Source organism: Podarcis pityusensis (assembly GCF_964106645.2).
Source record: "Podarcis pityusensis genome assembly, chromosome: 1".
NCBI classification, from domain to species: Eukaryota; Metazoa; Chordata; class Lepidosauria; order Squamata; family Lacertidae; genus Podarcis; species Podarcis pityusensis.
The window spans coordinates 38,460,086-38,748,443 of record NC_138028.1 but is presented as its reverse complement, the minus strand read 5'-3'; the positions used below and the strand labels follow the sequence as shown (position 1 = coordinate 38,748,443).

Sequence of the window (288,358 nt, the reverse complement as noted above, 5' to 3'; positions counted from 1 at the left end):
AAATAAACTCTTTTAAAAAAAAAAGATATTGTGAGAGCAGGGATGTGCATGCTCTGAAGGGGCGCTTTGAGCACACACATCTTTGCATATACACACTATTCCTGTAACCTCCGCATCAGATGCAAGCTACCTGTATATGCTAATAGCAAACTCAATCTCTAAGTGGCAACCCCAAGGTTTGCAGAAGTAAAACAAGCAAACCCAAAACCCTTTGGAGGGACAACCCAAAACAACTCAGTGAGGATTGAGCATGCCCATTGGGCATGGAATGCTGATTAACTGTTGGAGGTTACAAAGCAGAGATCCAGGGTGGGGGTGGGGATAGACTGGCTGACTGACTGTCACCCTAAACGGCAGCGCTCCACACTGCAACATTTTGTTGCAGATGTCACTTGTAGAACTATCTTCCTTCCTTGGTTGTCCAAACACAGCATGGGGCTTTGGGGATGATTTCTTTTTTTAGGGTATATTTAATAAGTGCACCATACTTGAGATCGCTTAGTATTATGAAGTACATCAAAATTGCTGCAGGTCCTTCTTCTCCCTCAGTTCAATGCAGCATTCAGGAGCACAGGGTGATAGTCCCATTCTCGTTGTGTGCTCATGTAACGCCCCCCTCTCCCTTTCTCAAAAAAGGATGTTCTGAAGCTCGTGATCCCCCATGTAGCTGTCATGCTCTGAAATTTAGGACATTCATTTTCCTGCATGCCACCTCTAGGCATCACTCCAACACAACCTATGACAGCCCATCAGTGTAAAATATCTTTCTCATCCCAAGGTCATCTCTGCTACAGCATCTCTGCTCAAGTTTTCGACTCAAATCTTTGACACATTACAATTCCTTACAGTGGCTAACAAAGCACAGTATACCAGAGGTATCACGTTAGATTCAGTATACAAGAGGTATCATGTTACAATCCACCTGAAACACGTTCAGGAGGTGAGCAGGCGTTGAACTTCTATTGCAAGAGGCAGGTATACCACATTTCATTGTGGCTGCAATCACACCATACATTGAAGGCACCATAGTCATGGCTTCCCCTAAAGAATTATAGGACTTGTAGCTTGTCAAGGGTGCTGGGAGCTACAGTTATCCAAGCGGTGTGGGTGAGAAATGTGGGTGTCCTTTATTGGTGTATGTTTTTCATTTTGTAAATCTACCAAAGAATAAAATAAAATAAAATTAGAATTCAGGGGGTTTCTGAGGATGTTAGAGCATGTTTGTGCTGTGCCACATTGGTGTAGTGTTGGGGGCACTCACCCTTCCTTGGATAGGAAGTGTTTTGAGGAGGGGGGGGGGACAAAAATGGGGAGTCAAGGAGGGTCAGTTGGGGGAGGGGAGTGAGAAATGTCCCTATCTGCAACTGAGGAATGTTGGAGGCTGTGGGTAAAACAGTCATCTTTACTATTAATACCAAGCACTCAAAGAAATAGTCATAGTGAATAAATTGCAAGAGATCTCTAGGCTAAAATATGTTCACACAACTCCTTCAGCAACTCATTTCAAATAATGATCAGATACATAGAAATGAACAACTCTTCAAAGATAATTAATGAGAAGGGTTTTATAAAAAAATTACAGTGAATTGATCATACAGCACAAGCAATGTGTGATGGTTATTGGTAATGAAAATGCACTTTAGAAACTCTCAGGGAAGTCAGAATGTATAGTGAAACAGAGTTGTTTAATTGTCTTAAAAATTGAGATGCATGGAATATCAGGAGAAGAAAAAGGGGTTGTCATATCCACGGTGTTGCTATTCATCAGATCATCTAGTTTCATGCTGCAAAATCTTACTGGGCACAGAAAATAACAACCTTGGCTTTCAGGTCCAACCGACATCTTTTTAGGAGCACAGAACCTATGGCAGGATGGTTTTTCCCAGAAAAACCTTGGTAGCATTAGCCATCTTAGGCCATATGGAAGACATTTCAAACCATGGGGTCTTTCAAGGCAACATTGCTACAGTTTCTAGAAGGGGCAACACTGGTTTGGGCTGGATCTATAATGGGCTGGGGGACATTTTTCAGCCTGAAAAAAATGAAGAATTTGTTTCTAGTATTGTCATCGTCATCAGTAGCAGCCACCCAGTAAGACCACCCTGGCCTGTGTGGGACTGACATCCAGCCTCTGCAAAACAGCCAAGAGATTCAGCTGAAAAAGACCATTCAGCTGTAGCGACTATTGAATCACCATTTATTTTAATTGTTATTTGACTATATACAGAAAGCCACATTGAGAACTTTGGTTAGTAGGTGGTGTATAAATTGTTCCTAGACAAACAAACAAACAAACAGGCAGGCAGGCAGGCAAACAAACAAACAAACAAACAAACAAACATTCTATATACCTTGATGTTTCGTTGTCCCTGCCTGGCAGTGCTTTATTCCACTCTAACCAAAGACTTTAACCAGGAAAAATAACTATTGTTAAAAAGAAAGAAAGAAAAGAAAACTGACCCCAAAACGATCCCATTCATTCTTTCTCTTTTCCACCACTTGTTAAGAGCGAACAAGAGTCAACTGAATGAATTAACCCATTCTTCTAGATGCAAGTGTTTAATTTTAACGCAGGATCATCTATAAATAGCAGAGTTACTTAAAACCAGTTGACCTTATCTTATTTCACATAATCCCAGATACAAGCCCTGTCATTTTTTGTTAACTTCAAACCTCTGGCTACCCACTCATAGTGTCTCGTGACAATTTGAGAGCTGCGAGCCAGTGTGCTGAAATGGGAAAACATACCTAGAGTTGAACATGGGGAGATTTCATAGAGGGAAGAGAGTGCATGACCTGATATTTTGAACTTTGCACCATCATTTGATTGAAACAATGCAATTCCCTTTCAGTAACATTTCAGCCTGTAGATCAACAACTTGATCAAAAATAGGACTTTGTGAGCCATGTTCATTTATCACATCAGACTACAGTGGTACCTCGGGTTATGAACTTAATTCGTTCCGGATGTCCGTTCTTAACCTGAAACTGTTCTTAACCTGAGGCACGCTTTTGCTAATGGGGCCTCCTGCTGTGCCGGCGGTGTGCGATTTATGTTCTCATCCTGGGGCAAAGTTCGCAACCCAAGGTAACTACTTTTGGGTTAGCAGAGTTTGTAACCCGAAGCATTTGTAACCTGAAGCGTTTGTAACCAGAGGTACCACTGTACTTATATCCCACCACTTGATCCATAGATCTCTGGGTGTGTATTCCAAAAAACACAACAATACATTAAAAATATTATGTGGCACCAGTGTCAAGGAATGCCCTCCCTTCTGAAATATAGGCGTGCCCATCAGCATTGGCATTCTGCTGGCTCTTGAAGACATACCTGTTTACACAAGCATTCCCATGACCTCTTGACTTGAACTTCCTGTGTTAATTGCTTTAATTGCTGTTTAAACTCTTCTAATTGTTGTGCTGAAGCTGAGGCTCCAATACTTTGGCCACCTCATGAGAAGAGAAGACTCCCTGGAAAAGACCCTGATGCTGGGAAAGATTGAGGGCACAAGGAGAAGGGGACGACAGAGGATGAGATGGTTGGACAGTGTTCTCGAAGCTACCAGCATGAGTTTGACCAAACTGCGGGAGGCAGTGGAAGACAGGAGTGCCTGGCGTGCTCTGGTCCATGGGGTCACGAAGAGTTGAACACAACTAAACGACTAAACAACAACAACAATTGTTGTGCTGCTCTAATGGGCTTGTTTCAGTCTACATTTTAATTGTGTCTATTTTAATGTTATGATGAAATTGCATTATTGTGTATTTCAATTAGGTATGTTTATATTTTTGTTATTGGTTTTAAATTTGTAAACTGTTTAGAACCATCATGACAATTAAGTGATATAAATTATCTAAGACGAATACAACAGACGCTTGTAGGTTGTGCTGTTGTGTTGGCACCAGGACTCTCCTGTGAGCGGCTGTGCTCAGGTTCTGCACTGTGCAACCCAGCTGTCAAGTAAATGTCTACCACTATATTAGCACTCCAGCCATAGCTCACTAAATCCGAAAATGGACCCACCCATTGCTGTGGCTCAGCGAGAAGTCTCTCAAGCCACCTGAGAACACCAGCATATAGCAGATGTGGTTGCCAAGCAACCATCATTATTTCTCAGTTGCTAAAAATGATCTGACTGGACTTGACCTTAGCTTTATATTAAGGGCACCCCTGAAGCTTTTCCCAAAATAGCTAAATTCTGTCAAACTGCCAGAAACAAAATTCTGCCATTACTCTAAAATTTTGCAGCCCATTAGCCCAGAATATGATCCATTCCCTTTAGGTTTCCCTGGGGGACGAAAGCATACATTACAAACTGATTTATTTCATTTAGAAATAACTAACTCCTCGCCGCTTATGTTTGTTTTCCACTGCACAATCCAAATTCTGCTGCATTTAGCCAGGTTAGATAAATTTTTACTCCTAAACATAGTATTGCCTTGTTTAAAGAACACACTACTGAACACAACAGCAACATTAATCTAAAAAGACATGCTATTACAAAGGATGTAGCAAACATGCTTCAAGATCAACATTGCTGTACAAATACAATGAGCTTATCCATGTGCTTTCAGAACTTACTGGGTTGCCACCATGACCAAGAAATAGCCTGGGAGAGGTATTTGGTCATGGATTCATTGAATGTGTGCAGATTTTGCAACACTCCTTATCTACCATTAAGGCTGAGCTGTCTGTGAACAATCTATGGACAGATAAACAAAACTGATTTGTTTATTATATTGACAAAAAAAGTGGCCCTTCCATTAGCACCTGACAAGTCAGAATGAAGAAACAGCCCTTGATCTCTTGACCCGAGCCTCCTGTTTTAATTGCTGTGTTGTTTTAATGTGATTGTTTTAATGGGTGTTTTAATTATGGGTGTTTATACCCTAAAGTTTGTGTAACTAGTTTTAATACTTCACAAACTGTTTAGAAGATGAGTTTGTCACTAAGCAGTATATACAGCAATAATAATCACATTGAAAATGAATTTCACTAAATATGAGAACACATGAAGTGCATAAAATAAAAGAGAAAAAAAGAAGAAACATTTCCGTCTGTTAGTTACATAAAAGAAACTATTCAAATTATTCACTCTAGAATGACACCCAGCTGATCTATTCTCTGTTAGGCAATATTTTCCCACACAATCTCTCCACTGTGATCATAAATTAAAATAATACTCCATAGTTCTTTACTTATTATGTATTCATTAGTTCGCACCCACTTCTATATCTTCCAACAGAAGACTTTCAGTCCGCCATGTTCCTCCCCCAGAAGCCTTTTCGACTACAACATGATTATCCGCCATTTTACATGTGTTTAAAAATTAAGTATCTGTTTGCTTGTTTATCTTTAATCCACCCTTCCACTCCAAAGGGTGTCAATGGTGCCTAAGAACTTAATATCTGATGAAATCCAATACACAATACTTAAACTCACAGTTAGAAAATACTACAGTGCTGGACAGAGCAATCTGACAGCTACTAGCCATGATGGCTCTGCTCTGTTTCCATGTTTGGAGGCAGAAATGCCTCTGAAAATCAGTTGCTGGAAACCACAGGAGGGGAGAGTGTTTGTGCTGAGATACTGCTTGTGAGTTTCCCATTGGCATCTGGTTGGCCACTGTGAGAACAGGATACTGGACTAGATGGGCCTTTGGCCTGATTCAGCATGGGCTCCTTATGTTCTACTTATAGGAAGCAGGCATAATTTACACCAACATAAAAGTTAAGCAGGGGTATGTTACCAAGGGGCATCCCGTCCTGTTTTGCCATCTGATGTGCAATAGGACAGCGCCGCCGACCCCACTGCCCTACTGCCAAAGCCTTGCCTACCACGGTCGCATGATTACAGCTTCTGGTGAGATCTCATGTGATGGCCTGGGACTCGGGCTCGGACTTGGAACCAGAGGGGTCTCAGTCCGCACCGGATCCTTTGCCTCAGGCGGTGTCTGAACCACGTCTGGGGCCTGATTCTGAAAAGCCCCAGTCTGCACAGGTTCCCCTGCAACAAGCACCAGCTGGGTTGAGTCAGGGGCCTGAGCCTGCCCTGGCTCCAGATGCGGGGATTACCTCGTTGCCTTCAGCTAGGCAATCACTTACAGCTGCTCCACTACCAGTTGGGTTAGGAGAGGCTGCAGCGGTCTCTGGGTCTAGTAACCCACTGACATCTCCCGAGCTGCAGAGACTAAGGTCTGAGAGAAGGAGAGACCTGAGTACTCGCTGGAGGAGTGCTCGCCTTCAGGCGAGAAAGGGAGGTGAGTCACCGGGGGATTAGGACCAGCCATTACCCCGCCAAAGATAAAAGGCTGTCGGACCCCGCCCCAGGTTGTGGGAGCAACATTGCTGTTTGCTAGAACCTGCCTGAGATCCTGTGCCTGACCTTGCCTGGTTTCCTGCCTCGTCCCTGTCGGACTGACTCCTCATGGAACCCTTGGACTTGGGACCAGACCTGGACTGTGTGGCTTGGGCTAGCCCTGGGCCCAGCACATCTCAGAAGAGGTCTGTGTGATCTTGCCAGAACCTGGAAGCTGCTTCTCTTTGTTTCTCTGGTGGTGGCAGTAGGAGGTGAGGTGGGCAGGGTGCCCTCTGCCACAGGAGAAGTGGGGATAAGTGGTGTGGCGGCAGCAAGATCTTGCACAAGCTCTGCGCCATCTCGCGAGAGTTCCATGAATTCTCACCAGAAGCTACCATCGCTTCTCCGGGGGCAGCAGCACGCATAGGGAGCCATGGGATTTCATCATCTGAGGCAGCTGCCTCAGTCCACCTCATGGACGAGGCGGTCCTCATGTTACCCCCTCTTTCAAGCTCAATTCAGGAGCAGGGCAACTGTCAGCTGAGCTGACCCAAGCCTGGCAGAGGCTAAACAAACCATTAAAATAGTTTGATTTACACCACCATTTATTTTTTTTGCCAATGTTCAGTTCTGCTGGGAACAGGTGTAAGTCTCTCCTTGCTCCGTTCTGGTTCCACTACATTCCCAGAATGCTGCTTTTGGGAGACCTAAATCAGTCGGTTTTTATTCCTCCTATTGCTTCCAAATGCGCAATTTTAATAACCACAATAGAAACTGCTTTTCATATGGTTGTACTGGGTCGTTTATGCTCTTCATGCCCTCCATTTTATGCATGCATTCACACATGAGACTTAAAGCCTCAATCTGGTTTGTAACTCAAAGCCTACAAGGACTAGAATGTTCCTTTGCATTACAAGCCACCACTCCCCAGCTTTCTCTTCTGCAGTAAATAGTTTAAGAGAGGGTCAAGGGCAATTTAAGCTTCACATTAAAATCTCTTAAGTTTTAAGATTCTTAAAAATGCTATGGAGGTGAAGTGTGTTTGCAAGAAATTAAGAGAATGTCATTAGTATAATGCTATTTCCCTGTAAGCACGAAAGAATAATAAAAAATAAGTGAGCAGGAATAAAAACCATATGAAATACATATTCAGCTTTGCTAATGAAGTCATTCCCCACCCCCCTGAATATATGAGAATTCACTGTGAATTTGTCAATGGTACAGGGACAGTATATAACTAGAAGGAAAAAATATTCTCAGCCACTGATGATATCTGGAAATAGGACAAGAACAGAACGTTAAGCAGAGACGCTAGAGGGCATGGTGTTGCTGGTAAGCAGCTATTTAAATATCAGATGCAGTAAGTTTTATGAATGGCAAGTAGAAGACAACTGTACAAAATAAAAATTATATAAGATTCAAAGCAGCCTTTGTAAATAGGCTTGTTTTTGTTTTTTAAAAGGGCACAATCGCATTAAGGATCCAGCATCCGCATCATGTGTTTAAATAGCAGGGGGAAAGGGGGCCTAAAAAACTCTGTACTGCCCAAGACAAAGGTGGCTTATGTCCTACATGAAAATATATATGTGGATCAGTTCACACTTGAGAATATAATAAGGTGGGTCAGAGAAAATACCTTCTTAGCAGAGCATCCAGTTCCTCCTAGTGAATAACAAGATGCTTCTGGGAAACCCAGAAGAAGAATATGAGTGTAGAAACTCTCTCATGCTGCACACTGCCTCTGGTGGTATTTGTATTTGTATTAGTAGTAGTAGTAAAAAAAGGTAAAGGGACCCCTGACCATTAGGTCCAGTCTTGGCCGACTCTGGGGTTGCGTGCTCATCTCGCCTGTGTGAGTGTCTGAGGGCCCTGCTCCTTCCTGCCACTTACCACCTGGCCTGGGGCGGGGCCTGAAGCCTCACAGGGACTGCTGCGCTCTTCTGCCCAGGAGGACTCCCCGGTGTGAGTGCTTGAGGGCCCTGCTCTTGTCACTTACCATCTGGCCTGGGGTGGGGCCTGAAGCCTCAAAAGGACTGCTCTGCTGCCCAGGAGGACTCCCCTGTGTGAGTGCCTGAGGGCCCTTCCTGCCACTTACCATCTGGCTCAGGGCGGGGCCTGAAGCCTCAAAAGGACTGCTCTGCTGCCCAGGAGGACTCCCCTGTGTGAGTGCTTGAGGGCCCTGCTCTTGCCACTTACCATTGGCCCAGGGCGGGGCCTGAAGCCTCAAAAGGACTGTTCTTGCCACTTACTATCTGGCCCAGGGTGGGGCCTCACAAGGACGGTTGTTGCCACTGATGCTGCTACTGCCCAGGAGGACCCGGAGGGGTGCAGAGTTCTTTTTAACATATGTTAAAATTTTCCTTTCCCTTTAGATTTTTTATATATGGGGGTGGGATGGATATTTGGGTGGGCTTGGGAATTTGTTAGATTTTGATGAATTTGTAATTTTTGCAGTTTTTATTGTATTGTTTTATTGTTTTCTGGGTTGTTTTTGTTTTTTGTTTTTATTGTTTTAAGGTTTTATTGTTTTAGGCTGCGAAAGAATAACATTAATTGCCATCAATGGAGGCTACTATGAGGCTTGGGATTGCTACCATGGAGGGGCAAGGGAGGTATGGAGGTGGGGGCAGATGTTATAGGCGAAGGGGATCGAGATATGGATATGCTCGTACCCCTTCCAATCTGTGCCTCATCCCGAGGGACGAGGGTAGGGTGAGCAAGGATTACTCACCTCTGTCACTGGTGCTGTGCAATGCCAGGTCTATAGGCAACAAAACCGCCACCCTGCGAGATTTCTTTATCTCGCAGGGGGTCGACCTGGCTTGTGTGACGGAGACCTGGGTGCGCGAAGGGGCAACAGTTACCTTACGAGAGATGGCGCCCCCGGGTTTCTCTGTCCTCCACCAGTCGCGGACTGTGGGCCGGGGGGGAGGGGTGGCATTATTAATCCGGGAAGATTGTCCTTTTAGGGCTCTACCATCGCCATCGATCCCTGGCATTGAATGTGTTGGCCAAGCGTGGGGCTCCGAGGAAAGCTTGGCTGTCTGGCTGGTGTACCGGCCACCTAGCACACCAGCAGCCACCCTGTCAGGCCTATTAGAGGTGGTGGCCGGCTGGGCCTTGGAGTTCCCTAACCTATTGGTATTGGGGGACTTCAACATCCATGATGATGCCACTCCCTCCTCACAGGCTCTGGACCTGGTGTCTTCCATGGCGACACTAGGGCTCTCCCAGTTTGTTTTGGGCCCCACACATCAAGCAGGCCACACGCTGGATTTGATCTTTGGCGTAGGTATAGATGTGATCATGTCTCCTTCAATGAAGGTGCCATGGTCTGATCACTACGCTCTGAAAGCCAGGACTGACTTTCCACCCCCACCCTGCTTAGGTGGTGAGCCGATTTGGGCTCGCCCGCAGAGGCTGATGGATCCTGATAGATTCCGCCAAGCCTTGCGGGACCTTGCTCCCCCTGGCAACTCATTGACTGAGCTTTTTGAGGGCTGGAATATCCAGCTCCTGGCAGCCATCGATGAGATTGCACCTAAGCGCCCTCTGCGACCCCGCAGAAACCGGGCTCCCTGGTTTACCGAGGAGCTCCGGAAAATGAAGCGGGACCTCAGACGGCTAGAGCGAGTATGGCGGGGTGCCCGTGACGGAGCCTCAAGAACATCTTATAGGGCTTTTATGAAAACCTACGAGATGGCGGTGAAGGCTGCTAAGAAGTCTTACTTCTCGGCCTCCATTGCATCCGCTAGCTCTTGCCCGGTGCAATTATTTAGTATAATCAGGTCTTTAACGTCCCTTGAGGGACAGCCAAATTTAAATAACAATTTGACACACAGCTGTGAGGCATTTGCGAGCTTTTTTGCGGAGAAGGTCTTGTTGCTCTGCCATGACCTCCCTGCCAATTTGGATACAATAAAGGAACTGGAGGCCCCTCAACTGTCCTCAGATCCAGTATTGGACCACTTCAACCGGATATCCCCAGCCGATGTGGACAGACTCCTCCGAGCTGGAAAGCCCACCACCTATCCTCTCGATCCGTGCCCGTCTTGGCGGATTAGAGTGTGTCCAGACGAGGTGCGGGCCCTCCTGGGGGATATCATCAATTTGTCCCTTGGCACGGGGACATTCCCAGGGGAACTGAAGGAGGCAGTGGTGTGCCCGCTCTTAAAGAAAACATCATTAGATCCTTTAGATCTATCCAATTACCGCCTGGTTTGGAATCTTCCATTCCTGGGTAAGGTGATTGAGAGAGCGGTTGCTGAACAGCTTGGTAGGTTTCTGGATGAAACATTGGCTCTGGATCCATTCCAGTCTGGCTTCCGCGCTGGTCATGGGACCGAGACGGCTCTGGTTGCCCTAACAGATGATCTTCGTAGACAGCTGGATCGAGGCGGGTCAGGGCTGCTGATTCTTCTAGATCTGTCAGCAGCTTTTGACATGGTCGATCACGAACTTCTGGACCACCGCCTTGCCGACGTGGGGATCCAGGGCACAGTCCTTCAATGGCTGTGCTCGTTTCTCTCTGGTCGGGGACAGTGGGTGGCGCTTGGGGGGGAATTGTCATCGCACCACTCCTTGGTGTGTGGAGTACCTCAGGGTGCGATACTCTCCCCAATGCTTTTCAACATCTTTATGCGCCCCCTCGCCCAGCTTGTCCAGAGTTTTGGGCTGGGTTGCCATCAGTGTGCCGATGACACCCAACTCTATCTGTTGATGGATGGCCATCCTGACTCGGCCCCAGACACATTGACCAGATGTTTGGAAGCTGTGGCTGGATGGTTACGTGGAAGCCGGTTGAAGTTAAATCCTTCGAAGACAGAGGTCCTGTGGCTGGGACAGGACAATATGGGATTGGAGGGGCAACTCCCATCTCTTGCGGGGGCGCAATTAGTGCCAGCACCGTCCGTTAAGAGTTTGGGTGTAATCTTCAGAATGCTGCAGCGAGACTCCTTACGGGGTCTTCGCTGCGAGATCACATTCACCCGGTGCTATACCAGCTGCACTGGCTCCCGGTGGAGTACAGGATCAGGTTTAAGGTGCTGGTTTTAACCTTTAAAGCCCTATACGGCCTAGGACTCTCGTACCTACGGGACCGCCTCTCCTGGTATGCCCCACAGAGAAATTTACGGTCTTCAAATAAAAACATCTTGAAGGTCCCAGGCCACAGAGAAGTTAGGCTGGCCTCAACTAGAGCCAGGGCTTTTTCGGCTGTGGCTCCAATCTGGTGGAACACTCTGTCACAAGAGACTAGGGCCCTGCGGGACTTGACATCTTTCCGCAGGGCTTGCAAGACAGAGCTGTTCCACCAGGCCTTTGGCCAGGGCACAGCCTGACTCCCTCCCTCGGCAATCTTCGCGGAGCTCTGGCCCAATGGTTGCCAGTGGCTTGAATTAATTAATTTTATAATGAATGATTTTAGAGTGTTGTTTGTGCTGTACTTTTGTACTGTTTTATTGTTGTTAGCCGCCCTGAGCCCGGCTTCGGCTGGGGAGGGCGGGATATAAATAAAATTTATTATTATTATTATTGGCCAACAGAGCCGGTGTACAGCTTCCGGGTCATGTGGCCAGCATGACTAAGCCGCTTCTGGCGAACCAGAGCAGCGCACAGAAACGCTGTTTACATTCCCGCCGGAGCGGTACCTATTTATCTACTTGCACTTTAACATGCTTTCGAACCGCTAGGTTGGCAGGAGCAGCGACCAAGCAACAGGAGCTCACCCCGTTACAGGGACTCAAACTGCCGACCTTCTGATCAGCAAGTCCTAGGCTCTGTGGTTTAACCCACAGCGCCACCTGCGTCCCGCAGTAGTAGTAGTATTTTAATGTATTGCTTACACTTTGCCATCAGGTCCCAGGACAGGTAACAACAAACAAAAATTCAAGATTAAAATCCATTAAAACAACTGACAATCTGAAAAGGATGAGTCTTAAAAATACATATCTCAGGTGTTTAAGGTTAGAGTAAAGAATTGCATCTTCATCATATAACAAAAGCTATTCAATGACGGTACCAGACACACCTCTGTAGGGAAGGAATTCTATGACTTAGGGGCTGCCACAGAGATTGCCATCTTCTGGGCCTCCACAACCCCTTGTACCTCTGAAGGTGGTGGAGCTACCTCAGCTGAGATCAGCCTGTAGTGAGGGTCAGTGGGGAAGGAGGCAGCCTTTCAGATATTTGGGACCCAAGTCATTTAGGGCTTTAAATGCTAACATAAGCATTTTGTACTGGGCCCAGAAATGAGATGGTAACCAGTTTGGCTGTTTTAAAATGAGGGCTATGTGAGGGATATGAGGGATAAATGCATTTTGGTTAGTTGACATTTCAGAGTAGTCTTCTAGGGCAGATCTAAGTACAGCAGGTTCCAATGATCCAATCCAGAAGTTATCAGAGCAAGAAGCAGCGATCAATTTATCTGTATCCAAAAGTGGTGTGCATGACCTCCAAGATGTTTCTTTTAAATGGCTAGTGTAGGCATACCTTTAACAGTGCAGTCTTATTCTTGCCTACAGAGAAGACAACGCTGTTGAACTCAATGGGATTTATTTCCAAGTATAGTGAGTATTATAGTCTATATACTGTAAACATGAATGTGAAGAATACAGTTTTTGCACTTTTAAGCAACTGATTACATCATCTGGTATGTAAATGTTGATGACCCAGCCAGCCATCATATATCTGATGTAAGAATGCAGCAATAGGTAATCACTGTTACAATTTCAAAACATCAATCTATTTCCCCCCCTTTCATTACTAACTGATTTGTTTTAGAATGAAGTCATCACTTTACCGGATGCATCATAACATAATCCAGAAAGCTGTTTCATCAGGTCCTGTTGTCATACCATGCAACAGGACCAAACAGCTCTGATCCTAATGAATAAATAAACTTAGACTTGCGGACAAACACTGTCCTATTTATTCACATATATATCTTTTTAGCGACAGGGGTGGTAGTGGTGACCAGTTAGTTTCACAGCTTTCATATGTATCATTACTGCCCTCTGCAGTATTTTACAAGAAAACACAAATCCAGAAGCCATCATAAAGCTTTACTTCTCATTGCAACCCGATTCATGTTATCTTAAATCCTTGCACATAAGCAGGTCTTTTGAAAGTTGTTGCTCTGTTGGCTTTCCTATGAAACACAGGTATGTTCTCTTTCATGCAGGCTATCTACTGCATGTGTGATCAGCTATGCCAATGGTGCAGGATTTCTAATTGCATGGAGATATTACATGCATACAGCTATATGGATATTGATTCCCCTTTTGAACATTGTGCCAAATGCAAGGATATCAGGTGGGGTGCGGGAAGACCTGGAGATGTGCAGACATTTTGGAGAGGTGATGTGTCTCACTTCCCCTTCCACATCCTGGATATCTGTGTAAAGGGGTTTGTTTGAACACCCTTTCAGATTTAGCTCAATCCCAACCATGTTCGGGACTACAGTCTCAGTCCCTGGTTGGTTGCTGTTTACCATAGCAATGATGTACCTGAACAGGATGTGTGGCCAGTAGCCTGGGCCTTCTTTCCTGTCTTGCCAAATGCAAGGTGGTTCTTTTAAAATGAGATTCAGGGGCAATACAAAACACAAGTGAGTGAGAAGATCAAAGAATTGATTCTAAACAGCAAGCAATATATACACACCAAGCCAGCACACTTCAATCTGCCACTTGGAAAGCCTCAAGAAGCGGCAAAGCAACTCCCCAGGTAGCCTCAGTTTGCAGAAGCTTCAAAAACTCTCCCAACACCATCTGATTTCTAGATAGCTAGCCTCTTAGCCTGCATGGCTTGCTTGACTGGCTACGTGCAGATTATTCATCAGCCACCCTCTCCCAATGCCGCACTTCCTCCATCATTGATGTCCAACATCAAAAGAAGGTCAGAAGGTACCCAGCACTATCACTTCCTTCCAACAGTTTAGGACATTAAAGGCTGTTCTCAGCCATCAAAGAGCTTAACAAGAGATAGGGAGATGGATGGAAGAGGAGCAGGAAGGTTAACCATGTTAGATCACTAACTGCTTGAAATACAGTTATCTTCTGGATAGATTGCCCATACATTGCCTGAGTTGTGATGCCTTATAGACTCCTTTGCTAGGCTGGTAACATGGCTGCTGCAGCATGGCTTCTTTCAGGTTGGCATTAGCAGACTTTGACCACGTGGAGAAATCCCTACTGTAGGTCATTCCCACGCTTGCATGATCAGTTTCTGGGAGGGTGCAACACAGGCACAGGGAGAAGCTACCACATTAATTCTTGCCATGTGGTCTGGGGTGTCTCACATTATGCCAAAAAGCACAGGAAGAAGCCATGCTGCTTCCACCCTGGCAGAGTATGGGATCCCATGCATAGTCTCAGGACTGCTGCTCATGGACCACAATTTAATATAAACATGGACAGGGTTTAAAATATGGTTATGAGAGATTCAACCCCTTTATTCACTTCCAGGCCAGTTCTGTTACAAGTCAGACTATATTTTCCTCAAACAATGGGGAAGGCAGCCATCACTTCTTTATCCCAGAAGCCTAGGATTGTATTTCTTTACACCTCTAAATATGTGTAAATAAAATCATGCATCACAAAAATGTCCCTCCAGAACAAACCCCTCCCAAAGCTTACACCAGAATCATAGTGAACAATATATGCAAAAGCTCTCCCAAGGTGGCTTACATCAAAGGTGATATTTTGAGTCTTTACACGGAGTAGTAATTAATGAACATGATTAATATGGTTCCATTAATTTCAATAGTTTGTAAACCTTAGTTGAATACCACCCCAAATCTGTAGAGTACTCCAATATATAAATTAAACCCAAATATGAAAGTAGGGCATTATGACATTAATAGCATCATGCTAAAATCACAGGGTGGCTGAAGTGCTGCTAAAATGCTGCAAAATGTTTAAAAGAGCACATTTTCATAGCCAGATACCACCACAATCACCCAGTATGCACAGGTCTTGTGGAAGAGAAACTGTGCTTTGGTCAACATGGAGAGGAGCCTGGTTCTACGACTGCCCTGATGTGCAGCCTATGCATTACAGAAGTCAACCTGCATTGCCAAATTACAATGCACTGGTGCCATGGGGTAAGTTTTACTCACTTATTTATTAGATTTCTATACAACCCTCCATCAGAGAATCATGGGGATGTTTACGGAAACACAAAAATACAAGGCCATAGTAACAAAGGAAAACAATACCCCTTCAGTTTAAAAGGTGATAGATTGTTTAATTAGCCAAAGGCCTAGGAGAAGAGAAAGTTTTGGCCACATGCCTGAAGCGCTGTTTCAAAATTTCGTGCTCTGTCACATATTGAAAGTAGTGAGCAGTTATAATATGAATTGTTGTCCTTGGGCAGGGGAAGCCCATATTCATATCCCGCGTAGCCATGAATGCCTGGCTTTTGGCAAACCTGACATACATCCAGGGCTGTCTTACCCAGAGGCACTAGGGGTGCGGGGCACCCAGGCGTGGGGCTCTCAGGGGAGCCACCCCAAGAGTCCGGGGCCCGAGAGTTGAGTCCGAGGAAGAGCCCGCCCGTCGGTCAGAGCGCCATGGCAGGCTCTTCTGCTGTGGGGGTGAGTTCGGGGGCAACCAAGCCAGTGAGACGCTGAGGCGGCCGGCTGGCTCCGCCCTCCTGCGCGCCTGGGGCTGGGCAACCTGGGGGGGAGGTGCATGCGGATCTTTGCACCCCGGTGCTGCATATGCTTAAGACAGCCCTGCATATATCTCATTGTTCCTATAAGGAGAAAATGAGATAAGACCTAAACTCTAACTCCATGGTGGAAGGCTTGGTATGGAAGCAGAATGTATAAGCTGGGCTGGAGCTTTCACTTCCTGCTATTTGTTGTTTGGTTGCTAGGTGAGCTGATTGATGGTTGCTTAGTCTTACCCAAAACAATGAAGTCTCAGCCTACATCTTCTGGAAGGTCTATTCTTTTGGAGGATTCATGTCAGATCTAGGATCTTAATTTTCTGAATAAGACTTCCATAATTTTAACCCAGTGCAGAATTGTTGTTCTAAATTATGTATCGTCATGAAATAGTGCATTAATATGGAGCTCAGAGTCTTATTTATGGCACCTCAGCAAGAATGCCATAATTCAGCATTAATTAGGCAACAAGGCATGGCAGGATGTGAACTGTGGTGTAATTATTCACGTTTACTGAAGCTCAGCCTCACGCCATCTTCTGCAACTAAGCATGAGTAATTAAACTATAAATCAAGTCTTATTTCAATAACATATTTTTAATGGAAACATGGAGAGGGAAATATGTGCTGGGTTGCTATGACCTCTGCAACGCTACCCAAATGCAAATTTTTGATGTTTGAGTGTCTGTGGTATCTGACCCTCAGATCTAGAACAGAAGCAGAGACTTTGAATGAAAAATGTGCACATCCTAGATTTCATTCAGACTTGAATATGGAACAGCATTACTTGAAACAAGGGTTGCCAATATTTGATGATGATGATGATGATGGTGGTGATGATAATTTTCTAATTTATAAACCCGCCCCCCCATCTAGCTGGGTTTCCCCAGCCGCTCTGGGCGGCTTACATCATATATCAAACATAATAAAGCATCAAACATTAAAAACTTTTGGAGCCTAGGAACTTCAAGAGATTAATTTTTGTCCTAAAGTTTTTGCGCTCTCACTTAAGCATTCATATGAATCAACCTGGAACCTGCAGTAATCATGTGCTTCCTCTGTGAGAGGTCAGGAAGGTGGCAACATGAGAACGGGCCTTTTCTGTGGTGGCTCCCCCTTTGTGGAATGCTCTCCCTAGGAAGGCTCACCTGGCACCGTTGTCACATATTTTTAGGTGCTGGGAAAAAATATTCCTTTTCTCCCAGGCCTTTGGCTAATTAAATAACCTATGGCCTTTTAAACGTGTGTGTGTGTGTGTGTGTGTGTGTGTGTGTGTGTGTGTGTGTGTTATTTATGGCATCTTGCTTGTTTCTGAGCTTTGTCATACTCTTGCTGCCTAGTCATATAATAATAATAATAGTAGTAGTAGTAGTAGTAGTAGTAGTAGTAGATTATTTGTACCACACCCATCTGGCTGGGTTTCCCCAGCTACTCTGAGTGGCTTCATCAAAGATTAAAAATACATAAAAATGTCACACATTAAAAACTTCCCTGAACAGGGCTGCCTTCAGATGTCTTCTAAATGTCAGATAGTTGTTTATCTCTTTGACATCTGATGGGAGGGTGTTCCACAGGGTGGGTGCCACTACTGAGAAGGCCCTCTGCCTGGTTCCCTGTAGCTTTGCTTCTCGCAGTGAGGGAACTGCCAGAAGGCCCTCTGTTCTGGACTTCAGCATCCGGGCAGAATGATGGGGGTGGAGACGCTTCTTCAGGTATACTGGGCTGCCTGTCTTCGTAGTATAATATCCTGAAGTCCAAAAAGGTGGGATAAATTTACTCCCATTTTATGATCTATTTGATTTCACGATTTCCATCTTTGCCCTTTTCATCCCCCCCCCCCCCCGCTAAGTCAATACAAGAACTTTTGTACATTTGCACCTGTAGTACATTCCTGAACTGGGGTGGGGTGGGGAGATGACATGTCTCCCATAAGCAATTCCAAAGCAGCCTAGGTGATTAGCTAGTGCAGCATTGTTAGTATTGAGCACTAGTGAAGATATTGCTTTTTTGGGATTTCTTACCTGCCCCTAACCATAAGGTCCCAAGGAAAGTTGCAACAATATTAAAACATAACACTGGCATCAGTTAAAACTCAGCATGAGGGAGGGTGTATGCAGCGACAGACCTTGGGGTCTCAAATTTCAGTGGTGTCCTTTGTGACGCCAAAATTCTGCACCCCAGCCTCTGGTGCTCCAGTCTAAATAATTGTTGTGGCGCCCCTGAGGCTTTGCACTCTGGGCAACTGAACCAGTCCTACTCCTCTAAATCAGCCTGTGGTGCATGGGTAAGTGCTGAAACATGTGTACAGCAGAGCAGTAAACTCTATACAGTCATACCTCATGTTATGTCCGCTTCATGTTCTTTCAGGTTACGTTCCACGGCGACCCGGAAGTACCAGAAAGGGTTACTTCTGGGTTTCGCTGCTCGCACATGCGCAGACACGCAAAATGATTTCACGCGCATGCGCAGAAGCAGCAAATCTCAACCCACACGTGCACAGACGCGCCACTGCGGGTTGTGCTCTTTTCATGTTGCGAACGGGCCTCCGGAACGGATCCCGTTCGCAACCAGAGGTACCACTGTATTTCCTGTTCTGTGCAGTTTTGCTCCCAGCCTCACCTGACACTCTAACATGGCCCTTGGGAGGTTGCAAAACAGCGAATGTGGCCTCTGGACTAAAAGAAGTTCCCCACTGCTCATGTAACTTGTGAAGCTGAATACTGAAATATTCAAGACCGATAAAAGAAAGTACTTCTTCTTGCAGCACATAGTTAAACTATGGAACTTCTCCTCACAGATGGCCGTGATGGCTGCCAACCTAAATGGCTTTAAAAGAGAATTAAGACAAATTGATGGAGTGGGCTATCAAGGGCTTCCAGCCATGATGGCTTTGCTTTGTCTTCACAGATGGAGACAGTAATGTTTCTGAATGCCAGTTACGGGAAGTCTCAGGATGAGAGAGTGCGCTTGTGCTCAGGTCCTGCTTGCAGGTTTTCCACAGGCATTTGGCCTGCCAGGATGCTGAACTAGATGGGCCATTGGTTTCATCCAGCTGGCTCTTCTCATATTCTTAATACGGAACATTGTGGACCAGTGGTCTCACATAGTGACATTATCCTAGGCCTAATACCCTAACTTTTAGGCTGGTGGAGTGGTTTTTGAGTGTTATGGTTGAAGACAAAGTTTGTCGTTGAGGATGAAGTCTTTCAGAAATATTTGTTTTATCAATTGCCCTGTTTATCAAATAATTTACCTGAAGGTAGACAACCCATAGGGATGCGGGTGGCGCTGTGGGTTAAACCAAAGAGCCTAGGACTTGCCGATCAGAAGGTCGGTGGTTTGAACCCCTACGACGGGGTGAGCTTCCGTTGCTTGGTCCCTGCTCCTGCCAACCTAGCAGTTTGAAAGCACGTCAAAGTAGATAAATAGGTACCACTCTGGCGGGAAGGTAAACGGCATTTCTGTGCACTGCTCTGGTTCGCCAGAAGCGGCTTAGTCATGCTGGCCACATGACCCGGAAGCTGTATGCCGGCTCCCTCGGCCAATAAAGCGAGATGAGCGCCGCAACCCCAGAGTCAGCCATGACTGGACCTAATGGTCAGGGGTCCCTTTACCTTTACCTTTAGACAACCCATACATTTATTTACCAACATAATCATATTAGGATTGAGCTATAAATAGTGTATATTTTCTCCTCTACATTTTTATTTTCCTCTAGATATCTTTCATAAAGAAATAGTGCCACTATTTCCTCCTCCCTTGCATGTCTTGGTACAAAACAATGGAATTATTTCGTGGGATGTTCATGTTTTGAGGGATATTAATTTCACTCCATTTCAGCCCATAGGCCCACAACTTCCAAGTGTGATGCAGCATACATACACAAGAGGACAGTATTTCACAGGGAAAACAGGCCTGCTTGATTTATATAAAGCATCAATGGAGGATGCTGGCACAAGCTTTCCCAGAGAATGTTGTACTGATTACATCAGCCCAAATATTCTAAATCCAGCCATTCGGTCAATTTAATGAGTCTAGGGAACTGAGCAAATTAAAAACAAGTTTTGCTGGGTTTCCAGCCTTCTTTGTTTTCTGCAACTTTTGTAGTCAGCACTGCAGGCTAAAAGCAAAGAGTGAATTCTGCCAGCGATGACAATAGTCTTAACACTGCTCCAAGCTGCAGCCAATATTTGATAATGGCAACAATTGACTCAGCAGCATGCAGTGGCTTTTCTACTTGAAGGTCACCTTCAGGCATCGGTAGCAGAATTTCCAGCTACACTCAAAGGCATGGAACAGGGCTTCTTTCCCTGTACGATGCAAACAAGATATGCTAGTCAAAGAAATGGTACCCAAGCCATGAAATATGATTCTGAAACTTTACTGATGGTGAAATATTTTCATAGTGTTTGACAACACAGCTTCTACTGTGTGATTAGCCCAACTTGCAGACAAAACTCTATAATTGCAATCACATTGCCAATGTGGCACAGTATTTGAAAATATTGTCTTACTTTGTCTATAGGAAATGAAATGTTTATTTAAAAGACAGACAGGTAATGTTGGATGAGGACTTTGTTTGTGTGGAGGAGAGATGGTAACGAGGTTCATTGTTTTACCCTCAAAAGCCAAGTTCTAATATTTTATTAGATCATAATTTAAAAGGAGTGTAGATTACAGAGGAATGTAAAAGCTTGGCAAACCCTCACAGTGATCAACTCCCACCCGGAAACCTATGTCCCCACAGTGGAATGATGTGTGGATCCAAAATTGGCCTCCACAGTCGCTTACAGACCCACTGTTAAGATCGTGTTCATGGAAGGCAATCTTTCTCGGCTCCAAGTGATTGCTAAAGAAGAAGACTGTCACCCATCACCAGAGCCCAGGCCCACATGACCAAACACTCTGGAACTGGCCAAATAATGTGATCAGGGCCTACTGTTGCACATGCATCTTAGTTGTCATTGAAAGTTATACATATAGCTGTGAGTGGTGCGCAGAATCTATATGCCCATACTACGGCTGCCATACGCCTGGAATTTCCTGGACATAAAATAGCATCCAGGTTGAATTTTCAGAAATTGGTTGAACTATCCAGGAAAATCCCGGCGTATGGAAGCTCACATTGGAAGTGTTGATATTTTGGTCAATTTCCCCCAAAATAGCTCATCAACTTTGGCCAAATATAGCTTATAGCTCAACAACTTTTGTGTCCAGATTTTCACTTTTTGAAATATGGCAACCCTTGCCCATAACCTCCGTCTCCCTATTTTTAAGGACAGTCCCAGAATTGAATATTTTAATATATAACTTGTATTTCAATTGCTATTAATTTTAATTTTTTTGTAAACCGCTTTGTGGTTTGTTTGTTTGTTTGTTTTTTACAATCTAGCGGTGCATAAAATTTATGAAATAAAAAAAAAAAAAGATTTCTCTTTTGTATTTTATTTTCTTCTGTGCAGTGCATTGCCTTGTTTGTCTTTTTCCTTCTGTGGCCGAAAGAAAGATAACTTTAAACATATGCAACTACTTTTATTTATCTTTCCCCCCTGCTTTACCTTACTTAATAATGGCCCACAGGGTCCTTGCCAAAATGTATTAAGTCAGATTTCAAAATGTACCCTGAAAGAATATGAAAGCTATGCAGAAAGGCTCTCTGGATAATTCAAGAGATTCTGCAGGTAGGGACTATGCAATATATCTGCAAAGTGAAATAATGAACTAGAGTCAAGACTCAATCTCCTAGAATTTGGAACTGCTGTTTAGTTCTCAGTGCGATGAATATCAAAATTGCCTGTGAATACTACAAAATGATCAATACGTGGCAGGTCAAGTTTGCCCCATGATGATCTTGGCAGCTTTTAAGAAAAACTGGCTTCTTCGAAACCACATAAATGATGTGCGCCAGAAACTTGTGACTGCTTATTATCAATGAAGTGCCCTCTAGTTAGCACGGGTTTATTTGGAAGGAACAATATCACACAGTGAAAGCAGCCATCTATTTGGAGCAGAGAGGATATATGCCACGTGTCCTGCAAGAAGATCATTATTCCACTCCACAGCTGTGTCCACAGCTGGCTTTTTCTCCCAGCTTCCACTTCAGCAACTTTCTCCTTCAAATCACCAGGCCGCTCTTTAACTTCAACACACATTCAGAGTGTAAAAGGTAGTTTGGCAGGAGGAACTCCAGTGAGCAGAGCCATCTTTCCTATTGGGCTTAGTGGTGCATTGCGCCAGGGCGCTGCCCTCTCAGGGGTGCCCCAGTGAGTGGGGGAGCTGCGCAGCTTTGCCGGCTGCCTCCCCTTTTCCTGCACACCCGCCAGCTGTGCCCTGTCAACCATATGGCTGGCGGGCGTGCAGCTTGCCTCCCAAGCTCTGTGGGAGGAGGGCAATCCCTGCAGAGGCTTAGGATGGAAGCTGCACCCCGCCAACTATATGGTTTGGGAAAAGTTCGACAACTCTGGGAAAGGGGGGGCACCGGAGGGATCTTTGCACCACGGTGCCAGATATGCTTAAGACGGCCCTGCCAGTGAGAAAGACATTGATGGCCATGGAGGCATTAAACTCTGAGGCTGAGCTGTGGCTAATGGGGTTGGGGACCCATAATAGCTCATAATATGCTACAGGAGGAGCCACAGCTTGACATGCTCTGCATGTAGAAGGCCTTTCCTCTTTCAGTAAGTTCTCAACAAGTGGAGATTTTCACCCCAGTTCGTATCTGTATTGGATTTGAAATGTTTTTTTTTAATAATAATAATAATAATAATAATAATAGAAGAGGAGTTTGGATTTGATATCCCGCCTTTCACTCCCTTTAAGGAGTCTCAAAGCGGCTAACATTCTCCTTTCCCTTCCTCCCCCACAACAAACACTCTGTGAGGTGAGTGAGGCTGAGAGACTTCAGAGAAGTGTGACTAGCCCAAGGTCACCCAGCAGCTGCATGTGGAGGAGCGGGGAATCGAACCCGGTTCCCCAGATTATGAGACTACCGCTCTTAACCACTACACCACACTGGCTCTCTAATACAGATTCATAGAACTGTAGAGTTGGAAGGGAGCCAAAGGGTCGTCTAGTTCTGCCGCCTTCATTGCAGGAATCACAGCTAAGGATATATATGTGTAATTTGTCTTTAACTGCTTTAATATAAGTAATGTTTTTACATTGTTTTTATGTGAGTCCTGGAAGACCTGCTCCCTGCCTTGAAGGCCATTTCGGCCTTTTCCCACCTGGCCTGGGAAGGCAGGACTGACTCCAGCTACAAAAGCTGAGGTGGCTGAACAGAATCTTGGGCTTGTGTATTGTTTGGGGGTTTTTGTCAGGTGAGGAGTTGTTGCTGTAATTTTTTTGCATCTTTATTTTGTATCTTATTATTTATGTGGAAATTGTACATTGGTTATGTACTTTTTGATGTTTTGTTTATTGTTTATGACTCCTTTTGTCACGCTCATAGTTATGTAATTTTTTATATGTTGTAAGCCACCTTGAGCATGGCTTTAACTTTGGAAAAGCGGCACACAAAAAAACAATGTTTTTTACATTGTTTTTATATGCACAATTGTGTTAACTGTATCATCGTCATAATAAATAGCTTCTTACATAGGTCTCAAGGAATTTTACAAAAACCAGTTCAAATAGCTTTTTTTTTACAGCACAGCCCCCATCCCATATATGTGTTTTAAAAACAGTACAAAATGGACACCAAAGACGGATAACTTTTCCTCTAGCTGAGAAAGCTGGTCGAAACAAAAATGTCTTCAGTTGCTTCTGCAAACTACAGATTGTGGGCACCGGTCATATCTAAACAGAGATGCTGTTCCACAAAACTGGGGCACCCCACTGAAATCCACGCTCTGCTGTTGTGGAACGGACTTCTGAGATATCCAATTATTTTAGGGATATTTTTATTGTATTGTGAAATCGCTTTGAGATTCTTCATAGGGAGTGATTCATAAATGAAAATAACAAGAACAATAGTATTCAGTTCAATGGATTGGGTTGAAGGACGCAGCCTCATATGGAGTCAGACCATTGGGTCCATATAGCTCAGTATTCACTGACTGGCAGCTGCCCTCCAGACAGGGAATCTTTCGCGGCCCCACCTGAAGATGCTAGGAATCAAACCGGAGACCTTCTGCATTCAAAACAGATGCTCTGCCACTAAGCTATGTCCCTTCCCCACAAAGGTGATGGGGAAGCCCAGCTGCTGTCAGTCAGAGATGGCAATATGGAGCTAGGTGGATCTGAAATTCATGTTCCATGCCTTAGCTTTTTTTCTAGTTGGAACTCCACACTTCTGTCTGCAAACTGCACACCATTATAGGTCAAGCTTTGGGATGCCATTCATTTTAATTTTAACTCTGCCCTCCGTGAACACTGAAGATGCTGCCAATTTGAAAGGGATTTAAGAATTCTCTCCTCAGGCCGTCTCATTTCTTCCGTGTTAAATTCAGCTCACAGTGCAGGGGCAGCGGGAGCAAGACTTTGGAGGCAATCCCACATGATTAAATGGCCTAGCCGTTGACCTCTAAGGCAAAAGATTGGCTCTTTCTGGGTGGATGCACACAAAGTTTGCCAAGAGAAAGACTACTTTTTTTTTCCAATGCTGTGAACAGCATCTTGAATTTGCTTGTGGGCTTTTCCTCCAAGTTTCCAGCGTTCCAGACTTTTTTCTGGATTCCGTAATATTTTTCGATTGGTGACCGAGAAATACAATGTTGTCCTTGTATTCATCTACCAAAGTTACTTTAACATAGGCATGGGGTATCTCAGGCCTGCCACTGTATAGGGCATGGCCAGCACACATGGCCCCCTCTCAATGTGTTTGGGAGGATGGAACTGTACACCTCCCCCTCAAAAAAAATCTCATAAAAATATGCCCCCCTCCCCGTTCCAATTCAGGTTACGCAAGGGCTGTGACTCAGTGCTAGATCAACTGCCTTGCTCTTTGCAGAAGGCAGTGGGTTCAAGTGCTGGCATCTCCAGTAAGCCATGGGACATAAACCCTTGTCTGGAACCCTAGAGAGCCAGTTGTTATGTATTCAGTGGTCTGTGTTTGCCTGTGCTTGAGTCTGGACTAAGGATTCTGAGCCCCTGTGCTCTGATTCGATACATAATGTCCAATCACAGAACATTTCAGGATTTGGGCATCTGCCATTGGCCCTTGAACTCTGAGTCATGATTCGCAGCTTGGGAGTTTAGACAACCAATCATGTTGGAAGTGGGAGTGGCCCAGGCTTTCAGGAATCTATATATGCAGTTGCTTTGCCCCTGTTTCCCAGTCATGTAGTTCAGTAAAGGATCTTGCTGTTATCACTGTGTCTTGCCTCATGGAGTCACCTGCACTTCACCAGTGCCATTCAGTTTAGACAATACTGCATTAGATGGACCAGTGGGTCTGACTCGTTATAAGGCAGCTTCCTGATATTGCCTGTGATTGACAACAGGAAATGGAACCAGTTTGCAAAGGGCAAACAGACAGCCTCTGCTAACAGAGGGGAGAGCTGGCAGATGTTGTATGCATGGACTTGGCTTCAGCAAGAGGCACAGACGATGTGTAGGAGGAGAAAACAAAGGAAGTAGGAAGCACATTGAATGCACCCATTCTTGTTTGTTCCTAACCTTGGGTTAGGAAGAGAGGAAACTACAATGGAATCTTCTGAATCCACTTTTGCAGGAAACAAAATAAAAAGTCAGGGCGGAGGGTGGCTCATGAATTTCAAAGAGGAGCTCATGAATGTGCAAATGTGCCTGTCAAGTTCAGATAGCAGATATGCCTCCTCAGCCACCAGTCTGTATAATGCACTTCGACATGGTTGCTCGAGAGGTAGTAAATAAACTGCAGTCCTTGTCTGGAATGTTTGATCGTAAAAAAACAGGCATGCCCATGCCAAGTTTAATTCATAAAAAAACGGTCTTGAGGAAATTAAGGAAAGTGCATCTGCTCTCTGATAGGATTTTCTGAACCACAGCAAAAGCACAATCCTTTGCAGGGTAAATAGGCCAAAGAGAAACCCAGTTTGGGGGCAGCGGGGGAATAACCAGGAGAAAATGTATTGTTTCAAAAACTTGACCGTAATTTACAATGTTTTGTACAGAGCGCTACACCCCCCCCCCGACACACAAATAGTTTGTACTTAAGACCTCTTTTAATAGAAACACAGTTATTGAAAGCATTATTCCTCTTGCAGATTGCTGTTTTCAGGACACATACTGTATGTCTTAAAGAAGCATGAAAAAATAGTTTTGCATGGTATTCCTCTGCATTATGTTAACTTTAATGTGGAGACATCAGCTGCTATGCTCCTGAATGGGAAATGCGAAGGGATGAATAAAAGCTATATTTTTTAAAGATTGATTTAACACTGAGCTTCCGTTAAGTGAAATGTTACCTGTAATCTATATCGCAGTGTGCTGGATGATTTTTGAGTGAGTGGTGGTGGTTAAATTTCTGACACTGATTGGTGTAGCTGCCTGCCCATCACCGAGGGCCAGGTAGTCAGAAGAACCTTTGATTGCTATTGGTGGATATACTCTGATTCTTAGGGTCTCTGAAAGCCATTATTAGAGCTATTCAGCCCAAGAGCATCTGAAGAGAGGAGGGAAGAAGGGAGGGAAGTAAACTGGAAATGAGAAGGGGCAGAGAGAAGATGCACACACAATCCAATCTAGAGCCGCAGAGGAGACAGAGGCTGAAGTGTCAATATTGATTTGAAATAACTATTAACCAACCACACCTTTGGCTGTATAGCTGTAGTAAAATAAAATAAAAAAGCCCAATTAAGCCCCAGATTCTCCTTTTGTAGCTACAGTTATGTGCTTCAAACTGTGCCCTTCAAATGGGAACACACTGCCCAAAATCAAATCGAAGTATTTGGATTTAAATTGCTTTGTGCTACTTACTTCAATGAGATTAGATCACCTTAAATCCAGATACTTTGCTTGTCAGAGTTGTAACCTGGTTGATGATGGTTGATGCTGCAAGTTAAAGCCAGACTCAAGCTTCCACCTTACACAGAATTAAACTTATTTAAGGCCATTGATTTCTGTGGCATTTAATCTTATTTAATTCAATTTTGAACTGGCTAATGAAATGACTGGCTTTGGGTTGCAAGTGTATACCCAAGTTAAATTATTCCAATCTCCAGAACGAAATGCCTCAGAAATAGGTTCCTGTGGATTTGCTTGAAATGCAAGTGTTCAAGATGGGGGTGTTCTTCCCTATGAAAGGAAAAGCTGTGATAAATGCCCACAGAATGTGATAGTTACATGCTTGTTGGATTCAGGATGCTTGTAAGCCTTTGGTCTGACCCAGCAGGACTCTTCCTACGCTCTTACAGAAATAAGTTCAAGTAAATCCATAGTTCTGAACAGCTTTACCGACTCGGTGAAAACAACACCATTAATTAGGCAGCATCTAGTTTCAAAATGGAAGCCCTATCCTTTGTGATTACCGTATTTTTCGCTCTATAACACGCGCCTGACCATAACACGCACATCGTTTTTAGAGGAGGAAAACAAGGGGGGGAATTCTGAATGAAACAGTGGATGTATCATTTTTGTGCTTCATGCTGTGGCCACAGACATGTGATCTGATGGTGAATTTGGGGTGACCCAATGCAAAAATCCTGAGAATCCCTGTGGATTCATGCTTTGTAACCACGTTTTTGCACCATTGCAGCCCCAAGCAACAGTGGGTGCGTGATTTTGGGGGGGCAGGCTGTAGCCATGGACATGCTATGTGATCTGATGGTGAATTTAGGGTGACCCAATGCAGAGATCCTGAGGATCCATGTGGATCCATGCTTTGTAACTACATTTTAAGTGGGGAGGGAAGGAAAAACACAGAAGGGACAAGGAGCATAAGAATGCAGGAGAGGGATTTAACGGGAGGGAGGAAAGAAAGGCAAAAGTCCCCCCACCCCACCCAAGCCAGCCCCCCCCTCTCTCTCCCTCTCTCCCACCTGCATGTTTTCTGGCTGCCTGCGAGGAGCAGGGAGAGGAATTAGAAGGAAGGACACTCTGCTTTCCCCTCTGCTTGCCTGGAGGGGAGGGGATTTGCCTGCTCTTTGTTCCGTTTGAGCAAACACAGCAACGAAACACAAGCGGGTGGGCAGTAAGACCCTGAGGCAGAATGCAGGAAAGCAGCAACTTCCTCTTTTCAGGTTTCCCTTCTCCGACACACGATTTGATTTTTGGCTGATTTTGTTCCTGCGCTCGCCCTAGTCGGCTCCAGGGACCACACATTCGCTCAATAACACGCACAGACATTTCCCCTTCCTTTTTAGGAGAAAAAATCTGCATGTTATAGAGAGAAAAATACGGTACCTGTGGGCTGCAGAGTGGAGAGGGATTCAGAGCACAGCAGAGGTTTTTGAGCAATATTGTCATTTGCAATAATAAACCAAAGTTAATTTAGCAGAAGACACTGCCTTGTTAGACGCAAGGAGGGAGATGGAGTAAGCTTGGGGTGGAGGTGGGGGTGGGGGTACAGGCACAGCAGCAAAGGGATAATTAGTGCTAAATTTCGACAGAATTGGCCCAGGCCATGCTCCTAGAACCACAATGACCCACATTTTCAAATTAATTTCAAGGCGATTTGACGTGCATTTGCGCTTAGTAGAAGCAGAGCAGAGGTCAACTCCATCACTAAAATTCTTCCCTGCCAGTCACAAATATATACCATGATTTCTTTCACTAAGTAGGTCACTGTTGGGCTGCCATGAACATTAAATACTGTATGTGTGTGTGTGTGTGTGTGTGTGTATATATATATATATCTCACATACGTAATATAGATAATACAAAATGGAACACGTGATTATCAGTGACATTACCTAGCAGTTCGAAAGCACGTCAAAGTGCAAGTAGATAAACAGGTACCGCTCCGGCGCGAAGGTAAACGGCGTGTCCATTAAACTTTAATTAGTTTAATGTTAAGTAAACGTCCAGTGCGCTTCCAACGCCATAAGTCTTATCGCAGCAGAGAATTTCGTGCAGCGGTTGAAGAAGGCAGGAGAGTCAGTACCTTTCAATGAAGAATCCTGGAGCAAGCACTTTGGAACTCAGAAAAAAACTTTATTTACAAAAGAAAAACCCTGGCGATAAAGCACACATGCTTTTATCTCCGGCATAAAGAAAACTTTACTCTAAACTTAACTCATACTAGCAAACACGCCCATGGCCACAAACTGCGAGTCAGGTCAAGGGGGGGGGGAGAGAGAGAGAACACACGGGTGAACTGACTATTTATACAAACTAACTCACATTCCTGGGTGCTTAATGACTTCCAGCTGCTCAGTGATTAGAGCGACTTGTTACCTCTTAACCCTTTAGTACCAACACCCCCTCTCGCTCGTAACACTGAGCTGTACCAACCTTAATTCAAATTTAAACCTGAACAGAAATATTTATGAGATTGCGGACTCAAAGCTTTTGTAAAACCGTCTGCGAGATTTTCTTTGCTTGGACAATACTTTAGTTCAATTAAACCTTGTTTTACACTTTGGCATACATTTTGATAACGGATATCCAAGTGTTTTGTGAGTGCCTTGAATTGACCTGATTTACCTAGTTTAATACAAGGTTGATTGTCTTCCCACACTCTGATAGGTAGGGAACATTCTCCAAACAATTCTTGTACCAGTTGCTTATAAAATTCCAGTTCTCTACATACATCTGATAATGCATTGAACTCAGATTCAGTTGAACTTAAAGCTATAAGTGATTGCTTTCTTGATCTCCAACCAATTAGTGCATTTCCAAATTTTGTCACCATTCCTGACACTGATTTTCTATCTGGTCCAGCATCTGCCCAACTGCTGTCGGCCCAACATTCAAGTTGTGTGCTGCCCTCTGCTGATAGTTTTAAGCGAAACCTTTTGGTAGTTTGGAGATACCTTAAAACTCTTTTTACTCCTTGCCAAACATGCATTGATGGTTTTTCAGCTTGTCTACACAGCATGTTGACAGCATATGTTATATCGGGCAGAGTCCACTGTGCAATGTGGAGTAGACTGCCTATCGCTGACTGGTAAACCCCGGGATTACTGAACTCTGCCTGTTGCTCGGCTTGAGCATCCTTTGTGTAACTTAACTCCATTGGGGTTTTAACACCAGCACAGTCGTCCATTTTAAACCTTTCCAGCAACTGCTGGATCTTAGCTTCTTGGCTGAGCCAATAGTTCCCATTTTCATCTTGCTGAATTTTAACTCCTAGATAAACAGATACAGTGCCTAGTGATTTTATCTGAAACTTTTCTCCAAGCTTTGTGGCAAATTGTTGTGCAAGTTTATCGTCCTTTCCACTGTATAATAAATCGTCAACAAATATCAAAACTGCTTCTTGTTCACATCCCAAGCCTTTTAGCTAAAGACACGCATCTGCTGCGCTCTTTCTGAACCCCATGCTCTCTAGAGCATCGTTTAAGCAGGAATTCCAATTACGGGCGGACTGTTTCAACCCATAAATGGATTTGTGTAGGCGCCAGACCTGGTTTGGCTTGTCTCCTTCAAAACCTGGTGGTGGTGTCATATAGACTTCCTCCTGTAAGTCTGCATTTAAATAAGCCACATTGACATAAAAATGAAACAGCTTATTTCCCTTCTTAGCTGAAGAGGCTAAAAGCATTCTTAATGACTCCGGTCTTAAAGTAGGGGCATAGATTTGAGAATAGTGAACACCTTTGCGCTGCGAAAATCCTTTTGCAACTAGTCAGGCTTTATAATGCAACTCCTCAGTAGTTGTGGGCTTTAAACGATATACCCATCGACAACCTACAGCTTGTTGCCCTTTCGGAAGCTCTGTACTTGTAAACACACCGAGAGACTTCATTGAAGCCATCTCTTTTTCCATTGCTTCCTGCCACTTTACGGCTTCTGAGCTTGGAAGCTGTTGTACCTCTATATAGCTATCTGGCTCACACTGTGCCATATTTACGTATACACTTGTCACCTTAAACTGCTCTGGTGGTTTGCCCTTTGTGGCACGTTTTGATCTGCGCAATTGTTCCTCTTGTGCCCCCTCTGACCGTTGGCTGTCAGAATCTGTCTCAGACTTTATATCTGGATGCGCCCCTAGGGATAAAGACCTCCGTTTAGATACCTCCCTTGGGCTTGGTGTTGCAGGCGACCTGCTTCGCTTTTGCTGTCTGCTAGGCCTACTGACTGGCGATGTTGGAACACTCCTAGATTCTGGCTTTTCTACCTTAGGAGAAGAACCTTGTGCCTGGTCAGAATCTGCATCTGAACCATGTGCACCATCCCCTTCTGGCTCACCACCCTCTGGACTTTCATTCTCAGCATATATGCCTAGATCATCTCTCAAAATGTCAGGGTTAGCATGTAAGTGAGTCCATCCAGATTGCTCACAAAATTCAGCGCTCCTACTGATGACCACTCTTGCAGTATCCCCATCTGGGTTCACGAACCTCCAAGATTTGGCGTGTGGTTCGTACCCACAAAAGATGAGTTTCCTAGCCCTTGGACTTCCCTTTTTCCTTAACGCTTTTGGGATAAGTACATAGGCTTGAGATCCAAACATCTGAAAGTAATTAACTTTGGGCTTCTTCCCATATAAAGCAAAATATGGCGTAGTATCAATTACCGAATTATATACTCTGTTCAGAATATGAGTAGCCGTCTGCCAGGCTTCTGCCCAGTAACTTTGAGGGAGTTTAGAATCAAACAACATAGAGTTTGCCAACTCTTGCAGAACCCTGTTTTTGCGTTCGGCCACGCCTCCTTCTTGGGGGGAATAAGGTGTAGACAGACGATGCTTAATTCCCTTTTTCTTAAAGAAATTCTGCAACACAGACCCGGTAAATTCTAACCCTCTGTCTGTCTGAAAAGCAAGTACTCTAGTACTGAATTCAAGTTCTACAGCATGAACCCAATTTTTAACTGTTTCTGCAGTATCTGCTTTTGTTTTGAGAGGAAAAAACCATGTGACTTTTGTTTTGTCATCCGAGAGACACAGTGCATACCTCGAACCTCCCATGCTAGCCTGTGCTGGTCCCGGGGGGAAGGTTACTGTTACCGTAGTCAAAGTTCAGTCCTAAGTCACTAGCCTGGAGATAGTCCACAAAGTGCGAGGTGAGGTCCGAAACAGGGAGCCGGGCGGGGACAGGAACACTCGAAGATCAGAAGCAGGTAGCCGGGCGGGGAACAGGAACACTGGAGGAACAGGACTGGATGCTGGCCAAAACAGCTCTTCAATGACGACGTTGCTCCCGCAACCTGGGACCGGGCTGACTGCCCTTTATCTTCTCTAAGGCCAGGGGCGGTCCCGGCCCCCAGGAGCCCCGCCTCTCCTGGCCTTAAGGCGAGCACTCCTCCTGGGAGAAACCAGTTCCCTTCGCCTCTCTGCCCTAAGCCTCTGCAGTTCAGGAGAGGCCGAAGGGTTACTGGGCCCCGGGGAAGGCTCACCTGTAGACACTGAGTCCTCAAGCACCTCTGGGGCCAGAATGGTTTCACCTGGTGCCTGCTCCTGAGGATCTGGCACAGGTGCAGGCTCCTCAGAATCTAGGCCTTGCCCCAGTTCAGCCGGCCCTGGAGGCGGGGACTCCTGTGCCGGCTGGGATTCCTCCGGTTCACTCTCAGAATCGGAATCCCAGGCCATCACACCATCCCCCCTCCCAGGCCCCCCCCTTAATCGAGGGTCTGGACCCGGCTTGCTGGGGTACGCCGCATGGAACTCTCGGAGGCAGGCAGGCGCGTGGACGTTGGCCGCTGGTTCCCAGGAACGGTCCTCCGGCCCATACCCCTTCCAGTCAATGAGATACTGCAGCTTTCCCCTGCGGTATCGGGAGTCCAGAATGCGTTCCACCTCGTACTCAGGCTCTCCCTGAACCAAAACTGGCTGCGGTCGGGGACGGTCCGGGTGGAACTCGTCGGGTGGGGCCACCGGACTCAGAAGGGACCTGTGGAATACCGGGTGAACCTTCAGGGTTGCGGGCAACTGGAGACGGAATGCCACAGGCGAGACCTGGTTCACGATAGGGAACGGGCCGGTGAAACGGGCGTCCAGCTTCCGCGAAGGTCGAGAAGGGTGGAGGTGGCGAGTGGAGAGCCATACCAGGTCACCGACGTGGAGTTCCGGCCCCACCTGGCGGTGGCGGTCGGCCTGGACCTTGTACGCCTCCTTGGCCTGGCGCAGCTGCTCCATCAACAGCTGTTGCTGGGACTGGAGCTCCTGAAGCCACTCTGTCACCGCAGGGACCGCAGATGCCGGCAGCACATCCGGAAACAACCGTGGATGAAAACCATAACTGGCCTGGAACGGGGTCTGCTGGGTGGATGCATTCACCGCATTGTTGTAAGCAAACTCCGCCAATGCTAGGTGGTCGACCCAGTCATCCTGCTGGTAGCTGCAGTAGCACCGGAGGTACTGTTCCAGCACCGCGTTCGCCCGTTCCGTCTGGCCATCAGTCTGTGGGTGGTAGGCAGATGAGAGACAGACCTCTGTTCCGAGGGCCTGGTGCAAAGCACGCCAAAACCGGGACGTGAACTGAACGCCACGGTCGGACACCACACGCTCAGGTAGGCCATGCAGGCGGAAGACATGCTGAAGGTACAGCTGAGCGGTTTCCTTAGCTGAGGGTATGGATGGGCAGGGGGCACAGTGCACCATCTTCGTGAAATGGTCAGAGAAAACTAGAAGGCAGGTGCAGCCACGAGACGGGGGTAGCTCCACTACAAAGTCCAGAGAAACCGTGTGCCAAGGACGTGGTGGAACCGGCAACGGCTGAAGAAGGCCGGGGGGTCGCCCAGTAGGCCCCTTGGCCCGCCGGCAGACATCACAACCAGCGACGTAGCGAGCCACGTCAGCCTTCAGACGGGGCCACCAAAACTCACGGCTTACCAGATGGGTGGTCCGATACCGCCCAAAGTGCCCTGCTGCTGGAGCATCATGGGTCATCCGGAGAACCTCAGCCCGCAGCGGCCCTGGCGGGATGTACAGGCGCCCGTGGTGCAGCAGAAGGCCCTGATGCAGGACCAGCCCCGGGTACTGAGGGCATGACCCTTCGGCCAGTTCCTGGAGTCGTTCCTGGGCCCAAGCGTCGACCCGCTGCTGTTCCCGCACCCGAGCCTGCAGTGGCTCAGCCTCCTGGGTGGCCAGGAATGCAGCCGGTGGTAGGATCGTGGTGGGTACTGCCTGCTGTACCGTGTCTGTGTTGTCTTCAGGTTTCCGGGACAGGGCATCCGCCTTCTGGTTTTGGGAGCTAGGGATGTAGCGGATCCGGAACTGGAACCGGGAAAAGAACAACGCCCACCGGATCTGCCTTTGGTTCAGCTTGCGGGTGGTCTGGAGGTACTCCAGGTTCCGGTGGTCGGTTCTCACCTCCACCGGGTGTCGTGCCCCCTCAAGATGGTGGCGCCAGACCTCAAAAGCCACCTTGATGGCCAGTAGTTCCCGCTCCCATACAGTATAGTTACGCTCCGCCGGCAGGAGCTGGCGGGAATAAAAGGCGCAGGGTAAGAGTGGCGCATCAGGTCCGTACTGCTGAGACAAGACGGCACCGAGAGCCGTACTGGAGGCGTCAGTCTCTACCACAAAGGGTCGAGAAGGATCCGGATGTTGCAAGATCGGCGCTCTCTGGAAACAGGCCTTCAACCCCTGAAACGCCTCCTCTGCCTCGCTGTCCCAGGAAAACGGCGTCTTGGGGCGCAGTAGCCGGGTCAATGGGGTAGTGCGACGAGCGTAACCCGCAATGAAGGTCCGGTAATAGTTGGCGAACCCCAGGAAACGCTGTAGGTCCTTGCGGTTCCGAGGTGCCGCCCATTCCCGAACCGCTGCCACCTTCCCAGGATCCATCTGCACCCCATCTGGAGAGAGTCGGTGACCCAGAAAATCCACTGTCTGCTGATGGAACTCGCACTTGCTGAGCTTCGCATACAGGCGGTGCTCCCGCAAGCGCTGCAGCACGGTCCGGACATGACCCTCGTGGCGAGCCAGGTCACGGGAGAAAATCAAAATGTCATCCAGGTACACCACCACGTACTTGTCCAGCAAGTCCTGGAACACGTGGTTGATGTACCGTTGGAACACAGCGGGCGCGTTGCACAATCCGAAGGGCATAACCAGGTATTCGAACTGCCCATACCGGGTCCCGAATGCTGTCTTCCACTCATCCCCGGCTCGGATCCTAATTAAATTGTAGGCCCCCCGGAGGTCAAGCTTGGTGAACATCTGCGCCCCTTGCACCCGCTCCAGCAACTCCGAAATAAGGGGCAAGGGGTACCGGTCCGGGATGGTAATTTTGTTCAGGGCCCGGTAATCATGGCAAAGGCGAAGCTCCCCACATTTCTTCTTAACGAAGAGTACTGGCGCAGCGGTGGGTGAGGTAGAAGGCCTAATGAACCCACGCTCCAGGTTCTTGCGCAGGAAGTCCTGCAAAGCTTCGCGCTCTGGCTCTGTTAGAGAGTATAAGCGACTCACCGGCAGGGGCGCTCCGGGCTGGAGGTCTATGCCGCAGTCAAAAGACCGATGCGGCGGCAGCTGGTCTGCCCCCCGTTCCTCGAACACGTCTTGGTAGTCCCGGTACACGGCTGGGAGCGTGGGTGCTGCCTCCTCAGTGGGTGCGGCCGCTAGCATCTCGGACTGAGCATGGGGGCATGGGTCTGGGAAGTGCACAGTCCGATTAACCCAGTCAATCTGAACATTGTGAGCCTCCAACCAGTCCATTCCAAGCACCAGGGGGAACCGGGGCATGGAGGCAATGTCCAAAGTTCGCACCTCCCGGTGCTGCTGGAGACACAGGACCAAGGGCTGGGTCTCCCGAGTGACGGCACCCGAACGCAGGAGCCGTCCGTTGATTGCCTCCACCTGTACCGGTTCTGGCTTGTTCTGAAGTGGCACCTGATGATGAGCGGCAAAGGCAGCGTCCATATAGGAGCGGGTTGCCCCCGAATCTACCAGAGCGTGGGTAAGAATCCAGGGTCCACCTGGAGGGTAGAGACGCACTGGAACCATGAGATGTCGCAACTCCACTGGTGAGGGCCCCTCTTGCATGGTTTGGGACCCCACGTTGCTAGGGCCTTCGGCTACAGAGGTTGGTGGTTTTCCTGCGACTGGCATTTTCCTGGGACAGGAACGGGCGTAATGTCCACTCCCACCGCAGTAAAGACACAGGTTTCCCTCCCGACGCCGCGTCTTCTCCGAGGGGGAGAGGCGAGATCGCACAGCCCCGAGCTGCGTTGGCTCGACTGGCAACTCGGCTGTGGGCGTGGACCTGTTGGGAAGGATGGGCGCTAGGAGCCGGGGGTGCTGGCGGTCCCGGGCCTGGCGACGGTCCTCCAACCGATCGTCTATCTGCAGGCTCCGCTGAATGAGGGCGTCCAGCGTGGTGGGACGCTCCATCATGGCCAACTGGTCCAGTATCTCGTCCGACAGTCCCTCCAGATACTGGTCCCGTAGTGCAGAGTCATTCCAAGACAAGTCTTGTGCCAACAGCCGAAATTCTGTGGCGTAGGCGGCGGCTGTGGACTTGTCCTGTCTCAACTGACGAATCGCCCGATTGGCTTGGCTCTCCTTCAGAGGGTTGCCAAACACAGTCTCTAAGTGGTTACAAAATCCCACATAGTCCGTTAACAAAGGAGAGTCTTGCCGGAGCAGTGGCAAAGCCCACTTGGCCGCCTGGTCCTTTAACAAACTAATCAGAAAGTGCACCTTGGTGCGGTCGTCAGGGAAGTTCCGGGCTCGCCCCTGAATATACAACTTGGCCTGGGCGAAGAACATGGGAAAACTGGCCAGGGTCCCATCAAATTTCTCTGGCAAAGCCACTGGGTACTTGCCTGGAGCTGGGGCGTCGGCCCCATGATCTGTAAAGGTTTCCAACCGTTGCTGAAGTGCCGCAACCACATCGCTTAACTGCTGAACGGTGTGGGTCAAGGCCTGGTTCTCCTGGGCCAATGCCACCAGCGCAGCTGCCTGGTCAACCATGGCCTCTGGCTGTTCCCGAACGCACCCCAACGAAGGGGGAGTGCGGGTGTGGCGGGAGCAAACTGTGCTGGTCCCGGGGGGAAGGTTACTGTTACCGTAGTCAAAGTTCAGTCCTAAGTCACTAGCCTGGAGATAGTCCACAAAGTGCGAGGTGAGGTCCGAAACAGGGAGCCGGGCGGGGACAGGAACACTCGAAGATCAGAAGCAGGTAGCCGGGCGGGGAACAGGAACACTGGAGGAACAGGACTGGATGCTGGCCAAAACAGCTCTTCAATGACGACGTTGCTCCCGCAACCTGGGACCGGGCTGACTGCCCTTTATCTTCTCTAAGGCCAGGGGCGGTCCCGGCCCCCAGGAGCCCCGCCTCTCCTGGCCTTAAGGCGAGCACTCCTCCTGGGAGAAACCAGTTCCCTTCGCCTCTCTGCCCTAAGCCTCTGCAGTTCAGGAGAGGCCGAAGGGTTACTGGGCCCCGGGGAAGGCTCACCTGTAGACACTGAGTCCTCAAGCACCTCTGGGGCCAGAATGGTTTCACCTGGTGCCTGCTCCTGAGGATCTGGCACAGGTGCAGGCTCCTCAGAATCTAGGCCTTGCCCCAGTTCAGCCGGCCCTGGAGGCGGGGACTCCTGTGCCGGCTGGGATTCCTCCGGTTCACTCTCAGAATCGGAATCCCAGGCCATCACATAGCCACAGGCATTGGGCCACATAGGTCCATATGCACAAGTTGGAATACTTTGTCAGATTTCCTATCTGAACTGGGATAGCTGCATCTATGAACCTTCGCCCTTTTGCATGCAGTACAATCCAAATACTTAGTACATTTGTTCATTTTGCACCCTTCTGATAATTCAGGTTGCCTTTTAACATACTGAAAATTAATATGTCCGAAACGGCGGTGCCATAAATGAACACAAGAATTATGGGTAGGCAAGTTCACACAACCAGCATGAACCTGTTCAACTTCATCTGGACTTGTCTCAAAATAATATAACCCATTTCTGCATTCCACCTGCAAAAGAGATACGTTATTCTTTGAAATAGTGCAAACCCCATTTTCAAACATAGTTTTAAACCCATCTCTATCAAGTTCTGACACAGACAAAATACACCCCTTCATTCCCTTTAGCACATAGGCATCAATTTCTGTATGCAAACAATTCAAGAACACTGTGCCTACGGTCTCTAAGGAACGTTTAGTTGAATCTGCCATTGTCACAACTTTAAGGGTTTGCAAATGCCTGCAATTCTGCAAACGGACACTAGATGGCGCCACCAGGTGGTGAGATGCACCACTGTCGATCAACCAGTGTAGATTGCTGCCTTGGCCACGCCCTTGCATCAACGCCATTGCTGAAGCCATGTGCTGTGTGCTGTGGGAGTAGCCATGACCTCCTCCTCTTCTTCGACGTCCCCTGGAACTCCTTGTCTGGTAACTAGGGGTAACGGCCTTGGTGCTGTCTTGACCAGGTTCACGTGTGCAGTTCCTGATTAAATGGGAAGAGGAACCACAGCGAAAACAGTGTCTAGCTGCAAAAGCATTTACTGTGTTCTCAAACTCAGCATCCCCACTCTTAGGCACAGCACAACTCCCCTTTGAAGACAAACCTCTTTCTTTTTGCCTTTTATCCTGTTCATCTGCAAGCCGAGAAGAAATGTATTCAAGGGTTAATTCAGCTGAAGGCATAGCTTCCAAAGTTAAAGCTAGAGTCTCATAGCTTTTATCAAGAGAAGACAACAATATGTATGACTGCTGCTCCATAGAGAAAGGAATGCCCAGCTGTCTTAGTTGATTAAAGGCAGACACCATTTTGGCAATATGTTCTTTCACACACGCTCCCGGTTGGAGACGTAAATCAAACAAACATCTTGTAGCATGGATCTTGGCCCCCGCAGTGTTTCTGGAATTTAGCCGCTGCAGAACCGTCCAGACCTCATGCGTGTTCTTTAACTCAGAAACATAAGGCATTTGCTCTGGTCCCACTGCCAAAACTAATAGACCTTGGGCTTTCCTGTCGCGTTTCTGTGAAGCTGCTGCTGCTGCTTTGGCTTCTGCAGACGCGTCTGCAGCTGCCTGTAAAGGCGGTGCTTCAGTACAACTCCACAACTCTTTTGCTTGCAACCAAACCCTTACTCTAGCCTTCCAATCTTGCCAATTTTTCCCATTGAGTCGCGTAAACAGGACAGCAAAACTTTCCTGGGACTCTGCCATCCTCCCTGGGGCTTAGGAACGATACTCACACACCTGTAGACCGTCTCCCAGCTGTTGAGGTGGCTCCTTGAGGAATAAGACGTCTTCCAGCGAGTACAAACTGCGCAGTGCCTGTTTAAAACTCTTTCTAGGCACGTTGCAGGACTCAAGCTGCTTTGAAGGCTTTCGTTGTCGGCAACCGCTTTTGTCTTCGCTCCAGTCCTTTCATAAATCACTCTGAACTGCACTCCTTATCTCCTTCTTGACGTACAAACACCCATAACCTGTCCATTAAACTTTAATTAGTTTAATGTTAAGTAAACGTCCAGTGCGCTTCCAACGCCATAAGTCTTATCTCAGCAGAGAATTTCATGCAGCGGTTGAAGAAGGCAGGAGAGTCAGTACCTTTAAATGAAGAATCCTGGAGCAAGCACTTTGGAACTCAGAAAAAAACTTTATTTACAAAAGAAAAAACCCTGGCGATAAAGCACACATGCTTTTATCTCCGGCATAAAGAAAACTTTACTCTAAACTTAACTCATACTAGCAAACACGCCCATGGCCACAAACTGCGAGTCAGGTCAAGGGGGGGGGGGGGAGAGAGAGAGAACACACGGGTGAACTGACTATTTATACAAACTAACTCACATTCCTGGATGCTTAATGACTTCCAGCTGCTCAGTGATTAGAGCGACTTGTTACCTCTTAACCCTTTAGTACCAACACGGTGTTTCCGTGCACTGCTCTGGTTTGCCAGAAGCGGCTTAGTCATGCTGGCCACATGACCCGGAAGCTGTACGCCGGCTCCCTCAGCCAATAAAGCGAGATGAGCGCTGCAACCCCAGAGTTGGCCACGACTGGACCTAATGGTCAGGGGTCCTTTTACCTTTACCTAATAACAAAATGAACTCAAAAACAGAACCCAAAAGTTCCCATTCTTCAACAAAAGGAGGAGACTCTGGCATGAAATTAACCCAGCATGCTGAATTAGAATTTATTAAGAAGTTGTTTTTGTTGTTTAGGCTTGAATCAAGAAAACGGTTTCCATTCCTGCTGCAAGTCTGTGGTGAAAGCATATATCTGTTGTTGGCATCTGCCTTGTCTCAGGAGGCAATGGAGGAGTGTGCCTTCAAGGGCGAAGTCAAACTCTTGAAGTGTCACAGCATCTGCTGTGGCTGTAGAGACCAATGGGGGAGAGACATGTTTTTGTTGCAGTTGGTGCAGACGAAGGTGTCCAGTTGTGCTGATGCAGAGGCACAAGACAACAGAAGGCTCAATTTGTGCCTATAGTTATCTATTTCCCTTGCCAGACAAAGACTACACACACAAACCCACAAGCTTTTAAATCACTGGTGTTTTTAAAAATCTTCACTAGGCTGTCTTCATTGATGCTTTCAAATTGTTCCTTTATTGTTTACATTGTAAGCCACTCAGAAAATGTTCTTTTTCACTGAATGGAGGTACATAAATCTTTTAAATAAATTTAAAAATACAATACACTAGGCAAAGAATGACCCAAATTTTTGATCCAATGCACAACATTTTAATCTGTAGTGCAGCTTATTTGATTTATTTTTTATACTTCTATCCCCATATCCTTCCTTCAAAAACCTCAGGACAGCATTTAGGAAGCAAGGAAGGCTGTATGTTGAAGCACATTCAGTCACCAGGGACATATTATTTGAGCCAAGGAAATTAACAGGTCATGTGCAGCATAAAGATGTATGCAAAAGGTGAGTCTTCCATTGAAATGAATGACAAGAAAGTTCATGCCCATTCATTTATTCATTTCCTTGAGTAAAAGAATGTACTTTGATAGGCTTCAAAGATGTAGAGTGTACAACTTTATATTGGTTTTAAATCAGTCCTTTCTCTAAACTCAGATATGATTTTTGAAAATTAAATAAAATTAAATATGATTTTTGAAAATTAAAACCCAGATTTATCTATGGAAACAGATGAGCATAAGATGGCTGTTTTGTGGGACATTATTGCAGCCAAATGAAAAATTTAGGCTTTGCCAGATGGGCGCATGAAGTGGCTGAGGCTCAGAGAGCTTCCCTGTAAAATTTCCTAGCTTCCTTTGTCTGCCTTGGCAGGAAGCTGCAACACTGCATACTTCCTTCCTGTCTGGGCATCTTTCTTTCTTTCTTTCTTTCTTTCTTTCTTTCTTTCTTTCTTTCTTTCTTTGTCATGATTTCAACACATGCATGTCTGAGCTCTGCTTTTGTATTTTAGATAGTAGTTATAAATCTGCCTTCATTTTGCTACTGTAATTGCTGCTTCGAGACCTGAGCTGAATCTACACTGACCTGTTTAACGTTATTAGAACAATATTAGATATATTGTTCTAAAATGTTTCTTACCTGTTTTCTTTGTAAAAGCACTGTTTTTGTACCTCTGGCTCCTGGTTTCTCTACAGCACTCTCTGGTGTCACATTTTAATAACACATTATGAACATTAAAAGTAGAACGTCATGTGTCCGTGGCTAGGCAAACTAAGGCCCGAGGGCCAGATCCGGCCTTCTAAATCTGGCCCGTGGACGGTCCAGGAATCAGTGTGTTTTTACATGAGTAGAATGTGCCCTTTTATTTAAAATTCATCTCCGTGTTATTTGTGGGGCTTGCCTGGTGTTTTTACATGAGTAGAATGTGTGCTTTTATTTAAAATGCATCTCTGGGTTATTTGTGGGGCATAGGAATTTGTTCATTTCCCCCCAAAATATAGTCTGGCCCCCCACAAGGTCTGAGGGACAGTGGACCAACCCCTTGCTGAAAAAGTTTGCTGACCCCTTAGATTATGAAAACCATTCCTTAACCCAACCCTTCCTTAACATAAGAAGAAGAAGAAGAAGAAGAAGAAGAAGAAGAAGAAGAAGAGGAGGAGGAGGAGTTTGGACTTGATATCCCGCTTTATCACTACCCAAAGGAGTCTCAAAGCGGCTAACAATCTCTTTTCCCTTCCTCCCCCACTGTAGCCTTTTTTAATCCATGGGTAGGAATAATTGTTGCACCCGAGCAAAGACAAAAGGAGCCAAAGGACACCAAGGGGTTAATCCAGAGAAAGAGCGTTTTATTCTGCCATGGGGGGGGGGGGCAGAGGCACCTGTGTGAGTCAATTCACAAAAGACAGGCCGCGCCGAAAACATTTTACAAGCAGGTTTTATCCTTTTTTCAAACCCCTTTTTTCCTCTCCCCCTTCACAGATTCTTACATAGAAATGTTGCTTTTCGTTCTCTGACTCTGTTCCCGGAAGTATGTTGCAAATCAATGTACCAGGACAAGGTTATCTTGGATCTGGGAAGCGAAAAGCTTTACTGCTCTCAGCTCTGGGTTTGTTACAGCATTTTTGTTACAGAGAGGACTGCTTAGCTCATGCTTTTTGTCTTAGAGGAAAATGTAGTTTTTAAAATGCGTACTCCGAGGCCTGGCTGGGGGGGGGGGGGAATTCACAAACAGTTTTTAGGGCTTTCTGGGGTAACCCTAACTGTACCCCTTCATTCCATACCTCTCAAATTTGGGCAGCCTTTTTCTTAAAAAGGCTTGTCCCAGGAAGGCACAGGCTGATATTCTCGGGTCAGAGCTATAATCTGGGGGCGAAGCATGCGAGAAATCATATTGCGTGTCATTGTATGCAAGCATTGCAGCAAGCAAGGTACAGAAAAGCAAAACATTAGCAAAATGAAAAGTGGGCCAAGCAGCAGCAAAAACAGGCCTTTTACCCATCCTAGGTTTGGCAACCAGTCAAGCCATGACATGTCCCATCCCTCCCAGGTTTGGGTAGGAATATGGGCCACTGTTTCAAGTCCTGCTGCCAAATTGCGAATGGCCTCACCATGATCAGAGATGTTAAAGCAACAGGCCCCACCCGTGAGATTTAATGCTGCACAAAAACCGCCACGTTGCGCCAGGAGAAAGTCCAACGCTAATTGGACTGAGAGAAACGCATTGCGTGTCTCATCCAATTGCGTGGCAATTAGCCTAAGGGCCGTGGCTGTCGTGTTAGCAACAATCTCTACCACTGCCTGGAGTCTGATTATGCGGTTCAAGTTATAGATTGGCCCCCTTGCCCCAATCTCCCCGATTCCAGGAGGCTGGAGCATAATGGGCCAGTATCTTTTCCGGAGGCCACTGATTTTTGCCCCAATTCTGGGAGCTGCCACCTGCAAGTGTTGCCAGGTCAGCCGAACGCCTCATTCTAGGGGGTGCAGAGGGTATCTGGTCAGGAATCCACATGGGGGTATTAAGTAGGCTGGAAAACAGACCCCATACCATCCTCTTGGGAGGGCATGATAGGCCTTCCTGCCACACACCCAGTAAACGTCCTGACCATGGGCAGATATGGTGCCTGTCAGCAAGCGGGCCAGGCATGCAGTCAATTTGGAACCAGAAAAAGTTCCTGTCTCGGACTCAGGCATGTTAGGTGGGGCTGGGAAGGTACGATCGCAGTGGGAAGTGCCCACATAGGTCTGAGCGTCACTGGCATCATTTGATTTGTTGACACAAAGGCAGCCAGTGATCCTGTGAACCTGGAAAGGGACGGAATGATTCCATAAAGAAGAATGGTTGCCCAGAGGCTGGAAGACAACAAGTGGAGTTGTAACCAAGGATTCATTCCAAGGCACAGGGAGTAGTGGCATTCCTCCCAGAGCATCTACAGGGGCCAGAGTGCAGACGGCACAATTGGTCCGATTTGCAGAGAACGCAACCATCTCAGCAACTTGAATCCACTTATTATATGTGTGGTGGGCCCCCCACGATTGCAGCAGTTGTCTGGTCACTGTGAGTGGTATCGGCATTTCAAAGGTCAAATGCAGCAGAAATACCAGCACGGGGACCCACAGTCGTATTTGAGCCATTGTATGCACGGGGACGGGCTTAGGTAAGTGCTAGAGAGTGGGCTGGGGTGTAATTACGCTGAAAGAAAAGACCCACTAGACACCCTCCTCTGCAGGGGTGGCGTAAAGCAAACCAGGCCCAGGTACCCTCAATAAAGTTCAGTTATGCAAAAGGAAAGTAAAGAAAATGAGAAAATGTCCTCTTTCAATCCATGCTGGATTCCTGAGCCATGCAAAACGCCAGCGTCCAGGAGTGATGTTTAGCAGGGCTGTAGTCTGGTGGGCGTCGGGTCGTCTGGTGGGCGTTGGGCATCTTGGGTCCCTTCCAACAAGGCTGGAGCGATGTCTGGGCGTCTGGTTCCTCTTCACCTGGTTCATAGGGATGCAGAGGTATCCTGGCAAAAGTCCACCTGTTAAGAGAAGAGATAACAAAGACGGCAGCGATTGCACAGAACAAATTGATAGATAACATTTGCACATAAGGTATATTAACTCAAAGGGGATGCTTGGCAGGAAACTTCGCAGGGGTTAACAGTTCTGTTCCTTGGGTTAAGTTTGCCAGCTGAGATTTTTTTAAAAGTCTCATTCGTGTGCTCTAAGTTTCAGAGCTTTAAGCCATGTTGCAAATTTCAATTCATTTGCCAGTGTCTGTATAAAGAACAATGCGCTCCTTGCTTCTGGCAAAGTTTCAAATTCCTCAAAGTATCAATTCCTATGTTGCAGCAGCTTTTTGATCTGAGCATGCTGCGCTTCTTCAATAGCTCCTAAAAGGAAAAACATTTGACAAAGTTCACAGAAAGCATTCACTTGCTTTTAAGAAATCACTCTTCAGGTTAGTGCTTGGGGCAAGGGGGGTGGGTAACCCTTGGCCTTCGGGTTTATGTGGCTGAACTGTAAATCCAGAAAGTGTGAGGTTCAGGGAAGCTGGCTGAATGCAGCAGTGTCCTTCCTGGAATAGCAGCCAAGAGATAAGCTACTCCAAGCACCTGGCACAAGAAAAAAAGAAAAAAAGCTGATGTCCTGTTACTTGCATGAATGAATGTTAGAAACAGTTAATTCACTCGCTTCTAGCTGCAACAGTCTTTCAGCAAGAACAGAGATGAGAAGAAATCATTTTTGAGAAATCTTATTGTTCCCAGCCTGTGGGGGTGGGGTGTGTCGGGCATGGGGCCTGTGGGCATTCCATTTCCCAGTGACCCTCTTGTCTGCAGATGGCGCAGTGGTTTCTTCCCTAGGCGTCTTCTTCCCCTCCCATGAGCTTCTTGTTTCTGGCTGTCTGGCTGCTGGCCAGCTCTTAGTGCCATTAATTTTTTGGCCTGGTATTTTTCTCTCTGCTTTTCTGTTTCTTCACCCCTCTGATTATAAGTGGTCTGTGCAAGGGTTAACATCCATTCAAGTCGATTTCCCATAAAATTCTCATTTTTTTGAATTTTACGTCTTATGTCAGGAGCTGCTTGCACCACAAAGGTGGTTTTTACAATCATCTCTTGGGCATCATCATCAGGGTCTATGGGGGTGTATTTGCGGAATGCCTCTTTTAATCTTTCCAAAAATACTCCTGGAGGCTCATTGGGCAGCTGAAAAATCTCAGATAATTTCGCCATATTTGTAGGCCTTTTTGCTGCCCGTCTCATGCCTTCTAAAACATTTTTGTGATAAGTCTCTAAGGCCACCCTTCCCTCTGTAGTATTGTAATCCCAAGGGGGGGTCCGCCTGGGGTAAGAGACCTCAATTGCAGCGTCAGTATTATTTGCTGCCTTGAGCTGTTCCCTGGCACAGGCATTTACCTTGCGGACCTCCTCAGTGGTCAGAATTGTGTCCAAAAACACTTCTGTAAAACAAGAAAATCCTTAATAAAATATTTTTTAAAAAAACAAAAAAACAAAGAATTGTGTCCAAAAGCTGACTTACATCATCATATGTAGGCATATAGGTTTTGAACACACCTTCAAAAAGTCTAATTATTTTTGGAGGATTTTCCTCAAAAGAAGGATTTTGATTTTTCCAATTGCAAATATCGGAGCTTGTGAAAGGGACATGTTGAATGGTAAAGGTCCTTGGGGGTCTAACACCCTGATCATTTGGCTGTTCCAAAGGATCATACACTTGCCTGAGAGGGGCCACCACAGTGGGTTTGGACAAAGCCTTAGATTTAAGTGTCTCTGCATGTTTTGTTGCCCTGTCCCACGCTGTTCTCAAAACCTTTTGCTTTTTTCTCCAATTCTCATCCTGGCACTGGGCTGCTTCTAGAACCCAGGGGGCCACATCCAGTTCTGTTTTAAACGGTTCTACATACTGGAACACTCTGTCAGACTGCTTACTAGTCCATCTTATCTCTTTATCTAGAGTTTTTCTGAAGTCATCATCATCATCATCATCATCATCATCACCTTTCTCTTCACCTTCCTTGCTTGCATCACATGGGGGTTGGGGAGGGGCAGAGGAGGGAATCTTCTCATTTGGGTCCTCAGTCTGGACATTGGGCGGAGAAGCAGCCCTATTTGCTCCCAGATTTGGTTGCCTTGGCGCAGTTGCTGCATATGGTGTGTGTGTGGGGGGGGGTAATTATCTCCTCTTCCAGGACTGGCAAAACTGGTGGCTTCTTAACTTGTAATTGTACTGAACACAGTTTGACTTGGGCAGTCACAATTCTATTTTTCCGAAGCCATGAGGGATTTTGATCCACATTGGCTTTCCAGATAGAAATATAGGGAATCTGATCTGTGTGAACCTTGAAAATGTTACTCCATAAAATGTTGACCAAGTTTGGATCAAAGGATCCTCCAGGAGGCCATTCTGGTAAATACGAAGGCCAGTCAACTTCACATAAATGTTGGAGTCTGCTTTTTTTGAGTTTACATCCCCACTCTTCTGCTTTCGTGGCACTTTCCCAGTTTTCCAGAAAGCTCTGTAGTGGTGTCTCAAGAATTGTTTTACTGCTTTTATTTCCCATGACTCTGGGATCCTGGGGACACTGGGACACTCAGCCCTCCTAACGTTATTTTTTCACTCAGTCACAGGCCAGACGTTGCTTCCAACATCTCACACACTCAAAACATTCACTGGAGTGTCCCCACACGCACATTCAGAAACCCATGCACCTCCCTCAATCCCCTTTTTACCAAAACCAACCGGCAGCACTTCACAACTTCTACCGGGGCCCAAGAGCACCTTTGTTTTCTGCTTCTTCTGGGCACAAAACCAACAACCAACCACAACCGGCAGCGCTTAGACTTCGACCGGGGCCCAGCAGCACCCTTTTTGCTGCTTTTTCTGGGCGACACCAAAACCGGTGGCACTTCTTCTATCCTGCTGGCGGAGCTGATCAAACTCTCTTTGTGCTCCCACCTAACCCTGTGGAGCTTGCTCCCACCTATACCCTGTGGAGCCTACCTTGTTCCTTGAGGTACCTTCTTTCTGCACGGCCGTTGCTCTTTCTCTCCGTCACTTGTCACGTGTCCACTCAGGAACAGGTGGACAGTCCCTCCCACGAAGTTGGCAGGATGCGCGCTGGAGCTGTTGACCCGGGATCCCGAGCTGCTCGCCTTGCAGTGACGCCCTGGACCTTTTTGTCCCTCGATCTCGGGGAACGTGCTTTTTCCCGGCCGATGCACCAGAAATATGTAGCCTTTTTAATCCATGGGTAGGAATAATTGTTGCACCCGAGCAGAGACAAAAGGAGCCAAACGACACCAAGGGGTTAATCCAGAGAAAGAGCGTTTTATTCTGCCATGGGGGGGGGGGGGCAGAGGCACCTGTGTGATTCAATTCACAAAAGACAGGCCGCGCCGAAAACATTTTACAAGCAGGTTTTATCCTTTTTTTCAAACCCCTTTTTTCCTCTCCGCCTTCACAGATTCTTACATAGAAATGTTGCTTTTCGTTCTCTGACTCTGTTCCCGGAAGTATGTTGCAAATCAATGTACCAGGACAAGGTTATCTTGGATCTGGGAAGCGAAAAGCTTTACTGTTCTCAGCTCTGGGTTTGTTACAGCATTTTTGTTACAGAGAGGACTGCTTAGCTCATGCTTTTTGTCTTAGAGGAAAATGTAGTTTTTAAAATGCATAATCCAAGGCCTGGCTGGGGGGGGGGGATTCACAAACCTTTCTGGGGTAACCCTAACTGTACCCCTTCACCACAACAAACACTCTGTGAGGTGAGTGGGGCTGAGAGAATTCAGAGAAATGTGACTAGCCCAAGGTCACCCAGCGGCTGCATGTGGAGGAGTGGGGACACGAACCCGGTTCACCAGATTACAAGACTACTGCTCTTAACCACTACACCACACTGGTCCACTCTTTTTTTTTTTTAATATATTTATTAAGGTTTTTTGAAATATTACAGTGAAAATGAAAAAGAAAAAAGAAAAATACAAAATAAAAACAGTTAAAAACACACATATTTTCTATTACTTATTTTCCTTTAGCTTGTTTCCCGGACCTCCTCGTACCTCCCTTTTTCCACTTCAATTTATTGGTTCGGCAAATCCTTACCATTAGATTTTAACCCATTTATAACCCTTTTTTTTTTCATATTCTCTTAGAGCATTACAGCTGGAAACCGCTTAATTACTATCCAACATCATTCTATCATTCATTAATTTTACAATATTTCTGTAAATAGTCTTTAAATTTCTTCCAATCTTCTTCCACCGACTCTTCTCCCTGGCCTCGCATTCTGCCAGTCATTTCTGCCAATTCCATATAGTCCATCACCTTCATCTGCCATTCTCACACTGGTCCACTCTTAGACTGTTTAAGCAAATACTACTTTTACATCTTCACAAAACAGTGCATGTGATAGTTGTTTTTAAGGGGTAGAAATGGGTTGTCTTAGCTTCCAAGTTTAAGCTGCAAAGGATGGCACTCTGCTGATCTCACTAATATGAGCAAGGAAGGATAATAACTAAACAATATATCCATTCCTACATGTTTTGGTAAGGATTTGGTAAGAACCAATTACAATTACCTCCATGTCTTCCAGAATACCAGCTCGCGGTTCATAAACCTCAGCTGAACACTACAGCCCGAATGCGGCTGATTTTTCCATGCCAGAAACTTCTCTTGCTTTTCATTGCTAGCAGCAAAACAGAAAACAGACCACCTCACCAGCTACTAGGTTATCTTTCCTTGCCAGGGAATCTGCAGTCATGCAAGCATTTTTCTTGGCTCAAGAAGATATCATTGCAACCATTTCTCTGCTTTTGAGCATTAACCTCGGAGTGTTCACCAAATTGCTACACTTTTTTTGTTTGTTTGCTGACACAGAAAAATAACACTTCCCAGCAGCACAACACCAGATGGTAATTGCATTCTAATAATAGAACAAAACCATGAGTTTGCCGGCTATTTTGTTGTGCTTTTAACTGACATGACACCAGAAAGTCAGCCACCTGGTAAATACAGTAAGAGAGCTGGGATTTGGGGGAGGGGGGCCACCTAGGCCTGCCAGTTTCGAAACAAGCAAGCAAGAGGCAGGGTGGAATTGCACACAGGAGCTGAAAGTGCTATTATCAGGGACAACCAACACCCTGTGTTGTGGGTGGGTACGACTGGTCAGCCACAACACCCGATTGGTAGGTCCTTCGTAGCTGGGTGCAATCTGGCCAATGGGACGCAGTCCAAACGGTTCGAGGGACCTATTTATGCCAATGCACATGACCCAGAGCTTCCTCTTTCAGCGTGTGCATTTGGAACACCCGCCCGCCTCTCCCTACTTTTAGGGCTTTGCGCTTGACCTTGCTATGCCGTCGTGTGTCATCTGTTGTTGGGACAGGGGCACGGCAGGAATTTTCCCCACCTGGCTGATTGGCTATTGCCATTTGTGTTTCGCCTGCTGTGTAGCAAATCGTCACAACTTGTAAGGTTGCGGATAGGCTCTGGTTCAGGTGACAGGGATGGGAGAACGCTCTCGCCACCCCTATGTGAAGGGTATTCCATTAAAGGAATCCAGGGACTCGACGGTTTGGTCAACCCCTCAGAGGGGTTGTGCCTGTGCCTGAGTCCAGGGGGACATTTGGGTGGCGGAGTTAGCCTGTTCCCAGCTTTCCGCTTATCCAGGTGTTCACCCTTGGCTGACCTATGCTGGTGCCCTGGGTCAGCGCTACCTGCATGGCAGGGAGCTAGTCAAGCCAAAGCCTATGCAACCAGTCACTTTCTGTAATCAATAAAGTTGTGGCCTAAATTCTGCCAAAAACCGAAACCAAAATTTGAGTCAATTGTGAATTTATTTAGGGGGGAGGTTTCTGGGTCTGAACACACAAATTGAGGAGCTCTGGAAGATGCATGCATGCCCATTCCTTGTTCACGATGCATGTGTCAGGTGGCCATGAGTTCTGCTTTAGAGGGTACAATCCTCTATGCGAAAGGCTTTTGGACTGAATCTTGTTTTCATAGACTCATAGAGCTGGAAGGGACCCTGAGGATCATCTTGTCCAACCCCCTGCAATGCAGGAATGTGCAACTGTCCCATACGGGGATCAAACCCACAACCATGGCATTATCAGCACCATGCTCTAACCAACTGAGCTACCCAGGTAAGGGAGCTCTGAGCTTGCCCACTAGCTCCTTAACACCCAGACAGCAGACTGAGCAAGCACACAGACCATCTGGTCATAGGAACACAAGGAGTTGCCTTGTATGGTGTCAGTCCTTTGGTCCATCTAGCCAAAATATTGTTCACACAGATTCACTGCTGCTCTCCAGGATTTCAGGCTAGGGTGGCTCTTTGCTCTACCTGGAGATGCTGGGGATTGAACCCAGACCCTTCTGTGTATGCAAACCTCCACTACTGAGCTTTGGTGATGAGGCTTCCTCACTATGTATGGTATTTCAATTCACATTATGGTAATTATTTCTAAATTTGCACCTATATATATAACTTAGCACTTTCAAATTCCATGCAAAGTTGTCTCCTCTGCATCCTCCCATTTGATGATTCACCCCTTCACATATTTTGGGTGATGCAGAGTGGCAGTTGTGCATTGCATGTGGGGTGGGGGGGTGTCAAAACGGGTCCTGTGGGGGGAGGCTGAAGCACTGCATGATTCTAAGCCAGCCGTCCTCCACACACCCAGAATGGTTCTTAAACTACAACAGCCCTGGAGCTGGCATAGTTAAGTCCCTCCCCACTGTGATCAGTGGTTGGGTGGGGGGAAGTGATAGGATAACTCATTCCCACCTCCTGCCTTAGCCACAGCTTAGGAAGTGGTAGCAGAATCCTGTACGAATGCTCAACTTGGCTACAATCCTGCGCATACTTACTCAAGAGTATATCTCTATTTAATTCAACTGGACTTCCTTCTAAGTGAACATGCTTAGACTAGCACTGCTATACTTGTTACAGGTATACCTGCAGACAGTGCTATTTTTCTAGAAAAATAGGTGCCAGAACTCACCACAAATGTCTCCCTTGTTTTCTTAGAATGGCAATGGCGTCCACCTGAGCGATATCGGAACTGAGGTCCACCGAGTTCTGGCTAGAAAAAAAGCCTTGCCTGTATTTTTTAAAAAAATGCCATGAAGATGGTATATGCCATGGGATGTTTATTCAATCTTGTTCATCTGTTTTAGTTTTCCTCTCCCTGTGTTTTCATAGCAGTGGCTCATCTGGGCTTTTTGGACATTACAGGGAAGTGTCGGCCAATGATTCTGAGTTCCAGCGTAGCAAAATAATGATGTGTGGTGGGAATCTTCAGAGCATAAGGAAAAGGGAAATGTGTATGAGGGGGAGATTGATCTACTCTGCCTAGTGCACATCAAAAACAGCTGCTGCAATTAAAAAGTAATTAAGAGTGTGCTAAAATAAATGGAAAGGCTTCCACATTTTTTTTTTTTTGGAGAAAACATATTGGGTCCACTGAATGACACAGAGCAGCAGGGATGTTGAGTTACCCCATTTTTGAAAGTGCATCTGTACATTTGTAAGACAAACAAGCTCCATTCATAATGTGCAGTCCTGCGTTAACTGCTGCTAATTTAAACATGCATCCTTGTCTGTGTGCATTACCACGACACCAAAGATAAACCCAACGTTGTACCATATTTTATTCCCGAGGCCTGTCTGTAACTGAGAAGCCTAGTTTGCACAATAAGATTGGTCCATGAAGAAAGTGGATTTTAACCAGATATGAGGCGTCATTTCTCTGGCACTGACAGATTGGAGCTTACATGTTCTTCTCAGTGAATTGGGGGACAGGGGGAGATGATCTTAAGAGTTTTGATGGCCTCAGTCAAGAAGGTGAGGTGTAGTTAAATTAGGAAGCTATAATGTTAAAAGGGCCTAGAGTTTGCTCAGGAAAATGAAGAAGCCTGATTGGGAAGCCTTACTAGAAACCCAGGAATATTGCATGCCTCACTCTAGTCTGCTTGCTGCACTTTGGCCAGCTCTGGCTCCAGGAGTTTGAGAATCCTCAGGCATAGCACGCTGGGTGGGCCCACCAAAACTGGAAGGTGCAGGAACTGCAAGCTGAGAATTATCGCTGGCTGCATCTGATCTTCATGCCAAGTGGGGATGGTAGCACCATTAGGGCAGTGGTTTAGGGCTTTGGCAAATGCCCAGTCATGTCAGGCTCTGGATCTGTCCCTGGATCTGGTTGAGCTCCCTGCAGTTTGTTCCTTTGAACAGACCTGAACGGTGGTGCTCAGGCTGAATCACCTGGCCAGTTAATCATTTCAGTTGTCTAGACGTTGTCTTGAAGAGGAATCAGGAGGAAATGGGGTCTGGAGAGAATGTAGGAAGAGGAAAGTAGGCAGAAACAGAGAAATAAGGGATGGTCGGAGTTACTTCTTAACAAAGTCTATAGAACTACACCAGCTCTCTTGTAATTGTAAGGACAACAAGACTGTGTACACACTATACGTTTCATGCACATTCCCTCCCCATCCCCAAATAATAATACAGTGGTACCTTGGTTGTCGAACGTAATCCGTTCTGGAAGACCTTTCGACTTCCGAAACGTTTGACAACCAAGACACAAAAGTGTTTGAAAATGAAATCAATTACTGTACTTCTGGGTTTTTGGTGTTCAAAAACCGAAACGTTCTGCTTCCGAGACGCTTGAAAACCAAGGTACCACTGTAATTGGAACTCTAATTTGTTAAGCATGCTGGGAATTCTAGTTCTGTGAGTGGTAAGCTGCAGTTCCCAGGATTCTTTGGGGTCTGCTCTTTAAATTGTGGTGTACATGCTTGCTCAGGACTCCAGTTCACAAGGACATTTCAGCATACATACCCTCCAAGTGTCTCTATTTTCCAGCGATGTTCATGATTTAGATAAGTCGTCCCAGTTTCTGATTTGATCCCTGAATGTCCCACTTTTCCTTAGGATATCCCTATTTTCATTGGAGAAATGTTGGAGGGTATGGAGTTATCCGACCCCCAAGCCATCTGAAGGCAATTCTGCATAGGGAAGTTTTTAAAAGATGTTTAATGTTTTATTATGTTATAATATATGTTGGAAGCTGCCCAGAGTGGCTGGGGCAACCCAGTAAGATGTTTGGGGTATAAATAGTAAAATTATCATTATGGAATGGGTCATCCTTATTTTCATTGGAGAAATGTTGGAGAGTATGAGCCTTACATGCATTAAGCAGCCTGGAAATAAATTAAACAAAGGAACATTCCTGATCACAGTTTCCTTTCATATTTACATATTTGTTTCAGTTAAAATAGCCCATGTCCCACAGAGCTTTTTGTAAACACTCTGTCTCATAAGGTTGTGTATAACAGATGTATTAGAGTTAAATCTTTCTTTGTATTTTGACATTTTGTATTTCATTTTTTTAAAAACACATATGTATATTCTGGGACGCGGGTGGTGCTGTGGGTTAAACCACGGAGCCTAGGACTTGCCGATCAGAAGGTCAGCGGTTCACATCCCCACGACGGGGTGAGCTCCCATTGCTCAGTCCCTGCTCCTGCCAACCTAGCAGTTCATTTTTTTAAAAAAATAATATTTATTAAAGGTTTAAAGATTACAGAAGGAAAAAAAGAAAGAAAAAATAGACAATGCAAATCAATACTATACATAAAAAAAGAAAAAACAAAAGACACAATACATCAAAACAAAAGCAAAAACAATTAAAAACACATCCAATATTTCCATATCTTTGTATTTCATTAACTTGTTTCATCGACCTCCTCACACCTCCCTTTTTTGTGTTCTAGTTATAAATTGTTTCAGCAAATCCTTTCCATCTTTCACTATTTTCTATCATATAATTATCATAATTTATTTTAACCTTATCTTACCATTAATACCCTGAAACTTATTTGTACTTAACTCCTTATAACATTTCTACTAAAGCCGTTGTCAGGGCTGCCTCAAGTCTCAGCTCACAAAAGACCAACGCCTTTCTTTTCTTATATACAAAAGTGTTTATTACAGTTCATTGTTTGCTTCAGATCCGAGGCGCGCAGCCCTACGTCTGCTAGGCTTAGACCACTGAAGTCCCTTCTGAATCTGTCCCTCCCCTGCACCAGTTTAAGAGGCTTGCGCTGCTCCACCTCTTTCTCTCTTTCCTTTTCCGCAGGGTCTTTCTGCCCGCTGGGGTTTCGCCCCTCCTGGATTCCTCCGACGCGGAATCAGACTGCTCTTGCCCCCTCCTGCGGGCTTTGGGACCTGGCCCCTCCTCTGGGCTCCCTGTACTTCCGCGCGCCTCTACATTTGAACTTGGCGCGCGCCCCCAACCTCTAACTTTCCTTTTGACAGCTACGCTACTCCCTTCACTACTCCCCTCCCCTTCCGGGAGGGTGGCTTGCTCCGACCTCCCTCCTTTCTCTACTGCCGGAGCCGCCTCCCCTGATACACTGGAACCTCCACCCCTTTCGCTGCACTCTGGCGGGGAGGCTGGTCCTGACGCCCAGCTGCCACTTTGGGATCCCCCGCTGGCCCCCTGCTCCTGACAAGTCCCCCCTGGGGCTCCCCTGGCCTTGACCACCGGCGCCCCCTTCTGGGAATCCTCTGATTCGCTGGAAAGACTCATGGAATCTCTAGAGTCATTGTCATCCTCTTCCTCGCTGTCCTGGGATTCATCCCCATCGCTCTCCATCTCCCGCCTACCCTGTGCCTCTGTCCCTGAACCCCTGACAGCCGTGTATTTTCATTCCAACATTTTTCTAACACTCATTAATTTTACAATGTTTCTATAAATAAATTTTTAAAACTTTTTTCCAATCTTCTTCCACCGTCTCTTCTCCCTGGTCTCGGATTCTGCCAGTCCTTTCTATCAATCCATATGGTCCATTAACCTGGTGATCTTCTGTCCGAGGCTCTTAACTCTTTTCCATGTCCCTTCTGCAGATCTTCTTCATATTTATACATACACTTTACTTTATCTTCTGCTGATCTTATTCTTAATTTCCTTCCTTTGACATTGAGGAGTAGATCTCGGGGAAGCTCCAACCTAACAATGTCTTTATTCCTTCTCGACTGGTCAGCCCATTCTCCATAATCAAAACTAGAGTCCAAAAGATATTTCAGGACGTGTTTCAATTGGCTTTCTCTAAATTCAAACATAGAAGGCAACAGCTTATATTCATCAAATTGTCTCTGTAAGACTGAGGCTCTCTCCACTTGTATTACTTGAGATTCTAGAATAACTTTCTCCCTCGTCTTTTCCACAACTTGCCATGTCGAAGTAGATTCCTGGATCGATTCCTGAGTAGTTTCTGTATAGATATTCACTTCTTGTCCCAAATCAGTCATTTTTTGTCCCAAATTATCAATTTTAATAGCCATCACATCCATCTTCTCATGAAGCTGTTCCAATAAAGCACTTGTCTTGCAAAATGCAATCATTAAGGCTTCTTCTGTCGACATTCTTGTCCAAGGTCAATCTCTGATTCTCACGGTCTTGTATCTCTGCAGCTGGAAAATTCCCCAGCTCCACTCCTGCAACAGTTTCAAAATCTCCCTCTAGAGGAAACAATTTCTATCCGTCCTTTTAAACGCAGATCCAGCAGCAAAGTTAGTTTCAATCTTTCAGTTACTTTTGCTCCTTTTTAAGTGCAAAAGGAAGCAATGGAAACAATATATTTCTCTTATTTAACTATCTGTCAACATACGTTTTATTCACAGTCAATGGACTTTCCCAAAACGTCAAACTTACTGACAGCCCATTCCCAGGTTCAAAACGGTGGTGATTTGTCTTTCTTCACTCTCTCTCCTGCAGGCTTTGGCAATCTAAAATTTCCACCCTCTTCTCCTGCTTCCAAGGGGGGTTTAATAATTTTAACTGATGGAAATTTAGTCCTTTACAAAAGGCTCTCCAAGACTTTAGCTTGCAGCGTTTTTGCTCTATCTATTTACAAAAGAGGAAGGCGGACTTCCTGTTTGAAACCTTCCCGTTTCAGTGCCGAATTAAGATGTTTAAAGGTCCAATTTTCCGTTCTACTCACGGGTAGTTGTTTAAAGTCCAATTGTCCACAGGAAAAAAGTCAGCGCTCTCCGGCAACGGCAATGCGGCTTCACTCCGTGAAAAAAGCAGTCGATTCAAAGCACCGCGCCACTCACCCCACGTCGCCTCGGACCCCCGAAACCGGGTTTCCCCGCGAGTGGGGGGGGGGCGCAAAAGGTGCCAGCCGAATCCCACGTCCACAGGCTTCTCCCGCCTGTGGTTTTTGGTGGGTCTCCGCCTTTGCCGTGGCGGCCAGACCCTGATTTCCACGGAGCGGGTTCCTCCCGATCAGAGGAATTCCGCCATTGCCGGAGGCGCTAACCCGGAAGTCCCAACCTAGCAGTTCAAAAGCACGTCAAAGTGCAAGTAGATAAATAGGTACCACTCCCGTGGGAAGGTAAACGGTGTTTCCATGCACTGCTCTGGTTTGCCAGAAGTGGCTTAGTCATGCTTGCCACATGACCCGGAAACTGTACGCTGGCTCCCTCAGCCAATAAAGCGAGATGAGCGCCGCAACCCCAGAGTCGGCCACGACTGGACCTAATGGTCAGAGGTCCCTTTACCTTTACCTATGTATATTCTACTCCTGTTCACAGAACTCCAGTTCCCAGGGTTTTCTGCGGAAAGGAAATAATAGTAATAATTTATTTATACATACATACATACATACATACCCTGCCCATCTGGTTGGGTTTCCCCAGCCACTCTGGGCGGCTCCCAACAGAATTAAATGCACAATAAAACATCAAACATTAACTTCCCTAGGGCAGATGCCACTACCGAGAAGGCCCTCTGCCTGGTTCCCTGTAACTTCACTTCACACAGTGAGAGAACTGCCAGAAGGCCCTCAGAGCCAGACCTCAGTGTCCGGGCTGAATGATGGGGATGGAGACATTCCTTCAGGTATACTGGGTCGAGGCTGTTTAGGGCTTTAAAGGTCAGCACCAACACTTTGAATTGTGCTTGGAAATGTACTGGGAGCCAAACAGCGGTCAAACCAATTTAAGCCAGCAGTGCAGAAACAACAAAAGTATGTCTACTATTTTTGTTTTGTTTTGTTATGTTACCCAACAAAATGTCGGTAGGAGGAAAAATCCCTTTCAGATTTATTGGCTTATGAACTTATTGTGTCCCTAATAGAGTGTTTTGCTGGGGAACAGATGGTTTGTTAGAGCCATTTTAGAGCAAGTGACTCTCAGGAGGCCAGGCAATTAGTCAGCAGATCATTAATTTTTTTGGCTCCTAAACTGCAGGAGGGAGCTGAAATCAAAGTAGCCATAACCAGAAACAAGAGCCAGTTAGTCTCTTGGTGTCAATAAAATAGCTTAAAGGGCAGGCATCTGCTCAGGAGAGCATCTTAAAAAGTGAGGAGAGGAATTGTTTAGATATATTCTGGAAGCAATGGGGAGAGAGAGAGAGAACCATTGGAAAGGAAATTGCTTTGCCTTAAGTTCTCTCTCAAGGTTTTTTTTAGAAGGGAAATAGTCTTGCACAGTGGACTGCCTTCTCAATCTTCTCCATGTCAGGATCTTTAACTAAGTCAGATGAAGAACCTGACTTAGTTAACGTTTTATTCCAGTCTGAGGCCTCTGCTGGAGTTCAAGAGGACTCATTTCCTCAACAGTCCAATACAAATGTAGAAGATTTTTCTGACTTTCCAATTAGCTATATTTATTCTTCTTCCACAATTGTAAATGTAACCTTTTGTTCTTTTAAACATTGTGGATAAACTTATAAAGCCTTAGTGGGTGGCCGTTTATCAACTGTAGGTATATTAGATTTTAAAAATGGAAGTCATCTGGTTGATGTTGAAATTTGCATTTATCCAAGCGGGAACATTTTGTTTCTAGAGATAAACATTAACATCTTTTCTGCCACTTGATTTCTTTGTTAGGTTTTCCTTCTGTAAAGGATTTGAGATAATACAGTTTCAGTGAGGTGCACTGATTCTCATCTTGTGACCATGCTTGCTGACAGACATCTCCAGAGGATACAAACGTTTGGCGTACTCTGACTATCAGAGTAAGACCAAATTGTGTTTCTATGGCACAGGACGAGAAAAGCTGATGAGAGCAGGCACTCATGACACGTTTAAAAGCTTAAAGCTAATTAAGAAGGCTTAGGATCTGTTTTGATGGCATTAAAAATTATATCCAGGAAAATCCTCACTCTGTGTCTCTTGGAAAACATGAACTTTACATTACTTAAGCAGGTTAGTGCCTGATGAAAGGCTTAACAGCACACAAGGAGCTTATTTCAGGGTGGGAGGGGGGCATTGGAAAGACATGGGAAGGCTCTGTGGAAAACAGATCAATATGGAAGTACCGTATATTCTTAGATAAGTGGAGCTCACTGGAGTAAAAAAAAATCTTGTAAGACTACTACATTCCTACTGTCTCAAGAGTTTGGATGAGTTTGCTGAACTGAGCATTACGGCTGGCTTGCCCCCTTGACGGAGAGGCACCCTAGCAATGTAACATCATTATTGCATTGCACTGCTCTGAAGACCTTCTAGGAAGTGTAAGGAGCGTGTTGAGGGACTGGACATATGGGGCACAACTGCTTTCTTTAAAAGGTTAATAACAACACTCAGAAAGACTGTACACCTTGAAGATAAGAGGCATTCCCACCTCTTCCCTCTCAGAGAGGGGCCAACTCCCACCTCCACCCATTCACTTGCTTAAGGCCCATTTGGAGTGATACCTGCAGCCAGTTCTCCATCTCTAATGTTGCCACAGGTCCAATCATGTTCCTCCATACAACACCTGTAGGAGAGTAGCTGGCGTGGCTGCATGGGAGAACGCATACCAGGTCAGTTTGAAAGCCTCCTGTCTCCGCTGGATTATAAAACCAGAAGTGAACCTGGATAGGTGGGAGGGAATTGCCTCAGGTATGTTTGGGTGGGGTGGAGGGAGGCCGAAGTGGCAGGAGCAGGAGGGATGAAAGCACCCTTTAGTTCTGCCAGACCTCATGTTATCATGGCAATATGTGGTGGGTGTTAGGGGGTGTATTTGCTTAGATGACATGCATCATCCCTGAACAACTCCCATCATCCCTGAACAATGGTCCTGCTAGCTAGAGATGATGGGAATTGCAGTCCCAATTGGGACCCAAGTTTGAGAAACTCTATCATAGATGTTTGAGGGGGGCCTTTAGCCTTTTCTCCACTTTGGAAAATGTGAATATATTTCACTTCTTTTGTTCTTATGCAAACTTTTGCCCCTATACACAATGGGTGGTATTGAGCTACATTTTTCTCACAGTTGACGCATTAAAATGATTGGCTGTAACTTAAGTCATATTCATTAATTTCAACGGGCTCTTGCGTAAAACGGAATACCAGCCAATATGTCTGAGGAAAGAAACTATTGGCTTAACTATGGGTCATTGAAAAGAACATCACTACAAAAGCTGAGTGGGCTAAAAAAAGATGCCCTTTGATCATCCTCTAGAGAATGACATTTTATTCCTAGAAGCATCCGTCAACGGCAAAAGTTGCATGCCTGGTAATCAGGATCCCACCCACACTGTGAAACATGAAGGGCTCAGAGGGTTGAGCATCTTGGAAGGACAAGAGTCTGGACACTGGGAGAAGCTTTAAACCATCTCAGCCTTGTCAAGAGGGGGCAACAAAAAACTCAAAGAGAGGAATTAATTTGACATGCAAAAGTAAAACCAAACATGTTCCCAGCTGTAGCTGTCTGTCCATCCCTCCTCCTCATCCAGCATTTATGGACTCTGCAGATGCCTAACCTAGGAAGATGGAACGTTGATGAGTCCTTGCTAATGCTACATGGTAATTAGTGAGGTTGAATATTTCTGTAACGCTTTCCTCCTGTAGGGAAGGGCTTGGAGTGATGAAGGTGCCGTTGGCAGATAAATTGTACCTGCCTGAGCCATCTGTCTTACAAATGATCCTGTATGTACAGCTATTATTTCAGTCAGACACCGACAGCTCCACAATTGTTCACAGCCTCAGTGAAGAATGGTAGCTGTCAAGAGGGTTGAGAGTGCTGCGGCTTTTAACAGACCTGTTTGCAGCTCGTCTCAGAGGCTGAGGGATGGCATGTGGGAAACAAATCAGACCTGCACGCAAGGCTGCAGACGGCGTATTTATTATGTTCTGCTTTGCTATGCAACAGTGTCACAGGAAAGGTTGCTGCGTCCTTTGGAATGAAAATGTTATGGAATGCAGCAGGGGAAAGTAATTTGCCCCCTCAAGGGTTAAGATGCTCACCGTTCCCAGACCCAGATTGTGCTAGGAAAAAGAACCCGGGGATCCCAAACCATTAATCTTGTATTGGTTGATGTTCAGTGGAAATATTTGGTACTAAAATCCTGTCAAACGGGGATGTGGAACCTGTGACCCTCATGATGTTGTTGGACTCCAATTCCCATCAGCCTCATGGCCAATGTTCAGGAATGATGGGAGTTGGATGCCAACAGTGATGGCCAGAGGCAGCTCATCCAGGCAGTAGTTGGGAGTGTTCATTTCACCAGACAGACAGACCAAATGGACCAATCATGTTCTTAGGAGGAATTCAATGGTGACTCTGTCTTAATGAAGTGTGTTTCCACTTGCACAAATGGGAGCACCTTTTTTTTCGCTGATCCCCTCGGCCCACAAAGACCTCCCTTACCCAAAAAGCTGCTCCCAAGAGTTGTTGTTTAATTAATTAAATTTGTATACCGCCCTATACCCAGAGATCTCAGAGTTGGGGGACCCTCTGGGACATGATGCTTTTGCCGATGGAACAATAATAGGAGTGTGACATTGAATTCCTCCCTGTGTCTTTAATTCTCAAATTTAGCAGTACAATAGAAATGTGAGAATAATCGCAAGCTATTTGGGGAAGATGAAATGTAAATACTTGGGAGAAACACGATGTTTAGAAAAGGGGTACGAAAAATCAAAACATGGAGGGGGGAATATGCCACATGCTTTTTGATAAATCGCTCACCCCAGACAAAATTATTTCATATATATACCATTTTGGGAGTTCTTAAAGGCACCCCGCTAGCCAATTGGGGGTGCAGGGGGAGGTGGTAGTTGCCCTGGTGGGACGCATTGTACTGGCTCCCACTAGCTCAACCGGAGTTGCTATTCACACTTCCTTAATACACACAGGAACAAGGAAATGCTGGATAAAGTGAACAGTTACTGGACCTAATGTTAAGAGGAAGCATTTTTCATGCACAATTAGCTTGTACAATTCATTGTCACGAATGCAAGAGCTAAAGATAGAAGAGCCCTAAAAGCTCAGTTATGTTCGTAAGAACAGACCCATGAAAACTGCAGGAATAGTGCAAAATATCTTCTGGTTGACAGAAACTGGAAATACATTTGCTTTGCATAGGGCCCAGCTTTGTAGATTTCACATGTGATGGGCAGGTGTGTAGTACCTTTGGCTCTCCTTGTGTTGCTCAACTACAATTCCTGTCATCTTTGTAGATTCAGGTAGGTAGGCCTGACACAGTCGAAATAAATAAAAAAATTGCCCCCGAAAGCTTAGACCCAGAACAAACTTAGTTGGTCTCTAAGGTGCTACTGGACAATTTTTTAATCCTGTCATCTTTGGTTATTGGCCACACTTGCTGGCGCTAATGGGAGCTGTAGTTAAGCAATATCTGGAAGGCCAAAGCTCCTCCACACCTGGACTAAAGGTTCAAAGAGAACCACAAGCCAATGCCTGTACAGTGGTGCCTCGCAAGACGAAAAGAATCCGTTCCGCGAGTCTCTTCGTCTTGCGGGTTTTTTCGTCTTGCGAAGCAAGCCCATTAGCGGTTTAACGGATTAGTGCTACAGTATTAGCGGCTTAGCGGGCTTAGTGGATCAGCTGATAAGCGGCTTAACTATAAGCTGATAAGCGGCTTAAGGATCAGCTGATAAGCGGCTTAACGATAAGCTGATAAGCGGCTTAACGATCAGCTGATAAGCAGCTTAGCATCAGCTGTTAAGCGGCTTAGCCATCAGCTGATAAGCGGTTTAGCGGCTTGGGAAAAAGGGGGGGAAAGGAAAAAAACCCCGCAAAACATTTTCGTCTTGCGAAGCAAGCACATAGGAAATTCGTTTTGCGAAGCACCTCCAAAACGGAAAACCCTTTTGTCTAGCGGGTTTTCCGTCTTGCGAGGCATTCGTCTTGCGGGGCACCACTGTATAAGCCATACTGAGTACAGTGGTACCTCGGGTTAAGAACTTAATTCATTCTGGAGGTCCGTTCTTAACCTGAAACTATTCATAATCTGAGGTACCACTTTAGCTAATGGGGCCTCCTGCTGCCACCGCGTGATTTCTGTTCTCATCCTGAAGCAAAGTGTGTCAAATTTATGACTGCTGATGCACTATTTCTGGGTTAGCGGAGTCTGTAACCTCGACTGTAACTCGAGGAACCACTGTATGTGCCACATGTCTAAAGGGTATTCTTAGCCCACTATGAAACAAGGGATTAACTAAATCCACCCACTAAAAAGTTGGCAACTTTGTTTCTGTGATATACTGCAAGTGAGGTAAAATCATTTCTGGGGGCAAGAACTGGAATGGCCTCCATTTTGTGTTCCTCAGAAAGCCCTCTTCCGAGGCACTTCTTGGATTTGTGGGTGGGGACTGGCTGCCACCATAAAAATTGACTGCCTTCTTTTTCACCATTACAGCTGACAGCAGTTGGATGTCTACAAAGAAACACATACTTCTAGACAATGGCTGGATCGATCCTTCAGTAACTGCCATTATTTGACAGGTGCAGTGTTCAATGTACACAATACTCCTCACCAACAGAAGGTGGTGACTGAAACAGCCTTGCTTAAAATTGCTTAAAATAAGGTTAGTGGGTTGCATGCAATGCTATTTTTAATCCCGTACTACTAGGAAACACATTTTTTAACATAATGGATTTTTTGAAGTACAATAATGTCTTCTAAAAAATCCCAAAGGTGCCCCATGTTGTTGTTTTTTTGGGGGGGGGGAGGCAAGGGTAGGAATCATGAGATTAACACTGATGTTCTATGTGTGTCAAATTTATGACTGCTGATGTAAATTTGAATTGGGTCAAATATTTGCACCAGCTCTAGGCTGGAACAGCAATCTTCCTCCCTCCAGTTCACTTCAACCAACATGCTAAGCAGGACTGAAGATGCACAGGGGGGCACACTGCTTTGTAAAACCATGCTGGGAAGCAGCTGTTAGGATTGCACCCTTAGCAAGCTAACTTTAGCACCTATTTTATACATGGACACAACCGTCCTGGGTCTAGTGTTACTGTTCTTATGCTTCTCTTTTCTAGTTAGAACTGTTTTTCTGACTAGAACCCAAATCATCTCTCCGGACAAGGCAACAATAGCAAGAAAAATGCTCAACATAGCGCACCATAGATCACCACCTTAGGGAAAAAGAAGACCAAGCACAGGAGAGTTAGTTTCCTGGCACACTCAGCTCTGTACGTTCCTCAGAGCAGCTTGAGGGGCTCTTTCTGCAATCCAATTAAAAGCAGCTCACATTCTAGACGGTGAAGAAACACGTACAGCACACACACCTGATAGATATTTATAAGACACAACAGTATTCAATTAGTTCAGGATCAGTTTCATTGGTCCCCTTCCATCTTGCCATATGGCCCACGATCAATAGGTGTCTGAATTAGCAAGCAAGATCACAAAGCAGCCAATGATATGGTTGGGAGTCAGCAAAAAGCAAGCTTGCTCTGGGTATCTCTAGAGACCACAAAAGCACAGCAATATTGAATAGTCTCTGCCTCTCTCCCCATTGAGTTTCTATCATGGAAGTTTGCAGCAATGCTAAAAATAGAGTGTTTCTGTGCGTGGAGCTGTTCCCCTCGATACATATATTTCAGTCTAATAAAAAGTGCCGGCCGTTTCATTGCTCCTTTCCCTCAGAATGAGATACTCCAATAACAGCCATTAAAATCAACCCTTGCAAATGAGCAGGTACAGGGGGTTCTTTTAAATGCAGCCTCCATTCTAGCAGGTGGCCAGAACCACTCTGAACCAAGTGATTACCTGTGAATAGAAGAGGTAATGCTGACAACTGTTCGCTGCAGGCAGTTATTCAAAAAGGAGAAACAGAAGGGAATGGAATGGAAATGCAGCACATTTAAAGTGCTTCGTAATAAATACCTTAGGAGACCCGCTGCTGGCCTATTCTCCAAAAAGCCTTCCTTTGAGCTTTTGGGATGGGCTCGGTCACAATGAATGCTAATGGGCAATCAGTGAAGCCCATCCTCCTTCACACTCCATGGTGAAAGGTGGCCTTGAAGCTGCTTTTCCAGGTCTGCAAGGCACAAGGGCAAGAAAGCCTGGGAAGTTTGTACGAAGCCAGTGGGAGAGTTATGAGCTGCAATGTAGATGCTGCTGCTGTAGAACTTACGTTCCTATGAATCTAGCACTACCTGCCTGCTCAAGTCTGCTTACCTGTGCACCTACATAAGAACCTGCTTGATTGGGCCAATGGCCCATCCAGTCCAGCATGCTGTTCTCACAGCAGCCAACTGGGTGCCTGCGGGAAGCCTGGAAGCAGCGCCCAAATCTTCTCCACCTCCAGAAGTTTCCCACCACTGTGGCTATTTCCAGCAATTCCTCCCCTGGCCCTAGCTCCCCATGCACCTAAAATCTGTTCAAGAGGGTCCCCCAATTCTCTAGAGATTTTGAGAAGCGGTAGGGTGGAGGATGTGGGAGAGGAATAGCCAAAAACTGCTCCCACTTCTCCATTCAGCTGATGGCTGCTTTCCGGCAGACAAACATCAGCTGGATTCTACCATCTATTCCTAGGCATACAGCAAAAGCCAGCATTTTCACAATACTTTTGTAATAGCTGGGACGTCCCAAAATATAAAAGCAAAAAGTCATCGTTCATATACTTATTAAAACTTTTATTATGAAAACAAAATTGTCATTTTACAGTTATGTGAATCACACACAGAACAATACATACAATGAATTCTATTTTGCCAGATTATAGTTTTGTACAAGGCCAACATCTCATTCCAAGGGCCTAGACATTCCTATGCCCTGACGAAGAGAAAAGTAGCTATTTATTGAAGGGACAAACTGCAACTTGCATTCACAACATTCAGCAATGTAGTTGAGCACCGTAACCGTTTAGAGCCATGGTGCTTTTTATTCTTCAAGAGGATGGATCGGTCCAGTAGCACTTTGTAATGTGCATGTAGCACATTGGTAAATATACCTTTTAGTAATGTGAATATTTACAGTACAGGTGTGACAAGAAGCCAAAACAATTCTGAATGATGTGATGCAAAAGATGACGGTCTTCAGCGATCAGCTTCTGCACACATTTCAGGCCACAAAACAAGTGTCACATTCTTTGCAGGCAATCTTATCTGTCTGGAATACATATGAAAATCAGTGGCCAACTTTGTGTAAATCATTTAGTTAAGGCATATATACAACAAGTATGAGCCATGAAATCTTTATTTTGAATGGCTGATTCCTTATGGATCTCTAGTATGCAATATTTTATTAGGCACTTCTGCCAGCAACAAAAGGAGGAAATAAGGGGTGGGGGGAACATGGCTAAGTGTTCCAGTAACCACCATAAAGTAGTTGTGTAAAGAAGCCCTTGCTGGTGTGGCCAAGGGGTGGAGGGAGGCGCCGCTGAGCTCCCAGTTCAAAATGTGCTTCCCACAGAACTCTTTAGACTTGGGGCACCTTGAGACAGTCACTATTTTGGGGTGATAGTCGTCCACATACCAGCAAATTCCAGTTGCGCAATTAAAGTTGATTTAGAGATATTGCACATCAAACGCGCTTCCCAAAAGATAATTTTCTTCTTTTTTTTAGCAAAAAGGAAAGTGAAAGGAAAAAGTAGCAGAAAGTGTGGGATGCTACATCATCTAGCCTCCTTATAAACAAAAGCGAATGCTCAGTAAAACAGCTAACCACATCTAATCTGCCTGCAAACAAATCAGGATGAATGCTCAAAATGCAGGTCTACTGGAAGCGCCCTTAAGTGTCACCTAAAAGGATTAAGAGCAAAAGGGGAGGTATGGAATAATAACAAAAATCCTTCTACAAGGTTAAATTTACAGTCATGCCTTCTCTCACCAAATAATCTGGAAGAACAGCATATTTTATTGAATGACGAAAACCAGGATTAGAAAAGAACCCATTTATTGTAGAATGGTGTGGTGTTTCCCCCCCCTATATCCCTAGAAAGAATATCATATCAACAAGAATTTACAATTTTGGCATGTTAAAGCACAACAAACTTAAGATCACTTATTTAGTGAGCAAGTTCTGTTAACATTTTCACATTAATGCACATTTTGCTAGCCACAAAAATAGGCTGTTAAGACTGATCTCACTGATATAACAGTTTGAAGTCCAGTAACATATGATTTTTATTCTTCGCAGAACTTTTAAAAAGTTGATAAAGAAACTATGGTTCTTGTTACTTTTTACAAATACATTCTTGAATATGAAACATTAACCTGAATTATGGTATACTTTGTGTACTCAAATATCTAATACTAGAATCGTATACTACCACTATTCTCAGGAGGACGTTTTTAACACTATAATGTTTATTACCTTCAGTACTAGATGTAAGCACATTTGCTTCTAATTATCCTTAAAAAAAAAAAGCCACCATGAAATTTAAATTTACTCAATAGCAGAAATACAAATTAAGATCTAATTTTTGATACATCAAAGTGATAAAATCACCAGGGGTTGCTTGGCAGTTTGAAAACAAGCCCTAATTTGACAAGAAGCGAAAATTATCATTGATCTGAAATGCAAAAAATGTGCAAAATAAATATAACATACAGAATAATGGTTCACAGTACAAGCAATGGAAAATCTGGAATTTAGCAGTAGTCCTCCGTTCAGATATGGCCAACTGCAAATAGTATCCTCATTCACACTGTGTTACCTAACACTTCATTCATGTTCATTGTAAATTCATCTAATCTCCAACTGAAGTCCTTTTCAGCTATGGTCACATTGGTGCTGGCTTTGCATGATGCAGTTTAGAGAGCTGGAACTGCCTATGAATGATGTGACTACTTGTCCAGGGTACTTGGTGTTGTGTGGGAAAGATCGCATGGGAAAGATCCCTATGATGAGCCCTGCCTACATAGCTGCACTATTCACGCATAGCCCATTGCATGGGGCAGCATTACAGAAAGTGGTACCCACCTTGCTGTGTGTGAAGGGGTACCACAAAATTGATTTGGAAAATGTTGTATACTTAAGTCTAATTCCAAAGGGCAAAGTTCTGCTGGATATTTCGCTGGCCCATTTAATTCCTGAGCAGTAGGTGCGTCAGATGGAGCCAATGGTTCAAAATGCACTGTTCAGTGAAGGCATTACATTTAACCACCTTATTTTGATTTGGAACATGTCTAACTGGCAGGCCTGTGCTGTTGTAACTCGTAAGGGGTGCGGGGTCCACAAAGCCACTTTTCTCTTACAATTTCAAACAAATCTAATGGGCAGTTAAGTCTATTTAAATGGATGTTCTCTCTGTGTTGATTTAAAGGTTCATCTGCATTAAAAGCTGCTTGTTTTGTTTTGCTGGTGTCTGTGCAAACAAAAATAAAATAAAAATGCAGAAATTTCACTCTCCAATATCTACAAACCGTTTTTCTCATCTCTTGGGTTGCCTTACTTGAAAACCATTAGGTGTGTTCCAATCGGCATCAACAATGCGATAGCAGTGAAATAACATGAAATTCTGCTCACATATCACTTTGGATCGAAAAATTCAAAGCAGGGAGGAAAATCAGAGAAGAAAATGCAAAATATATCAGAAATCCTGAAACATTTGCTGTAACTTATGGGGGGGGGTTTGACCCTCACATTTTCTGCGCACTTTTCTTCCTATGCCTAGCAAATATTCAGTGCTATCAGAGGAAAGGGTGTGGTTGGATCCACACAACTCAATCATCTCTTGAAGGGAAGTTAGGTAAGAATGGTCTGGTGCTGATGCTGACAAAGCAGACAGAACTGACTTCATGTGCAATGGATATGCTTATAGATCAAGTGTTGCAAGCTAACTGAATAACTGCGACCCCTAAGTACTGGATGCTGAGATCCAGTGCCAAGAACTCCATGCATAGCTCCAGTTCCCAAACTCAAACAAGAGGCTTTTGTGCATGTTGTTAGATGAAACGGCAAAAGCTTCAAAACCAACGGAATTTGTGTGTGTGCAAGTGAGTATTCCACAAAATGCAAGGTTAATTTTAGTTACTCTAAAATTGTAAGTCTCCTTGGGAACCACTCAGTGCAAGGGCAGTTCAACCTTAGCTTCTCCTAGCCAAGGATGGCAAGGCTGCAGTGTTGGGAATAAATGTACCAAAGTTACTCAAAGCACTAAAATTGAAGCATGCTCAACATTAAGCAGAACTGCAGCTTCAGCAAGTGTAGTAAGTGTTCGTGGACACATTAAAATGCTGGAATGATTCCTATATAATGTGGATCTGGAATGTTCTCTCTTTTAAAAATCTCATTTACAAAGGGAAAATTCTATTTTATAATTTGACTGCTAAATTCCAGACTAAATGCAGAGACATTTAGAAATTTAATCATCAGAGTTTCCTTAGCCTTAACATCTCAAGTGTGAATTCTCGGTGGTATTATGCAGTCCAAAGAATAAATCAGAAGAGTAAAAAAGAAGTTATTTTGAAAATGTAGTGTTGACCACAAGTTGACCTCTCGAATCCAGATTTGCACTGTGGTGCTGGTGATGGCACATGCAAAATATGAGTATTAATACTGGCATAAATGAGAAGGCTGTTTTTTCATAGCAAATAATTCATTTCGTTTTGCTCAGTGATCGAAGGCATAAACTATGTAGCTCTAAAAATTGTTCAAAGAGATAATTGTAAACCAAATTCCTTGGATTTTATTTTCATTTGGTAATCTTCCCCGTAGGCAGTTTTATTTCTTCCTTCTTAATACTGGGAAAAGTGTGATGTTGAAGATCAATGCAGTTCAGTATGTCCTTTGGTCCAATTTCCATGTTAACACCATCTCTTATTTTAAATAATAAAAAATATATATGGTAAAAGTGCAGAATGGCTTAGCAATACAAAAAGATAGGAATACAACTTATTTCCTACATAGTAACTGGAATAACTGGGCTTCAATGAACTGTAGAAAAAAGCAGACATGTGGTTGTATCTCCAGTAAAAAAATGATGAATCTAGCTTTTCAGTTCCTCTTGGAAAGATCTTTACAGTAGGCATTCTCAGCACTTGTGCTTCATGGCAAGCTGGAGGGAAAATGTGTGAGAGAGTGAGAGATGCATTAAGACTTATTTACAATTATGGCTGGGCATTTATGAACAAGGCTTAGTTCCTGAGCTGCAGACAAAATGGAAGCATGTATATATTGGGTGCAAATCCCAATAAAACTTTCTCCTGTTGAGTTTATATTGCTTGCTACATTCACTGACCATATAATCAATACAGAAGGAAGATACTTAGTTGTTTTCACTCATTTCAAGGATGAAGATGCTGAAATCCAACCAAGATAAAAATAAATACCTTAAAATTACTTAATTTAGACTAAATTACAAATATCACATGCAATGTTAATGAGATTATCTAACTTCTAAAGAAAGCTCTGAAAGGAAATATAAGCATATTAAACCCCTCCCCTCCTCATTGCAAATACAGAACTAACGGTAGCTTGAGTGATCCCTCCAAAGCAGAATCAAACCACGGTTTACAATCTTAGTTTGGAGGGATAGCTCAAACCACTGTTCAGGGGACCTGATGTCACAACAAAGTGCGGCTTGATTTATACAAAAATTTAAGGAACTAAGACCCATCTACAAGGGAGGTGGAAACACACAGAGACTCTTGATTATGATCCTCTATACAGAGCATATAGTTTGCATAAGCTGGGGGGGGGGGTGTTCTTAAATATGAACACCTTAAGTTGACAAAAAAATAAAAATCAGCCAAAACCCTCCCCCAATGAAAAGCCCTAACCAGTACCCCAGCCCAAGAATCTGTTCAGCAGCCTCACCTTTTGTAGCTGGAGTCGGTTGGGACTAAATCAGATTAAAATCACCTTAACTTTCAAAGCATCTGGGTAGGCTTGTCTAAATAAAATGTTTTTAGCAGGTGCCAAATAGAGGTCAGTGAATTCACCTGCTTGATCTCAGTAGACAGGGAGTTCCAAAGTGTAGGCTCTGCCACACAAAAGTTCTTACAAGTTCAAGTTCTTACAAATTAGGTACAGGTCTTATATGGCACCTGTAATAGTGCCAATTCCACCGATTGAAGCGGTCGAATGGATGCATGTCAGGTAAGGCTGGTCCCAAGTTGTTAAGGGCTTTATATGCTGATAGCAATACCTTGAACTTGGCCCAGTAGCAAACCTCTTGAGTGCAGTACAGACCTCTTGAGTTATCCTTATGAATACTGAACAAACCTGTGTCATAGGAAGCTAACACAGCACCAGTCCATCTAGTTTATTGTTGGCAACACTGACTGGCAACAAATCTCTTGGGTTTCAATAAATGATTCCCCCCCCCCGCCCCAATACTCAAGACATTTTAAAGTAGGTAACAAGAACACAGCTGCATCTTTCAATATCAGCTCTCATACTCGCACTTATATCTGGTTATTTTGGGATACACACAGAAAAGCCTTTTCAAGTGATGTGCTAGCAAGCATCTCTCCCCACATCTTATCCACTTAATACAGAAATTAACTTGACATGTAGCCACTTCCTGGACACCACCTCAGCCATCTAATGACAACATTTTAATAGTGATATCAGGAGCTGACAAAATGTCACAGCATTTGTGCTACATCTTTTAAGTGAGATCCTTGACTTGATTCTGAAATGTTCCTTAAAAATGAAGATGCTGAAAGGCACACAGATATTTACTTAAATCTTTTCTTTCTTTCTTTCTTTCTTTCTTTCTTTCTTTCTTTCTTTCTCTTTCTTTCTTTTTACATTAATAGACGTCATCATTAGGATTTTTGCCAGTGCAGGATTATTTTACATTTCAGGCACGGCACAGATTAGTACTGGGAACAAAGCACATAAACCAGCAACTTGTATAAATAATTGACTTTGCAACAATGACTCTGTGAAGTCACTTCAAAGAGTTTAAAAGTAAACACAAACCAGATTAATGAGTTTGTTTCACTACTTTCAAAAGTGGGAGAAAGCAACACAGGAATTCAGTATTGCTCATTAGTATTCAGTTCCGAATGTTGGAGAAAAACATAAATGCAGGATAAATAAATGAGGATTAAAGGAATAAGTTTCAAGTTTTTCCTGTAGTTTCTAGGGGTGTGATATGATGCTTGAAATATTCATATATATATATTTTTAAAGAAAAGGAAGAAGAGTCATGTTCCAGGTCGGCTAGAGTTCTTGAAAGTTGCATCACATACAATTCCATATTTATTATGAAACAAAAAGGTGATGGTCAGTCCTTGTAGCATATAATAATAGAGGAGTGTGAGAGAAAGGCTGTGAATACAGGAGATACCAAGTCTTGAGAACACTATGAAGTGTGTTTAAGGGAAAGCAGAAGGCTTCGCAAAGAAGCCAATTATGTGAGGAAAGACAGAGGTTGCTAGTCTAGATCACAGGCAAGGTTAACAGATCAGGCTTGTTTGAAAAGAGATTTGCGCCAAGGACAGGAGGTGCTTGGGCTGAATGAATGCGGTGCAACAGAAGTCTGGGAAGACAAGATGTTGGGGTAGTCAGGGATGGTCTATATTTGCTTCCAACTCCATTTACAGAAGCATATGTGTATGTATAGTCCAGATAGTCCTCTGCTAGTAATTGTTAGTGGAAGTTGCAGAGTTATAGCCAGACTGATAAAGATTCAAAAACCAAGACAGCCACTTTTGTTTTAATCATATTCTAAGAGAAGGCTTTCAGCCTTCACCAACATGGTGTCTGGGGGTGATGGGAGCAGTTCGAAATTAACTTAAACATAAAAACATGCATTCGCTAAAGTGAAGCGAGCACCCATCTTCTACGGGTAAAAAGTAAGAGTATTTGTAGGCACAGTTAGAAATATAAGCTCCTTTTTATGATGGAAGATGTAAGGAATAGCCACAGTAATACCAAGGGCAGTACAAGACTTAAGTGTAAATGTGTAATAGGGAAAATGCTACAATGCAATCCAAAGGATGTATTTTGCACTGCTGGTGGCAACATTCCTCTCCTGGTCCTGACTGTATCACAAAGCAAAATGGGAGATGGAAAATGCAAGTCCTCATATCCTTTTTGTCAGGTCTTGCTGCATAGTTTGATGCAACACTTTGCTTGCAATCTGTGGAACGTTTTTTTCCCTTGTTAGATATGTGTTACTCTGCTCAGCTTTCAAACCATGCCAACAGAATATTTAACCAGTACATTCTTTAAAAGGCCAACAAAAGACCATTTTTGTGTAAGGTCAGATGGAGATACTGTGTACTATGTTCTTTATTGCCCTTCATAGGAGCAGATCCTTCTATTCATTCCAGAATTTTTTAGAAGGTCAAACAGGTGATTTCAAAATTAGATGGTTGCTGGCTGATAAAGATAAGTTTGTTATTTATGAGGTTGCTTTGTATATGCTAGCAGTGAGAAGCTTGTCAGATGAAAACTGTTGGCTGTCATGGCGATTTTTAAATCTAAAATATCTGGGGAACTTTATAATTGTATGTTTTGTTAATTTGCAGCTCTGAAAACTAGTGTTTTTTAACTTACACTTGGATTGTTTGTGTTTGTTATTTATAATAAAAAATCTCACTGGCATTGACTTCTCTGGGTTTATTCAGAGTATGACATGGTAACCCCACTTACCTGGGAGTAAGCCATATTGAATTAAATAGTCATGGTTAGGATTGCAGCCTTAGTTGGATATCACCCATAGGGCGGGTGCCACTACTGAGAAGGCCCTACCTCAGATTTAGTTAATGCACATAGTAGAACATTAGCCTTCACACCATATTCTAGGTTTCCTCAGAATCTTCCAAGAGAGTGTAAAAACTTTTTTGTATTCCAGCAAACATGTGTTTTATTGGGGTATATAATTTTTTTAACTGATATTTTTGTATTGTATCTGTTGAACCCATCTCTGTTGTATTACATCATTTTATGGAATGTTGTGCTTTATTTGATTTACTTAATTGTTGTAAAATATCCCTGCCCCACCTCAATATGCAGGCACTAGAAGTGTGGGCTGCATATTTTTCAAACAAACAAATGCCAGCGCTAACTTACCAGGTCAGAATGTTCCCCTTTGCCAGCATTTATTGAAAAGGGTTTGGTACCTTTTGATGAGATGAAACAATTGACAACAATATGTGAAAACAATGTTGCATATTAATATTAGGGGTTTCCTAGCAACCTGCTTCTCATAGAAGTTATTACCATATTAAGGATTTCTTGTCCTTTTCCTTAAGCTGTATTTTATTAATTTCATACCTTGTGTGCAGTTTCTGCAAACTGCTGAGCACTGTTCTTCATATCCTCTGTCTTTTCCTCTGCTCGACCTAACCTTTCACCACGCTCATTCAAAGCTTGACTTGCCTTCTGTACTGCACTGGTTACACTGTCTGCAGCTGAATGTAATATGCTATTTCCTAAAATAAAATAATAATAACAAATTGTTAGAAACAAAAATGGGAAACTTACGTGAGAACTGTGAATGACATGATCAAATGTATCTCAACATTTTCTAATATCACAACTCTCTGATACAAAACAAACAAGGTTGGATCCTAGGAAGGCAGGAATTTATCTTCTATTAGGCCATTGCTCCAATTGGCTCAATACTGCCTGCATCAGGAGACCCACACTTGTTGGGCCCATGGATACATTTGGAAATCTAACTTTGCTGTCATGGGCACCACAGAATACCCAGCTGATGATGCTCAAAATCCTCTCCAAAATGGGCAAAACACCTACACCTACACCAACACAAAATAAAAGACACACAGGTACACAAATGAAAGCAAACCACCACCCCAAAACAGGTAAATCGTCCCAAACCAAAACACACACTTTCTCCTTTTCTCCCTGCCCACATGACATGCTAGGAGGGTTGTCCGATGTCAGGGACTACAGGTCTACAATGACTAGCAAAGACTCTCCTGTGCTTCATCCAGCACCATTTTTTAGCTCTACCTGGAAATGCTATGGACTGAACAAGAGACTTTCTGCAATAACTACCACTGAGTTAATGCTCTTCAACCTATGAGACTCGTGAGTGGAGTTCTACTCACAGAACAGAGCTTTGCCATCTTTTCCTGGAATAAATAGAGAAATTCTATACATGTCTGGATGAGAAGTAAGTCCAACTGAGTTGGATAGGACTTACTCCCAGATACTTGGTATAGGATTCTAGCCTAAGTCTCAAAAGAAAAAAAAGAAAACAAGTGTTCATGTTCCCAAATACCTTTTTGATTTTTTTTAAAGCTGAAACAAAACTGATGAAAAATACCACTTTATGAAGCTGAGAACGGTTAATGTTCTTTTTCTTCTCAGTTTACGTCTTCTCCAACCTGATGCCCTCCATGTTTGTTTGGACTTCAACTTCCACCAGCCTCTGCCCATTACCGTATTTTTCGCTCTATAGGACACACCGGAACAAAGGAGGGGGAGAACAGGAAAAAATTTTTTTTTCCTTGTTCTCCCCCTCTAAAACAAGGTGCGTTCTGTGCGTTCAAGGTGCATTCACCCAAAGCCTCCAGAGCCCATCGGGAGTTCCCGCTGGGCTCCGGAGACTTTGGGTTCCTTTCAACCTGCTCTTTGGGGCTGGTGGGAGGAAGCGCTGCTTTCCCCCACCGCCAGCCCCAAAGACCAGGTCGGGGAGCAGCGGGAAGGCGCCGCACCGCCTTCCCGCTGCCCCCCTAGCTTGTGGGGCTGGCGGTGGGGGGAAGCGTTGCAGCCTCCCCCCCCCACCTTCGTACAGCCTTCGTAGCCTCCGCAGGGCAGTGGGGTGAAGGCACCCCGCTGCCCTGCGGAGGCTTTGCGCAGCTAATCCCAAGCTAGAACAGCGAGACGGAGCGCTGCGCAGCACTCCGTCTCCCTGTTCTGGCTTTGGGCTTAGCTGCGCAGTCTGCATTCACTCTATAGGACGCACACACATTTCCCCTTAATTTTTGGCAGGGAAAAGTGCATCCTATAGAGCGAAAAATACGGTATATCCCATGGTGGAGAATGATTGGGGGTTGTGGCCTAAAATGTCTGGAGGTCTGATTGTTGCATGTGTGGTTTGAATTTCTGATGCAATTTTGAATGCACCAGTGGCATAAAATATAGAATTCATACATAGGGATCAATGGCTTGATGTTCATACATTCCATACCTGTAGTGTTATAAAGTATTTGGTATTGAAAATATATTATTAAGTGTTTGCATTGCTTGTGGTCTAACAATGCAATGAATTTAGAAATTGTCCACACTTTTCTGAGAAAGGCCATGGTCTTGCAATGGAATTGATCAGCAAATCTCTATCTCTCTCTTTGTAGTTTTAAAAGAAGAATCAACTGATTTTGTCAGCAGGAAACAATCATTATTATTATTTGCCCCCAACCCACTGCTTGTGTATGATTGTTTCAGCAAGTTTGTTCTGGATGACTGTTTCATTTGTAAATCAAACGCGTTTGGTTTGATCAGGAGTTTGGAACTACTATAAAAACAAGTTTGAGAACTGGTGTCTCATTTCAAAATGAGTACAATCTGCTATTAAACCAAAAGTCCACTCATTAGCAAATCTGTTTATTGCCTTGCAACTGACTCTTGAACATTTCAGCTCACACCCTATCAATTCACTTCTAAAGAGTAGGGAGGAAGTGTCCATTTCTTTGCTCCTACAATGTCCCAGATTGGAATTCTTATGGTTGTATTGTAAATAAAGTGGGCTATCAATCATTAAATTTCTGTAGCAGAAATGGTATTTCAAAATGAAATGTAGAAAGGGATGTTTCTTAAGGACTTTGAATTTTATAAGCATTTTTGGAGTTGCAAAAAATATGGTCTTGGCAATGATTTCAGCAACCAAGAACTCCAAGTTTTTCAGTGCACAAAGCAGGAACAGAGTTCACCTGTGTAAAGACAGAATTGACCTGTCTCTTTGATTTCTGTGTTTTTAACAGCTGCATAGCAAGCAAAAATTCAAGAGACAGAGCTTTCTACCAAACAGCAAAGTAATGATGGCTGATGGTCTCTCTCCTGATTAAGCGGTTTAATCAATATTTGAAATCTTAGCTTACAGCTCTAGTAAATACCTAATTAACTGTAAGAGGGCTCACATATTCAGCTGGTCTCTAAATTCTACCCATCTTTTATCAAATGATTGCATAACATGAATGATAGAATAAGCTTCACTTAAGGAAGTATAAGCCAGAGTATAAGCCTGATAGTTTCTGGTTTTATACTTCCTAAACACAATACACTGGCAACTAAACATAACACACCACCACCACCTAATTAAAAGGGAAGGAAAGTATTACAGTTATGAGGAGATACACATGGCTCTCCTGTGACTTGTGTTGCTGGGGGGATAAGAGTTAGAGAAATTTTTAATATTTCTGGACTGAAAATGCAACTATTCAGGAAAGCAATCATAACTTGAGCTACAAAAAATAGGATTAAATGCTGCAGCTCTTGTTGTACTATTATTATGAATGGAAGTAGAGATGCCATATGTTCCCCCATATAAATAGTACAAGTAGGTCAAATAAGCGTTTGTTCTAGCTATAGGGGCTTAAATTATTTTCAATAGTCTTGCATAGCTCAAATCACAATATTAAGACATTGCTGTTACTCTGCTAATGGCTTAAGGCAGATGAGCAATCACATTTTAGGAAAAATGGTGTCAAATTCATAGGCAGTGTAGCATGTACTGATATGACATAGCTTACTTTGATGTAATGAAGTTTCGATCCAGCACAGATGATCAGGACAGATAGAGATATTTACATATAATCTAATTCAAATTTAGTCCTGAAAAACATGGTGTTAGATTAAGAATGTACATTATATTGCTATGCATTTGGTAGAGCAGAAGGGATGGAAAGAGACCTACAGAGTTGTACAAATCAGTCTTCTGTGCTGTGGTTATACTTAAGGATGGGCCAAACTGTAACTTCAAACCATAGTTCTTAACTAAGAAACAGATAAGTAGTTTTTTAAACAAAGATAAGCACTATAGATAAGAAAAAGCTGATCTGCATGAATCTACACAAGCATAATTAAAACTTCCTGTATTTGGCAAAGTCATTTTAATGTTTATGCATCATCAGATGTAACAGTCTATCACAGTAGGTTATTTGCTTTATAATGCAAATTGGATTAATCATTTCCTTGTGTACATATTTTTAAGTTCTTATACATGAATTTAAAACTCTCACATTCTACTAGTACTAGGATATTATGAAACCTTCTGTTTTGTTTAATAAACAGCAACGATGACCATCTTCACACATTACAATAAGCTACAGCTTATAAGCCGTGGTTTATTTAACTAAAGTTAAAGTTGATCATCTAACATTAAGCCACGGTTTATAAACTTTTCTTAACGTTAACCATAGCTTAGTATTATGTGTGAACTTGGACCTCTCTCCTTAACTATGGTGAAGGATCTGTCACTGCTCCAAAGCTACTAGTGTAGAACAGGTTAAAATTCAACAGTGGAGGAGAAAGAAACCGTTCTGTGATAAACAAACCATGGTTTGAGTGACTGTATGTGAGATACCTTGGTTTTAATGATGGTTTATTAACTATAACTTAGCATTAACTATTGCTTAATGTTACATGTAAACAAGAACAATAAGGCACACAATCCATCAAGAGAATAGTTAAGCTCAGAAAGAGATATAAGACTTGGTGAAACAAGTGTACACTCTTCTGAAATGTGTTTTTTAATGAAAATAAAGTGCTTGCTATATGCTATGGGCTCTTTTGCACATAGGGTAAGCCTTAGCAGCTTAATATTATAAAGGTGAAAGCGGCAACCCAGTGTACAGTTAGGCTGATTGATTCCCATTGACTTAAGAGGGATAAGCTCTTTTGCACATATAGCTGTGTACAGGAGAGCAGCCAATGAGACATACATGAACTGAGAGATAAATGGTAACTGAACTAAGTGGAACGGGGGAATTGTATGGCGTATTACATGAAATGTGAAATTAGCTTGATAGAAACAAACCATACACTGCTTTTTAGATATTTGTTGTTGTTTAGTCGTTTAGTCGTGTCCAACTCTTTGTGACCCCATGGACCAGAGCACGCCAGGCACTTGTCTTCCAGTGCCTCCCGCAGTTTGGTCAAACTCATGCTGGTTACAATTAACTGAACTTAAATGATTGATATAGATTCTATTTTCATCCTAGTTATTCATTTATATATCTGGTAACATGCATCGAACAGTTGCTAACAGTTGGATAATGTCCTTAACAGACAGAAATGTGGGTACAGACTGACAGGAGAAACATGAAAGTGTGTCATTAAATCTTAACTTATTTAATCAATGCGCCAAGTGTGTTTATGGTTTTTAAAGAAAAGTTTTTCGTTATTTACCCGATGCTGATTTTACCACATGCCTGTGCCTTGTGTGTAGATCATATAAGACTAACCTATCCTGAGGTAGTTTGGTTATCCCTAGGCTCCTATACACCATTCCACAAAATCACATCTGTTAATATGGCAGGTGTAGAAATTAGAACTGTTGACCAACTCATGGTGATAAAACTAAACAGACTTAATCTATGTATACTGAAATGAATTATCTGGCAAGATAGTAAGGGCTAAGGTCCAACTAACAGCCAGGGTATATCCAGAAAAATGCCAAGCCGTGTACCCACACTATGCAACCCCCATGCAAAATGGTCACTGCATGTATTAATTTTGTTAAATAAAGGTTACATAAATTTTATTAAATAAGTAAGCAAATAAATTATGCATTTATAGGGACATATAATATGGCCTAATATGCAGCCCTATTATTTGATTAGTGATGCTCAAGTAGAGCCATTTAAGCACACACTGGCTGTATTCCTAATTCATTCTCCCTCCATAATGTGGAATCAACTGACAGGTCTTCCACAGTGCCGCCATTCTCTCATTAATTCTGCACTAGGTATCAAATAGCCCAAGCCAAGTAGTACAAACAAGAAAGGCTACAGGGAGGTTTCTCTTTTTCTCCACTGCACACATTTCAGAGACAATTTAAGAGCAGAGGTGCTTCAGTATTGCCTGCACTGAACAGTCATGTAGCACAGCAGCAATTCCCACAAAATTACGCACAACTGAAACCACACTGTAGCTGTCTCACCTTTCTGTCTTCCTTGCAGTGGAACTCAGGAGGGACTATGTCACAGGCAGTAACTCTTGGAAAGAGCTGCTACAATGCTGCGTCATGACATTTAGAGCATTAAACCATTAATTTAATTAACATTACCCCTCAATAATGCAAAGAGAACATAGGACTTTCATTTATAAGCTTGTTTACCTTTGCAACAAATTTGTAAGGAAGGCAGGTTAATTCCCATTTTTTAGATTGGAGGTAGAAGCTGAATGACAAGTGATAGTGGCCACCTAACACATCTGTACTTGAGAAGGCATTTAAACTCAGGTCTGAGTCCCACATGAGTCAACCAGACAACAAAGGCTCACTCAGCTGATCAGGCAGTTTAGAGAGGACCTGCAAAAAGTGCACACCTGCCTCTCACAATGAGCCTAAGCCTTGGAGACTGGGCTGGAGAGGATGAGAGCAACACACCCAACATATATGCCCAAGACGGCATTTCACGAGCTATGCCATGTTTCTCTCATCAACAGGGACTGAAATAATGAAACAGGTTTACAAACCATGTTTTCATAGTAATAATAATAACTAAAGGTTTCTTACGTTTATAAGTGGACATCTTAGTGGTCTCCATTTCCAGAAAGTAATTACTAATATTCTAAGCACCAAAGGTATTGCCTGGGCATTTTCGTTATGTGGTTAACAATTCAAATATTAGAATTCTGATTCCTAGATTATTTATTGTGAAAATAAAGACCTGGTCAACAAATACAGTGGTACCCCGCAAGACGAATGCCTCGCAAGACGGAAAACCCGCAAGACGAAAGGGTTTTCTGTTTCGGAGGCGCTTCGCAAGACGAATTTCCCTATGGGCTTGCTTCGCAAGACGAAAGCCCATAGGGAAATCTCCGGGGACCTGTTTTAAATTGCTGGCGGTCGGGAGCAAAGACTTTCGCCCACAGCCGGCCTTCAGAAGAGGTCCTGGACCTCTTCTGAAGGCCGGCGGGGGGCAAAAGTCTTTGCTCCCCCCCCCGCCTGCCTTCCCGGGACAGCGGAGACTTCTCCGCTGCCCCGGGCGGTCTTAAAATGCTGGCGGGCGGGAGCGAAGCGTTCGCTGCCGACCCCCAGCATTTTAAAATCTCCCCGGGACAGCAGAGAAGTCCCGCCCCGCTCGGGATGGCGGCGCAGAGCTGTCTGCCGTCCCGGGACTGCAGGCAGATGTGTGCCGCCATCCCAAGCGGGGCGCTAAGTCCCGCCCCGCTCTGGATGCCGGCGCAGAGCTGTCTGCCGTGCCGGGACTGCAGGCACATCTGCGCCGCCATCCCGAGCGGGGCGCTAAGTCCCGCCCCGCTCTGGATGCCAGCGCAGAGCTGTCTGCCGTGCCGGGACTGCAGGCACATCTGCGCCGCCATCCCGAGCGGGGCGCTAAGTCCCGCCCCGCTCTGGATGCCGGCGCAGAGCTGTCTGCCGTGCCGGGACTGCAGGCAGATGTGTGCCGCCATCCCGAGCGGGGCGCTAAGTCCCGCCCCGCTCTGGATGCCGGCGCAGAGCTGTCTGCCGTGCCGGGATCAGCGAAGCGTTCGCTGCCGACCCCCAGCATTTTAAAATCTCCCGGGGAGATTTTAAAATGCTGGGGGTCGGCAGCGAAGCCCTTGTTCCCCCCCCAGCCCCCCCCAGCCTTCAGAAGCCCTTGTTCCCCCCCCCCAGCCTTCAGAAGAGGTCGGGGGACAGACTGTCCCCGGACCTGGCCTGAAGGCGGTTTCCCTAGGAACGCATTAATTGATTTTCAATGCATTCCTATGGGAAACCGTGCATCGCAAGACGAAAAACTCGCAAGACGAAGAGACTTGCGGAACGAATTAATTTCGTCTTGCGAGGCACCACTGTAATAGGAATAAACTAATAGAAACCAATTATTCAGGACAACTTTATCAGTAATAGCTCTGAAAAATTTGCAGTGTATGTGTCTCCCCCCCCCCCCCTTTTCTTTAGTATGTTATGCATTTTTATATTGTAAACTGTCCTATGATCTTCAAAAGGACACAGTAGGAATGGTTCTGAATTCAGGCTATTGCCAATAGCTATCTAAACTACAGTGAAAAAGATACTAGAGAGGACTGAATCAATGAAGGACAGAGACAAGAATAATAAGAGCTTTAAAACCTTTACTGAAGAAATCTGAATAAGGTTAAAGAAAGATGCAGCAATAGCACTGAAGGAACAAATATGATAAAACACAAGGTTGAATGTATTCCTCACAGGTGAAAGTTTTACAAGACTAAGTTGAATAAAAAATGAACAAAGTCCATATGAATAAATCCTAACAGATAGCTCCTTAATCAGAGAAATGGGTGTTTGTACCCACTTATGAAGGCAAACAAAGGACTGCACTCTGCATAGACCTGTGGCCTTATTACTTCAACATTTCAATATTTTCTAAGTTTGTCTCCTCACCTTCTCTGGAGAAAGAACATGTAACTTTTCTTATGAACACACAAATCCCCCATATCCAAAACCAATTAGGCAAAATAAACAAAGGAGGCCAACAAGTTGAAATGACAGTCTGAACAGATGGGTGGGGCATAAAACAACAACAACAACAACCATATCATGAACCCAAATAATACCATCATCCAACCAAGGCCTGCACTCTCATTTCATGCCAGTGCTTTATTTGCCCCAGTGATAAACTTCACAGAGCATTCCTGGTCAAAAATTCATGAGAGATTGAAACACTATTTATTTTCTAACCTCTCCCTTCTTGCCCATAGCATTTACACAGTAGAAACATTCATTCCAATATCCCTATTCAGACATCTATGTCTGATGTCTTGGTTAAACAAATACATTTTGGAGGGAGGGAGAAAGAATACACTACCCTCTATCCCATCTCCACCCATGAGTTCAAGGGGGACGAATAGGGGAAGCCTCCTGTGAACATGGAGACTTCTGAGTGGCTCAGAACCAGTGCTATTTTTCTAGAAAAAGAGGTGCTGGAGGCTGGCGGAGGGGGAGAAGCAAGCTTGCTTCTCCCCATCGCCAGCCCCACAAGCTCGGGGGACAGCGGGGCAAGCCGCTGCCCCACGGAGGCTAGAGAGGCTGTCCCTGAAGGCAGAAGAGGGAGACGGAGCGCTCCGTCTCCCTCTTCTAGCTTGGGGATGGCTGCACAAACCTGGGGGGGAAATAAAAAATTTTCCCTTGATTTCCCCCCAAAAAAACTAGGTGCGTCCTATGGGCCGGTGCGTCCTATAGGGCGAAAAATACGGTACTTCCCATGGCTGCATATCACATTAAACTAGAACAAATTGGGAGGAGCTACAGTAAGTCTCACTCTGCTTCTATCACATGAATGGGATGAGAACTCCAAGGTCTGCTTTCAGTTTCTTTGCATGTTGGTCTGCCTGGATCAGAATACACCAAGACTCATGTAAGATTAGCAGAATAAATTTTCTGCTCTTCTTTAAAAATTAAAAAGCAAACGTGTGTGTATGCACTTTTGAAAGTTCTGATGAATCTAAAATCCAAATGGATTTTTTAAAAAATGTGTTTTGTCAAACTATCAGCATCACCATGTGGGCTATTTATAGGATGCTTTGCTAATCTAAGCCAATACTTGGCTGGTGAAAAGCAAATGACTCATTAACTATCACAGTGGCAAAATATCCTCCAAGGAAATAGAATTGGATAATCCATTAGTAACTCCAGCCAGCTGTCCAGGATAAAAAGGTTACAGGAAGCAAAGGTAGGTGTGCTTTTTCAATTCTCAGAGTCTGAGCCAGTGAGTTCTTGCAATTTAGTAGGAAAACTGATGTTCTCCTGGGAACAGGAAGCAGAGTGAGCAGCCCACTGCTGAATCCCAATTACCACCTCCCAGTTCTTTGCTCTCTCACTTTTCTACCCGCCTTCCATTAAAAAACTTTGCAGTCCTAGTCTTTGCCTGCAGATGTCAGCAACTGAGTTCTTCAGGAGCTCACATGCTAGCTACCTTTACTGAAACAATCCAAGTGTAAATAGGAAATTGGGTCAAACTCCATGCAACTTCTGATTGGGATTTCTCTCTCTATATTTTTAATGAACAGATTTCTCTCTCTCTCTCTTTTTAATGAACAGCAGTCACAGGGTCCCTGATCTGAATCAAGGTCGTGAAGCTGGAAGGTGGGTGTTAATCCACATTCTGTTTTCCACCCCCAAAACCACCTGTATTCAACAAGCAATTTGTTGCAACGCACGCTGAAGGAGAGAAAAAAAGAACCAGTTCAGGGAAATAAATTTGCACTCCAGAACTGCCCAATGTGGTTCACGTTGATCTGGCAACAGCTGTAAGTTGTTCTGGAAAGGGACCTTCACTTATATCAAACGTTAGCTAATCTCAGAGTAGACCTACTGAAATTAATAGACATGGATAAGGTGCCTTAATTTCAATGGGTCTACTTTGAGTAGAGCTTTGTGGGATACAACACCTTGGGAATAAGCTTAATTGAACTAAATGGGATTTACGTCTGCCTATAAACACTTTGGGTGTTTTGTTGCTTTGGGTGCTTTCTAGGGAATGTACATTTTGGAAACATCGGGGATTTGCTATGTTCAGAAAGGGCCCAAAATAATAATTAAAAGTAGATATTTTACTGCAGAACAAGGACATAAGTTCAGAAAGAATTAAAGGCTCTTGACTTTCATTACTGACTGTAATAGTGGCATTTCCAAATTTGAGGGATTCATCCCAGAATATGCTGATATGAGTATTTTGGATATAAAACCCTCTTCTAGGAGAGAGGAAAATTACTAGTGATGCTGTGCCAGTTTTAATATCAGCTACAGTTCTTAGACCTTAGGGAAAGCTATGCAAAATAATGCTGAAATAGCAGCGCATAAAACTAAGTTACTGGCGAAAATATTGTTGAATGAGAACCTTTCTTACCATCTACGATTTAATGGCAGTCTCCTCAAATGAGCTATAACATCCTTCCACAATAAATCAGCTTCTAAGAATATAGCACAGATATCAGCTTTCTTAGAAGTAATGTAAAATGATTGATTACACCAATTTGACCTAAAGTTAGCCAGAAGGGTACAAAAATAAGAATCAAGTAATCAACACTAGTATCATGCATTTAGCTTAAATAACCATGACTATAATAGTCCATAACTGCATTTTTTCCTTCTTCAGAGATGTGCAAAAGCTTAATGATTTGCTCATTTCTGAGTTAAAAATGATTGCAGGAATGTACTCAGATAGGAGTAAGTAACCTGAAACTACTATGGGATGAAATACTGCAAATAATGAAAAAGCAGTACTTCAGTTAAGAGTCTGGTGTGATATATGTGGGCCTTGCTGCTAACTTTCCTGTCTTGCTGTATTCTCACCAACTACCTATATGGTAGATGTGCCTAGAGAAAAATATCTTGAACAGCAACCAGCAAAGGTATTGCTTTAACAGCAATCCATATCCACCTTGGGAATAATCACCAATGTTATCCAAATAAAAAAATTCCTTCCTGTAGCACCTTAAAGCACCTTAAAGACCTTAAAGACCAACTAAGTTAGTTCTTGGTATAAGCTTTCGTGTGCATGCACACTTCTTCAGATACACACTGTGTATCTGAAGAAGTGTGCATGCACACGAAAGCTTATACCAAGAACTAACTTAGTTGGTCTTTAAGGTGCTACAGGAAGGAATTTTTTTATTTCGACTATGGCAGACCAACACGGCTACCCATCTGTAACTGGAACAATGTTATCCAGTTTCACAGTGCCCTAAAATGTAAGCAGCAAGAGGGAAGCCACAATGTTGATGTCAGAAATGCATGATGAGAGATATCCAACTACATCATACTCAGTCTTTGTTGTTGTTGTTTAGTCGTGTCCGACTCTTCGTGACCCCATGGACCAGAGCACGCCAGGCACTTCTGTCTTCCACTGTCTCCCGCAGTTTGGTCAGACTCATGTTTGTAGCTTCGAGAACACTGTCCAACCATCTCATCCTCTGTCGTCCCCTTCTTCTTGTGCCCTCCATCTTTCCCAACATCAGGGTCTTTTCCAGGGAGTCTTCTCTTCTCATGAGGTGGCCAAAGTATTGGAGCCTCAGCTTCACGATCTGTCCTTCCAGTACTCAGTCTAGACCCACTGAAATCAATACTTAAGTGGATCTACAGGATAGCACCATTATTTGGCATACTTCAAATAAGTTTTAATTTCTATTTTGCAGCAACTCCCTTAGAACAATTTCCAACATTTTAGGAAAAGTTCAAAACTAGGATGAATTTTTTTGACAGCTAAGCAACCATATGGGCAGATAACAATTTTGCTGTTTTATTTAATAATCAATGCTCCGTTGCAGAGGAAAAGTCACCTTTTAAAAGGCTACTGCATTTCAAGCAGAGATGCACCTTCTTCAACACCAAGCCTCAAGTCAAAAGAAGGAAGAAAATAGCTGCTTTACTACAGAAATGTCCTAAACCAGAAAATGTTGCTTTTGAGCACCAAAAAATTGTAAACAAAGTCTGTGAAATCTTATCTTGTTGGTGCCATGAGAGATGTCTTGGTAGGGCCTCCTGAGCCTGCAATGCTCACAACTTAATGGTCTATCTATTTAGGGATTTATATAGCACTTCAATTTGTCAAGTGCTTTATATCATAAGTCATAACATCCCTATTGCAGATAGTGAGTAGAGGCTGACAAACTGTGGCTTTGCCAGGGCCACTCAATAAATCAGTATGTGCACCGGGATGGTTTCCAAAGGTCTACACACCAGGTAATGGCTCATTAAATAAGAAGACTGCCTTCTCATTTCCTAATTTAAAAACAATCTATCTGCACATGCACACCATTTCTAGGCAAAATATGTGCAAGCATACAATAAGGGACACTAAAAACGAATTTGAGGAGCACATTGCTAAAACCAAGAAGGATAACTGTGGCAAGCTCCCTTAGTAAAGGATGGAGCGAGGTTATGTTACTGGGCCTGAATCGCTTAAATTTAAGACAATCCCTATCAGAAACAAATCTGAATTAAGAGATTATGTGCCTGTGGAACTGATTACTACAATTCAGCAACAAGGACTCTTATTGTTGTGGGTGTCCTATGACCATTTATTTCCTGAACTGGGGAAAAAATAAAGATGAGGGCATAATGGGAACAAAACTGTAAAGCACTCTATGAGGGATAAAGCTTAGTGATTTTGCTAGTAAAGGTACAGTACTTAGTTATACAGATGCAATTAAGAACTTTACTTATTTCCAATAAATCAAATTCCTTCTAAAAAAAATCTCTAGCCCCATTCAAGGATCTCTTCCTTTCCTGAGTTAAACCAATGTGTCCTGCATAACAAACCTCTAATCTCCCAGCTTCTTCTCTAGCCAGGCACCATTGGCCCTTTAAACTGTCGAATTCTACCTTTTTACTCTCTACCCATTCCTGATTTGTTGTTTCACCACTCTGCCATGATTGGCTACAGGGTCTCCAGGAGGATGACCCCCAGGTCTGTCCATCACATCACCTACTGGCTAGGGAAGCAGCTGGAACTCTGGATGATAAGGGACTCAGCTATGTGCTAGAGGAGGATACTATAGAGAGCAGAAAAGCTGAATAAATTCTGTCTTCTCAGTGCAAGTTAAAGGGCAAATCCCTGTGCCTCAGCTTTCAACATAATTTCTGACATCAAAATACAAAAATCAAGCCAAAACTTCCCTATACATTCTACCACCCCATTTATCACCCATTTATTACTATTTCCTCCCATTTCTTTATCAACTTTCCACTTAATTTAATGTAAGATTATGGAAAAGAACAAAAGACAATGTTTAAGAAGTATGCATTGCAGTTACTGTGTTGCTCATATTATGTTACATGCCAAAAGCATTGTAAGAGGAAATGAGGAGGCACAAAAGATCCTGCTCCAGAATGATGTCACTAAAGGCTAATTTCTCAACGTAGATGCCAATGCTACTTCCTCGTGTTTGAAGCTCCAGTGTGTATTTGTGCCCATGGCCTTTCACTTGAGCAAGGAAGAAGGCATGCAGGGCACTGGACCTTTGGTGGATCTAGTACTTGCCCTGGATAGTTGGCATCAAGTGAAACCCAGGAAGCCAATTATTTAGTATAATTCAATCCAACCATCCTTTCCCTTTGCTTCCCACAATTCTAGAGATAAGCATTAAGAAGTTCTTTAACAGAGACCTTGTGTACAAAAATGTAGTAGTACCATCACCACCAAATATTCCTAATTTTTCTGGTCACATGGATTTAAAGAAGCATTTCCTATTGATAATACAGTGGTACCTCAGTTCTCGAATGTAATCCGTTCCCGAAGTCTTTTCGAGTTCTGAAACGTTCAAAAACTGAACACTGAAAGCGGAAGCTTCAAAATGGAAGCCGCGTTTCCTGTTCGACTTTGGAGGCACGTTCAAAAGTCGAGGCATTTACTTCTGGGTTTTTGGTGTTCGAGTTCCAAAATGTTCGACTATGGAGGCTCTGAAGTTCAGTTGATCTTAAATTACAAGCAGCTCTGGAGCAGTTTCCAATTGTGCTGTCAGATTCTCTTTGGCGACCAGGAGATGTTAATAAGAAGTAAACTTGGTGCAGAAGTTTATGGGTGGCATGTTTTTCTCCAGCTGCTTTAAAGACTTCAATGGCCAATTCAATTAGTTAACAGCTAGCAAATCTGACTACAAGGGATTTCATTGGAAACAACCAGAAGATATTGGAACACATCTATCACAAACCCTGGGAGAGTAACACACAGATTTCTGTTATCTGAAGCAACAACATGCACGGCTGCACTTGCATGCTCTGCTGACATCAATAAGGCTGGTACATAAACGAAGATGTTTTGGCATAATAAAGCAGTGCATAAATGAAAGTGGCTATTGTTCGACAACACCTATTCTAATTTAGCTCCTTAAGAAACACTGGCAAAATCAATGTTTGCTAAATGGGAAAGAACAAAATCAGCAGAGAAAGGAATTAAATTTTCAGCCTTTTAAATCAATATCTGGAAGAAGTAAGACACGAACTGGAGGCAGTATCCTCATGCACTAAAGCACCACAGATTAAAGCCAGGAAAGAAATAATTATATAGGAAATATTTCTTCCAAGGTAAATTGCAGTTTTGAAACAAGAGGTACTACATACAAGTAGCTAGAAATCTGGGAAATCTAGGCTTAAGACCCATCAGATCAATTTATAAAAGCTTTTATTTGGTTCAGATTTTGATAATTTCAGATTTTGTAAACGGCTATATTTACAACTATCACTAAAACCCAGACGGATTGCCTCAGCCACTGCAGATTTTTAGACATAACACATTAGAAGAATTCATTAGTATAATGATCTGAAATGAGCTGAGCCACCCATTCATATCAAAACACAAAGACTTACCTCCAATAATTTTAGACTGGCAATTAATAAATTCTGGCTTTTTGTCTGTAAGGTACCGCTGACAGGTATGATGAAGAATTTGAAAGAATGTACATTTTTCAGAGGCTGAGCTTGCTACCCATTGGTCAAAAGCATTTTCGAATAGTAAATCAAATTCTGGGGAATCCTAGGAGGAATAATATTAGAATTACAGGAGAAATGATTTTTTTTAAAAAAACAACAAAGAAAATGTTAAAGAAAATGATGTACAATGATTATATATAGCCCAACTTCTTGCAACTTTTGAAAATGTATGTCATGTATGCAATTCCATATTATAATGTAGAATATCATGACTAGAACTACTACAAAAGTCAGCAAAATTGCTAAAGGAAATTCAGCAACAGATGTCATGAGGTTGTTTAACCTGGCTAACTCCACTCCCATTTAATACGAAGTGTCAAACACCAGTTCACACCTACAGTTAAGCCATATTTTGAAAAAACAAACAAACCCCTGATTAAACCACAGTTTAACAATCAAATGGTATATAAATCGTATGGAATAAAAATAATGCTCACAAGTGCTTTCCTCTTTCCCTGCTCTTGATTGTGATGTACAGTGGAACCTTGGATTGCGAACGTGATCCGTGCGGGAGGCACGTTCTCAACTCGCAGTGCCACATCTGCGCACACGCGGGTCATGATTCGGCGTTCCTGCACATGTGCCAAAACCCGGAAGTAACCCGTTCTGGTACTTCCGGGTTTGGCGCGGTGCGCAACCCGCAAACATGTAACCTGAAGTGTCTCTAACCCAAGGTACCACTGTACAGGGGATGAAATGAGCCAGTCTGACTTAAGAGTGTAAACCTGACTTGTCGTTTGTTTTCTCCAAACAAGTCATGAATGCTAAAGCCAAGAACAAACCTTAGCCAGAAGCAAACCAAGATTCCAGGATCACACATCAAGGCAAATAAAATTGTTGTTTCTTTCCTCCTTCCCTCACATGGCACGGTCAGCCGTGGAAGAAAGAAAAACAATTCTAAACCAGAGGTACCCAATGTGGTGCCTTCTAGATGTTATTGGAGTACAATTCCTATCAGCCCTAGGAGCATGGCCAATGGCAAGGGATGATGGGGAGTGAAATCCGACAACACCTGGAGGGTACAACATTGACTATCCCTGTTTTGAACTGTGGTTGAATGCTGCATGCAATCTAGGCCACTGAATCAATCTGGTTCTGAGATGGCCATTTGTCAAGCTACAGTAGCGCGATCCATCATCAGGTGCCACATTGGGCCAGTGCTGCTTTGAAGCAGCAGGTAGATGGTCCTATCTGTGCCTCTAGCATGCTATCAGCAGGATCATCACTCTCTAGTACGCATGGGGTCAGACATCATTTTGTCTCCCATGTACAGTGGTACCTTGGTTTGCATACGTTTTGGAGTACAAACACGTCAAACCTGGAAGTGCGTGTCCTGGTTTGCAACCTCTTTTTGGATTACAAACAATTTTTTTTTGGAGGCCCCATTGGTGAAAGTGCGCCTTGGGTTACAACCTTTTTTGGTTTACAAACGGACCTCCGGAACTGATTATGGTTGTAAAACCAAGGTACCACTGTACAAAGAAAAGAGACAGCAGGATGAATGAGGGTTAAAAATGGTACACCTTGCTGAAATCTATAGTTTTTAATTATTTTGGACTGCTTCTAGCATTATTTACCATAAAGATACATGTTTAGTTAAGAGGACAAGTTTTCTTGCCTGGATATATTAATTAAATTCCCAATGCAACACTGGGGCAAAATAATGGTTCAGATTATTACAAGAGGAAGTTAGCAGCAGCAGAGAAAGCCTACAAGGTAAGGATAAGTTCATTCACACACACTGGGATTCCAAACACTTCTTTTTTCTAAAATAGCAAAGGTGAACAGATAGAAAAGTGGTGAAATCTAGAGAGGTTTACGAAGGAAATCGAAGCATTTGGAATCTATACCTAAGGTCCTAAAGGGCTGCACTTAAAAAGAATCCAAGACAAGACATGGTTTTCTTTTTTTTAAAAAAAATCAAATGGGTGAGTTTTTCTTTTGAAAAACAGGAAGCAGAATATCACTAAGTGGGAACGAGTCACTACTCACCTTATGAGGGTCTATTCCGTTAACCTGGCGAAGTTGTTCAAGCGTCCACTGCGACCTTCGGACAAAAGATGTGGAACCTCCAAACTGTTTGACTTTTGTAATAGATGCCTGTGCAGGTTTCTTGTTTGTCACTGTACACATAACACAAAGAAATCCATGTTTAAGCATACAGAAGGGTTTCTATAACTGCAAACAGGCTTGTTTACAGACCTGACAGTTTCCAATAAATCATGACAAGCGTGCCTCAACATATTTAAACCTAGATTCCTGTTCCTCACACCCCTGTTGCAAGAATGACCTCAACCTATTTTAGGCAACTGCAAAATAAAGTAACCAGAGTCCTGGCCGCTGAACAGCAAACAGTGTGGTTATTCTCCTACAAAAAGCCTAATCCTACTTCCAGCACAGACTTCTTCAACCTGGTGCCCTCCTGATGTTTTGGACTATAACCCCATCACCCACAGCCAAGGTACCACACTACCTGCACTAAACTTGAGTTTGTGGGTGCATTGCAAGTACAAAATCCAGTTTGCTCATACTGCTCTGATGCATCAGAGAAGGCCCCAAGAACCTGATGCATTTACCATGACTGGATCCAAAGAGGTATTTCACGAGTATTTTTGCACATGCAACAGGATATTTAGAATGCTTCCTTTTGTTTCTTCAGCAACAAACAGCTTTTCAAATAAGTAAATCTTGCTTTCAACACTTATACTGAAATGTACATTCATGGAAAAGGTGTGTATGTGGTGCATGCATTTTTATTTTTATTTTTTGTTGTTTCATTTCTCACAGGGAAGATTTAAAATGGCATTGTCAAAAAGGAGTATAAACCTTTTAATGTCTTAAGACAAGTAGTATATACAGCACTTACAGATAAGATTAAAGGATCACATTTTTAATGACAATATAATGAATATACTGCTGCAGTTTCTTCAAAATAATTTTGAATGGTCTTGTCCCATGTGATGTTTTATTTTGCAATTGCTGGCTAATTCAGTTCATCTTTGACCTTGAGATATACACGGGCCTGAGGTTCCCACATCCCTCCTTTAGAGGCTGGATTTGTTGCATGTCTCCCTGGCTATGTAGTCTGATTTTTAATTCTGATTTATGGTGCAGTTTTTTTAAAAGAAAAAAATAAAACATTTGTGGCTGGCTTTTATTGATTGGTTTCCAATGAGTAATTCTGTTATTGCAAGGATTTCCATTTGTGTAAAGGAGTTTGCATTCTCTCTCCTCTCCCCATGGGTCTCCCAGGCCTTCTCTAAATCTGCTCCAGAGGGTTGGCGGGAACCCCAGAATGCATTTAGGGGGCATGCAGGGAGAGGAAAGAGGGGATTGTTCTGTTGCACAGCTAGAAATCTTTTTGCTAATGGAACTACTTTGATGGATACTGCCCATTGCTTGACCTTTTCTGCATGAAGCTGTTGTTTTTTTAAGCTGCCTTGTATAAATAAATGAGGAAAGGCAGTGCAGAAAACTGAGTCTACTTCATTATGACTCAATAATCATGATCTGTTTTCTCCAGGAAAATCATGTATATTTTGAAGAACCCTTTACAAGCCATTTGCTTAATAAACATAAAACAAAACAATATGATAGTGACCTGGTCTATTGACATATTATGCTCCAGAAGAGCACTTGGGTGTAATTTGATTTACATACACTTTCCTCACTGAATCTAAAATATTATGCACCAATTTAATTTGTCTGTAGGCTGGATTAGTACTTGATTAAATCCTTTATTATCTATCCTACTAAATGCCGTTAAATTGCTGGACTGTTTGAATCGCTATGCTTTTAGTACTGATATGAAACAGCTTGATTATTTAATGTTGCCGGACTGTCACTGTAATCCTGTTACGGACTCGTTTTCTCGATATACAAATATTTTCCCCGTGCATATAATAGCAACTGAAATACGGCAATTGACTTACTGTGCTTTTTGTTTTCATATGTTATGTTTCAAAGCAGCACATGAACATCTTGACATGCAAATCAATTTTAATTATTATTTTTAGAACAACTCTATAAGAGTACCAGTAGCATACTAAAATAATAGTCATACTTTAAAGTATGCTAGTTTTTAAATACACTCAAAATCCCAAGTCTCTATTCTTTGATCAAAGTATGCTTATCAAAGCAATTTAAATGCAGGTCAGTAATAAGGCACTGAGTAATCACCATTTTACTGCTCCAACATCAATCAGATAAGAGGGATTAGGTCTATATTAATTATTTGGTAGAACAAAAAAGTTTATGCATATTAGAAGCGGGCTTCAGATTGGTATCAGGTTATTAAAAAAAATGTCTTTGCTGGTGCAGCTGAGTAGGAACTGAAGATTGCAATCTCACTAGACATTTTGTCCTTCTGATATGGTTATCAGATTACTTTGTTCCATTTAACAGATAGCTATCTTCATCAGTTGTATTGCTTTCTATTTATCAAGAATAATTTATGAAAAACTATATTGCTGGATATCTATTTCTGGTAGTAGATAGCCAGCAGTGAAGAGCCAAGCGTAACTCCGTATTTGGGATTATCTTCTAAATGAATTAATAAAGAAAAATGAAAACATGCTCAAGATTGAAATCAATCAGTAGGGGTGATTATATTCATTATACAGTGGGTAGGACATGCCTACAAGAAATCAGGGTCCTACATGTTTGCATGTATTAAGAGAGAATATAAACTGCTTGAAGTGTACAATTCTGAAAGTTTCTTCCCAGAACACTTGTAACAGCTAGACATCATCAGCGGTTTAAACACAAGGTTAGGTTTTACTAACACACAAGTAATTGGATCTTCATATTGAGCAGAAGAAATATATTTTAGGCTGATTTAACACTGCCTGATTTGGGCAAGAAATGAGAAAAGACGCTTTCCCAAAGGCACTGGAGGAGCTTTTCACCGTTCTTAAGAAGTTCAATATATTGTCATGTTCAGAAACCATATCCCTAAAATCAGGATGAAAGAAAGTGTTCTTTGGGAATGACTTGGATTATCTTCTCTGATGCTTAGTTGCTGCCCCAATGTATCTCAGGTGCGTAGCAAGCCTTTCTCAACTTATGAATCTGTCGTGAGATGGGCAGAAACTACACAGATGGGATTCAACTAATAATACCCATCAGCAAAAGCCCTGTGCAAGGACTTCTGTTTGTGCAACAGAGATTTCCCTCCCTCTTCTCTGCCCTGCACCTCCCACAAATTGGCTCAGGGAGAGGTTCAGGAGAAGCCTTCCAGAATAGCAAGACTGGGGGGTGGGGAGGAGTAAAAGGAGAGATCATTTGACCTGGCAAATCAAAAAGCTTGCGCTGACAGAACAATCAGAAAAGCACAACACAGACTTTATTTCCACTGTGAAGCCAATTAAAATAAACAAACACACCTGGAAGTGCTTCATATTCTTATTTTTATCTATAAGTTTCTTAATATATTTCTAAAGCTTTAGCAATGTATCATATACCAAATTTGACATTCTCACTTTTAAAATGAAGCAGAAATTGTGGCTGATATCTAAATATAGTTTCAATAAATTTATATAATTTTAATAAAATTAATACTAAATTTTACCTTGACAAAAGGTAAAGAGCCACTTTTGATGCCATCCAACAACTTGGATTTTTGACTTTTATTAGCAGCCTCCCTGTTACATATCACAAACTATTTTTCAGTTTGCAGAGTAGCTTGGGGCCTGCTCTCTGAGGCACACAAGTCAAAAGGCTTCCTTGTGAGTGGCAAACTAGCCCATGTGTTCTTTGGATTCAAGCCAATGCCGAGAAGTTCAAATACAAAGATGGTTGAAAATTAAACAGCCAGCAAAGTCGAACTGTAAAATTCTTTTGGTAATCAGAAATCTTTTGACAAACAGCTTGATTGCTTCTCTGGAAAAGCCATCTATATATTTATAAACTGCTGAAGGCATCAAAATGTGAACTGATGCATAGAATTAAGTGTTTGATGTCTCAGAGCTGTTGTAAGAAGGAAATAATTATTACACAATTGTTTACATTTTAGCTGCCAAAAGACTTTTCGGTTGAACTGTGAAATGAGGGAAACTTCCCCACTGGGGGTGAAACATCAAGACTGCAGTTATGTCTGTATTCCATTTTCCATGTGTACAAAGAAATCAGCCCACTACTTGGTTGCTTAAAGATAAAATAAATCTTTTACATCAGTTCATGCAAGGCATACACAGAAAGATTTAAACTAGACTGTGCAACTTCTAAGTTGCATTGTAATTCATTACTGTGACTACGCTACCTTGTGTCTTGGAATGTCAGTAAGAAATAGTTACAGCAACTCCCTGTTGTCAGTTTCAGATTCAGTTTCTAGACAATGCAATCATAAGGATGGAGTCATGTGGTGAAGTAAGGCCACCTGATTAATGATTTCGTGGATCAGCAAGTTCAAACAGAATATCCCCAAATACCTGTTAGATAAAAAAAAATCACGAAACCTTCTTTTCCATAGTTTATGTAAAAGGCACTGCTTGCTAATGTGATATTCATTGATCACTAGAGGGGGCACTTTCTGCAGTTCTGCATCGGTTTCAGAAAAATACCATGAGTGGTACCTCGGTTTATGAACATAATCCGTTCCAGAAGTCTGCTCTTAAACTGAAACCGTTCTTACACTGAGGCACGCTTTCCCTAATGAGGCCTCCCACCACTGGTGTCTTTCCACCGCTCAGCTTCCGTTCTTAGACTGAGGTAAAGTTCACAAACCAGGACACTACTTCCGGTTTTGGGAGTTCGTAAACAGGGCTGTTCTTAAACCGAGGTACCACTGTAATAAGGAATCCTTTCTCTGAGCCTTTGATCTTGATGTGCAAACAGCACCAGACAAGGCAGGTACCAGCAGCATTTGCAGAAGCAACAAACAAAAATTATGATGAGGCCATCTTATGTTGGGAAAAAGCACCAAGGCAAAAGCCAGCTCCAGATGGCTGGAATGCAAAACAGTGCAGATGTACTGTTGGAGAAAAGGTGGAGCCTATTCTCTGTACTGAGCACCGGATGTTAGCTCAGTGTGTCATATGACCTGTGCTGGAAGTACAGGGGAGGAGTGTTGTGACTCTTCTAATGGAGACTGAAGGGTGCAGACGCATTTCTATGTACTGTTGAGTGACAGGAATAAAACATGTAGAAAGGACTCCTGTCTGTCTCATTTCTCCTCCCTGGGAGAATGCAGGGAGGGAGAGAGAAGGAGAGAAGCAGAGGGTGTGTTCTTCTCACGTTTGAGGAGGATCTCCGGGTTTGTTTACCTAGCCTGCCGGGGTCGCAGACGGACGGTAAACACACAGTATCTCGCTCAATTGCCTCGGGGGAGGCCAGGTACCTCTGCCTGTGAGCTGTAGATGCTGACATCTTATTGGGGGTGGGGATGGGAAGAAACTGAACTTTATCCATATGGCAAGTCCCCAAAGCAATTTGGTCAGATGACAGCCTAGGAAACTGAATTGCACAGGGTGGAAGGATTAATTCCCTTCTCATCAGTTCAAATTAGCATCCTTCATTGGTGTTTTTTTGGACATTACTAGCTTGGCCCTTTAAATGTATTACAATAAGTTCATAGAATAGGTATCATATCTGTACATTAATGTTGCTTTGCCTCTGAAGACACCTCCCTGTGGTACTTATGAATAACCCAACCTGCTTTTGTCATCTGATCACATTACTTGCATACTATGATGTGCAGCATAAATATGGCTCTTTGCTTTCCCCTTGCACACTTTGTTTTTGCCACAGAAACTCAGAGAAGGATCAGTGGCAACTGAAACCACCTGTTAGTTTAACAAACTAGTCCAAATTTGTTAATCGATGTCTGTGCCTGTTAGCAAATTTCAGAAACCATATGACAAATCTGTCATGCAGGGATGGCAGAGGAGGATATTCAGCTAAGTTTTACTCAAGAGTAGATCAACTGAAATTAATGAACATGACAAAGTTAGAAACATTAATTTAAATAAGTCTGTTCTGAGCCCAACTCAGGTGAATACAGTGGTACCTCGGGTTAAGAACTTAATTTGTTCTGTTCTCATCCTGAAGCAAAGTTCTTAACCCGAGGTACTATTTCTGGGTTAGCAGAGTCTGGAACCTGAAGCGTCTGTAACCCAAGGTACCACTGTACCACCCAGAGACTTCTCTCTTTCTCTAAGTGTTGGTAATTTTAAAACTTCAATTTTCTAAATGATAGTTACAATACTTGAAATAATCTCACAATTGTGAACCCCACCCCATTTTGCACCAGTGCTTAAAAGCAACATAATTCCTCTTTGTTTGTTGTGCTGAGAAAAGAGGTTTACTTGTTTTAACCAACTGCAGTCAGTTTCAAAACAAGCCAACTTCAAATCACGTCATAACATGATCCCTGGCCAAGAGAAGACGACGTTTCTGAGAAAGCAAAGTGAGAAGTTGTTGAAGTTCTCCACCCAGAGAGGGGAAGAGCACACAAGTCCAGGGCTCACTGCCAGTCCTTGCTGTTTGTGCATGTTTTGCTAACCCGTGGTTTAAACATGATGCAAAATATTGAGCCAATATGCAACAGAAATCTTTAAAACAAAAATATGAGAACTAGCATGCCTATATAGGTGAAACTCCCTGCAACAAAATGGGGCGACATTTTGAAATCTCAAAATTATATTTGCTGTTTGATGCCAGTATTGACTATATCTGCTGAATTCAGATAATCTACCAACCTCAAAGAAGCCCTTCTGTTATATTGTTGCTGACAGCAATATCAAGGGATGATAAATCATGTGAATGGATGAGGAAGAGACAAATGCAATTGACCATTCAGATTTACCCGCAGAGATTAGGAATATATTTTTGCTAGACAGTTGTTGAAAAGCAGATGAGTGGGGTTCTTCTGCTCCAGTGGAGGAGAGACATAACTTTCCAAATATTCTGAATTGTTCCCTCCCTGGCAGATATATGATTGGAAAATCGGGGTAGCCCCATTTGCAGTGTAAAACTGGGAGGCTGGACTCAGGCTGCACAATCAAAAGACTACAGAGTGAGCAATGCCACAGACTGCGTTCACCTCCAGCAAGAATCCTATATTTCATTTATGCGTGCTTTGAAAGGGCCTACATCTAAGAAAACAAGTTGTGCTAATAATATCAGCCACATAATTAATTGCTTAACTGCCCCAATTCCATTCCCCACCCCCCGGGCCAACTGAAGTTTAAGGTTTGAATATCAGTTCCTAAATCTATATTAATTTTCTGTGTGGTGATATTTATTAGAAACTGTCAAACTTATAAACTCAGTATCTTTCTTTTACAGATTTTGAACAGCCAGTAAAATTGTGAAGGGTTGGGGGGGGGCTGTCTCTTCGCCCACCCTGTTTTTCTGAGGTTTTAATAATGGGGGGGAAACCATAATTGTGCACGGACATGAGGTAGAAGAGAAATGTTTGTGAGCACTGCTGAAGATTTTCTTGCTGTAGCTGATTGGAGTAGGCAAAAAAAAAAAAAAACTTTTTAAAAATGGGGAGGGAGCGCTTCACTAGTGTAATATTTTCAAATAAGAGTTGAAAAGTCAGGGCAAGGAATTGAAATATCATAGGGAGGAGGGCTCTATCTCTTTCAGACTCCCTACTTTATTATTACCTAGCATCTTGTTAGGTGTGGTTTAAGATCAGGATGCCATTCTGTTGCAGAGGTAGGACTAGACATCATGAAAAATGTCAAACGGAAGATGTGGCAAATATTTTTACTCATCATGCTTCATGAGGAGAAAATGCTGTTTTACGCTGTGCTAATGAGGGTGAAAACGACAGCCAAGTGCTTGCATAAGGAAGAAATAAATAATGAAGCCACCTTTTAACCAGTAACTTCCGAGTCCCACCCCAAAATTCCACACATTCCTAAAGTTCAACTTAGGCAAAATATTTCAGCCACGCAAAAGAAGCAATGGATTTAAAATCCAACACATTCTCAGTCCCACAGCGAATGATAAAACCTACCCAAACTCTAGCACATAGTGCAAAATGACTGAATTTAGCATCCACAAACGCCAGCTAACCCACACAGAGAGAAGCGGCTGATATTTATTTAGGAGTGGAGAGGTAAAGAAGAAAGAATGCAATGCAGTTCCATGGAGTAGGTTGGCGAATAGAGAAAATTCCAGTCACAGATGTGAAAACATATATAGAGAGCACCTGCCAAAACACCTTAGCATTCTTCTTTCCACATCCCTTCTGTACGGTACAGCTGAAAACAAACATCCCTGTTAATCTTTCTCTGCCCTGACACTCCGCATGTAGCTTTTCTGGTATCTATGTGTCACATTTTAATTCCCACATTCACAGCCTTCCAGATAAACGACATTAGAACAAATCTATAATCTCCAAGACATGTTTCCATGCAGCATTCTCTGCAGCTGTTGCTCTATTTTGGTGTCTGTGCCAGAGCTCTTTGCTTGTTTCGGTGTTAGAAACTGAGAAACTGAAGCTAGGAGCTAAATGGCACCATACACCTAGGTTGTGGGCGCAACAATGGAATGTCTAGGCGCACCTTTTTTATAACAAGAATACAAAGCTGAAAATGAATGAACTGCAGCTAAAATATTATGTCCATTTTTCACATGGTCTAGTCCTTCCCCTGCCCACACCCATAATATTCTTAAGAGGGTCTCTTTTCCAGTCTTCAGAGAGTAGCTGGAAGTGGGGAGGCAGAAAAAGGTCATCCTTTCCTTCCACTCTGCAGCTTTAATCAGAAATCTTAGGTGCACTACTGCACCCAGAAACTGCTCGAGCTAATGAAATTCCCTGTCGCAAAATGCGCCGAAAACAATGAAAGTTTTGAACACTGGCTTGTTTCCATCAACTAAACACATGGCATTTGGGTGTTTTCAAATGTAAAGGGCAAAACCAACATTCTCTCTAGTACCATAGTGGGGAGCCAATGGTCCTTAAGAAGTCTCTGACCACTGGCCGTACTGGGCTGGGATGGCTAGTACTTGGAAACCAATAACATTTGGACGACCACAAGTTCCTCACCCCTGTTGTGCTGTGTTTGTGAATTTAAACATAACCATGTTTCCTAAAAGGAATATAGATATAGATTCGATTCATAATACTCTCAGAAAATTACAGTGCTTTTATGATCATCTGCCTATGGAAACACATGCCAGGCACAAGAGAGAATGTTCAAGTAATGCAATGCAGCCACCAAGGCAAGACATGTCAGCATTGGCCAAACACTTTAGTCACGTTCTTCAAATTATAATCAGGACTTCTCATTACAAGAGCAGGGGTAATGAATTGGAAGATGTCACTGCACACAGATTAAAACAACTTAAGAGCCCTGCTGGATCAAACTACCTAACCCAGAAACCTACTTCCCACAGAAGCCAATCAGATGCTTCAGGGAAGCCAAGGAGGAGGGCTTGAAACATGTTTTGTGGTAAACTGGTATTTTGTGGTATGTGCCTTCTTTATATGGAGATTTCACATAACCATCATGATCAATAGCCAATTAGATACCCATCCCTCCATGATTCCCCTCCCCCTTTAAAGCCTTTTAAAGCTATCATCATCCAGATTAGTGACTTCCATAAATTAATTATCTACTGAGTAAAGTAGTACTTTCTCTTTCTTTCTTATCCAAAGTCTACAGAATTTGCCATTCTGAGAAATGTCAGCTTTTATTTTTTAATTTTTTTTAAAAAAGAAGACAAAACATGTTCTCTCACAGCTGTGGAAAAGGTTGAGCAATGGTGGTCTGTACTATAGCACAGGTGTGGGAAGACCTAAGAGCTGGAAATTAATTTATTATATCTGGATCTACCAGTAGATCTCTGGGCAATCTGCAACAAGATGACAAACACACGTGCCCAGGAACGGGCTTTTGTGTGGAAGGACTGTGAGCTCAGTTAGTACTCAAAACAAACCCATGAATTCATAATTCTTCCTTCTAACTGAATGGTGTTTCCATGAGGCTCTGGTTCCCTCAGGATCATGGGGCAGGAGTCTCTTTCACAAGCCTGGGATATGCCCGCCCCTGGTGTAGCAGACAGTGTCTCTTGAGCTGGACGAGGGAAACAATTGTTCACATGTCCTCCCACATACCCTTCAATAATAAAGCTCACTCCTGTGACTTGGCCTAATCACTCTCTTTCAGGGTGGATGGAGAAAGTAAAATAACCCACAGAACACAGGTAGTTGTCTTGTACCAATACGGATCATCCAGCTCAATTTTGTCAATAATGATTGGCAGCAGTTCTCTGGGGGTTTTGGGGAGGTCTTTCCCAGCCCTACTTGGAGACATCAATGATTTAATCTGAGACTTCTTGCTTGCAAAGCTCAACCCTCTCCTTTCCCCCCTGTACTTTGCCACCATCCGTTTGGAAAAAGAACGAAACTGCATGTATAACATGTTCGGATTACACCGGACAAGAGTGTACACAGAGACTGAACATGGAGCCTGGCACACTTCCGTTGCGAAACTCTGCAAGCTATCCGTGCCTCCTGCAAAAGTCCTCCTCAGGCCTCTTTCTCTTGCCGGTAGCAGAGCGAAACACAGCGGTGAGAAGCAAAGTGCAGCACGTGTGGAATAAATCAGAGCAGACACAAGGCAGTCCTTATCTACCTCTTGGCTTTAATCATGAAGAATAACACCATAAATTCAGACCTGGCGAGAACTGACACATTCTCCCTCTCGCATCGCGTCCGAGAGTCAGACTGAAACACTCGGAGTCAAACCCCTCCCTTAAGTGTTTCTAACCACGCCTCAGGAAAGAGACGTCACCAGAACTCTTTAACTCTGTGAGTTCTGAAACCATTAACATAACAAAGTGAAGATCATAAATCAGAAAGTAACCTTCATATAGTCAGGAAGTGAGCATTCTGTCTCCTTCCCTTCATCCATGCCACAGCTCTCTTCTTCATCTTCCTATTTTATTTCAATCCAAGCTACTGAAATAGGTTTCCGCATCTCTTGTGTTTTCAGATTCTGGGATTGTTTTTATTTTACACAAAGAATCCTCAGCTGTGCTTACACTCATTAGACAACATGAGGCGATGCCATATCATAATTATATTTAAATGCAACAACTCCTGGGCAATATATTCAGCTCAATTTTAGAGTTTTTGTTGTTGTTGTTCAATCCTGAGATAAGCATGTTCAGGTTTGAGATATAAGGCTAGCCTGAGGTTAGAAACACTAGGGGAGCTGGGAGGTATAAGGGAGTTTTGCTTCCAAACCAGCAATTAAACCAGATTCAAAAGTGTCATTAAATTTAAAAGAGCAAAAAACAGATGAAACAGCTGGAGCCTGGAGGGATTCTTCTTTCTTGGCAAACCAATGTTCTCTTCCTGAAGCACACAAAATGTCAGAGTAGGTATTTATCGCAGAAAATTATAAAATGGTAGTTAGTTACTTGTGGCACAGAGATACAATTCTCCAACAAGGTTAGCTCTTAGCTACTATACAACAGTAAGGAAAAGGTAAAGGTACCCCTGCCCATACGGGCCAGTCGTGTCCGAATCTAGGGTTGTGCGCCCATCTCACTTAAGAGGTCAGGGGCCAGCGCTGTCCGGAGACACTTACGGGTCACGTGGCCAGTGTGACGAAGCTGCTCTGGCGAGCCAGCACCAGCGCAGCACACGGAAACGCCGTTTACCTTCCCGCTATAAAGCGGTACCTATTTATCTACTTGCACTTAAGGGTGCTTTCGAACTGCTAGGTGGGCAGGAGCTGGGACCGAAAGACGGGAGCTCACCCCGCCGCGGGGATTCGAACGGCCGACCATGCGATCGGCAAGCCCTAGGCACTGAGGTTTTACCCACAGCAACAGTGGCAGCTCCTAATTTAAATTTCAGCTTTTACAATCTCTAGTCACGATTGTAACTGTATGTCTCCAAGTTTCACCAAACCCAGTAAGTATAGCCAAAGATCAGGGTAAATGGAAGCTATAGTCCAAAAACATCTGGACAACCACAGATTAGCCACACTTGCTATAATTAATAATTGCACATGTTTTGCACTACAAATTATTGTGATGTACTACAAATCAAGTGTACTACAAATCAAGTCCAAATATGAGACAGCATTATTCTAAAGTTGTACACATGCAGACCTTCATGCCTTAATATGGTGCCCTAGTGAGTTAGAGGACAGAACTATTTGGATCCAGGTGTGCCACAAAGTCCTGTGCCAAAGGTTGAACACCAGTAATGTTGGCAATTGTAGTGTCATACAATATGCACCATAAAGTCTTTTGGTCATTTCCTCAAGAATAGTTCTTCCCTACTTGAAAGGTTACAGACATGCTGCTTTAATTCTTAGTGCCTGATGTCTCCATCAACAGCACAAATTTGCTTCCTTACTATTCTTCCCCTGCTGCTCCAGTTGTACAAAGTAATATTATTTAATTGCTTGTCAAAATGTTTGGCATTATGTGCTGTTCAATCTTTTCCGCTACTAATTTACCACAGTTCCAAGACAATGACCTTGTTTTACCTTTTAGGAAAAGAAGCTCATAATTAGAGAGAGCAACTAGAAAGTCGTCTTCTACTCAATAACATATGAAAATATACTAGGAGTGTAGCCCCCTCTATTACATGTTATTTGTGTGAAGAAGAACACTGCTAGCAGAGGGACTCAGAAGCGGTGGCAGTTTCACCAATGATATACTGCTGAGTGAAATAGACATTGCGGTCTGCTCCTCATACTGGTCCTGGGCGATATACTGATATATCGCCCAGGTATACTCTACATTTGCCCTGCATCACAGAATCCAATTCCGCAATAGTCTCAAACTTAGGTATCAGCTAGTCCATGGGTAGGCAAACTAAGGCCCGGAGGCCAGATCCGGCCCAATCGCCTTCTAAATCTGGCCTGCGGACAGTCCGGGAATCAGCGTGTTTTTACATGAGTAGAATGTGTGCTTTATTTAAAATGCATCCCTGGGGCCTGCCTGGTGTTTTTACATGAGTAGAATGTGTGCTTTTATTTAAAATGCATCTCTGGGTTATTTGTGGTGCATAGGAATTCGTTCACCCCCCCCCCCCAAAAAAAAGTCCAGCCCTCGACAAGGTATGAGGGACAGTGGACCAACCACCTGCTGAAAAAGTGTCCTGACCCCTGGTCCCTCTTTCTAATGCTTGAGTTAATGAAGAAAAATGTGGAGCTTTGTGCTTTTTCTTTTACTGGACATGGTGTGTATGCTCAAGAAGTATTACTTCGGGTCAGCGCTTTTTTTCTAGAAAAATAGGTGCCAGTACTCACCATGAAGTTGTTACAGTAAGTGCCACACTTTTTAACAACAGTAAAAAGAGGCGCCAGTACTTTGTACCCATAAGTACCCCCTGAAAAAAACTTGTTTTTTTAATGTCACAAATAGGATAGGTGAAGCTTAGTTATATTAACGCAGAAGCAAGAGATGGGCAATATGAAGCTGAAACTCAACATTTAAAATTCTGGTTTTGTTTTTTTAAATCAAATGCTTTAGAGCTGCATGGTATACATTTTGCACAACAATTAAAACAAAATATATCAATAAAAACCCCAAATATACTACTAAAGAGTGCTATCAGAACCTTGACCATAAGGAGACACCTCAACCAGATTGAGCACAAAAAACATAGCCTACAACTGCAGAATAAAGTCAAATAACACTTGAGACCTAATGTATCAGTAATAATTTAAGAGCTTCCTTTCAAAAAGGGAGAAAAGATTCATCTTTAACCAAAACTGAACCATACCCTACTATTCACTGTAGTTTTAGCATGCAGTTGCTTGAAATGTTAGATTTTCAAGCTATTAAGTTTTTTGTCCCCTGTTCTGCAACACACAGTTATTATACCTTTGCTTTAGGCTGTTTACATGAAGATGGATAATCATAAAAAACTGCTGATGCGGAAACCTTTCCTTAAGGAAATGGTTTTAAATTTGCTTCTTTTTTAATGACCGGGGGAGTGGGGGGGGGGAGTATTAACGATACGGCTAAAATCTAAATTAAGAGAAAAAGGTTTCTGGAAATCAAAACCCTGTGGGTCATGGTTAACACTAAAATCATGTGCATTTGTGCTAAGCCACTGTTTGGTTTAGCATTACATTAATGGTTCAAGAAGTAGGAAATATTTTAAAGGTGAGACTGAATGCTATGCTGTAGAAACGCTAGTTAGCATTTGTAGCTGAGGGTTTTTGCTAACTTGCATACTATAGATTTGTTAGAAAGCTGCCAAGAGCCCAAGATACTGTAGTTTTGTTGTCAGCAAAATCTTATTGACACATATCTATCTTTTGTCAAAGGGAAGTTGCCAGGAAAACGTCACCAGCTGAGGGGTGGGGAGTCATTCAAGATGTTCCCACACTGACACGCACTTCAGAGACAGTGAGGCTGATATGTTAACTAATCTGCCCAAGGCACCACAGAACTTGATAATAATCACTTTTTATGGCAATGCATGCATCACAGGCATAGTTTGCAAAGAGAAGGCAAGAAAACAGCTACATGTATGCACCAAGTTAGGTATTGTGGGTTAGTACAAAAGAAAGCCTTCAGCCCTACTTGCTGCCTGCTTAATATTAATCTGCTCAATACACTGCCTAAAATCCTGGTGAGATACTGCCAGCCACTGTGTAGACAATACTGAATTAGATGGACTGTCAGTTGAATTCTGTATAAGGCAGCTTCCTAAATGCCTATGGCAGTGAGGGAGGTAGCAGAAAGAGAGAAGGAAAAACAAGGCATCTGGGTATCAGGCCTGTATGTTAAATGACAAATAAAATCAAGTCTCCCATACGCAGCTATCACTAGAAGTTATTAACAGGCACTAAAAATTTACAAAAGGAAAAATGAGACAGTGAAGATAGATGTACACCAATAATTCATTTCACAGGCTATATTATTATTATTATTTTCCACGATACATGCCGGAATAATAACAAGGTGCTTGTTTAAAATGAAATGTTTTGACATTACGCAACACTGATTGCAGAAGACACCAATTCAGTGAAAAGGTATGAAGAGTTCAGTGGTATAACAGGATTGAAAAGAATGTAGGCAAGGCAAAGAGTGTTGAATATATTCATGCCAGTATGCAAGCTATGGGATAACTTTATGGCAGAGTGCATTGCATTACTGAGAATGTCTAGGAGCACTATATCGCATGTAGCCTGTTACAAGCAGGGTAAGGGAAATTGCAGGGAAAGGTCTCAAAAGAAACTGATGTAACTTCCTTTTGTGTGCGTACACACACACACACAAACACACAGAGCGGGGCAGGGAAACAGCAGCAGCAGCATCTCTATAGAAAGTTGGGCCACTTGCCTGTCTAGCACAGTGTAATGGCGTTATATTATAAATTCAGATTGCAACACATATTTTGACACACATCTTTTTTAAAAAGAGAATTTATTTAGATATGAAATCTCCAAGGATGTAAATGAGACAGGTAAACAACTCTGCATTCCTTGAGCAACATAAGAAATCTCATGGGAGGCCCTTCTCCTTGATATCTTGCTTCTCATTTTGTTAACTTCCAAATGTGTTGGAATTTCAGCACACATACATCTGGAAAGATTTATCATGAAGAGGTTCCAAAACTTAAAATTTCACCATAACGAAGTGCACATGCCAAATCAATTTTAGTTCATTTGACAGCTCATCCTCCTTTTAGTAACTGAACTGGATATTAGGAAAGAAACTTCCTAATTCTATTTATGCATCTTTGCATTCTGCTTTGAACAAATACAACTAACAGTACAGAACAACTACTGAGTAACGGCTTATCAGTTCATTCTTGTCCTTTGTGAAAACATTCTCATTTTCTGATAAAATGCCTTATTTGTGCCACATTCACTTTTTAAACCTTCGGTTAGATTCAATGAAATGTAAGGCACAATAATAGAACACTGTACAGTGGTTCCTCGGGTTAAGAACTTAATTCGTTCTGGAGGTCTGTTCTTAACCTGAAACTGTTCTTAACCTGAAGCACCACTTTAGCTAATGGGGCCTCCTGCTGCTGCTGCACAATTTCTGTTCTCATCCTGAAGCAAAGTTCTTAACCCAAGGTATTATTTCTGGGTTAGCGGAGTCTGAAACCTGAAGCGTATGTAACCTGAGGTACCACTGTACTAAGACACCACAGTAGTTAAAAACTCTGTGCAAGAGTAACCACAGCCAGTGGCTCCTAACACCACCTTCACATTTATTCAGTAGAGGATTCTGTGTATTGTGGCAGTAAGAAGAATTAAATAGAAAGAAAAATATTAGTAAGCATGTGCTCCAGGTGGAAGCAGTTACTGCAGCCAGAAAAAAGCAAAATGGGGGGGGGGGGGGGAGAGAATGATTTGGACCAACTAATAATTAACAACCATGAATAGTCAAGAATTGAGTAATTCCAGTTAGGCACTATCTCCAATGAACATTGTCTTATGCAACTGAAGTTGTGTTGCTTGGGTAGAGACAAGTTTTAAAGAGGGGTTAAAAAGGTCTGTATAATACGGACATAATTTTTGTACACTGCTATTTCATTTCAGTGTTAGGCATTATTCTCTTTTAGTTTTAAGCTGTTGAAATAGGTTAGTCTACTCTACATGCAATGTTAGTCTATATCTATTGCTGCATGGATACATTTTCTCTATTTACTGACATCATGATTATTTTTAAGTGTTCTTAATGTGGCTTTGATTAGTCATGTTTATTGTTCATTTGATAATTCTATGGAAAAGTGGCATGCAAGTAAGAAGATACTGATGACTGTTGGCAGCACATGCTTTCATTTTATAATCTCTGACCAAATAGGTTTTACAGGTTTTTGATGCACTATGGAAGTATTATGACCAGATGCAACCATGTGATGAATGGTGCCTGTTAGGCAATAATGGTTCTCTCTGTCACCTTTAATTCTCTGAAAGGGCTATCTTTTCCTCTATCGCCTCTGCACTTTAGCTCTTTCTGTAAAATGGAAGACACCATAACGTTACCATAAAAAACCCATACACATACAAAGCTAATTTGGGAGCAGTGGGGAGGCAGTATTAATGAAAAAGAAAGTGAAATAAATGATGATTAAATGTCTTAGATAGTTACTGTTTTAGCTATGGCTTTATTGTCATTGATTTGCAACAAAAGCTCTAAAAATGTTTGTTTGCATCAAACATCCAGTTACCTAAATCCTTTAAACTTATTATTTTTTGCTAAATATTTGTTTCCCATAACCAAACTTTTGGTCCATTTGGAGATAAACAAACTATGTAACTCTGTTAACACTATGCTGGACCATGGCTTGTTTTCTGGCAGTGCAACAGCAGCAGCAGCACAGGAAGAGAAAAGTGCCCATGATTAGTGATACCGATTTCAAAAACATGTCGTGTGTCAACTTAAGGCTAACACGTTTTATTATGGCATAAGCTTTCATGGACTGGAGCCCAATTCCTGGCATGGCAAGCCCTCTGAAAACTGACTTCAGTGTGAAGAACAGCACAATCCATATCCATTATGCACTTGGTGTTTGTTGGTTTGATTCCAATAGCCCCAATGACACAATTTTAATTACAGGAGACTAATCCACATAAGCTTAGCTGAACTGGTGTGTGCGTTGGCTCAAAGCACCCATAGTCAATGCTTGAGAACTTCATTTGGAAATGGGGAAGCATGGGTGGTTTTCAACAAAGTTTTACTCATAAAACTGCCACTGAAATTAATAAGCTTAGATCCATTGATTTAAATGGGTCTACACTGAGTAAAACTTGCTGGATTCTCCCCCTTTGTGGGTAATCTACACCAGGCACTAGCTGTGTGACTGAATATGAACGTCTGCTTTGTGTAACTAAATTTTCTCGAAACGTAACAGGTTGGCCCTCAGACTTACCCTTCTGTGAACAGAAGGGCTCCTTGTGCTTAGAGAGAACTTGGATCCAGCAGAGGGCAGAGGGCCAATTTTCACTTCCTCCTGCAGCTTCCCACGCTGTTCTGGAGGGTCCCCCAATCTTCCTGAGCAACTTTTCAGGGGGCACAGTTGACTGGCAAGAGGAAGCAGCAGAAAACTGCAGCCCAACCTGCTGCATTGATTTATTACCCTTCTGGCTTGATGATACGCCAGGCATGATCATATTCAATCAAGAGAGCAAACCCCAAGACATATGTTCTTTTTAGAATCTGTAATAAAAAAGACACCACAAGACAAATGTAGTCATGTTTATTTTCCCTTCCAACTACCAGGGGTTTCCATTTTGCTCACGCAAAAAAACACACCAATTTGCTTAATTACTTTGATTAACAAGGGATTCTTTTGTAGTGTGGATCCTTGATTAAGGTAAGCAGTTGTGCACATTTTAATTGAATAAATTCCCAAACACATGCGGCCTAGCAAACCATGCACGGTGATTTAATTATCAGGTAAGGAAAATCATTTCCCAACCTTATGGAAATTTGAAAGAGAGTATGTCCATTTGAGAAAATGCTTCAGTTTTTATAGGCAAGGACTCCTGGCCATAGCAAAAGTATAGACATATTATGTAATACAGAAATATTAGGCTGTCAGGCAGGAGTGGGGAGCCTTTGGCTCTCCAGATGTTGCTGAACTACAACGCCCATCATCCTTGGCCATTGTCCATGCTTCCTGGGGTAGAATGACTTGTAGTTCAGCGGCATCTAGAGCAGTCTTTCTCAACCTTGGGTCACCAGATGTTGTGGGACGACAATTCCCATTATCCTTAGCTAGCAGGACCAGTGGTTGGGGATGATGGGAGTTGTAGTCCAATACTTGCGGAGTCAAGGTTGAGAAACGCTGATTTAGATGGATAAAATTTCCCCACCACTGCTGTAAGTAATGAATGAGTATCTCAGAACATCACATCAATGGGAATGAATTCTCTCGTTAGCAGGAACCAAGTAATACTAAACCATAACAAAAAGTTGCTTAAGAATTTCTTGCATATTTCAAGTGTTCAAAGAACTTTACTTTTGTGCCGAAGAGGCACAAATGATACAGAGGGGCTGCAGGGCTGTGCGTTTAGCTCTCCCCCCCAATGTACACTTCATCTCCTTTCACATCAAGGATATTCAGGGATAAAGTGGGGAACCTTTTCTATCCTGTGTCCCCCCCCCCAATGTAATATATTGCGAGAGCAGGATATATAGAAAACCCATACCAGTGGCTCTTCATAAGTTATCCCTCAACTTTGGATACAGATAGGTAGCCGTGTTGGTCTGCCATAGTCAAAATAAAAAAATCCTTCCAGTAGTACCTTTAAGACCAACTAAGTTAGTTCTTGGTATGAGCTTTCGTGTGCAAGCACACTTCTTCAGATACACATAACACTTATTCAGATACCTCAACTTTGGAGGCAGAGAGAAGCTGTGTGGTACTCAAGGGCACAGCTAAACATTAGTGGCCCCACAGCCATTTAGTACAAATGTTGCTCCTTTAGATTGAGGAACACATGGATAGCATTGCAACTACTCTACAATACGTTATCACTACTGCTGCTACTAAAACTTATATACCACTCTGCAGAAAAAGTGCTGAAAGCAGTTGTTAAAGTAGACCCAATGTATGGTTCGAAGGTACCTGAAGCCACCATTTTGCTGAAGCAAATCAAGTCTGGGAAACACATGTATGTTGCCTTCCTCACAGAAGAAAGGCAGGAGACTGATGTAAGAAAACAATGAAAACTAATCCCCTACTCCCTCACACAGTAAACAATTTTGTGACAGAGTGAGCAGGGCTTTGCAGTTCCTTCACTGCCATTAATCACGTGAGGGGAGGAACGCCTGAGGAGTACTACAGTACTATGAAGCGTTAATTGAGCTCAAAAGAAACAAACGGTCCCAAACACCACAGGCCAGGTAAATCCAACAGCAATCCAGTAAAATGCAGTGGACTAAAAACACAGCAATAAGGCTTAAAATTCAGTCAAGGTATATGCCCTCTGGAAAAGAGCAGCTTTTGCCTGCCTCTGAAAAAGCAGAAAGTGAGAGAAAAGTGTGGAAAAGTTAACCTTTCATACAGCAGGTGGAGGGAGGGCTGAGGAATCAGCAGGACTATCTATAAAGATTTGAACCAAGAACTTCCTCGGTCACAGCTCAATATTCTTTGCCGCTTAAGCTATGTAACTTCTTGACTTGTGGAACATAATTCTTTAATTCAAGCTTGTTTGTTTGTTTGTTCTGCTGATTTTAGCAAAGTGACAGTCATCGTTTAAAAGGGGTGGGATTTATCACTTTCGTACCTTGTGTGCTGCATATTTTCTAACATGCATTTCAGTGCATTTTCTAATATGGTGTCAAACAGCATTTTTATTTCCTTTGAAGCAGGAGGGTGGGAGTAGCTCCAATTCTTCTAGAGGACATTGCCCACTGAGTGAAGCATCCGTCTCCTCTGCCTCAGCTTTCTATATTAGTAGCCTTCCTTATTTATCACCTAACTGGGGCCAGGAGAGGCCAATCTGAGCAGGTGGGGAAGGGAAGCGCAGGATTAGAGCAATTTATCACTGTTTGTCAGAGTTTGGCTGAACTGCACATTTGTATTACATGCCACGACTGTCTGCAGGGGTCAGACTCGGAACTCTTTCCTTTCCTATCTGAGCCCTGCAGCAATGGCATGACAATCTTCCAAGTCAAGATAAGAAGAATACAAGACAAGGAGTTTTGGCACAATTCCTTCCCCCCTCTAAATAGCCCCCCCCCCTGCACTATTTCAACAGCCGGGCAACATCAATAACTAGTTGATACCCGAATGTTACAGTTTTCAGAACGCACTGTTTAAAAGGATAAGTACGATTTCAAGAGGTGCTATTAAACTCCTGTCCTAAAAACATTTGCCCCCAGGAGTTAAGACACTGCAGTACTGATGTAATGCCAGGTTTAAGGGAATAATAGGGAGCACTTAAATGCTGGAGCAGCAAATAAGTTTCCAGGGGCTTCGAAATCTTTTAAGAACTCAACCCACTGTCAATATACAAAAGACGCTAAGCAGAAGGGTCTCTGTGTTGGGACAATGCATGGCATGCTTAGGCTCCCAGCAAAAGTGGCCACGAAGGCAGGGACCCATCTTGTCTGAATAACTGAACGACTGGGGGAAGGGGAAGGAATCACTGGCAGCACTTCAACACACCGAAAAGTATGTGGGTTGAAGGTGGGTGATCACACGGGGGGGGGGGGGGATCACTGCCAGCTGGCGGGCCAGACGCCCTGCAAGCCATTTTGACAGGCCACACTCCTGTCAATCACAGCTTTGCTACTACAGTACTGTACCTACAATCAGGCACTGGTGATCAGCTGCATCTTTAACTGCCCTGCACAGATGAGAAATAAAAGTCCACAAAATCAGTTCCAAAATTAGGATGGCTGACATGAAAGCCAGGACTCCACATATTTGCAGCCACCCAAGCCAAAGAAAAATACAGTGCCATGTCATTCCCTTTCTGCTCAGAAACGGAAATTGCTTTTGCTCCTGATCTGAGAAGACAGTCACAGCTGCCCTGAACCGGGAAGAGTAAAAAAGCCAGGGCATTTCTTCACCATTTTATTTTATTTTATTTATATTCTGCTTTCCCTCCAAGGAGCTCAAGGTGGCATGTATGGGGCTTCCTCTTTTATCTTCACAACAACTGTGAGGTAGGTTAGGCTAAGACACAGTGGTTTGAATCATTTGGCATCACTGAGTTTTCCCTGTAGCTGAGCTTTCCCTGTATTATTGCTGAAGTGACTAACCTGTGGCCCTCCAGATATTGCTGAACTACAATCCTATCAGCCCCAGCTAGCATGACCAGGGATTGTGGGAATTGTAGTTCTGCAAGATCTGGAGGGCTACTGGTTGGCTATCTCAGGCAGGGCTCAATCACACACTCCCTGAGCAATGGCAAGATAAATAGTCAACACAAGCACATTTTTCATTAAATAGAATCAGATCAGTCAAGCTCTCCTTATTTCTCTCGTCCCACTACTATGGGTTATTAAGAGAACTATGGTTTTAAAACTACATTGTCAGAAGTAGCCTTTTGGGGCCTTATAATTTGTCAAGTTTTGTCTAGATTTAAGACATTTTAACTTTTTTTTGTTTTTAAGAAACAGTCTTCCACCAACCCCCAGTGGTGGTTTTAGCATCCTCTGAGAGATAATGATCACCTTCAAGCTTTGGTGCTATTATTAACATTCACATAGCAGGACACACATTAGGAAGAAAGGGAAGTCATTTGAGTTGACACTTTCACCCAGAGATGCAATAAATCTTTCTTAAATACTGTTGGGGATTTTACAAGAATGCCATAAAAAACCCCAGCAGCAGCAATTTCCAAACAATTCTGTTCTCTCCTGCTGTCCAATTCTAAAACATAATTTAAAGGCTTTTTTTCCAGCAAGAGGTGTGGATATGCTTTCTTTCCTTTCCTTTTTTCCAAGCAAATTATCAGGCAGAGCTATTTTTTAAAGTTTAAATAATGAATAATTATACGGCACTGGTTTTCACAGGATTTCAAACAGAAATAATGGCAATAATTGTTATGGTTTAACTAATGGGCACTTAAATTTCCACTGCATGAATTATAAACAGAAGTTTTTATATTTATAATTCATTCCATTTAGAAATGGGCAGATAAGCTGCAGGTCCTCAGGTGTTTCAAAATCCTTTCCCCAGCCATAACATCAGGCATTAAAACAAGCATATCAGTGCTATGATTCAAACATGTTTGCCTGGATTTTCCTGGTGCCTAGTTATCCCACATTTGAGTAAATTATGCAACTTCTCATTTTCCCATTGTAGTCAATGCTTTCCATTTCACATGCATGGTACAACTCACTTGTACCACCACTTAGCACTTTATCTTGCACTCTGTTCTATCATGCAATTAAGCTAATGGTGAGAAGATACAAACAGACAGAAGGAAGTACTACTTTTAACAGCATATAATTTATTGTACACACAGGTCTTGCTATCAAAACGCAATGCTTTCTCAGGAAATTGTTTGGCAAGTGTTCACATAATGAGTTTATGATTTCCACTGATTCCTATGGTGAAATTTCTAATGTGTTCCTGACCATAGAATTTTGACCCCAAAATTACAGAAAACCCTGGGAAACCCTCTGAAACCTTGCAAAAGGCATGATTTCTGGTGAAATACGTGCCATGAATCTGTGAAGCACAAAAAATTAAGGGTTGTTTAAGGCTGCTTAATTGTTTACAGTCCTACATGCTGGTACAGCTGTTTGGATATCTGAATCTGTGGTGTGTGTAGTGAGGTTTGAGTACTAGTTCCTCATGTTACAATAAGCAAATTTTTGTATGAGATTTGGATAGCAGGACCTGCATGCATTTGCTACCCCAAGACGTAATGACAACCCTAAGCTACAAGGATAAGTTTAAAAAGGAATTGGACAAGCTCATGGTGGATATGGCTATCAAGTGCTACCAATCACAAGGGCTATACACTACCACCAAGATCAAAGACTAGATGCCTTTGAATATCAGCTGCAGGGAAACATGCACCCCTGGCTATCAGAGGTGCTGCTGGTAATCAATAGGATGGGTTGGTTAATTTATGGTTCTCCAAATGCTGATGAACTACAACTCCCTTTAACCCAGACCATTGGCCCTGCCGGCTGAAACTGATAGGAGTAAGGGTCCATCAATATTTGGATGGCCAAAGGTTAGCCAACCCTGCTGTAGGATATCAAAATTGCATTACTCTGAATTAAGAAGTATTAAGAACATATTAGCATTCATTAATGTCTTCAGTTGGTTTGTTTAAATATAACGTGCCATGCAACATCCAACCTGGATAGGAACCTCACCACTGGGAGAGAAGTCCCAAACCCAAACAAAATAAATATGTAGGAGAAAAATAATAAAGAAAGCTAGGCAGCAATGGAAGCAAGTAACTTGACATTTTTACAAATGTTCACAGTCATAAGAATTATAGACATTTATTTGGCAAGAGTATCGTTATTTTTACTTACATATTGGAATTATCACAATAATTACTTCTGCTGTTCATAAACATGTATTGTCTATGAACAGAGAAAGGTGTTACAAATAGTTCTTTCTTAAAAATCAAGAAAACCTAAAACAAAATCACAGCTAATAAATGTGATTTATTACCACTGGATGCAGAAATATTAAGGAGAGGGGTGCAATATAATCAGTGGTCTGGTTATGTCACAATAGTGTGTTCAAGCTAGAAAAGAGGATCACCTTCTGAAGTAATGAAAATCCAATGATCATTATGCTATAATCAGGTTTACTTTAGGCATTTGTTCCTTCAGTCAGGGTATTCACCCATGTGTTGTCCTGTTTACTATGATGATATTCATTTCTGTTAAGTCCTGTCATCTTTTTGATGGCTTAATGTGGTGTAATTATCAGAAAGGGTAGATATGAGGCATCAATAATACAGTCCTGAAAGCATTTGCAATGAATACATGGGAAATTCTCTCCTTGCCTCCTTCCATTTAGGGGGATGAAAAACAGCAATGCATACAGGCTCTATCTACATCTTCCCGCACTCTCCATTTATTTTCAATGGTCTGCTCATTAGAGTCATTAGGAAAGCAGAGTGAAAGAAGTCACACTGACTATGCACAGCACTAGTCAGAGATGAGATAAGCATTCAGTGTTCTTGTAGGATATAGTTTAGAGTCTTAGCAGGTTTGGGGCTTAAGCAGAAGGCTTCACAAGATCTAGGGTACGTCAGATGCAGGGAGACAGGTCTGAGAAAGGGGTCTGTAGCGGAGTCTGTAGTGTGTTTTACTTCCAAGTCTATAATTCTCAGTTAATATATAGACAGAAGCCAAATAAGAATTCTACTGACTTCACCATTAACTCTTCTGGAATAAATCATTTGAGGGATTGAAGCGTGTTTCTCATACAGTCTAGAAAGGATACATAAAGACGCACAGTTTCTTAAAATGAGATGCAATGGTGTCCTGGAACTGGATACCCTCAGAATAATAAAGTACCAGAAAGCAGCAGCACAATTTCCATATTTAAACTATGCTATCTTTTACTCTCCATTTCTCTGTAGTGTTCCTTTAATGGCTCTGTGTGGAGCTGGAGGGCAACCATTTCAGAGATGGCCCTGACACTTGCAAACTGTCCTTTGCCTTGTTACCACTCATTCCTAGTTAGTCTAAACTGGGTAGACAGTGAACTTCCAAATGATTATGACTTACCTATCCAGGAATAGGACACCTTCCAGTTCAGCTCCCCAGTCAAACCATCTCCCCTCACCTTACCAGCCATTACTTAAACCAGGGGTAGATAGCATGTGATCCTTTGGTTTTTACTCAACTCCTAGCTCCCAATAGCCCAGTCAACATGGCCAATAGTCAAGGATGATGGGAGCTTTGGTCCTGTAGCATCTGCAGGATAAGGTTAGCTACCCTAAACACAATATGGATGTGGGGTCAAAATTGATGTGGAGGCAGGCAATCCTACTGTCAAAGTGGCTGGCAAACAAGTCACAGTGGGCTTCCTAAAATTCTAAATCTACATTCCCTGAATCAGTCCATTACCCCTGTAAGGGGGTGGGGATTGGAGCCATAAGTTCAAAGTTCACCAGGAACTTGACTGACCATGACAATGGGGTGATATCCCATCCCCCAGCTCATCATGGAGTCCTGAGCCAGAATACTAGAGGCAGACTCATCATGCAAGTTGAATTACTCCAACACTGCCCTCCAAAACTTTTTCCATCAGTTTGGTAAGAGAAGCTGCTGACAGCAGCATTGACAGTACATCACAGGAACCCTAGTTTCCTGTCTCCTGGGCCTGATACCAGGTGCAGGTCCTCAAAGTTAGCTCCAAGACAGAGAGGTTTCCTCTTAATGGAGATGGAAGTCCTGTGGACCACAGTCATGCCCCACCCCACAGCCTATGAGTATCTGGATGGGCACAGCGGGGTCAAATATGTCTCAGTAATACACCCCAGATCTTTCCTTCCAACTATGATTCTATGAATCTATGATATGCCAATTTGGCATTAAACACCAAGACACATAGGCTGGTGGTCACAAGCAACTAGGAACCCAACCACAGAGGGGGTGGGAGCAAGGAACAATGTGTAAATAAGCCTTGCTCTCGCCTTCCATGGTGACTTATCACATCCGTGTGTATCCCCTGCACATGTTCACTGAAACTGAGGTGGCATCACCAATGTCCCACCCTTGCCAAACAGCTGCTCCCATGCACATAATATAAACAACAGACCCTCCCCCTGACAAAAAAAATCTACTACAATCAGCCAATTATCCCAGTCCCGACCACACAAAAGCACATGTGCTCCAACCTTGGCTCACACCCAGGAAGGCCAACCTTCTGCCAATTACAGACTCCCACTCTGAGGACATCTGGCAACTTTCTTCTGTCAGACAATTCACTGCAAAGGTTCCCACCCTGTGTAGGAGAAACACATGCTTTAAACCTACCCAGCCATCATGGTTGAAACTGGAAGGGGATTCACAAGCCTGCTTTCCCCTTCCCACAGACTCCCTTTGGTGTCACCAGTGCCAAGGCAAGCCTGCTTCCCAAGAGTACCAGCTTTTTATGCCCCCTGATGCAAGAGACTCTGCCAAGGGCAGCATATAAGAAGAGCCTGCTGGATCATGCCAATGGCCCATCAAATCAAGACTTCTGTTCTCACAGTAGCCAACCAGATGCTTGTGTCCGCAAGCAAGACCCATGAGCAGGAGCTGTCTTCCCTTCTGTGGCTTCCAGCAACTGATAAAGTTGTTATCTCAGGCAGAGAAGAAAGAAGTGTCTCAGTTCTTCCAGCATTTACAGGGAACCTTAGATATCTCAGGTAGCTGTGATTCCTGCACAGCAGGGGGTTGGACTACATGACACTTTTGGTTACTTCCAGCTTTAGAATTCCATTATTCTAGCATCAGCAGCCCAGGGAATGAACAAAAGCACACATATGGTCAAGTCCTCACTCCTTGGGCAGATCTTCTCTAGTCCCACCATGTTATAGCTATTCTTAAAATGACAGGCCTTCTATGTGGAAGTTCATGTCACAGTCTGTTAACAAGAATTCTGAGTAACACTAAAGTTGTAACACCGGCTGTAAGAACAGTGTTGTGAAACTGCAAATTCCTCCAGAATGAACTGGGTCTATTATTACCTGACACGAGGGCTGGCAAGCTGAGGGAAATAAAACAGCAGGATAATTTTAGCTCAGAATCCACATTTCAAACAAAAAGAACATGTTCTCGGCTAGAATGGGATAACATACTTTTATGCAACAGAATATTTAACCTTTTACACCATACCAGATTGGTAATCTATGACACTCACCATCCTAAGTGTTTTGGATGACAGAATTTGGATGCAATGGTAAACCATGGTTTTAGCATTACAACAATGAGCCTTAGGCTTGTGTGCTCCCATTTACCTCTCTTCTGGTGAAGTCAGAACAAGGGGTATCAGAATTTCTGTTTCTATTTTATATTATAGCTAAAGGTGGTCCAGAACAGGATTGGTGAGCTTGTGGCCCTCCAGATGTTGATGGACTACAACTCCCATCATCCCTGACCATCGGCCATGGTGGCTGGGGTTAATTAAGGACGTGAAGTCCAACAACATCTGGATAGCTACAGGTTCTCCATTCCTAGTTTAGCAAGTCAGCCTAACGCAGAAGTGTGATTAATCTTAACTTTGGTTAGGTAAAACAAGCCCCATATCTATTCAGACTGGCAGCAGCTCTTCAAAGTCTCAGACAGAAGTATTTCTCATCACCTGAGTCCCTGATGATGATAGGGATTGAAAAAGGTAAAGTAACAGGAAAACGAGTGAGCAAATACACTGGGTGGAATCCAACTGGTGCCCTTGTGTTCAGAAAGGGACTTTTGATCCAATGGACACCAGTGCTAATAAAAGGAGGATATGAGGTTTTTGTTAATTCACCTTCTTCCTGTGGCCCCCACACAACACCACCTTTCTTCTAGAGGGCTCCCAATTTTGTGGGGTCCATTTGGGGGTTGCAAAGGAGAGTGAGAATAATCTGGAAGGTACCAGTTTGGGGAAGGTAAAAGGGTACTTGTCATCTTTTCTACTATCCCTATTGAATAGGGAGCAATGAGGCCATACAGCAGTTCTATGATACAACATAAAAATTTTCAGTGACTAGATATGAGAGGTTGTTGAGAGCTGGGTTGAGGAGTTAAAAAAAAATATAAAATAGCCACAAGAATTCAGTGCCCTTTTTCAGTACAAATCAGCCAACTGTTGGTCCCAATACATGGAATCACAGCAAAACAGACCCATTTGATTTTCAGTTGCTTGGATGATACTCCTCTGCCTCTTAACAGCATAGATGTTGAAATATATATTAAATTATATCCTGGTTCACTCTTATACTGCTTGTTACAAATTCAGTTTCTCTCTCTCTTCCTTTAGCAGGGTTCCAATGCCCCCTCTCCTACATGACACTAAAAGATCTTTCTTTGTTCCTAGGTAAAGGTAAAGGGACCCCTGACCATTAGGTCCAGTCGTGACAGACTCTGGGGTTGCGGCGCTCATCTTGCTTTATTGGCCGAGGGAGCCGGCCTACAGCTTCTGGGTCATGTGGCCAACATGACTAAGCCGCTTCTGGCGAACCAGAGCAGCGCACGGAAACGCCATTTACCGTCCCACCAGAGTGGTACCTATTTATCTACTTGCACTTTGACGTGCTTTCGAACTGCTAGGTTGGCAGGAGCAGGGACTGAGCAACGGGAGCTCACCCCGTCGCGGGGATTCGAACCGCCGACATTCTGATCGGCAAATCCTAGGCTCTGTGGTTTAACCCACAGCGCCACCCTAGTAGATAAATATTTATCAGACACCTGGAGAGCAGAGTATGTTGAGTTTGAAATTAGCCAGATAATAGGTCACATTTTGGCATTTTTATCTTCATTTGCAAATAACTATTTTCTTTGATTTTGCCACAGACGCACACAACCATTGCATAGTTCTATATGCAAACATCTAACCTATTCCTTCCTTTTTAACTTTATGCAGTTTCCATATGGGATGGAAAACACACACACACCATATAGTAAGTCTAAGTTAATGTGTAAAAAACAGTTCACGGATCATGAGAAAATAAATATATATTTTAAACACTAAAAGCACTCAGTATTATTATTTTTACAGGAGAAGGTCAAACACATAAACAAAAGCTATTACGGATGTTAATACAAGAGGCATATAGAACCTAGATTCTGTTTACGTAACAAGAATTTCATCCTTCTAGAGCCCTTTCAGAAGAAAGCAAGTTGGTTCAATGTAACACAACATGAAAATCCCAAAAGCCATAAAGGTGGGATTCAACTAAGTTTTACTCAGAATAGGCCCATTTAAATTAATGAACATGACTAAGTTAGGGCCATTCAATTCAATAGGTCTACTCAAAATAAAACTTAAGTTGAATACCACCTTTTGCAGCTACTCTTAAGTTACCTAGTCCCAATCCATCAGCAGGCTATCCTGCTCTCTGCACAGCAGAACTGTGCTGAAGTGTGGGTTAACAATCTTTCAACAGCCTAGCCTGCTCAGCATTGTTTAAAAAAGATTATGTACACCCTGGTGCTGGAATGCGGGAAATGCTCTGTGTAGAATTAAGCTGAACAAAACAAAGGAACGGAAAGGCAATTGCAAAACAAGAGAGCAATGCAGAAGCAGAGGGAGTGTATTTATGCTGGAATACTATGCAAGTGCTTTTACACTGAATTGATACAGCAGGAACATTCAGCTACTAAACCTTTTCTTCTTACAAGGAAATGATGGGGAAGAGGATGAGACATAACACTGACAGCCCTCTGACACTGTTTGGGTCCTTGGAGGGGAAAAAATGCAAGGTTCCCATATCTTCTGCTACATTTGTGAGAAAGATGCCCGAGTCCCTTGAGAAGTAAAACTGCTTATTTACCGGACAATAAAGAGTTCAGCTAGGAAAAGGCTTGGAATTTACACTCTGCTCTTTTGGAATATTCAGCCTTTGAAAATTCACTCATCAATAGGTTTAACGTTTCCACAATGTTAGCCTTTAGGATGATTTATAGGCAATGTTCCACCTTTTTTGAAGGAGCATCTCCACCCGCATCGTTCTACCCAGACACTGAGGCCAGCGCCGAGGGCCTCCTGGCAGTTCCCTCACTGCAACAAGCCAAGTTACAGGGAACCAGGCAGAGGGCCTTCTCAGTAGTGGCACCCACCCTGTGGAATGCCCTCCCACCAGATGTCATGGAAATAAGCAACTATCTGACTTTTAGAAGACATCTGAAGGCAACCCTGTTTAGGGAAGCTTTTAATGTTTGATGGACTATTGTATTTTAATATTTTGATGGAAGCTGCCCAGAGTGGCTGGGGAAGCCCAGCCAGATGGGCAGGGTATAAATAAAAATAAAAATAAAAATTTATTATTATTAATTTCCTGTTAAGCCTGGAGTCCAACTCCTGCTAATGTGGAAGGAGATGTGCACATCACTTGCACCTCTTTTAGCTTCCATTGTAACATGGGGAAGGAGGGCTGAAAAGTTTCTCTTGCAGGCTGGCCTGTAAATCTACAAACTGGGGACAAACAGTTGAACCGAAGGCAAACTGCATACTGTATTTTTCGCTCTATAAGACGCACCTAGTTTTTAGAGGAGGAAAACAAGAAACAAGAAAGCAACGCAAAGCCTCCTGAGCAAAGAGGGAGGAGCACTCCGGCTGCACTCAAGAGGCTTTGTGAGGCTATCTCTGAAGCCAGGAGAACAAGAGGGATCGGTGCGCACCGATCCCTCTTGCTCTTCTGGCTTCAGTGAAAGCAACGCAAAGCCTCCTGAGCGAAGAGGGAGGAGCGCTCCCTCTGCGCTCAAGAGGCTTTGCGTGGCTATCCCTGAAGCCAGAAGAGCAAGAGGGATCCACCGATCCCTCTTGCTCTTTTGGCTTCAGCGATAGCTGCGCAGCCTGCATTCGCTCCATAAGACGCACACACATTTCCCCTTACTTTTTAGGAGGGGAAAAGTGCATCTTATGGAACAAAAAATATGGTAATTGGCTGAATAGTACCATTTTAGGTGAAACCTATGAGTGCTGGCTGCATTTTTAGTGGAGGACCCCGACAACTTTAACTCCATGGGTATTCAAATAAGCAAAAACTAAAATATATCTACATTTTCAGCTATTTTTAATTAAAGTCCTTTATGTGGTTTTATAATTGTGTTCTTTTTTAAAAAGAAAAATCAAAATAGAAATATTAGCATAACAACTCAAGTCCATACACATAGGCTATATGGAAGTAAACCTTAAATTAGACATATTTTATAGTCAAAGTTACCAGAAGTCATCTTTTCAACCCAATTTCCCACTTTCTCATATTGAGGAATAAATATTTTTGTAAAATCCAAACTCTTCATTTAAGTTTATTTGGCAATATTTCCTAGATCCATAAATCAAGGAAATGGTGTTCTATTTTAAAGTATGGTTTACTTATCTCAGCAGTGTTTACATTTGCTTATCACCAGCATATTAAGTCACTCTGAATGGACCATACCAATACCTAATCTTAAGATTCTTTGCATTCCTGTAATGCAGCTCGTCTGTGATTCTGGAATGGGCTTGCTCTCTGAAGTCTTAAGTGGTGCCTCTCTCCTGAACTGACTCGACTAACAATTTTTTAAAAATTATGACTAGCAGAATGCAATACCTGGGGATGGTGCGAGATCAGTTTGAATACACCCCCACCCCTTCCAAACACGCGACCTTCTACTAAAGAGGTCAGGGTGAGTACCAGCACAATTCTAAACATGGCTACATCAGAAGCAAGTCCCACTGAATTCAGCTTGACATACTCTCAGGTAAGAAGATACAGGACTGCAACCTATAAGTACTTTACTGGTCAGATACCCATTCTTTTAAAGAAAGGGAAAAACAACAAGCTCCCTTCACATTCTCTAGCTGCAAAATTGGAGCTGGCAAGGGAAACTGGGGATTGTTCCTGTCTTCACAATAGGGTGCAAAGTGTGGCAAGAGTATTAATGGATCAGATTGTTCTCCCATCCACACCTACATGCGAACCTGTCACAAATGCTCAAAGAAGTACAACTTTTGGCAGAGGTTACTGCACTATTGTCATGTTCCTGCCAATTTAGAAAGGTTTGGGGGAATGAGCAAGAACAGCAAATGTCACTATATTTATAATACTTATATTTACACAAAATGGCAGACAGTGAAGAAAGTGGTTTTGTGGCTTGAAGTCCTAATGCACAAATATAAAACGGCAAGATGGCTAGTTGTTACAAGTTACACAGGTTACTCAAATCCACATTGCTTAAATGGGCCAGATGGGCGGGGTATTATTACTACTACTGCTACTACTATAATACTTAAGCATGACAGTCCCTCCACAAAGATAGACGGAGACTGAGAAACTGCGTAGGGAACCAACAGTTGCAACCGAAGTCCATATGCAATGTGTGGAGGAGGAAAGAGTGCTCAGATGCAAATGACTGAAGTTTGGGTATTGCAAGGTTGAAAGCCTTTGAGGCCCAGGAAATAAGGAATAAGGGAAATAAGGAAAGGTAGAGATAGGAGTATTCCAGCTGAACTATTTAAAATTTTAAAAGATGATGCTGTTAAGGTGCTACACTCAATATGCCAGCAAGTTTGGAAAACTCAGCAGCGGCCAGAGGATTGGAGAAGATCAGTCTACATCCCAATCCCAAAGAAGGGCAGTGCCAAAGAATGCTCCAACTACCGCACAATTGCACTCATTTCACATGCTAGCAAGGTTATGCTTAAAATTCTACAAGGAAGGCTCAAGCAGTATGTGGACCAAGAACTCCCAGAAGTGCAAGCTGGATTTAGAAGAGGCAGAGGAACCAGAGACCAAATTGCAAACATGCGCTGGATTATGGAGAAAGCTAGAGAGTTCCAGAAAGACATCTACTTCTGCTTCATTGACTATGCAAAAGCCTTTGACTGTGTCGACCACAGCAAACTATGGCAAGTTCTTAAAGAAATGGGAGTGCCTGATCACCTCATCTGTCTCCTGAGAAATCTCTATGTGGGACAAGAAGCTACAGTTAGAACTGGATATGGAACAACTGATTGGTTCAAAATTGGGAAAGGAGTACGACAAGGCTGTATATTGTCCCCCTGCTTATTTAACTTATATGCAGAATTCATCATGCGAAAGGCTGGGCTGGATGAATCCGAAGCCAGAATTAAGATTGCCGATGACACAACCTTGATGGCAGAAAGTGAGGAGGAATTAAAGAACCTTTTATTGAGGGTGAAAGAGGAGAGCGCAAAATATGGTCTGAAGCTCAACATCAAAAAAACGAAGATCATGGCCACTGGTCCCATCACCTCCTGGCAAATAGAAGGGGAAGAAATGGAGGCAGTGAGAGATTTTACTTTCTTGGGCTCCATGATCACTGCAGATGGTGACAGCAGTCACGAAATTAAAAGACGCCTGCTTCTTGGGAGAAAAGCAATGACAAACCTAGACAGCATCTTAAAAAGTAGAGACATCACCTTGCCAACAAAGGTCCGTATAGTAAAAGCTATGGTTTTCCCAGTAGTGATGTATGGAAGTGAGAGCTGGACCATAAAGAAGGCTGATCACTGAAGAATTGATGCTTTTGAATTATGGTGCTGGAGGAGACTCTTGAGAGTCCCATGGACTGCAAGAAGAACAAACCTTTCCATTCTGAAGGAAATCAGCCCTGAGTGCTCACTGGAAGGACAGATCGTGAAGCTGAGGCTCCAATACTTTGGCCACCTCATGAGAAGAGAAGAATCCCTGGAAAAGACCCTGATGTTGGGAAAGATAGAGGGCACAAGGAGAAGGGGACGACAGAGGATGAGATGGTTGGATGGTGTTCTTGAAGCTACCAGCATGAGTTTGATCAAACTGCGGGAGGCAGTGGAGGACAGAAGTGCCTGGCGTGCTCTGGTCCATGGGGTCACGAAGAGTCGGACACGACTAAACGACTAAACAACAACAACAACAACAACAAGAGATAGGAGGGAGAAACAAAATTTGTCCAGAGAAAGGAAGGACAGAGTGGTTTCCTGACTTTCACTGTAGGTTGCCATGGCCGAGTCTGAGGTTCCTAGCATTGGTTCAATTGATTTTGGTACTCTGTCCTCAGCAAACTACACTGACAGCTTATAAATCACCTCCACTTTCTGAAAGGGCACCCAATGGTGTCAAGTGGGTAACACTATCATGCATTTCCTACAAGGATCCTGACTAATCTGAAGAAATTACAAAACACTGCTTAAGAGGCAGAGAGAGGAGATAAGGAATCTAACTAAGGAAGTCACGTTGTTTCTACAGCCATTCACAGGATCAGGGCCGTTTTGAAAAACAGAGGAGCATGGAGCATGCTTCTGGAGGAATAAAAGTATTTCACATGTGGAGTAATCCATGGGGCAGAAGCTGCTGGAGGAGATATCCAGTTATAGGAATGAAGCATCCTGGCAAGGCTTTAGCTCTAAGACACAAAGCGTGATTAATGTTAGTTCTGGACTGAAGGTATATTGAATTGCAATTAACATAAGCACTGAATTACTATCAGACATATCAATACAAACTTCCCACAAGGGGATCACAAGAGCTCTCTGGCAATTCAGAATTCACAGCCAGGTGACTGAGTTGTCTCTTGTGGGAAAATATGTCGAAGCTTCCCAGGACGTGAACATTTTTAGATTACCAGTGGGAAAGGCTTGTTGAAGGAGTAAAGATGTATGTCTGCATTAGATTCTTTGAGGGAAGCTATGACTGTTTAAAGTGGTATGATACTACTTTAAATGTATGGTGCAGTTGGGGCCTTAGGCTGCCATCTGCCCAATGTGTCAAGAGACTTTCTTAAGGGTAGTATCAATTTAAGCATTTTGCAAATAACTAATTTCATACAAATTGTGGTACTCCTAAACTGTACAGGTCTTGAAACACTCATTACAGCTTATCTTGAGATTTCTGCCAACTTCAACACCTTTCTAAAAGCAGAACAGCATACACTCAGGCCACACAGAACTGAGAGAAGAGGAACATGAATTCCACATTTTTGCATGTTCTAACTTAGTTCAGAGAGAAGGTTCTGAACCTTACACATCCTACTGGTGACTGGGGCTGGGTGTGTTTTTAACAGTGTATGTGTGTGCGTGTGTATGCACGCACACACACGTTTATGTGCAAATTCTTTGGTTGCATCAGAACAAAATCACACACAACTACCACGTCAATAGGATCTTCATACTGATGTGATTCATTTGCAAGGCTTCTAATTCTCTAACATTCTTTCTGCAGAACCTACAATTCTTGCTTTCGCCTACTGGAAATACATGCAACTGGGAAATCACTTATTTGTGTTATGGGGTCAGGAAATCACATAGTCGTCTCTCTCCCCACCCCCCACCCCTTACTTCTTCTGGATGCCTGGAGATTCTGGATTTCTGGAGAGAAACACTCTCTCCAGAGGCATGTATAAGGAAGGGCATCAGACTCTCTTCCATATTCCTTCCATGACTGGTCTAAGGGGAGTTGTGTTCTTGAAAAAGCAGCGCCAAAGCGCAAATGTTTAAATCTTCCCTCCAAGCATGACTCCTGATCTTTAGCTGCTCAACCGAAGAAACTGTATTTTTGGAGTGAAGATTTAGATCAGAAAAAGAGCATTGTGGGGTGGGGGTGAGGAGAATGATTTAACAATTGCACTACTGTACTACCTCAGTGATTCAATAGCACCCCACCCTCCAAAGAAAAAATTCCATTTAGTAGAGAAAAGTTAGAAACCTAGGATTACCGCCTGCTTCAAATTTCACATAAGCCACAAACTCTCTTGCCTTAGGCAAACCACTTTCACCTTCCCTATAATATAGGAATGAGATTTGCCTACCCCTACAAAGCTATTGTTAAGGATTGGTGAGATAATATACATAAAGCACTCTGAACAATTCAAAAGCTCTACATAAATTGTAAACCTTTGTTATTATGATAATTCAAAGCCCTTAATGTGTAGTCCTGTCTTCCACAGATGGTCCTAACAAAATTGGCTATCTATGATAAACCTACCATGGAGTCCAAATAAGAGATTTTTCTTCCCTGTGTTTCTCAAGTTCAACTATTTTTCATGAAGGAACAAAACTATGAGCATGCTTAAAAGGAGAATGGTGACAGCAGGACAAGGAAAGTTAATAATAATAATATTCCAAATTGTCATGTCTATCGCTGTGTCATTACATAAGACTATGTCCTATATACCTAGACCTTTCTTTCTAAAAATAAAATAATATATTTCAACCAACTCATTAGGAACAGGTAATAATAGAGAATTTCTGTTCATTATCTGCTAGACATTTCTCATTCTGCGCAATAATTACATGGTTTGGTTAAAAGAAAAATGCAACTGTTTTAGACAGAGCACAAAGGAAATTAGGCATTTAAAAAGTATATTACAGGCAGGGGTGAGGTGGTGTCAAATCAAGATGTCAAATTATGGAAACTGGAGCTTAGCCTTCCCTCAGAAAATGGCTCAAAAACCTGTTCCGTGTTCAGTGCTCATGGAAAGAGACAGAGGCAACCATAAAGGGAGTCTGCAAACATAGGTGTATGATGCAGATGGATGGTCTTTATTAGCAAATGGACTTCAAGAAATTTGAGAGATTCAAAAATAGTTCAAAATGTTTGTACTTAAGCCTTAGCAGATGGTCATGATGTGATGAGTAGGGATGGGTGATATGGGGTTTTCAACATTGCAATATATCACCGGCTAAACATTGTGATATATTGATATGAGGATGGAACTATGTAGAGGTGAAGATGCGCATGACTACTTTGCTTTGCGTAGCAAATGTCAGAAAGCATGGCTTCATAGGCTGTCAGGGACTGGACTGAACAGGAGGAATGGGAAATGAGCCCTTCTTGGTCTGATCGGCTCCTCTCAGAAGAGGAGGAGGAATGGTAAGTTTCACCCCCCCCGTCTCCAGCAGTTTCAGCAGAGAGGGAGACAGGAATGATGTACAGATGAATGAGGAAATCCCAAGTTACAAGATAGTGGTGGTGGTGGAGGAGGGGGAAGTTAGAGAGCAGACAGCAGAGACTTCCCTGGAGAGTATGGGAGACCCTCCTAGTCCAAAGGCGCATCCCTTTCAAGAACAGAGAATACAGAGGGATGTGACTCCTGTGACTTCCTGTAGGTTTCCAGGATGCTGCGGGAGACGGAAGAGGAGGGACTCAGAGTAGCCAATGTCTCCTATGCGTGGAGACAAGGATCTTTTGTTTTGCAACCAGATGACTGAATAAAAAGCCATAAAATACAAACTCTTTTTCTTCTTGCCTCTGAGGCTACCCGGGGGGGGGGGGGAGAGGATAATCCACACCTGACATAGGCAGCTAGTTCTCTTTAGCAAGATGCAGGCCTTTTCCCTTCTTCTCAAGTGGCCCGTGCTTTGGTACACAAGAGTTGTATGAACAACTCAAGATCAGCCTGCAATTTGTATATTCCATAATGGTATAATGTTAACTGAAAATATGCATTTCTGCAAGATTTAGAACTTTTTTTGGTTAATGTAGTAGCTAATGTTTCTCAGTGACTGAGGTTCAGAGCCTTTTTAGTTCTACCATCACAGTAGTCAATGTGGCAGTACTGTGGTACCTCGGGTTACATACGCTTCAGGTTAAATACGCTTCAGGTTACAGACTCTGCTAACCCAGAAATAGTGCTTCAGGTTAAGAACTTTGCTTCAGGATGAGAACAGAAATCATGCTCCAGCGGCGCGGCGGCAGTGGGAGGCCCCATTAGCTAAAGTGGTGCTTCAGGTTAAGAACAGTTTCAGGTTAAGAATGGACCTCCGGAACAAATTAAGTACTTAACCCGAGGTACCACTGTAACTCCATTCCATACTCATAAATAAAAATAAATTGAAATCTGCTCTGTTGAGCTTGAATATCCAGCCCCTAACCTCTATCGTCTATATCTCTATGGTTTTGCCAATGCATGCCATGCTGCTATGTTTTGGTTTGGTCTCAAATAAAAATTTTATTAAATCTTTTTGTTTAAAGGATACAAGAAGGTAAATCTGAAGGGCACATTCAGTAAGAATGTGCAATACCTTTGTTGAATCATTGTACACTTGGCAAGCTGTTTTACAAGTAGGGGGTCACAGTTGGGAAAGGAAACTTACCGCTCCCCTCCCAAGATGCAACCCCTCCCACTTTCTGGATTAGAATAATAGAATCTTAGAGTTGGAAGGGACCCAAGGGTCATCTAGTCCAACCCCCTGCAATGCAGGAATCTCAACTAAAGCCTCCATGACAGATGGCCATCTAGCCTCTATGGGAACACCCCTCTTCTGTTCGAAGGCTTGTTAAGCCTAATCGTATTTTACTTAAGGCTGATTTCAAAAGCCCAATTGTGGTACGGGGCAGTGATGCAGTGAGTTTTCAGTTTATCACAGCTGGGGAAGAAAGGATGAACCCTTTCCTCCAAACCCACCCATCTAAATACTGCTACTCACTCACTGAACTAGTCAGTACCATTCCCTAGGAAAAAGACAACACCATCCATCTACCAGCAACATACAATGCCAGCCTCTCATCACTAATTGTTCAATGACAATGCCACACAAGTGGTTTATGAAAGTCAGCAAAGAAGGTTTGCCATATCGTTAGCAACAAATCTTGGAACAGTTGATCTAAGGAACTGAAAAGGTGAGACCAGAAGCTTGGAGAGACTGAAATAATAAGCAGATCTTAAAGGGCAGCCCAAATGCAACTGGTGTGTGTGTTCCTGCCAAAAGGGGATGGAGAGCAGAACCATGTTTTGTGGGTGTGATCCAATACTCCTGATACCACTCTCACCACCACATAACTTATTCTGCAATCAATGCCAACTCAAATTCATAAAACTATTCACTAGGTTGCCTTCACAATTTCAATGGCATCCATTTGTTCAATGTTTCTAAACATCACAGGTTGTAATTTTATTGAAAGGGCACATTTTAAAAAGATCACTTGATCATGCAACAAACTGAGGTAGAAACTTCTTGCAGAACAATTCTCCGTATATAATGGGCTGTATGAATACAACTTCAATCTTTTAAAGAAAAAAAAGAGGGGGGGGGAGTGTCAGAATGCAAAATAAGGATCCCACTAATTTAAGTGATTAGTCTTTCCAGTGTTTTCATTGTCAGCTCTGTGTGTTAACACCTCAGGGGTTTTCCAGGAGACTGAGAATAGGTATTTCAGTACCTGCCATGTACTTCTAAAAACCACAGATAATCTTATTCACAAAAAGTATGTGAAAGACTGGCAATAAATAGTGACAAGGGATTGGTAGCACCCTGCAGAGAACTAAGGCCTATAATATTGTTACATGCATAGTATGCTGTGCAGTTCATGTCTACTCAGAAGTAAGTCCCATTCCCAAGTAAGTGTGCACAGGACTGCAGTGTAAATCTTATTTGTGGAATAGGGGTAGTATCTTAACAGAAGATGAATTTTGTATGAATCAGAATATACCATCTGCTTTATTCAAAGCATTCTTACAACTTACAAAGTTCTTGTGTAATATGGAGAATTATCATGTTCTTCCACAATATTGCATCTTTACAATAAATGGGTTCAATTCTACAGCCTTCTGAAGGATTAGCTACAAAAATGAATGGAAGATAGGCAGGCAATTCTGTATGAAACTTGTACTGTACAACTATTTGTCATATTCTGAAATTATTACAAAGTGGGGAAGAAAGAAGAGGGCATGCTGAGAAGAGGACACAGGAGCCTGAGGCTTGTTTACATCTGAACAAGGCCATTACACAGTTTGTCAGTTCACTATATATATAATTGACCACGTTAATACACAACTATTACCCTGTAGAATAGTTAATACACAACTATTCCCTTACTGGAAATGAATTCGTAAGACTTGGGTTTTGTAGCTTTTCTTCATTTTCAAGGACAGTGAAGCCATCTGGTCGACAGCTGCTTGGCTTTGAAAAGTTGTCATGTACATTACACTATCCTCAAAAATCATCAGGAGACAGTTATTTTCACACTTTGGGTCCTCTCAGATATTACAACACCACCCGTAAAGTATTAGTCAGGCAAACAACAGAGAAAGCAGTCAGCCTCATCCTACATATAAGGAATTTTAGCCAGAAGATAAAGGGCACCATGTGGGGTTCTGTTCTCATATAACAGGACCTTGGAGAGTGTGTGTCTCCCCCCTGCCCACTGTGGTCTACCAAAAAAGCTATTTCAGAGACCATTACCTGTATTAGAACAATTACACACACACACACACACACACACACACGGTATTCACTAGTACAGAGTATTATCATGGCAGCCATTTTGTGCTGGCACCCACAGAACTTTTTTTTCAAATATTATGATGATGATGATGATGAAGCAGAAGAGGAGGAGGAGGAGTTTGTATTTGATATCCCCCTTTATCACTACCCTAAGGAGTCTCAAAGTGGCTAACAATCTCCTTTCCCTTCCTCCCTCACAACAAACACTCTGTCAGGTGAGTGAGGCTGAGAGACTTCAGAGAGAAGTGTGACTAGCCCAAGGTCACCCAGCAGCTGCATGTGGAGGAGCGGGGAAGCGAACCCGGTTCACCAGATTACGAATCCACTGCTCTTAACCACTACACCACACTGGCTCTCCAGTGAGTGCTGGCACCCCCCTTTTTACCAAAAAGAGCAGTCTCTGTGTGTGTGTGTGTATGTGTGTGTGTGTGTGTGTGTGTGTGTGTACACACACACACTCTTAAATCACCAACTGTACATATGCTAACCACAAAAGAGCTGAAATACAGTGGAGCTGCATCATACTTGCATTTAACTCATACAAATTCAACCATGCATGCTTGGCAAAAAGAAGAAAAAAAAGTGCTCCACAGCAGGTCATGTGCAGCTGCCACCTCTGGAAAAAGCAGCAAGGAACCCTGTTGTTGTTTTTTGTTCCTCCTTCCCTCCCTTAGGATCCCATCCACCAGTTTAAGGAACTGTTCCAGCCTTTTTCTCCTGCCTCCCTTTTCTTTTTCTTTTTCTCTTTCTCTCCCTCTCTGCCTCCTCCTCTGCTTTTCATCCCTACCCTCCAGGCTCACACATGGAGGAGTGGGCAGGAAAGCCCCTCTGACTGGACTACCAATACATACAGCTTCAGCTCAGAAACAAGCTGTGCCTCACAGCCTGACAGGGGAGGGAAAGTGTGTTAAAAGATTTTGATTGTAATTTTGATTATAAGCAATTTTTTAGCCTGACATGCTGACTCCAGAACCTAACCCTTGCATAAGACGTGATTCCACTATAATGAAATTAATTTCTTGATGGAAATTATAATTACTTTTAATGATGATAGGTTAGTGTGAACAATTTACTGAACGGTTTCTGCTTGGCTCTTATACTGGAGTACCAGCTGGCCTGCAGTTTTTTGTATGCATTTTAAATGATTTTTCTAAAAAGAAAGCAAGAAAGAAGGCAATTAATAGTACAAATCAAAATTTTAAAAGTAGTTGCGAAAGTAAGTTGCCAGCTACAAGTAATAATCTCGGGATCATGGAATATTTGAAAGTGTTCAAGCAGATGGTCAATCGACAATAGTTGACTGGTCAACTGACTGGCATGCTGACCCAGAAGAAACCCTCCACAGTGGAAGACAGTGAGAGTTGCTGTAATGGAAAGGAAAATGGATACATATACTCGTATGTACAAAAAAAGCACTTAAGCTCACATATGGGCTTATCTGGATCAGAGCACTCCATTTCAACCATTTTACTTGTGCAAATCACATTCGTGTAAAATAAATGACTTTCCCCCATGCAATCCACCATAATGACGTCATGCTTTTAGAAGCAATAATTTTAAAATAGCTAAAGTTAACTTTAGCTGATATACACATTAGAGGAGGGTTCATTAGCTACAAAACCACCACCACCTCTCCTCATTTCAAATGGACACAAGAGCTTATATACAATGCAATTTTATCTTTACCGATGCTGCCTTTTATGATTTCACTTAAGGGCTAATTGGCAATACACAATGTATAATCTAGTTGCACATCTAAAATGGCTTTCATCATGATCAAACATTTACCACAAATTGTGAACTCATGGGTGAGGTCCTCCTGAAACAAAAGCAGTAATAGGCTAAGAGTATGCAACACCTTTTCTTTAATTAGAACAAAATGTCGTATTTTAATGCTTTGAAAGAAAATCACACCATCAAGTGCCACACAGGTCATCAGCCAAACCACAAGGAAATTAGTATTATGGTTATCCATTCCACATAAAGCTTTATAGTATGGCAATAAATGAAGTCTTAAAAGTCATCAGGAATTCTGAAAGTTTGCTAGTGTCAACACAGCTGCCTTCTCTGAGTGCATCCACTGAGAAAAACTGGAAATAAAGAGTGTGTGTGCGTGAACCACTTTCTATTATTTAGAAACCCATGGCAATTGGGGAATAGGAGACTACATTTCACAGTAAGAAGGAAAAAATTAAGGATTCTTTTAATTTCCAAAACTGTTTTCTGAGAAAATTAAAAATAGGCATACCAGAGCAGTGAGCAAACACCCTGCTGCTAATCAGCTGCTAGAATGGAGACAGTGATGACAGAAGCTATTTTGGCACCCGATATCAAGTTTGACTGACATGCCTCCAAGCAGCAGTCAGTCTCTTCCAGCTGTTCCTGAATCTGCAAGTGCTGGACGAAAGACTACTCACAGCTATTGCTACGCTACCCATGACAAGACTGGAATCAATTAACAGGCTAGAACACAGCCCACTGGGTTTCTTACTTGTAAGTTATCCCACAGTGGCTTAACTTTTTAAAAAGTTCTCTGATGATATTTATGAGTAATGCCCCCCACTCAGGGTAGGAAGGCAGATTTAAAGAAATTAAAAGACTGCCCACACTGTGCTCGACTCCTCCCTGTAAGTCCCCAAGCTGAAAAGTTGAGGAGAACTCTGGAAATAGATCTATAAGAATCTCAGAACAACTAAGAAATAAATGGCTAAGTAAAGAAAAAACTGTCAGTTCTCTCTGACATTCCAGGCTATTCAGGGTCAAATGATAAGAGATTGATGGAGATCCATGATCAGATTTCCTGTGTCTTTAATTTTTATCACATAGAGATCATGGTGAACCCTGATATGAATCTCTGGGCAAGATTCAAATCCCAGCACAAAGGGCTTCTGATAGTGAAGCAGGGCTTTTCAAGCCCCACTCCCCTCACCAGTACCTCCCAAAATTGGTTGGTAAAGTCATGAGACTTCCATCTAAAAAAACCAAAGAGAAGTACAAAAATACTATATTAACAACAACAACAAAAACCCAATAAAATCAGGTGCAAGGGTAGAGTTGCATTTTGACATATCAACAAGTGTTGGTGCAATCTGCATCACATCCCACAAGACAACACCTCTTTACTGATGAACCTCTTTGCATTCTCCAAAAGGAGGTTCTGGCATTTGAAACAGAAGCATAGAATTTCCAAGCTACATGAATTCACAGGTAGGAGCCCCAGCCTGCCGTTCTTTCAAATACGATACAATACGATAATCTTTATTGTCATTGTCCCATACAGAGCAACAAAATTGAAAAATCTACATCAGACATTCAAAAACCAACAAGCCTGCTATCCCAACTATCCCAGCCTGGTTAGCCCCTAAAAACTCTAATACCCCATAATTAAATACCGTATACTCACATAGAGACTACCTTACGCTGTGTTTAAAACCAAAATCGCATTTGGATAGAAACTGTTTCCCTGGCGGCTAGTCCTAGTCTTTATAACCCTGTACCTTCTTCCAGAAGACAGAAGCTGAAAGAGATCATTTCCGGGGTGCGCACTATCCAAATAGCTGGCTGGGACCCCTCTCTTCTAGAAGCAAGGACAAGGGAAGCATTCTACTCTGCATTTTCATAGGGGAACTCATCCACTCCCAGTATCTTTTACATGTAGTCAATTCCACTGGGAGTGAAGGTAAGAGGGCAATCTTTTTGCTTTTAATTGTTCGAACCAGAAGACAACAGATTGTAAGGAAGGTTTTCCAGAAGCCCTGAGCTTTTGAAAGGTGAAATATAAAATTTATTAAATAAGAGCAATGGATTTAAACCAGTGGATCAACTAGCAAGTTAAGACCCAGTCTGACACAGCAGGTTGAGGTGTGCACTCGCCAATAATTCCTGTCCTTTGCACTTGTGGACTGCAAATACACAACATGACATTTGGACCTAAATGTCAGCTCTGCTTTACACGCTAAATTCTCAATACTGCTAGCCTACAATTACAGGACTATATTCTTGAGTTCTTTGCAGTCTAACAAGCGTTGCCTGTTCTCTGCAGTATGCTTTTCAACAGCAGAATAAGGATGAGAGAAAAGTGGATCCCACAAGCTAAAGGAGTGCAATAATCAACTGAACAAACTTCCAAAGCTCCTTCATAGCTCAATATATAGTTATCTCTAAGGACTGTTAAAATTGGCTTTGACTTGGAAAAACAGCCTTCTTTTTCTATCTTCTTTTTAAAAAGTTATTATTGCATCTGTGTTATCCAATTATATCACAGCTAAATTTGAATTATTAGTATTGGCCAACTACGAGGCAGCATATGTGCTGTGACCCTACCTTTGCAAAGAAAATGTCTGAAACGGTAGGTAAGCCAAGTTTTGAGCAAAGCTTAAAATTTAAAGTTGCAAATTAAAGCTAATTTGTGAATAGTTAACAAATCTACCTCATTTTTTAAACATACAGCCATTTTAATTACCCTTAGATTTCTATTTGGCTACTAAAGGAAGAAGGACATAGCTATTCAAAGATGTGAATTTAGAAGACCTCTGTGAGAGCTCCTCTCCAGAGAACTTCAAGTCTGGAGTAAAAGGTCCTCAAAAGACAGAGCAAGGTGACCCAATAGCAGAAGAGAGGACAAGATGATCTCATGCCAATGATCTACCTCCAGGGATGAGTAGGGTGGATTAGCGGGGACCATCTTTGCTGTGAGTCCAGGAATACCAGTTCCCTGCTCTGAAACCCCTTTTCTACTTGGACCTGACTGACTCCAACTACAAAAGTTGAAGCTCTTGAACAGACTATTGGGCTGAGGTATTGTTAGGGATGTGTTGTTGTTGGGGGGTGGGTGTTGTTGCTGTATTTATTTATTTATTTATTTATTTATGAACTTATAATTTATGTAGAAATTGTTCAATATGTACTTCTTGGTGTTTTATTATTTTACTACTTTTGTTATGTCTGTCATTATGTAATTTTTTACATGTTGTAAGCTGCCTTGAACATGGTTTTAACTTTGGAAAGGCGGTATGCAAATAAAACGATTGAATGATTCTCATAATAGGAAACCTGATTTGACAGAAGGATGAACGGCAGAATGCACTGCTAACTTAGTAAAAACGCTAATGACATTGTGAGATGTCTAGATTATATCAGCAAACAGGCTGCCTTGCTACCCTATTGGACAATGTGGAATGAATGAGGCCAATCACTCTTGGTACATGTAGAAACCTTTTGGTACATGTTGTAAAATAGAGTTACAACTGTAACAAAGTACTGCTTCACATAAATCAAAATATACCAGTGGAGTTTATTTCCTCTAAAATTTGGAAAATCATATATGGCTTTGAAAAGAATTAGACAAATTTATTGGGAGAACAGCATAGCAGGACAAAGTTAAGGATAGCCTCCATCACACCCTGCTTATGAGCTTTCCAGAGACAACCAATGGACCACTAATGGTGGCAGAATGGAACTTTGATCTCATACAGCAAGTGAATCCCTAGGCCCAGGGAAGCTCAGTGGATATTTGGAAGCAAATTAAATCTGCATAAAACATGTGCCAAATAAATAAATCCCTGAATGCCAACACCAGAAACCCACATACATCCCCTCCAAACACAAGAATGGCAAAGTGAATTCATCTTCCTATAATTTCCTGTCAAACACTAGAAAGATCACTGAAATTACAAGGACAGTTCAACATTGCCAGTTACAGCATATAATTGCCGTAGACATCCATACCTTTGCCTTATGTAGTCAAACCTATGAATATCAAATGACAAAGCATACTGTTGATCTACTTGTTTGATTAAAATTCATGATACTAGATTATTTTTAGCAATCACAACATCTAATCAGTTAATCAAACTACAAAGAGAAACTGAAAGGACAGCTAGATGTCAAAATCATTTTTCTTACCTGACAAACAGATATAAGTTAAATATTCGCCCTGACCCCCCGTTGCCAAAAAAGGAATCTTTTTCTTCGTTCTCCTTTTTACTTGGACTGCTCCCAACATTCTTTCATCATGCGGAGCGAAAATCTCTTTGCTGATAGCGGATTTGGCACTCATTGTAGATCAGAGATGGAGGAGACGGGTTGCGTTCCTAGAATAAAATTCATATGGTACATTTCAATTTCACTTATACAGCATACTGATTCCCATTACCCTTCACTTATATAGTATACTGATTTCCATTACTCTTCAAATAGGAAGTACATGCAAAAACATATGCAAGATAAAAAATACAAAAGTAGTTATATGGTCAAGGATTAAACCCGAACAGTATAACAAGATCCTTGCTACTATCATCATGGCAACTGCAATCAACTTTATGCCCTCTCAGAATCCATTATCTGTCATGCTGAGAGGATGAGACAACAGAAACTCTTTCCATAGACTAAGTATTATTTTTTCCACCAAACTACCATACCCTCCCAGAGCAGAAAAAACTGCAGCTTGCAGGAAGCAGGTGTTTGCAGGGAGGGGGGAGCATAACATATAAGCTCCAAATAAGCTCCAGGCTTATTTATGCATATAAGGCTACCGGTTCCTTCATCTATATCTCAGGTCTTCCTAAAACCTTTGAGTGATTCTGCTATTCAGGCTCACCAGCAATGTGGCAAATGCATGTACTATGGATCTCACTCCAAGCATAAGGATCAGTTATTGACACTTCACTTTTATGTAAACCAACTTAACTCAGATCTTTCCATTTAAAGACTCCTATAAAGACTCCTGTTTGCAGTCAGAGTAAAGAGTCAGGTTGCACCTTAAAAATATTAACTAATTTGTTCGTGAGTGGTTTTTTTAATTGCCTCAAGACTCTTTGTTTTTGCAGCAACCAACAAACTATTCTTTCCTAAATAACAGACAAATGAGTTACTTCAACATACAACAGGGTTGATTGGAAGCAAAAAAAATAAATATAAATCATTGCTTCCTGGTTACTTCCCACTGCAAATCCCCCCCCCACCCCAACTTCACTGCTTGCCTACAAGGGCTTTGCTGTAACTCCTCCTGCCCTGCAGTATTATGTGATTACATCATACACTGGTAACATCAACAGACATAGCCCTTCCCATTTACAGTAGCAAGCACATCTGCATGAACACTGGTTATTGTTCACTGACAAACGTTCTTCTGTGCAAGATGGAAAGCTGCACTTCCAGCAGCCTTCTAAAAGATCGGTATTGTACTACTTTCAGCTATACTGATCTTTGAATGATTTGTCATCTTTTGGTGTATTTCCAGGCAGACGTGCCTTTCTTCATGTGATGCCAAATGCTCTGAATACAAGACAACTTTAGCACGTGAACATCCAACTATCCTAAGCTCTTTGAAGTATTGTATAGCCATTTAAGTTTAAGACATGATCTCAAGCATCTGATTTAGCATGTCTGATATATTTAGTAAGCAAAACTAAAAACAAACGAACACCATGTTAATTTTACATGCTGTAAAAGACAGCAAACTGATATACAACTACCTGGGAGTGAGTCCCATTGAACTCAATGAATCTTACTTCTGGATATACATGCACAGGATTATACCCTGTAAAGGCTCAAAGGTTTCAACTACTGTACTCAAAAGGTTCATGTAGCGAAATACTTGACTTGGGATGCATGTGTGCAAGTTACAGCATACACTTAACGTCATTTAAAGTTTACATTTGAAACCAGAGTCAAAAGCTTTACTTGGAAATTATTGTTTTTAAAATTAGTTTGATAGGAATACAAAACTCTAAATCAAAATGAAACTACTGCAAAATTAATACAGGAAATTTGTTCTCAAAAATCTTACACATGTTATCAATTGTCTGGCTATGAGGTTTCATGCATCTGAAATATCCAAACCATGAAAACATTTCTCTTGCCTCACTCAAATTCTCAGATCTCTAACTGAAACAAGAGTTCTAATCTATGACCACCCTGAGCAGAAATCTGCCCTCAGTAGGAATATCCAAACTAGGCCACAGACGAATGCAGCCGTAAAAATATAGGTAAGGAAAACAGCACTCCTTCAGTCTAAGCCTCCAGAATTGCATGTTACTGCTTCAAACACTTGTGCTTCTGCACCTACTTTCCATCTCTAATTTCTTTGAATTATAGTTAACGACATTTACATATTCCACTTGATTGCAGTAAAACCTCCAAGTGGTTTATGAAACAAAATCTGCTTCAATTTCCTGGTTAGAGAGTTGATGGCTTTCTCAGGCGTTACATGGAAATCCATGGATCCACCAACATTTACATCACATGGGTTATGCACATGTAGCTTCAAACGCCTACAATGTTCATGCTACCGCCTAGGATTCTGAGAATCTTTTCTGACACAACAGTATATCACATAGTCTTCCTATATGACATATACAAGATCACACTCTAGACCAGTCTTCCCCAACATGGTCCCTCCAGATGCTGCTGGACTACAGTTCCCATCATCCATGACCACTGGCCATGCAGGCTGGGGCTGATGGGCATTTTACTTTTCTGCAGTTAACCTCATCATTTGTACTTTTTTATTATCTGAAGCAGTGCTTTGAAAGTGATTTGAGTTGTGTTCCATTGATTAATATGCACCATTAAAATAATTGTTGACCAAGTATCAAATTATATACATGCAAAAAAGAAAACTAATTTTCCTTTTTAATAATGTTATTGTTTTTTGGGTCTTCAGTAACTCCTTTGCTTCTGTTCAGTCACTGCTTGGTCGACTTCAGACCTGCCTCAGGCTGTGAAGGTTTATTTGGCATCAGGTGTTGTTCCTTTGTTCCTGTATCAACACCCCTTTCCAAACAATTTAATGGATTACCTTCAAAGTCTTGGCAGTTAGACAAATTCACTCCCAACTATATAGTATGTATGTTTGTTTGTTTTCTCTGAAAGGGTTTCATTGTGTCCAGATAAAGATTGCAGAGGAGGAGGAGGAGGGAGAAGTAAACATACCAGTCTTGATCTTATTCATGAAATGCTAGTACCTTTCATTTTGAAAAAAATCAGGATGAAAATGAAAATCTCATCTTACAGATGAGCATTAACTATCCTAGGCTGCATCAACAGAAGTATAGTGTCCAGATCATGGGAAGTAAGAGCGGGGCTTTTTTTTCATCTGGAACTCGCCAGAATTCAGTTCTGGCACCTCTCAGGGGGATGCCATTGCCATTTTAAGAGAACAAGGGAGGCATTCATGGTGAGTTGTGGCACCTTTTTTTCTAGAAAAATAGCACTGAGTAAGAATGCCACTCTATTCTGATTTGATCAGACCACACCAGTTTGGGTGCCACAATTTAAGAAGGATATTGACAAGCTGGAACGTGCGGAAAGGAGAGCAACCACGATGATCACGGGTCTGGAAACCAAGCCTTATGAGGAATGGTTGAGGGAGCTGGGTATGTTTAGCCTGGATATGAGAAGACTGAGAGGAGATATGATAGCCATCTTCAAATATCTCAAGGGTTATCACATGGAAGAGGATACAAGCTTGTTTTCTCTTGCTCTGGAGGGCAGGACTCAAACCAATGTCTTCAAGTTACAAGAAAGGAGATTCCACCTAAACATCAAGAACTTTTTCACAGTAAGAGTCGTTCAGCAGTGGAACAGACTCCCACGAGAGGTGGTGGACTCTCCAACTATTTTGAAAAGTCAAGAGGCAGTATATTTAAGATTAGCCCCAAATTAAATGTCCCATACTGTTTGCTTAATATTTACATTCAAAAGTCTAAAACATTAAAAAGTATGTTTTTTAAAAAAGTCATATATGCAAGATTTCACTGTTGCAAACAATGAAAACATTTAGCTGCTTTGCAACACATTTCCTTTGGCCTTCAGGCTCAAGGAACAGTTTTGTTTTCAAGTGGGTTATGTAGTGAATGTTTCTAGGCAACATCTTGGGAAGCAAACTATCAGATACACTTTCCCCACCCTGCTTGAATAATCAAGGCACGTTTTAAGCTCATAGGTTAAAAAAAAAAAATGCCTTCCATGTAGGAGATCTGAAAATACTAGATCAGAAAGGATTGTAATAATTTATTGATCTGGTCTATCCATAATAGATAAACTTTGATGTCACCTGAATGTGAAGGTTTTGAACATTATTCTCCAGCATTTCAATGTGTTATAGCTATAAAGGAATGGTATACTTTGATGAATTCCAATCTGGGATACCCAATCTAATTACTCAATTTTCTTTTTCTGAAATAGAGGAGTAATAGAGTGCCAGTATTATGGCATTCGGAGATTTAAACATTCACTGAGTTAGAACAAAAATGATCTTACAAGAATACTGTTCTTTCTATACATACAGCCACTAAAGAAAATGTGAGAGTAAATTTAGAAATTAACTCCCTAGATCACACAATTAGGAAAAGAAAGTGATCTATTATTTCTTTGCCATGCCATAGAGAACTACACACAGAATGTTTGGACAAAGAAGATTTCAATCCATGGCATACCTGTCTGCAATACTGTCATGATCCTCTGTGTTTTGCATCAACTGACATTACATACTAACCATTTATCTTAAATGGTACTTCCTGTCTTGAACAGGCTGTCCTGAATGTGTCCTGAGAACTTTAATAATGTTGTTAGAATTTAGGAGTCTAAGGGAATCAATGGCTGAAATCTTTACATATTACAGATAGATAAAAAAAATTAATATGGCTGGCATACTGCAGAACTATGATTTCAGTTATCCTTTCAGCACATTTAATACTATGAGATCACATGCTAATTGCCAGTCAAATACATGAAAAAGTTACGCCGAAAAAAAGTCTAATGTTTCAGTCTCATATACGCACTTAACTGGGAGAAAGTTCTACTGAACCCAGTGGGACTTGTTTCTGGCTAAATATGAATAGGACTGCACTGTAATACATTTGGCATTATCATTATTTATAATAAAGAATTGCAGGAAGTTGAAAGCAATTTTTGATTAGATACATAATGCCCTGTCTTACAAAAAAAATAAAATACAGTGTGGAAGGCTGTTATCATCCTTGCAGTTCAAGAAAGAACTGCATTCAAGAAATGCAGTTAAAGTCTGGACAAAACCACTTAAAGCTCTCAAACTGAAACATGAAATGCAAGAAACGTTATGTTGTCCATTGTGCGAGGTTAACCACTATAAGCTTGCAAAGAGTTTCATAAGCAGCCACATCAACAGTTTGCACACATGGGGTTGCATCCAACTAAATTTTACTCTGAAGAAACTCACTGAAATTAATGGACACGACTAACTTAGGTCCTTCCTTTCAATGCATCTACTCTTGAGTAAAACTTTTTTTTGGAGCAGAAGCCATAGTTCTCAATGTTGTGAGTGAACAAGTGCAATACAGGGGAACTGCATCTTGTATGAGAGTTAGATTCCCAGGGTTACACATATACATGAAAACTGCATACAGTGGTACCTCGGGTTAAGTACTTAATTCATTCTGGACCTCCGTTCTTAACCTGAAACTGTTCTTAACCTGAGGTACCACTTTAGCTAATGGGGCCTCCCGCTGCTGCTGCAATGCGATTTCTGTTCTCATCCTGAAGCAAAGTTCTTAACCCAAGGTACTATTTTTGGGTTAGCTGTGTCTGTAATCTGAAACGTCTGTAACCTGAAGGGTCTGTAACCCGAGGTACCACTGTATAGCCCAAATAACCCTTGGAGATGCCCATGAAGATAGCCAGCCTGCTTGCCTTCTATAAGGCAGTAAGTGAGGAGAAAAGTCCCACGCAGCATGCCTGCACCTTTGGCCAGCAGTGCAGTGGCTCTGAGAGTTGCGTGAATGCTCTCACAAGAGCACTCATTTTGTGCTGGGTCTTGGCTGTTTTCCCCAGGCAAAGCCACTTTGGTGCACCCTGAGAGCAGGGTGCCTTTAGCTCTCAAGAGATCCCATGGGAAATCCCCACTTCCAGAGCCACGGAGCTGCTGGCCAAAGGTGCCCTGCTCAAAGGGTATGCAAAGCAGGCCTTGCCCAGGACCTCTGATCCTTTCCCTCCCCAGACCGCCTTCAACCGCATATGGTTGAAATCACAGAATCACAGAGTTGGAAGGAATCCTGAGGATCTTCTATTCCGATCCTCTGCAATACAGGAATATGCAGCTGTCCCTTAATAGGAATCGAAGCTGCAACCTTGGTGTTATTAGCACCATGTTCTAACCAACTGAGCTATCCCATTTCAAGTCAAATGCATGTTAGGATGCAGATTTGCTGTATATTAAATGTAGTAAATCTCCACTTCCTTATTTCTTTTGTAAACACAGAGTAACAAGAACAGATCTTTTAAAAAAAGAACAAAATACACCACTACAATAAAATCAGCTTTAGCACAATAAGGCACACTTTAAAAACCAAAAAGAAATCCTACTTTTACAGGCGACTGGCCTATATTACAGCCCATAAAATCACTTCCATGCCACGCACCATGCCAATTTTAGTTTAAGTATCAGAAGCCACTCACGAACTTGGTCCTTGGCTGTAGGATGTAACACCTGCCCTTTAACACTCAAACCAAATGGAGTGCAATTCATAGCATCAAATGTGGGACAGGGAGTGGAAAACTGACAGTGGATAATTTGGCATATTCTTCCCCACTTCAAACAGCAATGCCTGTCTCTCTTCCACAATCACAGCAGAGAATGGTCAATGAAAGGAATCCAGCTTTCAAGCTCCACTGCTCCAGTAATCTCTATATTATGGCTCTCTGAATGAAGTGCTATTTCCTTATAGCTCATAATTTTTTACTCATACCTTGCAAGTAGCAAATGTTAGGGGTTTGTTGTTGTTGCTACCACTTCTGAAAAGGGTCGATACAATCAATCAAGTAACAAATACAGAATAGAAACCAGTAAACAAGACTATTGAGGGAATGCAATTTCTTAGGGTTTTTTAAAAAAGAATTTATTCTTCTTTTTAATGCAGTTAAAACCTTGGTACACAAAAGGCATCCTATGAAAATTCAACACAGAAAAAGGACATGTTAAAATCGCACAAGAAAAACAAAATTCTCAGGCATTCAACTGCAGACAGGTCTCAAATAGGTGCTCCAAGCTCCAAGCTCCAACCCATTTTAGTTGGCTTTTCTAGCCATTGGAATATGTCTGTCCATTCCCAACTATAGCACAGCTGGGGATCCCATGGCCCACAACCTCATTTTGTGTGCCCCCCCACCCGGACACCTGAAGCTGCTTGTTTCTTCTATCCGACCTGACTTCCTTCCTCATTTCACACAAGAAAATACCACAATAAAGTGGCAACCCTACTTGTCTGAGTTTCTCAATGCATCATTGTGAAGCTGAGGCATTGTTTCCCTTTTTTAAAAGAGTACTTCCTTGCAAATCCAAACCACTAACCAACCAAGGTTGGGAAAGAGGCATTTCTAAATACATCCCTGCCAGCGTACGAAAGTTACCAAAAACAAGTAGTATATGGGATAGTGGTGGTTACAGGATAAAATGTTATGGATCTAATAGCCAGCACTGCTATGAGTCATCTGTTGCAGTAACATGGACTCCTCAGTTTCCAGTAGGTGATGCCTTGTATTCAGTATGTAATACCACATTTCCGATTGCATTCCTTAAGGATTGTTTAAGAAGGAACAGGATCCCTCTAACCTAATCATTCAATTCTTTGGCCAAAGTATGTTAATGCATTTTTCTATTCTATTAGAGAGAAATGTGTATTTTTATTTCTATAATGATCAAGTCTGGAAAACTGGCAGAAATAATTATAAAAGACAGAATTAATAATAATAATTTTATTATTTATACCCTGCCCATCTGGCCCTATATACCACATTTTATTATTTATACCCCACCCTATATACCACACATAGAACAATTATTGCTGAAGCAAAACCAGCATAGCTTCCACAAGGGTAAGTCTTGCCTACCTAACATTTTAAGAATTCTTTGAGTGTGTCAATAAGCATAAGATGTGATCCAGTCGCCATTGCGTATACGTAAGACTTTTAAAACGTTTTTTTGACCAGTTACAAAGACCCTCAGCAATTACTGCAGAGTAAGCTTAGTGGTGAAGAGATAATAGGACAGGTTTTCTTATGGAACAATAACTGGATAAAGAAAAGGAGACAGGGGTAGGAATAAATGGCAAGTTCCATGCTAGTGATCCTTAGGCAAGGAATTGAAAATTATAATACTGTTAATGCAAAGCTATGGTGCAAAGATGCTTGGAATAAGCATGTACAGCTGTGATATCCTCGCCTCAAAAAGAGTGTTGTAGAACTGGAAATGATTCAGGAAAGGCCAACCAAATGATCAAGGGACTGGAGAAGCTCCCTTAGGAGACAAGGTTACAACATTAGAGGCTTTCTAATTTAGAGAAAAGATGTGTAAGAAATGTGTTAAACTATGCACATTGTGGAGACATCAGATAGAGAGAAGCTGCCATTCATAGCACTAGAACTCATGCACCTCCACAAGTGGGGAGAGCAGTGGCAAACGAGTATCCTGCTTGCAGGTTACCCAAAGGCATCTGGTTGGCCACTGTAAGAAAAGGATGCTGGACCAGATGGCTGGTCTTACAGTGGTGCCTCGCAAGACGAAATTAATCCGTTCCGTGAGTCTCTTCGTCTTGCGTTTTTTTTCGTCTTGCGAAGCACGGCTATTAGCGGCTTAAGGTATAAACTCGTTCACGCAACTGCAAGCCTCGACCCCTAGGGAGCATCTGGCCATTGCATAAGCCTCGTCCGGTCTCTTAAGCAGTCCCTCCTGACGCGCTTACATAACACAAGCCCCGACCGCCGCCATCCCAGCGACCCCGGAAGATAAGATCTGCAGCAAGCACCCCGCAACTCCGATCCCGGCGCGCGCTCAGCCAAAGTGTCCCCGGACACCTGTCCCGCCGCGCCTTTGTGCAGCGCTCTGCAGAGCGGAGCGATGAGCCCGGCCGATCGCAGGCAGGGCAAGCAGCGGCGAAAGCGGAGAGAGCGAGGCCCAGAGGGAGGAGTCTCCGGCAACGCCATCGATGGCCCCGCCACAGCTCCGTGTTCTGGAGCCCTCCGGCTGCCGGCTGCCTTTATTTTGCTGCAGGAGTCTCCTCTGCACCGGGATCCTCGGGCGCTCCCTCCGTCTCTCCATGCCTTTTAGGTGAGTGGCGTGCTCGGGCTGACTTTGGACGACCCACAGCGGGGCTTCCCTCGGCCGCGCGACTGGAGCTCGCCTTTGCGGTCACTTTGACAGGCGATGGCGCCAGCCTCGGTTCGGGGGCATCGGCTGCTGGCAAATGGGTGCCCCCTTCTTCCCTTGACAGGGATCATCTCCCCCCGCTTCCTCGGAGATGGGCAGGCAAAACTTTTCATGCCCCCCCCCGCCCAGTCTGCCGTCCTCGGGATCTAGCGGTCGCCGCACGCGCTAAGAGTGCAGACGGGGAAATCCCACCCCGAGCCGGGTGTCGCCGCCAGGTCCCCTCCCAGTTCTAAGACTGAAGCCTAGGAACTTTTCGAAGCGGCGCGGGGCAGCATCACCACTGGCTGTGTTTCCGGACGCTAATAATGTATCGATTGCTATTACTATTAGATTCCCCGCTGCCGCATAGATAGATTGGCGGTGAAAGCGGTTTGCGCGCGGCGTGGATCAAGCCCTTCGTCTTGCGAAGCAAGCCATAGGGGAAATCGTCTTACGAAGCAACGCAAAAACGGAAAACCCTTTCGTCTAGCGGGTTTTTCGTTTTGCGAGGCATTCATCTTGCGGGGCACCACTGTATTTAAGTGGGGATTCTCAACAAAACACTGCTATTATCCCCACTCCCTAACAGGAGTACTTGTGTCCAGGGGTCTAGGTAACATAAAACAGGAAATGCTTTGCATTTTCTGGGGATAAACAGAGGGCTCTCCCATTTTTTATCCTCTGAAACCATCTTCATACATACTGTGGGAAGGGACTTTTTAAAACTCATGTGCATAGCACACATTCCAAATCTCCATTTCCTATTTACTGTTAGGAGCTTAGCAGGTCAATTCCTCCTTATTTATCTCTTTACCCCTCTCAACATTTCATAGCTTTAGTAATCTAACAGAGCATACTTGGTTATCACGCTTTTTGGTGATGGTAGTTTTTCTTCTCTTTTAATTTACAAATGAATATACATCTGAACTTCTCACACATATTCATTCATAAGCCTGTGCTGTCCCATTTCTGCATTCATCTGTGATTTTAAATTACAGTGGTGCCTCGCAAAACAAAATTAATTCGTTCTGTGAGTTTTTTCGTCTTGCGAATTTTTCGTCTTGCGAAGCACGGTTTCCCATAGGAATGCATTGAAAATCCAAAAGGAAACAAACTTGCAAGACATTTTCGTCTTGCGAAGCAAGCCCATAGGGAAATTCGTCTTGCAAAGCAACTCAAAAAAACGAAAAACTCTTTCGTCTTGCGAGTTTTTCGTCTTGCGAGGCATTCGTCTTGCGAGGTACCACTGTATATATATTTATGCAAATTTTGTCACATACATTTTCTAAAGGCAGGCTACACTAGTAATGGTTTCTAAACCACTTTTTGGAGAACTGTATCACACAAAAAATCCAAAGAATAATTACGTTCTGATACATATACTAATCCAGGACATGCAAATCACATCAGTTCAATTTTTAAAATGCTGATTTAATAAAATTCTCTATTTCTACTACTGTGTATCTGGGAAGCCCTCTTGAGAATATAGAAACCACCACCTTGTCTGTGGGTGGCTCTGCTTGTGGGCAAACCAATAGTCATGCGACCAGTAAGGCCAGTACACTGATACCTCGGTTTTCAAACTTAATCCATTCCGCAAGTCCGTTCCAAAACCAAAGTGCACTTTCCCATAGAAAGTAATGCAAAACAGATTAATCCGTTCCAGACTTTTAAAAACAACCCATGAAACAGCAATTCAACATGAAGTTTTACTATCTAACAAGACCATAGAGCCATAAAATGAAAGCAATAATCAATGTACTGTACTATAAAATAAATAAAAGAGTATTGTAGATGATAAAAAATAAAATTAACTTATTTTCTTACCTGCACTGATGATAGTCATTGTGTGGATGGGGGGCTTTTATCCATTTCTGCAGTCACACAATCAATCAATCAATCAATCAATCGCTGAACTGGGTTACACACAGCCACAAAAACAAATTAACCAAAAAAGCCTCAAAAACAAAAACACAAAATAAATAGCAAAAACAAAAGCGCCAAACTTAATCCCTTCCGGAAGTCGGTTTGACTTCAGAAATGTTCGAAAACCAAAGCGCAGCTTCTGATTGGAACAAGTGCTCCAGAAACAATAGCTGACAACTGCATCGGACGTTTGGCTTCTGAAAAACGTTTGAAAACCGGAACACTTACTTCTGGGTTTTCGGCGTTTGAGAACCAAGGCGTTTGAGAACCAAGGTACCACTGTATTAGAAAGAATGATTCAGGGGAAACTAAATGGATATTTTAGAAGGCAAGTCATGAGACTTTGGAAATACATCTCTAAACCCGTTGAAAGGATGGCTTAAAAGAATATATTATGAACACTCAAATATTGAAAGGTGTTGTGGACAGAGAAGTAATTGTTGATCATATCCAGCTATTTAACCCATTGAAAATAAGTATTACAGGAATGAAGGAGTTTCCATTACTGAGTCTACAAGAGAGGAGTACTTTTGTGGCATTACGACGCACACTTCTTCTGAAGTTTCAGAACTCTGGAATGTTACTTTGCTTCCCACCAGTCTCCTGAGCACAACACAGAGATACTGTAGAAAGCTAATGCCCGATTTTCCAGGAGCGGCAGGAAGCTAAATTGAGAGGAGACAAAATTATAGCATGGAGTTATGAGTGCTTCTCCTGACTGTCAAGGGAGTTTCCGCTGAGGGTAACCCACTGGACAGGAGAGAACTCCCTACAGGGCTGCAGTAGCCTCTTTGTTCCAAAGTAAAGGTAATAAACAGTCCTTCCATTCCTTTTGCTATGGAGATGGGAGAAAAGTCAGCATTTTTAAACAAAGGGATGGAAGTGTCTTTCCTCTACAACCCTGCTAATAGATGGTTTTGTCTAGGTGAGCAGAAAGCACCACTGCCAATTCTCTATGCTATGAACAGAGAATGTTGTGCTGTGCACAGATGTGGGTCACTGGGATAAACTGTCAGCCAGCAGATCTAGTGTCATGTTTACTGCAGTCTTAGTCATGGTGTTGCATCAATCATGGCACAAACACGTTTGCTGTGATGAGGAAAGCGAGGTGACCTCATGAAAACAGAATGTATCCAGCTATTTCACAAGTCACATGACAATGCAGGCGAACAACTCAGCAGGAAGTATGTAATGCTGTCATATGAATGATGGCAAATGAGGGAGAGTAATAGGTTACAATGACAGAATCAGCATGGATTCACAATCAGCATGGATTCACATGTGCCTGTTACCTAACATACTTCAAGCATGAAACCATCAATTTAGTTAAGTTACAGAATATGAGTTGCATTCAACTAAATCCTACTCAGAGCAGACCCACTGAAATTAATGAACCCAAGTCAGTCGTGTCCAATAACTTCAATGGGTTTCAAAAATCAAAAATCAAATATCTTTAATACGGTCAATGACCAGGAAGCCATTTATAAAATATGACATTAAGAGTAGTATTGTGCTACAAGTAACAGTAAAAAATATGGCCAATTCACAGAATTGGTGCTTATATTTATGACCAGGTTTCGAGTTTTAAGTTTTTAAAATTCAATTCAGGAGTCGCTACTGTTTATTATCATTCCTTCGATGTTTACAGTTTGAACTCCTTTGTAGACGTCATTGCTCGTCTTATTCTTGTTGCAATGTAACAGTACTTTGCCACGGACCTGTTAATTTCGGGCTCTTTGTCAGCTAGGAGGTGTCTGATATAGGTGTCGTCTGTACTACGAGGTATTTTCCTCAGAATCGGTTCGATCAGCTCTTTTCTTGAGTCTCGATATAATGGGCAGTATAAGATGACATGCCCAATGGTTTCGATTTCATTGCTGTTACAGGGGCATAATCTTTGTTCGATCGGTATTTTATCGTATCTTCCCTCTAGAAGAGCTGAAGGGAGAGCGTTAAAGCGGGCCCTGGAAAATGCCCATCAGTGTTTAGCGTTGTCTAGAACTTTGAGATAGTTTGCTAGATGGGGCCTTTGGGAATTGTATAGAAGTTTATAGGTTATCGGAAGTTGGTTAAAGTCATTTTGGGTTTCAATGTCCCTGAGTCTTTCTTTGATTATGTTCTTCGCCCTTCCCCTTTCTAAACTTAATAAATACTCTGGGGAGAGACCATATGTGGCCAGTTTTCTGAGAATGCCCTTCAACCAGCTAGATTGGAATTTGTCAAGAAGCATCAGGGAAAGTAGTCCAACCGGCGAGTTCTTAAGTCTTAGCCAAGTGCATAAAGTTCTTATCCATACTTTGGCTTTAATGCTGTATAAGCCCGTTTCCAGTCGTAAGGCGGCGTTTGGGAGGCATTTAGGTGTTTGCAGGAGTGATCTAAGGAAACCTGATTGTATCTTCTCATATGGGTCTAGATTAGAGAGGGAGACGAGTGGTGCGCCGTACAGGATTTGTGCTGTTGGTTTTGCAACGAATAGTTTAATTGTAGCAGGAATGAAATTTCCTCCCGTTGTACGATGGAATCTTAGGATTGCTGTTGTACTTTTTTGTGCTGTAAAGGAGCTGTAGTTTATGTGGGCAGTCTTCTTCCTTGATGCTTGGAATATCACTCCTAGATATTTAAAGCATGTCACTTGTTCAATCTCCTGATTGTCTAAATTCCATCTGTATATTTTCCTTTTGTTAGAGAAAACCATGATTTTTGTTTTTTGGTAGTTCACTGCTAGTTTCTCTTCTCTACAATATTGGGATAAGCTGTTAAGAGCTCTTTTGAGGCCCATCTGAGTCTGGGACAATATAACCGCATCGTCTGCATAGAGTAGGATAGGCAGTTTTTTGTCTGCTAATTTTAGGGCGTGTGTATCCGCTCCTTGTAGGTGGTCTATTAGGGAGTTTATATAGATGTTGAACAAAAAGGGGGCCAAAATGCATCCTTGTTTAACTCCCTTTGTTGTTCTAATGAAATTAGAGAGTTGGGCTTCTTGGCTGCATCTTATGCGAAGTCGTGTGTTATTGTACAGTTTGTATATTAGTAGCAGCAGACGTTGGTCTATGGATAATTTGTTGAGTTTGTCCCAGAGTCGAGTTCTTGGGATGGAGTCAAAGGCTGCTTTAAAATCTACAAATGCTGCGAATAGGTGGTGATTGTGATGCGACGTGTATTTCTCAGCTTCTCGGCCTTTTGGCTAAGATCAAGTGTAGTATCTTCAATGGGTTTACTCTGAATAGGACTATTGCTGAATACCACTCTTCCCCCGCCCCCCCCCCGGCAACATTTGGTTATTAAGAATATTTACGATCTGTCCTTCACTCAAAGGTCCCAGGGCAGAGCCTACATATACACTAAAACAAAATTTAACCAAAAGCTAAAAACAAAATACGACAACATCAATATAGTTGATCACAGCATTTCAACAAAGTAAAACTACAAAGTGGCAGTTATGCACTACTTGATGCTGAAAGCTTGCAACATTTTTTAAAAATAAAAAGAGCTGAGTAGTCCATTCAAATACCTTTTCATCTTCTGAAAACAGTGAAAAGTAACACTTAGCAATGGCAACGGGTGTAAAAAAACCATTCATGATGATGCACAAAAGCTGATTAACATTAAGCTAAGATGGCAATAACTTTTTAATGTTGCCATTAGCAATTGATCTGTAACACAAGTATAAATTGTACCAAGCAACATAATTTTCTCCTTCGAAGCTGTTGCTCAAAACACTCAGAAAAGCTGCAGTAATAAATTAACATGGTTCAGTAATGGTTTAATTTTTTTGTCCAGCTTCTGTCTCAGTCACTTTCTCATACATAGCGTTTATAAGAAAAAGATTCATGAATCTCAGTTGAGAATAATTCCTTTTTCCAATAAGCCCCAGTTTGTGACTATCTAAAAATAGGTAAACCTTTTAGGACGATGGATCCTTTTCACAAACCTTCGCATGCATTAAAAGCCATGCCAAACATGGGAAGGCTTCCAACTAGTTTCTAGTTCTGCCGGTTTTTTGTGTGGAACTCTGTACGAAATAGCTGCCGTGAAGACGAAAAGATGAAATTAAAGTATCCCTGAGGCAAGAATCGACATTAACACCCACTGGATCCAAGTGAGCTTTTATTACCTTTCCACTTTGTAGCTCAATTACTTAAAAAGTGAAGGCAGTAAACAATTCCACATAGTCTATAGTTCTATGGTACATTCACAAGCAATAGAATTTGGGGGCATTTGCCCTTCCTGCTGACTCGTCTTCTATTTCTCCCATCATCCACCATACCAATTTCTCCCACCAAACGTACAAAAAAGCTTCCTCAAGTCTCTCGCCACCTCTTCCTACCTTACTTCCCCTGACTCTTATTCAGAGACATCAAGCAAAGTTATAGTTCGGCATTATATCCAAACTTGCACTGTTTTGTGAGGCACTGTTTGAAGCTGCTCTGCAAAACACAGTTTGCGCCACATGTGACCTGAGGTTATGGCTGTATTTACAGCAAATGACAAATCAGAGTTAGAGCTACTGTTCTGCCTCAAGAGGCTGTTGCAAGCTTCATTCTAAAGGGACGGAAAAGAAAAGCAGACAAAAGTATCTCTAAACCAGATTTGCCTGCTATATGTCTATAAGCTCAAACTACGGAGGGGGTACTTACACCACAGCTATCAGAATCCAAGGTTTGGCATGATGTGTGAGACAGTGCATGCTTGCACACCCAAACATACTTGGAAAGCTGTTTCTGCATGGTAAAAGTAGCACAAGCAACTTCCTGCATTATGCAGGATCTGAATCTCTCCCCTGTTGGGAAATCAATGAGATTATTGTTAAGATTTCTGGAACTTAAACAACTGCTAATGGCTCCTACTGCTTATTTTTTTGCTCCTTCGCATGCATGAACCAGTTCCAAGGTAAAGCATCTCAAAGACCAAGTTCTTGGCAATCCTAAAAAATGAGTGCAGGTTGTAAGAGAATATGGAGCTAGTACTTATAAAACTGAAATATTTTCCATCCTCAGCACAAAATTTTAAAATCATTTTATCCTACCTTCTCACTATGCTCAAAGCGGCTAATTACGGTAATCATTGTAACAGTCTTCTGAATTGCCCTTGAGATAGACTGTCTTCAAGACGGAAAGAAAAGCTCCCAAGTTTCTAAATTTCTGTTAGTACCAAAACCATACAAAGACAGGAATGAGCGTAGGTCAGAGATTTTCAACCTTTTTGAGTCCACGGCTCCCTTGACGGACTATATTCTTTCTGCAGCAGCCCTGTGAGGTTCAGAGGCCCAGTTATGTCACCCCTTGCCTGCAGAGCTGGCAGCCTCTCACCCTTTATCAAACACACTCCCTTGTGGAGGATTCACTCAGTCTCCTCTCCTCTCCCCTCTCCTTGGGAGTCCTCTGGGCAGCCTCTGGTCTCTGAGCTGCCTCCCTTGCCCCAAAGAGAGGTGCTTCCTCACACTGTAGGGACAGGGGCCTGGGAAGCAACCCCTGACCAGACCTAGAGGCACCATTTGCCTTGGGAGGTTGTAGCTAGGGCTTTGGGAGGCAGAGATGCAAGAGGGCATCCAAAGAAGAAGGGAAGAAAAGAGGGACAGAGGCCAGTGTTACCCACAGCACCCCTGAACATCATTCAAGACACTCCAGGGTGCCATGGCACACTGGTTGAAAACCACTGGCATAGGCAATTTCTTTCCTGAACAAACACTTAAGGAAGAGTGGATAACCAGGTCACTAGTGCTTCTCTCTCGTCAGTATTTCTTTCTCTTCTAACAGAACTACAATGCATATACAGATAAGTCGTGTCACAGGTAGATTTGAACAACTTGACCGTCTGTTGTTGCTTATTAATTATTATTATTATTATTTACAATAGGATTGAGGCTTCAAGCGAGATATGTGTAGATACCTGTGAGATAACCTCAAATTAATTTTTAAAGATTTTTTGGTCCAAAATTGGGCCCAGGAGAATTTTTTGAAAATGTCGATTTTCACGCGATTTAGGCTAGTGTAACTTCTGTGTCAGTTTAGAAAAAAAACCTCTTGTTTTGCGTATTTTTCAACTGATTAGGGTTATTTTGGTATCAAAATAAAGCTAATTGTGGTCTCTTTCAAAATAAGGTATAAAAATGGTATTAAGTGCCAGAGAAAAGGGTCACCGACCATTCAAAGTGAATTTTTGTCATCCCCCCCCCAGTAGGTTCCATAAGCCATAGCACACAAACCATGACTAACACATGTATCATACTTTTGTTGTAGAATGGGCTAACCATGTACTTATTGTGTTTTAAAAATAAGGAGGGTATTTTTGTGGTTATAAAATAATTTGATTTTGAAGTAGTTTTTTGAGAAAAAAAATATTACTTTTTTGTCAGCTTTTTTTGGACCTGGGCCCAATTTTGAACCAAAAAAAAAAATTTAAAAAAATTAATTAGAGGTTATCTCATAGGTATCTACACATTAAAAAAAAAACTGGAAGAAAATCTGAGTCGTGAGAGCACGGCCGAGTATTAAAATCAGGTGATTTGGCGTGGAATGACCCAGAGGTTTTTAGCAAAGAACTGCGTCTTAAATAATCAGCAAAGGGAAATCTGAGCTTAATCCAATCAGTTATTATTCAAAAACGAGTCCTTACAAAAACAGACACATACCACTACACCACAATGTTTATTTATTCCAGAATCAACATATAAGCCAAGGATGTAGGCGGCTTATATCATTTATCCCACCTGTCGCATTTCAAATGCAAATACGTAAGTGCTAGGAACAGCTCTGACTACATGATATTCATGTACATAAAAATGTTAGGGGGAAAAGGAAAATAACTTCTGCAGAAAAAAAACTCCCCAGACAGCCAAGGCAGTGTCATTCAACTTCCCTCTTCTTCCTCCCTCTCTCAAGAATTTGCTGCAGGTGTATCAGGATTTTTTTTATTTTCATTTTTAATAATAGAGTGAAGCAGTAATAGGGTCAGAAAATTTGCCCAAACAGAAAATTTCCCAGTTGTTTTTTTTAAAAAAAATCCCACAGAAAACTTTCCATTTTGTAAGTTCATTAGCAACAAGAAATTGATGCTAACTACACAAGTTGCGCTGTGCTAAACTCCATTGTTCTCTAGGGCATCAGGAAAATCCACTTTGCATGCACACAAGGTCCCAGAGTCAACCCCTGGCATCTTCAGGTAGGGCTGGGAGAGAACCACATCTGCTCTGGAGAGTCTCTGCCAGTCACCATGGTCAACACTGAGCTAGATGTACCAAAGGCCTGACTCATATAAGGCAGCTTCCTATGCTCCTAGTACAGGAAAGCTTTCTTAAAAAGCCACACCATTGGAATGCAGATATGAATGAGTTAAAGGATGAGGACAAGTGGGAGGGGGGATGCTTAAACCTTTCAGCTATTCCCCATCTCTGGTTTTCCCACCTGTGCAGGGAAAAGCATAAGGGGTCCACAACTTTGTATATTTTCCCACAATACTTGGGAATCCACGGGGGAATTTTGAGTGAACAAATAAATGGCTAGTAGGAAAAGGGTTAAGCAGGTCCTTCTCCACCTCTATGCCATCTATGAGAAATACATGGGCCTAAGCAGCCCTAAAAACCAACTACAGTGGTACCTCAGGTTAAGTACTTAATTCGTTCTGGAGGTCCATACTTAACCTGAAACTGTTCTTAATCTGAAGCACCACTTTAGCTAATGGGGCCTCCCGCTGCTGCTGCACCGCCGGAGCACGATTTCTGTTCTCATCCTGAAGCAAAGTTCTTAACCTGAAGCACTATTTCTGGGTTAGCGGAGTCTGTAACCTGAAGCGTATGTAACCTGAGGTACCACTGTAGAGCCTTTATCAGTTTTGTAGGAAAGGTATGGTTATATCTGAGTGGCTGTAGTGCATCACAACCGACAGCACAATCCTATGCATGTTTTATTGGAAATAAACCTCACAGTGTTCAGAGGACTTGCTGCCTAGCAATGTTAAGTAAGATTGCAGCTTCGGTTTAACTCCAGGAAGCATGAGGGAGGGCGTGGAGGGAAATTTTTAGACAGATGGGTTTTTACTTGACTTTAATTTACTTGTAACAATTAATTTAACATAGCTTGACCCTGGAGACGTATAGGCAAGTGTGCAGTGTACATGTGGTAAACTCCATTCAATCTAGCCCCACCACTCTTGACAGGTTACTGCTGGTCTCCACACCCATGCCGTGCTTTTAGGCAGACCCAACAGCATTGTGAAGAAGAGGTCAATGGCAAAACAATGTGAAAATATTTCCTGTAGCTTTTTCTCCTACCCTTCCTCAGACTAAAGAAAAGGGGGCTTGAAGGGTGAGCCAAAAGAACAACACTTCAAAACCTGGTAAAAAAACAAATATGTAATGGAGTCCAAAGTTTTAAATCCCAACAACTTCTAGCAGATTTGACTATATGCACTTTTGGATCAACAAAATATGAATGTAAAATTCACTTTATAGTATTCCAATCAAATATTTTTAAAAGCCTTAATCTCAATAATAATTTTGATCTTCAAAGGTAGGTGTGTGCATGTTTCTATAATCAATTTCCACATCTTCCAGCTACAAGCAGTATCAATTTTAAATGCTCAAAACATTCAATCAGCCCAGACAAGGAAGACTAAAGAGCCTATTCACTGCTTAACTCTTAAATCAAACAGAACTTTGCGAACAATTATATGAAAAAGAAATTCACGTATTATGTGGCGCAACAAGTACAAAACTAAAGTACACCATCTGAGAAAACATGCATCAACCTCCCCCAGGTTTTTATCTCTCCTTCTTTCTCACTGCAGTGGAACAATAAAAGAGACTTAGTTTATTTGATGATGTTGTAAAGCCAAGCTTTTTTGTTTACATGTGCTAAGGGGATAATGGAAAGACCGATCCAATATTTCCTGAGAGCATTTTGGCAGCAAATATTTCCTGGATTTATTGGAGCTTTTTCAAATTAGTGCTGGGTTTTGTCCTTCTACGAAAATAAGTTCTTACTGCCCCCCAAAGCAAGACTCTGTGAACTTTATAAACACTGCTCCTACGTCATACTGTCCATCCCAAAATACACCGAACATCGGGGGGGGGGCACATTCCATTTTCTGTACCAGGTGCCCTTTCTTTTACTTTCTGCTGCTACCAAACATGGCTGACTACAGAGACAGTGGGAAAATAATCCTTATGAAGTATCTGGAAGGCGAGCAGAAAAATCTCCTGGCCTCAGCCAGCCAGCCTTCCCCATAGTCCCGTATCATCTAAAGTTGAGGAAAACATCTCTAGAATGATATTTATGGGTGTATAATAGGGGTGATAGAGGTGATTATGGGAGCAAGTTCCATAGTTTAACTATGCATTAAATGAAGGAGAACTTCCCTTTATCTATTCTGAACATTTCCACAATTAGCTCCATTGGATGTCTACCAGTTCTAGAGTCCTTGGTGGACTCCACTTTCTACACCTCTCCATTCAGAGAACAGTCCATTTATTCCCACTCACTGCTTACTATTTAACCAAGTCCTGATCCACAAGAGCACATCGCCTCTTTTTCCATGATTGATAAGCTTACTCAGAAGCCTTTTGTGAGATACTTTGTCAACTATGTCAACTGAATCACCTCTGTTTATAAGCTTGTTGACATTCTCAAAGATTCATGACACAGGTCTCGCCCTTACAGAAGCCATGCTAGCTCTGCTTCAACAAGGCTTGTTCTTCTATATGCTTGGTTATTTTATCCATAACAATGCTTTCCCACCTGTTTACCCAGGACAGATGATAAGCTAACTAGTCTGTGATTTCCAGGGTCTTCCACCCCTGATCCATTTTTTTAAAAATGGTAATACATTGACTATCTTCCAGTCCTCAGGTATGGAGGCTCACCTAAGGAACAAGTTACATATTTTTGGGTAGAAGATAATCAATTTCATATTTGAGTTCTTTCAGAACTCTCAGGTGGATGCTATCCAGACCTGGAGATCTGAAATACTGTATTTTGTCTTATTTGGCTGAGATGATCAGATCATCTCTTCTACCACTATCTGCCTCAGTCCCTCAGATTACCCTCTTTCAAAAGTTCAGGTGTACTCTATATCTTCCTCTGTGATGACAGAAGCAAAGATTGCATTCGGCTTCTCTGCAACCTCCTTAAGCACACTAATGACTCCTTTGTCATTCAAGGGTCCAAAGCCTCCCTAAAGAGGCCTTTGCTACTATTATATTTAAATATCTTGTTGGTGGTGGTCTTCATGTTTTTAGAAATGTGCTTCTCTTATTCTTTTAGTATACCTTATTGTCTGGCTTGAACTTTATTTTTGTTCTCTTCATTTGGACAAGATTCCCCCTGCCTTACTTTTTAAAGAAGCCTTATTGCCTCCAATAGCTTCTTTAACTCTGCTTGTGAACCACACTCTCACCCTCTTAGCTTTTGTGGTACCTCTCCTTATCTGCCACATGTATTCCAGTTGAACTAATATTGCAGAATTGTAGAGTTGGAAGGGACCACGAGAGTCAAACACTCCAACCCCCTGCAATGCAGGAATCTTTTGTCCAATGTGGACTTGAACTCACGACCCTGAGATTAAGAGCCTCATGCTTACCAACTGAGCTATCCCAGCTACTTGTCTTTTCAAACAACTTTCAAGCCATTTTGGAGTGATCTGACCCTCTTGATTTTGCCTTTCAACTTCCTTTTTACCAATCTCCTCATTTGGGGGGATGTTTCTCCTTTTGAAAACAAATGTGACTGTTGACTGACTGCGTAAGTTACACTGGAGAAATTGTACCTTCGTGTACTGTGATTTGTGCTCTTCATTTTAACCTGAAGGGGCTAAAGGTATTGAGGATGGTGAGTTAAGGTCATCATCACATCCCACGTAACAGGAAATTGGTCAGTTAGCATACACAGAATCAGCAAGAAAAATGGAAAACATTTGCCTTCAGCTAGTATTATATAGGGCTATAAATGTATGAAAGGAAGGCCATTATCAGTGGCTCCAAAAACATTTCAGTAATGGCAAGATTGGAAGAAGGGGGGGGCAGATTTGGCAGGGGTGTGCGAATGACTGCAGAAATCAAGTGGTGCAACAGAAAACAAAGTGATGAGGAAATGGGGGAGAAAGCTATTTGGAATACCAGGTGGAAGCCTGGTGAAAATCTATGCAAAATTTTAATTTAAAACATATTCATTATACTTTTGACCTTCTTAACTGTCCACCTTAAAGTCCCTCTTGCAAACCAAAAGGCCTCATCATTAGCTCTTGGAGTCATCATGTAAGAACCATACAATCCAGTGACATAACAAAAAGTTCTAGCAACCAATCATTTGGTTTAAATATAGGGAGACTCTGGACCACCAGTTATCTATCCAGCTCCTAACACAGCTGATGCTCTCAAGGACGTTGACCTTACTTTAGGCATCAGACACTTTCTACCAGCCTTTTGTCTGTGTTTCAGAATGAGAGGCAAGGTGACTGTTAAAGGGAGCATAACAAGGTTTCCTTATGTTGCTGTCATGCTGGAACAGATTACAGAGAATGCCTTGCCTGTGTCTCAGCTCAGAGAAAGGGGTTATCAATGCTCTTGGACCTTCAACTCTTGTACAATTCAAAAATACAAGCCTATTGCTGGCCAGAAATATATGTGAACACTGGAGAATGTCACACTAAAATCACACTGCTCAAACAAGGATGTTTGCTCAGTACATTATAGTAAGGAAGCAAGCCCCTCAAGTTGAACATTTACAGTCAATGTGCTTTTGTTATATCAATAGTTAGACTGGTGAGGATTCAGAGACTGCACTGCATGAGACATTCCCAAAGAAATTAAAGCTAATTAACATTCCTCGCAAACTTCAGAGGACAGGAAATCACAAGGGCATCCACCCTACTGGAGTATAAATCATGCTAGAGACTATGGCATCACAGGAAGATACATATGCCTGATCCTGTTTCATATTGTAACTGGTATAGTAGGTTTGCTTAATGTGCAAACATTTGTGCCTTTTTCTGTTTACTTTCCATGGGCCTAGAGATTTATTTGGAACATGACAGTTTACTGTCAACTGTATTTGAGCTAACTTAATCTACTTTTTTACTTCTTTTATTCAGGAGGCAGTAGGTGACATTTGTGAGTAGTGCTAAGATACTAACTGATCCCAAAGGCTACAGCATACATGAATTGCAGTCATTTCTATAATCAAGAGCACAAAGAAAGCTACTTGACTTTGTGTGACTTATAAATAAGGTTATGATTTTGGGGTAGTGGCTGCGAAGCTAAAACTCAGTGAGTAAGTGGCCTTAGGACTCTCTCAGATTTAGTGCTCTCCACCTGCAATATGGGGATAACACTGGCCTGGGGATAACATTGGCCTCTGTTACAGGGTTGTCATAAGGATTGCACAAAGATGACATACGTGAAACACTTTAAACACCCAAAAGCAAATGCCAAGTATCATAGTGGGTGGTCCCAAGTCTAGCACTTTGGAAGTGAAACATGCCCACCCAGAAACAAAGCAGTGGTTTCTGCATATCTAGATGCCTTAGTGACACAGAAGCATCATTGGTAAGTTAAAATAAAATTTTAATGGCTCATTAGCATCTTAACAAGAATGTACAGTAAGATATGACCCTATAGCAGGCATAGGCAAACTCAGCTCTCCAGATTATTTTGGGACTACAACTCCCATGATCCCTAGCTAACAGGACCAGTGGTCAGGGATGATGGGAACTGTAGTCCCAAAACATCTGGAGGGCCGAGTTTGCCTATGCCTGCCCTATAGATAGGCTGCTTCTCAGCTACATTTAGAAAAACTTCAAGCACTTCTAGCAACCTGTCATAATCCTACTCCTTTGGTTCAGTAAACAGGGTGAATACAGCAATATCTAGGCAATATGGCTGGAAACACACAGGAGACTAGTTAGCTATGCTTTAGAAAGCTAGGACAACTAACAAATAAAGCCATTAAAAATTGGGTGAGTCTGTGTGTATTTTTTAAAACAGCAACAAAAGATGCACTGCAATGAACCCTGGGCTGAGAGGAGCAGAGGTGAAAGGCGACAGAAGCCACAAAACCAACAGGGGGTTATGATGCAAGTTTCATTGCATTTTAATTGCCATTTTCCACAATGATATTTCAAACAAACAACCCACCCCAAAGTTCAGAGTATATTGGTTAATCAAAGAACACCGAGATGGTTAAGTGGAGAAGAAAATGCACAAACTAAAAATATGCACCTCAGTCCCACCAATGTGCATTGCCCTCATCACACAAACCAAGAGTTTCTGAAAATCTGGGAAGCCAAAAATCACGTTCTACCAATCTTCTGCATTAACAGAAAAATAGCTTACATAGAAAATATCAAGTTCGCATCATGAGATCTTGTTCCTTAATAACTTCTCTTACTGAAATTAATGTGCCATGCCACAGTACAAAGTGAAAATAAAAGGAATTCCCAATCCAATAATTTCCTTTTTATATTTAAGTCCACATGTTGTGAGAGGTGCAGCCAGCTAATACAAATAATGCTTCCCTGCCAAAAGTTTTGCTCAGTTTAGGCTAAGCTCCAATTATGTCAACAATTCAGTTAATTGAAAAGGGGCTTTTTCCTGAGCTTTTAGTGGATCTCCTTTGAACTCCAAGATACAACTTCCCAACTCTTCAAAACACTTCCCTTTCACTCCAAACAGCCAATGAACCAACGAGAAGGGGAAAGGTCACCTTCCTTTTAGAAAATAGTTTCATAGCTGTGTTTCTGTCAGGGGGGCAATTATATCACAAAAAGGGAATATAAAAGGAGGTTAGAGTTGCAAGACAGTTTTAAACCTCTAAAGCAGCACAAAACAGAAGACAATATAGGAAAATGGAAGAGACCATGCAAATGAAAGCTGCTGGGTGTTCTAAAGGTCCAACATAGTTCTTATACTTCTATTCTTAATGCTACTCTTCCTACTTACAAGTACCTAAAAGGTGACTACTGTAAGAAATGCTTCTATGCCTTATTGAAGAAAATCAGGATGGTGCACTAGAGGCCCATTCTTCACAATGAAGCAGAACAATATTTCAGAATACAGGCTGGAATCATTCTTTTCACCAACTAGAACTCCGACGAGAGTCGTAAGTATTTGCTTGAATGGCAAAGGTACATTGGTTTTGCTGCTATTTGAGCTAAAAAAATATGACAGCAACTTGCTTGGGTCTCAAAAATAAATGGATGGTATAAGAAGTCAGAGAGATACACATGAAGAAAATTTTGTTTTTAATGGAACAGGGCGAGAGATAAATGAAGGTTTGTATGTTTTAATTAAATGTATGTTTAGCTAAGGCATAGACTTTTGCTCCACTTTAAGCATACTCTTTAGCTCTTAAAAAATATCCATGCTGGATTTGTAGCTGTGTTATTCAAAGCACATGCAATGAAAAAATATTAAGTGTGGTAACATTATCAGCTTCAGTCAATATATCCTACAGAGCTACAATCCTAAACACAAAATTAAATGAACTCTGTGGGATTTAAGATGACCAGCACCAGGCTATCTGTATATTTAGACCCCAACATATCTACTTAATTGCTTACAAACGTCCTCAGTATCTTTGGCTTGACAGCAAGGAGCAAAACTTCGAATAATCTAAGCACTGGGGGAGAGCATCCATTTCTAGACTGCATAAGAATTTCTTGGACCAATTCCCAACTGTCTTCTAAGCTGCAAGTCCAGCATCTGACTAATGCATTCGACTGTGGAGGGACAAAACACATGCGGGGGAAGTCGACCAAAACGAAATGCAACTTCTTCCAAGAGTTGAGTAACGCTCCCACGGGCAAGCTCCCCAACCCCAGCAACTTTCTGCTTAACTGAGCAAAGATTAGGAAAGGGTTAAGAAGCCTGCTCTGTGTACCTTTGGCTCCAGCGGCACACCCCCTCCGGCCAGGAATGAAGAGAGTGGCCGGATTCCAGACGAAAGCCTCGCCGATTTGGCCCCAGGAAAATGGAGCCGGGCCAGCCCCGATCTCCCGGGTTCGAGTTCCCTCCCGCCCCCCGTTTTACGCACCAGGAAGCGAAACCCTTTCCAACATCCCTAGAAGTCGCTGGGAAACTCGGCCAGCCCGCCGAACTTTTCCTTTCTTTTTCTGACAGCAGATACACACACCCAACAACAACAACAACTACTACAGCCTGAAAAGCTCTGGAATGCGTGTCTCGATCCTGATCCAAACCTCGCCCACGAAATCGCGCCAGCGGGACCATTTTAGGCGCGCGCACCCCACCCGCAAAGCACGCTTCCAGCTGTATAAAGCCGAACCATCCCAAGCAAGTCTCTCTCTCCCTCTCTCGCCTCATGGCGCAAAGAGAGGAGGCTGGACGGGGCGCGCCTCCTCCAGCACCACCAGAGCCGGGCGCAAGGCGCTCCTTCCCGGCAGCGCCAAATGGAGAGTCCACCTCCTCTTTCTCCTCCTCCTCCTATTCGGGCTTATGGTTAACTAGGCTCCAGAAGGCGAAGGGAGAAGCGGCGGGAAGGGGCGCGGCGCCTCTCCCCGGCGGCCAGCTCCTCTCCGCCGCCGTTCTTCCGAAGCGACCCACAACTTCGGCGCGGGGAAAGCGCGAGGGACGCTCCGAAGAACTACTGCGGCAGGCGGCCAAGGCAGGGCGGCCCCTGCTGCGCCTGAGGAGGAGAAGAAGGAGGCGGCGGCTGGAGGTTGCAGCCCCCTGCACTGACTGGGACCTACCTTCCCGCCGCTGCCCGGTCCTTCAAGCCGCCTTCTCCCCGGCTTGGCTTTTTCTAAGCGCGGGGTGGGAAGGCGAAAGGGCTCCCGCGCTGCCTGGGAGCTGCCGGGCGAAGCTACAGGCGAGGCGCCCCGCTGCCGCGCACTCAGGCTCCTCGCGGGTAACGACGGCGCGCGGGCAACACAAACTCTCCGGCTCCTGCTGCCCCGTCAGGCTCTTCACTGGAGCGGCTCTCCGGCTGCTTTGCTTCGCCGCCAGGAGCAGCGCGGCGGCGGCGGCTGCGAGGCCACCCAGCTGTGAGCCAGAGGCGGGAGGGGAGCGCCACGTGCCCGGGCAGGGGCCAATGGCAAGAGGGCGGCTCGGAGCTTTGCCGCTCCTAAATGCAACGCACCCGCCCGCCTTCTCGGCCGGGCCCATGTGACCACGTCGCCGGCTGGAGTTCAGGTGAGGGAAGCGCCCTGCAGAAGGAGTCGGCAGGTAGGTAGGTAGGCGGGCTTCCTGCCCAGGAAGGAACACTTGGGAGTTCAGCTCTGGCAGCAAAAATTTTTGAGGGGGAAAAGGATTGAACAAGGGGATTGCGGGGGAAAAAACAATAACAAGGAATAGAAGAAAGGAAAGGGTTAAGAGAAATAGGTACAGGAAGAGGAGGAAGGAAATAGGAGCACAGAGGAATGTCACCCAAAACAATACTTCTGGTCCAACACATTCCGCCACCTGAGGCAAAACAGGAATCATAGAATCTTAGCGTTGGAAGGGACTCCAAGGGTCATCTAGTCCAACCCCCAGCAATGCAGGAATCTCAGCTGAAGCATCTATGACAGGTGGCCATTCAACTTCTGCTTAAACTTCAACTTCTGCTTAAAAACCTCCAAGGAAGGAGAGTCCACCAACTCTGGTGCGTGTTCCACTGCTGAACAGCTCTTACCGCCAGAAAGTTTTTCTGAATGTTTAGTCGGAATCTCCTTTCTTGCAACTCGAAGCCATTGGTTCGAGTCCTACCCTCCAGAGCAGGAGAAAACAAGCTTCTTCTCTCTTCCATGTGACAGTCCTTAAGATGTTTGAAGACGGCTTACATATCTTCTCTCAGTCTCCACTTTTCCAGGCTAAACATACCCAGCTCCTTCAAGTGCTCCTCATTAGGCTTAGTTTCCAGACCACCGGTCCTGTCAAAGGCAGCTTCTTCTCGCTTCTCTGGTGACAGGAGGCACCCACAGTGGTGCCAGAAAACTGTGGGTGCCCCCTCCCACATCACTGGAGAAGCAAGGCAAAGCAGTGACAGCGAGATCTCCCAAGAGCTCTCCAACAGGTGCCTCGTGGGCTAGCCAGCCCTCCACATCGCCCCAGTGGCTTAGTGTGGAGGGTACCAGGGGGGCTGTTGCCCCAGGTGCACCCCCCCCAAGATCCCCATCAAGCAGCCTCTGCGCCCCGTCCACCACCATGCATGGTGTAACATACCATGCGCGGCACTGAGCTCCCCCTTGATGTGTGTTCGGCACAACCTGCCGCCACTGCCACCCCCGTCCTTAACTAAAACAAAACAGAGTGGCATCATTACTTCTTAAGACCTTGAACTGAGGCTGGGAAGTTGCTGGGAAGAGACCGATGGGAAGCCACCTATATATATAAAAAAGACTGTACCACCTCCCCTGGGCTCTGCTAGGTGGGAATGGGAGCCATGCAAGTAAGACATGGCAATGCTGCTCCTATTTCCATATCTTTGTCACGCTTTCTGGACAGGCTCCCAGAGAAGGCAGAGTTGCAGGCAGCTGCCTTAGCCCTCTCATTAAAGAAATTGGAGTTCTTGTTGAAACTACCCTCTCATTAGCCCTCTCATTGCCTCATCACTCACACTTTGGGTAGTGGAGGGTAGCGTTGGACATGGAAGGAACACCTGACGAGAGCATTCTGCAGTCAGGGCACCACCACAGAGTAGGTCCTTTCCTGCTGAACTTCAAATGGCATCAGTGCATCCTGTGCCTACGCTTACTCAGAAGTACAGTATGCCTCATTGAATTCTGTGATGCTTACTGTTCTTACATGGTTCCAGTTACAGATAGGTAGCCGTGTTGGTCTGCCATAGTCAAAATAAAAAAAATCCTTCCAGTAGCACCTTTAAGACCAACTAAGTTAGTTCTTGGTATGAGCTTTCGTGTGCAAGCACACTTCTTCAGATATGGGCTACATGGGTTTGCAGTCCAAATTCTTAAGTGTGCCAAAGTCTGCTGCTTGGGATCAGGCACCTTGTTTCATGTTAAAAGATCAGATTTAAAAAAGCAAAAATTTCAGGTTAATGTTTTGATTTTGGAAGGTTGTCTGATATTTCACACCACATAGTGGTTTAATGTGCTTCCTATACAATAAGGTTTAAAAGATGGCTATTACACAATATGATGGTAGCTAAATAGTTGATCTTTCAGAGGCTGATGACACTTCACTTTCCGCATCCCAGTTGTTTTCAATGTGGCTCATGTATATGTAGGGAATTAGCCTGTCCTTTTGATAAAAAGTTGACCAGTGAAAACACTGCAGATGAACATATGCACTCTATTCTGTAGTTTCCCTGCTACAGTTTAGCTCATGCCCATGGCCTGCTCTTGCATATTTACCGTATTTTTCGCTCCATAGGACGCACTTTTTCCCCTCCAAAAATGAAGGGGAAATGTGTGTGCGTCCTATGGAGCGAATGCAGGCTTTCGCTGAAGCCTGGAGAGCGAGAGGCATCGGTGCGCACCGACCCCTCTCGCTCTCCAGGCTTCAGGAAGCTATCCGCAAGCCTTGCAAGCCCGGCGGGAGTTCCCGCGGGCTCACAAGGCTTGCGGGCAGCAGCCTGCAGCCCCGGCGAGTGTCCGCAAGCCTTGCGCGCCCGGCAGGAGGTCCCGCCGAGCGCGCGAGGCTTGGGGCAGCAGCCTGTCGCCCGAAGCACGGGGAGCCCTCCGGAGGGCTCCCCGTGCTTCGGGCGAGTGTCTGCAAGCCTTGCGCGCCCGGCAGGAGGTCCCGCCGAGCGCGCAAGGCTTGGGGCTGCAGCTTGTCGCCCGAAGCACGGGGAGCCCTCCGGAGGGCTCCCCGTGCTTCGGGCGAGTGTCTGCAAGCCTTGCGCGCCCAGCAGGAGGTCCCGCCGAGCGCGCAAGGCTTGGGGCTGCAGCTTGTCGCCCGAAACACGGGAAGCCCTCCGGAGTGCTCCCCGTGCTTCGGGTGAGTGTCTGCAAGCCTTGCGCGCCCGGCAGGAGGTCCCGCCGAGCGCGCAAGGCTTGGGGCTGCAGCTTGTCGCCCGAAACACGGGAAGCCCTCCGGAGTGCTCCCCGTGCTTCGGGCGAGTGTCTGCAAGCCTTGCGCGCCCGGCAGGAGGTCCCGCCGAGCGCGCAAGGCTTGGGGCGGCAGTCTGTCGCCCGAAGCACGGGGAGCCCTCCGGAGGGCTCCCCGTGCTTCGGGCGAGTGTCTGCAAGCCTTGCGCGCCCGGCAGGAGGTCCCGCCGAGCGCGCAAGGCTTGGGGCTGCAGCTTGTCGCCCGAAGCACGGGGAGCCCTCCGGAGGGCTCCCCGTGCTTCGGGCGAGTGTCTGCAAGCCTTGCGTGCCCGGCAGGAGGTCCCGCCGAGCGCGCAAGGCTTGGGGCTGCAGCTTGTCGCCCGAAGCACGGGGAGACCTCCGGAGGGCTCCCCGTGCTTCGGGCGAGTGTCTGCAAGCCTTGCGCGCCCGGCAGGAGGTCCCGCCGAGCGCGCAAGGCTTGGGGCTGCAGCTTGTCGCCCGAAGCATGCGAGGCTTGGGGCGGCAGCCGCGGGGGGGGGGGATAATTTTTTTTATTCATTTCCCCCCCCCCAAAAAAACGAGGTGCGTCCTATGGGCCGGTGCGTCCTATAGAACGAAAAATACGGTAGTTGTATGAATATCTTTGCTCTTTCATGGTGAAATCTAGACTCTGCTGAAGTTAATGGAATTCAGTTGTAGTGTACAGGTCTTTACAAACCAGCCCTATACATAAATTTTTGGAAGCTCCATAGAGCTATCCACTCTTATCCAAAGTGCTATATTCTGTGTACACTGCTCTCTTCTAAAAGGACTGTTCTAAAGCTGCTTTTAGAATAAAAGGGGAAAGTGTTTATCTTTTAACACTCCTGTATGGTAAGGAAGCAGTAATTTACAGATAAGGACATAAGTACAAGGTAAGGCAGGTTATTCACTCTCAGGGTTACAAACACACACATTAAACTGACTAATCCGGCTACTGAATTTTGTAACTCAGGTTAGTATTTGATATTTTGGACTGTGTTTTTTTCAGGACAGTTAACCTCAATATGTACATAATTGGTTTTGATGGTGCAATAAAGGGAAGAGGAGGCAGATTTTTTTTTTATCATAGTCTATTAAAATACTGAAATTGCATTCAAAAAGCAACCATTCAGAACTTAGTATAGAAAAATTGCTGCAGTGATAAGAAGTACCTAACAGTGTTAGAGTTGCAAATGGCAGTATTAAAAAACATTCAAAGTGATTATATTTTTGTAAACTGCTTTGAGGTTTTCTTACAGACAAGCACTATATAAATTTTGTTAAAATGAAAAATTAATGCCTGTACTAATTTTTTTCCCATTGCACCCTTAAAATGGCAGAAGAACTACCAAGTTGTGAAGGGCTATATCACTTTGTAGTTTGCTCTTTGTCCACCAAAGTTTCTTCATTGGTAGATCACCTGACAAAGTTTCTTCATTGGTAGATCACCTGACAAACCAAGCTTAAGCAATGAATGTTTCTTGCTTTGGATTTTTATTCCAGGAGTTCAGGGCAGGTCCTGAACTCACCAGATTAAAAAACCAAAACAAATACATACTGGACATCACAATAAAAAGATCACACTAAAAATGTCACAACACAATCTGATTCAAACACTTAATTTAAACTTCCCTCTATTACTGTGTAATACTTTAAAAATTCTTAGGATTTTCTACTTTTCACAATAATAAATATTTTTAGGCATGATCCACCCAAATTTAGGCATGCACATATCTAAAGCTGCAATCCTATACTCATTAACCTAGGATTAAGTGCCACTGAACTCAGTAGCATATACTTTCAAATAGATGTGGGTCACCAAACTGTATTGTAAACATGCTTAACTTGGGTTGTTTCACATATCCCCACAAATGGTAATAAATTTATTGGATAAAGGGCAACGCCCATTATGAAAATGATGTTTGCTGTGCAAATTTACTTCAGCTCTTACATCATTCTTTCAGCTTCACAGGAGTTTCTTTTTCTTTTCTTTTTTCACAGTGGGCTTGTGACTTTTCAGAGAAGGCATATCCACAAACAAATGATAGTGCTGCAGAGAGCATAGCATGTTCTTTGTTGCGTGTTGAGTCACAGTAGCCCCCCAGTAATTCACACTTCACACATCAATTTTTGTTTAAGGTTTTTGGCATAATTTTGGCCACAACTTTATTCAAATACAAAAATGTGAGTGGTTGCTTAGGCATTGGTTATGACTATCTGTCCTTGCCCTCAGGGACAGAGCTGGCCTTCCGGACACCAGCGGAAGCCAGCGTGGGAAACAAGTATTGGGTGAGAAATAAAGCTGGGCACCAGACCATTACTTCTCACCCTCATGTTCCTGTGGGGCTTGCACGGCCCAAGTCCGACTCCGGGGACAAGGACGAAAGAATGGCAAGCCCCTGGATTTCCTTTAACGGAATTCCCATTCGCATCATTTGGAGGGGTAGGCACTTACCCCTCCAAGCACCAATTAAACCAATGCCTAACCGCCAACCTTACAAGTTGTGACGATTTGCTACGCAGTAGGCAAAAACCAAATGGCACCAGCCAATCAGCCAGATGGCAAAATTCCTACCAGGCCCTCGCACCAAGGCGAACGACCCCATGACAGGCATAGCAAGGTCAAGCAATCCTTCAATACCCCCCTTAAACAAGGGAGGGAGGGCGGGTGATCCGATGCAAAACGGCCAAGAGGCCGTGCCAACGTCTGGCCCCTGTATATATAGACTCTGACCCCTCCTCCGAATTGGCAACAATCAAAACACCCCAGCAACCCAGTTTAACCATTTAAATGGTCGGGATTCAACTAAATTTGCCTAGTCACTGGAGGGTGGCCTGTTCCCAACCGCAACACGTGCTCTCTGCTAGGGAGAACACGCTTTGCGTGTTGAGTCACAGTAGCCCCCCAGTAATTCACACTTCACACATCAATTTTTGTTTAAGGTTTTTGGCATAATTTTGGCCACAACTTTATTCAAATACAAAAATGTGAGTGGTTGCTTAGGCATTGGTTATGACTATCTGTCCTTGCCCTCAGGGACAGAGCTGGCCTTCCGGACACCAGCGGAAGCCAGCGTGGGAAACAAGTATTGGGTGAGAAATAAAGCTGGGCACCAGACCATTACTTCTCACCCTCATGTTCCTGTGGGGCTTGCACGGCCCAAGTCCGACTCCGGGGACAAGGACGAAAGAATGGCAAGCCCCTGGATTTCCTTTAACGGAATTCCCATTCGCATCATTTGGAGGGGTAGGCACTTACCCCTCCAAGCACCAATTAAACCAATGCCTAACCGCCATGGAGCCCTCAGCTCACCGCCAAACCACTCACAGCCCCAACCAAGACCTCAGCTTGGTCACCACCGCACCAATCCAAGCCTCATTCCCTGAAGCGGAAAGGTGCATGCCATCAGCTCGGAAAAAGGATGGCCTCTCAAAAAGAATCTCGGGGTGGGAAATTGCATCGCCACCCAGCTCCAAAACTTTTTTGACCACAGCAGAATTGATGCGTTTTCTGGCCCTTTCAGTGGCAGCCGGGCAACGACTGCCCTTCCAAACGCAGCGTTGCAAAAGCTTTGACCAAAAAATTTTCGCTGTCGGCACCACTGCACGCAGCGTCTCCAGGTCACCCAAAATTGCAGCACGTAGTGACAAACAGTCCATGGGCACCAGGTCGTTCTCACCAAGCTGCACCACAATAGCAGGTGGCGGCCCCTCCAAGAGCAACTGCCTCCGGATACTTGGCAGGAACTCCGACCAGCGCATCCCACGTCTGGACAGCCAAGACAAGCGAATATGTGGAGGAAAGCCAAAATCTGGACCCAATCCAGATTGCCGTGCTGCGACGCCAGCCCAATGGACGATACTGTGCCCCACAATCCAAACACGGGTCACCGCTAAACCTGATAAATAAGATAAAACAAGCAAAAATTGTAAGACACCAATAATGTTAACGAACATAATCTTTGAATGCATTCGATTTCAACGACCTGTATTTTATTTCCACTGCCTTATTAACATGCTTTCCGGCCTTCTTGGTGGTACGTTTGTCTAGGCATTGGTTCCCGACTAGCTGCACCTGACCTCAGCAGGGCAGCACTGACGACTGGGCCCCACCATATCGTCAGTACCAGCAAACATTGTGGGGGAGCAATGAATCCCAAGGCAATCGCATCCCGCCAGGTGTCGTTCCCCATAGGGGAAAGATGCACCCCATCTGCCCTAAAGAGGGCAATAGCCTTGAAGAAAATTAGGAGGGTGCAATATTACAGAACCACCTAAAGCAAAGACCTATTTTATTTTATTTGTTATTTTATTTACTTTATTTATTTTATTCTATTATCCACCGCCTTATTAACATGCTTTCAGGCCTGCTCGGTGGTAGTTTGTCTAGGCATTGGTTCCCGACTAGCTGCACCTGACCTCAGCAGGGCAGCACTGACGACTGGGCCCCACCATATCGTCAGTTCCAGTAAACAGCATGGGGGAGCAATGAACCAGGATCAGACTCAAGCTCACCCCAAATGCTCCCAGGGACTCTTGCATGGCCTTACCCCTCAAAAGGGGTCGACAAAAGCATGGCGAATCCTTGGATTCCCTTAATGGAACATCTTTGGCAATTGGAGGGGACAGGTGCTCCAACCCCCCCTCCAGACCACCTTGAACCAATGCCTTAAATTATTTTGAGTCCAGGGAGAGCTGCCATCAACTCAATCCAAGCCCTCTTGCATGCAGGAATGCAAACTTATGCTGGAGGAAGACAGCAAACATTCTCGCCCAGCTGTACCACCAGCACTGCGGGAGGACCTGCACAGGTCACACTCGACCGCACCAAAGGAAGGATCTCCTCCCAAAGCATTCCCCATCTGGACATCCAGTATATGTTCACATGGGCAGGAAGACTGAGATGGCGCCCCAGTCCAAACTCGTCAACATGCTTGCCAGCCTAGTGTACAATGCTGTGGCTCAAATGTGCACAGCTGCTCCTATGAAAAAAGGAAATAACAGACAAGCATCAGCACAGACATCATTGTGACACTTCCTGATATAACCCTTGTCAGCGTCAGACTTCCAATGACCCGTATTCACAATCCTGTCTACTGACAGGCCCCCAGTGTGCAGCCTTTGCAGCAGCACCTAATCGTAAGGAATGAGGAGTGTACAGCGGTAAGCAAGCCGCAGGCTGTAATAACTGGTGCACGACGTAAGCACATTGATGCCGGGCTAACAGGAACCCATTTTCATGCACTGGAGCGGGCCAGCCCCCAGGGAATAAAAAGCCAAATATTCTGTTATCCATAACCGGGCAAGGGCCCTCCTCACCTGTGGCGGGAAGCCTGATTGTGGCACTCGTGCCCACTAAGTCTGTTTTAGAGTTACCAACTCTAATGACAAGCTCCAAAGGATAAGGAAAAGTCCTGAAGCAATAAGCCTCCAGACTTTCAGCCCCGTGCTGGCTCCAACAACCATTTCCCCAACCCTCAGTGCGAAAATGCAATGGACTCCTGAAAGTAGTCTCACCTTGATCTTTAACCCGCAGACAAGTTTTAACTTGTTGCAGATACTGCATAGGTAAAAATTGACCGACTTCCTGCCCACTGTCCTATGAGGTTGGAGCCTATTCCAACCTTCCAAGGCCCTGCGCACTGCAAACTTTATACAAGGGTCTCTGAAAAATAAAGCTTCAATGTAACAGACATTGCAGCGGACTGAATTCGGATAGTTATAACCGCATGCCCAATCTTCAGCAGGTGGACCAAATACTGCAGGATCTGCTCAGAGGATGGGGGCCAATTCTTCTGAATGGCCGAGAACTGCCAGCTTAAGGCTAAGAAATCCATCCAGGCCTTCCCATAAGAGGTAAAAGCAGAAGGGGAAATGGAAGCTGCCGCTCTCTGAAATTACTAATTGTTGTCAAAATGCCACAGGTCTGGAAAAGTCTGGCAATAGCTGAGTCTGGAGCCCAGGATCTGAAGCGCTTCATCTGAAAATCGAATAGTGTCAGCGTAATTTGGAGAGTAGAAAGCACAATATTAAACCTTAAGTGGCGCAGCTCGAAAGCATGAGCGGAGGGGCAGAGACTGTGCTACAGCATGAGGACTGTTTTGCCAAGACGCTCACCACTACCTGGTTATCAGACCAAAAGCAGATCCGATGGTCACTGAACTCCTCGGGCCACGTGAACTGCTACTACAATGGGGAAAACTCAAGAAAAGTTATGTCACATGATTGCCTCACCACACCAGGCTTGAGGCCATAGCTTTGCACACCAGCAGCCCTTGAAATAAAACCAAAGGGCAAAGATCCAGCAGCACCAGCATGAACCTGAAAATCCCTGAGCGGGTTCAAGGTATCCTGCCATGGCGAACTACTATTGCATACATTCAGGAATTGCTACCATCGCCTGATATCTGCCTTCACCACACTTGGTAGGCATACACAGAGGTAAGGGGACCTCTGTCAGCATCGCCCTTGAGCCAGTGCCACCAACTGGACTCATCCACTTCAGCCCTGACTGGGCTAGGCGAGCTGGGTAGCACTTCCAGAGACCACCTTCTGCACAGAACAGGTCAAAGTGCTGTGGACTCACAGCTTAGAGTTGTGAGCACCGGATTCACTCCAACAAAAGGACAGTCGTCGCACAGCAGAGTACAGCAGAGTCTAGCAGAGTATATAAACAACTCGGAGAGCAGCTCTGTAGAATATCTTCTTTATTCTATCTACAACTATACAAACTATATACAGAGCTTAATAGGTCTAAGTATAAATAAATGCTGCACTGCACTGAGTGTCTGCAGCTGCCCTTAGCAGCAACCTTATCTCTACACATGATCTCTAACACTCAGTCTCTCTCCCTCTCCGACACTGACTGAGTGACTGACTTGGTGCTGGAGCAGAATAAGTAGAGACCAGAACACGCCTCCTCCTCTCTGGAGAATCAGCAGACTCCTCAGGAGATTCTTGGATATGGGAGGGGTGAAATCTAGGCAGCCTGGCCTAGTGGGAAGATTAGTTAAGTGACCCAGCAAGATCGGATCTGGTGAAGCATCACTTGCTACAGAGGAAGTATTACAAATTAACTTCCTTCAAGGCAGACAGCTTCTCCATAGCCAAGTGGTATGTTTTAGCAACGATATCCAACTGGATCCCTAAAAATGGGAATATGGGCAAAAGGTATTGAGCTATTGCTTGCCAGCTTCCAGCCCCCGCTTGGGCAGGGGGCATCTTGTGCTGCCATCATGATATGTAAATTTACAGGGCCGATGCTGGCCAGAACCCCTAAAGAAGTCCCAACCAAGCTGCCGCCAAGCCAGCTTCCTTTTCAGACACACACTCTGTGCAATGCAAAAAACACACTCCGTGCAGTGCACACACTCTCCATGCAATGCAACTACACACTCCGTGCAATGCAAAAAAGCACGCTCTGTGCAATGCAACTACACACTCCGTGCAATGCACACACAAACCCTCCGTGCAATGCAACTACACACCCCGTGCAATGCAAAACACACTCCCTGCAATGCACACACCCTTCGTGCAATGCAACTACACTCCATGCAATGCAACTACACACTCCGTGCACTGCACACCCTCTGTTCAATGCAACTACATATTCTGTGCAATGCACACACACTCCGTGCAATGCAAAAACAAAACAAAACAACACACTCTGTGCAATACAACTACACCCTCCATGCAATGCAGCTACACACTCCCTGCAATGCACACACCCTTCATGCAATGCAACTACACTCCATGCAATGCAACTACACACTCCGTGCACTGCACACCCTCTGTTCAATGAGACAACAAACTCCGTGCAATGCAACTACACCCTCCGTGCAATGCAACTACACACTCCGTGCAATGCACACACACCCTCCATGCAATGCACACACCCTCCGTGCAATGCAACTGCAAATCTCCTAGCAATGCAATGCAATTGCAGCCCGTGCAGCGCCGTGCTCTGCAACGCACGCAAAGGTGCTTTCTCCCAGTTGCATATTGCAAACATGGCGCCCGTTACATCCCTCGCAGTGAGGTAACCACCAAAAGGACTTAAGTGTCCAGGTAGAGCAATGGGGGAGCATGCAGCTGTCCCATACAGGGACCAATCCTGCAACCTAGGCATTACCGGCACTATCCGCTGACCCAGTGAAACCAATGCTTCATGGACCACATGGGGACACTATTGAGGCCGGAAACGCTTCCAGGCCATCGAATTCTAGGGCAAAGCCCTAGGGTCACCTGCTAGGCCAGGCATAAATGTTTCCAGTGAAATAGCAGAGTTGAGGTAGCCCACAGCTTGTCCAGGTACCCCTGCTTGCCCTTTTAGAGGGAAGCACCCCTTCAAGAAACCCAAAGTTCTTTTATCACAAATGGGCCGAACTACCCAGCAACAGAATAGCCCAAAAGGAGCAGTTTGTTTTGTTTTGTTATAACAATGGCTAAGAGGGGTATATGAACCCTGTCTCCCAGGTCCTAGTCCTACACTTTAGCCACTAAGCCACAATGGCTCATCTCTAAAATGGCAGTCGCCACTATCAGGGCAAAACAAACTTAAAGAAAATAAACTTGTTCAGAAACAGCATAGTTCAAGAGCATATACAGAGTGCTCATAGTCCTTGGAGGCACAGGGAGCCATAAAGCCAACCTTCGGGGATACTATAAACGAAAGTGATACCAGCTAAGCTGGGAACAGCCCTGACTAGCCCCACAATTTCAACAAGAGAAATGGGGGAAACCTTTTTGCGAAAGAAAGCCCCTAACGGGGGCTCTCTCCCTATTGGGAAAGGCAAGCCACAGATACAGGGAGAATCTTCCTACGGGGTAGGGTAAGGGGTGGGGTGGGAAATTGAACAGGAAAAGGGGGGAATTAAATTATTTAAGGGACTAGAGAGGATTTAAAAGAAGGGGAAAATAAAGAAATAAAGAAATGTAACCAGACAATGAGAAGATTGTCCAAGTGCTCCATGTGATCCGATGCAAAACGGCCAAGAGGCCGTGCCAACGTCTGGCCCCTGTATATATAGACTCTGACCCCTCCTCCGAATTGGCAACAATCAAAACACCCCAGCAACCCAGTTTAACCATTTAAATGGTCGGGATTCAACTAAATTTGCCTAGTCACTGGAGGGTGGCCTGTTCCCAACCGCAACACGTGCTCTCTGCTAGGGAGAACACGCTTTGTGCAATTTTATATCAGTCAGTAGCAAATAAGCAGCCATGTAAAACAAGACTGCTATTCAGTCAAGGGAATCTGGTCTGACAGCATCATAAAATAGAAGACAGACACTTCAGTAGATTCCAGTATCAGCAAGAATCTTAATATACCAAGGACACCGTTTTTATACTTGATTGCATTCCTTGGAACTACCCACAGAGTATAAAAGGAAGCACTATTCAAGAAAATTCTCCACCTATTTATTGTGTCTTGGTTTTTCCCTGTCATATCTCTTGGGCCTTTGGCAGCTTTGGTGGGGTACCTAATCCAGTATGTTCAGTGTTTTCCTAGACGAAGGCTTAATGCTGGGGAAAGCTGCATTCTTGGTATTTCTACATGCAGCAGACAAAATATGGCTAGAGACCCATGACAGCCAGGAGTCTATTTGTAAGAGGGGGTAACACCCATCCACAGGTACCGGTAATCTTAAATGCCCAAGCCAAGATGGCAGTGTCTTCCAAAACCTTTACATTAGATCTAAAGTGTATGGGGGGGGACCATGCCTTTCCCCCCTTTTGGTGTAATAATGCACAACTATTACCAAAGATACACTTCAGGACAAGCTTGGGTTTGGGGTGTATTTTTAACTGGAGTGTGCATCAATGCCCTTGCACAAGGCTGTAGCCTTGATCCTCCAGTGCGGTACTAGACAAGTGTGCTCTTTCCGGGTTCAGAGAGTGGATGTTTAAAGGTATGTTCAAAAGGAAGGAGAGTAGATTGATGGGAGCTCTATACAGAATCATGAGTAGGGAATCACTTGCTGGTCCCACCCTCTGTCGCATTCAGTGGCCTCCACAGTGAAGGATGAAAAGTGTGCAGCCTGCTTCAGTCATCCAGGCTTCCTGCATGGTTTAGACTCCTGACAAGTACAGTATGCTGCCTGTCAGAGGCCTTCACCCTCTGGAAAGCAAAACAGGGAAGCAATGGAGGGACGAGGCCAGCAAGCGCATTCACCCGTTCTTACCCTTCATCATGTGCAGATAATAAAGACAAAAATGGGATACCATTGGAGGTCATCAAGTCCAACTGTCTGATCAGAATGGGATCAATACAAATGCAGCATGCAACTACAGCATTCCAGAGATCAGGAACAAGACCGAATATTTATTTTATTTGTTTATTTATTTATTTATTTATCACACACCCCCACCCATCTGGCTGGGTTTCCCCAGCCACTTTGGGCAGCTCCCAACAGAATATTATTAATAATGATGATGATGAAAAAGCAATCAAATATTAAAAACTTCCCTAAACAGGGCTGCCTTCAGATGTCTTCTAAAAGTCAGATAGTTGTTTATTTCCTTGACATCTGATGGGAAGGTGTTCCACAGGGCGGGTGCCACTACCGAGAAGGCCCTCTGCCTGGTTCCCGGTAACCTCGCGTCTCGCAGTGAGGGAACCGCCAGAAGGCCCTTGGAGCTGGACTTCAGTGTCTGGGCTGAACGATGGAGGTGGAGACGCTCCTTCAGGTATACTGGACCGAGGCTGTTTAGGGCTTTATTTTTTTAAAAAAATAATTTTTATTAACCGGCCAATCAAATCACATTATTTCCAAATCACATTAATTCCAAATTATACAGCCAGATTTTTAAATTTTGTTGGGGGTACCCATACCTCAAGCTCCGAACGGGGGTCCAAGCATCACTTATATTAAACAGTTCTATCCAGTTCTGTCCAGATAGTCTCTTTATTACTTACTTCATCTTCTTGTTGTTATCATATATTCCTTTCTTTGCGATCTCTGATAATCTTCACAAGCGGGTTGGAAACAAACATCCTCTGTGTGGGTTTTACACTTCCAAAAATCATATCACATAGGGACAGACGCCATTCCACACTTCCGTAAAGAATTTATCCTCGGTCTGTCCTTTAATTTTCCCAGGCTTGCCAAATATATCACAGAGGGCTCTGCCAGGTTTAGATCACATTCCAATCATCATTCACATTCCGATGATCCTGGTCCTCCCCCCCCCCCGTCTTTCTTAGACAAGCCTGTTTTAGCAAGACGCCATTTAAAGCTGCGTCATAAAATTTTCCTCCGATGTTTACCGATCCTCTCTTTTGATCAGTAATTCACTCCACACAGTTCTTAAATTCCTGCTTGTGATTAGTAACATGCAACGATCTTCTTTCTGGGGTGGAGGGTTATTAATACTCACATAAGGCAAAGAAAATAAAAGTTTTTTCCTCCACCCCCCTCCGTTTCACTCCAAACATACCAGTCTCTTAATGGTGGTTCATCATTTGATTTATTTGTCCCGTCCATCTCTCCGGTCACAGAGATCCATTAATCAGCAGTCTTATCTCCCGAACTTCGCTTGATGTATGTGCTTTAGCTTCTTTCCAATTATATGTTTCCAATTATATTTTCGAGCTAAAGCGAACCCGGGTGCTGGTTGGAGACAGCGTCAGGAAGAGCCGACTTCACCGAGGGCTCGTGCCAAGTGTCCGTCACCCCCTTCTTTCGATTCCCGGGGTGCATTATGGACACCGCTGGCAAGGCAGTCCCCCCCATTTCCTTGGGGGGTCGGGAAGGCTGCATACTTCCCATAACAGCCTCTTAATTACCTCGTGTAGGTCGGAGAGATGTTATTGTCGGCCATCTTCCAATGCGCCACCTGGTGGCCCCCGGCTGTTTAGGGCTTTAAAGGTCAGCACCAACACTTTGAATTGTGCCTGGAAATGTACTGGGAGCCAATGTAGATCTTTCAAGACCGGTGTTATGTGGTCTTGGCAGCCGCTCCCAGTCACCAGTCTAGCTGCCGCATTCTGGATTAGTTGTAGTTTCTAGGTCACCTTCAAAGGTAGCCCCACGTAGAGCGCTTTGCAGTAATCCATGGAGGAGATAAGCAGAGCATGCACCACTCCGGCAAGACAGTCTCCAAGCAGGCAGGGTCTCAGCCTGTGTACCAGATGGAGCTGGTAGACAGCTGCCCTGGACACAGAATTTACCTGTGCCTCCATGGACAGCTGTTAGTCCAAAATGACTCCCAGGCTGCACACCTGGTCCTTCAGGAGCACAGTTACCCCATTCAGGAACAGGGAGTCCTCCATACCCACCCGCCCCCTGTCCCCCAAAAAACAGTACTTCTGTCTTGTCAGGATTCAATCCCAATCTGTTAGCCACCATCCGTCCGCCAACCACCTCCAGAACAAAGGGTGCATGAAATAGACAGCCTTTCTCTCACCATCCCACTGCCCAGTTCCCTCATTTTGGAGAGGACTACATTCCTCCCAGCCTTCATGTCACGATAAGACAAAGATGGGGTATCGTCAGCAGCAGGGACTTCCCTTATAATCAGAGCTAGTACTTTTCTAGCGCCGAAATGTCAAAGAACTACACTAAGTCAAATTTAAATGGAATTAACTGGAGATGCCCCAGCAGCAATCTGAATATTGGATGCAAATTGAAGAGCACAAGAACAACATTGCTGTATTAGACCGAAAGCTCATCTAGTCTAGCATCCTGTTTTCCACAACGGATAATCACAAGCAGGGCAATAGCATTCTCTTGCTGCTGTTCCTTTGATAATGGAGGTAATATGGTCATCATGACTAGTACCCACCAATGACCTTAGTCTTCCATGAATTTGTCTAATTCCCCTTCCATTCAGCTTGATGGCCAGTCTCAAAATGTGTCCAGTGTATCACTCACTGTAGTTTTAACATTGGTGTAACCCTGTAAAACAGCTGGCATATAGTAATACAATAGACTTCTGGATTGTGGGAAACCAGAGTCATTTGACTCAGTTAGCTCAGCTGGTTAGAGCACGGTGCCGATAACGCCAAGGTCGTGGGTTTGATTCCCATACTGGCCACCTGCATATTCCTTCATTGCAGGGGGTTGAATTAGATTACCCTCAGGGTCCCTTCCAACTCTCCGATTCTATGATTCTAACTTAAAAATCTGGAGGAGGAGGAGAAATAAGATTTTGAGAGGTATATGAAATCTGGTAAACTGTGGCAGATTGCCAAAAATGGGATATTTCCAAGTAATTTTATTAGCTGTTGGAAAACCTGGCTTAGCTAGCAGCCAGATCGTACTTCAGATTGTGTAACAAATTCAGAAATCATGGTTGTGATTTTATGCACATCATCAGTTGCCAGTACAATCCTGTTTATAGCCTGAACCATGACGTCTAACCAGTGCTTTGTTTTGTAAAAAAAAATGTTTAGGGGTACTCTTATTTTCCTGCTCATATTGAAATACTGCCCCTCAATGAGGCCAAACCTAGATTCACAAAATATTTAGGGGTATGCGTACCCCTGCGTCCCCCCAGAAAAAAGCACCGCTTCTAACCCAACAAATAGAAGGCAGTGCACCAGCCATGTTTTGAGTGGAGGCCCATCTTGGATTTAAAGTTGATTTTGCTGCCTGCCTAATATTGCAGGAAGATGAGGGGTTACCAAGTGCTTGAAAGGCCACAATCCACAGCTAGTAGGCTGCATTTGGTGTGCTGGGTAATAAACACAGACCTGAGCAGACCACATAAATTCTAGTGTGGTGCTTTAATAAAGCAAAAGAACCACAACATAAAATTATGTGTCATTTGTCTGGCATGCCTTGCTGTTAATTACCATCCAGTGATTATTATATTAGCCACATGGAGAGGCTAATTGCAAATGACTGGCTGAATGGAAGTACCTGACCCTGATAAATGTAAATTCCACCCTGCTGGCCCTTTCGACTTAAGTTAGGCTTGTGCTTGAAGATCACTTGGAGGGCCAAAGAACCCACATTCACTGTAGACTGATCCCTCCCACCAGCCTATATAGTTTGTGGTGTGATTTACTCATATCTGTTGTGTATGTAGTGCAATGGACTACAACAATTTAAGTTACTAACAACATCCCTGCTTGTAAACAGTAAGGTATAAACTTCAGTGTACTACAGAGCTTTGGGCAAATAAAAACATTAATTGATTGTCTAATATCTAGGATAAAGTTTCTCTCTCTTTCAGATCATTTCAAGATTATAAAAGCATTCACTCCCAAGGAAATAGAAAAATGATAATTCCAAATGGAAATAAGAACAGCAAGAGCCTTAATGTATATCAGAAATGCTGCCACCTTTCAAAAACCTGTGATTTATTATTCATTATTATGTATTTAAAAGCACACCTTCTAAGTCTGGCATTTTGACTTCACTGAGTTATATAAGGTTTTTACAAGGCTACTTAGAAAGTAATCATTACGAGCTAAAGGAAAAACTTAAATCAGGTCGGACAGCAATAGATAGGGACACTTTAGGCTTACTGTTTCTTGTAATACACTTAGGTCCAAATGCTAATGATTGAGTGGTATATAAATGCCTTAAATAAAATAAAATAAATGAATAAATAAATAAACAATAAAGGGGGAGATACCACAATTCCAAACAAAGAAAGAATGTGCAGTGCTTTAAACTCTCAGCAATAATTTTAACAAAGCTAGATAAGAGGAATAGTCATGTCATAGTTGTTGCTTAAGCCCATGCTCCAGGCGTCTAACTGCCCTTTCCCTGACTGTCGCTCTGCCCTGCATATAGTGTTAAGCTCTGAGGTGCTTCAAATCAGGCCAGGCAATAATAGTTATGTGACAAATTTAAAGGGGATGGACATGTGTACCTATTATTTATCAATAGCACCCCCATTGGCAGCGTTGGAGCAAGCCAATCGGGCACCTGGGGCAGCATGCGTGCCCTGTGCCCATGGACGGGGCCAGCTGCCCACGGGGGCGGAGCCAGCTGGGACAGGACGTTCCATGGGGCCTCCAAGGAGTCTGCATGCCTCCTCCCACTCAGCCACCCTACAGCTGAGGGGGAGGCAGTGGGTGGGCCGTTTGGGGCAGCACAGAGCCTGTGGGTGCCCAAGCCACCGCGTCACTCCCAGGAGAGACGCGTGGCTTGGGTGCGCTGCAGGCCCTGCCGTGAGTGCCACCCAGCATTTTGTCATCCCTGGGGCAGTGACATCCGGAGCGGCCTGCCCTCACCACGCACCCCTTCCTCCGCCCCTGCCCATTGGTGGTGCTGTGGAGCCGACCTGCACAACAATATCAGGAGCATTTTTAGGGGGTGCCTAGGAGGGCAAACCCTGTGCTGGACCCTGGATCTCCTGCTCATTTCCCTTTATTTTAAAAACTTGGTTGTTGCTTATTTGTGAGCTGTCTTCCAGCTTAATTTGCCCAGAGGCAATTCTATATAGAAATTCTCAAATGTGAATTTGGATCTGTGCCCCAAGTCCCTTTAGTGCCTAGAAATGCCTCTGATTAGGGAACTCGAAGAACTGCCTGTTTCCACATATGCTTTCCTGTACACGGAGTCATAGAATTGTAGATCACAACGGTGATCTAGTTCAACCCCCTACAATGCAATAATCTCAACTAAAGCATCCATGACAGATGTCCACTCAACCATGATGTGAAATTCAGGCCCTTATTAGTGACGGCTGCCAAGAAGGCTTACCTTATGCCTACTATTACATTTTTGGGGCCCTACGATTATATTTTGGGCCAGGCGAAAATATTCTTTTTTTCTGGCTTGATTTGTTTTGTTTGTTTGCTGTTTGTTTTTTTGTTAATTGCTTTCATGCCGCTTTGAATTTGTTTTTATCTTTGCTTATTGCTTTCATGCTTCTGTTGAAAACCTTTGTTGCTTCTAATGTTTTGTTTCAAATTGCTTTTACTGCAGTTTTTGCTTCTTTGAAAGGTGCCCTGGAAGTCTGTTGAATCGAAGGGGTGGAAAGCCAATAAATAAATAATCTGATGCAGCGGACTCTTGGCTAACTGACTGTCGATATCACAATGTAAAGAATAACACCATAATACATCTCACATTGTCCAACTTCACCTGAAGCCCTCCCAGAATCGCAAGGCACGGGGCTTACAGACATTCTTGTATCTTTACCCTGCCTGCAGAGACTGTCAGATGCCTGACAGTCAGAGTTATAGAAGTTTGCATCTCTATCTGGATGAGTGATGGTGTAGCACTGGAAAGTATTATTGTAATAAATATATATTTTCTTTTTCCGAATCGATCACATCCAGGGCTTTTTTTTTCAGCTGGAGCCAATGGAGCCAACTCCAGGAGGCCCAAGCACACACAAAATTTTTGCTTTGGGTGCCCGGCCTCTGCACCCCCCTCACCGCCATGTGTCAACCACCAGCCGTCGCCTTACTTCTCACGCTTCAGCAGAGCACGCAGGCTCCAGCTCAGTTTCCTCCTCAGGGTCCCACTGTGGCCATGGGCATGCTTCATGCTGTTATGGCGCCAGCACACACACTGGGAACCCACAGTCTGGGGCCAAAGTCGGTGCCTCTGGCTGGAGCTCACCTCTCAGGTGTGCACCCTTGCTCTTCTAAGAGAACAAGGGAAAAGTTTGTGGTGAGCTCCAGCACATCTTTTTCTATAAAAAGAACACTGCTCTGATCACATTTTGAGGAGGGGGGGACAAAACAAATCACACTGCTCAGTGGAAATAAGAGGAAATCGTGTTGCACAGTTAAAATCCTAGAACTTAGTATCAGCTTTTGGTTGGAGAAATAATTTAAAACTCATTACAGTTAGAAAGGCCATATCTACTAATATCTGAAGCTGGGAACACCAAGGTCATGTACCTATCATAATTAAAGGCTTTACTTGTGTTGATACTGGCTGGAGTCCTGGATGTAGCTGTCTTAAGAGTTAGATTTTGCAAAGACTTCTAGCTCTTAAATTACATTAGGTTCATTTTTAAAGTTTCATTTCCTGCTGTCTTTCATAATAAAGAGTAGTAGAAAGATACTGCCTTTCACGTTCAGTCAATGCTATAGCAGTGCTCATTAATTCTCCCTCTAGGATTCTGTCCTCATAGGTGAGGCCTCTTCCTGTGAAAAGCACAAATTACTGAAGAAGTGGCGCATTTATTGTATATGGGTTGCCTTAAAATAATTGCACTCGGGAGCTAGATTCCTCAGCTGTTGTGAAAAGCTCCACCCCTGCATGCAGTGAGGCAGCAGGCATCGGGCTGGAAGCAGAAGTTCATATCTGCCCCACTTAGGGGAGGGGAGAGCTGGTAGACTAAATATTCAATTGTATGTAGCTGCTACCTTTTTCCAGCTGATGCTTGCAAGTCCCGTGTGTTGTGCCGCCCCTGATTTCTCAAAAGGAAAAAAAGATAATAAAATGAAATAAATGTTCTACCCAGTTCCACAGAGACGCTCAGACTTCATCAGAAATGAAAAGCTGCGAACGTGTGGAGAGCCAGGAGAATTTTCACAATCCTGCCAGGCATTGCTCTGTGGGATCCAATGTCATTATTTTAATGATGATGTTTACCTTTCCTCTGCGCAACTATTTTTGACATGATAGAAGGAGGCAGTTATGAAAAATCTCTCCCAGAGAGAACGCAGCACAGCTATTTCCCTAAATTACACTTTCTCTCTCTTTTTGTTTTAATCAGGATACTTCCAGATAGGCCACTCACATTTTATATTTGCCTTTCTTCCTCAATGACCTTTAAGAGAATATTTTCCTATGAAATTTAAAGTCCACACTGAAGATCTAGGTTAATTTAAGCCTGTTAACTAAAACTTCTAAAGGCTGGCAGTGGTGAGGTTGGGGCCATGCTGGCACATCACTGGGAATGCCAGATTTGCAATGATGCTCCTGGCTAGTGCTTCTATGTCACCCCGCCCTTTCCATGGTCCCAGCTGTCTCCAGAAAAGCAGCAGCAATGCTGGTGTTTAGGAGGGCAGTTCTGTCTTGCCACACATGTCACTACTGCATCCTAGCCCAGCTCAGACATCACATACCTGGTCCAGTAAACCATAGTTGGATTGGGAATTTGCCATGTGCCCCCAATCTCCCATCCCTATTAACATTTTTATCAATGCCTAGTTTTATACAAGTCATCCCTCGCTAACAGGACCAGTGGTGAGGGATGATGGGAACTGTAGTCCCAAAACAGCTGAAGGGCCAAGTTTGGCCATCACTGCTGTAGGTTGTCCAGGATTGCTGGGAATAGTAACTGTGAACTACAGTGCCTGGAATTCTTTGAGGGAAAGAATGTGCTCACGTGCTTTGAAGATACAGTGTGTACACCTTACTTTTCAGAGACTTGCAAGGCTCTGAGGAGTGTGTGATGGAGGCAGGACCCCCCAGAGGCAGACCCAGGAAAGGGGCCAGTGATTTATGGGGTTTGGTTCCACCCACGGGGCAGAAGCCAGGGCGGGGGGTGGAGGGGAATGTGAGCAGTCAGAGATGGAGGAGGGGGTGCAGGATGGGACAGAAGCAGAGAACGATGTAGTTCAGGCCAGGGGCGGGCCAGTTAAATCCCTGCCACCGCCTGCCCCACTGTCTCATAGAACCAGGAGAGGTGTGAAGAGGGAAGCACAGTGATGACTTCCTTGCAGAAGTCTCAGATTGTGTGCGCCAATTCTTAGGGGCTGAGGTCCCTTTGGTCCCCTAAATAAAATATTTGTAGAGGCCAGCCCCACACCCCAGGTTTATGGCATTGCCATTCAAACGGTGTGCATGCTCTGCCTCTTATGATCGCTTATGCAGGGTGGAGCTTACCTGGGCCTCTCCAATATTTTATTTAAGTTGGCACCCCTGCCTAGAAACAGCTGTGAACCTATAGGAGATACTTTAAGTGCTTGATTTTGTCAATAAAGAATTAACCACCCACTGTTTGCCTTCCTTGGCTGGGTGTGTGCAGGACATTACAGTACTTAGCTATTTCCATTCACAAGACCTTTACCGTTAACTAGCTGTATATGTCAGATAATAGTCACAAATTTTAGCTTCAAAGGGAAAAGGGGTTAACGGGCTACTAGAAGAGATAAAAAATATATAATCTCTAAATCTCTAAAAAGGCATAATCATAGCACAGAGGACATCCACGCAGTAACGAATTGCATGAGCTTAGCTACAATATGCTCTAAGACTAAGTCGTATATTAAGGTAAAATAGCATGTCAATGCCTACAATGGTCCATTGCACAATGTACCCAAAGCAGTTTCCAATTAATGTATTGGTCTTTGTTTTAAAAGGGATTATTTGGACACTGTGCATAACGCAGCCACCCTCCCCCAGTGTGACTCAGCATCACTAAGTTAACCAGAGAGGATATTTAGGACAAGTATTTCCTATTATTTAGATCAGATGTGCATTTCTTATAGGTTTAGTTAGATTTTTTTTGGTCTGTCTTATCTTAAATGCTCTTGAAAATAGCACTATGCTAACAAACATGGAGATACAATAGCATTTAAAAACAAATTAAAGATAGCACAGGTTAAAGCCTCATTTCTTAAACTATTTAAACTCCTGATGCCGATAGATAGCCAATGTATGTGGATTTTTTTAAAAAAAAGCTTTCTGTTGCCTTACACTGGAATATGCTCCCCACGACCGGCCACTTGGTAGAGGCTGCAGTTCAGATTGTCTTCTGATCTAAATATTGGCATAGATCCAGAGAGCATCACTGGGGGCAGTGGCCGGTTTTGGGCCTCAGTGGTGCAGAGTGCCTTCCATCAACTTTGGCTGGTGGCTGTGTGTCCCTATGTGGACAGAGGTAGCCTAAGTTCTGTCATCTGTGCTCCGGTAACCTCTGGGTTTGATTACTGCAATGCATTATACATGGGGCTGCCTCTGAAGATGGTTTGGAAACTTCGGCTGTTACAGAATTCAGCAGCCAGGTTCCTCACCAGGGGAAGGTGGTTTGAGTATATAGCTCCAATCCTGGCCTGATTGCACTGGCAGCCAATTAGTTTCTGAGCCCAAATTCAAAGTGCTGGTTTTGAGCTACTAAAAGGCTCAGGATTGCAATACCTCATGGACTGACCCACCCTATATGAATCAATCTGGACCCTGTGATCATCATCTGAGGTCATTCAGATTTTTAGCTTAAATGAGCTACTTAAATGGAAATCGTGAAGCCAAAGGATGCTCTGCATGTAAGTCATCCAGTCCATTATTCTCAAATACCTTATTAATTTTAAGAACCATAAAGTATAAGTGCAAGCCAAAAGCTACTTAATCTGCTGTTGTCCTTCTAAGCCTAATGCAACTGCTATGGGCAATGGTGGCCTTATGCTTGCAGCCTTGGTATCTTATTTTTGTTCACTCATTCAGCTTTAGCAACGCTGCTCTAACATTTGGCTCATGTATCAGAACAGAAAATCGATTTCTTAAAAGCGACTTTAGTAAGGCAGCCTTTAAAAATGGTCTTAATGGTTGGCAATAAAGAAGTTTGTGTTTTATCAGAGAAATATTTGCGTAATCTGAAAATGATGTGGTATTGTGGAACTAGGAAGACTTGGGAGACAGGTCTGTGGCTCTATGGTGCAATATTATCTTTGGGTGTGTATTTGGCTTCAGCCTTATGTGCGCTTACCAAAGAGTAAGCCCCATTGAACACAGTGGGACATACATACTTCTAAGGAAACATGCGTTGGAATGCACTGTCAGATATCCTAGAAATTCCAAAAGTAATGCCCAGAATATATTGTTCAGGTGAAGTTCTGATGCCCACAGAACTCGCGCTCTGTCCCACTGTAATGAAGGATGCGCCTTCCTTGTTAAGACACAGTGTCCTTTCTGATCCAAAATTTAATACTTCGTGGAAATTTTTTTTGCAGCCACACTAGCTCCTAAAATTGAAAAGGGTATGCCACTTATTTAAGCAATCTTTCTGATCATCTGCAAAGCTGCTAAAATCTAATAATTCCCCCCCCCATGCCATATGGCCTACAATCCACCAACTAGAAGTTGTTATGCTGAAATCAAATAATCACACCCATGTTAGAAGACTTTGTACTTCAAAACTGTTTTCAAAGTTTGTATCCTTTGATAACAATGTTGAAAAATAGGACAATTAAAAATAAGTTCTTCAGAATTGTGCCGGCTGGGAAATTTTGCTACACAAAGGCAACAGCTAAGAGAAAATCTGATTATTTTTTTAGTGTTACAGTTAAAGGTGGTGGGTTACATGCAAGGATGACTTTGTGTTAGCGGTAAGCACCTTATGTAAGGCAGGACACCTCATTTTTTATTTTCCCCACCCCCTTACTACAGTCCAATGCACCATATCCCATACTGCACAGAGGGTCCCTGCAACCTTGGAAGTAGGGTTTTCTTTTAGGAGTTGCAGTGTGTAGGGCAATCCATAGTGCTTTCCACTAGTACAGACCCACTAGATGCAATCCATTCTTTTGAATTGTTGCCGTTTTGACCACCACCCTAATCTCTGAGCGGTGCGAGATTCCAGGGGTTCCAGGCACTTACCCAGGGTTTGTGTTCCCTTCGGAATGAGGCACAGCGGAGACTGTGGTGCCTTTATGGTATATGGTTTATTTACACATACATACAACCCGAGTCTGCAATGGAGTTCACAGCATTAACACTCCAAGAGGACCTTGCTTCCTGCATAGCAGCATCCTTGGATTTAAACAGAAATCAAGCATTGCTCTGTCTCTCTAGCTGCCCAGCTTGCTGCTTCCAGCTTGTAGCTTCTGGCCTTTGTCTTACTAACTACCAGCAAGTTGAGGGGGGACACCCATTTTCTGTCTGGCACAGATCCACTTCCTTTGTTACCTTAATGACCCATTCTTAGGCTATTATCTCACCAGGAAGCTGGCCTAGTTATTCCAGGAATTTGAATCCTTGCTTAGATTTTAACACTTTCTGAATCCAGGAATTAGTTCTTGGCATACAGCCTGGCCCCCCCCTGCCCCCACATACTCATAACACTATGTCTGGCAGATATGTGGATTGGGTTGTTGTTGTTTTGGGAAATGCCAACCATCTAATCTAATTGTTATTTTTTAATGATAGCAGCTCCTATATTGATGCACTTCTTGCCAGTCAACCTATTCACTTTATTTGAACCTGACTCCTAAAGAAATTAATAGGTTGTTCTTGCAATTCAATTTCTCCTTAGCTCTTTCTTTGATATTCCAAGGACTGTAGTGCTGCTGTCCAGTTCAGTTTGGCAGATGGTTAAATGGAAGAGAAAAGGTAATTTATTTACCAGTGCACTATATTTGCTTTAATGGATTTCAGGACTCTAGCTTTTCCTTTGTGTCTTACTCTTTTAGGATCACGCAGTACTGAAGGCCATCCGTACACTTTCCTCTAGGAATACACAGCCCTGGGCCTTCTTTTCCACACGTAGCTGGAGATGATCAAGAGGCAGCTGGTGGAGGGGGAGTCATAGTGCCGTTTGGGCTGAATACATGTCCACATGTTCCCACAAATGTTTTCTTGTGCAAGTACATGCTGCTATTCAAAAGAGAACTATAGAATAAAGGTAAAGGGACCCCTGACCAGTCGTGACCAACTCTGGGGTTGCCGCGCTCATCTCGCTTTACATGATCGAGGGAGCCGATGTACAGCTTCCGGGTCATGTCAGAAAGTGCAAGTAGATAAATAGGTATTGCTCTGGCCGGAAGGTAAATGGTGTTTCCGTGCGCTGCTCTGGTTCGCTAGAAGCGGCTTAGTCATGCTGGCCACATGACCCGGAAGCTGTCTGCAGACAAACGCCGGCTCCCTCGGCCTATAGAGCAAGATAAGTGTGCAAACCCAGAGTCGTCCACTATTGAACCTAATGGTCAGGGGTTCCTTTACCTTTATGCAATTTTGCAGACATTTTACTTACCCAGCAAAACTAAATGATATCAATTTAACCAAAATATCTTTGGAATTCCCAACTCATGTTACAGCTTTTTAGCACCCCTAATTTTTAGAATTTGAAAGTTGAAAAATTCAACTCACTCTACCAGCCTCTTCTGCACCCAGTGCAGCAGATCCACTTGCAAAAATCTGCTTGTATATGTACTTGCTGGATTAGTTCAAAAATATGTAACCAATCAGGGATTCATGAAGACTTGAGAGCCAGAATCAAGGCTGCCCTGCAAGCAGGATTGCATTTAGGAGACGTCTGAGGCAAGAATCAATACAAGGGCTGTGGAATCAATTCCATCACTGGGATTTCTAGGAGCAAGCAGGTATCACGTTCTGAGCAGTATGCAGGAAGGCAATCTACAGAGCACAGAAGCAGCACAAGAAGAATAAGAAGCAAAGGCAGAATGAAATAACAAGGTTTGGCTGGGCTGTATAACTAGAATAACCGCTGAGACCAATGCAGATTTGCTTGGTCATCTTTATTAGTGATTTTTTAAAATTTCTGCCAGAGATCTGAATGGTTCTTCACATTAACCACTCGGTAAGTTGGGCATCACCCATGGCCTATGTGCAATGCCTGCCAAGATGCCAGGATTAAAGACTCAGTGCAACCCAAGAACCTGATAGCATGTCTTTCTGCCATGTCAGAGCGACCCAGACACCTGTTGGACCACAAGGAAGGCTTGGATTGCCAGAGTGATAAGGAAAATAACTGAGGTTTTCTTTCACCCGGAGTAGTTGTAAGATAAAAGAAGAAGAAGAAGAAGAAGAAGAAGAAGAGGAGGAGGAGGAGGAGTTTGGATTTGATATCCCGCTTTATCACTACCCTAAGGAGTCTCAAAGCGGCTAACACTCTCCTTTCCCTTCTTCCCCCACAACAAACACTCTGTGAGGTGAGTGGGGCTGAGAGACTTCAAAGAAGTGTGACTGGCCCAAGGACACCCAGCAGCTGCATGTGGAGGAGCGGAGACGCGAACCCGGTTCCCCAGATTACAAGTCTATCGCTCTTAACCACTACACCACACTGGCTTCTGCCTATGCACTTGGAGGTCCTTGTCCATAGTTCATCCCCATGCAGCCCTGTTCTCCTGCTCCCTGCACTGATCGCTGTGCGTTGCTGCTACAATTTGGAAATCAAACTTGAGAATTCTTCCACGCTCACATCCCCGGTTGATAATACCTCTTTCTAAAGAATCTAGCTGACAGTTCAGTGGACTGCGTGCAGGAAAGCAAAGCCATTATGCCACAACATTTGGGGGATGCACCCAGCCCCGCAATCTCAGCTTGGGTCTTTAAGTAAGGGAGCCTGACAAAAGTCAGATGCACTCATTCAAAGACTGTCACTTCCACTGATTTACTTTTCTGACTAGGAGTCCTGGAGATCGTTTTACAGATTTCATTTTCTCAGCCAGCTTCCCCTCCTCCTTGTGTTTTCTGCATCAGCAGGTATTTCTTTATCGGCCAAGAAGAAATGAATGTGCCTATTCAATAACCATCCAAGATTGCTTTAACAATATCTTTCCTGAGCAGGAGAAATATGCCTGCCTTCTTGTGTCTAAATGCCATGTCTGAGAAGGACAAAGATGCCACTGACCACTGAACTCGATTGCGATGCATTAGGGAATCTGCTGAGGGTAGGAAAGGGGTTAATTAGCAGTAAAAAAAACAAGATTACCCTCCCGAGCGACACGCTCGGAAGAACAGGCCAGAGGCTTGAGTGACTGCCAAAATACCAGCCAAGTCCTGCTTATGCAGCTGCTGGGTTTATATTGAAAGCAGATGTGGAAAGCCTGCTTCTGTAACCAGGTTTCAGCAAGCGCTTTAGCTTTCTTGGAAATATCCCTCTCGGGGTCTCCTTGGGAGGCATGAAAATCGTCTTCTGGAGAGATAAGTTCGGTTCCCCACGGAAATCAGCCATATTAATGTATACAGATGAACTTGCTGGCCAGGTTCATCTCGCGATATTCCCCTGCCCTAGAATGAACTATAGTGTTGCTGCTCCCATACGATAAGACGCCCATGTCTTATCTTAGGCTGAGCAGCATAATAAGAGCAAGCTGCATGATAAAGAGATGACTATGATGCTATTTTTAATGTTATGTTGCTTCTTTACTTCCTCTCCTCTGCCGCTCTTTGTACAGATGCCTCCAGACTGTCAATATTTTGCAGGGTGGATTCAAGCGCGTAACGTAAATTTAGGTTTGTGCAATCAAAGCGGATTAGAGATCTCTGTCACTCTAGTGCAACGGGTCTGCTTTTTTTTTTTTAAAAAAAAGAAAGAAACAGGCTTTTACAGTTGGGAAACGAAATGCCTTGAAGAATGTGGGATAAATGAATGATTAATGGGAAGATGTATAAACACCCTGCAAGCAAATCTGGATGAATGCAGCTTGAACGTTCATTGTTCTGTAACCACTTTGCAATGTTCAATAAAGGCTAGACATAGTCTATTCTGTGTAAGTTTTATGCAAGCAAATCACAATAAATACTCAATAAACTAATCATATGGGGAAGCCGTACGTCACTGGCAGCAGGTAGATAGTATTAGAGGAAAGCATTCAGATTCATCCTGTGCAGCTGCTTAAAAAATGCAAGTGCTCTCTCTCTCTTGCTCTCTCCCTCTTAGGTGTCACTGTTGGCTCTCCAATTCTGAGTCCAAGGCAGTTGCCTAGTTTTGCCTCTATGGCTGGGATGTCTCTGTTCTCAGCCCCTTCAAGCCCATCCATAAAGATGCAGCAGCGATGTATGTGCCAGCTTGTTGCTGAGTAGCAATTAGAGTAGCCAGAGCAAAGGAAGAAATGATGCTTACACCTTTAACCGTTCTACAGAATGGCATTTTGGTAGGTGTAGTTTGCCATGCAGGTGTGAGAAAAGCTTGCAACATGGGTAGTTGCCGCCATCATGCATGTAGATTCAGACCAGCCCACTAGCCATAAATAGGAATAACATATGACTGGGGTTGTTAAGCCATGCTCCCCCTGCATTGTGAATCCCACCTGAAAATAGCTACAGTCTTGAGGTTCCCTTAGCCATAGTTTGGCTTACTGTATCACATAAGGCAACCAAGTCAGTGGAAGGTGAGGAATTGCTCAACATTAGGAGGTTGTAGTGGGGAACAACCACTCTTGCCTCTCCTTGGCCCCTGACACATGACACCACATAGACTGAAGAGCTCATCAGAGCTCAGGATTCATCAGCTGCTTTTTAAAATAAATAATAATGATAATGATATAGCGTCTTTGAAAGTTAGAGTGGAGTAATAAATGCAGCCAATATTGATTCGTATGTATATCATAGATCTGCCATTGGTTGATAAACATTCTCTGTCTAGAAAAGTATATTATCTTTCTTCCTAAGACCTTTAAGAATCCTCCGACATTCGACCACTTATAGGAATAATACAACAAACGATTTTACGAAAGGTCATATGTGACATAAGAAATTGGACCTGTTTAGGCATGCATATTTATGGTATGACAAAGTTAAAGCAAATAAGGCCTTTAAGAACCATATTGTCAGAAAATCACTGTTTAATGTCTGGACAAAATATAAAGACTTGCTGGAAAATAAAACTCCAAGGTGGCTTTCACCTTTGGAAGCCAAGGCCCGAAAAAGACCCAATATGGAGGCTAAATGGCCTAAATATTGGGAAATACTAGAAAAAGATGGAGACAATTGGAAATTGCAGAGTTTGGAGAAAATGAAGGATAAAGTGCGAGACTGGTTACATTACGCTCAGATTAAAGAAGTTTTTAAAAATGACAAGAAATTAGGGTTCCAGGTGGAGAAATCGAAACTAGAAACAGAATTGTTAGAACCAAAGAATAAGGTACTTTCAAGGATGTATAACTTGCTGTTAAAATGGAATACACAAGACGAAATGGTTAAATCGGCTATGATAAGGTGGGCACAGGACATTGGGTATAATATTATGTTTGAGGACTGGGAAAGGTTGTGGAGTACTGGATTGAAATTTACTGCATGCAATGCTTTGAAAGAAAATGTAATGAAAATGATATATAGATGGTATATGACCCCAGTCAAACTTGCAAAAATTTACCACCTGTCTGATAATAAGTGTTGGAAATGTAAAGAGTGTGAAGGAACATTTTTCCACCTCTGGTGGACTTGCCCTAAAGTGAAGGCGTTCTGGGAAATGATTTATAATGAACTGAAAAAGGTATTTAAATATACCTTCACTAAGAAACCAGAGGCCTTTCTTTTGGGTATTGTCGGCCAAGGGGTGGTAAAGAAGGACCGGACATTTTTTATGTATGCAACAACAGCAGCAAGGATACTACTTGCAAAGCACTGGAAAGTTCAAGATCTACCCACACTGGAAGAATGGCAGATGCAACTGATAGACTACATGGAACTGGCTGAGATGACCGGCAGAATTCGTGACCTGGGAGAAGAGAGGATTGAGGAGGATTGGAAGAAATTTAAGAACTATTTACAAAAACATTGCAACTTGAGCGAATGCTAAGCAGGATGCTAGATCATAAATAATTGAGCACCACTAACTTAGATGATCTAAGAAAATAAGTGAGATTGAGAAAATATAACTCTTTTTGAGAACTAGAAGACTATGAAATATAGAAGGGATATAAGAGTGCAAATAAGATAACAAATTGCTGGTAAAAAGTTATAACGATGAAAGTGGGAGCAGGAGATGTGAGGAAGTCCAAAAAAAAATGTGAAACTATGTTAAGATATTTGTTATACTGCCTGTTACATTTATTTTTATTGTAAACTCCAATAAATATTATATATTAAAAATAAAAAAAAAGAAATTGGACCTGTTTGATTTATGTAGAGGAAGGAGGACTGAAAAATATGAATGGTTTGTAGCTTAACTTTTTTTAAAAGGCCTTAAATCTTTTTGCTTTATTCTGTCATCAGTGAGTGACGGTCACTCCCATGCTGCTGTACATGGGAATAAGGAATGGGGCCCTGCTGAGTTAAACTGCCCCCGGCATTGCACACTCCATCCAGTGCTCACACATACAGCATCTGTAGAGAGGTGGCTTTCACATATATAATTGTACACACAAAGGCTTCCACAGAATCTGGAACTCGGAATGATTGAGTTTCAGATTCTGTGGAAACCTTTGCCTCTCTTCCTATATACATTAAAATGTAATGCTGTCATCACGCTGCAGTTCGTGGGGCTGCTGGTAGGGGGAGACAATTCAGAAAACCACTCTCAGACACCCCTATTTAAAAGGGGTTTGGGGTGAACCATGAGAGAATAAGGGGAGTGGGTGAGGTTTAAAGACAGGAATTTTTGGTCAGGGAGAAGAGTTTGGGGAGGTGTAGGGGAAGGAGGCTGGCAAAAGGATTGGCAGGTAAGCAGGGTTGACAAATCGAGTGAGCAGGGGTGGCAGCCCATAGTATGAACTATATGCCCTCATTTGTACTGTATGTGGACACCTAGGGAAGGTCTGCATGAAACATGTGACTGCAAGGCAGCCCTACTCCTCCTTCCTGTGTACAGCAACATGGAATGTAATAACACCTGAAGAAAGCTTATATCACCATAAACCAAATGTATTAGTATCAGCAAATACTTGTCTGTGTTGTGATTTGTTCAACTTCTATCTGCATTCAACCAGAAACACTGTGCACATAAAAGCCTTACAACGTGATTACAGCATAATGTTCTCCAATAACTCTATAATCGCCATCACATGCCTGTCTACTCAGCTGTTAGTCCCATCAAGTTCAATGAGGCTTAGTCCCAGGTAAGTAGACACAGGGTTACATCTTAAACTATGATGTAGAAAAGATTACAGCGCCATCTCAAACTGCTTCACTAGAATTTTTTTCCAGAAGAAATACAGGTTCCTCCCCTCCCCCATTTCTTTTATTTTTAAAATATGAAAGTACTAATATATATAATTACTATCCTTTTTGGAGACATATAAATGTGCTGTAAATATTCTAAATAGACACAGCATCAAATATACAATAATCAGTTACAAATCAATCCAAATCACTACGATTTGTCTGGTATGCCAATAAAAACACAGAAAGGCTTTATTTTCACATTGCTCTAACTCACAAGGAGATGACCTCAAGGAAATATTTCTGCCTACCCAAAGATTATACTGGGGTGGGAATAACATGGTGCTCTGATGGGGATGCAGATCTCTCCTGGGTGACAGAATATCTTTATCTAACCTTTCACCATCCCCAGTATTCAGATGATTCTATAGAACAGCAGCCCCTAGTGGAGATAAAGTCAACCAACTCACACAAACAGAAATGGGCAAACGCTAACAAGGGTACAAGCAACTGGGGGAAATGAAAAGACCGTATCACGCAGCCCATATTTATGAAATGCTACCGTGGAGAACACAGTGTTTTTTTGCAACATAATAATATCCCTCGAACTTAGAAATAAATAATAAATTAATAAAGGGATCAATAATTGCAGTGAAAAAGAAATGTGACTTAAGCCTCTTTACCCTACTTTGATTTCAATCTTAATAATCATTCGTATCAACTCTTGTTCTCTCTGCTGTGTGTGTATATAGGTAAAGGTAAAAGGTAAAAGGTAAAGGACCTCTCGATGGTTAAGTCCAGTCAAAGGTGACTATGGGGTGCAGCGCTCATCTCACTTTCAGGCCGAGGGAGCCGGCGTTTGTCCACAGATGGCTTTCTGGGTCATGTGGCCAGCATTACTAAACCACTTCTGGTGCAACGGAACACCGTGATGGAAGCCAGAGCGCACGGAAACACCGTTTACCTTCCGCCTCAGCAGTACCTAATTATCTACTTGCACTGGTGTGCTTTCAAACTGCTAGGTTGGCAGAAGCTGGGACAGAGCAATGGGAGCTCACCCCGTCATGCTGATTCGAACTGCCGACCTTCTGATCGGCAAGCTCCAGAGGCTCAGTGGTTTAGACCACAGTGCCACCCACATCCCTGTATGTGTATATACACACATATACACACACATAATGCAAATCTCTCAGCCATTTGAACACATACAATTGTTTGGTATATGTTTTTATCGTATTGTAAATCACTTCAGGCTGTCTCATGGGAAGCAGTTCACAAATGAAACTAGGAATAATTACAGGCACACTCCGATGGACAATGAGATACGCCAAGCCGCTAACAAGGAGAAATAAATCATGAGAGCAGCACAATAAATAAAGACCACTGCAACCACTCAATATGCCCTTTTCCTATATACAATACTTCTCAGGGGTAAATTAGGCTGCGATGTTGCTGAAGGGCACTTAGTGAACTTGCAGTCTTGGATATGAATGGTATTATGCTGTTTGAAGCCATATCAATATTCTTTATTAGCAGACTTCAGTTGCTTATCAGCTTCTCCTTTGATGTCTGCTGCCACAAGACAAGGTACTGCAGGCTCATTGTTCACTAATTAATCCTGCTCCACATGGCTAATTACTTGTTATTAGTACTCAGTTTAAACTTCACTACAGCATGCAACAGAGGACATTGATTTAGAACCACAGCATTAGTACCAGACGGCATGACTTCATGAGGAATCCCACCCTCAACGAGCTACTATGCTAGTAAATATTTCAGTCCAGCCTTGGCTATGTGCAATTACTGTCCCCAAATCCCAAAGCAATATGATTCCATGGAATAGAATATATTGAAAGGCTGGGGTATTAACAGGAAGTTAACTAGTCGCTCTGCTAACCTGCATGGCTTTCAGAAATAGCAAAAGTTCTGCTTGCCTTTGGATAAACCTATCTTGCTGCGTTACAGCCTTTCGTGAAATTCTCTCCATTTATTCCCTTCCATTTAATTCATTGGTTTATAGAGCATCTGCGAGGCAGGATATTTAAAGACCAAAGATGTCTCTACTGAATAGCTCCAAGGGAATATGCAAGTGGCTTTGTTTCAAAGAGAACCGAGTGAACAAGCCTCACAAGTTTTTCAGGATATAATTATAAATAATTACTGCAAATAAAAGGCATCTCCCAGATGTAATCAGGCCAGCAATTTCTAGGAATGATTCCTGTGGCTCTTTGAAGACTAACCAATTTACAGTGGCACAAGCTTTTAGAGGCTAAAGAGATTACTTCATCAAAGCAGGGTGCTGCTGAGTACCAGTTGCTCTAAACAACAACCAGCAACACGTAGGCTAACAATATACTAACAATATTTTTATAACACTATACCGTGTCAAAATGCATAAACAGAAGATATACAATATGTGTATGGAGTCACAAACTAATAAACATCAAATAAGTGTTCCATGAACAAGAATGGAAAGAGTGATAAGTCACTATTAAAGATCACTGGAATGGAGGCAGAATGCCTTTCCAAAGTCAATATCCTATAAACGTGAGATGATAGGTGCTCCAAATGTAGCAAGAGGGTGCTCCAAGCACAGCAGCAAACAGTTCCAGGATAATGAACTGTTTCAATGATAAGTCTTCGTCAGCAAATCAATTGTCCCCAAAGGTACAACAAATGGCCATGGATCAGCAATCACTTGTAAGCTTACTACACTTACTACTACTACACTTACGTATAGTGTTTAAAAATATTGTTAGTATATTATTAGCCGGTGTGTTGCTCGTTGTTGTTTATAGTGTTCTGTTTTGCAACATGGGATTTTCTTTGGAGTACCTGTTGCTGGCAGAGGCGCCAGCTTCTCCAGAGGATTGAGGGGCCCAAATGTGACGCTGCACGACATCCTGAGGTGTCAGGGGGTGTAGGGAAACACTCTCTGAAAACTGAGAGGCCCCAGCTCTCTCAAAAATACATGGGTGTGTGTGAAACTGCCTCAGCCCCTATGAGTTGGTGCCTATGGTTCCTGGAAACCTGAGGAGGCAAGAGTGCACTTGTGTCTCGCTCCTCTTTCTGGGTTTCTACAGGCATCTGATTGGCCACTATAAGAGCAGGATACTGAACTAGATGTGCCATTGGTCTGATTCAACAGGCTCTTATGGTCTTATGAGATTCTGGAAGAGTCATGCCTAATGCTCTCAAATAGCTGCTAGCTAATCCATGAGGTTCACAAAACAAATATGGCTGTGAGTGGATGCACACTATTGTGGCCACTTCCTCATGACTCCTTCCTGCTCATGGTGAAGGGCTCTTTTGACTTGTGAACCGCAACCATCAATTTGCAATTTTGCATTATTAGAGTTAACATTTAGGCAGACACAGCAGCATATGCCATTACAGCTGTGCTTTTGGGGGCTCCCTTAGAAACCTAAGTCTGTTGGAGTGTTAACATCCCTTCTATCTTCTGCTCTACCTGGATGTATGTGCAAATAAAACCATATATCATAAAGACATCACAAGCTTCCAGGGACCTTCCTTCCAAGGAAATGAAACCCAAGGTATTCTCTAAGCCCTCTTGGATACCTGACCTTGGAGACTGGGGTGCACATTAAATTTTGCTTTCCAATTTCTCCAGTGGCCAAAAGCCTGTCAGTGAAAAGAAAATCAGCATCAAGCAGTTGTTTGGTTTAGGAGCAAATAGAGCACTAGCAGTACTTTTAATCTCAGCAAGATTGACATAATCAAAGGTAATTTGACACAGATAATCAAACCAATTGCCTTTCCACACAATTGCCTTTTGGCTAGATAAATGTGCAGCTGTTATTAATATGTAGCAGTGGATCCAACCATTCCCCCTTGAGCAACTCTATTGTGAGACCATAGCATTTCCAAATGCTGTAAGTACATCATATTGGACACCAGAAAATAGATTCCATCTCCCAGCTAGCCATTTCTGTAGTGACTGTCACATGAAAAGGAGTTTTGTGGCTAGGCCAGGTTGGGGCTGTTGACAGCATACCAGCATCTAGGCCCAAACCGCCTTTCCCTTTCCCACTTCCTACAAATCTTCAACCAGATTGATAATTTAAATTCAACAGGTCAGCTCCATAGCTAGTTCCCCTAAAGGTCACAGAGTATAAAACAGAAAAATGCAAGTGCCATGGTATAAGGAGAAGCTGGAAAACAAAGGAGAAGAAAAATGCCTTGATAGTTCTGTAAAGGTTGCAATAAATTCCATCCTCTTTTAATTACAACATCTTTTAGCTCCTTGGCAAAAACCATCAGCTTGGAAAAATTCTTTTTATCTCATTGAACATGTTTCTATAAGGGGGAAAAAATCCATCAAGATACCCACAGTATATTACTTCACTTGTCTTTCGTTGTAAATATGTAGCTATGACCCTTATCAACATATTGCAGTCAACTGTTTTCCTCCTTGGATGAGTAATGATTAAGTCTTAAAAGACAGCTCAAGATCTTTCCTCTGCAAAGAGGGGATTATCATGTGTGTGCTGATGGAATTATTCTTGCATTAAAAGTATAAAATAAAGTAATAAAAGAATGTTTTAACGGCAACTGGTTTAAATCTTTTAATAAAAACTCCAGTTTTATTTAACTTTTAAATGATGCTGACAGTTGCATGACAGATTTCAAAATGAACACAGTCAACCAGAAAGAAAGCCATTATACTTAGAATCAAAGAATCTCATAGAACTGTAGAGTTGGAAGGGATCCTGAGGGTCATCTAGTCCAACCCCTGCAATGTAGGAATCTCAACTAAAGCATCCATGACAGATGGTTATTCAGCCTCTACTTAAAATTCTCCAAGGAAGGAGAGTCCACAGCCTTCTGAGGGAATCTGTTCCACTGTCAAACTGCTCTTACGGTCAGAAAGCTCTTCTAGTGTTTAGTTGGAATCTCCTCTCTTGTAACTTGAAGCTATTAGTTTGAGACCTACCCTCCAGAGCAGGAGAAAACATGCTTGCTCTGTCCTCCATGTGACAGTCCTAGATATATGAAGATGGTGATCATATTTATCTCTGTCTCCTCTTTTCCAGGATAAACATACCCAACTCCTTCTGCCAATCCTTATAAGGCCTGGTTTCCAGACCCTTGATCATCTTGGTCACCCTCCTCTGCACACAATTTTTTACTCTTTGAGGTGCCACAAGAGATTCTTGAAAACAAAGGAAAGATGTTCAAGAGTTCAAAGGAATACACACCTCTGTCTTTCTGACATATAAATCATTGACATATAACCACCCTTGTGAACAAATCAGAACAAATGCTCAGTAAAACCTGGGCATAGGCTGAATTCAGACCATACTTTATTCACAACATTTCCTTACCTGTTTGTGTTTGCATTTTCCGTGATCTTTCACATGACATAAAAGCCGATTCCGGAAATCTAGTGGAATCCAGGAGAGGCTTAGTGCTCATTTCTGTCTTGTTTCCAGAAAAAATGGAACCCTGTTAACGGGGGAATTTCAAATTCAGTGCTAGGTAAAGGTATATTGATGACAAACAACACAACAAGGTATTTCTGTGTAAAAGGAACATCAGAAATCAGGACAGAAGCGTTAGCATTATAACCTGTAAAACTAATACAATAAACCTGTCTGAATGCAGTCACAGCCTAATCACTATGTAAGCTTTGGCAAAGGAAATCAGGTTGAATACAGAATAAATCAGCTGCTTGGAGGAGCGCTGGGCAGTATCTAATACTACATCAGTAGAAGGTAATTTATGCAACCAATATTTCCCTTTTGCTCTTCAAAAAAACCTGCTGTATTCAGAAGCCTGGGAAAGAAGAACCTGGACTCAGTTTCTGCTTATCAGGGAGTACATTTATTTATTTTAGAGTTTCTTCCTTGCTTATACAGTGGTACCTCAGGTTACATACGCTTCAGGTTACAGACTCCGCTAACCCAGAAACAGTGCTTCAGGTTAAGAACTTTGCTTCAGGATGAGAACAGAAATCGTGTTCCGGCAGCGCGGCGGCAGCAGGAGGCCCCATTAGCTAAAGTGGTGCTTCAGGTTAAGAACAGTTTCAGGTTAAGAACGGACCTCCGGAATGAATTAAGTTCTTAACCCGAGATACCACTGTAGTTACATGCAGACCAGTGTTCTTCCTTGCAGAATTCCACTTACCTCTCTCTGCCTACTGGGCTGGGCTTACCTATGCTTAGCCCAGAACAGAGTTATGGAATCCTGGCCTACATTAAGGAATGGCTGTCCCATAAACATTATGGGACCTATTGAATATTGTGAGCTGTGTCTTATGGGGGCTGCAATGAGAGCAGGGAATTTACTGAAATCAGGAACATTGTGTGCAAGATTTTTCCAACTGATGTTGAGCGATTTAAATGCAGTCCCATACTACTCGGCTGACAATGTGTGCTAAGTCCCTCCAACCTTCTGAGGAAACCTTTTTGGGAAAGTACAGAGGACAGTAGGCAGAGGGAAAGTTTAGTTATGCAAATTGCCTTCTGCTCACACTGCATTGGATGTAATCCCATTTCCATCAGTGGCAAAGTAAAGAGCAGTTTTACAACAAATATTGTATTGTTGGAATAATAGTACCACATTGTCTGTAATGAGATGGCTCAAGAAATGATGGTTTAGGACAGGCATAGGCAAACTCTGGCCCTCCAGATGTTTTGGAACTACAATTCCCATCAACCCTAGCTAACAGGACCTGTGGTCCTGATGGGAATTGTAGTCTCAAAACATCTGGAGAGCTGGAGTTTGCCTATGCCTTATTTAGGAAAATGTAAATGAGTGTCATGGCCAAGCATTGCTTCATTGACCCTCTTCTCTTCTAACTGAAAGGTGGCTTTGGAGCAGAGACGTTGTCCCCCCTCCCCCCCTCTCCCCCCCACCACATAATGTCTTTGACAAAGTGTCTCATACCACCCGTAAATGAACTATAAAAAAGGCTCTATGAATTGAAAGTGGAGACGCTACATGTCCTTTTTTGTTACACAAGGAAATCTTCAATAAAAACAAATTTCTTTTTTTAAAAAAATAATAATTAAGCCAGAATTCTCTGTTATGTCTGAACTCTGGCTTCATGTCAACTAATAAACCACGATAATAAGCCAGGATCTGATACTCTTTCCCCATCTACCAAGATCCACAGAATTTCATTTTTCAAGTGTGATTTTCTGCCTAAGTAGCTATGTATGCAGTAACTTGGATTATGTAAAGCATCACTTTCAAAAAAATGAAATTCAGCATCTTCCTCGATCCCAGCAGGTGAGGGGAAGAGTACTTTTAAGTAAGTGTACCCTTTGTTCATGTAATAATATATTGTACTATTAAAACATCCTGAAGGAACCACATCTGAAGACAGGATACTGAGCTAAAAGGACTATTGCTGTGATTCAGAGTAATTGTTTTTAAGTTCATTGACCTCACTGAAACGTAATAGGAAGTAGGTTGAAATTTGGTTTCTAGGACATTTAGTCAAGTCCAGCAACCAATGCCTTTTATCTGTTATAAACCTTCAGCATGTCTCATGTATTACTTGATGATTAATCAAACATATGCAATCTTTTCCTCTGTAGGAGCCTTCAGACTCTCTCTTTTGTACCAGTATAATTAAATATATACATGGCACATTTTTGTGATACATTACTTCTACTCCCCCTCACCTTTTCATATTTGGATTTAGTTTTGAAAGTTTATAAGTGGAATAGAATGGATATTAAAAGCCAGGTTCCCCACTGAAAGCCATTTACCCTTTCCCCAGATTATTGGGTCTCAGAGAGAACTTTTCAAAGTATGTAATCCTTCCACATGTTTGGGCTCAAACTGCAGCTATGTGATTACATTAATTATCTAAAATTAAGTCTAGAAGTTCAGAAGCCCTGGAGGTCAAAGCATTTAATACAAAGCCATGCTGTGCGGTAATGGTATTTCTAAGAGAATTAATTAAGTGCACCCCCTTACAGCAACTGCCATATTCAGGGTTGAATGTAAAGATAATTGCTCCCCAGACCTCCTAGCAACAAAAATAAATGAAACGGAAGCTTGATCATAATCTTGCTGACACTGGAGCGGATAAAAATTTCACCTGGGTTTTTAGTTGCTCCAACTGGCCCAACCTGAGCCAGGGTGATCTGGGGCTGTTTCCACCCAGCTTGGGTGAAAACGGATCCCTCCCCCAAATTATCCCAATTCAGTTCAAGATCTATGCTTCAGCCAAATCCAGTGCACTGCCTCCTTATTGTATCAGCCAGGATAGGATATGTTCTCTTGTTTATGTGTTATGTTTATACTCCTTAAGTATCTGCATTGCTTTTCAAAGTGGAGGGTGCGGGGGGTGATCCTTAGGGCAGAAGCACACTGAGGGAGTGACATTATCGTTGACATGGAGTCCTGCTGACAATGAAGCCCCCTCTGTTGAGGACTCCTCCTCTCCCCTGCAATGTGCACCACCAGTTTCCATTAGTGTGGCATTATCATGTTGTGCATTTCCCTGCTAGCTTTAATGATGTGGAGAAGGGATAAGGAAAGACACACTGCGATGCCACCACAACCCCAGTGCATACACACTGCAGGGGAAATCTCAGCACAGGCCTGCTGCTTTCAGAGGCTTACCCATGTTGGTGGTAATGTGTGGTACTTGTCCTAATGCTGAAACTACGGAATATGAAACCATGCTTTTGAGCTCCTCTCCACCCCCCTCATCCAGCCCGGACACTGAGGTCCAGCGCCGAGGACCTTCTGGCAGTTCCCTCACTGCGAGAAGTGAGGTTACAGGGAACCAGGCAGAGGGCCTTCTTGGTAGTGGTGCTTGCCCTGTGGAATGCCCTCCCAGCAGATGTCAAGGCAATAAACAACTATTTTACTTTTAAAGGACAACTGAAGGCGGCCCTGTTTGGGGAAGTTTTAATGTCTGATGCTGTATTGTTTTTAATACAGTGGTACCTCGGGTTAAGTACTTAATTCGTTCCGGAGGTCCGTTCTTAACCTGAAACTGTTCTTAACCTGAAGCACCACTTTAGCTAATGGGGTCTCCTGCTGCCGCACGATTTTTGTTCTCATCCTGAAGCAAAGTTCTTAACCTGAAGCACTATTTCTAGGTTAGCGGAGTCTGTAACCTGAAGTGTATGTAACCCGAGGTACCACTGTATTTGGCTGGAAGCCACCCAGAGTGGCTGGGGAAACCCAGCCAGATGAGAGGGGTATAAATAAATTATTATTATTATTATTATTATTATTATTATTATTATTATTATTTAGTGACCCATACACACCGTGTACCTTGCTAATGCACACTTAGCTCTACTATTAAATATTACCTAATGAACGAGCAAGGGATCATGTGCTTGGCTACTAAGCTGCTGCCTCATTTAGCATTGGGTTAGCAACAGTTCACACAGAGTAATCAGAGATTACCATCTAGCAAGTGGTAACTTACCAAACTCATTTGTGCCCATAACCACCTGGTCACTCAGTCACCTGTAATGTCCTGTCGATAAGCACTTATGAGAAGATACACATATTTTTCCGTTTAAGATTCCCCAGGCTTTACCCGTTTCCTTTTGCGATGGAGATCCATTAAAAATTGGAAATATGCCTTAGACAATCCTCACTAAAGTGGGAGGGGGAACAGGCCCTGGATGAATTGCTTATAATAGTGGCTACAGCATATGCTTCTTTGAACACAGAAGAAAAACAACCATCCCAGCTGCATTCAAATATGGACTATAATCACAAGCTGTGCCTATTAAACTTTTTTTTAAAAATACGTCTACATAAAAAGTGCCGTAAATGAAAGATGCTTTTTGAAGAAAGAAAATGGAACAAACCCTTGAACTAGTAAGCTGGCTACATTTATTTTGGAATAAATAAAGTGCAGGGGGACATTTGCTATCAGTCTTTTGCGATATATCATGATGTTAATGATAATGATAACCTTTGCAGGACAGCTGCTCTCTCTGGCAGAATATAATGCAGTGCCACACCTCCAAACCTCAGGACCGATTGAAACCTGAAGCAATTGACTTCAAAGTACTTACCAGCTACATTTCACATGACTGGCTTCTCATTCATGTCATGTTGCTGGCACATGTGGCATGTCAGTGCATCCACATGCAATCCATTTATTCCACACGAACACAGCACATGTAGTGTGGTCAGTGATTCAACTGGCTCTCAGGAAGAGGGCCAACCTCCCCTCAAAAATCACACATGTGATGTAAGTTTTTTGTTTTTCTTCTTCTTTTCTTTTCATATAAGTTATCTATGTATGTATTTGTTAACTATGTATTTATTTATATTTCTGAAAAATAAAGTTGTTGTTTTAAAAAATAAATCAACATGTGCTCACCATGTTGTTTTTTCTGCATATCTTAAAAACTTCATTGTTCACTTGGGCCTTTCCTAACCATTAGTATTGGTCTAAGACCTAACACCATTTATCTATTGTGAATTCTGAAGACGTTCTTGTTTAGGAAGGCTTTCTCTCAGATGTGACCCAGGCATTTATGGAAGGTGAACTGTATATCTAATGAAACTCTCTTGTGATTTTTAGAGTTTGATGAATCAATGTTTTTGTTTTTAGAGCTTGTATTTCTGTGTTTTAGTCTGTTTTTATTGTGTACATCATTCAATGCCTCTGAAGGAACTGAACTATAGCTCTGAAAACAGAGGCACCTGCCATTGTGTATGCACAGATATGCATATCCCTTGGTCTAAGTGAGGAAGATTTAAATCACCAGGTTTCCTTAAATCTGTAACCTGAGGGAGGGATCTGACGAGGGGAGTTTTTATAAACAGGCAGAGCCAGGAGGTTCTGGAGATAAAGGACAGATATCAGTGATAACAGACTTTTCGAAGGCCAGGAGAGAGGCTTGAAGGAACAATGAGAAGGGAATCTACTGAGAGACTGGCGCATACTCTCCAACATTTCTCCAATGAAAATAGAGACGTCCCGGGGGGGGGGGGGCCCGCTAGGGGCGCCTTGGAAGATGGCCGACAATACCATCTTTCCAGCTCACATGAGGTAATTAAGGGGCTGATATGGGAGTAAATCAGCCTCCCAAAATTCTTCCCGGTGGAAGGGAAGATGCAGCCTCACTTTACCACAAGATGAAGCAATGACTGCTAACCTAGATAGATTTAAATATGGATAAGACAAATTTGTGAAGGATAAGCAATATATGAACGGCAGTATCAGAAGTAGTATTCCACCACTAACTGGGGAACGTGAGTGGGAAAGCATTATTGCCCTCAGCAAATACAATAAATCCATAGATGTGAGTCTTTCCCATGTAATTGCCGAAGTGTACACACTATATCTTTAAAGCACATTCGAAGCACATTTCCCCTCAAAGAATTCTGGGCACATTGTAGTTCTGGGCACCTCTTTACCTTGGGCTTTGATGCCTGAGATGTGTGTTTGTTTTCAGAGTTCACCCCCTTGTGATTTGTTTTCACTGTTTTCAATTTTAGTGTCATTTTAATTTCATTTTGAATTTTAAATTGGTGTAACCTGCCCTGGGGCTTGCTGGTGAAGGGTGGATAAAATAATCTGTTAGTCTGTTGAGGGTTAAACTATACACACACATGCAACTGTGTGAGGTAGAACCATGGAAAAGGAATGCCCACACAGCTAGGTGAGTGTATCATGGGGCCTATTATGCCTTCCCCCTCTTTCTGTGGCAGAGTGTCCCTACAGGGTTTGCAGCAAACAACCTGAAGCTAATGCTCACATGTGGTGTCAAGTAGCATTGCCTTAAAGGTCAACGCTTTGTCTGTTGGTGTAGCTGCGATTTTCCTTATGCCCATAGACAAAAACTTCTCACATTGCTTTGTGCTGTTGTGCTTGGCATTTGGAATTAACAGGCGCCCTCATATCCAGGTCTGACCCTCATGTGCAAGAATTAGCAAAACACACAGGGTGCACCTTTAAGAAAATGTCTTCTCAGAGGTTTCTTAACCAGGACAGAATGTTCAACAAATCTCAGCAGAAAATACATTCTTTAGCCTGAAGCCAGAAAGTGAAGAACTAAAAATATGAACTTGCTTGGTAAGTCCTAATTGGGAGCCGGAAAAGACAGTGAGGCTTTACTTGCGACAGTCACCCACACACCCAGTCCTTTTTATGCCATCATCTGCTAAGAAGAATGCTATGGTTAGCTGCATACGCTACATTTCCCCCCTTATTTTGAGTCCAGTAAATTTCAGTTAATGACAGCAAATTCCATTTGTTTGACATCTCCTACATAATCATCTCTCAAAGATTAGTTTACAGACCATTTCCAAGGCACTTTCAAAGAATTATAGCACAGTAAATGTTCAGCACTGCCTCCCCACAATAACAGAACAGTTCCTTAAACAGCACCGCAGAATTAAATGTTGTCCAGCCTTGAGGTTGGATTACTGCAATGGGCTTTATGTGGGGCTGCCCTTGGCTTGGTTCAGAAGTTCCAGTTGGTGCAGAATTTGGCAGTCAGACTGCCAATGAGGGCATCTGGATGACACATAGTTTTAATAAAAACCCTGCACTTGCTGCCATCTACTACCAAGCCAGGTTTAAGGCCCTTGTATTAATTTACAAAACACACAGCAACTTAAGTCAAGGGTACCTTAGGGACTGTTTGAACCCTTATATCTGAGTCCAATCCCTGAGATCATCTGCAAGACCACCATTGGTCATTCCTCAATTTAGCAAGGCTCATTTAACAACAAGAAGAAACTAATCCTTTAGTGTCTTCAGCCCAGTATTGTGTAACACTCCACCAACTGGATCCAGCAAGCACCTTCTGATTCAACTTTTAAATGTCTGCTGAAAACTCTTGTATTCCATCTGGCTTATGCAGGCAATCAAGAAGACACATTTCCATAATAGCTAACTGATTTCTAATTTAAACCTTTTATATAGTTTGCATTGTGTGGTTTTATAAAGAATTGTTGCAAACCTCTCTGATTTTTTTTATGAATAGCAGTGTATACATATTTTTAATAAATAAATTTATAAATCAGGAACCCAACAAAGCAAGTCAAGAGTTCCCAGAGTGGCCTTAGAAACAGGAGAAACTTTCACTATAAGGAGAGGAATCTTATACTCACATTAGGCTGGGAGTGGTGACATGCTGCTGCTATGACAGCAGAACATCTGCCATATCCAATGCATGGTGTGTTCAGAAGGAAATCGGTAAACATTTTTACAAAAATCCAACTAGGTGCTCAGCCAGAGCTCATGTCTCCGCCTCTTCACCCATGGGCCAGATATTGCAGTGACTGTGAGTATACTAGGAATTATAATGAAAAACTGGGTGTCAAATACCAGCTTGTCCTGCTCCTTTGTTGGCCATGTACCTGCATGTGGGGTAAGTCACTTCTCTGCATGCGGATGACATTGTCGCCCACTATTGTGGGGCTAGCATAGTCTTTCTCCACCTTGGGTCCCCAGATGTTGCTGGACTACAACTCCCATCATCCCATCATCCCCAGTTGGCTGGACCACTAGTCAGGGATGATGGGAGTTGTAGCCCAACAACATCTGGGGACCTAAGGCGGAGAAAGTCTGGCTAGAGTATTAGAGCAATACAGTGCAGATGGTACAATATTCACAACTGGGGAGGGGAGGGGAGACAGTTGCGAAAATTAGATATTGCAACATGTGTTCTCTCTTCCCTTTCTTACTTGCGTGCGTGAGGACCTTGTAAGTTGGGGTTGTCACCTGGTGTCTGTGGATGCCATGGACCTGCTGAAGGCTTTTACTGGTGCCCTAGCCTGTGAGCTTTCTTTTCTTTTGTTTAAGTCTCTAGTACTCCTAAAAATAAAGTTATGGAGGAAAATGTGCAGATTCCTCCCAAGAGATTTATGTGGACACATTTATGGTGTGTCTTCCTTGTATATTTTTCCTGGTGCTGAGGAATGCTCACTGCTGCTGTTAGACAGCAACAGTGTGTGTGTGTGTGTGTGTGTGTGTGTGTGTGTAATCAATATTGTATGGTCACAACAAGGATTGTTGATCATTGTATGTTCTCAGGACCAGCAGGACATAGCTGACTTCCCACAGTAAGCACAAGGCTTTTGGAAGTAGACATTTCTCCATTTTTGTGTTATGCTGCACTCCCCATGGAAGTCATGTCATGTTATCCCCCTTCTCTCTGCATCTATTTTGGGACTGGCACCCCTAGTACTCTCTTGAAATGAGAAATGTAGACACTGGTCTCATAATTAAGTTTTTTGTGTTTTCTACAACAACATACAAAAGGCAATAATACAAAATACAATAATAAAATCTAGAATAGACACAATATAAATTATAACATTTCAAACACATAGTTTATAATATTTGAAGTATGTGGTTTGTATAATAATAATATAATATATTATAATATTATAATATATAATAATATATTCCAGCAAAATATAAAAATATAATAAAATGTCAAACATTAAAAACTTCCCAATACAGGGCTGCCTTCAGATGTCTTCTAAAAGTTGTGTAGGTCTTTATCTTTTAGTTCTTTATCTCCTTGACATATGACCAGAGCGTGCCACTGCCAAGAAGGTCCTCTGCTTGTTTCTCTGTAACTTCACCTTCTACAGTGAGGGAACCACCAGAAGATCCTTGGAAGTGGACCTCAATGTCCGGGCTGAATGATGGGGGTGGAGACACTCCTTTGGGTATACTGTTTCTCCAGTGGATGGCAAAAGTGGTCAATTTGCAAAATGTTTGTAACTCTGCCTCTTTTCTTGTGTACATATACAATTAGTTAATTCTGACATTATAGCAAAAGAATAGCCAACACATTTCATCCCCCTAAACCGTGGAATAGCATTAGCTCAGCAGCTGCCAAATTGGTGTTCTCAAGATTCTGCTGGACTCTAGCTCCCATCAGCTCCAGCCAACCTGGTCAGGGAGGGAAGATGTGAATGTCAGTCTAACAATAGCTAGAGGGCACAGCGTTAGCTACCTCATTATAGCATATTCCTCTCCCATCCAGGCAATTTAGGCATTATTAAAAGCTTCCCGTATCTTGCAAAAAACATCCAAGTTGCTATAATTATATATGATATCGGTTCTTGGTATGTCAAAGGTACATTCTTTGTAAAAGCTAATTAAAAAAGCAAAGGATATAAAGGAAGTTGATTTTTTTTAAAAAAAAAATCCACATGTATCTTCCTAGCTTCCCAGTGCTTCTTTGCAAATTCATATGTCTACCACATCCTTAAGCTCTTTTGCACTTACAGCATTCTTAACTAGAGGAGCCAGGTGTTTTATTCTGAATTTCTGAAGTTGCCATGCCTGAAGCTTAGAGTGCTACCTTGACTCCCCATAAAGGACATAACCTTGTTCACTGGCATATCAGTATAATCAATGTTGTATTTTCCTTTCATTTGAAGAGCCACTTCCTTGGTATACTTAAGCCTGGATGAAAAGTATGACGGGGCAAAACCCCCAAAACATTAATTGTTAAAAAAAAAAAGAGAGAAAGAAAGAAACAGGTCCATATCACAATGGTGTACTTGCAAGGATTTCCATATATATATATATATATATATTCCCTTGCCTTGGAGCAACGAAAACATTTCAAGTCTATCAGATGAATCACTCACATCCTATAAGCATAGCTATATTTTAACTGACACTTGCTAATAGGACTTCACAGCATATTTTCTTTCAAGTGGATGGATGGCTAGCAATTATGCAAATTTTTTCAACTTGCTTCAGTGGCAGTAACAGAAATTCTAGCTTTCACTACAGTGAGGGTTGCATTCTTGTTGCTAATCGCCCATGCAGTTCTCCTGTGATTTCAATTGCCTACCACCCAGTTATCATATCTTCTTCAAAACAAAGAACTATATTCCCAACATTTCTGTATCTGTAAACTGCCTGATTGGACCTGGATCAGCAATGAGAATCGATTTGAATGGTAGACATGGTATATAAAATAGGTCCCACACTAGGATGAGCTATTAGCTATAAGGTTATGGTCCAGGGCAACAAGATGTACCAACATTGACTGAAGTCAAAGGCATTGCTAGGTCTGTGTTAGGTCACTGCCGGGATAGGAGATCTTACCCTGAGTTCCTTTGAACAAAAGTGGGGTGAAGTGATGGACATGAGGCAGGAGTTGATAATGCAGGTGAGCTGCGCACAGGTGGGCTGTATGCAAGCTGCCGGCCAGCTCTGTGGAGCCTCCTTTTATTGACACAAATATGCAAACCCAAGCAGATACATTTTGGGCTGTGACCTTTACACATCTTCCAGTCCCAAGATCAAGGGGTGGTACAAAGCTATTTTGGCACCTGTTTCCACCGCGTCATTTTCCCCTTGCACAGTGTATGACGAAGGAGACAAAAGGTCTCAGAGACAAAGGTTACAGACAGGGCACCACAGACTACTGAGACCGCAAAGGGTTAGACAGCGATGTTCAGACAGTTGTGGCTGCCTGTGGGTGGGGAGTGTGCTCCCTCTGGACCCCACGATCATCCCTACAGTGGGGTATAACTGTAACCAACAAATATTAAACTCCCATGTATCTGGGGGGAAACACTATCCCCATTTTACAGATTGTGACAGGAGGGCATTCCACAGGGCAGATGCCACTACTAGAAAAAGATAAAGTGTCTTAATGACCAACTGCTCAAACACATTGCATGTCAACACGTAAACAGAGATTGAGCAGAGCAAGCATGATACTCCCAAAGAATATTGTGACTGAAGCGCTTGGGAGTTTGTTAGGAATACCTCTCTAGGGAAGCTCATAAAGGGAACTCATGCTGTAGCTTTTATGCAACAGACCATAAAATGAGTTAGATTTCCACACTGACTGTCCCTAAGGGAAGATTGCTCAAATAGATGCTGTTATAGTGCTGTAACAGCATAAATGAATGTAACCTGCGCAAGCAAACATAATAATTACACCACCACAGAGAAACGTCTCCCAGTGAAGTCTCCCAAGCAGGGTCGCTATTTGTGCAGAGAAGGGATGGTATTCAAAATTCCATTAACGGGGGAAAGTTGCCCTGGCAAATAAGATTGTACTCTCCCCACTCCCAAACTCCCCACTCTTTTTACTAGCCTGATGTGCTGCGTGGGTTTCACACACAGAGGAGGGGGAAATATGTTGGGTAGAATATAAATTGGATCATGGTAGAATATAAATTGAGGGCAGAGAAGCATTTCCTTCCTACAGCACTCCAAAGGAGGAACATTTGCAATCGCAATGTAAGTTTGTCAAGGAGATCAGTGCATATTTGTCAGGCAGAGGAACCAACCCCCATGGCAGGTTGCCAGACAAGGATAAATTCTTACCACCTGCTTTTTATTCAATATTTACAGAGAGAGGCTTGGGAATGCAGCTACTTGGACTAATGGCGTTGCCCTGAGTAAATCTCCCTGCCCCTCCCCTTCTCTACCACTTCCTCATTCACCATCCCTTCCATGGTTGGCGCTGAGGGCCCTTTGCTTCTGAGCCCTTTGCTCTCCTATTTTTAAGGCTCACCAGGTTCTGGGAGAGGGTGGGTCTGGAATGCTTTCTAGTGATAACATGTCAGCCAGCTGCTCCAGCTCTGCCTCCTCCTCCTCTCCCATTATTTCCCAACTTCTCCCCTCATCTTCCCCTGAGCTGTGATCTCCCCCAAACCCCTGTTGTAATTCTGAACTGTCTTCTTCTTTTCTGGAAGGGTCAGGCTGGCGAGGCGGTCTCCACCATTCCTCTGCCCAGTCCCTGACAATATTGGGGTGTTAGGAGTGTTAATAACATGTTGTGTTAAGCACTTCTCTTCATTGGGCATGCACTTCTCTGCTATGAAGTGCACTGTGAAATATGCATGGGGGGGGGTGAGAAGTTGTCATAAGCAAGTGCCAAGAGAAGGTTTTCCATTGTGCGTATGGGAAATGTATTTGCAGGAGCAATATGGGAGCACATAAGTATTTCAGTTCAAGAAGAGATCAGTATCCAAACAGAGCAGGTCAGTAGTCATCAGCCTTTTCCAACCTGAGGCCCACCTTTATCCCAAAAATGCATCTGAGGATATGCTTCTTATTTTTGTTTTACCATATATTTGCATGGTGGCAGTGCTGCTGCTGGGATCCACCTTAGATCAGGCTTTGGGACAGCAGGAAGTCCTGACCCGCCATTCATTCATTTCATTTCATTTCTTAGACATATTAGTTGCTTGTCACCTGAAGGTTTCCTCTGGTTGCAAACGGGATCCGCTCCGGAGGCCCGTTTGCAACATGAAAGGAACGCAACCCGCAGCGGTGCATCTGCGCATGCACGGGTTGGGATTCGCTGCTTCTGCGCATGTTCATGATGTCGTTTTGTGCATCTGCCCATGTGCGAGCGGCAAAACCCGGAAGTAACCATGTCCGGTCCTTCTTGGTCGCTGCGGGACGCAACCTGAAAAAACGTAACATGAAGCAAACGTAACAAGAGGTATGACTGTAATACATTAGTATTTCATACAACATAGCATCCATTTAAAACATACTCAAATAATAAAGCAATATTCAGAAAACATAATTGACAACTAAACAAAACCCCAACCTCCCCCTAGACCAAAAAGCATTCACATCAAACCAACAATGTCCCCCCTTTAACTTCCTCAACCCATGCCACTCAGAAATCTGGTGTCAAGACCAGCTATTACAAATCCATGGTGAGTGGGTCCTCTACCCTAGAACCAGGCTTTACCTAGACCTGGATGCTGTCAAAATGATGCAGAGTGGGAAGTCTTTATTGATGTTGTTATGTACTGAGTTGAATAGGATCCAAACTGCAGCAGTCTGATTGGTCCTAGAACAATAGGATCCAAAACGCAGCAGTCTGATTGGTCCTAGAACAATAGGATTCAGAATGCAGCAGTCTGATTGGTCCTAGAACAATGCAGCAGTCTGATTGGTTGGCAGGAACTACCCAATCATTCTCCAGATAGAAGCGAATCCACAACCTGATTGGCTTACAGTAGAATTCCGGAATTAGCCAATCATGTGCAGCCCATTGTGTAAATAATGTATATAAAGCAGATACTTTGAGGGGACATTCATTCATTCCTCCTCACCACTATGAGCTGAATAAAGAGCATGAAATCACTTTGCGACTCTGAGTATATTTCAGATGTAGAGCTTTTCAAACTCTGTGGTGTGACACATTAGTGTGTCAGCTGCAGCACATAGGTGTGTCGCGCAAATGCTGTTCGTGCTCTTCCCAGGACTGGAAAGGGGTTTTAGGGTTGCCATATTTTGAAGAGCAAAAAAGAGGACACATTTGCCAACTTCTACTTTTAATTATGGATCACTATGGCAACTCTCATTTTACGTACCCCTGAAAAAGAGGATGTGTCCTGGAAAAAGAGCACATATGGCAACCCCACGCTCCAGTTGGGGAGAGGGATGCAGATGGGGTGAAAAAAAGAAGGAGCATAAAATATAAATTGTGCAGAAAATAAATGAACATAAAATAATGTACATAAAATAGCTGCACATTCAGTATAACATTTTAAAACCTAGGAAGAGGACTTTACAGAAGTGTTGTGGAAAAGAGATGAATTGCCATTAATCTGCAAATTGTACCTTTAAAGTTCATAATTTGCTTAATCGTTGAATTCATTTATGGCAAGGAGTTATTAGACAGTTTGATTATATCTTACAGTCCACTGAGAGGAGGACAAATGGGGGTTTACTCAGTGGTGTAGCGTGGGTTGTCAGCACCTGGGGCAAGGCAAGTAATTTGCGCCCCCTAAGCTGTGGATTTGCGCCCCCTAACCCTAAACCCCAAATGTTGCGCCCGGTGCGGCCGGCCCCCCCTGCACCCCCCACGCTACGCCACTGGGTTTACTTAGTTCTGTTTTTCTGAAAATTAGACTGCAATCTGGAAATATAGAGGCCAGATTTAATCTTAAGTAAAGTTTAAAGTTAAGTAATACAATGAGAGCATAAGAGAGGAAAATCTCAGCAATAATGGAGGACAGAATGCCGAAATTAAATGGAGATACACACAGAGAAATAAGAGAGCCACACTTACAACCGATATATTAAACACAAATGCAAACAAATACTAAAAACGAATATTGAATGGTTGAGGAATATAGGAAGCTGAGTCAGACTATTGGGCCCATCTAGCGTAATACTGCCTATTCTGGCTGGCAGCAGCTCTGGGTTTCAGGCAGGGGCATTCCCAGCCCTACCTGGAGATGTCAGGGATTGAACCTGGGATATCGTGCATGCCAAGCAGGTACATGACTAATGGCAACATTCTCAGAGATTAAAATCCCAAGCCACTGTCATGGACTAGTTGGACACAGAGGAATGGTGGGAGGAACGAACTGGGGAACCACCAAGGGAAGAAGGCTCGGAGCCTAGGGAATGGTGGTGGGAAGATGATGAGTGGCCAGAGGGAAAAGACTGGGAAGAGGAGGTGTCGGAAGCTGAAGAGGTGACGGGGTTTAGTGAGCAGGGAGAGTCTGTGGTAGAGAGAAGTCCAGAAGCAGAAGCAGGGGAGGAGGGAGACTAAGAGGCTGAGATGAGTCAGGCTGGTCATGGGTGTCTTCCCCTCCTGCTGCGACAAGCTCTCCTTCTTTCCCAGAACCAGGAAAGGCATGAAACAGGTGGAGCAAAGGCAGTCTGCATGCAGGTGCAGTCTCCAATTGCTTGGAATAAGCCCTAGACAGCAGGAGACATAGACAGTTGTTGGGAGGTGGGGACCCTTTGTCTCAGCAACTGATTTCGCGGAGTAAGACCTATAGGGCATTCGGCTGGATGCTCAGCTAAGTCTGTGAAGATTGTGTTTTGGCTAATAAAGTTAACTTCAACTTTGAACTGTATGATTTACTGACCAGCTCACTCTGTGACACCCATCTACTGAGGCAGTCCAGGAGGAAGAGTGGTTCCAGGAATGTGGCTTCTGAACCCTACTCTAACTTCTGTCTTGCTTAGGGTATTCAATACAGTGGTATCTCAGGTTACAGACGCTTCAGGTTACAGACGCTTCAGGTTATAGACTCTGGTAACCCAGAAATAGTACCTCAGGTTAAGAACTTTGCTTCAGGATGAGAACAGAAATCATGCGGCGGAAGCGCGGCAGCAGTGGGAGGCCCCGTTAGCTAAAGTGGTACCTCAGGTTAAGAACAGTTTCAGGTTAGGAACGGACCCCCCAGAACGAATTAAGTTATTAACCCAAGGTACCACTGTACTTTATGTAGAATTCCTAGGGACAGATTATGGGTACCTAAAACTGGTTAGCCCTTTAGACCAAGTCCTTGTTTGAAGTAGAAGCAGCATGGGAGATCAGAAGCCCAACTCACCTGCCATAAGCAGTTAACAGGAAGTCCCACGTGCTCTAGTAATCCACCCAAATGTTGCTGTATTCCTTTAACAAGAGGACCCCCTCATCACAATAAAGCTTATGAGTGTGAAATCCCAGGATTCTGATAATGCCATCATTTGCTGTGAATGCAAGGTCCCATATTGCTTTGTTCATTTTCTTTCTCCTAGCAAGTTTGACCTACTCTAGGACCTTAGTGCTCTGCCACATCTCCAATGATACCAGCAGCTAAACACGGAGGCACTGCTTCTGGCAGTTTCAGATCCTTTCATACCACCAAATGATGTCAAAGCTTTTTTTTTTTTTTTTTAAGAAGGTCATTCTCACACACAGCTGTGTAATGATAATATCTGGAATGCTGAGCTTTGCTGCTTGCAAAGTGATTGGCAGGATAAGCTGGTCTCCTAACATGTCAATTTTGGAAAGCCATTTCACATGGATCTGATCTACAAAGCAAAATTCAGAAACTGAAGACTTGTTATTCCCCACTACCCAGAATTCCATGGGAATTCCATAAGCAAAAATGCATTATAGCTGCTATGGCATGATATGTTCCTGGAATGCCTTGAAATGCCATGATTCCTCCATCTGGTGGCAGTGGAGGCTACACCATACTGAACTCACTTGTGCTAGTTCCATCTCTGCTGGCCCATTTGTAAGATGCTTTGGCTTCATCTTGTTGCTGAGGAGCCCTTTTGTTCTTATGTTTCCAAATGCTGTAATAAACCCAAATCCAATAGGCCGTGTTGTAGGGCCTAGGAGGGACGCGGGTGGCGCTGTGGTCTAAACCGTTGAGCCTAGGGCTTGCCGATCGGAAGGTCGGTGGTTCGAATCCCCGCAACAGGGTGAGCTCCCGTTGCTCGGCTGCCAACCTAGCAGTTCGAAAGCACATCAAAGTGCAAGTAGATAAATAGGTACCACTCCAGCAGGAAGGTAAATGGCGTTTCCATGCACTGCTTTGGTTTCGCTAGAAGCGGCTTAGTCATGTTGGCCATATGACCTGGAAGCTGTCTGCGGACAAACGTCAGCTCCCTCAGCCAGTAAAGCGAGATGAGCACCACAACCCCAGAGTCGTTCACAACTGGACTTAACTGTCAGGGGTCCGTTACCTTTACCTTTAGGGCCTAGGAAGTACATGCTTCCCTGTAAGTATCAATTGTCCTTTTGGTGTGATGGAATTCACTTGGGGTGGTGCTAGCCAGTGTAGTGGTTAAGAGCGGTACTCGTAATCTGGGGAACCAGATTTGCGTCTCCGCTCCTCCACATGCAGCTGCTGGGTGACCTTGGGCTAGTCACACTTCTCTGAAGTCTCTCAGCCCCACTTATCTCACAGAGTGTTTGTTGTGAGGGAGGAAGGGAAAGGAGAATATTAGCTGCTTTGAGACTCCATCAGGTAGTGATAAAATGGGACAACAAATCCAAACTCTTCTTCCTCCTCTTCTTCTTCTGGATCAGAAGAAAGGTCTAACAAGTCCAGCATCCTCTTCTCATAGTGTCCAACCAGATGTCTACAGGAAGCCCACAAGCAGAACACAAGACATGTTCATAATCTCCCCTCTGTGAAGTGGCTGTCCTTGGCAACAACAAGACATTTACCCTTTATATCTAATTTAATTTATGTTACGAGAGATTTCTATATAACTTTGTTTTAATAAAAATCTCTTAAAGCAGTTTGTATAAAATAGTATAAAATATTCATTAGCAATTACAAAAAAAGCAGACATTAAAAACAGTGATGAAATTGTCAAAATATACATAAAATCAACATTTGTCCTTCTTATATGCTAACAGCCCAGTTTGCATCTGTATTGGAATTGTTTTTAGATGTTTTAATCGTTCTATCTTGTCTGTGTTTGCTGCCCTGAGCTCCTTCAGGAGGAAGGCAGCGTAATAATAATAATAATAATAATAATAATAATAATTTATTTATATCCCGCCCTCCCCAGCCGAAGCCGCGCTCAGAGTTTTAAATGCAAGAAACAAACAGACAGACAGACAAACAAACAAACATGTATTTGAAGTGATGCACTTTGCAACTCTAGACTCTTTAATTTTACACAGTGACCTCAGCTAGGAAATCCTTTTTAGCATATCATATGAGAACTAGTTTCAGAGGAAATACCCTGAGGGTACCTGACTTGGGGATCTTTATGATCACTGAGTGGGACTGAAAATCTCCTTTGTCTCCCTCACTAAGAATCATGCACAACTTTGTGCCAACTCTAAGAGGAGATTAATCACTTCTCGTTTAGTAGCTTCTTAGATTGGAGCAATGTTGAAGCAAACATTAAATGATAGGCACATTTCGGGGTGTTTACCCAGGTAAATTTTCTCATAGTACACAACGGGCTCTCTTCCCAGCTGTAAAAGGAAAGATTAGCTCACAAATGTTCTGGCTTAGACCATAGGCTTATTTTTGCACACTTCAATTCCCCTATAGATCAAATTGGAATAATGGCCTTTTATAAAATGTAAAAGCTACTGGAAGAGCAAGTTAAAGTAACAAGGAGAAAAGAGAGAGCTTTTCACAGCAGGCGATGCATTTGCTGGTACCATATTTTATAACATTCTTGACTAAAGGGATTGAATTGGATTGAGTTATTTTTTTCTGCCACAGTCGCTGCTTCTCAGTTTGACTGAGAGCTCAGCTGACAGTCAGAATATCTTTGTTCAGAAATGATTCATGTAATCATCCAACAAATGAATTGCTAGTGGAATGGGTCAACTACTTTGCCTAAGTTTTTGATCAAGGGAGTAAAGGTAAAAGGTAAAAGGTAAAGGTCCCCTGGATGATTAAGTCCAGTCAAAGGTGACTATGTGATGCAGCGCTCATCTCACTTTCAGGCCGAGGGAGCTGGTGTTTGTCCCCAGACAGCTTTCCGGGTTATGTGGCCAGCATGACTAAACTGCTTCTGGCGCAATGGAACACCGTGATGGAAGTCAGAGTGCATGAAACGCCATTTACCTTCCTGCCGCAAAGGTACCTATTTATCTGCTTGCACTGGCATGCTTTCAAACTGCTAGGTTGGCAGGAGCTGGGACACATCAACAGGAGCTCACCCTATCAGTCGGATTCGAACCACCAACCTTCCAATTGGCAAGCTCAAGAGGCTCAGTGGTTTAGACCACAGTGCTACCCACGTCTAGGGAGTATGAATAGGATGAAGTACCAAGAAAATTGTGGATCAAATAGAAAATAGAATCAACATAAGGATTCATATATCTTGATTTCAGTAAGGTTTTTGTAAGCTACCAGTCTTGTCTTAAAATAGAATTGCTTTTATGTGTTTTTTGGTCAGAGTATTATCATTTTTATATTGGTTTTGCTGTTGAAGCGTAGGTTATATTGAATACTTTCATTGTAGAAATGTGATTCAAATAAGCAGACAATGCAGGTCTTAAAAAGCAACTACGAAAATGTACTTTTACCCACAATTGAGGAAGGAGAGGAATTGTGGCTTTCTTTCTACTAGTTATTTGACTACACTGTGATTTATGACCCTGGAAATTACAGGCCATGATCCTTGCCCACTGGTTAAGAATCAAGTGGAATGCAACTGAAGACATGGTCTTTGAAAAGGATGGTACTCTTATGCAAGGAATAGGGGAAAATATTCAATAATTTGAACATGCTGTCAAAACTATAGACATGCTGTCAACACTATGGCAATGTACGTTCACACATTGTGTTGGGGGACTGTAAGATTGACAGCTTCAGTAACACTTGGCAGTGTGAATGATCTACCAGCATAGTTGAAAGCCTACACAGAACATTGTGAATGCCATGTCAGGGGGGCAGTTTATGCAATTAACAGAATAAAGAGTTTCGAAACTTTCCTTGGACTGTGTGTTCCACTTCAGGCAGGCGCAGTCAATTGAAACCACAACATCCTCTTCTTGCCCTCGTAAAAACTGGCAATAAGTAGGGTTTGTGTTATTTGTAGGGTATGTGTTATTTGTGGATGCTTCAATGCTTTGAAGGGCTGGTGGTGACTGGTTGCTGCAAGAGAGGGAAGTGAGGCACCTGTGGTGGGAGGTTGTAAAATTCCACGGACCTGCTGGAGGATGCTCATGGAACCAGGGTTGGAAAAGTCCATCCTCTTCATCATAGACCGGCCAGGAAGGAGAGTGATGTTCTCACTCAACCAATCAGAAGCAGGCAACACCTATGAATCCAGATTTCATGAGGTCCCAATTCCAGGCTGATAGCATAGATCCTGCAACGTTGGTTTCTACTTTCCATTTTGCTCAGCCGCTGTCTAGTATACGCCGTATATTGATCTTTTCTTTCCCCCTGCTAACTTCAGTGTTCAATTTGCTTTTGTGGCCACTTTTTCGCTTATGTTCCACTCAGTTCAATATATGCTCCAGAATTACCCCTAAACCCCTCTTCCATCCTGTTCTCCCACATAATTAGCACTTCTGCTGTTATTGACAACCAGTCATTAATCTGTCATTAAAACACCCTCAAGAAGACAACGAATCCTTAAAACCACACAGTTTGACACAGCCACAGCCACAGAGCCAGAGTTGCTGTACTCGGTTGTCTTGCTTTCAGCCCTATGTAGCTTTTGTACTGTATGCTGTGGTGCCTACATCACCTGTTAGCAGCTTCGTGGAAAATGGTGCCCAATGCAGACAAATGTCTGATGACAGGCAAATGGCAGGATGTTTCTCATCAATACTAGGGCTGGGTGACATCTGGTTTTCAACATCGTGATATATCACCAGCTAAACATCGCAATATACTGATATATCACGATGTCTGAAATTAGGATGGAGCTATGTAGAGGCACTGGCTGGTTTCATGATTTTTCCTGCATCGTGATTTTTGCTGGCACCTGCTCTTGTGATTCGGGGTCCCTGCAGGAGGCAAGGAAGAGCTGCACCAGCAGAGCTAACAGGGGCTGCAGGAATTGACAGTAGCATTGGCTGGTTTACTGGTTTTTCCCTGCTCAAACTAAAGCCCTCTCTGGTGAAGCCTCATCCTCAGCCATGTGGTTAGAGGCTAATTAAACCTAAATCAGTGAACAAACCTTCAACAGAATGGATCTGGCAATGTTCAGCTGATTAAGGTTCAAAGGGAAGTGAAACCAACAAGTGAGAGTAAACACTCCTGGAACGAAACAGCAGCTGACTTCAGGGAGTTTTCCTTTCACTGTGGTCAGATGGGAGGCTTCTGCAAAAGCAACAGAATGGCAGGCTAGTACCTGCCCAGAGACACACAGCAGGGCTTTCCCAGTTATGTTACTCTCATCTTTAATGAATCAGTACGCATTAAGGCGGGGGGACAATATTTGGCCATCCTATATGATTGTAAAAATACTGATTGCATTTGTTCCAATGACATGCTCTGGAGCATTATGGATATGCAATTCTGTATTTTATCTCAATGCTCCTCAGACTAGCATTTGCCCTGCAACTTTGCACATGAGCCTCATTTTGCTTTGCTGTGAAATACAACAGGGCTTTAGGTTAATCCTACTTTTTATTTTTAGCAACAAAGTCATCATAATTCTCGCTCAATTATCAATATAATATGGAAAGTAGTACTGTATTGTGATCTGAGATGTTTGTATGGTGAGCTGGAATCACACTGATTCTACAGGAGCAAATGTGTGTGTGTGTGTGTGTGTGGTTGGAAGGTGGAGATGGGGTGAAGGGCAACATAAAATGGGCTAGACAAATGCTGCAGGATCTGTAAAAAAACCCAAAAAGAAAGCTGGCTTCTTTTAGAATCAGCTATTCATAAAAATGTCAGATTATATCAAAAATAAATCACATCATCTCTCATCATCAGTGCACAAGAAGAGGAACAGAAACTGGCCCAAACCTGTGCTGCAGTCTCCCCATAACTTTATTCTTAATTTCCTGTCTATCTGTAGATACTAAACTCTTATCACCATGTGGTCTGCTTTGATATTGAGGGGGAAAACACAATCTGAAAAAGAAGGAAATTTGTAAAGAGAAATTCTAAAAAGGGAAGAACCCAAAAGAATTTGTGATGTGTTGTGTGATAACAGCTGGTGTCTCAAAGTCTGCCACAGGGCTTTGATTCAGAGAGGTTTCATAAGGATCCCCCCCCCCCCCTCGGCTTCATTTAGTGACACATTGAATTTATATGATATTAGATGTGAAGATGGCCAGGGGAAATCTTGTGGAAAAATGGAACAGTCTATTAAATGCTCACTTTCTACTATTTTGCCTATTTTTGGTGCTGCTTCACTGTTCCCCAGGTCAGCTGCTTTGCACTTAACAGAAGAAGCTCCTTCACTATGTGGTGCCAGCCAGTCAGAGATCATCTAGTGTACGTGTTGGTGTCACATTATTTCCAGTTGGATTTGGCTCCATCAGAATGCGACTGTAGGCAAAGAAGGCCCCTCAGTTGCACTTAACAACCCCCCTTCCCAATGCCATGTTGCTTTTCTGTAGCAAAGACCGGGGGGGGGGGGCGCGAACCCCAACTCCATTACAGTGAATAGGAGAACACAAAGTTTCATTTTATACAAAACAGATCTGAAGCCAAATTACTGACCGAAGTGGAGAGAGCCCAGAAACAGCTTGAAAATGCGTAGATAGAAGGCAAACCGTGAGGCTCATTCCCACGGTTGCTCCTTGTAAATGGATTCACATACGTTCTGGAGCCCCGTTTGCATCTAGAGGTAAATGTAACTAGCGATGGCATGTCTGCGCGCACACACGTCGCTTTTCGCCGCTTCTGCGCATGACGTCATTTTGAGCGTCTGCGCAAGCGGTGAAACCCGGAAGTAGCACGCTCCGTTACTTCCGGGTTGCCAAGGAGTGCAACTCGAACGCGCTCAACTCGAAGCATATTTAACCCGAGGTATGACTGTATACATCTGGAAATGCATCCCTTGCCCCATTCCATCCTGACTCGTCAGCTGTGTGTTCTTGGGTCAAGGTGAGGGATTATCAGCTTGCTTGCTGTAGCAAAAGTGACACATTCTCTCTTTCCCCAACACTCATTCCCATGCAAACACTTGATCACAGAGGTTCATGAAACTGCTGACAAAAAAAAACCACAAAAATGCCATGCTTCCCTTTATCCATTCCCAATATTTAAGAACATTTTTTTTGGGGGGGGGATAAGTAAATTAAAAACAGTAATAAAATATTTGTTGTTGTTTAGTCATTTAGTCGTGTCTGACTCTTTATGACCCCATGGACCAGAGCACGCCAGGCACTCCTGTCTTCCACTGCCTCCCGCAGCTTGGTCAAACTCATGGTGGTAGCTTCGAGAACACTGTCCAACCATCTCGTCCTCTGTCGTCCCCTTCTCCTTGTGCCCTCCATCTTTCCCAACATCAGGGTCTTTTCCAGGGAGTCTTCTCTTCTCATGAGGTGCCCAAAGTATTGGAGTCTCAGCTTCACGATCTGTCCTTCCAGTGAGCACTCAGGGCTGATTTCCTTCAGAATGGATAGGTTTGATCTTTTTGCAGTCCGTGTGACTCTCAGGAGTCTCCTCCAGCACCATAATTCAAAAGCATCAATTCTTCAGCAATCAGCCTTCTTTACGGTCCAGCTCTCACTTTAATAAAATATAGAAACTGCATAAAAACAGAGACAAAATAGATGGGCAATACACATTGAAATGATATTAAGAATGGCATCGTGCAAGCCTGTCTGCTGAAGGCATTCCACAGCCTTGATCCCACTTATTTTCCCCCCATAACATTTTATTCATTTTCCAACAATAACAAAAATAAAGCAAACAACAGTAATAAAAACAAAAACAAAGCAAAACAGATTGACTTTCCCTATCCCTTCCTTGGTTCCAGTGTATATCAATGTGCTACATATCCATTATAAAGTTTTAACCATTTAAATTACTTATTGTCCATTCATAATAAAATTACAAGTAGTCTTAAAACCCTGCCAATGTATTGACCTGTGTACATTGCTTCTGTATATATGCAATAAAGTCCTTCCATTCTTCCTTAAATTCGTTGTCGTCTCTTCCTCTTAATTTCATTGTCAATTTTGCTATTTCAGCATATTCCGTTAGTTTTACTTGCCAAACTTCTTTAGCTGGGACACATTCTTCTTTCCAATGTTATGCTAATAATGTTCATGCAGCCGTAGTTGCATATATAAACAAATTCTTTTGTGATCTTGGTAAATCCATTCCTGTCTGGTTTTTTAACAAAAGTTATTTTAAACAACTTCTTCATTTCATTGTAAATCATTTCCCAATATTTCTTAACAATTTTGCAATCCCACCCCATATGAAAAAATGTTCCTTCTGTTGTTTTACATTTCCAACATGTCAGAGCCAGCCGTTACAAATGGCGCAATTTAGCATAAAATAAAGACACAGAGAGCCAGCAATATTTTCATGATGGTATGAGCAGCTCCTTTTGAACTTCCCTCTCCTCCTGCAGCTTTTTTTATTATCCTTTGTCTCTCTCCAGCCGCATGGCCGTTTGCCAATGTCTCACGTTACCTCATCCGGTCAAGGCTTTTATTGCCCCCTTCACCATATAGGGTCATCACTGCCCAGAGGAAACACAACTCCAATACATTCCAATACATTGTAAAGCTCAGAGTGCTGGTCAGCCGAGGTCAGGGGGCACCCTGCAATATTACAAGCCTTTGCCGTGGCTTTATGACTCCCACGTGCCCTCTTTCTTTACTTTATTAATCAGTACCAATACGGTTATATCGAGCGCAATAAGCGACTCTTTGACACCGGAAGCAGGCTGCGGACTGCAGAACCATGCAGTACATATAGAAATTAAAGAAGGAATACATTGGATACAGCAACACAAAATAATGCAAATAACTACTATAATGATCACTAAAATCAATAAATGTCAAAGCCAACTTCCATTCGGAAGCCAAGAATATAAGAATTCTGATTCCAAGCTGCATGGTAGGCTTCCTGTAAGAGAACAAGAGCTATTAAAAGTGAAATTCAATGTATATTTGCAGTTTGGATATATGCGCCATGATTCTTTCCCCTCCTTAATTTGAAAATAAATGGGGGGAGGCTCATGGAGGGTCAATTCTACTGGAGGCCAAAAAGTTTGCTTAGGGGATATAATATTAGTAAATTGAAAAGATCCATTGACAGGCACACCATGAAGCATTATGCCGGAATGACTGGCATACACACCCAACATTTAGAAGCATGCAATAAACTGGCAAACATAATCATATCTTGTACAAAAATCATCCCTCCATATCTTATGATAATTTTCTCCCCTAAAAGTCTTATTCAACAACGCTGTTCTTCTAGTTCGAAAGTGGCTGAGCCATGGATACTGCCAGCCAGAGTAGGATTCTGGCGACAGCTGCTTGCCAGCCGATGAGGTGAAATATGGTGGTTTCAACTGGACTGGTCGTCTGCTTCTCTTCCTTGTATAACGGTGCAGCAAAGGATGGCAAGGCAAATGGTTAAGAAGGCAAACACTGCCAGATGCAGCTCGTGTGCAGCACCTCTAGGTGGCGCATGTGGAAAGGTTTCAATGCTTCACCCACAAAATGTTGACAAAGTGTAGGGGAGTTCCGCATGCCTTGAGGCAGGACAACCCACTGATATCGCTGGGTGGGCTGCGAATTGTTATATGCTGGCAATGTAAAAGCAAACCGTTCCCTGTCTGCTGGAGCCAGTGGGATGAAGATGGTTCAATGTGGCCGAAAGTCAATTGTTCAGAAATAAGCTGGTCAGAGATAGCTGGTGCCGCTGCTGCGGATTTTTCTTTTGGTAGAGGCCACTGTTCTACACCCACTGGGGTATCGGTGATCCTGGTTTGCCACACTGGAAACAAGTTGTATCGGTGCTACAGGCTGGTTTTCATTTAGCACTGCTGCCAGCAGATAAGCCTTGTGGCTGGCTGTTCCGACAGACTGACAAATGCGAAGCATGGCTGCTGTGTCTGTGGCAGGATTGTGTATTATCGGTCGTAACGCAAGTTTACAATCCTCATTGGCATTTTCAAAGGCCAATTGTTTGATAATTATTTGTTTGGCTTCAGGATTTTCAATTTGGCGACTCACTGCTGTAAGCAGCCTGTCCATAAAGGAAGAATATGATTCTCTTGCCTCTTGCCTGATTGAACCCCACCTTGATTGAATACTGGGTTCTGGGATTGTTCTCATTGCTTGTTTAGCAGCAAGAGCAGTGTCCCTCAATAAGATTTGCAGCAGTGTGGCTTGCACTGAAGCTTGAGCGAAGGGACCACACCCCAACATGGCATCTGTGACGTCTGCGAGGGTAACATTTGGATTATTTCCTCTGACATGTTGTAACAAGGCTGGAGCATAAGCACGGCAGGCAGTTTCCTATTCATGGGCAAACAAAACACCAGCTGATGGGGGTAACACTGTATGGGCCAAAAGCTTGATGTCCTCAGGAACCAAGAGCTGGGCTAATGTGGCTTCTAAAAGCGCCTGCGTATATGGGGCTTGGAGTCCATTGGCCTTTACTGACTGTTGCAGCTCTTTCAAAATCTTAAAGTCAAAAGGTTGGTGTTGGGCTTGGGTGCCTGCTGGGGCACAATAACAGGGAATGCCATAGTATCCTGAATTAAGGAACAGGCAAGGACTGCACGTTGAAAAGGTTCTGGTTCTGGTTCTGCCGCTGAAAGAGCAGGATCATTGCCAGCCAGACCACGGTATTTTTGCAGGATTGGGTCCTCAGGTGAGGAACTGTAGTCCGGAAGTTTGGGGTCTGGAGCTGCTGGCAAAGCAAGTATTGGAACAGACTCTAACACAGCAGGCTGAATTAAAGAAGCTGAAGGTTGTGTTGGCAATGCAGCCATGGATATATTTTTTGGTGATAAAGAGTCCATGGTGTAACGAACCTTGCACCATGCATTTAGAATCCGAACACCTATGCTGGGGTGCCCATGAAAATGTTCCCCGATCTTGTCCCAAAGTTTTAATTCCCAAGTCCCATCTGCAGGAAACCAGGGGGAATGCTCTTCGATGGCCAGAATGAGCTGTATCAAATCACCCTCCGGAACTTCCAATTTCTTGGAGGAGAGGAGAAATTTTAAGTCTTTTAAAAATTTCTGTTGGGGAGTAGACAAAGAGCTGCCCATTTTTCTAAAATCAAGATAAAAGAGAGATCGAACTCACCAGGGATCCGAAGATGAATAGCGCTTGAAGCCCTTGCCGGGCGTGGTAAGCCGATGATATCCTTTGCTAGGATCGAAAAACCTCACACGGTCTCCTTTTAAAATCCTCTTAGTCTGCCTCAGACTGTTTTCTTTAAGTTGCCTCACACGGTTTTCTTTTAAAAGCCTCAGACGTATTCTTTTATTCAGCCTCACACGGGGCACCACTTGTCGGAGCCAGCCGTTACAAATGGCGCAATTTAGCATAAAATAAAGACACAGAGAGCCAGCAATATTTTCATGATGGTATGAGCAGCTCCTTTTGAACTTCCCTCTCCTCCTGCAGCTTTTTTTATTATCCTTTGTCTCTCTCAAGCCGCATGGCTGTTTTCCAATGTCTCACGTTACCTCATCCGGTCAAGGCTTTTATTGCCCCCCCACAAACCATATAAGGTCATTACAATGGCCGTTTGCCAATGTCTCACGTTACCTCATCCGGTCAAGGCTTTTATTGCCCCCTTCACCATATAGGGTCATCACTGCCCAGAGGAAACACAACTCCAATACATTCCAATACACTGTAAAGCTCAGAGTGCTGGTCAGCCGAGGTCAGGGGGCACCCTGCAATATTACAAGCCTTTGCCGTGGCTTTATGACTCCCACACCAACACTTACTTTTTTTGGATTTATACATTTTTGCTAATTTTACAGGACACAATATTCAGATGGAAGAATGGGAAACACTGCAAGAAAGAGATAAAATTTACAGCATGTGTAGCAATATATACAATAGCTATATTGTAATAACCTGCAGTTTTATAAGAGTATATATTTAAAGATGAATAAATGAGCAAATTAAGTTAATTTGGATATGCAGAAGATATTAAAAACAAATTTAAGGAACTGCAGAAAGAGGGGGAAGGAAGTCAAGTTCTGAAACGTTAAAATACATTAGTGCAATGTATAAACCTAAAAAGCTTTTTTTTTTTTTTAAAAGACATACATTTAGAAGATATATTATTATGTTGGTTTGGAGTCTTCACTAGGAGCCCACCCCACCCCAATTACACACTTGGAGTGCCAACCTAACATTTTGGGTTTGTGGCACAAAAAAGCCCAAAACTTTGGTGTTGTTTTTTAGTGGATACAAAAACATTAAGTTTGAGGTGGTCGCTAGGGCTCCCTGTGCCTGAGATGTTCAAAGCACAGCACAAAACACCACAAAACTAGCACACAGCTTTGACCCTGATTTGGAAGGAATATAAAAATGTTTGGGGTTGTGGAGGGGCTCTTAACTAGGAAACCTGTCAGTATACGCTTCTGAGTGGCAGCACAAAACTTTAAGTTTAGGGCACAGAGCAAATTTTTTTGGTGTAGATTTTGAAGGCATATCAGATTAGGGGGCTCATAATTAACATACCTATGGCCCCAAGCCCTGAAGAGCTTTAAAGGTAAAAAATAAGTATTTTGTAGTGGGCCCAGAAAATTATAGTCGTGACCTGCAGCATTCCCTAAATATCTATTATATTCTCTTTTTTTTATAAGATATTTATTAAAGTTTCAACATATTACAAAAATAAGCGAAAAAAGAAAGAAAAATAAAAAATAAAAAAATAAAAAATGAAAATACAAAATAAAATATTATATTCTTTTTCTAGTCTGTCACTGAATTGAGCAGTATGTTTGCAAAGCTAACCAAGGCAGCACAATTCAGTGGCTGCCTTTTCTATTCTGTTCCATGCATGTAAAGACCTATACGCTGTGATTAGAGAGAAAAATAATCTCTAGAGCCAATTAAACAAGCAATTTGCCAAATAAACTCATGTATTTTCTTGTTCTGATACTGCACCAGTGGCCCTGATGATTAAATATTAATCGAGAATTATATTTGTTGCTTGGCTATGCTTTTTAAATTTAGCACATAATGGATGAAACCTTCTGGTTATTCCACACTAAATAGCTGGAAGCATTAAAAAAAAAAGATTTTATCAATATTTTTTTCCACAGGCCGTGCTGCTCTAAGCTTCAAATATTTAATACCCTCTTTCACATGCAAAGTATTGTTTAAATCATTTTGATTTAAATTTTCCAGATACCAATTTCATTTCTCACTGCAGGAATATCTGGGTGAATTCACATATCAACCATTTACTTCTGAAATATTGACAATGACAATGCTTTATCTGTTGACCCTTTAATGAATGGAAATCTATTCCTAGGCAATAAATATTCTTAGATTATTTTAAGGCTGAGCCCAAAATGTGCAGACAGTCATTAGCTGACAATTTTTTGAAAATGTTTTTCAAGCTCCTGCTAAACTGTTGGACAATTGTAGTATTCCCCTGGAGAAAATTTGGAAAAATGGCCTCCCCAGATTTATCCATTCATAAATTTTGAGTGCAGCTGTAGATCCAGTCTGCTGGCCCTGATGTTTCTCCTCTTTGCTGTTGCTGCTAGTTCACATTTGCCTCCTCCAAGTAACCCAGGAGAGAGCAAGGAGGTGAAACACACCTTGCCCTCATTCTTTGAGGGGAGGTAGGAAATGGAGGAGGAGGAGGAGGAGGAGGGCACAAGGAGAAGGGGACGACAGAGGATGAGATGGTTGGACAGTGTTCTCAAAGCTACCAGCATGAGTTTGACCAAACTGCGGGAGGCAGTGGAAGACAGAAGTGCCTGGCGTGCTCTGGTCCATGGGGTCACGAAGAGTCAGACACGACTAAACGACTAAACAACAACAGGAAATGGGGCTGGAGGGAGAGGCAACAGTGGCAATGAGGTAGGGTTATCATATTTCAAAAAGTGAAAAGTGTTGAGCCCTCCTCCTCCTCCTCCTCCTCCTCCTCCTCCTCCTTCTGTTTTCTAGCTTTCTGGGGGTCCAATGTTGTTGAGCTATTTTTAAGGGAGTCTGCCAGAATGTTGACTTCCAACACTGGTTGCCAAATGTCGGGATTTTCCCAGTCATTTCACCAGTTTCTGCTCAGACACTGCTTCCGACTACAGCCTTCCGGGAAATTCTGGACGTATGGCAACCCTAAATGAGGAGGAGATGAGCCTACTCAGGGAGGGAAACCCAGTGAAAGTACGTTTTTGGTTGTTCTGCCAAAATCAGGAACCAGCACTGATTTTACCCCCACCCCCCTTTTTAATGTTTACTAAAGTAGCAATTCACAATCATGAGCCTAAGCAGCAATGAGGGATGTGGCACATTAGCTAATTGTCACATGAGCTTTCGTAGGCCAACATACAGTTTGTCAGACAAATGAAGTGTTATGTTTAATTGGTATTCATCTATCTATTATACACAGCTCACACAGAGATGGGGCATGAGGAGGGTGGCGGAGAGATGTCATTATGAAGTGATGCCAGAAAGCCTTATAATGCAATAAGTACAACCCATTAATTTTCAGATTCAAATGCAAACCCACCCCAGTGGAAAAAGTTAAAGATCAAACCAGGATGAGTGTGATCCACTCTCAACTGGTGGCAACACAATTGGCAACACAAAATGGATAGTCAACATGTGCAGATGGACAATTATTTTCTGTTATCACTTCCAGGTTGCCTATATTTTACAAATTCTGTATCACTCAAACTAGAAAATGTATGACAACTGACCTAGTGGTCAAAGAATCCATCTTAATGTATATTGGGTAGGTTCATAGCAACCTTGACTGCCTTTGTGGTTTCTTTTATTGAAGTGGGAGATTGGAACCATATTACAACTTTCTTAATGTGTCCTTATGTGAACTGAGTGGAACCAGCTCCTCACAGATCTTGGCTGCATTTAGAGCATATAGATTTTAATACATAATTACATTACATAATTACATTCTACTTTGTGGTATAGCAGCACATCCAATAGATAAACCAAAAATAACTGCAGATAATTTGTTCATTTATTAGATTTTTTTTAAAAAAATGGACAGCCTGATTTTTCACATATATCTATATTTTCATTTTTGACTCCTATCATAATTACAATGAATGGCTTAACAGCAGCTCTTGCTGGTGCTTTGGGGAAAAGGACACTCTTGTGACTTATAATGATGAAATAATGACTTCAATGAGAAAAATTCAAAAACGAGTAATTACAAATCACCCCTTTCCAAATAGCTTTATAGTGGGAATTTCACATTTATTAGGAAATGTAAATCAGGAATTAACCATATTTGATGCCATGGCAAAGCAATATAAGAGGACAAAAGAGTATATCCCAAAATATTGATATTCTTGGATATAGAAAATGGAGCATTCATTTTGGATGAATGAACCTTTTTTTATCAGTAGCAGCCCTTTCAATGGGCAACTTTTGTGGGTGGATTTTTACTTCTTGAAATATAGCAACCCTAATTTTTGATTGGATAATGTTTGCAACCCACCCGGAGACCTTTTGGGGAATGGCAGGCTCTAAGTGCAAATAACCAACCAACCAACCAACCAACCAACCAGTAAAAGGGTTTAAACAGACAGGGTTGAATCCAGCAGAAGTTGCAACCTTTGAAAGAGGAGGGAATTTGGGACAGCTCTCTGTTCCCCCTGCAGCCCTGCAAATATGCTGCTGAGGGCAAGCCCCACCTCAGATCAGTATGGAAGGTGCCGTGGTGGTGGTGGTGGTCGGGCTACAGAGAGATGGGGCAACTGGCAAAATTTGCCTCCTTATCTCTCCCCCCCCCCCTCTTTTGCAGATGGGATACAACTTGTTACTTTGAAGTTGTCCCAGTGAAAAGCTGTTGGCTAGGGGTAAGAGATTCTCATATATCTGTTCTGCTTCACTTCTCCATGAAATATTTATACAAGCACTGTGAGCATTAAATAGCTCTTTGTGGAGCATTTTAATTTTAAAGTCAAATGCAACAAAGCTTTCTGTGTTGTTTTAATGAGCTAGATAAATCTATAAAAGGAATGCAATCTTTAAATTCCACAAGGAACATCTAGGCTACAGCCACTTCATCATTCCCCAGCAGATGTGACACCTGTTTTGCACTGGCCTAGTACCAGTCTATTATATCACCCACCTGTCAGCAACATACTACAGAAAAACTGAGAAGAAAATGCTGCCCACAGATCCCAATGCCTGAGACCACCAGCCTTTATTTAAGCATGCAGCTCAGTAAAATGAGACTAATGTATAGCGACCCTTTTTCCTAATTAGCATTTTTAGTGCACTAAAATGCTAAAATGTTTTGCCCATTAGAGCATGGCAAAACTGCTGGAGCGAGACAAAATACAAATGAGTGCAGAATACAAGTGCAATTATTAAGTTAAAAGCACACACCCCCAGACTCACACACCAGCAATGGAGTGAATATCCATCACTTTAAAGATCAGTGGTTTCTGAAGTTGGGACAATAAAAATTATAAGGTAGAGATGCAGACATAATGTCATATGAATAACCATAAGTCTGCAACTTATGTGCATTTCACTTGTGCCCATTCAGCCTCGCACACTTGGAAAATAAATATTAAATAAATAAAAAGAGGACAGAATGATGGTGGGCGTCTGGGAAAAAAAGACTTTGACAATCCCACCCACCATGGAACACAATGTGTTTTGACTATACACCATTTTGGCTTTAGACGTGATCCCTGGAATGTAACTCCTGGGTAAGTTGCTGGCTTACTACATTACTTTTCCTATTAATTATTATACAATATTTTTTTTAAAAAAAGATGATTATTATAATTATTTCCAACTTTAGAGAGTGTTAGTCTAAATTTAATTGTTGCGTGTCAAAAAGAGAAATAGAATATGTCTAACCAAATTAATAGTGCATTTGTTTATGGTGAAGTCAAGTCTCCATTGAGTTCAATGGAGATTACTCCCAGGTAAATAGCTATAGGTCTACAGCCTTAATAGTGTAAGGTAGGCAGAATAATGCTTGTAGGTACTGACACCGTGACCCTGCTGTGGTATGAATTTCTCCTTGTGCACTTAATGGAAGATATCTGTGAAAATTATTTTCCAATTCCCAGGAAAGACATTTAGACAGGATGAGCAAATGAAAAAGAAAACGTTCTTCTGTTCCATTGATTTTATATGGAACCATTAAAACTTGCCTGAGAAAATGATAGGAAGCCGTTTTTCATTGTCAGGATTTTAAGCAGATTTGATAGTATTGATTTTTGGTGCCTCTACCTGGTCTGTATCACAAGGTTATCACAAAGCCCACTTTGCCTCAGAAAAGTCATTATTTGTCTGGTGTTGCATGTACTCGTCTTTGAAGTTATTCCTGAAGATACAATGCCTTTCTTTTTTCGTTATTAGAGTTATTAGTGGGATAGGCAGCCCAGGAACCTAGTGTCCATTATTTAGGTTTTTCCCCTCTCAAACTTTGGACACCAAACTAACCAGCAGCAATCTCTAGAATGTGAAAAAACCATGGACCAGAATCATTAATCTGTTAAAGCATTTTATTCCCCTATTCTGCCAAAAAGGGTTCCCAAAGAGAGTGGCTTACAAATATCAGCATTCAGCACTTTGTCTTCAGACTTGTAAGGAGGCTTACAAGGCGCCATCCAACAGCCTTTGGGACTCCACACTGGATTTGTGTAGGGTTGACTCCTTATCCTCTTTTTCTCCTGAAGATATACCACAAGGCAGCGAAGCTTTAGGATCAGAGGTTAACTTCTCCTAGTTGGGCTACCTTCCCAGGTAGATGAGCCCCATTTGCTCCTCACTTCCCTCTACAGCAGATGTAGAAACCGCTTTCTTGACCGTTGGACCCACTATTGGCCTCGTCTTTTCAATTCGCCAGAGCCTGTCTCCACATGCAGGGGAAGTCTCTAACTCACCAAGGGTCTGAGACCTATCGGCTACCCTCACCTGGTTTAGTCGGCCAGTCAAAGCTATTCCCGAGATGTCGCCACTGCCATATGCTGGCAGCTTATAGGATTTGCAGGTGACAGCTGAGTGCCAGTTGGGGACCAAAGGTAGACCAACTACCCCAGAAGGAGCACAATGTGTCCCTCACCAGAAGTACTACCCCTCCCTAAATAACTGTATGCTAGAATACTGTCTCAAGGTTTTTCACATGGTGTTATCCATGAAAACCATGGGGAAATTATAGAACAAAGTTCCCACCGTTTTCTGAGCCAACAGGATTGCAAACAGATCCCCCCCCCCCCCCCGGAAGTAATGGAGCTTACTTCTGAGTAGATCCAGTGGTAGGAAAGCAGTAGAGATGAAACTCTCATTGTGTTACAGGCAACTGTAGACTGGGAGATGCACAAGTTTCCCACCCATTCAATCACCTGTTCTACACTCCAAGAGCATCTTACTCTAAAGTATACACTCTTTCCCCCACCTCTAGTAGGGTGACTTTTACAGACCCATAGACAGCCAGTCATCAAACACACCCTTCTGACTTTTGATCACCAGTCAAGTGGGCAGTAGTTTGTACAGTGAAGATTTTAATAAACATGGCTGAACAACATCCATGGAGAAAGGGAAGCACCCAAAAGTTCTGAATGGTTGGCTGAAGGTGCATGCATAGGAAGGAATCACGTGACTTCAACCCTGTTGCCACTGAAACTGTTCCTTGAATGCTTCAAAGGCATGTGCCACGGAGACTACTCTGGCAGCGGTCCGGCGCTGTTCACCTTTCAAAAGCCGCATCTCTCTGCGCATGACCCGCAGTTCTCTCATGATGCCGTCCTCTGCCAAGAAGACAGGGCGTTGCACAGTCAGTTATATTCCTTCAGCAAATAAGACTGTGATTCCATCAAATAGCCAAGCCCAGTAGAAGCAGAAATGGTGAACGATACTCCTTAAACTCATCCCCCCTCCACACAGCAAGGTATGAAGGTTAGCTGCCAGCTAACACAGGCCTCTTGGTATTACATATGTAACCCCTTTTTGTTTTCAAATGACCATGTGTGAGAATGGACTATATTAATAGTCTAACAGGCTAACAGATTGAGGTTGAATCCTGACAAGACAGAAGTACTGTTTTTAGGGGTCAGGAGGCGGGCAGGAGTGGAGGACTTCCTGGTCCTGAATGGGGTAACTGTGCCCCTGAAGGACCAGGTGTGCAGCCTGGGAGTCATTTTGGACTCGCAGCTGTCCATGGAGGCGCAGGTCAATTCTGTGTCCAGGGCAGCTGTTTACCAGCTCCATCTGATATGCAGGCTGAGACCCTACCTGCCCGCAGACTGTCTTGCCAGAGTGGTGCATGCTCTGGTTATCTCCTGCTTGGACTACTGCAATGCGCTCTACGTGGGGACGTGGGGCTACCTTTGAAACTACAACTAATCCAGAATGTGGCAGCTAGACTTGTGACTGGGAGTGGCTGCCGAGACCACATAACACCGGTCTTGAAAGACCTACATTGGCTCCCAGTACATTTCTGAGCACAAGTCAAAGTGTTGGTGCTGACCTTTAAAGCCCTAAACGGCCTCGGTCCATTATACCTGAATAAGCATCTCCACCCCCATCGTTCTGCCTGGACACTGAGGTTCAGCGCTGAGGGCCGCCTGGCAGTTCCCTCACTGAGAGAAACAAAGTTACAGTGAACCAGGCAAAGGGCCTTCTCGGTAGTGGTGCCCGTCCTGTGTAACACCCTCCCACCAGATGTCAAAGAAAACAACAACTACCAAACTTTCAGAAGACATCTGAAGGCAGCCCTGTTTAGGGAAGCTTTTAGTACCTGAAGTACTATTGCATTTTAGTATTTTGTTGGAAGCTGCCCAGAAACTCAGCCAGATGGGCGGAGTATAAATAATAAATTGTTGTTGTTGTTGTTGTTGTTGTTGTTGTTGTTGTTTAAGACCCTGATGCACTTTGTGAAATCCAGAGGAACCTCTTAAGGAGCATCAATGGAAACTGGTAGAATGTTCTAGAACTTTTCCAGGGATATGTGAGATGTGTCTCCAACTGAAACCAGACCAAAAGCCTCTTTGGATTTGGAGGAGGCAAGCAAATGAAATGGTGTTGTACCTAATCAAAGCACCTCGTACTCACGCTGATCAGTGATTTGTCCAAGGAGACCAACAATGTGCTGACATGTTGCCAGCGTCGAATCCTGAATGGGTGGGGGAAGATGTATAGCTGGTTCTCCTCTCGCAGAACATTGCGCTCGCTCCCCAGTAAGATTCTCACCTACAGGAACCTGGGGTAGCAATGGGGAATCCACGGCTGGGTGTTCGGCAGCAGTTCTCTGGCTGCCAGAAGGATGAGTAGACTGCCCTTCCTGTGTTGTTACTATGTGTACATTCTGGATAGTTTGGGGCTGCTCAACTGAGTTTCTAGCGCCGTCACCCTCTTCCATTTGCCGACTGTAGATTCCTTATCTGTGGATCATCCTGTATATTCCTTCAAGTAAGCAAAAGTGTTAAAAGTAGTGGAAGCCACATGGAAGCAGGATGAACATGGTAGTAAGGAATTTACCCAATTTAATTCTGGTGTTGAAGAATCTACCTGATGTGCTGTTAGCTGGGCATTGTTGCATGGTACAGTATTTATGGTCTGGTTGGCTGGTTTTTTTACTTGCTTATATTAAGACACATTAAGGCATTTTGCTGAACATGATGAATTTTCAGATGCTTATGCAGAGAACTCAGACTGGTTTCCACAAGACTTTTGTATACTTTAAAAAACTCCATGTATTTAAAAACAGATGTTTTTAAGGAGGTATGTGCTTTAAGGAGGTATGGCAACCATAATACATGGGCAACATGTGTCTTGCTGTTTGTGCATTTTGTAGTTCAACAAGCCTTGCAGCTAGCAGTTTAATAATAATAATAATAATAATAATAATACAGTTGTACCTTGGAAGTCGAACAGCCTAGTTCTCCAACATTTTGGCTCCCGAATAATCGAAATCCAAAAGTGACTGTTCCGGTTTTTTAACGTTCTTTTGAAAGCTGAGCGTCTGACGGAGCTTCCGTGGCTTCCGATTGGCTGCAGGAGCTTCCTGCAGCCAATCAGAAGCCGCGCTTTGATTTTTGAACGTTTTGGAAGTTTAACGGACTTCCGGAATGAATTCCATTAGACTTCCATGGTACGACTGTAATAAATTTGTACCCTGCCACATATATAAAAACATAATAAAATATTAAACCTTAGAAAGTTAACAGTTTCTGTGCCACTGAGCAACCCAGAACACACACACAGGCTGTCACCCAGCACCCGCTATTCCATCAGGGTGAAGTACAGGTGGGAAGGCGGGATCCACCATTGGTTCTCCAAAGAGATCCCTTCCCTGTGGCTCCTCCTTTAACATTCCATCTGGCTGCAGCAGAGGGAAGAGATGGGGCTATAGAGCTCGGCTGAGACACCATCTCTATTTATTTGGCTCCTCCTCTCCCTGAACTGTTTTCATGAGTAACATAGGAAGCTGCGTTATATCGAGACAGACCCTTAGTCCATGCAGCTCAGAACTGTCTACACCGACTGGCAGTAGCTCTCCAGAGTTTTGGGCAGGGGGCAATTCCAACCCTACCTGGACGTGCTGGTTATCAAAACTTCTGCATGCAAAGCAGATGCTCTAACACTGAGCTATAGTCCTTTGCTACTGGTCAATGTATAAAACTGTAGTAAAGGTAAAGGTACCCCTGCCCGTACGGGCCAGTCTTGCCAGACTCTAGGGTTGTGTGCTCATCTCACTCTATAGGCCGGGAGCCAGCGCTGTCCGCAGACACTTCCGGGTCACGTGGCCAGCGTGACAAGCTGCATCTGGCGAGCCAGCGCAGCACATGGAACGCCGTTTACCTTCCCGCTAGTAAGCGGTCCCTATTTATCTACTTGCACCCGGGGGTGCTTTCGAACTGCTAGGTTGGCAGGCGCTGGGACCGAGCGACGGGAGCGCACCCCGCCACGGGGATTTGAACTGCCGACCTTTCGATCGGCAAGTCCTAGGCGCTGAGGCTTTTACCCACAGCGCCACCCGCGTCCCTGTATAAAACTGTACATTGGTAATTATGAGAGCTTTTCTTTCTTTTTGTGTTGTGTCTTCTACATTATAGTTCAGGGGCTGTCTGAGGTGAGGGATGGTCTTTCTTTAATTAATCTGGTGCTCTGGGAGCCTTTCCAGCTGAAGATCATGGTAGGAATGCTTTAAAAAAATAAAAATAAAAATATGCATTGTTGCTAGTACTTTCTGAAAACCTCTAATACAATTCCCTGCCTGAAGTGCTTTACACCAGAACCCAGAATAGAGTGGACTGAATGTTGATAGATGTAGTTTTTAGAGAGAGAGAGGCAAGACAATTAGAGAAAAACCACCTTAAAGCCCTTTCCTAATAAAGTGTATCCCCTCAAGCTCTGGCTGAACACCATTATTTTACTCGTCTTAAAAAGAAGACAGTCTGGGAAGACAGCTCTGCCTGAACTGACATCTTGTTTTTCACTTAGGATAATTCATTTCAGGAGAAAAGCAAACCTGTAAGACTTTTAAGGTTTTGTGGTGGTGTTTTTTTTTTTTTTTTTTAAAAAATCTAGGCCTTGAGTTTCCTCTGTGGTGGAAACTTTACGAGGCTGCTGTGATGATTACAAGTTAGGAACCTAAGAAGCTACCATATAACAGATCAGACCATTGGCCCACCTGACTCAGTTTGGTCTGCACATTGACTGACAGCAAGGCTCCTGGGCAGAAGTAGTCAATGTGGTGGTGACTTTTGGATGCTATTTGACTCCAACTCCCATGAGCTCCAGCAAGCATGGCAATGGTGTGGGGTGATGGGAGCTGTATGAGAGTGTCATATGGACCACCCTTGCTGCAGGGTTTCAGAGTGGAGTCTTTCCCACCCTTGCCTGGAGATGCGAGATAAGAAACCCGAGACTTTCTGAATCCTAACCAGAAGTGCTACCAATGAGGCAAGGGCCTTTCTGAATTACAATGTAATGTATGTGAATATTCGAAACGCAGGTATCATAATAAAAAGCTCACACACTGTCCCATTACCACTTTGTGAATGTACAATATATCCACTCCACCAAGAGCAGCTTCTTCCCATGCCAACAACTTGGGAGCGAGTGTGGTGTAGTGGTTAGAGTGTTGGACTAGGACCTGGCAGACCCAGGTTCAAATCCTCCCTCAGCCGTGAAACTTACTGGGTGATAGTGGGCCAGTCACTGACTCTCAGTCTAATCTACCTCATGGGGTTGTTGTGGGAAATAAATGAGGAAGGGGAAGGAAAAGGAAAAGGGAATATATGCATTATTATTATTATTATTATTATTATTATTATTATTATTTCATCAGGACTGTGGCCTGGGGTTAAGGTCTCTCCTTGCACGCTGCAGACCCTATGCTGATCATCTGCATAGACCCCCCCCCCGCCGCCCCGCCTGCTATTACAAGCTTTAAATAGACTGATCATGCACCATCAAATGACACATAACATTACCTCTGATGTGGGATTCACATTTTGTGGTGACTGCAGAACCCCCACTTCCTCTCAGCTTGGGCCATGGGGTGACAACATTATCTAGTAAATGAGTTGTGTCAGTATACTGGGTTGCTCAGTTAGAACTGGGGTGCTTTGTGACATCAGCAGTATCTCCACCAATCACATCTTCCTGTTTCTTCCACCTGCTTTGCATAGCTATACTGTTTGGGCTGGAAGTATTCTATGTGCTTGATCAAATGGAAAACAATATTTTGCTTTCTTGGAAGAAGAAACTTGACGTAGCCCATTAGTTATTTATTAGAAGGACTGAATAACCCAATATTCAGTCCAAAGGCTCCCAGAGCAGCTCAAACAATTTAAAACAACAATAGCAATAAAACTGAGAATTATTAAAAGCCAAAGGACAGCAGACTCAGCATAAAAACAGAGCAGAGAGGCTAAAAGATCTACAAGGTAGGTTCTAAATGATATAGATGTGATAGGCCATTTAAAATAAGACTTTAAGTTTTATGCTTTGTGCAGAAAGTCAATAAGGAATGGAGAGAACATAAAGAGGCTTTTTGAATCAGGTTAATAAATGAAAATAGCTCCCTAACTAATATCTCTCATTCTTTCCCAAATGATATATCCCATTGCTCATGTTAAACTGATTCTCACATTTAAAACAAACCAAGAAAGCTGAAAAGCATGAGAGAACCTTTCTTTGAGTCCTCTGGTGTCTGTCTGTAGTGCCCATCATTCTCAAAAGTAAGCTTGGCAAACAGGAGAATTGCAGTACTACACATTCTGTACTCAGACGTAAGTCCCATTATTTGTAATGGGGATTACTCCCAGGTTAGTGGGTCCATGAGGGGTTATAGCAGGGGGTGCATTACCCTAATGGAAAACTGACCCTAAAGAGGGAGAGACCAGGCATGCACACAATTGCACACCCTTAACATAAACACACACATACACACCCTTAACACATACAGACACAAAGGGCCCTTCCGACAACCTTTTTATGGTGCACTGGTGATCATAGAATCATAAAATCATAGAATTAGAAAGTTGGAAGGGACCCCAAGGGTAATGTAGTCCACCCCTCTGCAAAGTTGGAATCTCAGCTAAAGCACCCGTGACAAATGGCCATCCAACCTCTGCTTAAAAACCTCCGAGGAAGGAGAGTCCACCACCTCCTGAGGGATTCCATTCCACTAACAGCTCTTACCATCAGAAAGTTCTTCCTGATGGTTAGTTGGAATCTTCTTTCTTGTAGCTTGAATGCATTTGTTCAGGACTTACCTTCCAGAGCAGGAGAAAACAAGCTTGTTCTCTCTTCCCTGTATGTGACAGTCCTTGAGATATTTGAAGGTGGCTATCATATCTCCTCTCAGTCCTCTCTCTTTTCCAGGCTAAACATATCCAGTTCCTTCAACTGTTCCTCATAAGGCTTGATTTCCAGACCCTTGATCATCTTGGTTGCCCTCCTCTGCACACATTCCAGCATTCCAGCCTCAGGAAGGAGCTCACCCCATCGCCGGGATTTGAACCGCCAACCTTCCAATTGGCAAGCCCTAGGCTCAGTGGTTTAGACCACAGCTTAAATTTCTCTTGATTAGTGTGTGAAGATCTGTTTGATGTAGTCACTCAACTGATTCTCAGTGCAGTCAGTCCTGACAATACAGATCATTTGTTGGAGGCAGCAAAAAAGAAACCATCACAGTTTCCTCACCTGCCCCCAGTTCATCAGCATTTGAAATCTACGGCTCTGGCAATCTGCTCAGAACTACATATCAATCCAGTCTCGTAACAATGTGTATATTGCAAGGCTGGGGGAGAATATGGGAAATCAGGCTCTGGAAGAACAGGTGACCACCAGTATGTAGCTCCTGGTCCACAAGCTGAGATGTGAACGAGAGTGTGCTTCTTTCTGTCTGTGGATTGTGTATGTATGAAGAAATAGAATGCTGTATTGAACCGAGTTGCTTCCATCTGATAAATAATCATACTCTGGTGAACAATGGATGCCATGGAAAAATGCAAATGCAAGTCAGCATGAAATCTGATGACCACAAGATGCAACAGTATAGCAGATCTTAAATGGAGACGATTTCACAAGATGCTTGATTTAAATGAATACCAGTTAGCCAGAGCACCGGGAAAGACCACGGCAACACCTTTGCTATTAATCTCAACATCCAGGTTCACAATTCTATCTTGAAGAACACCCTGTTCCAGAGTATTAAGTGGAATTATCAGGCCTTTGACTAAAATTAATGAACACAATGTGGGATGTAGCATGGAAAAAAGAGATTATCACAGCCCTTCATTAGCCGTCTCATTGTTATGACCTTGATCTGAGCTGGATTTGATTATATCACTGTCATAAAAGGTCTGTCACCATTTAAAATAGAAAATTTCAGGATAAGGATAGAAATGTATTACTATTTTAGCAGAAACTAGCTGAGACATGGAAAGAAATGAGTATACCGCATAAAATTATATTTAATGACTATGTAAAAAAAGAAAGAAGAAAGAAAAATCCCAGAGGAGAACGCCTATGATTCAAATCTTGGTTAGGAAGTATAATTCAAATGCAGTGGATGCCACAAATCTCCTCCTCCCTCATTTATTTAAATATATTAGCTGGAGATTTTAATGTCATCCAGTAACAATACTAAATGTTAGGCTATAAAATCAACAAATTGCAAAAATATAGAGAAGGCAATAAATATCTATACTAAATAATAAAAGCAACAATTAAATATGATGGATTCAAGATGTTTGCAAGGTAATAAAATTGATGCAAGGAATAAATCTTCTAAGTTCATTTAAAAATGAATGTTTTGTAATCATAAAAAGATCATGCACACAAGTACAGGCACTAATATGTGAAAAAATAATGATTGGGTATTTAAATTCACTGTATGCAATGAGTGGCAATGTTTTCAAAATCTCAGTAGAAAATGGATGTGTGCACCATGAAGCATACAGCAGCTCATAAAAAGGCAACATCTCTCAACTCCTCAAAACCATTTCTCAAAAGATGAGCTCAGAAACATAAGTTGCACTGATATTCACACTAAAATATGCTTTCCAGTGATTTTACTGTAGAATTTACCGGTGAATTGCAAGAAACTGCCAATGAGTGTTAAATATAATGGTTTAATTGTACGTGGAAATGGAAAATGGCTCTTCATGTGTATTGCTAAAGGGAACATGGAAAATCCCACTGAAGCTAAGTGAGGCTCTCTGAGTGCCTGACAGGTTGAAAATTAACTAAGAATGTGCCTCTGCTAGCTCTCATGTGGTATTTACAGTAACCTTAGATAACATGAGTAAGATATTCAGTTGCAAAGCACCATTTTGTGTGAGCTAGTCTTTGTTCTCAAGCCACTTGAGAGAAAGTGTGCTAATGATCTCTCTCCTGGAAAGAACACAGCCTCAGGAAGGTAATGATGTCTGTGTGGAGAGAGAGAGTTTTGATTTCAGTTCTCTTTGAAGTAATTTCATTTTTTAAAGATGTTGAACCTGTGCTTGGACAAGCACACAGTATTTTATGTAACTATTTGCATGTATCATTATTGTTGTAAGTCTGTTTTGCAACAAGTTCTGTTAGTAAAGCTTTGGAACTTTATTTTTGGTCTGGACAATTTTTATTTCAAGAAGAATGTTTTTTTATTCATCCCATTGCTTCTGAAAGCAGAATATTAATAACCACAATAATTAGAAACTGCCAAAGAGAGAAGCTCTGCTACAGGATCAAACTGGGAACTTTCCTCGAAGATTTTCTTAACATGGAAATACAGACTTCTAAAAAAAATTAAATCACGCCTTGCTTCACTCTCAGAGTATGCATCTGCAATAAATTGCTTTTAGAATAGCAACCCTAGCTGAACTGTGTTGTCATCTGAGAAATAGCAGCATCCTCCCAAAAAATGGGGGCTGGGGAAGGAAGGGAATAAAAGCGTAAGCAGCAGGAACAGGATGTAAATACTGTGATAGAGTTTTACACAGTCAGTTTCTTGTATCTAATGATCCATAACAGGGAAAAGGATTTCATTAGTATTGCATTGTCGAATAAGCACAGCAGGAAGAAGATACAGAAAATCCTTACAACTGCAAGGTTGTCATAATTAACAGAGAATGATGTATGATGATAACTGGAGACTTTACAAAAGACAGTTCCATTCTCATTAATCCCAGTATAGCAATAAACTTTGTAGACAAGAGACCTAGTCCTGATCTGGAGCAGTAAATGAAAATTTACCAATTCACTTCAACAACAACAACAATAATTTCTGAAGCATCTTGATCAGCAAATGAGGTCGATTTCAGAGTTAACTTAGTACATAGCTATTCACTCTGGGACTATAAATTACCGTAAATGAATCCCTAGGAACTGATAACATTTCCTCACTGGCTAGTTGAAAGTCTACCTTCCCCTGTACCAGCCTTCCTGCGCTGTAAAATCAGCTGTCCATGTATACCTGCTAGTCTGATTGACAAGTAGATTGATGGGCATGGGAGGGAGGGATGGAGGGACTTTAAACAATGGTCCCATTACTATGTGTGCAAGTGGTGCCTTCTTTGCAGGCTGTTAAGTGGGCACTAATGACTTACCTATTCCAGATGGCTTTTCTGTAAAATATGCCAAGATGCCATAATATTTCAATCGGCTATAAGGACTTTAAGATGTAGTTCTTTTTACGTGGTTTTACACTGGTTTGTTTAGGTGTTGCTGTTTTTTTAAAAAAACTGTATCAAGTTTTGTACAATGGTTTTTAATAAACTTTACTGTTACTAGTTCTTTTTCTAACTTTCAATATTGTAAGGATAATTAGCCCCAAAGACAGCTTATAAATCTCTCTCTCTCTCTCTCTCTCTCTCTCTCTCTCTCTCTCTCTCTCTGTGTGTGTGTGTGTGCGCACACACCATTCCTGGAGGCACTGCAATACCAGGTTGATGCATGGAGTGGATGGAGCAAGCCCCTATTCCATCTCCCAGCTCCAAAAAATCCATTTAATATATAGTCCTCAACAGAAGACATACTACACTTGATCTTAGCCAAAAGGCTGAGAAGTGATGGGGCAGTTTATAAATCCTATAAAACATAAGCAACAAGAAAACAAAAACTCAAATAATTCCAACTCCAAAGTTATTTAACTTTGGATGTCTGGACAACACCCAGTTATCCATCACTAGTTGCTTATGTTCTGGCCTTAGGAAATGTCGCCTGAGTCAAGAAGACACAGCTCATGCACACTGGTGGTCAATGGAGACACATTGCTTCCTTTTTTATTAATTGGGCTGTTTTAATAATTGCTATATTTTATGCATTATGGTATTTTGTGCATTGTTGGAAACTGCCTTGGGAGCAAATTGGCCTGATGAAGGGTAGTCTTACAAACTGAAGCAATAAATAATTATTCTGACCTTCCTGTCAGCACGTCCATCCAACAATTCAACTCCAACTGACTTGTGCTTAGATCCACATGCTTACATAACTCTACCTTTTCATGCATATCTACTTATTTATCTTTTTTTGTGCTTATGTAGCAACTGCTGTGAACATATTATCTTTTAAGCTGAACAGTTTTTTTTCCTCTGCTCTCGTGGAGGATATTTCCAAAATCTCATTAATTCCAGTAATGACATCAAGAATCCATACAGCTATCTGCTCATCTATTTGATATATTTAATCTCAAGTATGAAGTTAGAGGCCATATGGGTATTTGATGAAAATAATCTGAAATGTATGAAATCTCTGGCAGTTAAGCTTTTAATAGATGTGGAAGAATGCCAAGCGGTGTAACGTGGGAGGTGAAGGGTGATAGAAATTTAGAAAATGCTTACACTAAGGGTGATGATATATGATAGCAGACATGATAGGAATGTTACCCCACCCAGCTTGATTCTCAGAATCTCCATAAATTACGTCATTCATGAGATAACTGCAGCTATTTCTTGATAACCTAAATATGCCAAACTATTACTGTTACGATCTGTCACCATTGTCTCTTATAGAGTAAGAAAATCACTGAGAAAAAGGAGCCAAGCTGGAAATAATGTGCCCTCTGCATGCTGGTGACACAACAGAGTACCATTGTTAGTCAATTGCCTTTTGTGATTAAGAGACAAAAACATGCCTTGGTAACTGAGAATGACTTCAGATGCTACTCAGAGGCACAGACAGGCACTCACTCTGCTGATAGGAGTCACATGTTCAGTATCTAATTTAATATTTGCGATTATTCCATGGAAAACATTGTATGTGAACTTCCTCTATGAACATCTGCAAACAATTGGCTGCCTGTTGTGGAGTTATACAGTATAGTGCAAGTCAAAGGCATGTGCCTTAGATTACTATTGATGTGCAAAACCTGCATCATATTGGCTCAGGTCACATGTCCAATGGCTCACCAGATCCTAAGGAGTGATTATTCTCAGCCCTACAGCTTGAGATTATTTAACTGGAGAACCAAGACTGAGCCTGGAGCCTTTTGCATACAGTCTGCCACTGAGTGATGCAGTGCTGGACAGAGAAAATGGGGTTTTGCGAAAAATCTGCAGCTGTCTGATCTTGCCAGTGGTTGAAGAGATTGCTTACCCTTCCCATATGTTACAAATACTACCACTGCGATTCAGCTTCCATGTTTTTCCATGCTGTGTTTTTGTGAGGAATGACGATGGTCAAGATTTCAAGGAAATATGCAATACTCTATAGATGCCACATTCATTGTTATGCTCAGAAGGGTTTAGCAACTTGATGGTTATTAAGCACACCATTGTTGCATTACAGAACCCAACCCTAATGAAAGGCCGTTGTCCAAGGCTGGCTAGTCTTGAAGTTGGGAAAGACAACAGTGATAGCAGTAGACAAGAAATGAGAAATATATTTCTTCACATTATATATACCTCAGGATAAGTACTTAATTGGTTCCGGAGGTCCGTTCTTAACCTGAAACTGTTGTTAACCTGAAGCACCACTTTAGCTAATGGGGCCTCCTGCTGCTGCCGTGCCGCTGGAGCACGATTTCTGTTCTCATCCTGAAGCAAAGTTCTTAACCTGAGGTACTATTTCTGGGTTAGCGGAGTCTGTAACCTGAAGTGTATGTAACCTGAAGCATATGTAACCTGAGGTACCACTGTATATATTCTGTCAGTCCCCTGCTAAACTGTTATTCATTGCCTTTCAGTTAATGTAAGAAGACTGTAGAGGTCTTTCCAAAAGATCAGAGACGTCTGTCAAAATGATATCCTACTATAATAGTGTACTGCAAACTTTGTTCAGTTAATTTGCTGAAAATAGGGTGGTAAACCTGTGGTTCTCGAGATGTTGTGGGACTATGACTCCCATCATCCCTGACATTTGTTATGAGAGCTAAGGCTGATGGGAGTTGGAGTCCAGAACATCTGGAGCGACACAGGTTTCCCATCTATGGGATAATGGATCACAAAGAATATCATGGAACTTTGAAGTGTCAGGCATAGCCCTATTGGCTTTAGCCCAAACGTAGTAGAGTTTTCCTGCACAGCGAGGAAGCTAGTTGCGGCGGTAATGACTAGTCAGCTAGACTCAGAATAACTATTTACAGGATTTATTAAAAGGAAAAATAAAACCAGCAGAGTTTCTGCATACAAAACAAAGCAAATAAATCCTTTCTTTCTCTCTCTCTCTCATAACCATACACAGCACTTCTAACTCCTTCTCCTAACACACCTAACACCAAACTGTGCTAGCAATCCTAGATAACAGAGTTGAGTGCTGGTTGTTAACCAATCAGAGTAAGTAGTTTCTAGGTCAAGCAGACCTGGGCTTTCTGCCAAGAGTAAATTGACACTGCCTTGAGTTAATTGTGTGAAGCCAGAATCTGCAAGTTCCCATGAGAATCACTTAACAGAAACTGAACACCCCCTCACAGATTCTGCTGGACAATTAACATCAAATAACACCTATGTAGGAGATTATTTTTCCAGCAAACCTAAACCCTTGCACATTTGCTTGTTCTTTATCTTTGCCAATGGTTTAGTTAATACATCTGCTACATTTTCTTCACTTGATACATAAGTACATGTGATTATATTGTCTTGTACACAGCAACGTACATTTTGGTATTTTACAGAGATATGTTTGGAACGTGATTTGAAACCCTCTGTTTTACTTAAGGCTATACAAGCTTGATTATCAATGTAAACTTGTACTGGTTCTCCACAATTTACATTTAAATCTGCTAGCAAATGCTTGAAATAAATCACCTCGTTGCACAATTCACTCAATGCGGTGTACTCCGATTCCGTTGATGACACACTTACAACGTCTTGCTTGCATGACCGCCAGCTGATTAAAGCTCCACCAACCATTATGACTAGTCCTGTGACAGATTTTCTATCTGGCAAATTTCCCCAGTCACTATCACAGTAGCAACTCAACATTTCGTCCTCGGAAGAATTTAATTGTAACATATAGCCAATTGTCTGTTTGAGATACCTCAGAACTTGTTTTACCCCTTTCCAGGCATTTAGTGTGGGTTTTGAGACCAATCTACTTAATATGCCTACTGCGTAGCTAATATCAGGTCTGGACCACTGTGCTAGATACAATAAACTTCCAATTACAGAGTGATATACATCAGGATGTTCAAATTCAGGACTCTCATCTATATGAAGTGTTTTTATGAAACCTGGATCCATAGGCACCGCTGCCCCTTTGCAATCCTGCATCCTGTATGTAGTCAGTAGTTGTTTAACTTTGTTCTGCTGACTAATTAGGCAGCTGCCATCTTGGGCCCAGCACACTTCCAACCCTAGATATGTCCTAACCGGGCCTAAGTCCTTCACTTTGAACTTACTGGACAATTGCTTGGCAAACCTTTTAGTTTGTTTATCGGTTTTACAGGCATACAATACATCATCTACATAAATCAGACAAAACTCTTGATCACTGCCTGTACCACGTACATAAACACAATTGTCAGCTGTACTCTGCTTGAAACCAAATGACACTAAGGCCTCATGGAAACATTTGTTCCAAGATCTTGCAGCCTGTTTGAGACCGTATAGAGCTTTGTTTAATTTCAACACTCTATTGGAACCTGTCTCATAACCAGGCGGTTCGGCTAGATACAGGTCTTCTGATATTGATGCATGTAAATATGCAGTCTGGATATCAAAATGGTTTAACAGGAGTTTTCTCTTTGCTCCAAGCGTTAGAATCAGCCTTACACTGTCCCCCTTAGCAGTAGGGGAAAAAGTCTCGTCATAATCTTTTCCAGGCCTCTGAGAATATCCTTGAGCCACTAAACGAGCTTTGTATTTGTACTTTCCTGTCACCAGAGGTTTAAGTTTGTACACCCACCTGCAGCCTACAATCTTTGCCCCCTCAGGCGCTGCTACTGGTGTAAAAACCTTGTGCTCATTCAGAGAGGACATCTCTTCCTCCATTGCCTGTTTCCAGAGCTCTGCCTCCTCTTTTGGTAACTTTAACACCTCCTGAAAACTCTTGGGCTCTGCAATTACACTAAACACATTTGCAGTATCTGGAGAAAAACGCACCGGAGGCACTCCTTTGTTTTGTCTTTTAGATCTTCTGGGAGAAAATTTTTCTTCTGACCCACTTTCCTCCTCAGAACTACGACCTCTCTTTTGTTGCTTAGCAACTGGTCTCTGGCTAACTCCACTTTCTTGAGAGCTCTTATCTGAACTTTCCTCCCCCTCAGACTCTGATTCTCTGTGTCTACCTTCAGAGTCAAGGAGCTCGTGGGAAGGTTCAAACCAAACCTCAGTATTGGCATGTAGTCTCTCCCAGCCACTATGTTCACAAAAACTGGCATTCCTGGAGATCACAATGCCATTTGTCCCTTCAGCAAAGCGGAAACCTTTTCCCAGCTCCTGGTAACCCACAAACACTAACTGTTTGGTCTTAGGATCTCCCTTCTTTCTCATTTGTTTCGGAATTAATACCCAGGCTTTTGATCCAAACACATGCAAATGGTCAATTTTAGTTTTTTTCTGAAACAATTTAAAGTACGGAGTTGTACCTATTGTTTGATGAAAGAGCCTATTTTGGAGATAACACGCGGTGAGCATACTCTCCCCCCAATAAGACATGGGCAAATCAGCATCTTCAAGCATGGCAAACATCATATTTTGTAAAGATCTGTTTTTTCGCTCTGCAACGCCATTCTCCTCTGGGGAAAAAACGTTCGTTTTCCTATGCCCAATGCCACGCTTTTGTAACCAATCTCTAAAGGCATTTGACATAAATTCGCCACCTCTGTCCGTCTGAATCCTTCTGAGTTTAATGGACAGAAATCTTTCCACAGATGCCACCCAGCCTTTAAACTTAGTGAACACGTCACCCTTATTCTTCATGGGAAAAACCCAAGAATAACGTGTGGCGTCATCCACAATTGTTAATGAAAAACGCGCTCCACCCCTGCTTACAGCAAATGGACCAATTACGTCCATGTGAACCAGCTGTAGCGGTGACTCACTAACTCTGTCACTTCTGGGGTAAGTGACTCTGTGGGTTTTAACCTTTTTACAGACATTACAATCAAGGTACTTGTTACAACTCTTTAAATTACCCCCATCAGCCAATTCAGACATTTTTAGTACACTTTTCCAGCAAGCATGCCCCATTTTCCTATGCAATAAGTGCACACAGTTGTCATGTATAGCTTTGTTATTCACTGCAGGCTGAGATTTACTGACTACTGCTGCAACTTGAGATCCTGCTTTAAGCCAAAACAAGCCTCCCTCTGACTTAGCAGTGCCTAAAATCTCACCAGCCTTCTTAATAATGCAACTGTCTCCTTCAAAATACACTTTAAACCCAGCTTTTAGCAAACAATCTACAGACATCAGATTGCTCCTTAATGAAGGCACACAAAGTACATTTTGCAGGCATTCACGAAGACAAGGAACAAAAACTGCACCCCCCGAAATCACTTCGGAAGTACTTCCGTCTGCTAGAGCCACCTGGCTGCGCTGTGCTGAGTTCTTGGAAACAAACAACTCATCTGAATTTACGATGTGCCGAGACGCTCCCGAATCGACCACCCAGACAGCTTGTTTCTCATCAGCAATCTTGACCTCGCCAGTCACCAGCTGAGCCGACTGTTTTCGTTTGAAGAATTTCTTTTTACGCTGCTGCTGCTGCTGCTGCTGCTGCTGCTGATCTCGTCTCTGCTCCTGCACCGGCAACTGAGACTTGACCAACTCCGGACATTGTCGTTTTAGATGCGCTGAGGACCCACATCGGAAACAACGCCTAACAGCAAACGCTGACTTCTCACCGGCACGCTGCTCTTGCTTCACTTCTGGCACGGCATGAGAACTCCTTCCAAACCGCCCGCCTGTAGAAGCCTCTGCAGCCAACGACCTTTCTTGCCTCTTCTGCCATTCTTCAATCAAACGCCCAGTAACGTAACTGACGGATAAATCATGCTCCGGCATGCCTTCTAGAGACAAAACTAAATTATCCCAGCTTTCCGGGAGAGAACTCAAAATAATAGCCACCTTCTCCTGCTGGTCTAACGCACAGTCTCTTTCCTGTAGCGCAGCAAACTTTAACTGTAAACTGTGTAGGTGTTCCTGCATTGTAACCCCAGGCTGTAACATTGCCTTGTACAACGCCTTGCGAATGAACAGCTTGGAAACCGCTGTCTCACGCACATGGAGTTCTTTAAGTGCTTGCCACACACCTCTAGCTGTCTTGATTCCCCTCACATACGGCAACTGGGAATCTTCCAGCCCCAAGACAATTGTGGCCCTTGCTCTTTGGTCTTTATCGAGGTCTTCATCATCAGGCTTTGCAGGAAACTTACTCACCACTTGCCAGAGACGATCCCTCTGCAGCACTGCCTGCATGCGTTCCGACCACAGCAAGTAATTGGAGTCATTCAGACGCTCAAAAACCATCTGAACTGGTTGTGAGGCCATCTTGAGAGCGATGTCCCTGGAACCCGGAACCAGCTACTCACGACCACCGAGAGAGAAAACAGGAACCACAGCACCCAGCACTCACACGCTGCAGCTGTTGTCCTTGTGTCCACTGCGTCACCAGCTCACCACAGTCAGGAACCAGCCAGTGTCCATCTGCTGCACCAACAGGAACAACAACTTCTGGAACTACTGGAACCAACACCATTGATGCTGACACCACCACAACTCAGGCTGGCAGCACAATGCCCATAACCTCATGGAACTTTGAAGTGTCAGGCATAGCCCTATTGGCTTTAGCCCAAACGTAGTAGAGTTTTCCTGCACAGCGAGGAAGCTAGTTGCGGCGGTAATGACTAGTCAGCTAGACTCAGAATAACTATTTACAGGATTTATTAAAAGGAAAAATAAAACCAGCAGAGTTTCTGCATACAAAACAAAGCAAATAAATCCTTTCTTTCTCTCTCTCTCTCATAACCATACACAGCACTTCTAACTCCTTCTCCTAACACACCTAACACCAAACTGTGCTAGCAATCCTAGATAACAGAGTTGAGTGCTGGTTGTTAACCAATCAGAGTAAGTAGTTTCTAGGTCAAGCAGACCTGGGCTTTCTGCCAAGAGTAAATTGACACTGCCTTGAGTTAATTGTGTGAAGCCAGAATCTGCAAGTTCCCATGAGAATCACTTAACAGAAACTGAACAGAATAAAATAGCTTTTATAGGACTTTATAAATCTATCCTCTGAAATCTTGACTAAGTCTTAATATAGATTATCTCCAGCGCATCACAGGAGCCTCTCTGATTTTCCCCACCGCCCATTACTGTATACAAAGTGACATTGACTTCCACATTTTTATCTTAATCTGACAAAATGTGTGCATGTGTATCTGTCTGTCTGTCAAAATTAATTCTTCCTGGAACCATCCAGATGATTCCACTGCAAAATTGAGCTCTGGGGACTACATAAAGTAGACAGAACAATATGTAATGGACCCAGGGATTGATCTACTGACATATTTATATACTTCTCAGCTATATAAGCTCATTGCCTTATTTGAAAATGGAGTGGTATAAAAGCCTTCCTTAGGCAGCTGGGTGCTGAATCTTCATTTAAATCTATGGTTTTAATTGCACACTGCACTTACTATAATTGTTATATTCTTGCGACCCACCCTGGGGCCATTTGGTGAAGGGTTGACTATAAGTTCAAATAATAATTAGATGAAAGTAATAACTTCAGAAGGGTCCTGATGGATTGTACCAAAGATATCTATAGTTCAGCAAGATTGCTTTCCACAGTGCCTGCCATTGGCTTCATTGGCTGCCATTGGCTGTTGGTCTCTATGCCTTCCACCCTATCATCCCCAATGAGCACCAGCCACCTTTGCTTATGGCCATCATTGCTAATGATAAACAACAACTCCCCAAATATGTCTCATCTCATTTGCAGTTGGTCCTACAGCCAAACACTCAAAAGCATCCCCTGAGCGGCAAACCAGTCTTCGTATACAAAATTTTGACAAGAATGAATCATTCTTTATCTATGTTAGCATTTACTTCAACATTTAAATTAAAGTCAAACGCATTAAAATGAATTCTATAAGGCCCAACAGCTAGCTCGCTATGAAGATGGCTGTTGCTTTACTGAAAATAATATCTTCATTTAACAGCTCTGAAGGCAGGCTTGACACTGCTCTGCACTTTTTCAGTTACAGAAATGCCACCCTCCTCCCTTGAAAATCCCATTTTCTGAATGCTCTGTAGAACTGGCACAAAAGTTCAGGTGGTCTTGATTGTTGAGTTTTTGATTTGCAGCATCTCTTTATCCTTCTTTACTTCAGATATAACTCACCCTCTTTTTAAAATCACTGGGGGAGGGGAAAAAACTATTTCTAGAACTTCTTGCTTTATATTAGGGAAGAGGACAAAGCAAAAACCTTTCAAAAATGAGATTGAAATATATGTTTGGGTACCTTTTGTATGTGTGAAGACAGGGTGTTATCCTGTGATTGCATACTGGGGCCATAAAATTGATTTCCATTTGCAGAAGAGAGTCCATGCGTTGCAGTTGTGATGTGGGGGCTCGCGTGTATTGGGTGTGCAGGGTGTGACAAGTAAACCTGTCATTTTTAGTGTCTTAACTCAAGATTGCTTTCAGATCAATATGCTTAAATTAGATTCCTGTCTCATTACATATGCTAACCATCTGCATACTATCCCTTGCTTTTTCCTGTAGGACTAATTGCAGTCGTTAACAATCATCAACAGGTTTACCATACCCTTTGAGTCAATCGCCCATCTCCTACTACCCACCTGAGAAAAACCCCACCCCACCCTCCCAATATATATAAAGGTCTGGTGACTTCTGTTTCAGTGTATCTGAAGAAGTGTGCATGCACATGAAAGCTTATACCAATAACAAACTTACTTGGTCTCTAAGGTGCTACTGGACAATATTTTTATTTTTTAATATATTTTGAATTTTTAAATTAGGATATTGAAAAGTTTGGAAAAGATATAGAATATATTGATAGTGTCATATGAAGCAGAGCAGGTACTTAGAAGAAGCTGAAAAGAGGCTAGAATATTAAAACCAGGAGCAAAGCCCTAGAGCAACAACATTGGGCATAATACACAGGAAGACATAGGAAAGAAATCTGCCCCCAACCAGCTGAAACAAGATTCTTTCAGATAACTGAAGGTTTAGCGCCTGTATTGCATGTATATTTTACTGTACAATATGAAAAACAACAGTGAAAAACTGAGAATCCTTGTTTGCTTGAGTTAGCAGTTTTAGATGGCAGTGAACAGGGCCAGCGCTATCGTTAGGTAGAGTGAGGCAGCCACCTCAGGCATCAAATGCTGAGGTGCTTGAGGCAGATGGAGTTGTGTGTGTCGCATGGCCTGTCCTTTGCCTCCTCAGTTGGCTGGCTGCACTCCCTATCATCTGCACTGAGGTAATGTTTAACCTCAGCCTTGTTGGCTTCTGTACATAGGATAAAGCATCATCTTGCCCTTTGCTTCAGGCAGTATATTGTCTTGGGCTCACCCTTGTGATGAAAATCAATGGGGGAAAAATAGATTCTTTCAGGTACAATCAATAAAAAGATAAGCTGAAATGAAGACTATGAGCACAGTCAGTGCCAATCTGCGCGTTGCACGAAGTGCATACTTTTTCTTTCACTATAAAAAAAAGATTATTATGCTATCTGGAATTTAAAAAGTTGATCTACACTGGCATGAGAGCAGGTCTGTCAGATAGCCATTGTAATAAAACTAGTGAGATATCCAACAACTGAAGGGAATGTCCATGGAGACACGCCATAGGTCTGTGAGCGCATGTGACCCTTCTCACAGCCAAATTTGCCCCACATTTATTTCCCCTTTGATCTGCTTTCCCTTCTTTCTTTCTTTTAGCTCCTTTGCACCCATCTGTTGTCTCAAGCACCCACTTCCCTTGTAGGCACCCTTCCCTCCAATGTGCCTCTTGCTTGGTCCTCCTTTTCTTAAGGCTTTTCATACTTGGTCCTGCCCTACGTTCTCCATATTTCCTCATTCCCTCTTTCTTCCCTTAGCTCCCTGTTTCTACCTGCCTCTCTTTTGGCTCTCTTCCACTTGTGCTCTGCATGCAGAAGGTCTCAGGTTTAAAACAGGAGAGATGCTGCCAAGTAGTGCAGACAATACTGGGCTAGATGGACTAATGGTCTGACTCAGCATCAGGCAGCTTCTTTTTCCTGGTTAAATGTCTATATGCCATCCTTCCCCCAACTCAGTGCCCTCTAGATGTTCTGGGCTACAACTCCCATCATCCCTGATCATTTTCTGTGCTGCAGGTCAGATGGTAACTGTAGTTCTGGGAGGGCCATGTTGAGGAAGGCTGCTATACACATTTCTACTGGTGTAGCATAGGAGATTCCTTGCAGAATGAGCATTTTTGGTGTTCAGAAGAAGAAGAAGAAGAAGAAGAAGAAGAAGAAGAAGAAGAAGAAGAAGAAGAAGAAGAAGAACAACAACAACAACAACAACAACAACAACAACAACAAAGCTGCTTTGAGACTCCTTAAAGGGAGTGAAAGGTGGGATATCAAATCCAAACTCTTCTTCTTCTTCTTCTTCAACAACAACAACAACAAGAGTTTGGACTTGATATCCCGTCTTTCACTCCCCTTAAGGAGTTTCAAAGCAGCTAATATTCTCCTTTCCCTTCCTCCCCCACAACAAACACTCTGTGAGGTGAGTGAGGCTGAGAGACTTCAAAGAAGTGTGACTAGCCCAAGGTCACCCAGCAGCTGCATGTGGAGGAGTGGAGACGCGAACCTGGTTCCCCAGATTACGTGTCTACCACTCTTAACCCCTACACCACGCTGGTATATGTGTGTGTGTGTGTGAGAGAGAGAGAGAGAGAGAGAGAGAGAGAGAGAGAGAGAGAGAGAGAGAGAGAGAGAGAGAGAGAGTTTTGCTTGTTTCTAAGCTCTTCCATTATTCCTTCCTCCCATATCTGGCAAGTTTGGCCATCATTGCTTGCTGCCCAGGTCATCCAGACATGTTTGTTGTTCTTGTACGACTGGTCATGACTGGTGGGTGTGACCCCGTCACCAGAAAGCTTCAGGTGGATGTCTGGATTTACATCCCCTTTGTCTTTCCATTTCAGACAACTCTCAAATGCCTCTTCAACCTCACATTGGTGAATAGACTCTGCTGGTTGCTAAGCAACCTCTTGATTTGGCAGTTTTGGAATATTTACCATTGCTGGAAGATAGAATGATAAAAATAGCCGTGAAAAGAGGGGTGGGATTGCCTGAGGATGTCACAAAGGCGCAGAAGCACAAACATCCTCCCAGTCATTTTTTTTTTAAAAAAAAACACAACCTAAAACTAGTATTGTTAGTCTTGTGAGGAGAGATCATGGGGAGGGACTTCATGGATGGACCAGCCCTAGCCTTTTATTGCCCCCTTCCTCTGAGCTTTCTAAAAGTATCTCCCCCAATGGGGAGAACAAAATAGCTCAGGAGAAAATGATGAATAGACTTTGATGTCACTAAGCATGCAGAACAAAATGTAGTTAGAATGATTTTCTTCTTCTTCCTGCCAAAAGATGCTCCCGCCCACACGAAAGCATCATAATGTAAGACATCTGCTTGCATAGATCTAAAAACCATTTCTGGATAAATTTGGAAGGTAATTTATTAAATATCCTGCTTGATGGAGCTATCCTTATTTCCTCAAAAGAAAATGTAACCCAGATATGCACATAATAACTGCAGCATTTCCCCTACATTCTCAAAATACGTGACATAAGTAATCTTAACGGCAATCTTGTAAAATAAGCCAGTATTATTATTCCTGTTAAAGATGTATTTTTAATCTTTTGTTGGAAGCTGCCCAGAGTGGCTGGGGAAACCTAGCCAGATGGGCGGGGCATAAATAAATAAATAAATAAATAAATAGGTCCAGAGGTTGGAGGTGGGAATATCAGCTGCTGGAAACTGCAAGTGGGGAGAATGTTCTGATGCTCAAGTCCTGCTTCCAGGTTCCTCACAGGCATCTGCTTTTCCACTGTGTGAACAGGATCCTGAACGAGGTGGGCCATTGGCTTGATCCAGTAGACTCCATCTGCCTTAATAACTTTGCTAACGTTGAATTTCTGTTAAAGTCATTTAATAATTTTATATGGAGTAGGAAAACAAGCTACTAATGCCTGACAACATACTCCCCAAGTGTCCCTAATTGCCAGGGACAGTCCCAGAATTACAGAATGTCCTTGTTTTCCTTTTTCCCTCCACATCTTGCAGAACAATTAAAAGTGTTTTGTGTGTGCATGTGTGTAGGTGCAAAAACAGAGTCCTTTTTATACTGAAAATAAAATTTCTGCACCAAATGAAGGAAATGCTGAAGCTGGCGTACAAAGCCCTTCCTAGAATTTAGAAGGAAAACGTCACCAATCCACTTTGAATTCTTTAAATGGAATGCTTCAGCAGGCAGCCATTTTTATTTTATTTTTGAAACATGTGGAGCGTTCATTCCTTAATTGTAAATGGAACCTTACACTGTCTGCTGAGAAGTCCCACTGTATTCAATGGAGCTTACTCCCAGGTAACTGAGCAAAGGCTGTGCAGCCTTACACTGAAATCCTAAGCATTTTTACTCAGAACTATCGTATTTTTCTGTATATAACAAGTCCCCATGTATAAGATGCCTCCTATTTTGGGGGATTACAAATGAAGAAAATGGGGAGAGATTGCCCAGGGTTGTTGAGCCTTTTCTTTTGGAGAGGATTGCACAGAGTTGTTGAGCTTTTTTTAGGGGGAATAGCAGAAAATTGCTATTGCCACTTACCGTCTGTCCCATCTTTGGGAGAAGACACCAACCGCCTGCCCAATTGACGCAGCAACAGCAAATCAACAACAGCCTTTGCCGCAGCCACCAACAGCACACCCAACATCCACTGACAATCTCCGATTCGCAGCAGCAGCCAATCACACACACACCCTATGCACTATCCGTGAATAAGATGACCCCAAATTTTTAACCTTATTTTTTAGTAAAAAAAAAAACCCCTCCTCTAATACATGGAAAAGTATGGAAAGTCCCACAGAGTTCCATAGAATTTACTCTCTGGTATGTTCCTGATCATTCTCAAAGACAATTTTGCAGGGTATGTGACAGTTTTTATAAACCCTTATTCGGCAGCACCCAATCTCTGTCTTCAAAGAGCTCAGAATGGCCTAGAGCTGTTCAGGCTGGCAGGTTCAGCAGCAAGCTAGCACCATATATCTTCAACCCCTTCTCAGATCTACTTGTGTACACAGTACAGTGGCACCTCGGTTTCAAACATCTCAGTTGACTAATGTTTTGGTTTTCAAATGCCAAAAACCTGGAAGTAAATGCTTCCGTTTTTCGAATGCGCCTCGGAAGTCAAACGGCTTCTGCTGAGGCACCACTGTATTTTTTATTAATTGTCTCTCTTAAATTTGCAAACCGCCCTTGGCGCTTCAGTTTTCAAACGTTTCGGAACTCGAACGGTCTTCCGGAACGGATTACGTTTGAAAACCGATGAACCACTGTAATTCTATTTCCCCCATGGGTCACTCTGTTTTTTCACATATATTCTGGAGTACAAGTAACTTTTGAACCATGTTTGCAGGGGGGTTTGGGGGGGGGGTAAAAAGTGGTATATAATTTATTAAACAAATTACCATTTTAACTTGCTTTATTAACAACAATCACAGCAATCTGCAAATAAAAAATGGTGTCTTTTTTTTGTTAGCACAGTACAGACTGGATTAAATGAACTGTGGCGACTTGCATAGCTGGGGACTTTTTAATAGCTTTTAAAATGGACTTGCCAGCCGCATTTCTATGCTTTTTGTGCCATTTCCCCTTCCCCCTCAAAAAACAAAAAAAGAGGGGGAAAGAAAAAGGAAACAGGCGCAGCTGGGGCTATTTTTAGAACTGGTGTAGGCCTCGTTTTAAGTGATAATACACTAAAGCACCACAGACTGTCACCTACTGAAGAATAATTACAATCAACCTCATGAAACTTTAACACAGAAACTGCTGCATTATTTAGAACATTAATGCGGTTTCAGGAAAAGTAATTACTGGTTATCTATTGCCAGAGACATCGGTTGCTGTCTAACTGCAGGGGTGCTGTCTGAGCAGGGATCAAGGCAGAATGCACTGAATATCTGAAGCAGGGCTACAATCAATGCCTTTCTGGGGCTGTTTCCTTGCTGTATAATGAACCCAATCTACGCTTTAAAAGAAGGGAAACAGGGCTGAGGGAAGCTAGGGCAACCACAAAAACCAGCTGCTCACACAGTGTTCCTTGACCTTGCATAGAGGGGAGAAAGGTAGCAGAAGGGGGGAAATCACTGCAATGTCACTTTCCTTCTTTACAACGCATGAACCTTTTATTTTGGTCACATAGTCTGGCAGACATTACTGGATCTGCCTCATTATCCAAAGTTCCTTGACAGCCGTGTGTGCGAGCCGTTCTGGCAGTTCAGAATGATTGTCAGTTCGATCATGAGCTAAACTGGCTCAGTCCGGATTCTCACACAATGCTTCCTTCTTTAGGAAGCTGTATTACATAGAGTCAAGGCAATGGTCCAGCAGCTGCATCTGAAGTCTACCTACCTCAGAGGTAGTCAATGTGGGGATTTCCCAACGTTTTGGACTACAATTCCATCATCCCTGGCTATTGATTGACCATGATGGCTGAGGTGGGTGGGAGTTGTGGTCCATAATTTTGGATGGCACCATGCTGGCTATTCCTGATCTACCTTGTACATACACTTAGGCTGACAATTGCTCATGAGTAACATAGCATCTTGGGATGAGGGTGGCGCTGTGGGTTAAACCACAGAGCCTAAGACTTGCCGATCAGAAGGTCGGCGGTGAGCTCCCGTTGCTCGGTCCCTGCTCCTGCCAACCTAGCAGTTTGAAAGCATGTCAAAGTGCAAGTAGATAAATAGGTACCGCTCCAGCGGGAAGGTAAATGGCGTTTCTGTGTGCTGCTCTGGTTCGCCAGAAGCGGCTTAGTCATGCTGGCCACATGACCCGGAAGCTGTATGCTGGCTCCCTTGGTCAATAAAGTGAGATGAGTGCCGCAATCCCAGAGTCGGTCACAACTGGACCTATTGGTCAGGGGTCCCTTTACCTTTACCTTTAACATAGCATCTTAGAGGGTCAGTTAGAGGGGAAGAAAGAACAAAGGAATGTTCATGACATCCCATTTTTAAGAGTTATTGACTTAAGTGGGCTCTGATTGACAGGTGGACTTGCACAGCCAATATTGGGAGTTGCATGCAGCCTGGAATGTAAGTGTCCCATCTTTTATACCCTGTTGCTGTTGTTTTTGAAAATAAATTCCATTTACTTTCACTGCTGGGGAGTGTCTAAGGATATCTGCATCATGAGTGTGCGATTTCACATGAAATATGCCTGCAATTTGCCTCATCCATGGGAGTAAGTGCCATAAAATCAGTGGAGCTAACTGTCGGAGAAAGTGCATCTGTGTTTGATGTGCAAATAAAAGGGCAATTAATAAGTGACATTTGTATAGTGCTTCCATGAATGACCTCGTTGCAAACCTTGTTCTTATTTACACTAAATCCCCTTTGGAAGATTAGGAACAGGTTGGCTTCTTATTATAATTTACATTCTGGAAGCATCTAAATGGGTAGACGTTTTCTGTCCTGCTATCTGCTTTCTGTGTATAATGGCGTTATGCAACTTCATTGTGATGTAAAAAGCTGCATAATTCCTCATTTAAATGGAAACCTTGCTGCATAAAATGAGCTGTAAGCTTTTGTTTAGGAAAGTAATAAATCAACCCTTGTGGGTAAAAATAAATTTCAATGTGTGAACCAGATGTAATTAAAGCTATATTGTCTTATCTGAGTCTGCTGGTGAACAAACGAATACTGTAAAACTTGTAGTTACCTAATGGCTGTGATGGCTATAATGATGCATTTCACTGTTTTATCATTTGGGCAGGAAGTTAGCGGAGTGAGTATGAAATGTATGTTATTCCTACAGTGCTGGAAAGAAGGGGAGAAATGGCTTGGTATACTGGGAGATCAATTCACTTACCTTGACTGTAAACCTAAGTACACTCTCCTGGGAAGAAGATTGATTCAGTGATTTAGTGAAGCTTACATCTCAGCAGAGATGACTCTCCAGCATTCTGAAGCATGCAGGGAACTTCCACAAACACAGGAGACTCCCTGCTTCAAGCTGTCACCCTTCCACTTGTCCTTCATTGCAATCTGCAAATGAGAGAGAGTCCCATTTCAGTAACAAGATTTGAGAACCTTGTTCTTGATTGAAGTGTTGCTGGCGGACCTCAGAGGACCAATGGAGGTGTGGCGTTTGCCCATTCTTTTTGAAATGTCTGTACAGGGGGAGAGAAAGGGTTAATAGGTAGACCAATAGAAAAGCCCAGAGGCGGAGCCTATCTGGTTTTAAAAAGGCTTAGGCAGAGGTTTAGACAGTTGGGGAAAAGGAGCTGGAAGACAGACGGAAATAGAGAGACAGTTAGTGCAGTTGGTTCTTGTGTGAGCGGAGGTAGGAGAGTTAGAGACAGGATAAAATAAGACTAAGAGGGTAAAGGGTAACAGTGTTTTGAATGCATTTAAAGTTTATTAGTGTTTGCAATAAACTACAATCTTCATTGTTAACTTGAGAACCCAACTGAGACTAAGTGTTTTACCTGGGAGAACCTGGTTGGTGGCAGCAGATTAGTGGTGTGCGGGTCAATAGTCCGTGAAACGACCGGGGGCTCTGTACGAACGCCACAGGAGGTGATGCAAACAAGAAGGGTTGACTTCACTTTGTTAGGATATCTGAACCTAAGGGGTCCGGATCCAGTCACCTGCCCCTGCTGTTAGCATGAAGGAGTCAAACATACACCAGGGTGGGTTCCACAGAGAAAAAGGTTTATTGCAAAATCTGCGCAGAGTTAGCCAGTGGAATAGCTTCCAAAGACTGGCCGCCCCCTATTGTCTTCCAAGCATTCTTATACTGAAGCTGCAAGCTTGGCCCCCAGTTGCTCCCCAATCAACAGGCAGAGATACACTTTATTACCTTTTTAGGTTAGCTAAGCCCTCCTCCCCCACCTTTGCATATTGTTTGCTTCGCGTTATAAATGTTTGCATTTTGCACAGCTGAGGTGAGAAGTCAGAGAGGAAAACCACTACCGGCCTGCCGAGCCTCGCTCTTCTGCTTCAGCTAAGTAGGACACCAGACAGGAAACCCACTACCTGCCCGCAGAGCTATCTTGCATAGCTAAGACAATTGTTTAGCTGGAGCTAGCTAAAGCACGATGGAGTTTTTACCTTCCCCCACCTCTTCACTCCTCTCCCTTCACTCCCTCCTCTTCTTCTTGATCACCTTCTTAAGTTTATTGCGGCCAAAGCCAGTGACACTAAACACCACAAGATCAGACAACAAGAAATCAGCAACAACTTCAGAAAAGAAAAAAGGTTACACAAGGGAACTTCGCAGTGTGCCATTCAACAGAAGAGATTTACGCTTCTTAATTACTAAAGTGCAAAATTTAGCCACCTCATATGATATTGAGCTTGAGGAATCTTCCAGGAGGTATTTTCGAAGAATTTCAGGGGAGGATTCCAAATAATATTGAAGGGGTATAAATTTTGATAGAAGCGGTAAAATAAGTTGAACTCGTTCTTCACTATAGAATTCGCAAGATAGAAGAATGTGTGTGACAGATTCTACCTTATTAGACATACATTCTTGATCACCGTCAGGTGCATCAACAGGGACAGGGCGATACTCCCTCAGGTAAGCTATCACACGGGGGCCCATCATGCGAGACATCATTTTCTCCATCATATTCTGCATGCATTGCATCAAGCAGGGAATACAGAAGCAAAGAAGCACTAAAAGCACCAGGGGGGCCGCAACCATAGTAAATATCCTCCCCATCCATCCCCCCGGGAAGATACCATCCAACCAAGATGTGTCCAGGCCCTCCCAGGTTTGTACAGGGACATGTGCCACCTTTTCAATGTTGGCAGCCAAGTCACGAATGGCCTCACCATGGTCTGAGATATTGAAGCAACATGCCCCGCCCGTAAGGTTGAGGGCTGCACAGAACCCACCCTGCTTGGCCAGAATAAAGTCCATCCCCAGGCGCAGCTGGAGGACGGCAGTGCGGGTTTCATCCAGCTGGGTGGCAACAAGACGTAGGGTGGTGGCTGTAGCATTGGCCACAATTTCAACCACTGCCTGGAGCCTGATGATGCGGTTGAGATTATATATAGGCTCACGGGCCCCTGCCACTATTTCATTAGGATCCCAGGAGGCGGGGTCATAATGGGCAACTTTATGTTGGGTCGGTGGGCAGGATACCCTTGGAAGTTCTGTCTCCCTGAATGCCTTCCCACCTGCCATCCTCCTCACTGCTGCCCAGACACTCATCCTTGTCCTGTGGGCCCAATCTGTACCACTACCAAGAAGGAGAGGGCAAAGCCAAGAGAGGATGCGGCTCCTTCTCTTTGCCCTACTTACTGATGGCAAGCTTGGAGAGGTAAAGGAGGACTAGGACCAGGGAGATGTGGGGATCCCCTCCTTGGACACGGGCTGCAGTCAGAGGTGGATTTAGGGCAGTGTGACTGGTTCTGTCGCACTGGGTTCCAAGTGTTAACGGAAAAATTGGGGGGGGGGGTTCCTGCTACACAAGCCTAGGGGGGACCATAGGGTGTCACAATGATGACATAATGAATTTAGAAGAACAGAAGGCAAGAGGTGGGGGGGGATGCTGAATTTTGGCTTTGCAGAGGGCACCACAGAAATCAGAAAGATCCAAGTCTGCCCTGGCTGCAGCAGGTGCCCAATGGTGCTGATCCCTAATGTCATCCTGGCCACTGAAGATTAACAATGCCTTCTTTCTTTGATGCTCCTTCTGAAGCACCTGGTTGTGTAGGCTTTGGCTGGAGAACACAGGGCAGGTGCAGCTCTAAAATCTGTTCCAAGGCTCTGTGAAAGGCCACGACAGCAACTGAAATACAAACACACAACATAACTATAGTCCAATAACTTGGCCAGCTTCTTTACTCTGTGAGCACTGGAGATTTAAAAATAAACAAAACCAGCGGGGGGAGTGGGTGTAAATCTTGGTGGTCTGAATGAAGGTGGTGTTTAAACAGAAAATGCAAATGTACAACATTGAGCTAAACTCAGCTTTATTCATGGCTTCCAACCAAGAACATCGATGAGAACATAAACCTCTGACACTGCCATTCATCAGCATAGTCTGGTGCTAATGTGTGCAATTGTAAATAAATGTATAGAAAAGATGGAGAAGCTGTGGCCCTCCAGGAGCTATTTGATTGCAAATTTCACCATCCCAGACCACTGGCTATGTTGGCTGGGGCAGATGGGAGCTGGAGTCGAATAACATACTGAGGGCCACAGGTTCTTCATCCCCACACTAGCTGCAGCACATTAGGTAAGGCAATAGCATTAGAGTTCATGTTGAATCCAATCATTCCTTCCACCCATGAACTGGCTTTTTGAATACTTTGAGTGGAGTAATAAATAGCAACTGCTACAGAAAGGATGTTTCAAGAGGTCTAAGCATTTCAAAATATATTTGCACATTGTGCAGTTTATTTTTAAAAATACTTCTGAAACCTGAAGTTGATACATGTTCTCTGTATGCCCTTTAACCACTTGCCAGAAGGGAATTATATTTGCGGAGGAGAAAATTTTGTCAGCACTTGAAGAACGGATCTTTCAACATCACACTCAGATCTCTCATATTCCCAACGGAAGAATGTTTCCTTCATCCATCCATTTTGCTATATGAAAGGTTGCTTCTCGTGACCCAGATGGGTCATTATATTTTACTTTCCTGGCACATGAAAGAGGAGAATTGAAACAAGAAAGTCTCCCAGGAAGGATGACAGGTCCTTTTCTACTGTTACTTTGAAAATGTGCCTTTAATTAAGACATGTCCGGGACCTAATTCCTATATCAGTTTCTGGTACTGCAAGGGTTGTCTGCTGTGAGGCCAGACAAGTGGGAAATGGTTAAGGAAATATTCTCTGGCTCAGATTGTAACCCCAGCTGGAGAAGAATTCTAGAGAGTGCATTTGCCCAGGCATTATAAGCTGGGCAAATATGTATCCTGAGCCATGCCCCCACCAGGCGCAAATTAAGCAGCATCGCTAGTGGCTTCAGACTTGAAGAGGAACAGAGGAAGTTGCTTTATAGTGGGTCCATTGGTGCCAACTTTTGCTGTGGGTGCCCGACCTCCACCCGCCACCTGCTGCCTTACCTCTGGTTCTCTGGCATCACGGCGACTACTGGACCAAGGCCTCCGCCTCCATCATGGGGCCCCTGTTGGAGCCCACTGCGGACATGCATCCATGCTCTGCTGCACCACCCCCACTGCCTCCACGGAAGCATGGAAGTGGCACCTCTGAATGGGTCAGACCATTGGTAGTCTTAGTTCAGTGTTCTCTTTTTTTATATATATAAATTTTTTATTGGATTTTCACATTTTATAAAGACATCCCACACACAAAAAAGACACAGACAAAAACATGTATAATTTCAAAACCTTACTTTCTTAACCTTGTTCCTTGACTTCCCCCCACCCCCCCTTCCTACATCCCAATTCCCATAATTAAATCAGCAAGTTGTTATTTCTCCTCCTTACCATATTAATATTACATCTCTTATAAAAAAAAAAAAAATTAAATTCTTTCCTAAGGTGGACCCACGTTCCCTTCCATCGATTTCCCATTTTATATTAAATATGGATCATATTAGCTAAACCCAAAAATCATAAACGTTTTTAAAATTCTATTTTCCCCTCCCTCCCAACCCCGGTTTCCGTCCCTTCCCTGATACGTGTCCACAATAACAGTTCTTAGCCTGGATTCCTCACGTCCGAGGCCTTCAAGTCTCTTTCAGTCCCTCTCCGCCGGTTTTGTTGGTAGTCCTTTGTGTTGGTCGTCAAGTCTCGAAGGAGTTCTGTCCCAATCAAACCAGGTTTTCTTCCCACAAGAATACTTGGTAACAGCTGCTGCAAAAGTTCCACCAATCCTTCATATTCAGAGTGGAGGCCCCAATCATATTTCTTCTTTCTTTTAAGTTCCTGTATTTCAAATACTCCAGGGGCCTCCTCCTTCATCTTTCGCATCTTTCGCAGATTTGTAATCCATGTAATCCAAGGGTCTTCTTCCTTATAGTCCACTGGTGTAGGCTTCTGGTTGGTACTTTCCATCTGTGCTTTCTCCATTCCTTGCTTGCTCTCCTCCAATTCTTGAGATATCTCTTCTAATTCAGCTGCAGATTTTTTCTCATTCAAATCCTTAGTGCATTCAGCAGAGCTACTTGTTCCAGAAGTCAAGGTCGTGAGTTGTTTGTTCATAGCCAGACTCTGCTCCTGTAAAATTCCCACGAGGAAAAACATTCTTTCTATCTCAGCTAGTAATTTTCCATCTGCAGCCATTGTAATGTCTCAGAATTCCCCCTAGAGGGATTCTGGTTACTTAGTAGTCTTTTTCCAACAGTCCTTTACCTCATTGTTTGTTTCTTTGTTTCCAACAACTTTAATTCAATTATAACACATTTAGTCCAGAGAGATCTTAAGTAACAAACTTTTTAACTTTAAACTGCCCGTTTGACAGCTTTGACAGCTGTCAAACTCCTTATTGCTCTTCAACAGACTCAGACACAGGACGCTCCCGGGTCCGGGAGGGGGGGTTGCACATAAAAAAAAAAAAAAAAAACTTCTAACGTTCCGCTCTCACACTCCAGCTCAAAACTTCTTTTATCAAATCGTGGAAATTAATATCCTTTAGCTTGCGCCGAGAAGGGTAGACTCTCCACCTTAGTTCTCCTGTTCTTGCTTTAGATCGTTTGTGGGGGGGGGGTGCGGACTTCCCTTTAACACATCCCCCGGTCGTACCGAATTCAAAGGTAAACATTTTAAAGTCCAAATTCCGTTCTACTCACGGGTTGTTTCTTTTCAGGTCCAAATTTAGGGAAAAAAGTCAGCGCTCTCCGACCACGGCACACGGCTTCGCTCCACTGAAGTAGCGGTCTACTCCCAGCACCACGCCACTCTCCGTACCCTCTCCGAAGCCTTTAAAAAGGCTCTTCGTGGGTCGGAGGGGGCGCTTAAGGTGCCCACCGAGTCACCAAGTCCGCAGGCTTCCGCGCCTGCGGTTTCTGAGGGTCTCCGCGTCGCCGTCGCGGTAAGACCCGTCTCCAGCAGAGCCGATTCCCTCCGGAGCTCGGAGGGAATCCGCCATTAGTCGATCGCGCTAACCCGGAAGTCCTTAGTTCAGTGTTCTCTACTCTCCAGGGATGCCAGGAATTATCCCCAGGACCTTCTGTACACAAAGCTGATGCTCTACCACTGAGCTACAGTCCTTCCTCAAAGGGAAAGGAAGTGCAAGAGTTTCCATATGCCCCACTGCAAATGATGTGGTACTTTTATTTCAGACAAGGTGCATTCTTGCTCCCTTTACTGGACAACTTACTCAAAGCTAGCCTCCCTCTCTCTCACACACACTATGCCTTCCACTGATCTCTTACCAAACATGTGCCCTCACCCCACAGAGTTGCAGCAGGGTAAGTATTTGTTTTGAACTGCCGCACACATATTGCTTAGGATCAAAATGCCAAGGTGGTGCTTCAACATTTTAGGAGCATTTATATGCAGGTTTCATTCTCAGAACGGTGAGTTGATAATTACAGCTACTCTAAATGTAAATCCTCATTAACGGCAGTTTCAAGGTTTTGTTTTCTGCAAATTAAAATTAATAAACGACATTTTCTATAGCTAGAGAAAGCACAGGCTTTATACAATTATGTGATTATGATATGATGACATATATTCCATCAACATATCCTGATTTGCCCATCCCTTTTGTGCACTGGATCTCAAATTAAAGAAGGATAACTATATAACAATGCAGCAAAGTACTCGTGTTTTCTCTTTCATGCCTTCAGGTTTTTTTATCTCCACCTTTCAGGTCCTCTTCAGACAGTAAATGTGTAGACACTGAAGCATTGAAAGAAAGTAGGATCAGGTCTGCTGCCCTAAATGCATTCAGTGCAACTTATGAGAGAATCTGTGTGCATACAAACTGTATATGGGACTGGGAACCCTGGCAGAAAAAATAAAAAAAGGATTGCTGATTGCATACTCACCCCTTGCCTTTTCCTGTAAGACCTATTACAGTCGCTAAGAGTCGTCAGCAGGCTCATCTTAGCTATCTGCCAATCTCCCATTCCCACCACCCTTCTGAGTAATACCCCTCCCCACCTTCTCACTATATAGAAGGATCTGGCAACTTCTGTTTCAGTGTATCTGAAGAAGTGTGCTTGCACACGAAAGCTCATACCAAGAACTAACTTAGTTGGTCTTAAAGGTGCTACTGGAAGGATTTTTTTTATTTTGCATACTCATGGTATGCAACATACATACAAGTGAAGGTAAAGTAAGGTATGATGTGTTAGATATGTTAGGTGTTATTTATATGCCATTTTAAATGTTTAATAACACAATACATGTAAAGTTGGGGTGTGTGTGTGTGTGAGTGGGCAGCATTAAGATATATTTAACAGTGTAAATAAGTTTTGATGGATGGAATAATGGAATACTGATTGGTATAGTTTTGTAAACTATGCAGGGATTTAAGATATGTAAAATGAACCATGGAAAAGGGAGAAGGGAAGTCATTAATATCGTAAGGAGGTAAAATTAGTATTTGAAATTTTAAAACAGAAAAATTAATAAAAATGAGAGAGAGAGAGAGAGAGAGAGAGAGAGAGAGAGAGAGAGAGAATATTGAAGCTTTGGGTTTTTTTTGCCAAAGCAGATTCAAATTCAGATGCAGAACCAAATGCTGAATGATGCTCTCTCCTGCTTAGCAAAGGAGCAATTGTAATCGTACACTGTGGATCACACACATTCTCTCAAGAAAATCAATTTTGGCCTGTTTTTAAAAAATCTGTCATAAACAGCGTGAAGAACTTTCGGACAGTAAGAGCTGTTCTACAGTGGAATTGACTTCCTTGGGAGGGTGTGGACTCTCCTTCCTTGGAGGTTTTTAAGCAGAGATTGGATGGCCATCTATCATGGGTGCTTTAGTTGAGATTCCTGCATTGCAGGGGCTGAACTAGATAATCCTTGCAATCCCTTGCAACTCTACAATTCTCTGATTCTAAACTTTAAAAAAATGCAAGCCCCCATCCACCTTTGCAGGATAATAAAGCACAGCCACTTTAAATGAAGTAAGCATGACAATTGTTGTTTAGATTCACAGTCCATCTTTCAATGATCAGTTCTATTTTGACCATTAATATGCCAACATCTGCTTAACAGTGCAATTCCATACATGTCCAATCAGAAGTAAGTCCTATTGACTTCAGTGGGACCTATTCCCTGGAAACTGGGCAAAGGATTGCAACCTTAATATCTCTTTCAGGATTTAATGGCATTTAATTTTCGTCGGACCAATATCCAAGATTAAGGTTCTTCATAGCTTAAAACTGAATGGATGGAATGAGTCCTGCACTCTGATTCTAGGCAGTGCTTGACCACCTGAACTCATAAACTTATGTCATTAGGAAAATAGGTTCTGTTGAGGTCTGTACACCTTGCATCCCTGTAGACATGCATAAGTTTGGGCAGTGAATGAGAATGATCATGCAAAGGCAATTAGAAGCACCTCCAGCAGGTGTATACAGAAAATACTGATCTAAAAATTCAGTCACTTTCAACAGTCATAAAACTTTTTTATGAACTGTGAATCTCCAATTTTATTAAATGAAAAATAATGATCCTGCAAGGGCTTCTCGGGAATTATTTTCAAATCCTGTGTTGATCCTGGGTGTAGAAAGTTGGGTCTTTTTGCAGTTTTAGCAAATTGCACTAGCAGAGAATTGTTACAGAGCTTTCAAGCAAGAGTCAGCCCTTAAATTGTTCAAGAAAGTGCTGCAAGCAAAATTGCCACGAAGTAGACTTCTTTTGCTATGCATTACTTCAGCCACAATTCAGATGCATTTTATTATAGTTTCCTGCAGAGTCTGAAAGCACAAAATGAACTCTTTTAAAACTGATATTGTAATACAGCTCAGTTTTTCATTTCACTGAACAGGATGTCAACTTTGCAAGGTTATTGAGGGCTTCCTGAAATCAACATCTCCTGGCTCTGCAAATTTGTATGGGGGAAAATATATATGCAATATCACATCCACCTTTCCTTGCTGTAAAGAAAATTTATTCCTGCACAAGAGTCCAGATTTGAGATTTCCATTGTCTGACTCTAACACAGAACACATGTGTTGCATGTTGCCTGGTTCAGTTCCTGGCATCTCCAGGTAAGGCTAGAACAGACCCCGCTGTAAACCATGGAGAACCACGACCCTTCATTGCTGACAGTGCAGGTGGTCTATATTGGTCTGACTTAGTGTAGGGGTTAAGCTTCCTGTGTTCCCAGCATACTGTATTGGCCCCTCTGGCTTCCCATAGTAGGAAATGACTTTGATGTGCCTGGGAATTGTAGATGACGCCTCTTGTACCTCCCCTGGGTGAACAAAGGGACATGGCTGTCTGCCATATTCCCAGCACAACAGTATAAACATGTAGAGACTGGAGCACTGTTATAGGTAGAATAAGGTCCATGGGGTCACGAAGAGTCAGACACGACTAAACAACAACAACAACAACAAAGGTCCCATCAGAGACGGATGGTTCTAACCCAGGGGTCAGCAACCTTTTTCAGCCGTGGGCCAGTCCACCGTCCCTCAGACCATGTGGTGGGCCGGACTATATTTTGGAAAAAATAATGAATGAATTCCTATGCCCCACAAATAACCCAGAGATGTATTTTAAATAAAAGGACACATTCTACTCATGTAAAAACATGCTGATTCCCGGACCGTCCACAGGCCGGATTGAGAAGGCGATTAGGCTGCATCCGGCCCATGGGCCTTAGGTTGCCTACCCCTGTTCTAACCCATACCTTGAGATGGAGAAAGCCAGCTCCAGGGGTGATTGTTCCCTGTTGTGTCTGATCTCTTATGGGTGTGGAAATCCGTGTGTTAGACACAGGGGTCAGCAAACCTTTTCAGCAGGGGGCCGGTCCACTGTCCCTCAGACCTTGTGGGGGAGCTGGACTATTTTTTGTGTGTGTATGTGGGATGGGGGGGGGGGGAGAACAAATTCCTATGCCCCACAAATAACCCAGAGATGCATTTTAAATAAAAAGACACATTCTACTCATGTAAAAAAACCCTGGCTCCCGGACTGTCCATAGGATGGATTTAGACTGTCCATAGGATGGATTTAGATCTGGCCCCTGGGCCTTAGTTTGCCTACCCATGTGTTAGACTGTATGCAGCCAGCTGTTCTTCCAGGGGGTATTTGGGTTTTTTTTGGATTCAGAGCCAATAAGCGTGCTTTTGGGTGAAGTTCACAAGTTTTAATAGCTACATGACAAGTATAAAATGGACAGACTGAGGCAGACTAAGGAGCATTTAAGCCCTCTTCTAGTCTAATCCTTCTCAGCCTGCTTCTTTCTTTCATTCTGTCTGTTGCAATTCCTCTAACACAAGGTGTGACCCTCCAGATGTTGTTGGATTCCGACTCCCATCAGCCCCACCCAGCATGGAAGTTGTACAATATCTGGAGGGCCATAGATTTTCCAGTCACACTAAAAGGATGACAACTTTTCATGAGAATTATTTTAAAAAATGCAAATTGCTGCAGAAATGTGAAGAACTGAATTGAGGATAGGAAAAATAAGAATCAGAAAAATGGAACTTGGCAGATTCATCCACCCTTAAGCTTGAGTACACTAATAACTTTACTATACAAATTCTGCAGTCCTTTATTGTAATTTACAACTTCCTGTTTGCTTTTCTACCAGTCTTGACTTCCTGTGTCAATTTCCAAAGACCATCTCTTTGTCATGTCATTAGGTAAATGACTAATCACATAGCAAATTACCGAGTGCTGTTGAGTAAATGGAAAAACTCCTCTTAGGTCAATTTGGAAATGGCTCAAGCTGGCTATGTGGTTCAAAGTAACCCCTGAGATTTAGAGATTCACATTAGATACCTTCTGCGCATGCAGCCTAGGTTGTGGTTCAGTAAGAGTGTCATAGAAGGGAAAGGGATAAGATTAAAGAACTGCACATGTACATTGCACAAAGCAGCTGCTAGTTTGGGGTTCCTGGTCTGCGCAGAATTGTGTTTATATTTCCAAGAAGGAGAAGAAATGGTGCCCAGTTTATAATTCAGCTGAACTTTACAAGAGTGAGAATATACTGGGCGAGCTAATGATGGATTTTGGCAAAGAGCTACTGCTATCCAGAGCAAGCATCTGACTGGCCTGACAGCTTGATTGACAGCTGTCTGATAAAAATATAAGTTTGTCACTGTTACAAATGCTACATTCCTCCATGCAGTTTAAAAATGGGGAACTGAGATCTGCAAGTGGATGCTCTTTGCAATGACTTAAATAAGTAAACAAAGCAGAGCTGGTGCCTGGTGCTGATCCAGAAAGTCAAAGCAGGAGATCTTTAGACAGAGGCATTCATTAATATGCTAAATGTATCTGCATCAAGGAGGCTGAACGCTCTGATACACAAAAAGGAGGTGGGGACCCTTTGAAAGGCTCAGCAGGGCAAAATCTTCTGGGCTACTTAATTAGATTTTAGATGAAAAGGCTGCACATTTCCCCCTAAATGAGTCACACAGGCAGGTTGAAAGGCTTCTTTGGAAAGGAGTGAAATGAACCAATACACACCTATGCAAATCAGAGGAAATTAAAACATTGTTTATCTGGAGACAAGGAAAAGGCAATCTAATTAAACGTTGTTTTTGAAATCCAATTATGTATTTGCATAGATGTCTGAATGAAGGGATGGAGTAATATAAAATTAGCAGAAAGTTTTGTGTTTGTGTTTCTAAATTTGGCCTCCTAAATCTGGATAATAAAAAGTGGGTGAGAGGGGGGAAAAATAATTTTTATGCTAAAAGGTAAAGTGTGTGTGTATGTATGTGTGTGATATTAGGGGTGTGCCCCTCTTCACTCTGCTCACCAACCTCCTGCCATTGCCCCCCCCCACATTAACCTCCTAGAGCTCCAACTTCCCACCCCAATGCGACCGCTACCTTGCTGTTCAACTTCCTACCCCCATCTGCTGTTCAACTTCTTTTCCCCTATTCTGCGGCCCCACTTTGCACCCATTTTCACCTTCACCCACATATCCATGCCTCCTCCTTCCCCTCCTTTCGTGTACTCCCCGTGCACACAAACCACCATAGTAACCTCTGGCATCTTTCTCTTTCAACACACTGCAACTACTAAGCAGCCTTTTGCGTGTTCAGACCCAGAAACCTCCCCCCTAATTAAATTCACACTTGACTCACACTTGGTTTTTGGCAGAATTTAGGCCACAACTTTATTGATTACAGAAAGTGAGTGGTTGCATAGGCTCTGGTTCAACTAGCTCCCTGCCATGCAGGTAGCGCTGACTCAGGGCACCAGCATAGGTCAGCCAAGGGTGAACACCTGGATAAGCGGAAAGCCGGGAACAGGCTATCTCTGCCACCCAAATGCCCCCCTATACTCAGGCACGGGCACAACCCCCTCTCAGGGGTTGACCAAACCATCGAGTCCCTGGATTCTTTTAATGGAATACCCTTCCCTTAGGGATGGTGAGAGCATTCTCCCATCCTTATCACATGAACCAGAGCCTATCCGCAACCTTACAAGTTGTGATGATTTGCTACGCAGCAGGCAAAACCCAAATGGCAACAGCCAATCAGCCAGGTGGGGAAAATTCCTGCCGTGCCCCTGTCCCAACAACAGATGACACACGACGGCATAGCAAGGTCAAGAGTAAAGCCCTAAAAGTAGGGAGAGGGGGGCGGGTGTTCCGAATGCACACACTGAAAGAGGAAGCTCTGGGTCACGTGCATGGGCATAAATAGGTCCCTCGAACCGTTTGAACTGCCAGATTTCACCCAGCTATGAGGGACCTACCAATCGAGTGTTGTGGCTGACCAATCGTACCCACCCACAACACAGGGTGTCGGTTTCCAGGTCTCACCGCAATACGTGCCCTCTTTAAGGGAGGACCCGATTTCACCTTCTGCCTAGCCCTTTCTATTCTGCAGACCCTTTCATGCCCCTGTTTTCATCTTCAACCCCATTCCCATGCCATGCCTCCTACACCCTCCTTTTTAATAACCCCCTTTACACCTTCCTCCCTCCCCCCTCCTTTTCTCAACTCTCCCTTGCACACGGGCCATCCCATTTCCTCACCCTCACTTGGCATGGTTTTGGAGTCCCTCTTCTGCACATTACCAGGTGCCTTAGTAGAGGTCATTGAGCCCAGGTTTCCACAGCCGCCACCTACCATGAACCACCACTGGCAGCAACAGCAGCAAGTATGTTCTATGTTTAAGATAATATTTTATTCTCTTGCTACTTATGCTGTTTTAAATGTGTATTCTATATTTGACCTCCTTTAGTAATGTTTTGTTTTGAAATCTTTAAGACAACATATTTTCTTGTTAATTATCTTGCTTTGAGTGCATTTCTTCTGTAATGTTTGGAATGTTTTATTTGATCTTTTAATGTAGGCTGCAAACTGATTTGGCATTCCCTCCAAGTGGTATAGAAATTAAATGAATAATAATAATAATAGTAACAATATCTGGATATGCTGAGAATTGGGATGCTTTGCAAGCACAACCTGTGCTCTTCCAATGAGTGACAACCCTGCCCCAATAAACAGTTTTATTTTACTACTTGACATGTATTTAAGAACAGATAAAAGGCCTGCATTTGCCGAAAGGAGAAGTTGCATGGTTTTTCTCAGACGGTGATATATTTAACCCCCAGTTAGAGTTTGTTTCACTTTCCTTGGCAACTTGTTAGTCTGTTAGGATAGACATTTGCTAAGTTGCAGAGAAAATAATGAGACACAATAACAAATATTGGCAGACTGCATAAGAGATCCCATAGCAGAGCCGATAAGCAGCTCTGCATCTTTTAATACGGGAGCTTTGAAGTCTTCACTCATCCCTGGCCTAGAGCTTTTAAATGTCAAAACAGAAGCAATTGGTATATGTGCAGAGGAAAGGGGTGAGCACTAATTTCTTAGAAAACAGAAAGAAAAAGAAGGAATTTGGCATATGACAGTTTAGAGAAATTGTGTCTACTAGAGGGGGAAAGAGTTACCCAAGTACAGTACTGGCTGAAACAGAATGCTACAGTTAGGCAGTAATATATAGTTACACTTTCCTGGGAGAAAGTCCCATTCAACTCAGTGGGGCTCACTTCTTGAGTAGGCATATATAGATAAGACTTTGCTGGTAGCCTAAAATATTCAGGCATATGTATATATTCTCTGTCTATTCCCTATCTATTTGACCATGGCTAGGTACAATTTCAAAAGTTTTCTATTTATTTAGATTTTTGGGATGGAACTGATGACTTTATTGACTCTATTGTATTGCTGTTTATTCTCTTTTTTATTTAGGGATGATGAGGATGTTTTATTGGAATTTGGTATGGTGCTCCCATTGGTAGGATGGATGGGATGGCTGGATAAATATACAAACACATGGAGGGTAATGAGGGGTGTGGGGAGAAATTCCATAGCACATTTCAAGTATAAGCTGCAGGGAAATGGAATGTGCAGTCATGGGTTTCCAACTTTGCAAAGAGTTCCTTGTAATCTTGCTGACCAAGTGCAGAACCAGTCCAATACATTTTGCTACCTTGAATGAAGGCTCAGATGACCACTTCCCTCAATTCCACTTGCAGAAGCCCACCAGACTGGCAGCTGCCGCTTCCATCTCATGCTTAGCCTCAATATATGAACAAATAAGCATGGTCTGTGTTGGCTGTTATGGCTGTGTTGATCAGTTCTGTGCAAGAGGCTGGATAGCTCAGTTTGTAGAGCATGAGACTCTTAATCCCAAGATTATGGGTTTGAGCCCCACATTAGGTGAAAGATTTCTGCAGTGCAGGGGATTGGACTAGATGATCCTTGTGGACCCTTCCGACTCTACAGTTCTATGATTTTATGATTCTGTGAAGAGTTTAGTGGGAGACCTACTTCCTATGAATGTTTTCCATTCTTGGGCTTCATTTCCATGGGCTTCCATTCTTGGGCTTCATTTTCATTTCTTACAGCTCATCGAGACACCTTATGAACCAATTTCTCCCCCTTTTGCACATCATGTTATATAAAGGCCCATTCTAGTTTGTCTCTTTACTTGTCTATTTCTTCCTGAAGAATCCAGTCGTACAGCAATAAAATCATGTGACTAGAGGGAGTCCCACAAAAATCCATTTAGTCTCATTACAATATTACATCACAATATTGTACTGAGTTTTTGGGTGCCAGACACTCTAAATCCCTGGGTTGAGTTGGTGCTAGAATTTAATTAAGGCTTGGGGTGTCAAAAACTAACTAAGCTAGGCTAGTCTCCCGTGTGAGGTGATAGCTAGACCATGTGTATTGCGCTGTATGCTAAACAATGCTAATCCTCCAGAATCAGCATGTGTTAAAGGCAAATTAAGCCAAGCTGACCTCTTTTCTGGGATGATAGCCTGGGAAAGGGACATTAAGAAGAACACAAAGGGAAATTTGCATGAGGTGGCAAAGAGTTGGGGCCCCTTTCACTCTACAGATGAAGCCAAAGCTTAGGGAAGCTTGGAGACAGGAGTGATGCAACTAGGTAGTGAGCTGGAGAGATAGTTAGAGTGCACAGTGGCTGACGTGTGTCTGAATCAAGGGCTGCAACTATGGGAGAAACAATACCCTCTCAGAGTGCAATGCTTGGGAACCCCTCTGTCGTAGGCTAAGGTCGTATATATGTATAAATAAACTGTTTAACATAAAGACACCACAGTCTCTGCTGTGCCTCATTTTCCAAAAGGAAAATGGACCCTGGGTAGGCATGCCTGGAAACCTGGAAAATCTTGCACAGCTTGAAGATTGGGGTGGTGCGTAATAATACATAATTCCTAGCTAACACCATATCTTCCTCTTACACAGCCTCATATTTCTAACAAACAAGGATATTAAGTGCAGTGGATCGAGTATTTTACTGATGCCTCGTTACTTGCTTCCCAGTGGTCTCTGTAGATTGGGCCAGCCAAGCAATTTTGTCTCCCCGCAACACCGACAACCTCACCAGTTTTGACAGCCTTAATGGGGTTTCCAGTTTTCAGACTGGCAATGTCTCTCCTCATTGAATCAGTTGAGGAGTTGGGGTGGGGACTCGAGGCGTATGTCAGGGTGTGATGTGGTCACATGCCATGTTGGCCCACAGCCTTGTGAGGGTCAACCAGTGATAATATGTGAGAGGCAGCAAGGCCAACAAAGTTTAGCTATCTCTCCTTACACCAAATTTCTTCCCAACATCTTGGTGTTTTGAGCAGATTCTCAGCATTACCATTTTGATGTACGGCGATAGTTTTTCAAGGCCCAGAGAGTTTCCAGACTTCAGCCAGTGGGCCTGGGGAAGGAATTTTAATCCTTCCTTTCTACCTGTGACAAAACTGATACCATGGATCAGACCGATACCCAGTTGCTATTCCTTCCAATGCTTTAATACCTTTGCTTAGGAAGTTTAGATTTGCCTCCAGCATTGTATGATTCTGATGTCAATAGCATAAATATTTTATGACTCCAATCACTTCTGTTAGAAGATCGTACTCTGAAGTAACCTAATTTAACTTTATAATATTAGGCACTGTGGGCTAACTTGTTTGAACTGTACCTAGTTGAAAATTGATAGGCACTTCCACGCCACCATAAAGAAATATGACTACAACTGATTTCACAGAACGAATTATTTTACAGTGTGATCTGGAGGGTAAGAGGGATTACATGGACAATTTATATTTATATGTGATGGAAATAGCTAGCTAAATGCAAAATTTACTGCCACTATAAAGCTCTTGGCTTGGAAGATGGCTACATTCAATTATGCTCAGCACATTCTTTCCCATCAGATGTCAATTATGTTAACTAATGTCCATGTTTTGAATTTATATATGACTCAAAGCTCCACAAGGGCAGGCCTGACAACCCTATTCTCAGGCAGGGTCAGGGTCAATGAGCTTCCAGATCTCTAATTTGAGGGTACAACTGTTCTAGGGTGATGTATGCAGAGAGCCAAGTGCTGCTCAAAATAAGTAGCCAGATGGAATCTACTGAGAAAGGGAAGGCTGGAAGACCAAGGCTCCTATAGCCAACCTGCTTATTGAACATTCTTCCTAATTGGCTGACACACAGCTTACATGGTAGCCAGACTAAGGGCTTGTCTACACTTCCACTTGTCCCACCAGTTTCCCCTGGGAAAATCTTCTCTTTAGCACGGGTTTTCTGCGGATTGACGTTTGCTCTCACTCTGTGGTAAAAAGCGGGTTTTCCTGAGGGAAGTGCTGAGGCAAATGGAGCACCAGTCTGACCCATGGTCTTTAGGTGTGGGACAAGTGTGGCGAGCCCTATTTATTGAACATTCATTCTGATGTGTTTACCAGGCAGTAACACAACAATGTGCCTTTATCCTGATTTGCTTGTCAGACATTTACATGTCTTTCCCTCATTCATTCATTCATTCATCCCACACTTTTCATTTCATTTCTCCATCACTTTCCTAATGGATTTATTGTGCTTCAGTGACAGGGCACTTCATTCCGCCTTAATTGCACACACCTTAAATTCCCGCTCTGTGAATCTTTGCCATGAGATAGTGATTGCCTGGAGGCACCCAAAAGCCAAAGGAACGCATGAGGCAAGGAAGAACAACAAAATATTGGATGGGAAAGTGCCATGAATGAGCATGGTGCTTTTGCTCAGACTGAATGAAGCTGATGACAGACCTCCTCATTCCTGGACTGAATGAGTAAGAAGTACATTCCCAACATTAAGATCCAGATCGCATCCCTCAGTTAAACCAACACCCATCTGAGAGTTCACAGGCATCTCATATTCCAAGGTATACTTCCACTATACATGGAAGTTCCATTTAGTTCATGTGACGATGAGCTACTGATAGACCTACCCTCCATAATTTTGTCTAATCTAGCCTTTCCTGTATGGTGTTGGATTACAGTTCCCATCATCCCTATCGCTTGGCCATGCTAGATGTGGCTTTGAATGGGGATTAGACAAATTAAAGGAAGAAAATGCTATCAGTGGCCACTAGTCCTGATAGCTACATTATCATCAGTGTCAGAGGTGACCCTGAATACTTGTTGTTGCAGATCACAAGCAGCAGAGTGCTGTTGTGCTCACGTCCTGCTTGTGGATTTTCCATGGGTAGCTGGTCTTAAAAAGCAGAGACATCATCTTGCCAGCAAAGGTGCGTATAGTTAAAGCCATGGTTTTCCCAGTAGTGATGTATGGAAGTGAGAGCTGGACCATAAAGAAGGCTGATCACCGAAGAATTGATGCTTTTGAATTATGGTGCTGGAGGAGACTCTTGAGAGTCCCATGGACTGCAAAAAGATCAAACGTATCCATTCTTAAGGAAATCAGCCCTGAGTGCTCACTGGAAGGACAGATCGTGAAGTTGAGGCTCCAATATTTTGGCCATGGGAAGACTCCCTGGAAAAGACCCTGATGTTGGGAAAGATGGAGGGCACAAGGAGAAGGGGACGACAGAGGACGAGATGGCTGGATAGTGTTTGCAAAGCTACCAGCATGAGATTGACCAAACTGCGGGAGGCAGTGGAAGACAGAAGTGCCTGGCGTGCTCTGGTCCATGGGGTCACGAAGAGTTGGACACGACTAAACGACTAAACAACAACAACAACAGCTGGTTGGCCACTTTGAAAACAAAACATTGGATTAAGTAGGCCTTTTCTCTGATGTAGCTGGACTTTTCTTATGTTCTTAAAGTGGGAACAAAGCCTCCTAATCATTATTCATATGAGCAAAGGGTTTATTAACATATACTGCAATGCCAGGAAGCAATTGTCATGGAACGTTCTGACGAACCAATGGCAATATATTTTTGGAACCTTGGGTTCTTTAAGGAAGGTTTGACTCATTCCCCTTGTTCAAGTTAATTGCCGCAACGTCCTGAACAATGAAGGCATTTTAAATAGATGATACTGATGGGCAATTTAAAAACACAGGTTTGGCCACAAAGGGAAAACCCTCATTGTAAGACCTCTTAGCTTTATGTTCCTTGCAATGAAAAGAGTTCAAAGAATCACTCTTCTTAGTGATTTCTTTTTGCAAAAGTCCAGTGAAGGCTCACACAATGTTATGGCTTTGTTGAAATGAAGTCAGAGATGGTGAACCTGTGGCTCTCCACTTGCTGTTGAACCACAACTCCCATCTTCTTGGACCCCTGGCCATGCTGACTGGGGCTGAGGGAAGGGGAACACAACCCACTGCTAGCTTACTTGCCTTTCTGAGGCAGGAGCAACAGAAGAAGAGGAAGAAGAAGAGTTTGGATTTGTTATCCCGCTTTATCACTACCCTAAGGAGTCTCAAAGTGGCTAACAATCTCCTTTCCTTTCCCCCCAACAAACACTCTGTGAGGTGAGTGAGGCTGAGAGACTTCAGAGAAGTGTGACTTGCCCAAGGTCACCCAGCAGCTGCATGTGGAGGAGCGGGAAGCGAACCCGGTTCACCAGATTACAAGTCTACCGCTCTTAACCACTACACCACACTGGCTCTATGCCTGCCCACGTTTGAGTGACTTCTGATTCCTACCCTCTTAGTTAAATCCACTGGTGTAAGGGTGGGGGATCTGTTGCTCACCCCCTTCCTTTGTTGCTGGACTGCAACACTACCATCAGCCCCACTTGGCACATTCAATAGTTGGGGATCTATCAACAAACCTTCTAAAACCTTTCACCTAGTTGGTAGCTGTCTTAGAAATGAATTGATCATATGTAATTGTAGTTGTTTTAAGCTGTTTTTATATTTAACTTTTTAAATATACCGTATTTTTTGCTCTATAAGACTCACTTTTTCCCTCCTAAAAAGTAAGAGGAAATGTGTGTGCGTCTTATGGAGCGAATGCAGGCTGCACAGCTGTCACAGAAGCCAGAACAGCAAGAAGGATTGCTGCTTTCACTGCGCAGCGATCCCTCTTGCTGTTCTGGCTTCTGAGATTCAGAATATTTTTTTTTCTTCTTTTCCTCCTCCAAAAACTAGGTGCGTCTTGTGGTCTGGTGCGTCTTATAGAGCGAAAAATACGGTATATGCCATTGTTTTAATTGTCTTTACAGATGTAATTGCCTTTATATATAGAATCATAGACTCATAGAATTGTAGAGATGGAAGGGACTCCAAGGGTCATCATGTCCAACCATCTGCGATGCAGAAATCTCAACTAGATCATCCATGACAGATGGCCATCCAACCTCTGCTTAAAAACCTCCAAGGAAGGAGAGTCCATCACTTTCCAAGGGAGACCGTTCCACTGTCAAACAGCTCTTACTGCCAGAAAGTTCTTCCTGATGTTTAGTTGGAATCTCTTTTCTTGTAAATTGAATCTATTGGGTCTGGTCCTACCCTCCGGAGCAGGAGAAAGCAAGCTTGCTCCATCCTCCATGTGACAGCCATTTAGATATTCTTATTATATTCTAAACGATTCATAAATGAAATATATAAATATAATTAAAATAGCATATGGAGGTCTGTAGCTTACCTATCGCTTCACTGCTGGATATTTTGAATAGTATCAACCAACTCTGACTGGTCACCTAAACATGACAACCTGGTCTTAAAGTGAGGTGGGGAACCTTTTTGATCCAGGGGCCACATAACCTGCTTTGTGACCTCTGAGGGGCTGCATACAAGCAGTGGGCAGGACCAGTGGCAAAAATAGGGGGAGCAATGGATTTAAATTTTACCATGTAAACGGACTAGTTTCTACACATGCCCCTCTTCATTCTCCAGCCAGACAAGCAAGAGTTCAGAGATCAGAGACATATTCCAGCTTGTCAAACACGTTCGGGATGCATTCTGGGGAAATCTCTGAAGGCCAGTGTTATGTACTGAGTTGAATAGGATCCAAAATGCAGCAGTGTGATTGATCCTAGAACAATAGGATCCAAAATGCAGCAGTCTGATTGATCCTAGAACAATAGGATCCAAAATGCAGCAGTCTGATTGATCCTAGAACAATAGGATCCAAAATGCAGCAGTCTGATTGGTCCTAGAACAATAGGATTCAGAATGCAGCAGTCTGATTGGTTCTAGAACAATGCAGCAGTATGATTGGCCCGCAGGAGCCACCCAATCCAGCTCCAGGTGGAAGTGAATCCACAACTTGATTGGCCTACAGGAGAATTCCGGAATTAGCCAATCACGTGCAGCCCATTGTGTAAATAATGTATATAAAGCAGATATTGTGAGGGAACTTCCATTCCTCCTCACCACTATGAGCTGAATAAAGAGCATGAAATCCACTCTCGACTCCGAGTATATTTCAGCCAGATTGTGAGGGCTAGAGGACTGGATTTGGCCCCCAGTCCTGAGTTTCACAGCTGTACTTGGAATCACCTAGTTCTGTTTTCAGCTGCACTTACTTTAAAATATGTATTAAAATTAGTGGGAGTCTTACCATCAGCTCTGCAGAAATGAGGGCTTGCACTGCAATGTAATGTTTTCTCCCCAAATGTTATTTACTGAAGACAAAGAGCAGTTCTGCAGCTCCTGCTGTTACAGCAACCTGTGAATATTTCTTCCTTGTTAAAGTGAAATATGGCTGGTAAGCTTTTCAGGGGACCCCTTTTTAATGCAACTGCCTTTTGGAGAGCGCCATTTACAATCCAGAGGTGAATCTTTCTCAGCATTTTCACCAGAACTCCCAGCATAAAACCGTTTACAACTGACCATAAAAATTCACATCAGGTTTAATGTTTACAACAGGTCAAAGAGGAGGTGAATGTTTTTGATCTGGAGAAGAAACATTTAAGAGACTTGGTTTTCTAACAGAAAGCCAAAACACGGAATGTTTAATCTGGATAGAAAGCTTTTCTATCTGGTCATTCACTTGCTCCGTCGTTGTTTGATTTGTCCCTGGCAACATTTAGGAAATTGAGGAGCAATTTTCTTTAAAGGTTAAACCATTTATGTGTGTATTCCTGCTGAAGGTGAAACCTATTTTTATCATGATTGCAATCTTGAGGTACCTGGTGAGTTTTCTTAATCAAAATTTCCCTGGATGCTTTAGTTATGTTTTGTATTCCTGGAATGGATTAATATTTCTGGAATTCTGTTGAAAATCTGAGTTGTGCCTTTTCTTTGGGCTTCGCTTAGACTTTAATTGTGTAGATTTGATGCACAACCAAGAGGCATGCACACTGCAATAAATACAAGGGTTGCGCATAACCCCTGCCCTGATCTGATTTGGGAGTCTGATCGACACTTTGGAGCAGCCATGATCTGACCTGGGACATTCCAGGCTCTGAACCAATTTAAGGGCCTTGCACTGGTTTTAATTAGGGTGCAATTCCCTGTTTGCAATTCCCCGTCTGATTCAGAGTCCCCAGCCTCGGTCCCTGAAGAGGAATCTGACCCTAGAGCCACAACAGGTTAGCTACTGAGAAGAAACTGTTTTGAAAAATGCAAGCGCTTGCCACAATGTTGTTTCATGTATACTCTTCTGGGTGTGGCTGACTTTCTGATCAATGAAATTTCACTGGGTGAGCTAATGGGCAGCATTAACTAAACTTGCTCTTACTTGCTGCAATGTTAAAGTTCAATAAAAAAAGCACATACAATTTTTCATTATATTTTAAAGCTTTCCTATGATGCAAACCACCCTAGAATCTGTTACGATATAGAAGCAATGCAGCTGCGAGCTGCTAGCTTGAAAACATCACATGATGGGATGTTGGGACTGTTCCGTGTGAAACAGAGGGACAGTCAATTCACAGTGTGAAGCACCAGAATTAGCTCAGAGTGTAATATGAGCTCTTCCTTTTGCTCTTGTACAGGAAGTGCAGGAGGTGTTTGTTCTCTCGACTGCTGGAGCTTGAAGAGAGCAGTCATGTTTTCTGTAATGCTGCAAAGACAGAAATAAAGGCATGTAAATACGTTTCTGTCTATCTCTTTCCCCTGCCGGGGGGGCAGGAAAGAGGGGGGGTGTTCTCACACTGAGAAGAATCGCCTATCGCGACCTAGCCTGAATCTTGCTGGGGAATGCAGACAGGGAGGTCAACAGGAGATCAAGCCGGGTGCCTGGAGAGTTGCTAGTTACTACTGATATAGGCTTGAATTCCGACATCTGGTAGCAGAGGATGGTTCCGATCCATCGATCAAGGATGTTATGAAAACTGTTTAAATAAATTCTGGATCTTGGTTTTTATGAGATGATCTACCTCAATGACAGCACACCAGATGTTGTGGCCTACAACTCCGACCAACGCTGCCATGCAGCAAGCCCCGGAAAGGACCACATTGGCTGCGTCTGACCTAACCATTTCCTGTCATAAGCACAGTAGCTCCTCCATTGCATTGGTCTGGAGAAAAATCATACTAAGATTTGCTGCCAGAGCTGTGAAAATGATCACGGACAATAGCAGGTTTATAAAGAACATGAGGTCTTTAAAAGCTTCTTGGTGGAACGCCTTTACACATAATGGATGAGGTTATTGATAAAGATATTTGTACTAGAATAATAAGACTATAGACATCTGCATACTAATGTATGCAAATGCAATTGAGTGTCTTTCTTATATTTCTGTTTTCATTCACTTTTTTCGTCACTCTCTCTTTTTATAAATGAATTTCTTCTCATAAAATGTTAACATTAAAAAAAAATAAAGAAGAAAAAGGCTTTTCAGTGGAACTTTAAAGCACCTAGAGCATGCTCATCACAACCTTCTTGGTACACACATGCACACACACACCCCTTCCCTGTGCTTATGCACTTTTCTTTTCACCTCTCCTTTTGTCTCGTTCACCTCCTCCAGACTTCAAGCTCCTGCTAATGCTACTCTGTATGCGCAGAAGAGCCTTCTAATCAATACCCATCTCCTGACCTCTTTTATTAAAACACACACACTATCAAAACCTCAGGTGCTTTGTAGAATCTTGACCTACTTCCAGCTTTAGGTTGGTTCTGCACTTCACTGGGTGATTTATTCCCCCAGCGCACCTTTACCTTATGAAGTCTTTGAAACAAAGGCCGGAATGGGTTCTTACATTTGCAGGACAGAAAAGTGACATGGCTTCTTAAAAGAAATTTGTGAATCCTGCCACCCAATGGGAAGGAATGATCTCGTATGTGTTATTGAGGTGGTTGAAATCCATCCCTGAATCTGTTGGGGGAGCAATACTATTTTTACTTCATTAAAAATAATGATCTGGACAGAAAACTGGGCTAATGGTGTGGTTTTTAAAGGTCACAAATGGACCCCGTTCTTCACACGGCAGTTCATTTGATTAACAGCAGCATGCTGTCTTCTCAAATGGAAGACTGTGTGACCTTTGTATGTTGGGAACAAGGAATGGTTGCTGAGCAAGCACAAAGGTTCATATGGACCTTTTGGAACTGGTGACACACCTCAAAAATGCAGGTGGGCTTATTTGTATGCTCTTGCAACATACATACCACTCAGATGCCTCAACAACAGGGAAGAAGGTGAGAGTGAAGAGCTACCTCAGGAACAAGAGCCGATAAAGATTTACATCAGGATTTGCTGCCTCTGTGGATTCTGCCACCTGAGGCAGTTGCCTCACCTTGCCTCATGGGTGGGCTTCCTACTGCCTACTGTCCCACTACTGTATATATAGGGCTTCTACTTCGAGGATAGTATGAACTGGCTCAAGGAGAACAAGGTCAGGTCTTTTACAGCAAGGGTAGACAGCCTGCAACCCTAGGGCCACATATGACCTTTGAGCGTAGAGACATAGGAAGCTGCCTTATATTGTGTTAGACCATTGGTCCATTTTGCTCAGTACTGTCAGCACCTCTCCAGGATCACAATTCCAACCCTACCCAGAAGATGCTGGGGACCGAACCTGGGATGTTCTGCATGCTAAATGTACACTCCATCACTGAGTGTAATTCCAACTGGCCCAATTTCTAAACTGTCCTGATTTCAGAAGTCCTCTGCAAACAATCCTGCCCCTCTCGTAGCAGCCTGTTTGGTGGGGAGGGAGAGAGGGAAGGGGTGGCAGAAGGAAAGACAGTGAATGATCAGGGTGGCAAAAACAGAGAGATGGGTTGGCCCCACACCTGTCTGGCTCCTGGCCCACCCACCTCAGTCTTTAGACCCACCCACATGCAGCCCCCAAAGATTTCTCCAGAGGTAATATAGCCCTTGACATAAAAAAAGGTTTCCCACGCTCCAATTTAAAAGAACTTTAAAATCCAGAAAATGTGGCAAAATGGCATGTTTGCAAACTGCCTATTTGGCTGACACCCCCCCCCCCCCGCCACACTTCCAGTATTGCCTGAATCCACGCCAGTGTGAAAGGTTGCTCTACTGATGTCAGAAAAGCAGACTCTGCTGATGCAGATTCCAAAGGGCATGAAAAAGTTATGGGCTCATGTAGGGAGGGTTTGTCCTTTTTTCTAAGCACCCCCACCCCCTGTAGAGAAGCTTGCATGAGTACCAAGGGAAAGCTTAATGCCACCAGACCATGACTGAAGGCATGCAGATTTTGTGATGATGCACCAGGTGCCTCTGCCATTCAGGAGGTGAGGATGAGATCTGCTAAGATGCCCTAAGGCGGCCTCAAAGCAACTCTCATTTTAATACTGGTGGAAGAGGCATCTGAACAGGAGAGCAATCCCTTACATTCATTTCCTTCTACTGCATTTGCTTATTTACAATAATATTTACATGCCCTGTTCCCAAATTCCAAAAATGTTCCCTTTATTATGAAAATGCACAAGTGAATTCTGCAAGAGCTTTGGCGCTGATGCTCTGCTAAATCAAGTTCCCCACAGACAAAAACCTCCTGTCTTTTTAATAGGTCCCTGTTCCTTCCTGTCTGCCACAAAGAGCTAAAGGTGAAACTGAGAAACCAGAAAATAACCGTAGCAGTCAAGCCTTACAATAGCTTTGAGGTCTGGATAAAACAAAACGCACACATATACTTTCCCCACTTTTTTATTAGCAAGAGCTAAAATGCTGCGGAAAGGAAGAGTTTCAGCTCCCTCTTCTGGACAAAGTTCTTCATT

At 43.1% G+C, this 288,358-nt stretch overlaps 1 protein-coding gene and 4 long non-coding RNA genes across 6 annotated transcripts; 1 reads left to right on the top strand and 4 right to left on the bottom strand.

The window, feature by feature from the left end:
• Nucleotides 1-42,231: 42,231 nt before the first annotated feature.
• LOC308481045 lies at nucleotides 42,232-48,200 on the bottom strand. The gene is made up of 2 exons (XR_013988426.1): nucleotides 47,319-48,200; nucleotides 42,232-44,335 (listed from the first exon to the last, which is right to left on the bottom strand). It is a non-coding gene; the product is annotated as an uncharacterized lncRNA (long non-coding RNA).
• LOC308481035 lies at nucleotides 44,991-47,312 on the bottom strand. Its single transcript, XR_013988419.1, has 2 exons — nucleotides 45,833-47,312; nucleotides 44,991-45,756 (listed from the first exon to the last, which is right to left on the bottom strand). It is a non-coding gene; the product is annotated as an uncharacterized lncRNA (long non-coding RNA).
• Nucleotides 48,201-65,188: 16,988 nt separating the features above from the next.
• STXBP6 (syntaxin binding protein 6) lies at nucleotides 65,189-164,293 on the bottom strand. 2 transcript variants are annotated; one of them, XM_080979573.1, is made up of 6 exons: nucleotides 164,099-164,293; nucleotides 137,218-137,405; nucleotides 91,071-91,201; nucleotides 88,956-89,121; nucleotides 73,751-73,908; nucleotides 65,189-69,572 (listed from the first exon to the last, which is right to left on the bottom strand). In XM_080979573.1, the coding sequence occupies exons 2-6, from the start codon at nucleotides 137,369-137,371 to the stop codon at nucleotides 69,549-69,551; spliced, it is 633 nt and encodes a 210-aa protein (XP_080835699.1). In that variant the 5' UTR covers nucleotides 137,372-137,405; nucleotides 164,099-164,293; the 3' UTR covers nucleotides 65,189-69,548. The 2 variants fall into 2 exon arrangements, with proteins under 2 accessions (XP_080835699.1, XP_080835700.1); XM_080979574.1 differs by lacking the exon at nucleotides 164,099-164,293 and adding an exon at nucleotides 163,423-163,684.
• A 156-nt stretch (nucleotides 164,294-164,449) lies between these two features.
• Nucleotides 164,450-184,208, top strand: LOC308462549. The gene is made up of 2 exons (XR_013979203.1): nucleotides 164,450-164,573; nucleotides 181,541-184,208. It is a non-coding gene; the product is annotated as an uncharacterized lncRNA (long non-coding RNA).
• A 51,567-nt stretch (nucleotides 184,209-235,775) lies between these two features.
• LOC308462482 lies at nucleotides 235,776-240,876 on the bottom strand. The gene is made up of 3 exons (XR_013979174.1): nucleotides 240,728-240,876; nucleotides 237,342-237,692; nucleotides 235,776-236,038 (listed from the first exon to the last, which is right to left on the bottom strand). It is a non-coding gene; the product is annotated as an uncharacterized lncRNA (long non-coding RNA).
• Nucleotides 240,877-288,358: the final 47,482 nt, after the last annotated feature.

Coding starts and splice junctions, on each gene's coding strand:
- STXBP6 (XM_080979573.1), bottom strand. CDS start 137,371: ATGAGTGCCAAATCCGCTATCAGCAAAGAGATTTTCGCTCCGCATGAT. Junction 89,122..91,070: donor ACGGAATAGACCCTCATAAG/GTGAGTAGTGAC, acceptor TATTCCTCCTAG/GATTCCCCAGAATTTGATTT. Junction 73,909..88,955: donor CCAGTCTAAAATTATTGGAG/GTAAGTCTTTGT, acceptor ATTTTATTTTAG/GAAATAGCATATTACATTCA.